The sequence below is a fragment of the Copadichromis virginalis genome, linkage group LG2 (genome assembly GCF_057382275.1).
Source record: "Copadichromis virginalis isolate Kocher_CV1m ecotype Utaka linkage group LG2, C_Virginalis_male_GT1.1, whole genome shotgun sequence".
Lineage (NCBI taxonomy): Eukaryota > Metazoa > Chordata > Actinopteri > Cichliformes > Cichlidae > Copadichromis > Copadichromis virginalis.
Window position 1 is genome coordinate 20,099,905 of NC_140619.1, and position 209,091 is coordinate 20,308,995.

At 41.9% G+C, this 209,091-nt stretch overlaps 8 protein-coding genes, 3 long non-coding RNA genes and 2 other non-coding genes across 27 annotated transcripts; 3 read left to right on the forward strand and 10 right to left on the reverse strand.

Moving 5' to 3' along the window:
- Positions 1-24,251: 24,251 nt before the first annotated feature.
- On the reverse strand, positions 24,252-26,913 carry LOC146717189 (uncharacterized). Its single transcript, XR_014922910.1, has 3 exons — positions 26,789-26,913; positions 24,780-24,916; positions 24,252-24,309 (listed from the first exon to the last, which is right to left on the reverse strand). It is a non-coding gene; the product is annotated as an uncharacterized LOC146717189 (long non-coding RNA).
- On the forward strand, positions 26,118-33,169 carry LOC146717190 (uncharacterized). Its single transcript, XR_014922909.1, has 3 exons — positions 26,118-26,625; positions 26,799-26,837; positions 31,298-33,169. It is a non-coding gene; the product is annotated as an uncharacterized LOC146717190 (long non-coding RNA).
- A 595-nt stretch (positions 33,170-33,764) lies between these two features.
- On the reverse strand, positions 33,765-45,103 carry irf2b (interferon regulatory factor 2b). Of its 3 annotated transcripts, none has more exons than XM_085472683.1 (9): positions 44,884-45,103; positions 41,883-41,975; positions 41,679-41,778; positions 40,343-40,519; positions 40,163-40,209; positions 38,339-38,459; positions 37,803-37,955; positions 36,880-36,917; positions 33,765-35,097 (listed from the first exon to the last, which is right to left on the reverse strand). In XM_085472683.1, exons 2-9 carry the CDS (start codon positions 41,967-41,969, stop codon positions 34,828-34,830), a joined length of 993 nt encoding a protein of 330 aa, XP_085328809.1. In that variant the 5' UTR covers positions 41,970-41,975; positions 44,884-45,103; the 3' UTR covers positions 33,765-34,827. The 3 variants fall into 3 exon arrangements, with proteins under 3 accessions (XP_085328809.1, XP_085328794.1, XP_085328800.1); XM_085472668.1 differs by having other exon boundaries at positions 38,339-38,462; XM_085472674.1 differs by lacking the exon at positions 44,884-45,103 and adding an exon at positions 44,748-44,858 and having other exon boundaries at positions 38,339-38,462.
- A 1,677-nt stretch (positions 45,104-46,780) lies between these two features.
- LOC146717192 (caspase-3-like) lies at positions 46,781-65,350 on the reverse strand. Of its 3 annotated transcripts, none has more exons than XM_085472770.1 (7): positions 65,293-65,350; positions 54,402-54,467; positions 53,362-53,507; positions 52,887-53,015; positions 50,085-50,260; positions 49,009-49,129; positions 46,781-47,218 (listed from the first exon to the last, which is right to left on the reverse strand). In XM_085472770.1, exons 2-7 carry the CDS (start codon positions 54,461-54,463, stop codon positions 46,989-46,991), a joined length of 864 nt encoding a protein of 287 aa, XP_085328896.1. In that variant the 5' UTR covers positions 54,464-54,467; positions 65,293-65,350; the 3' UTR covers positions 46,781-46,988. The 3 variants fall into 3 exon arrangements, with proteins under 3 accessions (XP_085328896.1, XP_085328887.1, XP_085328892.1); XM_085472761.1 differs by lacking the exon at positions 65,293-65,350 and adding an exon at positions 55,112-55,214; XM_085472766.1 differs by lacking the exon at positions 65,293-65,350 and adding an exon at positions 55,126-55,212.
- Positions 57,460-65,350, reverse strand: LOC146717193 (caspase-3-like). 3 transcript variants are annotated; one of them, XM_085472751.1, is made up of 7 exons: positions 65,293-65,350; positions 62,527-62,595; positions 61,833-61,990; positions 59,516-59,644; positions 58,893-59,068; positions 58,200-58,320; positions 57,460-57,946 (listed from the first exon to the last, which is right to left on the reverse strand). In XM_085472751.1, exons 2-7 carry the CDS (start codon positions 62,586-62,588, stop codon positions 57,717-57,719), a joined length of 876 nt encoding a protein of 291 aa, XP_085328877.1. In that variant the 5' UTR covers positions 62,589-62,595; positions 65,293-65,350; the 3' UTR covers positions 57,460-57,716. The 3 variants fall into 3 exon arrangements, with proteins under 3 accessions (XP_085328877.1, XP_085328881.1, XP_085328872.1); XM_085472755.1 differs by lacking the exon at positions 62,527-62,595 and having other exon boundaries at positions 65,293-65,348; XM_085472746.1 differs by lacking the exon at positions 65,293-65,350 and having other exon boundaries at positions 62,527-62,630.
- A 283-nt stretch (positions 65,351-65,633) lies between these two features.
- cenpu (centromere protein U) lies at positions 65,634-73,464 on the reverse strand. Its single transcript, XM_085472736.1, has 14 exons — positions 73,116-73,464; positions 70,903-70,957; positions 70,657-70,744; positions 70,352-70,559; positions 70,109-70,255; positions 69,787-69,871; positions 69,622-69,699; positions 69,437-69,527; positions 68,018-68,144; positions 67,677-67,755; positions 67,201-67,248; positions 66,365-66,426; positions 66,051-66,207; positions 65,634-65,967 (listed from the first exon to the last, which is right to left on the reverse strand). Exons 1-14 carry the CDS (start codon positions 73,118-73,120, stop codon positions 65,893-65,895), a joined length of 1,305 nt encoding a protein of 434 aa, XP_085328862.1. The 5' UTR covers positions 73,121-73,464; the 3' UTR covers positions 65,634-65,892.
- A 73-nt stretch (positions 73,465-73,537) lies between these two features.
- LOC146717195 (long-chain-fatty-acid--CoA ligase 1-like) lies at positions 73,538-95,279 on the reverse strand. Of its 4 annotated transcripts, none has more exons than XM_085472714.1 (21): positions 94,893-95,279; positions 82,931-83,236; positions 82,652-82,766; positions 81,594-81,658; positions 81,141-81,242; positions 80,821-80,920; positions 80,141-80,316; positions 78,540-78,572; positions 78,397-78,448; positions 78,234-78,307; positions 77,271-77,348; positions 77,032-77,166; positions 76,761-76,895; positions 76,335-76,430; positions 76,056-76,128; positions 75,846-75,934; positions 75,633-75,749; positions 75,397-75,540; positions 75,208-75,312; positions 74,852-74,923; positions 73,538-74,732 (listed from the first exon to the last, which is right to left on the reverse strand). In XM_085472714.1, exons 2-21 carry the CDS (start codon positions 83,108-83,110, stop codon positions 74,592-74,594), a joined length of 2,082 nt encoding a protein of 693 aa, XP_085328840.1. In that variant the 5' UTR covers positions 83,111-83,236; positions 94,893-95,279; the 3' UTR covers positions 73,538-74,591. The 4 variants fall into 4 exon arrangements, with proteins under 4 accessions (XP_085328840.1, XP_085328852.1, XP_085328832.1 ...); XM_085472726.1 differs by lacking the exon at positions 94,893-95,279 and adding an exon at positions 90,236-90,564; XM_085472706.1 differs by lacking the exon at positions 94,893-95,279 and adding an exon at positions 86,714-87,057.
- A 421-nt stretch (positions 95,280-95,700) lies between these two features.
- On the reverse strand, positions 95,701-139,941 carry st3gal5 (ST3 beta-galactoside alpha-2,3-sialyltransferase 5). 4 transcript variants are annotated; one of them, XM_085472838.1, is made up of 8 exons: positions 139,806-139,941; positions 118,411-118,517; positions 107,643-107,760; positions 100,534-100,743; positions 99,477-99,610; positions 98,428-98,614; positions 97,565-97,723; positions 95,701-96,519 (listed from the first exon to the last, which is right to left on the reverse strand). In XM_085472838.1, the coding sequence occupies exons 2-8, from the start codon at positions 118,440-118,442 to the stop codon at positions 96,262-96,264; spliced, it is 1,098 nt and encodes a 365-aa protein (XP_085328964.1). In that variant the 5' UTR covers positions 118,443-118,517; positions 139,806-139,941; the 3' UTR covers positions 95,701-96,261. The 4 variants fall into 4 exon arrangements, with proteins under 4 accessions (XP_085328964.1, XP_085328947.1, XP_085328938.1 ...); XM_085472821.1 differs by lacking the exon at positions 139,806-139,941 and adding an exon at positions 138,810-139,441; XM_085472812.1 differs by lacking the exon at positions 139,806-139,941 and adding an exon at positions 119,317-119,837.
- Positions 139,942-140,902: 961 nt separating this feature from the next.
- polr1a (RNA polymerase I subunit A) lies at positions 140,903-177,251 on the reverse strand. Of its 2 annotated transcripts, none has more exons than XM_085472781.1 (37): positions 177,175-177,251; positions 176,538-176,646; positions 176,225-176,320; positions 175,972-176,121; positions 175,589-175,699; positions 175,334-175,419; positions 174,670-174,758; positions 174,343-174,423; positions 173,521-173,638; positions 173,241-173,382; positions 172,977-173,138; positions 172,772-172,894; positions 172,453-172,680; positions 172,257-172,364; positions 172,035-172,181; positions 170,519-170,710; positions 170,184-170,333; positions 169,867-170,050; positions 168,996-169,078; positions 166,249-166,407; positions 165,763-165,861; positions 165,501-165,653; positions 164,210-164,292; positions 163,570-163,735; positions 154,610-154,733; positions 154,196-154,290; positions 153,898-154,097; positions 152,760-152,927; positions 151,793-151,928; positions 151,402-151,556; positions 151,191-151,320; positions 150,974-151,081; positions 144,581-144,841; positions 142,129-142,329; positions 141,700-141,817; positions 141,445-141,609; positions 140,903-141,220 (listed from the first exon to the last, which is right to left on the reverse strand). In XM_085472781.1, exons 1-37 carry the CDS (start codon positions 177,249-177,251, stop codon positions 141,120-141,122), a joined length of 5,058 nt encoding a protein of 1,685 aa, XP_085328907.1. In that variant the 3' UTR covers positions 140,903-141,119. The 2 variants fall into 2 exon arrangements, with proteins under 2 accessions (XP_085328907.1, XP_085328904.1); XM_085472778.1 differs by having other exon boundaries at positions 150,974-151,084.
- Positions 159,223-162,645, forward strand: LOC146717198 (uncharacterized). Its single transcript, XR_014922932.1, has 2 exons — positions 159,223-161,828; positions 161,922-162,645. It is a non-coding gene; the product is annotated as an uncharacterized LOC146717198 (long non-coding RNA).
- LOC146717199 (small nucleolar RNA SNORA5) lies at positions 163,186-163,299 on the reverse strand. The gene has a single exon (XR_014915870.1). It is a non-coding gene; the product is annotated as a small nucleolar RNA SNORA5 (small nucleolar RNA).
- On the reverse strand, positions 168,775-168,911 carry LOC146717200 (small nucleolar RNA SNORA5). Its single transcript, XR_014915868.1, has one exon. It is a non-coding gene; the product is annotated as a small nucleolar RNA SNORA5 (small nucleolar RNA).
- ptcd3 (pentatricopeptide repeat domain 3) lies at positions 177,199-185,214 on the forward strand. Of its 2 annotated transcripts, none has more exons than XM_085472787.1 (23): positions 177,199-177,357; positions 179,223-179,275; positions 179,441-179,480; positions 179,589-179,634; positions 179,718-179,786; positions 179,978-180,082; positions 180,203-180,326; positions 180,528-180,631; positions 180,722-180,883; positions 181,000-181,060; positions 181,402-181,484; positions 181,761-181,905; positions 182,016-182,066; positions 182,170-182,259; positions 182,373-182,401; positions 182,565-182,671; positions 182,804-182,882; positions 183,157-183,247; positions 183,367-183,452; positions 183,568-183,704; positions 183,791-183,832; positions 184,137-184,295; positions 185,062-185,214. In XM_085472787.1, exons 1-23 carry the CDS (start codon positions 177,227-177,229, stop codon positions 185,105-185,107), a joined length of 2,040 nt encoding a protein of 679 aa, XP_085328913.1. In that variant the 5' UTR covers positions 177,199-177,226; the 3' UTR covers positions 185,108-185,214. The 2 variants fall into 2 exon arrangements, with proteins under 2 accessions (XP_085328913.1, XP_085328917.1); XM_085472791.1 differs by lacking the exon at positions 177,199-177,357 and adding an exon at positions 177,567-177,679.
- The last annotated feature ends 23,877 nt before the right edge of the window (positions 185,215-209,091 follow it).

Below are 209,091 nucleotides of genomic sequence, written 5' to 3' on the forward strand. Positions count from 1 at the left end.
TTTTTCACACCAGCCTATTAATTAATGAAAGACCAAGACAGACTTTTAATTCATTTGAAAGCCTGATGCTTAACATTGTCCACCCCAGCTGTGAAACTCAGAAACCAGTCTTACTTGTTATCATCTATCGTCCACCTGGGCCTTACACAGAGTTTCTGTCTGATTTCTCAGACTTTATATCTAATTTAGTTCTGAGCTCAGATAAAATAATTATTGTGGGTGATTTTAACATCCATGTAGATGCTAAAAATGACAGCCTCAACATGGCATTTAATCTGTTATTAGACTCAATTGGTTTCTCTCAAAATGTAAAAGAACCCACCCACCACTTTAATCACACTCTAGATCTTGTTTTAACATATGGCATCGAACCTGAACATTTAACAGTGTTTCCTGAAAACCCTCTCCTGTCTGATCATTTCCTGATAACATTTACTTTTACAATAATTGATTACACAGCGGTGAAGAGTAGACTTTATCAAAGTAGATGTCTTTCTGAAAGCACTGTAACTAAGTTTAAGAATATAATCCACCCACTGTTATCATCTCCAATGCCCTGTACCAACACAGAGCAAAGCAGCTATCTGAACGCTACCCCAACAGAGGTCGATTATCTTGTTAATAATTTCACCTCCTCACTACGTACGACTCTGGATACTGTAGCTCTTGTGAAAACTAAGGCCTCAAATCAGAAGTACCTGACTCCGTGGTATAATTCTGAAACACGTACCCTAAAGCAGATGACTCGTAATCTGGAGAGGAAATGGCGTGTCACAAATCTAGAGGATCATCATTTAGCCTGGAGAAATAGTTTGCTGCTTTATAAGAAAGCCCTCCGCAAAGCCAGAACATCTTACTATTCATCACTGATTGAAGAAAATAAGAACAACCCTAGGTTTCTCTTCAGCACTGTAGCCAGGCTGACAAAAAGTCAGAGCTCTTTTGAGCCAACCATCCCTTTAACGTTAACTAGTAATGACTTCATGAACTTCTTCACAAATAAAATTTTTATCATTAGAGAAAAAATTACCAATAATCATCCCACAGATGTAATATTATCTACAGCTACTCTTAGTACCATTGATATTAAGTTAGACTCTTTTTCTCCAATTGATCTTTCTGAGTTAACTTCAATAATTACTTCCTCCAAACCATCAACGTGTCTTTTAGACCCCATTCCTACAAAACTGCTCAAAGAAGTCCTGCCATTAATTAATTCTTCGATCTTAAATATGATCAACCTATCTCTAATAATCGGCTATGTACCACAGGCCTTCAAGCTGGCTGTAGTTAAACCTTTACTCAAAAAGCCATCTCTAGACCCAGCAGTCTTAGCTAATTATAGGCCAATCTCCAACCTTCCTTTCATATCAAAAATCCTTGAAAGAGTAGTTGTCAAACAGCTAACAGATCATCTGCAGAGGAATGGTTTATTTGAAGAGTTTCAGTCAGGTTTCAGAGCTCAGCACAGCACAGAAACAGCTTTAGTGAAGGTTACAAATGATCTTCTTATGGCCTCTGACAGTGGACTCATCTCTGTGCTTGTCCTGCTAGACCTCAGTGCAGCGTTCGATACTGTTGATCATAATATCCTATTAGAGCGATTAGAACATGCTGTAGGTATTACAAGTACTGCGCTGCAGTGGTTTGTATCATATCTATCTAATAGACTCCAATTCGTGCATGTAAATGGAGAGTCCTCTTCACACACTGAGGTTAATTATGGAGTTCCACAGGGTTCAGTGCTAGGACCAATTCTGTTTACATTATACATGCTTCCCTTAGGCAGTATCATTAGAAGACATAGCATACATTTTCACTGCTATGCAGATGACACCCAGCTCTATCTGTCCATGAAGCCAGATAACACACACCAATTAGTTAAACTGCAGGAATGTCTTAAAGACATAAAGACCTGGATGGCCGCTAACTTTCTGCTTCTTAATTCAGATAAAACTGAGGTTATTGTACTCGGCCCTGAAAATCTTAGAAATATGGTATCTAATCAGATTCTTACTCTGGATGGCATTACCTTGGCCTCCAGTAACGCGGTGAGGAACCTTGGAGTCATTTTTGACCAGGACATGTCCTTCAACGCACATATTAAACAAATATGTAAGACTGCTTTCTTCCATTTGCGCAACATCTCTAAAATTAGAAATATCCTGTCTCAGAGTGACGCTGAAAAACTAGTTCATGCATTTATTACTTCCAGGCTGGACTACTGTAATTCATTATTATCAGGATGTCCAAAAAACTCACTGAAAAGCCTTCAGCTAATCCAAAATGCTGCAGCAAGAGTCCTGACAGGGACTAGAAAGAGAGAGCATATTTCTCCTGTTTTGGCTTCCCTTCATTGGCTTCCTGTTAAATCCAGAATTGAATTCAAAATCCTGCTCCTCACATACAAGGTCTTAAATAATCAGGCCCCATCTTATCTTAATGACCTTGTAGTACCATATCACCCTATTAGAGCGCTCCGCTCTTGCTCTGCAGGCCTACTTGTTGTTCCTAGAGTATTTAAAAGTAGAATGGGAGGGAGAGCCTTCAGTTTTCAGGCCCCTCTTCTGTGGAACCAGCTTCCAGTTTGGATTCGGGAGACAGACACTATCTCTACTTTTAAGATTAGGCTTAAAACTTTCCTTTTTTCTAAAGCATATAGTTAGGGCTGGACCAGGTGACCCTGAATCCTCCCTTTGTTATGCTGCAATAGATGTAGGCTGCCGGGGGATTCCCATGATGCATTGAGTTTTTCCTTTCCAGTCACCTTTCTCACTCACTATGTATTAATAGACCTCTCTGCATTGAATCATATCTGTTATTAACCTCTGTCTCTCTTCCACAGCATGTCTTTATCCTGTCTTCCTTCTCTCACCCCAACCGGTCGCAGCAGATGGCCGCCCCTCCCTGAGCCTGGTTCTGCCGGAGGTTTCTTCCTGTTAAAAGGGAGTTTTTCCTTCCCACTGTCGCCAAAGTGCTTGCTCATAGGGGGTCATATGATTGTTGGGTTTTTCTCTGTATCTATGAAGCGCCTTGAGGCGACTTTTGTTGTGATTTGGCGCTATATAAATAAAATTGAATTGAATTGAATTGAACTTAGGCTTCTGCCACTGGAAACTTCCTCTGGATCGTCACCAGAAAACAGACTGATGGATAAGCTGTTGAGTCATGGAGCTCATTTGAAAAGAGGTTCATTTTAGCTTTATTTTTGCCCGGCAACACTGGCGATGTTTTGAAGTCTGCCCTTTTTTCATGTTCTATGGGATCTGTATTCCATTTTTTTCTGATGAAAGAGCAGTGCGTTCCCTCTCATTAACGCTTCATCAATTATGACTCCCGCATCAATCACTCAGCAGTGCTTCCGTCTCTGTGGCATGTTTGAACAGGACAGCGAGTGTCTTCAGAATGATGTGAATGAAACTTTGTAAGAAAAGAGCGTGTGGCTATGAACAACAACGTGTACTGAGAGGCAATTCATTAACGCTGTGAACTCGGGGAGGGGGGGGTTCTTACTTCATATCACTGTTCATTAATCTTCCACTGACAGTTTTCAGTTTAATGAACTTGTAGGAGGACTGCAAAATGCTCTACAGCGTGCTTACATTTTGTGTTGCTCCATGGTTTGTGATGAGTTTTGGGTTTCTTTTAATTTGCTCGCATGTTACTGAGTGTTTTTTCTATCTAACATATGGAATTCTGAGTTTTCCGGATATCTTGCCAACGGATACTTTGACATATAGACTGGATCGAATCACGAACCCTGAATTGTAGCCAACCCGCTCTACCTCCTGAGTCACAGCCACCCAGTCAATCCACAGGAAATTGACTCCACCTTTCTGCCATTTTATCACCATCTTTGAGGCATCAAACGAATAAATGATTGCAAGCAGTCGCAGACCTGGTCACTGCAAACCAACCGTTTCAAAGGCAACAGCATCACAAGTTCTTTGCACTCAGCTGTAGTATTTATGGTCAATACCGTGTTCTCCAGCAGATGTTCTTCCTAGTGTTACTGCAACTGTGGCCCAAGCATCAGATAAGAAATAACTTTAATTAAGTAAGGATATTTAATTTATGAAGCCGGGATTTTTTTTTTAAAGTCTGACATTTACTTTTGTTGTTACAGAAAAACCTGATCATCAAAGTTGCTGGTGACTGATTTTATGTAGATTGAGAAATCATGCCAGTAAATTTGAGGTCACCTTTTTTTCTTTCTTTTTTTTTAAACCTAACTTTAAAAAACTTTTTCTTTCAACCATTCAGTCACACATCTCTGCTCTCACTAGTATGTCAGAGACTCACAAATCTACAAAAACACATTTAGTTGTTGGACTTCCTGAGTTTGTGTGGGGTGGCTGTGGTACAGCTGGTTTAAGCCATTTGGCGGTTCAGTTCTACATGCTGATTTGTACTTAGCCAAGACACTGAACCTCAGCTGCCTCTTATGGCAGGCCTGTTGTGTGTTTATGGATGAATAGGTGACTGAGGACCGTTGTAAAGCAGAGCTGATATAGTTAAAAGGTCCTAAATAAGTGCAGACGCCTTACCATTCTGTCGCCTCTTGCTGCAGCCAAGCTTCATGGATCATGTTAGATTGAGTGAGATAAAAAATTAATTAAATGAAAATCAAAGCTATTTAAATTTGTGGTGCAATCTTGGCTGAGGTTGAAAGAGCAGGGGATTTTTTTCTTTTTTTAATTTCATCCTTGTTGTGCTAATCACCTGAATGAGTTCTTTCAAGCAAATCTGCCAGGTACCTTGGCTAAGCAGCTCACAGTGGGATATAGTGTTATCCATAATAGTGATAAGAGCTTATTAATGTAAGGGCGTGCAGGGTGATGCATGCAGAATGAGGGAGATGAACGAGAAAGAAGAAGGGAGAGAGGAACAAACATCACCCGCCTCCTTAAATCAGTGCTTCTCACTGCCTGTGTATTTTGTGGCTGACACCGCCGAATCATTAGGCTGTTTACCCACCATCCCAGCCGGGCAGATGATTCATAATCGGCGGGCTTTAAGAACAGTTTTTGGGGACTTCCTCTTTGAAAGTCTACTTTTGAGAAAAAGCCTTTGAGAGCAGGGCTGTTAATGAGCTCATGAGTGGACGGCTCTCCGCTGAGGTGCTGTGACTCACCACTTCTTGTCGTGTTTCTCTGCGAGCTCCTCTGAAAATCAGTGTGAAGATTTCAGATTCGCAAAGCTTTTTTGGATTCTTTCATTATTTCTTTCATTTCCCACAACAGCTGGTCCTATCTTGGCACAAAGTATTGTGATAAACAGAGAGTCATAATGCCACAGAAACATGTGGACAGTGAAAACACACACACACAAAGGACTGCAGGATAATGTTGAGAACTTTTCAAGGTTTTTTTTTTTTTTAATAAAAATAAGTGATAATCTCTGCCTGGTTTGACAAAAGCACATCCGGTGGCAGATGACTGAGCTCCGGACACATGAAAATGCCCTCCTGGTGTTTCGGTGCTGGTTTATGGTGCAGGACAGGACAATGAAATAAAATTCATTTGTGTGTAAAAGTCATAACAAACATTTTATGACACCCCACAAACCAGCCGTGATCTGTATTCACACCCACACGTACACACCTTGGTCATTACGTCCTGTGCCAGTAAGATGCTATGGGAGTTAATGAGGCCACTAGGTTTACTGCCTAAACATACAGCCGTCTGAGCACACACACAGCTGGGTGTGTAATGTGCCAGATGCCACTGGCTAAACACACAGTGGGCTGAACAGGAAAGGAACCAACTTTAGCTCAGCAGCATTAGTGTAATTGATGGCACCCATCCTGTCCAAAACTATATTTGAACACAGGGCTTTCTCCTGGCCCAGCAGGCGTGGGTACACCGCGGCCCCTGGAATTCACTCTGCACAGAATGTGACAAATCAATACAAAAGATCACACAGGAAAGAAAAGACAGGCAGGTTGTTAAAGATGGATGCTGCGAACAGGCTGAAATCTTGCTGCAGGATATCTGGATATGAAAGATATTTCAGCTCTTTTTACCTTTTGCTGTGAATTAGTGGAATTAAAATCTGTCATCGCTTTCACTTCATCACATCAATCGCTTTTTTAGTGTTAAAGCCTGTCGGTAACCCAAGTTCAGTCAGAGCCGCTTCAGTCAGAGTCAGATTGAATTCTTCTATTTGCAATAATTTATAACTATAAAGTCGTTTTGTTCCTTATTTTATATGGAAAACTAGAAGCAGCGAGGATGGGAGCAGGCATAAGTGATAACACACTGAAGCCTGATAAAGCATGAATGGAAGACCATGGGTGATGGTGGGTTGCAAAGGGGCTTGCAGAGGTGTACACAACTTTATGCAGGCTAAAGTAGCTTAACCCTTTAAAACTGGTCGGAGCGGGCAAGCTCCGTTTTGTGTAACTACTTTAAATCTTTGTAGAACTGCAACAATGTAAGCTAGCACAATTTTTTTTTTTTGCATATGAAACCGGAGGAGTTGTACTTACATCTTATGCCATTAGCTTGTCCTAGGTCACTGTTTCCTTCCACATATAGCTTTGCAAAAACTTTTGCAAAAACGTCACTTTCGCAGAAAATGTCCTTTTTTACCTTCAGGGCCTTATAAGCCCATGCAGGTGTTTTCAAAAGTCATATTTGACTTTATGCTTTTCTGTATAGTTTCTGGGATGCTTAGAACTCAAGTTGCACTGCTGGAAATAGTTTATTTTGATGCTCTTTTTTTTTTTTGCAAATTTGCATTACAATATTAATTTTTTTGTTTTTCCTGCAGTATATGAAAATTGGTGTATTTCAAAAATAAAACTATGAAGACACTTAAAATAAATTTCCTGTGGTTGGAAACTATTTTGTGCAACTTTTTTGTATTTACAGTTTTGAGGAATAAACCTCTTAAATTTCTCTAACTAGAAATATATGTTAAAAAAACAAAAACTATTTTCATTTTTTTGTAGTTTATTGCACTTTTTTGCAATTTATGTAGTTTCTACTTAATGTATACATATTATTAAGATTTGGGCTATAACGGTTATATTGATGTATAGCAACTTGAAATGCTCCCATAAATGGCACTACAGCATGCAAAAATATAAAGATAAGCTCTGGCGGACTTGGTTCTATGGTAGGTCTTAAAGGGTTAAATAGCACATCGTATGGATTTATATGAGACACCAGCTGGATTTGAAGGGCTTCGGTGGTGGTATCAGTATACAACAGAACACAAGTGGATGAATTACAGCTTAAAAAGAAAATCAGAGCTTTGATTTAAGACTCCACAGAAATATCTTCCTCATTTTAAAAGTTTTTTTTGAGCCAAGAATTTATCCACCACAGTGCAGTATACTTAAATGAGCTTTGTGGGCAATGCCATCTCATCTTTCGTTCACAACTGGAACTTACATTAGCTAATTATTGTCTTCTGATGCAGGAATCTGTTTTATTGGCATTACAAGACGTTGGTTTGGTGTCTGGCTGATTAGCCAAGCCACTGCTGCTCACTTTGTTGAGTACACATTGCTGGTACCAGGTTGGGCAGGCTGGATAGTTTCCTCTGACCTCTGACACCAGCAAACCGATTTCACCCAGATACCTGTCCCTCACTGGATATTTTCTCCTTAAAGGACCATTGTCTGTAAACCCCAGATAGAGTTGTGTGGGAAAATCCCAGTTTCCGAAATACTCAGACCAGCGTGTCTAGCACCAGTAACCATTCTTCCCCATTCAAATGCTTAGTTTTTAAAAGCAGTGTTGGGGAGTAACGGAATACATGTACCGCTGTTACGTATTTAAAATACAAAATATGAGTAACTGTATTCCATTACAGTTACCGTTTAAAAAAGTGGTATTCAGAATACAGTTACTTTGTTGAAATAAACGGATTACACTGCGGTACTTTCCTGTTTCATATTGTGGCGGGTCAGGACTGTTTGGATACTGTTGTTCCAGGCGGCAGCGTTACGGTTGCCATGGTTACAGGGCGACGCTCTCTCTCTCTCTCTCGCTCTCTTTCTGCTACTGTGTGTTTCCTGGGTGAGAGAGCGCCTTTTTGTTGTTGTTGTTTTTGTGCTAAGCTAACAGGCAGAATGCTACAAGCATAGCTCTAAACAATGTAGCCTCATGGGCAGTGAGGTCCGTGCTGCAGGGAGAATGGACTGCCATACACGTTATGTGTCTGTGAGCAAGAGGAGGGAGAAAAAGGAGAGTCGAAAAGTACAAGTTGTCATCGAGCAAAAACAGGAGCTGGAAGCATGTAAATATACAGGGAGTGCAGAATTATTAGGCAAGTTGTATTTTTGAGGAATAATTTTATTATTGAACAACAACCATATTCTCAATGAACCCAAAAAACTCATTAATATCAAAGCTAAATGTTTTTGGAAGTAGTTTTAAGTTTGTTTTTAGTTTTAGCTATTTTAGGGGGATATCTGTGTGTGCAGGTGACTATTACTGTGCATAATTATTAGGCAACTTAACAAAAACCAATATATACCCATTTCAATTATTTATTTTTACCAGTGAAACCAATATAACATCTCCACATTCACAAATATACATTTCTGACATTCAAAAACAAAACAAAAACAAATCAGCGACCAATATAGCCACCTTTCTTTGCAAGGACACTCAAAAGCCTGCCATCCATGGATTCTGTCAGTGTTTTGATCTGTTCACCATCAACATTGCGTGCAGCAGCAACCACAGCCTCCCAGACACTGTTCAGAGAGGTGTACTGTTTTCCCTCCTTGTAAATCTCACATTTGATGATGGACCACAGGTTCTCAATGGGGTTCAGATCAGGTGAACAAGGTGGCCATGTCATTAGTTTTTCTTCTTTTATACCCTTTCTTGCCAGCCACGCTGTGGAGTACTTGGACGCGTGTGATGGAGCATTGTCCTGCATGAAAATCATGTCTTTCTTGAAGGATGCAGACTTCTTCCTGTACCACTGCTTGAAGAAGGTGTCTTCCAGAAACTGGCAGTAGGACTGGGAGTTGAGCTTGACTCCATCCTCAACCCGAAAAGGCCCCACAAGCTCATCTTTGATGATACCAGCCCAAACCAGTACTCCACCTCCACCTCGCTGGCATCTGAGTCGGACTGGAGCTCTCTGCCCTATACCAATCCAGCCACGGGCCCATCCATCTGGCCCATCAAGACTCACTCTCATTTCATCAGTCCATAAAACCTTAGAAAAATCAGTCTTGAGATCTTTCTTGGCCCAGTCTTACACACAACAAAGTAAAGCTATTTTTCGGCTACGAGCCCGACACAAGCCCGACGTATTAGTCAGAGGTCCCTTTACTAAGGTTCGGAGCCGTGGACCTTCAGTAATAGTAATAAATCTCACATTCACGTAGTTGTAAAAAGCATGATAATATATTAAGTAATCCAAAGTATTCCGAATACGTTACTGTCATTGAGTAACGTAACGGAATATGTTACAGAATACATTTTGGGGCATGTATTCTGTAATCTGTAATGGAATACATTTTAAGAGTAACCTTCCCAACACTGTTTAAAAGTCATCTTGACCATGCCTGCATTCCTAAACAAAGCTTATATGTAGGGATGGGTACCGGTATCTGGTGCCATGATGGCACCGGTTCTGACATAAACGGTAGTAACCAGACCGAAAAGCAGCGCACATTTCGGTGCTTTATTTCGGTGCTTTTTTTTCCTGAGCTGTGATACACTTTGAATTCTAGCCAATCATTTTACATTTCCGAGGATAGTTGGCGGGTATAGGTACGTACGTTCTTTTAGAGCAGAGCTACAGATTAAAAATGCCCAAGGCGAAGCGGTCAAAAGTCTGGCTGTACTTCACAGCAAAAGATGCAAACTCAGCAGCCTGCAACAAGTGCTTTAAGGTGATACTGTGATACTGTCAAAGGAGGTAACATCTCAAATCCGATGAAACACCTGGCGACGCATAGCGTTTTTTTTAAAAGCCGAAAAATGCGCCGTATTTGATAGCTTGCTGTGAGACCTCACACCGAGCGCATCTACTGCGGGTGTGGTGCCTGTTATCGGACCCGGAGTTAGCAACATCCCTAAAAACCCGAAGACGAAAGTCCTGGCCCCTAGCCCTGCCAGTGTAGCAGAAATGATGACGGATGATGATGGCAGCAGCAGCCGTTCTTCTCTGCGTGAGTAGCTTAATGTTGTTCGTGTGTAATTTACGTTGAGTAGGCTAACCACGTTATTAAATTAATGCATGTAAGGTGAACTAGCAAACATCATCATAGCTACATACGGCTGTCTTCTTGTTTGATTGCAGATACTCCCTTCACCCTGGCCAAAAAGGCTAAAATGACCAAAGAAAAAGTGGGAAACAGTTAAACATGAGAGGTTTTTGGTATCGGATAAAACCTAAACGATACCCATCCCTACTTATATGTAAGTTCAGTACAGAAAATCTGTAATCCTTCATCTGCCTGCTTTGCTTATTGGCTGCTTGCTTCTTCTTTACATGACTACCATCCTTTCCGTTCATCTCCACACTGACATCGTTACTATAATCCAACCATTTTCTTTCCTGCCTTTTTTGAGCCAATCAGCCTCCACGCTGTGTGGTTTATATCTGTACTCTCCATCATTTTCCCTTTGAGACTCTCATCGTGCAACCTACCTCCTCCCCATCTCCCCATTTGACTCACAGTCACTCAGAGCTCCATCCATCCTGTAGTCTTCATCTTCACCACCAGCCACTAGACTAGCTTTCTTAAAACCTGTCACCACTGGGATTCTGTTCTGCCATGATAGGTCATCGGAGTCTGATCATCAAATATATTAATATGGCTATCCCGATAAATCATGTTCAATTCTTTCAAGTGCTCTCTGCTATCAGGCAATCGTCTGATTAGATATTTGCATTAACAAACAGTTGAACAGGTTTACCTTCTACACTTGGTGGCCACTTTGTATGTGTATATTTCATTCTTGAAAAAGCAGCTGGGGACAGATGAGCAGTGCCCGTCTATGAGCAGAATAATATACAGGGGACAGGTTGGGCTATGGGTGGAAATGGTGGCAGAGGTCACAGTGCAGAGCTCAGAACTGTGGAGAAGAAGAGAACAGCACAGAGGTCTAGAATTAACATGTTTCATTTTTATTTACACCACTGTAGTTCTCATAACAAAAACTTTGCACCAAAGGTTCCCACAGTGGAACTCCTACTGTAGGTAACAGTGGACTTCTGATAAGTCAGGAGAGCATCAGCTATTAAGACAGATCATCTGAATCCCTCAAATACTTGGACCAAATTGCATCCCGTATTTCTCACATCTAAAAAAAAAAAGATTAGCAGCCTTCTAAAGGGCCACAAAGTTCAGGAGTTATACTGAGGTGATGGCTGACATGGAGTATCGCCTTTACACTGACTACTGAGACATGCAAACAAGGCCAGTGAAAGCTTTCGGAAAGGTTTAGTTACTTGTACTGTAAGCATGCACTCGATGCCATTCAAACTATGTGAATATGACATGCTGTTAAAAGTGTTTCAGCACTTTCAGTTGCTGTTGAATTACCTTTCCACGGGCTTGAAAAGTGAGAGGAGCTTAAAAGCAGATCACAATCAGAGGGGGTGGAAGCCTCTTTTTTGTAAGCTGTTGGATAAAAACCAAGAGCATCTAAAACGTCAGTGCAAAGCAGTAACAAAAAAAGAGATGAGAGGAAAAAAGAAGGAAAAGAATACAGGAATTGGGAAAAGACAAGAATGTTTCGAGAAAGCAGATATTCTGTAAGGAAGGAGATAGAGTGATTGGAGGAGATGTTTAATGGGAAAAGTGAGAGGGTGGTTTAGTGAATAGACAGATGGATGGCTGTAAACAACACTCTGAGGTCATAATGACATGATACAGCTGTAGGACCTGTCCTCCTGACCTGCCATTACCACACACGAACACACACCTCTCCATCGTTAAGGATGGAAGTCACAGTGTTTTCCATCCCAGCAGCAAATCTCAAATCCTCCTGTTCATTTTCACACCAGTAGAAAAATGCATTATCTTCCATTTATTTTATCTTTCCGTCCTAGTAGAGCTGGGCGAATTGATCCAAATATCAACATTATCCATACCAATGCTGGTATTGATATCGGATTGATCTGGTTATAAGCTAACATGTTAGGCTAATGTGAGGTGTCCTAACAATTATAGTTTCCCTCAGATAAACAGTTTGATTACATTCTCGCACCATAACAGAATTTATTCGCTAACTGTCCAAGTCCAACAATGTTAGACCCGCTCCAAAGAAAGTTTTAGTCAACACAAGCTAAAAGCAGCGTTACTTGCCAAAATAGCAGTACTCACTGATGGAAAAGTTCTGGAAGTCCTCAACAGCTCACGTCTGTATGTTGTCATCAGTCAGAAGTTCACTGACTCATCGACCCATATAAGACTCTGTGACAGCCTCCTCTAGAGTAAATAGTTGTGGACGCAGGTAGACAGTGGACAGGAGACATAATGGTCAAATGAGCTGACATGGCTGAATCTCTTTCACTTTCAAAGAGAGGCAGCGAGAATGCCCAACAGCAGAACCTAGACTGAGGTTGGATTATTTTAACACTAGCTGGGAAGCTTTTGTTGATTTTATGGTAACAAAGTATTGTTGTCAACTCACTTTGATATTATTTCACTTCAGCTGTCTTCAGTCAAATGACGCATGCGTGTGAAGAGGAAAAAGCAGTGCAACAGTAAATAACAGTAAATAACTCTCATACTGAGCTGACATGAGACAAGTGCAAAGAAATTAGATGAATAATTCCTGTGTGTGTCTGATGTCATTTATTATTTCACTAATAAAAACAATTCAGTACATTTATGTTCTTGGATTTATTTATGTGTCCCTTTTTATTTTACAAATGTAGTAATGCCGTATTTAAGGACAGTGTTGACTTCAACACTGAGGAATGTTTCCCAGTCTCTTCTTCACAGGGAGAAATACATCTTATTCATTTAACTCTGGTACTGGATTGGTACTCGGTATAAGCAGATACTCAGAGCCAAGATATGTGTAAGAATTAAATCAGTGAATCAACTACAATACTCAGGCATCAGTGAAAAAAGTGAAAAGAGTATTAGCAGGATTAGAAGCTAGCAAGCGAGGTATGCTAGCTAGCAAGTTAGCACATAAAGATACTGATATACACTCAGATAATCCTTAAAAATTCTAAAGTACAGCATCACTGAAAACTAAAGAACACAAAAAACTAAATATCAGCAAGTTTCTGGTTCCTTGGTCACCAATATTCAGATTGCATTTCAGATCCTGAACCTAGACACCGTTCTTTACGGATTCAGACCTATTACACGATTCTGACAGACTATTTCTATTTCACTCTTCTCACCCTTTCTTGTGCATATGGTAGTTATTTTAATCGGCACAATCTATTGCACAAACAATTTAAGTCATTATGTTAGCAGGTATCGTGTACACATCGAAAGGAGCCAGCTGAGGTGGTTCGGGCATCTGACAAGGATGCCTCCTGGGTGAGGTGTTCCGGGCATGTCCCACCGGGAGGAGGCCCCGGGGCAGACCCAGGACACGCTGGAGTGATTATATCTCTCGGCTGGCCTGGGAACGCCTTGGTGTTCCCCCAGATAAGCTGGAGGAGGTGGCTGGGGAGAGGGAGGTCTGGGCCTCTCTGCTTAGGCTGCTGCCCCCGCGACCCAGCCTCGGATAAAGCGGATGAAGATGGATGGATGGATGGTATCGTGTACACCATGAGATTTTAAAAGGTTAGCTTTAATCTGTGCACGCAAATACGTAAACAGCGCTAAGGAAAAAATTGTAGACGAGAAAATAGTAACAGATTTTTAGGAAACATTTCTAAGCAAGAAAACAACAACTGCACAGCACTGCAACATACTGCAAAGAACAACAAATGAGCTTCAGCCAGTGCAGAGAATAATGCAAAAGTGACAAGCTAACAATAAACGGCTAATGGACAACATGTATCTACAGTATTTTATGAACTATGCCATTAAAACAGTAATTACTTCCATCTTTTTCTCCCTCATAACTCAAATGAATCGACTGAGTTCACTGCAGTCCTTCAGATGTTCACTTCTGCAGCTGTTCCTTCAAGTTGTCTCCCGAAAAACACTTCAGTTGTGTTTTGTGTGATTTTGTTTTTTCTTCTTGCGTTGTCCTTTATCCAACTTCTGTTGTCTTTTGTGTGCTTTTGCAGCATTTTTCTGTTTGCTGGTGCTTTTTTAAGTTGCAGTGCTTTTGAGCTCTCAGGGCCACCAATTCTTTGTCCCCTAATACATGTTTCTACGTCAGCTAGAAGCAGTCAGTTGGTGTTTAGTACAAAGAGGGAGTCCAGCGGCTCTGTTATACTGTGAGGGAGACTTTGACAAAGTTATTAGTTCTCAGTTATCACCTATATTCTCTGATAGAACATTTTTATCCTAAGAGCGGTGGTCTCTTCCAGCTTTACACCCCCCATCCATGGGGAATGAGGGTCATTAAATTATTTGATGACTATGGAAACTAGATCTCAACGTCAGTATGGGAGATTTTTGAGGAATTGTTGCATACTACTCCAAATCACTACCATCAGTCAGGGATACCTCATGGAAAAGTTCCACAAACAGCCTACTCCAAGGCTTTTTTGTGGCAGGACATGGGAACCACACTTTACCAAGACACTGTATGTTGGGTTTTCCTTGAGTTTTTCTCCAGCAGCCTGTTGGCTACATTAGCAGCACTGCACTAAAAACTGTCTGGGTTACAAATATGTCCAGGCATGCAAACACAGTTGAGTTGAGCAAATGTAAAACATAAAAGCTGGCCACCATGATGTCACCCGCTGGTTTGTGCAGTTCAGTGGTGACTTTTTAGCGGTTGTCATGCTGATCTTGTTGTTCTTTTCCATTCTTCTTTTAACCAGACGTGACAAGGAAGAGGTCAGAACAAGAGAGAAGTAGGGTCATTTTCTTATTGATTTCTATAAAATCTGACCTCTTTTTGCATACATGAGTCACCTTCTGCTGGCTATTAAAAGAACACTGGCTTGAAAGCCCCTTGCACTTCGACTACTGTGCCCATTTTTACATTCAGAGTATGCAGTCTGTGAGTTTATCCCACAGAGATGTATATGCTCTAGGAAACAGACTCAGCCCTGAGTAATCAGAGTTTACTGTCACCACAAGGAGGGAGAGCCAGGTCCACCACACTTTGTTTAATGGTGATAAAATTTAAGGTTTTAAGGCTTCTTTCACTGCCTTTGTAAGACGCCCTCCTCTGACTGCACTTGAGCAGGTTGATATTTTCCAACTCATCCACTCTGAGAAATCTGATTTCACTGGGTGTCTTGTGGAGGGAAGGAAGGAAAAAGCATGCGGTTTGTTTTTTGGGTTTTTTTCTTTACAGCTCATCTCAGAGAATACAAAGATAAGCCAGAGCAGCACCTGCAGAAGGAGGGGAAGGCACTGTTGGACACGCTGTTGCCGAAAGCACAGAAACAAAAACTGTTTTAGACCAAAGATGGTGGTTTGATGAGGCAGCCAGCGCAAGAGAGAAAACAGATTATTTTACCTTTTCAAAAAAAATCTTGTGCTCATTATATCTGTCATTCCTTCTCTTTCTCTTTTCTCTCATCCCTTGCTTTGTTTGTGTCCCATTTCACAAGCTCCGGTTGCCAAGGTAACTGACATTAATTCATACGACCATCGATTCAGCGCTCCACTTATTACTATTTACCTCTGCAAGCCTCTTTGTGCTTGCGTGTCTAAAGCTGGGAGAGACTGCAGTGTCTGTGTGTGATTTTAACTTTTGTCAACTTTTATTAGTGTCCAACTTCATATTCATGACTGCCTTTATTTCCCTTTTTCCACAGCTAACTTACAGATATAGCTTGCACACTGCTGCACACTGCTCCATTTGGAGGCTACAGTTTCATTGTTTGTACAGGAAAAATGAAGAAACTGGAGGGGAAAGGTAAAGAAGAATAGAGCAAGACAAAACGCACACACCTCGTGCCCTTAACGGGTCACTTCACAGCACGATATACATGTGAGGTGTTGTGTCACAACACACACACACTTGAACACTTCTGTGCGCATCTCTCCTCGCACACACACAGAAACACACACACACAGAAACCACCTGACTTCATTATCTGCGCTCTGCTATCAGGATGTCAGCAGCAGCAGCAGCAACCATGGTAACAAGTAGAGGGAGAGGGAGACTGTTGAGATTCACAGCCACTTCACACCAACGCATCATTAATGTCATTTAACTCGCCCCTCGGTGACACGCGCTCCTCTCCCCGTCTGTTTCCTTCTTTCGCTCCTCTCCTGCTTTCTTTCCCTTTCCTCCCTGTTTCTTCCCCCAAACCTCCTCCTCCTCCCCAGCTTCACTTGTCCCTCAGCCCTCTCTGTCTCTCTCTCTGAGTCAGGTTTTTATGTGGGGCTTTGCTGATGACTCACAATACCTGGTTACTTCCCAAATGGAATGTGTGTGTGTGCCTCATTACAGCCCAGCTGCAGTGCACAGCTGCACTGGAGTCACTGTTTTAACATATGGCATAGAAACGGAACATTTAACAGTGTTTCCTGAAAACCCTCTCCTGTCTGATCATTTCCTGATAACATTTACTTTTACAATAATTGATTACACAGCGGTGAAGAGTAGACTTTATCAAAGTAGATGTCTTTCTGAAAGCACTGTAACTAAGTTTAAGAATATAATCCACCCACTGTTATCATCTTCAATGCCCTGTACCAACACAGAGCAGAGTAGCTATCTGAACGCTACCCCAACAGAGGTCGATTATCTTGTTAATAATTTCACCTCCTCACTACGTACGACTCTGGATACTGTAGCTCCTGTGAAAACTAAGGCCTCAAATCAGAAGTACCTGACTCCGTGGTATAATTCTGAAACACGTACCCTAAAGCAGATGACTCGTAATCTGGAGAGGAAATGGCGTGTCACAAATCTAGAGGATCATCATTTAGCCTGGAGAAATAGTTTGCTGCTTTATAAGAAAGCCCTCCGCAAAGCCAGAACATCTTACTATTCATCACTGATTGAAGAAAATAAGAACAACCCTAGGTTTCTCTTCAGCACTGTAGCCAGGCTGACAAAAAGTCAGAGCTCTTTTGAGCCAACCATCCCTTTAACGTTAACTAGTAATGACTTCATGAACTTCTTCACAAATAAAATTTTTATCATTAGAGAAAAAATTACCAATAATCATCCCACAGATGTAATATTATCTACAGCTACTCTTAGTACCATTGATATTAAGTTAGACTCTTTTTCTCCAATTGATCTTTCTGAGTTAACTTCAATAATTACTTCCTCCAAACCATCAACGTGTCTTTTAGACCCCATTCCTACAAAACTGCTCAAAGAAGTCCTGCCATTAATTAATTCTTCGATCTTAAATATGATCAACCTATCTCTAATGATCGGCTATGTACCACAGGCCTTCAAGCTGGCTGTAGTTAAACCTTTACTCAAAAAGCCATCTCTAGACCCAGCAGTCTTAGCTAATTATAGGCCAATCTCCAACCTTCCTTTCATATCAAAAATCCTTGAAAGAGTAGTTGTCAAACAGCTAACAGATCATCTGCAGAGGAATGGTTTATTTGAAGAGTTTCAGTCAGGTTTCAGAGCTCAGCACAGCACAGAAACAGCTTTAGTGAAGGTTACAAATGATCTTCTTATGGCCTCTGACAGTGGACTCATCTCTGTGCTTGTCCTGCTAGACCTCAGTGCAGCGTTCGATACTGTTGATCATAATATCCTATTAGAGCGATTAGAACATGCTGTAGGTATTACAGGTACTGCACTGCAGTGGTTTGTATCATATCTATCTAATAGACTCCAATTCGTGCATGTAAATGGAGAGTCCTCTTCACACACTGAGGTTAATTATGGAGTTCCACAGGGTTCAGTGCTAGGACCAATTCTGTTTACATTATACATGCTTCCCTTAGGCAGCATCATTAGAAGACATAGCATACATTTTCACTGCTATGCAGATGACACCCAGCTCTATCTGTCCATGAAGCCAGATAACACACACCAATTAGTTAAACTGCAGGAATGTCTTAAAGACATAAAGACCTGGATGGCCGCTAACTTTCTGCTTCTTAATTCAGATAAAACTGAGGTTATTGTACTCGGCCCTGAAAATCTTAGAAATATGGTATCTAATCAGATTCTTACTCTGGATGGCATTACCTTGGCCTCCAGTAACGCTGTGAGGAACCTTGGAGTCATTTTTGACCAGGACATGTCCTTCAACGCACATATTAAACAAATATGTAAGACTGCTTTCTTCCATTTGCGCAACATCTCTAAAATTAGAAATATCCTGTCTCAGAGTGACGCTGAAAAACTAGTTCATGCATTTATTACTTCCAGGCTGGACTACTGTAATTCATTATTATCAGGATGTCCAAAAAACTCACTGAAAAGCCTTCAGCTAATCCAAAATGCTGCAGCAAGAGTCCTGACAGGGACTAGAAAGAGAGAGCATATTTCTCCTGTTTTGGCTTCCCTTCATTGGCTTCCTGTTAAATCCAGAATTGAATTCAAAATCCTGCTCCTCACATACAAGGTCTTAAATAATCAGGCCCCATCTTATCTTAATGACCTTGTAGTACCATATCACCCTATTAGAGCGCTCCGCTCTCGCTCTGCAGGCCTACTTGTTGTTCCTAGAGTATTTAAAAGTAGAATGGGAGGGAGAGCCTTCAGTTTTCAGGCCCCTCTTCTGTGGAACCAGCTTCCAGTTTGGATTCGGGAGACAGACACTATCTCTACTTTTAAGATTAGGCTTAAAACTTTCCTTTTTTCTAAAGCATATAGTTAGGGCTGGACCAGGTGACCCTGAATCCTCCCTTTGTTATGCTGCAATAGATGTAGGCTGCCGGGGGATTCCCATGATGCATTGAGTTTTTCCTTTCCAGTCACCTTTCTCACTCACTATGTATTAATAGACCTCTCTGCATTGAATCATATCTGTTATTAACCTCTGTCTCTCTTCCACAGCATGTCTTTAGCCTGTCTTCCTTCTCTCACCCCAACCGGTCGCAGCAGATGGCCGCCCCTCCCTGAGCCTGGTTCTGCCGGAGGTTTCTTCCTGTTAAAAGGGAGTTTTTCCTTCCCACTGTCGCCAAAGTGCTTGCTCATAGGGGGTCATATGATTGTTGGGTTTTTCTCTGTATCTATGAAGCGCCTTGAGGCGACTTTTGTTGTGATTTGGCGCTATATAAATAAAATTGAATTGAATTGAATTGAACTGTGAGGGTTAACCTGACCGTTATTCATTTCCTTTGACTCCTTGCACCAATAACAAAGATTATATCCGGTGCTACACCTTCCTTGCATCACATTAGTGCTGGAAATATGCGGGCGTGCCGGCGGAGGATCCCCGCATTAGAAATGAATGAGGTTCCAGCCAGCGAGGTGCGCCCAAACTGTGCATTCTAATATTTGACGCAGCCGATAGCATCTGCTCTGCACAACTATCTTAACCTCTCTGTTGTCATATTTCAATCATGGGTGAGGAAGGACAGTGGCCCGAAGACGCGCTCGGTTGTACACGCTGTGATGGTCTTCCTGTGAACTGGGGCAGTGAGTTCTGATCCATTTGAGGGACAAACCACGAGCCCGAGCACCATATTGTTAAATACAAGGTGCATGGTTTTAATATAAATAAAATGTATCAGTTTAAATCAGGGGCGGAATATCTTTCTAAAGAATACCAGAAAAGTTTCTCTGCTGGGAAAGAAATCAAAGACAGAGCCACGGGAACACAGGGGTGGAGTTAATAGATGGAGTAACACTGCCATCTTGTGGCCACAATGACAGCAAGGCTTTCCAAGTAATAATTCTCTGTCACAGCTTTGAGGAGACTGGGTTCAAATCATTTGTACCAGACGCCATACAGAAGCTCCGAGGCTCTGTAACGGTGGGGTTTGGAGGCTTTTATTTTGAAATAGCCCCAAACTATACATGCATAAGCCAAAAATATATATATTATCTACTTACTTGTAAAATCTACTGTCTACTGTCTCTACTTCCTTTTTACGCGCTATTCATCTTTGTGAGGTTATCCTCTCTATAATATGCACTCATCAGACACATTATTAGGTACCACTTGTTAGTATAAGGTTGGACAACTTTTGCCTTCAGAACTGCTGTAACTCTTCATGGCACAAGATTCACCAAGCTGCAAAACTTTGGTCCATATTGATATGATAGCGTCACACAGTTGCACATCCATGATGCCAATCTGTTGTTCCCCCATAGCCCAACAGAGCTCTCGGAGATTGAGATCAGGTGACTGTGGAGGCCTTCTGAGTTCAGTAAACTGTCATGTTCAAGAAAACGGTTTGAGATCTTATCAGAGGTTCTTATTAATATTCTTTTTTATTAATAAGATTGTTGTTATCACTATCCTAAACATTATTATTACTATTGCTATCACTACTATTATCAGAAACAATATTTGTATTAGTACCTGTATCTAAATTTACACCTTAGCATATAATTGCATAATCTCTCTCTATATGGAATACTATATATAATATATAAATATACAATTATTATATATAGAACGCCATAACCAAGTGGCCGACATTGTACACAAAAACATCTGTATGGTCTGGAAGTCCTGAGGTCAAAATGGGAGACGCCACCAACAACAATGACTGAGCTTCGATCCTGTGGGACTTCCAGATACAGACGGACAAATTGGTGATCGCTAACCAACCGGACATAGTGGTGGACAAGCAGAGGAAGACAGCTACAGTGACAGATGTGGCAATACCGAATGACAGCAACATCAGGAAGTAGGAACATGAGAAGCTGGAGAAGTACCAAGGGATCAGAGAAGAGCTCGAGAAGATGTGGAGGGTTATTGCTGATTGTTGTGTAGCTGGGTGGGTTAGACCTAGACCGTTGTGGCAACATCCAGGAGCAGGTGTTGTAGGAAGGTAGGCCAGCTCACCAATATAGATTCAACAATTGACTAGCTCAGTAATAAACAGTCTCCCTGTTTAGGGTCTGGGAGCTTATTTCTCTTAGAGCTGACCCTTTTTCCTTGGGATCTGGGGGCAATCCAAAGCGATCTAAGTGATCTAGATCAGCATAGTTGTGCACTATATGCACACTACAACATGATAAAAATCAAAGAATGATTTCAAAGAATGAACAAGAACAGAGTCACTACTGGCCTGGCCATCAATTACCACTCCCTTACTGATGCAACATGGTACTCCTAATAACGATCATGCTGAGCCATCCTCATGGTCCAGTCTTACCTTTCTAGGTCTCACCCTCCCACCCCTTTTGTTTGTTTCTGTCACGGTCCTGGGTCAGTTTGGCCCAGCATTTTGAGTTTCTTATGTTTTGGTTTATTTTTGCATTATGGATTATTTCTTATTCTCTGCTGCTTTGATTATGATTATAAATATGTCTTATTCTTGGTGAGGGATTAGTTCTTATGTTCATGGTATTTCTTGGGATTATGAGTTATATGCTGTTTACTTTGTGATCCTGGGTTTATTATTGTATTAGTAGGTTTTGTTCAGTGTCAAGTCCGCCTCTCTGTCTAGCCCATGTCTTGGTAAAGTGTGGTTTCCTGTTTTATTGTGAAGGTCTGTGTCTTATGTTAGTGTGTCCAGCTTCGCTCTCCCTGTCTCGTTAGCCCTGATCTCTCCCAGCTGTGTCTCCCTCCTGTCTTCCATTCCCTGATTACCTCCCTGTGTATATTAGCCCTGTGTTTTCCTGTGCTCAGTGCTGTGTCGTACCCTCAGATCCTGCCTGTATGGTCCAGTTTGTGTTTTCATGTTTGGTGGGCAATAAAGAGGTTTTCAGTTACATTTCCATCTCTGAGTCCTGCACTTGGATCCACATCTCCACCTGCATCCACACAGACCCCTGACAGTTTCCCTCCTCATCATTATTATCATCAGTGCTATTATTATTATCAGTAAATGGTAGTAGTAGTGATGTAAGCATCGATCAGAAGATGTGGACACCTAGTACCTTGTCTGGGATGCTTGGATCAGCCTGGAAAGAGAAACACTTTCCATTAAGGCTGAAATGCTTTTGACCTTAAGCAGCAAGTACACTGAAAGTTTCTATGAAACCAGAACTGTTTTCTGAACATAAAACTAAAGAATTTTGCACTGTTTAGTTCTCAAACTCACATAAAACCATTTTTTCTAACACTCTAAATGATTAGTGTCTCAGTCACAGAGCTTCATATTTGAGCAGAACTGAACACAACACACGTTATTCCACAAGGTGTTATTTAGTACCTGAAAGGTGAATCATATCGCCCTGTGGATGAAATCAGCCTTAAGGAAACAGCACTAAAAAAAGCCTATGTGACACCTGAATGCATAATACAATCCCTTCTTGCACCTGTGTATAACATCCAACACCCTCCGGGCAAATTACATATTTTGTTGATCATTGAAGTGAAAAGAGGTAAACCCCTGCAGCTCATCTTAAAATGTTAATGCACCCGTGTTTGGGATTTTTTTTAGTGAACTTAAAACAACTTTGGCAGATGTGCTTGTAGCGTGTATGCCAAGGGACTTTTATTCTGGATTTAGGAATCTAAAGAAATCTACCATGCTGACATACAGAACGCAGTGACCGACAATTTAATTAAAAAATAATACAAAGACATTAAGAGAAATACCCTTTTAAATTTTCATTTCTGAGAACAAAAAGACTGGAAAATCTGCATTCAGAAATGCATCAGTATATTTATTACATGTCTCATCGCTGTTTCACAAACTGTCATGAGACTGTGTTGAATGCTGAACACTGTCAGAGCTGCAAATGACCTCCAGCAGGACACTGGTGTGAATGACTGTCATCCAACAATCCCCATAGGATAGCAGAATTGGAGCTTTTTACAGATAAGAGCAGGTTCACCCTGAATACATGTTACAGACGTTAAAGGGTCTGCAGAAGCAGTGAAGAACATTATGCTGCCTGTAACTTTGACCTGACCGGTTTGGTGACGGGTTAGTCAGGGCTCCTGTGTCCTGCATGAAAACAATCTTATTCTTTAGAACATCAACATCTTTGCTTTCCTAAACATTTTTTTCTAAATTTGCTATAAAATATATCTCAAATTAGACAATCTGTCTGCATTATTACACTATTACCAGAAACTACTAAATTTGATATAAACTTATCCACAGAGAATCCCAGACCTCCCTCTGCCCGGCCACCTCCTCCAGTTTAAACAGGGGAATTCCATCATGTCCCAGTCCTGGGGCATGCCCAGAACACCTCACCATGGAGGCATCCTTCTCAGATGCCCAAACCACCTCAACTGGCTCCTTTCGATGTGGACGAGTAGCAGCTCTACTCTGAGCCCCTCTTGAATGACTCTTCATCACGAAGGACTGATATCTTCACTGCAGCTGCCTCCTTGTGGGGCAGCAACTTATCCCTGATGCAGAGTGGGCACTCCACCCTTTTCCAGCTGAGGACCGTGGCCACAGATTTGGTAAATCTCATTCTTGCCACTCCACACTCAGCTATGAAACGCTGTGAGTGCTGGAGGCCACCACCTCATGGCTAATCAAGTCCAACAGGACCGCTCTTCAGCTTGATGGTGATTACCACCAACACAGCCACCAACCATCCTGCTGTAGCCTCAACATTGTCTTTTCCGACTAATGTCTCCAGCCTCCCTTAGAATGCTGTCGGGTTCTAGGTCTGTCCATCATGCTCCCCTGCCACCTGGTCTAACTTACCCCCAGCTGGAGATTAGTAGAAAACTCAGCTAACAACTGAGTATCTCTCAACCACACACACTAGTTCAGGCTCCCTACCCACCGGAGAGGTGACATTCAATGTCCCACTTGTCAGTCTAGACAGCCCTGAGCACCACCTGAAACACAATAATGTCATGAAAGCATATTTTTAAAAACTTTTCATTCTGATGATCTGCAGGACTCTCTAAACTAAGTTTGGTCTGCATTTCTTGAAAGATGATATCCCACAAACTGTTGTTTGTATTTACTCCAGTAAATTCTACAAGACATGCTGTGTAAATAAACAGCAACAGCATAGAGCGGTCATATCTCTAAGAAGAAGACAGGAAAAGATCAGTAAAGAAACAATTTCCTCAAACCAAAGCGCAGATGAAACTGGTTGATCTAAAGTATGATTAGTTCAGCATGATTAATATAAATGACACTGATTATTACTAATAAACTGGAAAACCAAAATACTTACCACTCAGTTGAAGTCTTTCTGTCCAACAGCTCCTTTTCTAGACTTGTAAGAGTTCGATTATATGTGGGGAGTGCTGTTCTCAAAGACAGTAGGAAGCAAGTAGGGGGAGAAAAAACAGGAAATTATTTAGAAGCTGATTTGGTCCTTAATGGCTGTGCAAGCATTATAAAAACACAGAAAGTCAATATAGACCTCATACAACCAAATTAGACTAGCACATATAGTAACAGGGACAGCCAGTATGAATGGGCTGGTATCCTTTTTAATAGCAATAATAATAACTGTATATAAATATAAAATCATCTTAGAACAGATTGCTTAAATGCTGGTGTGACGAAGTGCAGCAACAACACCAAATAGTAAAAACAAAAAAAGAAAAACACAGGATTTAGCTACATGGGCTTATTTTTCACAGCCCGTGCTCCGCAGCATCATCTGCCATTCATCTTCATAGAGCAGTGAGTGACAGGCGTCAGGCCACGCCCCTTGATTTGCTGAGGAAGGCACAAAAAAAAGTTTGAATAAAAGAAAACATTTACTCACCAAAATCAGTGTATATTACATCTAAGAATCACAGCAATGGCAACAATAATCTGTTAAACTGAAGCTTCTGCAGCTGCATCCAGGCTTGCTCAAAATATTCCAGAAAAACGATGTGCTCCACGCCCAAGCATGTTGATCTGTGCGAAGGGAGGAGGAAAGCGACAGTGACAAGGTATTTTCAAACCATATCATTTTATCCTTCTGCTACAGGGAGACTGCCTTTTGTCTGTTTTGCTGCAACATCTTTTAATAATGAAATAAAACAAATAAAAATGACCATTTTGTATGCTTTTATTTTAAATTTTGAGGGCATTTGTATGACTCTGTCTAGTTCTTTATTTTGTCTAAAAACAAAAAACAAAAATTGATGAACCTCTAATAATTTCAGTTGTACTGTACGCACAGCTGGGTGACTTGTTTGTAAGTTTTACATACAAAAGTCCAAAAATAATAAAAAAAAAAACGTCAGATAATGAAGTAAATTATAAAATGTAGTAAAGCAACAATAGAAAGAGGCATGAAGGGGAGGCCAAAGGTTCAAGTAAAACAGGCTACCTGTGAGTTACTCTTTATCAGTACAGTATAGAGTAAATGTACTTAGTTAAGTACTTAATATTCCACCACTGAAAAACAAAATTTCATTTAATATTGTTGGTGTGATTTGGAGCTATGTAAAAAACTGAATTGAATTATGTTTTATAACTGCCTACTGACAGATCTATTTTTTCTTTCTGCTTTGCTGCACAACATCCTCTTTTATTCTCTACAAATCTCAGGACAGGCAAGACTGCATCCTGTTGCATTTACTGAAATCAAAAGCAGACTTTTGGGTTTGAGAGTCAATAAATCCATGAAAATGGCTCGGCCTGTAATGGGTTTCACAGCATCATGGACTGCAGTTTCTCAGATGACAACAGTGTACAGCTTAAAATCTATGATGTACCCATTTACATCAGCCAGTACAAAATACTTCAGCCCCGATTTTGTTGGTTTATCTCTCATTTACTGTTTGATTCCCAGCCTGGCCTTTGTAGCAACCATCCTCTCATATACAGAAATATTCTGCTTTGGATGATACAGGGATGTGCTTCTGGTCCTCATCATTTCCAGCAGAGGCCTGACCCGATGGAGACATTCATAAGACTCGCTGCCTTTTTTCTTTTCATTTTTGACATCTTCAGCCAAATTGCTCATGTCAATAATAAAACAAAACCACAGGGGCGGAAACTCAGGTTTAGCAAAATTGTCATTTTCTGTTGTTTGCAAAATTCGTGACTTATTCCTGTTTAGATGGATCTGCTCCAGGTGAAGTTGGTTCCTCATCCAGGTTGTTCTGCCTTTTATAACTTAAATCGGATATTATAGTTGTAAGCTGCCCTAGAGCTCCCTCTAGTGGCTGCTTTGGGTTCGGTTACTTTGGGAAAGGAAAAAAATGAGAACGTGAAGAAGAAATAAAAGATGGCGGAAAGTGATACCGTAATGTTATCGTTCTAAGCTGATACGGACCTTAAAATGTTGTTGCCTTGGACAAGATATGTCTGTAAGTATGAGTGTCGATAAAATAATTATTCTTTTGTTTTGTGTAAAAATGGTACGATAATTTGTACTTTTGAAAGTTTTATCTTGTTAGCTTGCAGTAAGAGGGTAACAAGCTAGTTTACAATGTTAGTTAGCTAATACAGTATTTTGTACTTTCAGTTTTACGATGGTCAAAGAGAAGGCAATGGTCAGAGGCCATTCTTCAATAAATCAGCGCAAAAAGGAAAATAAGTCTGGTTATTGGAGCATCGTTATCTCGCTGTCTAGCTGGTGAAACTAAGAGACTCAGGGCGAGGACAGCATACAGGTCATTTTTCTCCTATGTGAACCTTCTGGAAGTTTTTCTCTGCCTTTCACTTTTTCTTGACATATTCTCTCAATAGTTCACTAAAAAATATTTCAAAATTCTGATGCTGCCACTTCTCCACTCCCGTCTCTCTCTCTCTGCTTCGTGTGTCATCAATACTTACCTGTGATTAGACCGTCGTTGCTTGTGCATTCCAGTGCTGCACCATAAAGGTAAAGGCTTGTCTTCTCAGCTTTCTGTAGAAATTTCTTCCTAGTCCAAATGTTTGATGAGTTATGGTAGGCAGAGTTTTCCCTTCTGTGTTCAGAAAAGAGTAACTTATGAATGATTTGTGCTATCATAAAGCACCACACATCCCCGTAAAGCTCTGCTTCTCTTCTTTTCAAAACCGTTAACATTTTCTCCCTAGCATAAACGATGACGAAGTATTGGTCATTTAAAGAGTGCTTGTAAAATGGGCTCGCCAGCAGGCCCATGGTAAATAAAGGGTTAAGAAACCAAGTATGCTGGAAAATGCACCTGTTAGACATACTGTTTGTCTTTTTGTTTGTTTGTAAAGCACTTTCTGAATGAAGACAGTGTGGAAGAGACAAGATTTTACTTCTTTAAAAGTATGATCTTCAGACGCATTTAAAAAAACAAGAAAGAGACAAAAAAAAATGTAATTTAAAGTTTTATTGAATAAATTTTAAAATATTTTGATCCAATGCAAAGCAAAGTTGTAACACAGAATGTCTCAGTGCAAAACAATCTACATTTAACCCCAAAAGGTTGATTCTGTTCATCTGGACGTAGCGTTTTCAGTGGGAGAAATGTTTTGTCACTCCCACTGAAAACGCTACGTCCAGATGAATAGAATCAACCTTTTTGGGATTTACCTACCTGGATAGCTGAGCATGCATCAACACAATCTATATTTAACGTATGCTAATTAATGCTAAGAGCGTGTTTTTGATGTTGCAGATGGTAAACTGGTTCACTTTAAGTGTAAAAGAAGGACAAAAAGGTCCAAACAGCTGTTGTGGCCTTCTCTAAGCCAGAGCCTGTTCAAATGGACTGAGACAAAGTCTATAAAATTGTATAAACAGCACAACAACCCCAACCAGTCGCAGCAGATGGCCCCGCCCCTCCCTGTGCCTGGTTCTGCCGGAGGTTTCTTCCTGTTAAAAGGGAGTTTTTCCTTCCCACTGTCGCCAAAGTGCTTTCTCATAGGGGGTCATATGATTGTTGGAGTTTTTCTTTATTATTGGAGTGTCTTTGCCTTCCAATAATAAAGCATCTTCCAATAATAAAGCGTCTTGAGGCGACTGTTGTTGTGATTTGGTGCTATATACATGAAACATAAATCAAACATAATTCAGTTCAGTTTTATTGATATGGCGCCAAATCACATCAACACTATGGGTGGTTCACATCAAGTATCATTAGGATACACAGTTATGTGCATTATGAAGCCGTGCTAACCACTACAAAACTGCAGTATGCACATGTGTATCTGCAGCTTTTCCATCCTTTAGTCTGCTTCTATAGATTCTGTCTTAGCTAATTATAGGCCAATCTCCAACCTTCCTTTCATATCAAAAATCCTTGAAAGAGCAGTTGTCAAACAGCTAACAGATCATCTGCAGAGGAATGGCTTATTTGAAGAGTTTCAGTCAGGTTTCAGAGCTCATCACAGCACAGAAACAGCTTTAGTGAAGGTTACAAATGATCTTCTTATGGCCTCTGACAGTGGACTCATCTCTGTGCTTGTCCTGCTAGACCTTAGTGCAGCATTCAATACTGTTGACCATAATATCCTATTAGAGCGATTACAGCACGCTGTAGGTATTACAGGTACTGTGCTGCAGTGGTTTGTATCATATCTATCCAATAGACTCCAATTTGTGCATGTAAATGGAGAGTCCTCTTCACACACTGAGGTTAATTGTGGAATTTCACAGGGTTTAGTGCTAGGACCAATTCTGTTTACATTATACATACTTCCCTTGGGCGACCGTGGCTCAGGGGGTTGGGAAGCGCATCTGTAACCGGAAGGTCGCCGGTTCGATCCCCGTACTCTCTGTCCTGGTCATTGTGTCCTTGGGCAAGACACTTCACCTACTGCCTACCATTTGCGCAACTTCTCTAAAATTAGAAATATCCTGTCTCAGATGGCCAGAGGGGCCGATGGCGCAATATGGCAGCCTCGCTTCTGTCAGTCTGCCCCAGGGCAGCTGTGGCTACAACTGTAGCTTGCCTCCACCAGTGTGTGAATGCGAGAGTGAATGAATAGTGGTATTGTAAAGCGCTTTGGGTTCCTTGAAAAGCGCTATATAAATCCAATCTATTATTATCATTAGAAGACATAGCATAAATTGTCACTGCTATGCTGATGACACCCAGCTTTATCTATCTATGAAGCCAGGTAACACACATCAATTAGTTAAACTGCAGGAATGTCTTAAAGACATAAAGACCTGGATGGCCGCTAACTTTCTGCTTCTTAATTCAGATCAAACTGAGGTTATTGTACTCGGCCCTGAAAATCTTAGAAATATGATATCTAACCAGATTCTTACTCTGGATGGCATTACCTTGGCCTCCAGTAACGCTGTGAGGAACCTTGGAGTAATTTTTGACCAGGATATGTCCTTCAACGCACATATTAAACAAATATGTAAGACTGCTTTCCTCCATTTGCGCAACATCTCTAAAATTAGAAATATCCTGTCTCAGAGTGATGCTGAAAAACTAGTTCATGCATTTATTACTTCCAGGCTGGACTACTGTAATTCATTATTATCAGGATGTCCAAAAAACTCACTGAAAAGCCTTCAGCTAATCCAAAATGCTGCAGCAAGAGTGCTGACAGGGACTAGAAAGAGAGAGCATATTTCTCCTGTTTTGGCTTCCCTTCATTGGCTTCCTGTTAAATCCAGAATTGAATTCAAAATCCTGCTCCTCACATACAAGGTCTTAAATAATCAGGTCCCATTTTTGTTAATGACCTTGTAGTGCCATATCACCTTATTAGAGCACTTCGCTCTCGCACTGCAGGCCTACTTGTTGTTCCTAGAGTATTTAAAAGTAGAATGGGAGGGAGAGCCTTCAGTTTTCAGGCCCCTCTTCTGTGGAACCAGCTTCCAGTTTGGATTCGGGAGACAGACACTATCTCTACTTTCAAGATTGGGCTTCAAACTTTCCTTTTTGCTAAAGCATATAGTTAGGGCTGGACCAGGTGACCCTGAATCCTCCCTTAGTTATGCTGCAATAGATGTAGGCTGCCAGGGGATTCCCATGATGCATTGAGTTTTTCCTTTCCAGTCACCTTTCTCACTCACTATGTGTTAACAGACCTCTCTGCATTGAATCATATCTGTTATTAATCTCTGTCTCTCTTCCACAGCATGTCTTTTATCCTGTCTTCCTTCTCTCACCCCAACCAATCACAGCAGATGGCCGCCCCTCCCTGAGCCTGGTTCTGCTGGAGGTTTCTTCCTGTTAAAAGGGAGTTTTTCCTTCCCACTGTCGTCAAAGTGCTTGCTCATAGGGGGTCATGATTGTTGGGTTTTTCCTCTGTATCTATAAAGCGCCTTGAGGCGACTTTTCTTGTAATTTGACGCTATATAAATAAAATTGAATTGAACTTGAACACCAACCACTCACATTTTTAAAGAATGTGTCAAATAATAATGGATTGCATTTATATAGCGCTTTTCGGGGCCCTCAAAGCGCTTTACAATTCCACTATTCATTCACTCTCACACACTGGTGGAGGCAGCTACAGTTGTAGCCACAGCTGCCTGGGGCAGACTGACAGAAGCGAGGCTGCCATATTGCGCCATCGGCGCCCTCTGGCCATTACCAGTAGGTGGTAGGTTAAGTGTCTTGCCCAAGGACACAACGACCAAGACTGTCCGAGCCGGGGCTTGAACCGGCAACCTTCTGATTACAAGATGAACACCCAACTCTTGAGCCACGATCGCCCTAACAGCAGAGTCCACTACACCTCTGCACTGAGTTAACAATTATAGTTTTTCTTGCTTTGAGCTGCTGGGAGAGTTTTCCTAAAACTTCATGCTAATATTTCTAGGCTGTTCCATGAGCTCTCTGAGAGACCTGTGTGAATAAAGGCCCCAGTTTGTTTGCTGTCTATATTGTGGAGGGTTTTGCTGAGGGGTGTGTTTATGTTATCTACAGGATGGCAGAAAACTGACTTTTCAGACTGTTCACAATATTTATGTAAATCTGTGGCTGATTTAAAAAAAAAAAAAAAAAAAAGCCCATCATTAGAACCTTTGATCTAAATGTCCCAATAAAGAAACTAAAGGAAATAAAGGAGAGAATTTTGAGCCTGGTTTTATCCAGTTCACGTGAAAATATTTCAGCAGATAAAGGAGCCTGTTTAAATGTCACTTTTCAGAAAAACTTTACAAATGTTGAGGTAGGCTCAAGATTTTTGCACAGTACTGTGGAGGTTTTTACTGAAAGCCTTTGTGTAAGAGAAATACAGCTGCTGTTCTGCCTTTGAACAGCAGGTGGCATCCGTGCGTAATCATAGTGGTGTGTTTTCCTTCCTATGATGACGCAGCACAAACATTTACATGTTATGTGAACACATACACAGTTTTTATGACTTTTGATTTTAGTTATTTGCTTTTGGTTAATATTTTGCTTCTCTTCATTACAGGGAATCTAATCTGGTTTTGCTGAGAGCAAAGAATGAGCTACTGCACAGCTGAAGTGAATTCCTTCTGTTGCCTCTTCTGAAGAAAAGCAAGAGCAGCAGAGCTGTGCAGACACAGAGCAGCTGGTGAAATAAGGCCTGTGGACACACAACACTAAAGGCCTGTTTACTATAAAGGAATGCGGTTAGCAGTTGTCAGGGTGACTGGCCGGCCATGAAGCGAGGTCTCGGAAACAAACAGGAAGTAAAATGAGAACTGAGAACTGCAACTGAAACTGAAAGGGCAGTTAGTGCTCTGGCTCAACTGAATGAGCTGTGTGTGTAAAACAAAGCAAACATCTGCTGCTCTGACAAAAAAGCCTAAACCGCAACACACAGAGTATTTTCCACTCAGAACACACTCTGCCTGTTACTCGGATGCAGTCATTGCATGTCCCTACTTGCACAAGTCAGCAGCAAAGCTTTAATTCTTATCTCAGAAGCTGAGCTCGGAGCCAACTTTGGCTCTGCCTTTTTTTGGTTACTGAGGAAAGTCCTCACTTTCAGAGAACTTTGTTTTTACTGGACGCTCTTATCTTAACAGCAATACATATTTACAGGGCCTGTGTCTGGGAAGCTGTAAAAACTGGACTCTGAGCTCTGTGATAAACTTTCAGCAGTTTAAATTTCTTTTACAGGTCGTGAATGAGGCCAAACAGCCTATATAAATACAAAAAAAGTTTTTATTCAGATTTATGTGGTGATTCACATGAAGTCATAATGTACAGACAAGAAACAGTGGTGACAGGTTGTGGTGAAAGCCTCTTTGCTGCATTGCAAGAAGCAGAACAATGATCTGGGTTTTTTTCCTTTCTTTCTCTCGTTTGAACTCACGGTTGCCCTTTATGGTAATAAGCTAAGTGCAAAAGAATAAGACACACCCCTGCTTTGAGTTATCAGTGGCTCTGAATCACATGAAAGCATAAAAATAAACAAACGAAAAGATTAGCAAAACGCACGATACCATGCCATCAACACTCATTGCTGACTTTTTGGTTGTAACGACATTGCGAGAGCAGAAATAAACACGACAGAAAAGTGCACTTTGGGTACTTAAACCTGGTCAGGTTGTTGTTTTGTTTTTGTTAAGGCAATACAAAAAAGGGAAGTGATGTCAGACCAGAAGACAAACTGGAGCTAGAGAATGGAAAGATCACTATAAAAACAGCAGTCCAGTTAATATGGCACATTCACATGTCTCAAACAATTCATCGCGACTGCTATGCATCTTTATTCTGCCTTTGAAGGTTGCGACCAAATGGCTGAAAATTACAATTTTAAAAACCCACAAGGTTCAAAATAAAAAAACATGTTTGTTATGGCTGTAGGAAAAAAAGAGAGTGATAAGTAGTAATAAAAGGCTTTAAATGTCACCCTTGAACTGAAGACTGTCACTGTGAGTTTGTGGCGCTCTGGCAATAAAGGCACATCAAAGATTTGCTATCGAGGAAGCCCAGAGCTCTGTGATTCAGCGAGAACCATAAATAAATTCACCACGATCGTTAATGTGCGTCCAGTGTTAAAATTCTCCAGGAGTTTGGTTTAGAAAATAAAAAGCATAACAAGTCACCTACTTTCCCTACTGTTTTCCTACTTGAGCTCTGCTGAGCTGTGCTTTAGCCTGCTAGCTGCCAACACATCTTGCACACTGAAAACATACTCCCCGCAGCCTGCGAGTCAGGGGCTGGTGATTCTCCACGGGACTTGATATAAACAGCTGGGATTGCAGTTCATCCTTCTGTCGACTTTTTGCATTCCAGCAGCTCGGAGTCATTGTGTTACAGGTTGTGGGGAGTACGATGTGCAGACTACTGTTAACGCAGTCAGGCTAGTGTTGGGCATCACAGGAAAACAGGACGGAGCTGAGCACTGGAATGCTGAGGAGGTCATTCACTCAGCTTAATAGGCTCGTGTTCAGCTCCATCTTTTTATCCTTGTACTCTATGAGTAACTTGGCATGATTCATAGTTTAATTCATAGATTAAAATAATCTTTTCTCTTGGTGCAGCCCCTCAGTTTATGCTCTTTCTTCTGATCGGCTGCATAAAAACAAAAGCTGGGATCGATGGGTGGTTGGTCGCTCTAAGATGACCACGTCAGGGCAATCTTCCTATGATTTGTACTTAACAGGTCTGCTTTAAGAAACTCCTCCAACACAAGGAATTTAAACCTTTGCAGTGCCGACCACTTCCTCATCCCTCCATGCTTCCTGTGGCAGTGCTACCTGCCTCCCTGCATGTGTCAGCAGCAGGCTAAAGCACACATAGTTTGAATCCAGCTACGCTATCAAAAGGCACACGCAATCAATAACAGCTATCCCACCCCTACACCCCACTCTCTCTCACACAGTCACACACCCCAACACACATGTACACAACAGTGCTGTCTGTAAGGTGCTGAAGCAGCGTGCAGGCATACACAAGAATCAGCTATTTACATTATTAATACCAGTAGGGAGAGGTGTGTGTGTGTGTGTGTGTGTGTGTGTGTGTGTGTGTGTGTGTGTGTGTGTTGGTGAGTACTTTGTCCTGAGGTCGACAGACAGACAGACACACGCCTGCAGGGCCTCACGATGATTGTCGTCCTCTACACAGATAAAAACAGGCCTGTGATTGACGCCTGCTTCGCCAAAACAGAAGAATTTTTGAGTCACTGCTTATGAACACAAGTGGTCTAACCATGTGTCCCCAGCAGAGCCTTTCACGGCAACACTTGAGCTCACACTGTGTAAGATAAGGACATGATAATGACTGTTGACTGGAAACTGTGCACATCTTAAAATCACAACACAGCGGATGAATAAGATGATGCAAACATAAAGACTTTACTTGGGCATGGCGCCCATTTGGCTACATATTTTAGCTTTTTTAATTTTTATTTATTTATTTACCATTTTTGCTTTTTGCTTCGTGCTTGGCAGGCATCCTGCCCTCAAACACCAGCTCCACTCTCTTGGAGTTAACGGACTTTAAACAAAGAACAAACCTATTCATATACACAATAAAATCTTGAAGAACTTCTGAGAAGTAAAAGCTAATTTTGCTTTCAAAGGTAAAAGTAGTGAAATTCCTTCACTGGCGTTTACTCAAGTGTTACCACGAAGCAGCGGGGAAAACCATCAACCAGCGACACACAGTGTCCATGGCTGAGCACATGGTGTTTTGCAGTGGTATGCTACGGTGCACTTGCTCCTAAATTTGATACTGCACATAGGTCTGCAAGTCCTCCACACATTGAAGTTAATTTTTACATCAGGAAGACGTGCAGGAAGTAGAAAGTGACCTTAAGTGCTCATCACTTTGTGCACAAGTCAATGATTTCCTCAAATGAAAGGAAAGAAAACAGAGAAAATGTTGGCCCAGACAGATATTAGGAAAAATCTAATTTTTGGAGGTTTGTCCCTTTTTAGGCCCCACATGGCTCTGACGGAGAAAACAAACATTTTCTGTCTTTCATATGGACTGGATGCAGTGATGCTACTCCCACGTGTTAGGTCAAGAGGAAGTGATGTCAGAGGTTTTCATAATGACACTCGCGCGCACTTCATGTGTGTGAGTGCCTGGCGTGGACACGAGAGAGTTCTGGTTGTAGGTCGGCGTCCAGCCATCGGTGTGGTAGCTGATGAGCGGGGAAGGGTCTCGTGTGCTCGTCACCTTGAAGTTGGGCTTGGTTGTACTGACAAACGTCGCCATGCCAGGAAGAGAACACGGGGGAATCCTGAGAACTGATGTGCTGTAGTCCCGCCTCCAGGCAGCACCGATACCCTGGAAGACAAAAGAAGAAGGTGATGTAGAAATATGATGATAATTTTTTGGAGATTTAAGAAATAATGTAAAAGGCAAACACCTACAACGCTCTATATTACAAGTTTGTCTGTGAAGGTTCTCAGTCACCCAGGTCATCGTAGTCTAAGGAGCTTGCAAAGAAAAGCATCTGGACTTCTGTAAGTTGCTTGAACACGTTTCACCTCTAATCCCAGAAGCTTCTTCAGTTGGAACGTCAAATTGTGGAGAGTCCCAGATTTAAGCCCTGTGGGAGTGGCCTCCCTAGAGGGACATGGACCCCCTAATGATCTTCTACCTAATCACACAAGCCAAAAAGGAAATCACATGACAGGGTGGAGCTAGGTTTCACAGCAGGTTCACCTGAAACCATGGCCCATTGTGACCTCCACCCGTTTTCACACCTTGGTTCGTGTGATTAGGTGGAGGATCAATAGGGGGTCCATGTCCCTCTTGGTGGGACACTCCCACAGGCCTTAAATCTGGGACTCTTCCACCATTTGACCAATTTAAAGAAGTCCAGAGGCTTTTCTTTCCAAGCTCCTTAGCCTGCTTTACATGTCACACATTCATATAATATCGGGGCTGCTGTAGCTGAGGAGACAGAGCAGGTCATCTAACAGCTGGAAGGTTGGTGGTTTGATCCCTGGCTCCTCCAGCTTGCATGTCAGAGTATTCTTGGGCAAGATACTGAACCCCAAGTTGCTATTTGATGTGAGTGTGAATGTTTGATAGAAAGCACTTAGACCTAGTAAGAAGGGCTGAAGTAGAGTACCATTTATCAAACAGCACTCTATTGTATGCACTTGCTGTGCCTCACATAAATTACAATTAGCACTTAACCTGACATGCATGTTTTTGGGCTGTGGGAACAAGCCGGAATACCTGCTGCAAACCCACAGAAAGGCTCGAGTTGGGATTTGAACCACGAGCCTCATTGTTGTGAGGTGACATTGCTAATACCAACGCTTCCTGCTGTATTTATTGCTACAAAGGTTAAACATGAAACCATTGAAAATGTGACCTGTCTGGGAGTGTGTGCGTATGATTACGCATGCACATGACAAGTAAGACATATGGACTGTGTGGCTGTCACGTACAGGCCTGCAAACAGGTGATTTTACGAAGCCTGTTATAAATAATGTGTTTGGTTCTCAAAGGAGCATAAATTTGTTTCGTGTGATTAGAAAATAAACCTTAAGCCTTGTGACAGAAATCTGCTGGTTTGGTTTAGTTATTAATCTTTTACTGTTATTTTTTCTTTATTTGTTTTTGTTCTGTTTTATTCTTTAACTGTCTGACTTTATATAAAAAGGTTCCATATTATTGTGAGCCAAAACACATGTGTAGGTATTTTTGTGTGTGTGTGTGTGTGTGTGTGTGTGTGTGTGTGTGTGTGTGTGTAGATTAGACTACAAAAGACAGCTTCATATCAAACTGTTAATATTTGAAAGCAGTAGTTCCTGACAAGACCCTCCCTTTTCTCACTCTCACTTAACATTACAGGAACATTACGCGCACACACACACACACACACACACACACACACACACAACAGGACTCTTGTGGTCTGGTAGGCAAACTTCACCTGGAGCTTTAAACTCAAAGCGGTGCTCAGAGAAGTAGCCACACGTGCACACACACAATCACACGCCTTGTTCAAGCCGTACGGTTGAAACAGGTAAAAACCTGTTTATCTGAAAATCAGACCGGTTAATGATTCAGTTATTACTCTCTCCCCTGTACGTATAATCAGATACTAACCTCTTTGATGTTTTCTGTATCACTTTCTGTGTCGCTGCCTGTTCAAAAAGAGACATGCACACAACTATTACTCCCTCTTACGTCACACACATCAAAGGGAAAAACATGCAGAAAAATTACGTTCAGTTAAAACCATGATTTACAGCAGAAAACCAAACTGACTACGCCAGCATCCGCCAGTACTGTTCTCAAGAAAACAAGGGATACATGAATGACGTCCATTTGCACCCTGACTCATAAAGTAATGGTGCAATTTAAGAAACACGAGAAAGAAATAAGAAGCAGAAAAAGGAAGATGAAGACTCTGATAGTCCACTACAAACTGAAAGAGGCAGCTCTGCCTGAACGACTGACTGGGGGAAGAAAAAACGATAGCTACACATACACAGAAAAGAGGGTGCTGATGAAATGAGTAATGGCAAATCAGTGAGGCTCAAGTACAATAACCTCACAGCCCCACACATAATAATCACAGTTAGAGATCTGTTTAACAGGAGCAGGTTTTCCTCCTCTCTACAGCTGGATGAGCAGCTTTGCCTTGTTAGTTCTCTACAGGTAGGGCGTAGGAAAGATGCTGGTGGATGTTGAAACCTAAGACAGTGCTCTGACTGGTATCAGCAGGTCATCAGGTCACAGTTTCGATATTTCACAAGTTGATGGAGGCACAGAGCAAGTGTCATTTAAAGAGAGAGAAAAAACAACTGATCTGATCTTGACACCAAGATAATGCCACCGCTCTTCACTCTACAGAGCGTGCTCTGTGTCTGCATTCGTAGCGCTGCTCTAAAAAAGGTTACTATGTGGTCAAAGCTCCTTTGAATAACTACACAGCGGACACTCCTACGAGCCTGCTCCACCCTAACTAACGTATTTATGTTTCTCCTTGTAACAAAATGTGGCGAGGTGCAGTTGTGTTGTCTTACCGCCGCACATAGACACAGGAGAGATCTGCAGCGGGTACGGGTGGGAGGAGCTAACAGTCTGCTCCTCATTCTCAGTGGTCACCTCGATTGTTTGACAGACAAACGGCAGCTGCTCACTGGTGATCACATGGTCTTCAGCTTGACTGTGGATCACTGAGGATGGACAGAGAAGAGTCAGGATGAGTGGGTTCATAATCCTTTGTATCTGTAACGACCTTATATGTGAGTAAAGTACACCAATGTCTCCTCTCCAAGCACTTGTCTTAGTGAAAAGTTGTAGTTGGTGTGACGACAATCAAACTTTAAAAAGTTAAATGATACTGAGTGGAGAAAGGGAGGGTTTCGTCATTGCATAATGTGCGTGTTCACGCTTCTTGTATTTCTCCTTCTGATGCAACACCCTCAGGCCTGCCACTGTGTTACAAACCTGACTCATCTGCTTAGTCATTGTAAGCACAGGTCAAAAGCAAACAGGTAGCACATACACACAAATGGGATAAAGGTAATGGAAAAAAAGAGAGACGGTGGTGTGATACCTGACACACTGTCTGTCACTGTCAGCTCCACTGACTCCATCTTGATTGTTTCATGTTTGGTGTAGTCAACAGGTCCAGCATCAGCTTCAAGAAGACTGTTGTCTGGAGATGGAGAGCTGACCTTCTGGTTTCAAGAAGGAAAAACGATTTTTAAATGATGGACGATCAAAGTCTAAAGACACTTTATTTCCATAACAAAGAGCTGACGTCAGTAATCAAAATAAGCGGTAAGACAACACGCCAAACACCTGACCATACAGCAGAGAAAGAAGAAAAAACAATAAGCCAAGACATACAACTGATTAAAAAAAACTATATATAAAGTTAATGCTACAGTGGGCACATTTTTAAGCATTAAATGGTTTTTTGCTCGTGTCTAAACAGAAAATAAGCCTTTCCCTGACTTTCAGCTATCTCACACTGACTGCTGTTTGAAAGATGCTGGATGGGTTTTCCGCTACAGTCCCAGAGTGCCTTGCCTCTGCTCCCAGCATTAACAGTGAGATTAGAAATGGAGTCACAGTTAAACAGACAAGCTCCACACAACAGTTAGTAAACAATTTGTCCACATCAGTGGTTATACTAATGTTAGTCAGAAGAAAGCCAGTTGTATCTACTGAAACTAGTCAAGAAAATCATATCATGTCATCATGTTGCAGGTTTCCCAGCACTGCCATTGGCAAAAATACATTGAATGGAAAAGCTTATCTGATCAGCTAACTTGATCCAAAATACAAACTTGCATCACACTGAGTATGTGGTACTGGCTGCTCTGTCATGCATATGTTGGCTTCATTGTCATTTGTGGTGGGAAAAAAGACCATCAACACAACGCTGAGTACAGTTGAGTGTTTTAAACACTGTCTGCAGAGTTTGAGTCTATAAAGGAGATATCTACATCACATCTATTCATACACATCAGAAATCCCAAAGGTTGTACCAGGAATATAATAACTTTAATAAACTCTAACTGCCTTGAGCCAGCAAAGAGATGATATGTGTACTTTAAAAAATGAAGGGATTTATAAACAGCTTTGTTAGAAACGAGCTGCCCTGACAGAGAGCATACTCAGACACAGCCTGATATCTGCATCAATTCTGCTATAAAAACACATTTTGCCAAAATATACTGAGCTAACCAACCCCACCACATTAAACAAGTGCACGGCTTCCTTTTTTTTCTTATTCAAATTTCCTGTTCCAAAGCAAACAGCTTGACCCTGTGATGTTCTGCTATATCTGATTTTTTTGACTCCTATTTCTAAGCTCGTTCTTTCAGAAAGTGAGAATAAAAATGCCTGAACAGATTTTCTTAAAAATGTTTTTCTCCAAGTAAAGCTTCAAGATCCACCTATTCATCAGTGCGATATAAGCAGCAGTTACCGGTCGGACTTCTGACAGGCAGAACAGAATTCCGGTGAGTGTGTGGTACCACACCTTTTTTTCCTGGTAAATTTCTCTGTCATGTGTGGAACTGAGCAACAGTTGATTGTTCAAAGTAAGATAAAATGGCAGGTCGCCAGCTCAAAGGCTGCGTGTCATTTCCAGAAGTGTTTTCTTTGCCTTGGCAGGAAAAAGCGCTCACAACACTTCTTAGTAAACCATTTCTGTCATACCAAACGTGTTACCAAACCAGCCAGGAGGAAAAGCTGCTTATCAGCTGCAGGTTAAAGTTTGAAATAACTAAGTGAATCCTGAAGAAACATGATTGTTCTAACATGCTGCTGGTCGCCAGCACTGCTCCAGGATCTCTATCTTTGCTGTTTCATTCCTCTACATCCTACTGTAGCATTGATGTGATCTCCATTCCGTACGTTTATCTACCTCTTTATTTCCTTTGGACTTTCTCTCCTTGTCTGCCTTCTTCTTTCCTAGAAAAAAAAAGAAAAAAAAACATTCAACTGAGTTTCCAGTAACCTCAAACAACAAAAATGAGGAAACAATTGAGTTTCGAGGCAGAATGATAAAACTGAAAGAATTTATGACGACAGCAGCAGCACTCACCTTTCTTGGCATTTCTCTCTGAGGAGGAGAGCATCTTATAAACTCTGAAGGCATTGGTTCCCTTTTTGATGCTTTTGTCCTTTACCTCCTCGATGTCTGGCAGGCTGTTCATGGCACAGCGAAAATTAGCCTTCCATGTCTTTGGATCAGGACGGTCTACACCTGGCTGGTATTTACCTGATTCAGACACAAGAAGGAAAAAAATCACTAATTTGTCTTTTTGTGGTGGATTTCAGAGAACAGCTTCATCACTATGGAGGCGATCATTTCTCAGCTAACCAGTGTTACCAGTATGCATACTGACTCTTGTTGACTCTATAATATTAGCTACAAAGACTCTACTTGGTTAGTTTTTGCTGTTTAATTTTACAGCAGCTGGTATTATGTGACATGTTCACTTCAAGTCAGATCATAGTGAAAAAACAAGGAAAATATATTTCTTTGTCTTATTACATAAACTCATTTAATATGATACAATTAGACCATTTATTGGTCAAACTAACTATTGCAATCAAGTACAGGCACAAGACTGCAGCTGCTTTTAGCTCGATCTGTAATAAAGTAGCATTTCTCTCAGTGGAAAAATTAACCTGAAATATTTAAACAATGTAACAATTTCCCTAATATTATCCACCAATGAGGTCATGTGACTGGTTTGCTTTGTTTGTTAGCAGGATTACTCCGAGGTGAGGGTTTACGCAGCTTAGCAGTGATTAACGTTTGATCTGGATCTGGGAATTTTTAGAGGGGTTCTTTACCACCAAGGAGCAAAAGTTGGACATTTTACATCATATGTTCTCACATACCAACCAAACTGAAATGTAAAAAGCGATTGGGAGACATCATCTGACAGTCTTCAAACGTCCTTCTAGCAAAGATTACACAGATTATGTTTTCTCATTTACTGCTGTAGCAAAGCAGTGGGGATTACCCTTACACAGACATTGTGTGCTTCCTAACAAAGTTACCTGAGAGCAGGTACTCAAGCTGTTCAGCACAGAGCCAGCACACGTGGTGTTTACATCAGGTGAAAAATATGGAGTCAAACAAATGCAAAAGGATCTCATTATTTTAGGGACGGTAAACAAACAAGAATTTCCTGATGTTACTGTTCTCCGTTTAAGTGAAGCTCAACTTGGATCCTTTTTGAATGTTACTGACTGGGGTTAGCAACGAAGAGGAACACTACTCCCAGTGATATCGAAATGAGGCATTTTATAAATCAAAACTCTCTGAACTTAGTCACAGAAGTGTTTCAGTGTGTAGCAGGCATGAAAATCAGAACCGCTAAAAAGGAGAAGCAGCAGCAGAGGCTGCAGTTAAATCTGTGCAATACCCGTGTGTATGGCCCATCTCATGAAGAGCGGAGCATCTTTCTCCAGGTCCCAGCCATGACGGGCAGCGTGCATCCAAGGAATCTGGAAGATCCTCTTCTCCTACAAACAATTTACATTGTTTACATCATCTTGAATTTCAGTGTGTGTGTGTGTGTGTGTGTGTGTGTGTGTGTGTGTGTGTGTGTGTGTGAGACAACACTCACTTTGTTAAGCCATTTCAGCCCTGGAATCTGACAGGATTCGATTTGTTCCTGTAACCAGGGTCTCATCCTCATTCGTTCTACTGGCATTGCGGTCTGTGAAGTCACACACACAGAAACGTTATTATGAATGTGTGAGCACTGGTATTGATACTGGGATTCAAAGATGTTTTTTTACACATAGCATAGTGTAGCAACTTTAAAAAAAATAACAGAAATGCTGTAATACGTGATCTGCCGTGATGCTCACTGTGCAAGAACACTTAAAAAATCTTGTTTCACACAGGATGAACGGAGCGGCTGCACCGAGCCAACGACAAACAAGAACGATTCTGAACCATGAATCACCCAGAGCTACTCAAGTAGAGCTGGAAATTAGCATAGCAGCCCCCCACTGATGTTTTTTCCCCATTCATAGTCATCATTTCAGAGTGAGGTGTGGAACACAGTTGAATCAGATCTGTGTGTGCTTGTAAAGATAAAACTCTTGGCCAGGCTCTTTAATGTGTTCGCAAAGAACAGCAGCCATAAAACACGATTCATAAATAAAAATGTCAGCTCATGTTTGTAGCTCTACACTCAGCCTCACACTGTTCCAGAGAACGACACCTGAAATGAAACAACAATGGACCAAGAGGAAAAAATGAACACAGAGCTCATAACCGTCCCAGAAAACTTTAGCCCACCCATGTCGCTACATTTGATTTAAGGGCAGAGTGATGATCTCTGCACACAAACCTGATCAAAGTCCAGTCAGGCAGACACTCCCTGCCAGCGCAGTGCTTCCCCAACAGGTTAAACAAGGTGAAACAGCACAGCATCAAATCCAAAATATCAAACAGGGCTGAGCCTTTCAGCTGTCTCTGTCTTTCAGAGTCTGCTCAGTGAAAGCTCACAATATCACTACAGAAAACACAAGCTGAAAAAGATACAAGGAGTGCAGCACAAATGGCACACATGGGCAAAACACAGGGCCCACGTCCCAATTCAACACAGCCCCTGGTGCCCAAAAATGAAAACTAAACAACCCACGCAAATATCAATAAGAGACAGCTTTGTGTCACCAAATCTCAACGCAAATGACTTCAGCAAACACAAACTGATATTTCACCTTTAAAGTCCTATCAGCGCACTAAGCTCTCAGTGGTTTGCACACCTGAAGCATCTTTGACTTGCTCACTGTTAACAACCCAGTCAAGCTGCCATCAGGTGCAGGGCAAACGCTCCTACAAGCAGATCCAAGTATGCTGCGGGTGCTTCAGTTACTGCTGACCTGAGATCAGTTACACCTGTGCATGCAGCATTCAAAAACAAACTCAAAACCTTTTTTGTTTGCACAGGCTTACACTTGTTTACTTTAAAGCACTGTAATCCTACATGTTTTTATCTTATACATGAAGCACATTAAGTTTACATATGATAAAATGTGCCATTGCTGTTTAACTCAGATGCAACAGGGGGCGCTGCACCGATCACTGTGCAAACAAACTGTGCTGTGCGCTTCAAAAGCAGACTTTGCTGGTCTTGGAAAGACAGACAACCGTCTCAGGTGTTCCCAGCAGACTACATGACACACAGCATCAGTTAGAAATCATTCACACAGGTTACTTACAGTCACACTAGCGACTCAGGACAAGAAATTTATTTATTTATTCACAGATAAGACAGCTCATTAGTTCATATATAGTAAAAACGACCCAGGTATCTCTTCATCCTGATTTATCACCCAAGTTCTGACCGCAGCTTACTTCACACGTTAAAAGCAGCACGCTCACATTCACAAATACGAGCATTTGTTTGTTCTTAAATTACGTCTGTGGATATTAATATTTTATTAATATTTTCATCATTCACAGACATGCAGTTTAACTACAGATATACTTGTAAAAACTTACAGTTTTATTTCAGAGTATGTGACGCTGACAGAAGACATTTTCTAACAGAAAGACAATTGAAGGGAAAAAAAGACCCAGATCTATTTTAACGCATTCGCCAAATTCACTTAACTCAGCACTATGTCATGTTTCCGCTCCGTTTTTCAGAGAGACAGACTGCATCTAAGTCCTCTGAGAGAACAGCACATGTGTGAATACATTTCAATAAGCAGATGTTTAATAGGTGGAAGGGGGAATCATCACAGCGGGACTTTAGGGTTAAATGAATGCGGTTAAACCGTTGACGCAAACTATACTGATTTCTGACCAACATGTCATCACAGTGCGTGGCACTATGTGTGCTTTCTTCTGTTTTTTACTAATTGCACAATGAGGAACATTTGCTGCTGATAATGCGGAAAAATTGGATCAAGAAGAGTTGAAATATGTATTTACACTGTGTACATAACGGTGTCTACACAAATATAGTCCAACTGTACATTTAAAAATATAACATTCAATATTATAACATCAATACTACTTTTTAAATTATTAATAGTATTACTATTATTATTTCTTCAGTGTATAGCACATTTATTTTTATACTGCTAAACATGGTAAGTTACCTGTCACGGAGTGCAGACAATATAACACTTGTAGTGTTTTCAGTGTAAATAACACGCACTAAGACCTGAATACTGTTCACGGCTCAGTCCCGCTGCTACTCACATTATAACACGGTAAATACACACAGTTACAAACAGATAAACACTGTACACTTCAAAGAGCGGGAGGATGCTAGCAAATATTAACAATTCCAGGTAAACAGCCACATCAGCGCTGACTTTCCAACGTTAGTAACGTGTTTGTTCTGGAGTCGAGTCTGCTTTAGCAGCAGGGGTCAAGTCAGAAGTTTATCGCGCCCTGTGTGTCTACCGCCTGCCACCGAGCTGACCCAAAACAACGAAGTCAAAAGTGAAAATAAATCCCATACCGAGTCATGAAACGCGGAGACAAACTGCAGAACTACTTTCACTTGAGCTAGGGATCCGTCATGTCGCCCTGTAGGAAGTCAGTGTGGCCAGGGGAGCGCAAGGCAGCGACGTTAATATGCGGAAATAAGATGTTACCTGTTAGATTTGGACGGCCTCGGGCTCCACAGTCCCGCTGTCGGAATAAGAAGAGCAGCCAAAGCCGGACAGATTAACGTGTTCGAGGTTTTAAGTGGAAAAGGGAAAGTGTGGTCGTCGTTTATTTCTGTTTCTGCATTCAGACCGAAAGCAAAACAACGGCCGCTTCGGGAAGTGGGGGCCAGAGCTGGAAATCCCCCTCCTGCTCTCGTGCTCTCGCTTTGGGTCGGTCTCGAGCGTCGTGAAGTCTCGCGTGCGCTCGCACACGCCAAAGCGAAGATGGCTCACTCCGTTGTGTTTTGGGGTTTTTAATTATCTTTTTTACCATTCACCTTGCCACGCCACTGCAAAACACCAACATTAAATCACTGCACGACTAGGCTACATATACATAGCTCAGTGACTAGTACCTGAATACATGTCCTGGCTAACTGTAGCAAATACGTGTTTAAATGTGCAAGCAGGTGAAACACGACGGAAATGACTCCCCTTCCCCCCAAATCGTTTATTCTTAGGACATAGACGATCTTTGAGCTGAATTTCATTTTCACTTCCTCTGTGTCTCTCTCCCTTCGTCGCCCCCACAGCTCCTCTTCTTTCTCCGCCACTGCAACTGGAAACGAAACTAGAAACTTCTCACAATTGTGTGTGTGTTTAAGGGGTTGGCAGCAGCACACCTGCCGTTGTGTGGAAAGGACACGTTTGTAATGTTTCTCCTCTAAGTGTGTAGCTGTGGCCCAGAGTCAAGCTGCAGTTTAGAGTAGTGCACGCAGTGATTCCGTTCATTCTTTCAAAAGAAGAATCGAAACTGAGCTGTGCAGTTTCACATGAAAATGTCTGCAAGCTAGCAGCAGATCGACAGATTCCCAACACAGCAGCATGTATGCATGACATGTGTCTGTTTTTAATGGAAACTCTGAAGATAAGGCTTCCACTGGCACACTCACACGTACTGAATTTCCCCATTCGTTTATGATTGTTACATTTGGTGTTATTTGTTCTGCCGGTGAGTCACTCCGCACACTGTTTCTGTTTACAGCAAAGAGAAAACAGCTTTGTCAAAATCTGGGAATGGAAAACGTGATGTCTGAGAAGCTCCAACCTCCACACTCGATCCTCAACAAATGGAAAGTGTGTGCCAGCTCTCCACGGGGTCAGGGTTATCTCTGTGACACACACAGCTGAGCCCGGGGAGGGGTCTGACAAACCTATCCAAGGAGTTTGTATTTCACAGCAGTGGGCCCCGGACAGAAGCTGCCTTCTACGCAGAATACAGACGGTTAAAAAGAAAAACGGAAGAATTAGAAAAAGAAGAAGAAGAAGCTGACAACTGTCTAAACAGAAAGTCTTATTTCTTTTCTCGTTTTCAAATTAGCACTTCCACATGGTCGGTGCATCAAGGGTTAAACTGGACCACAGTTTCAGTTCCTGAAACCTGCTGAGTCATTAAAGGCCTCTGAGAACCACGTTAGTTGTTCCTCTGGCCTCCTCTAGTGGCTGCATGTTCACACCGTTGGTTCAAAATACAAAACATCTGGCCTGTCATATGGTCAGCTCTATGAGTGCGTGGACTGCTGCTTCTGCACGCCACCAGAGTGGACTTTAAGTCAAACAAAGAAGATGTGACTGAAGTGCGGACCTTCAGCTTCAATTCAAGGATTTTAACACATGTATTGAATTAAATGTTTTACACATAACCTCCCATTTTCAAAGGCTCAGAAAGAACTGATGATTCAAAGTGTTGAACCTGAGTTTGGTAGATGTTCACTGGAACTCTCAATATGAGGTCCAAAAACACGCCATTGTTAGGCCGACAAAACATAAACCTACGACAGACAGTGAAAACGTGCGGAGCGCGCAGAAAATACAGATGGAAACTGTCGCAACACTGTTAAGGGTTTTTTTTTTTCACTTTAATACAAACATACATCCAACACTAAAACACTAAAATCAATGAAAGTATCACTAATCTAAGTGCCAATTGTGCAAATGGGTTTAGTCACATTTAAATCACTATCATCCTGCTTTGCATCAGCTGCAGCACAGCACCAGACTTTGCATTTGGTCAAGGAGAACAAAGATGATTGAGGTTCAACCATGTAAATCTAGACGGGGAAGTAAAAGTCTTTGGTCAACATAGAGACGATACAGGGGATCTGCTTATTGCAACCAAAGCCAGGCAGGTTGCTGGAGGACTCGAAGTAGCGTGAAACACCGTAGTTGACTCGCGTCATGATCTGCATCAGATCCAGCTTCCCACTGTAGCGCTCCAACATCTCACACAACATCAGTATGAACCAGGAGCCGTAGGTTGTGTTTCTCCATGAGTAGTATCCTGCAGGACGACTGACAGTGTTAGCGCTCTTAGAAAACACAACGAGGAGGCGATCGTTCACTATAATACACAATCCTGACACTAATAGTAGCTGGACTGGTGACTGATACAAAACACTGATCTATGGGAGGGCATCTGTTTAGTTCAGCTGTGTGTTTATTATTACTACCATGGTACTCAATTTAATTTAATATCATTTTATGCAGTAAGATATCGATAGAACTGATACCGGGGCTGGTATTGGATCAATACTAGCCCAATACGCTCAATGCTTTAGTTTGTCTGTCCCCTGTAAGTTGCTCCCATTCATCAGAAAGGAGACATGTGGAAGCAATGCTCCTCTCATGCAGGCACACTTTGCTCCGCCCCTCCTCCCTGCTCTACTGCATTCCGATCTCCTGCGGTCATGTGACTCAGCAGCATCAAGCAGAGCCATGTAGGTTGCAGTGAGTGAGAAAGCAACACATTGTTTAGAGGTAAGTTACGGTTGTTAGTCATTGTGGCAGAGGTGTGGCCTCTGGCCTGCTGCAGGGGAGGGACAACACAGTGAGCTCACAGGAAGGCGTGGTTGAAACACAGGTGTGCTGGCTCAGTTCTTTTTCAGTGACAGCAGAGCAGAAAAACGTGTGTGTGGCAGCAGCCTTGGAGTGACCGTTTCCAGCATGCAGAGCACCAAAGCAACAGAATCTACTGCCATAGACAATAAACAGAATAAACTGACAATGCTGTGTGTGTGTGTGGTCCTTGCCACAGTCATCTTAGCTGTTACTTTAGCCGACTGATCACCTAAAGGCTGTATTAAGACATTTAATTATATATCCAGCCCAGTCAAATCAGTTAGCTAAATGATGGTACTGGAGCAGAAAAAAATATACCTCAAAAATGAACCATGAAAGATGTCTGAGTATAATGAAGAGTTGTATTTTATTCATACAACAAATTAAAAACAGATATTCCAGAGTCAAAATCCACGAAAAGCTAAACTAGTTATTGTAAAAAAAAAAAATCACAGAGGTTTAGTGGTCACTAAAGTGTGTCCAGAAATGTTAAATTGATGATGATTTATGTCATAGATCACGACACTCTGCTGTCCTGCATCAGTTGCCTTTTCAAGTTAAAAGTGTCTATATTTGGCACGTCTGTCTGTTTCTGAACTCAGAGTTTTCAGAGTTGTGTTTAATTTTGGGGTTTTTATTTCCATTCTTTCTTCAGGTCGTCTGGTTCTTGATATTGTTTCTGTCTGTTTTCATTGGGTTTTTTCATTAGTATCCTGTTCCTCTTTTCTTCTTAGTTAGAGTTTGTTCTTTTATTGTTATTCATCCCATAACGTTCTTGTATCCACATCTCCCTGTTTCAGTGGCTTGTTTTCATTTCCTCTCTTATTTTGGTAGTCATTGTCTCCTGTGTTTTGCATTTAGTTTGACATCTCTTGTGTCATTATCCTAATAGTTTCCCCCTTTTTTTCTCCCACATGTTTGAGGCATATATTTTAATGTCCCATTTCTGTATGTGGGCTACATCCTGAGCTTAAAGCATTGATCTTATCGCAGTAAGCGTGTAAATCCCTGTCTCTCCTGTGTTCTTTAGCAAAGTGTCTATGTTTTACCTGCCATTTCTTATCTTTTAATTTTTTGGAGATCAAGTATTATTTGCACTTTTTTTGGTCTTTTTTATGGACTTTGCCATCAGTTCAAATAAAGCTCACCTTTTCCCACTGCCTTCCATGTGAGTCCACCCTTTAGCCAAAATGTGATGTAGCCTATTAAGATAACAGAAAACACTGTTTGTACCTGGAGCGGTGGAATAGGCGTATAAGAAGTCGGCCTCCACAGGAATCTTCTCAGACGTCTGCTCGTCTCCTACACTGTCGGTCTCAATGACTCCCTCATCCAGGTTTGTACCACGGCATGCCTGAAAAGGAAGGAGAAGCAGATATTATCAAAGCCCTTCTTGAAGCTCCACTTGGCAAACATCTTGAAACATCTGTATAAACATCTGTATAAAGTCACCAGTCAAATTTGATAAAAGCAGCTTGTATGTACTTTTTCAAAAGCTCCATACATCCATTCATTTTCTGTCACTTATCCATCTCTGTGTCGCAGGTACACTAATCCAAGCAGAGATGGCCAGACCTCCCCTACCCAGCTGACTGCTCCAGGTGAGGTGGCTGGGAATAAGCTAGGCGTAACTACCTGAATGTTTCTGGTGGATGGAGGATGTAATGTACAGCTAGACATCCAGTTTTTTGCAAGTATTTTAAATCTTAGCACCAAAAGCATTCAGGTTGTCACAGTCAAGCAGGCGTGTACATCCGTGTGTTTAAAAGTTGTTATAACTTTCCAGAATGGACTAAACCAAAAACAGAATTTCAGGAAAAAACTGTGTCTGTCATCCTCCTGAATACTGAGGAAAACAAGCATCTTTCAGTTGAACTCATTTTGACCAATACAGAAAACAAAATGAGTCGGCTGGGTCTCAGGACTCATGTTGAAGTAGAGCTGGGTGTAATACCAATGCGTACCACAAGATGGTGCAGTGACACAGTGTAACATTATTAAGAGGAACTTGTCATTTAGAAGGAAGACTGGCAAAAGGCTACGCCTCCTGAGGAAATAGGGATAACTGCTCTCTAGTATTTGGTATTAGCTGCACCTGTTTTACGGTGGCATCAACTGTAGAAAGGGAACATAGTCTAAATGTTGTAACATGTAGTAATTAGCTTTTTCTCATTGAAAGTGAGTTTAGACTCCTTATCAAAGTTCCAAAGCAAATTATGATCAATGGAAATATTTTACAACTTGATCAAATACAAATGAAAACATGACTGTATTCACAGAAGTGTAGCACACTGGCATAATTAACTAACCTGAATGAAGAAGAGCTTTGGCTTCCCCACCAGACCCGCACAGTAGTCTCCTCTGAAGCACCTTGCCAGGGTATCGAACCTTTCGGGGCCATCGGTGCCGTAAATCACACCCTCATCTCCATGACTAAGCAGCACACACACGAATGATGCATTGTTCTTGTGGTCCTCTTTGGATGCTGGAAACACAGCAGAGTAGATGGGAAACAATATGAGTTATTAGTCCAGTTGTTTTAAAGAGTGCTACTAAAATAGGTTTAGGTTTTTAGGGACTTCATATTTCTGCAGTACATGTACGCTGTTGGAGCTCCTGCCTATTAAAGCTCACACTCCCAAACAGTCCAGTCTGCTTTTATTTGTTAGTTAGCATGGCCCTCTAACAACTGCTAGCAGAAACACAAAGCTTTGGTCAATTAGGAGGGCGCAGGTGGCTTGTTAACTCACTTTGTTAACTCACTTTTACAGCCACGTGAAAAAGAATGAACACCATTCTCAGTTCTAACATTTTGCATATCAAGTTAAAAATGATTTAAGATAAGGTAAGAAACTTGGACAGGGTGATAAGATCCAGGCTGGAAATCTGAAGACAGCAGGTTAAAGTCAGTTATGGTGTTTAACAGGAAGCTGGTTGAGCAGCATAGACGTGGGATTGATTTATTCCTGAGTACGGGCCACATGTCTCTGGAGCAGGGGAGGGTGTAGCTGACTGAGTCGAGGGGCAGCTGAGTGTAATGAACTCAGGTGTGTTGCTTGGGCAGTGGCAACACACAAACAGCCTCTGATTAACTCATAATTGGTTGTGAGATCTTGCGTCATGGTGTTGGGGTTAACACTTTGTAACCTTGTACATACAAAACATCCCTGATTCAAGAGGAGACACACACACAGGTTTGTGTACTCACTGTCCTGCTCCCAGTATATGTGAGGGTCGTGTCAGGAAGGCCATCCAGCATAAAGCTGTGCTCAGCCATCATGTGGATCCATCCTCTGGACTGATCCACTTAGAAATAAAGAGCAGCTCAAAGTACCCCTCTCTGTTCCTGAGGATTTACTTCAGTTTGTGTTCTTGCACAAATTTTCACTTACAGCCAGGGGTCAGCCAGGGGTCAGCCTTGGAGTGGATCTATTTTTACCCTGTAACACGCCCATTTCACTAAATTCCAGGGTTCCACCAGGAGATGGCGCTCTCTTCCAAAAAACTTGGACTTGGACAGTTAGCTATAGATGACCTTCTCAGCATTATTATAGGGTCTTTACCTTATAATATAAAGCACGTTGAGGCCACAGTTTAGATTCAATACTGAATAAATAAAACTGAAATTCACATTCTTTTGAAAGCTTTCATTGTAAATGTATAGTTTGACCACTCAGACTTTTTGAGGCAGGACTGAGCAAACAGAAGCAACCTCATGGTGTCTTCCCAAAAACGGGACATTAGAGGACTACAAAAAAGAAGCAGTCTATCCTGACATGTGAATTCCATACGTTTAAGATTTTCCTGCTTGATATTCGGTTTTCGTTGTTTCTGTTAACACCGACAATTTGAAATAAAATAAACAGGCGTGTTGTCAGATCGTTGCACCAACTTCTTCTTTTTAAAGGAATTACTGTTAAGTTACTCTGTAAGTTACACTCTGTGATAAATTCAACATGATGTCACAAAATTTGCAGATGTATTAACAACAGTTTTCGTAACATACTCTGGACCGCATACTTTTAAAAACGGATTTTAACAGTAAAATAAAAATCGAAAACTCTTTTGTGATTCATTTTATTAAAGGTCAAAACACACCGATGGCACTAAGAAGGCTTCACAGACAGGCAGAGACGGGCTTTGCTGCTTATCTCTTCGATCATTAAGAGGCGATGATATTCAAACGAAGCGCGGCCGCTGAATTATGAGCGCTAAAAGGAGAAAAGCAAAAGTCCCTCATTTGAACTTTGTCATAAAGTTTGAGGGGGAAAAAGAAAATGATTGTTTTTGTAACAGAGTTCTGTAAATACTTTCTGTCTCTGAATCCTGGAATAGCGTTTACATGTGTTCGAATCACAGCCGGCATCGAGCGGATATTTGTGTTTGGAAGTCGTTGGCCTTCTGTTTGAATGATCAGCTATGTGTGATTGATTTGATGCTCTGCCTCTCTGACCTGTCTGTAAATGCTGGCCTTAAAGTTACTGCAGCGATTTATCAGAGATGGGCAGAGCGCTGGCGGTTAACGCAGCAATTTACTGCATTTTAAAATGATGCAATTCTCAAATTATTATTAAAACTACAGTTAAGTCATCTATGTAATATATTTAAAGTGTTTATTTATTCATTCATCGTCAGATGGTTCCTGCAGTTTCGCATAAATTCTGCGTGGTTTATTCCCTACAGTCAGGTTTAGGGTCACATGATGATGATGAAGCTTTGACTGAACAATCACAAGGAACCATTTAGGAAAGAAATTAAACAGATATAAATCCTGAATAATTTAAACTGCATAGTTTAAAAAAATCGTAATCTTCAGGTGTTGAGAGTGCTGTTTCTATAGTTGCTCATTAACATCAGGTCTTTTTAAAACCTGGTCAAAATTAAGTTTTTCCACATCTATCTATCTAAATTTATATGACTGCACATACACCTGCTGTTGCATTTGGAGTGTCTCTTTCACAGTGCAAAAAGAGTAAACGAGCATTAAACTGAATCACAAACATGATCCAGCTGCAGACAGTATCAGCTGACAAACTGACTTCAGCATAACGGCACGGGGAGGATCGTTCTCCACACACACGTAAACATGAATGAGCCAAAACTCTTCTTACCATCGAGCATTAGTTTCTTCATCTGCGCCGCAGTCTGGTTATGGTGCACTTTGACCTTGTAGCCCAGCTTACTGAAGGTGTTCTCAACATTGGCAGCATCAACATCTGTGCCATCACGAGTGCTCATCCCTGCAGAGACACACCAGCGAAAAGGCAGCGCGCTGTAAACATCAGCATCTTCAGTGTATTTTCAAAGAGGACGTGTATCCTGACTTCACCCTGACTGTGACACTTTGGACTGATAACACTGAGCCTGATCTTTGTAGCAATGACACAAACTCCAGTTTCTTTTTGTCTTTTTAATCAAGTGTTTCTTTAAACTGTCACAGCACGATTCCTCTCCGCTGTAACTCCATGAAAGACAGCAGTAGTCAATCACAGTGGTGACTATGGCAACAGGAAGGCCCAGGCAGAGGCCAAATCTATTAGTGTGTGAGTCAGTGTGGCCCGAGCGGCAGGATGGACCCACTGTTACCTATTGTTGGGTGGAAGTTCTTGTTGTTGATAACCAAACAGGTGCCGATGCATGGGTAGTCCATCTTGTAGCGGTAAGAGTCAGAGGCTTCTGGTCTGCTGCTGTTCGTTTCCTTGGTCTTACCCTTTCCTGCATTTGCTTGTTTCCTGAAAGTGTACACACAAACAATGTGATTACCCTTCACTGAAGAACTTAAGAACTTGTTTAGCGGGCATCATACTTAGAAGAACATTTTAACAACTGTGCAGATACATATTGTAGATAAATATCTTTGTTTAGGTCAGGTGTTACTACAATGCCAAAATTGTTTCCAGGAGTCAGGCAATGCTCAGAAAAATTAGAAAAACAACACTTAGTAAGTTAAATGATGAAATGAAAGGTTAATGACAGGAAAATTAGAAAAAGTGCAGCTTGTTTGGAAGAAGAAAGCCTCTTCTCTCTAAAAAGAACACGGTAGCAGGGTTTCACATATCTGGAGAAAACCAAAAAGAGCACCTCATGCTGACTGAGGGGGATGATTTGGGCTTGGTTTGCAGATACAGGACCTGTGCACCAAGCAGACAGGCGTTGAGTCAATCATCAACTCCTCTGCATAGCAAATTATTCTAAAATGAACTGTGAGGCCATCTGCCTAATAGCTAAAGCTAAGGCTCATATGATCCTGATGGCACCGGCAAATCTAGAACAGAAAGGCTGAAAAAGCAAAGAATCAACGTGCTGCAATCACCCGAAGTCCTGTAACGAGACCCGAAGAGAGCTGTGCATAAATAAATGCCTGCAAAGTCTCAATGAACTGAGGCAATGTAGCAAAGAAGAGCGAGCCAAAATTGTGATGAACTGATAAGGACATCACTGTAGAGGAATATTTGCTTATACAGAAAACAATTACTTCAAGCTTGTGTGGCTAAACGTGGTTCTGCAAGCTGCTGAATCATTGGGTGTGCATGTTTTTCACAGACTGTACAGCATCCTGCAGAAACTTTATGTTTCATATGACTGTACGCGGAGTCAGACAGTGAGCAGTAATGCACAATAGTTACCACAATTTGAAGAGGCTGGCATCCACCACGTCCCCCTCCCTCTGCGTGTCACCATCAGCCATGTTCCTGTGCACAGAACAGAGAAAGAAGTCACCACAGAAAGAGGACAAAACACCCTGTGACTCCTAACAGTCTAACAGAGCACGCCAAACTGTGCAAGGTCAAACTAGGAAGTTGCTCACATGAATATTAATTGTTTGGTTCAATGCAGTTTATATTGTTGGGTGCATGGAGGCACAGCCTGACATGAAGCAGATTCTGATGTATCCACACAAAAAAGCAGAAGCTAAACCAAACTTAAGATGTAGCTCATAGCGAAACAAAAACCATATACACCCATTTTATAGTACAAAGGACAAAATGAATCTCTCTATTTCATTACAAACAAAATCTAAAGTTCAATGTTAAACTCTCATTTTGTTCCCGGACAATATCAGGATATGAGTTTGATAAATTACCCCAACACTGGGATGAGGTGCGTAAAATGTAACTGCAGACAAAAACTACAAACCTAACATACGACAACTGTGCATTAAATTGTTACTACAGCTAATGTTACACAGTAATAAAGACGAGTGAACAAAGTCCTAAAACTGATATCCCCACGCTGCTTTTTTAAACAGTTTCATTTTAGTTACAGCTCCGTCAGAAAAACATATAAGTGAAACAAAACGGCTCACAGGAGTAAAAACCAATAAAGTGGAACATACCTAAATAAACGTACCCTGTAACGAGACAGTAGAAAACAGTAGAATGCGCTTTTATGACATCTGTGACATAAATAACGTCAAACAGGAAATCTCTCACTTAAGACCTGAGACGGTCGGGACGCCGTCCCAGTGTGGGCGGGAGAAGACAACGTCACTTTTTAAAAATCCAACTTTATTAAGAACAACAAGACATCGTCAATCTTTATATCGGGAAATTTCATTTACATAAATGTAAATTTCAAAACTCAACCCCATCATTTAATTTGTTTTGATTGAAATTGAATATTACTTAAACTCTCTTAAATTAATAAAAAAAAAAGGTTTATCATTGATTGAAATTCATTCAGAAGCTTTTAACAAACGAGCTGTCATAATTACAACTTTCAAGTACAAAGTTGTTATGAAGTCTGTCACATCCCTCTTTTTTCCTTTCCTTTATTTATTTACCCTTCTTATTTCATTGTTACTCTTATTTGCCCTGGATATCTACTGTACAAACTGAACTGGAATGACTGACTGTTCAGTTTATAATTTCAGTTCGAAAAAAAAAAACGAGAACAACAAGACGAAACATCAGGCTGGCAAGAACACAGAAGGAGTAGAGAAGATGCAAGTTAGTATACCATAGAGACAAAGCGCCCGGGGTCTCTACTCGTTCAGACACATTATAGGAGTATATTCAAATGTTTAAAAAGGCGACACGTTGTTATTCTTGTTGCCCATTACTGAGAAAATATATATACAAAAGTAATTGAATGAAATTTTGCTTACTACAGGAGAACTTGGATTTATGAATATAGAATTTGGACAGTATAAGAAGCAGGTTCGTAACATAAGCGTGACAACTGAGTTTAGGGTCAATATTCGTGTAACCAAACTATTCCAACATAAGGAGAAACGAGGCTAAAATAACTTCCTTTACTTTGTTGGTCAAAAAGAATTCTTGTGGTCAAAACTATATTTGTGCCAGCAGATATTTTCCACAGAGCCGGACCAGTTTGGTCGAAAAGAGGGTAGAAATGTGCAATCTCGAAGATACAGGTTCCTTTGTCCCGTTCTGCTTTTTAGAGGTTGGAAGAAAACAAGACTTGCAAATTTCAGCTCCAGAGACCCGAGGACGCAGAATGGGTTCTGTTTCCTGTTCAGAGGCGCGAAGTAACAACGTTACTAAAGTTCTGTGCTTAAAGGACCGCGCCATCAGTTTTTGAAAATATGATCAGTTTAGGGGAATTTTCTTAATTTTTTAAATTGCAGAGCAAAAGAAAATCAAAGCCAGTGAAAAAATAAAGATTCCATAAGGAGGTTGAAATTCTACATCCAATCAAATGTGAAAGTGTCTTTTATTGTGGCAAATTCAAAATTCAGTAATCATTTATCAAGACTGCTTTTTTTCATAAAATGACTTCAGTTATTTGTGAGGCTTGAACTTCTTTGCTTGTCCCTTAAACATATTGATAATTTATCCCATGTAATTTTCCATAATGCTTTAGTTTAGACATTGCTGGTGCAACTTTGCTCTACATACGATCTCGGGTGTGTTTGTGGTAGCATTATGTTACAGGTTATATCCACACATATGCTTTTAAAGCAAATACTACTGAACCATCAGCTGACCTGAATTTTCTTCAAACGTTTCAAACCAGCTGTGTGAATGATTTGGTCAGTTGGATCAATGATCTTATTCCTGTGTGTAAAATTCAGAATAAAACAAGTGCGATTTTGACAGGTGATATTAAAGTTTCCTCTGTGAGAGATACGGCATGTAAACAGTTGAGTCAGGTTGAGGTCTGGACTTTGGGCCATTGCAACACAATGAAGTGTCAAACCTACAGCATTGTGTACACCTCCAGGACATTGCGGCGTGCAGCTCGGATCTCAGCTGACCCTTCTCACCCTGGACACAGTCTGTTTGACCTGCTCCCCTCAGGCAGGAGGCTCCGGTCCATCCGCACCAGAACCTCTCGCCATAAGAACAGTTTCTTCCCCTCTGCTGTTGGACACATGAACAATAACCATATGACTGTCCCCGCCACTAACACATGACCCTACGCTGTGTTCACTGTATCATTCCATGTTTGGCACTGATCACCACCTGCACTCATGTATATATCTTTCAACGTAGCACTCTTAATTCTTACTCTCATGTATATATCTCATGTATATCTCATGCACATATCTTTCCACGTAGCACTTTTAATTCTTATCCCTACTTTTATTTTTTCCATGTCTATTTAAGTGTTATTTATGACACCATGTTTGCACTGAAGCACCGCAGCAATTTCCTAATGTTGTAAACCTGCTCAACATTTGGCAATAAACCCCATTCTGATTCTGATTCTGATCACATGACAAAAGATGGAAGCTGTCGCATCAGTATAAGTTTTTTTATTGTAATATATTTTTAACTATGGAACTAATAGTGTTTTGTGTTTCCCAAACAAGACCAAACACTAAAATCATCCAACACTGATGTGTTTTTACCTCAGTGCAAAGTGCATTTGGGTATAGTGACAATTAAATCATTGTTATCCTGCTCAGAACACCACAACAGACTGTATACATTCAAGGTGGCCAGAGGGTAGATATTAGGTTCAACCATGTAAATCTAGACGGGGAAGTAAAAGTCTTTGGTCAACATAGAGACGATACAGGGGATCTGCTTCTTGTTGCTAAATCCAGGCAGGTTGCAGGACGACTCAAACTGGCGTGAAACACCGTGGCTGACTCGCGTCATGATCTGCATCAGATCCAGCTTCCCACTGTAGCGCTCCAACATCTCACACAACTTCTGTATGAACCAGGAGCCGTTGCTTGTGTTTCTCCATGAGTAGTATCCTGCAGGACGAGTGACAGCGTTAGCGCTCTTAGAAAACAAGTTTGGACACCACATGTGACACATCAGCTGCGTTGTAGACCAAAAAAAAAAAAGGAAACAGAAAAAGGGAAGCATAGACAGAAAATGAACAGGACAATGTGTCGATGCTTGTTCTTCACACCCCAACCCATCGGTTTATGAGAATGACCCAGAAGGTGGGTCCTGAGGTCGGGACATCACTCTAAAATGTCCCGTCTGAGAAACTGTTTGTACCTGGAGCGGTGGAATAGGCGTATAAGAAGTCGGCCTCCACAGGAATCTTCTCAAACGTCTGCTCGTCTCCTACACTGTCGGTCTCAATGACTCCCTCATCCAGGGCTGAACCACGGCATGCCTGAAAAGGAAGGAGAAACTCAAAATCGATCTCATATTTGGCACACATCTTGAAACACCTTAGGGAAACTTGGGCGGGCAGTTATTCGAAGCATTATCTAAATGAACTTGAATTTCAGCAGCACCAGGACATATAAACAAAAGTTATCAGTCATACTGGATATTAAGAAAAAGGGTTAAAGGTATATTTTGTAAATTCCAATCTTTAAAAGTAGTTTAAAACCTCCCCACATTAACTAAAGCTCTCGAACAATGTGAAGAAACATCTGGACTTTATATCCAAAACATCTGTGTTGGGCAAGTTGTCCTCAAAGCTCCTGGAGGAAATCAAAGTGGCTAAAAAGTGGGTGTGTTAGCTCTGACTCATCAGTTAAATATAAAGAAATTCAATGGTTACATTTTTTTCATGTACATTTAAAGTGAAAGCACTGTTTTGTTTTTAAAAGTTATAAAACAGACAATTAAAGCAACACTTTGAACTTAATAAACTACTAATGAAGACGTTACTATATAAAGACTGAAACACAGGAATCAACATCGCAGAAGTGTACCACACTGCCATAATGAACTCACCTGTATGAAGAAGAGCTTTGGTTTCCCCACCAGACCCTTGCACTGCTTTCCTTTGAAGCACTGTACCAGCGTATCAAACTTTTCACAGCCGTCAGTGCCGTATATGACACCCTCATCCCCATGACTAAGCATCACACACACAAATGATGCATTGTTCTTGTGGTCCTCTTTGGATGCTGGAAACACAGCAGAACAGAGGGGAAACACCAAGGAATCATTAGTCCAGCTGTTTTTAAACAACCCCCTGATGCCAACTCACAAGCCAGTGCTTTTATTTTGGCGGAGCTACTCTAATAGAATGAACAAAAATAAAATCTTCTGGATATTTTATGTTCCTTCACATCCTTTTTCACTCTTCTTTCTCAATGGGCTAAGGCTACTCTCCTAAAACGACTGGGATGATTGGTTAAAACCAAACCAGACAGTGCCTGTTATGTAAGTGTAACTGGTGTAGCTCTATAACATCCGCCAACTGCTAACAAAAAGCTATAGCAACATTAGAACAACTGCCGTCTGGTGGTTACCACAACCACAGCATTTCACTACAATCAGCTCACAGGTTGACTGTAACAGGATGGAGAGGTTTTTGTGAATACAGAGGTAAAGCTTTAACGTCTTCTTACCGTCTAACAACAGCCTTTTCATCTCAGCCACAGTCTGGTCATTTAATATTTGGACCTTGTAACCCAGGTTTTTGAAGGTCTTTGCAACACTGGCAGCATCAGCATCTGTCCCATTACGAGTGCCCATCCCTACAGAGATACACAAGCAGAAAGGTAGCACACTATAAAGTCAGCACCGTCTGGGAATCCTGGAAATAAAATCCAAACAGAATGCAATGATTTAAAATCTCATAAGCTGATATTTTATTCACAACAAAACTTAAAAAAACATCAAATCAAGCTAATACATTTAACTATTTCATGATAAATATACAGCTCATTCTAACCCAGATTATCTGTGTTTAATATTAAAGTTTGTTAAATTTAAAACATGTAAATGTGACAACTATTAAAAAAAAAAAAAAAAGAACTGGAGAAAGAGGCAAATACTTTTTCACAGCACTGTAGGGTTACCTCAGGTTAACTGGCCACATGTCAGTAACATGGTTGGGTATCATATCATGATTGGACGCCCAGAATCTGGCATTAGTGCCTATGGAACTAACAGCCTTCACATCTGGGAGGGGACCATCACCATCGTCTTTTAAACTGCATTCTTTATGTGGCTTCGTACTAGAAGAGTACGGGTGCTGAACTGGCCTACCTGCCTCCAGATATTTCACCACCTGCAAACAGCTGGAGCATCACGAAACAGGAACATGACAAATAAGAGCCAGGAGTGCGGTACAGGTAGAGTCCTGATATTAAACAAGAACGGGAGAACGGGACAGCGCTCGTTTCCTCTGCTCTGTGGTCAATGAAGTGTTGGTTCAAGAGTTAGGAGTTTGCCTTGTAATCGGAAGGTTGGCGGTTCGAACCCGGGTTTGGACAGTCTCGTTTGTTGTGTCCTTGGGCAAGACACTTCACCCGTTGCCTACTGGTGGTGGTCAGAGGGCCCGGTGGCGCCAGTGTCCGGCAGCCTCGCCTCTGTCAGTGCGCCCCAGGGTGGCTGTGGCTACAATGTAGCTGCCATCACCAGTGTGTGAATGACTGGATGTGTAAAGCGCTTTGGGGTCCTTAGGGACTAGTAAAGCACTATACAAATACAGGCCATTTACCATTTGGTCTGTGAGATCTGTCGCTGCATTCTGTTTTACATTTTAGTTCCAAGTTTGTTTTGGAACTGGGATTGTAACTGTCACAGCAGGATTCCTTTGTACTGCAACTGCACAAAAAGCAAAGCAGTGCAAAGTACTTCATTTGACTTTTTGTACATTTGGAAAAATGTGGGAAAATCCCATCTCCCTTTTCACTGCAGACACTGGGATTTGTCACAGCAGCAGCTGTAAAATGATCCTACAGATGCTACTACTGTTACACCACAACATGTGCACATTTACAACTGGGTGAAGTGAGAGGGAAACATCTGCACCATAGAGGTGTCATGTCTTACAAATACAACACTATTATTGAGCATAGTGTAAAAAGAAAACAAGCACTCCCCGACATTCTATAAATCTGGATAAGGTTATAACATACAAACACTCCTGTGACAGGAAGTCCAAGAAGGAAGAGTTCGGGTCTTAGGAGGTCAATCAACCACCATTCAATCTCCAAACACGTGCTGGGTAATAACATTTAAAGGATCTTGTGTTGGTCTTCACTGTATTTACATTTTATTCAAGGTCATATCCATGTGAGGTACATGTTTTCTTTTCCTATTGTGATAAGTTAAAAACTAAAAAGACTGTATCAGGTTGTTTTTATGCCACAGTGTGAAGTGTGAGGCACAATGTAGCGCAGCTGATGACATTTGGAAAATTAGTGAAGTTTGGAACGAGCACTGTGACGAGGCAGTTTTAGACGAAGACAATGATCATGAAATGCAAAGTGTCTCAGTCCATCTCAATGACTGTCTAGACCAGGGGTGGGCAATTCCAGGCCTCGAGGGCCGGTGTCCTGCAGGTTTTAGATCTCACCTTGGGTCGACACACCTGAATCACATGATTAGTTCGTTACCAGGCCTCTGGAGAACTTCAGGACACGTTGAGGAGCTAATTTAGCCATTTAAATCAGCTGTGTTGGTTCAAGGACACATCTAAAACCTGCAGGGACACCGGCCCTCGAGGCCTGGAGTTGCCCACCCCTGGTCTAGACCCACTGTTACCACTGTTGTATCTAGCATTTTATTTTATTCTATTCTATTGTGTACAGTATCTCATAGATATATCAATCCACTGTTTTTTTTCTCTAATTTTCTATGCAACTTTGCACTGTCCACTGCTGTAACAAAACAAATGTCCCACACGTGGAACTAATAAAGGTTATCTCATCTTACCTGTTTTTGAGTGGAAGTTCTTGTTGTTGATAATCACACAGGTGCCAATGCAGGGGTAGTCCATCTTGTAGCGGTAAACATCAGAGGCTTCTGGTTTACTGCTGTTCCAGTCCTTTTCCTCAGTAGTCTTGCAACTTCCTGCAGCCTCTGCATTTCCCCTGATGGAGCACACACACACACACACTCTGACTCATGACTGCCCTGTACTTAAAACATGAAGAACTTGTTTAACACCGTCACACATAAAAGAAGTTGTTAACAAGACTGTAGCTACTGTAGCTAAACTTGTTTGTTTACCCACGACTTCAATGAAAACGTACAAGAATATCACACAGATTGGTTTTGAAATGTCATTGTACCAGATAGAACTTCAGAGCATTGGTGCAACTAAGCATTTTCACATGTACCATTTTCTTTTGAGCAGCTCTTGTACGCTCAGCTTCTTTACTAATTAATCCTGCTGGTTTAAAACCACACTGTGGCAAACTGAAGAATAAACTGCTGGCTGTCAAAGTGAAGATGACGGTAACATAAGCCACTTGTGTTAAAATATGAAGGAAAACAACCTGAGCCAAGGTCAAATCAGCCAGGAGGTGCACAAGTCTCCACATTTCAGCAAACAGAGCTGCTACAGTAGTTAAGCTTTCTCAACACGTGGGCACTCAGACAGTGAGCAACAACGCACAATAGTTACCCATTTCCACAAACTGCAGCATCTACAGTGTCCCCACCTCTCTGCATGTCACCATCAGCCATGATGTTCCTGCACACAAAAGGTGGCATAGAAATCACCACAGGAAGATAAAGAAACCAAACACCCCGTGGATCCTCTCCAAAGGTGGACCACACCCCTACTAACGCTTGCAGTTGGTTTAAAAACACATGCATTTTCGTTTAGGCTGATTAGCTTCCTCATTTTCAAGATTTAAGATCAGTGATGTAGATCATGCTATAGCATTTCTTCATTAGAAAAAGGAGAACAATTACTTTACAAGGAAATACATGCCATTCTCAGTGTTTTCAAGAAAGAGCTACACTTTCTGGAGAAGTGTATTTTTGGACTCTGGTTGGGTTGTGCAAGTTGCAAAACTGTGAAAAGCATGACTAAAACGTTTGGAGTTGATTGATGTGCAATTCTTGAATAATAATAATGTATACTTTACTGATCCCCGTGGGGAAATTCCTCTCTGCATTTAACACATTTACTCAGGGAAGCACACACCAACAAACTGGAATGGGATTCTTCTTTTTTTGCAGTCCCAACCTGTAAGGTCATGTAGCTTGATAGAGTATGCCAGATTATACAATCTCAAAGTGGAAAGAAAAACCCCACAACAAGCACAATAGTTACCCTGGAAGCTGTTTGGTAACAGGGATAAGATAAACCTTTATTAGTCCCAAACGTGGGAAATTTTGGGGTCATGGCAGAAGGCACAAGAGCAGTAAAAATAAGAAAAACATTAGACCAGTGGTTTGGTGGTTTGTGGGTTTGGTGCATACACTCAACCTTGTGTTTACCAACATAGAATCTACTTTATGGATTAACTAATATGTCAATATATAAGTTAAAGCAGTTTAAAAGCATACTCAGGAAGAGCCACTCCTGTTAAACCACACCAAACTGTAGCTCATAGTGAAACCACTGACACAACAGGAAGTGTTTTATAAGGATCATGAGAAAAGTTACCTCAGTGTGAAAGAGAAAATAACTGTCAACATGAAAACAGTGAGTCAGTATCTTTCTGTTTGATTTTTTTAAATTAAATTCTGAAACATCCAGATGTTAGTTTGATAAATATAGGTGTATGAGAACACTGCAGTACATAATGTACACGTTGTAAAATATAAAGGTCTGTCAAAATGAAGACTACTAACATAAGCCAGCTGTATATTACGATGCTTATTTTTCCTACATTGTGTGTACTAGTACATGGCACTGGTACATATGCCACCAAGCAACTGGTCACTTAAGCCTGTCGCTTGGTGTCAGCAAGGCTACGTGATGAGGTCATATTTTCCGATGCAGATAAAAGCCTTTGGGTGAACTAAGACAGTTTTCCTCTTTTAAATGGATATTACACTTGTACGGAATGGTGTGAAGGCACAGCAGTTAGTTTCAAAAACAGCAATAGTATTTTATGTCTTTTGTTCATCTCTAAAAATATATTTCATTTTCCTGTAACTGCGGGTGCTGTGCTGAACAGTAGACCGTCGTAAATGACTCATGGCCGATAATCTGTCAAAAACACATCTCTCATGAAAGCCATTTCTGTCACCAAGTAGATGTTGAGATGAAGTTTTGGCAAAATCACTTGTACAGACATTTACCCAGGTAAAAACTGATTGCCACCAAAAATGTCTTTTTTTCAACAGAGATTTGTCCCAGAGAGCTGCAAACAAACATAACATCACAGTTTTATTAAGATATTTAAAATGGCCAAAAAGGGCTGATAATGTAGGTGCAGTAAGGCTGTATAGACATAGGAAATACAGACAAACAGGTCCTGTCTTTATTTTAAATATATAACCCCTCCATAAATGTATGGTCAGTCTATTTACCAATATAAGCACACTGAAACATCAAAAATCAGTTTCTAGCACAACACTGGCATCAGGAGGAATACCAATAATTAATAAATGCCCTCAATGAAATTCTTTTATATTTTAAGTCGCCCATTTAGTGAGCTGGGCTACCTCTGGACCCTAGACCCATGTTCAACAACTCAGGTTTAGAGGATCTCAGCCTGTCATAAATACTGGTCACGTGATCTAGCCAAAGTGAAAAAACCACAAAACCCATGATGCTTCCTGTAAGTTGTTCATTTGACTATTATAAGTTAGGTTTACTTTTGGGGTTAGGACCACAGACTGCTGTTTCCACACACCCATGTGTTTGAATGTTAACATATTCAAAGCAGACTAATACTAAGGAACAACCATTACTGTTTAACTACACCAAGTTAGAGCTAATAACGAAACTGCAATGATAACAAAAAATTATTTACAACCCTTCTATCAGCACGTTCTTGTTTTTACGTTAAGCCAATTGAAATACTTCCACGCACCATACCTGGATGTTAGCTTAATAATTACCCCGTACATGAGTGACAGATCTGTGGGAATATTCCATATGAATTATATAAATGCCGTAAAAGTGAGTCCCACTGCAGACTAGTAGCACAAACTACAAAAACCTAACATACGACAACTGTCCATTAAAGTGCTACTACAGCTAATGTTACACAGTAATAAAGGCGAGTGAACGATGACCTAAAAATAATACTCCCGAGCTGGTTTGTTAAACAATTTCAGTTTAGTTTACAGCTACGTCAGAAAACGCGTTAGTGAAGCAAATAGTTGATAAAACACGTAAATATCAGCGGGAACACGGTAAACCCACGCAGCGAGTAACTCATAAGGGTAAATACGAACGGAGTAGAAAACACCAAAATAAACGTACCTCTTAATGAGACAGTAGAAAGTGCTTTTATGAAGTATGTTACATAAATAAAGCCAACCAGGAAATCTCTGTTAAAAGTTTATACCTGAAACTTTGAGCCAATGGGAACGCCGATTCTGTGTGGGCGGGATGACGCTACTAAAAGACAAACGCTGATTGGTTTAGACAACTATTGTTTAGTTACCAACAATCCCTTCTCTTTTCTGCACAGGCAGGTGAAATGCTGTGACAAATAATTATCAGAAGCTCCGCGGAAATCCCAGTAGCAGTTCAGACTGCTTCCGGAATTTCTTTCCTTTTGTTAAATAAAGAAAGTAACTGAACTACACACGCACACAAACTCTGGTTCCGTTATTTGAATTTATTAAATACAATATGAATGTATTCATATTATTAATCTATAAAACATGTCACATTCTTCTAGTAATCATCCAGTTTACATTTATGATCTAAATGAACAGGACAGTGTTATATACAAAGCCTTATCTACACCATACATTACAATCCAAACCGTCAAGCTGCTTCCAGCCTCTCATCTCATATTGTGCAGTCTCTGGGAGTTTTAAACGTTCTGCATTTGTGTCATTTCCCAGACTCATTTTAAGTCTCTTTTCTCTCTGCTGTTTTAATGTGCTTCGTCTCCAAGAGCAGAGCTGGTAAGCTGGAGGCCCCGTACTGGAAAAAGGAACCAGAATTCAGCTCATCATTGAAATACACAATACAGTATTTGGGTATTTAATGTTGTTGTGCATCTCTACCGTCTCTTTCTCATTGGGGTGTTTTTGTCTGTAGTCCAGGTACTGTCGGTTGAGCTCTCTGATGTCATGGAGGAAGGCCTGGCTTCGTCTCAGGTCAGCTAACCGCTGCTGAAGTTCAGCTTTCTCCTTCTCCAGCAACCATGCCTGCCTCTCTGCTCTGTTAGAACAATCACACGAGGTCAGCAGTCAGTGAAAGGAAAAGAATGTAAACTTTTACATTCTCCAAGACCTAGTTCTTTCACATAAATGACTCTATAAAGACATAAAAGTTATAACAGGCTGTTTGTAAACCATGTGTGTGAGCTGCTGCTCACCTCATCATCTCATGCTTGGCATCAAACAGTCTCTGCGTGTTTTTACGGATCAAAGAGCCCACCTAACACAGAACAATGGAAACAAGCACTTTACCCAACCTACAGAAATACAAGCTGCTCTGTTATCCTTCAGTGCAAAGTATGGACGCTGACTTTGAGCTAAACATAGGCATCAGTACTCTGACATAAAATCACAGTAACAGTATGTTCATGTCTAACACATTCTGCCAGCTCATACGGAAGGTAAGGAGGCGATATGGAACGATTAAATGACTAAAGTTCTCGTCTTATCTTCCAAGAGTATAAAGTGGATTATTGTCGTGCAGACTAGAAGTTCAAGGACACACAGAAACGTCAAAATGAGCCTATTGATCTGATTTTGACCGTTTTGAATGAGTCAAAGTTGAGAATCATTAACTAGCAGGGAGGTGGTGTGGTTAGATGCTTATGTAAATTCATCGTGATGGGAAGTTTAGGACTTTAATGAGTTCTTTGAACTTTTTCCAGTGCAATGATTGTGCAGCACAAATCTTTAATGACTTAAAAACCAAACAAATCAAAAAACAAGACTTTGTTTGAATCCATTTAGGATTTCCTCCAATCCACACAGGGTCAAAAGAACACAAATATACACACACAATAATATTTAATTCAATGTCCATTAACAAACTGCAGCTTGACTGAGTGCGTTTGGTAGCCTGATCGATCCATTCCAACCAGTCCCGATGTGTGTTTGGGATCCTTGATCAGAGGTGGCGTACTAACATGCTACTAGGGTCACAATTTAGTATTTTACCATGCTTACATTAGTAATGCTGACCAGACGTCATAATTACCTTGTTGTTTTCTCTTTTTAAAACCTTGAGCTCTTTAAGTGAAGTGATCTGAAAGAGACAAATACAGTGTTTGATTTAATGATGGCTGATCAACAAAATGCTGCTGTCTATTAGACTCAATTCATGGAGAAAACAAATCCAAGTTATATCATAAGTCCATTCGTGACATCTAGAGTTTGAAGTAGGATCGACTACTTATTATGTCGTTAGATGAAAAAGGCCTTGTAGGGACCTCCCTGCATTTCATGATGTTTAATGTCAGTAACCAACAAAATACTTAGCATTACAATTGTCACTGTAATCCTGTCCTTCTATAGTGCTTTACACTCTAATATGGCTACACAATGTATGAGTTACTGGTATTACACTGTTGGTTTAATCCAGCTTGTAGCATCCTTCAAAACAACACAGAGTAAAGCTGTGTTGTCCTTGACAACCTCTGTTTGACATCATGACCAGAATCAGGAAAGTCTGACCTTTTCTGTGAGTTGGTCTTTGACATTGCTGGAGAAACAATCAATGGTGTGTCTGACAGCTTTAGACCCCACAGACTCCCTGAAAGCAAGCAGAACAAAGTAATGCTACTGGCAACCTGAATGATTACCTCTACCAGCATGCTTGCAGTTTTCTTGCATCCTGACTCAGCCTAAAGTAAACATCATTGCTTCAATATTTATCTGTGATAGATATCTGTGTGAAACACAGCTGCTGTCAATGCAAAGGCGTTAATAAAAATGACTGTAATGTGTACTTAAAGCCTAGATTACAGGCTACAGAGACGGTCACGGTGAATGAGCGTTGAATTTTGGAAATTTACCTGTACTGCTCACAGAAGTCAAGGAAGGAATCCAGCAGCACCTCCAACTCTGTCCCTCTGTGTTGGCCTCGTTTCTTCCTCCTCTGCTCGCCTGTGCTGGCCTGTTCTGGTTCTCCGGATCCACTGCCTTCGAGGGGAATCATCTCCATTATTTAATCACTCTGAGCAATAATTTTTAAAGGAAAAATGTCAATTACAATTAAATTACAGTAATATTAAATAAAGCACAGGGCCAGGCTCACTGAGATACTTTTCCCAGTGATGTGGTTAGAGTCTGTTTCGGTTCTTTCTGATGAAGGCCAACTGTGACTGCATCAGCCACACATGGGCAAAATCAATCCATACATTCACCTCCTTAGTTTGGATTCCAGTTATTTTAGCAATATAATTCATTAATGTCTCTACTTTATCCTAACAATGATATTATGAGCACATAGTAGCATTGTGTGGTTATACTGGCTGCTTCCTGTCTGGGCAAAAGGTGTGGCCAGGTGCAGTTATGTTATTTTGTGTTTGTTTCCCTCTGTGAGTAAATGGTTTGGCCAAACCACTGTTACCCTCCTTTGTCTTTGTGCTCAGTTTACTCATTTAAGTTTCTGGAAGTCACTTTTTGAGTAGTTATGCTTAGTTGAGCTTCTTTATGAATCCACTAATTTTATTTTTAAATTTGTCTTTTTGGGGGGTAAAATGGTGTAATTGGCTGCTTGGTCCATCACACCAACAGTTGATACAGTTCAGAAACAAATGTTTGTTGTGTTAGTTACAAAACAACAACAACAACAAAAACCCCCACAACAACATGTGATCAGAACCTTTGCAGTAAGGCGACAGTGTTGACTACAACAGCCTCCCACCTTCATGCCAACTGCATGTTTTGTGAAACACTGCCACAGATACTGATTACAAATACACTCATTGGACATTTCATTAGGTACACCTGCATAGTGTTGGGTTGGACCCTCTGTTGTTTTCTAAAATGTTGCAATTTCTACAATCAGGAATGTGATGGAAACATTCCACAGAGATTTGCTCCACAGTGATATGACAACATGTTCAAGAAACCAGTTTGTCGCGATTTGAGCTTTATGACATGACGTGTTATCGTGCTGGAGGCAGCTATCAGAAATGGGTACACTGTGGTCATAAATGGATTCACATAGTCAGCACCAATACTCAGGTATGTATTTGCTTTTAAATAAAGTTGATAATACTGAAACCCAAGGTGAGCCAAGAAAATATCCACACTATTACACCGGCACCAGCAGCCTGAACCATCAATACCAGGCAGGTCATGATTTCATGCTGTGTGTACCAAATTCTGACCCTTACATCCAAACGCAGCAGCAGAAATGAAGTCTAATCAGACGTTATGCATTGTAAAAGTGATAACAGACAGTAACTAGTTCTCTTTGCTCTTACCTGATGAAGACTTCCTAGCTTTGGATTTCTCGTACAAAGACTTTTTCATTCTTCCCAAGCTTCCCCTCACGGCCTTCTTTGGACTTGGATTCTGAGGAAATGACATGAAGAAAAAGATGCAAAGTTAGAATATAGCCCATATTTGCCACTGTTGCTCAAAGCTCTGTGCTAATGCTAGTCCATACCCAGCTGGAGTCTACATCCACATCCTCCTCATCAGATGAAAGCACTCGCCTGCTCTTCTGTGGGGCGGGGCCAGAGCTCTGGAACAAATCATTATTTTCAGCACATCTGACATCTCAACTCTATTTTTATTTGAAAGGCTTTATGACCACACAAGAGCTCCTCACCTGTGACTGACTGTCACTTGATCTTCCACTAGCAGACTCACTTTTTCTCTTCTTGTCCTCCTTCCTTTGCTGATTATTCACAGGCCTAGTGGGACACGGACAGACACACACACAGATAAATAAACCAGTAGGGATATAACATAAAAGTCAGTCACTTCAGCATCATTACTCAGACAGTCAAGTTCAAGTTGTTTGTTTAAGTTCTTCCAGAGTGGGGGGGCAGCTTCTGTACTCACAGTCATAAATATTTGGGTAAGTAGAAAGGAGCTTCTAGAGCTTTGAGGGGTTTTTATGTCATCACACTCTTTGTACAGGGCCTCACCTTGCACTTCTCCTCTTGGCAGGCTTCTTCCCAATTAAACGCTTCTGTATGGCTTTAGGAGCAGGCTGACTGTCCTTCTCTGGGACAGATTTATGTACCTCCACATGTGGCTCTGCTTGTTCATCTGCAGTGGCTTCCTTCTCAGGGCTAACCGGTGCATACAGGAGGTTTAAAAAAAAAAAAAAAAAGAAGTCAGCACTCACGTCACAATAAACTAGTAAGTGCACATTAACTATACCTTACCTGGTTTGGCCCTTCTCACCAGCACTTCTCCTGCCCCTCTCTACCTTCTTTTCTTCCTTCCTATTCTCTCGACCTTCCTCTGCCACATTCCTCTTTACAGCAGATCCACGCTGTCCGCCGGTGGCCTTTCCTGGGTTTTCTGGTCTGTTCTGTTCTTCTTCAGGCACATTTAAATCTTCTTCCATGGCGGTACTGTGCAGAGGGTTGCCTGGGCAACACAAGCATCATGTGGTCAGCCAAAGTTCATTAGGAGCAGAAAATGTATAACAACACATGACAAAGGTACTCAGATTCAATAGTCTTACCATAATTTATCTGTAACCCTGCCAGGAAGCTAGCTTTGTCTATAGAGGACAGGTTGGTGGAATCCATTTGATCAAAAGCTGACGCTTTCTAAATTTGAGCAAAACAAAGTGGAATAAAAGTACAATTAGGTGCTTTAAAAAGTTGCCCCACAACAACTATTTTTACGTGTTTTTCCTCAACGATGCAGCAAACAAAAGAAGGACCAATCGATCTGATCACACTGAACCAGTCATGGATGAACTTACTTCGCTCTCCACTGGAGGCGCTGCCGACACTCTGGTTCCCCGTCGCTTTTTGGCACTGCATAAACAAAAGGCCATATGTTATTACAGTTTTTTCTGAATGCTTAAACCCTAACTGTGATTCCTGTAGCACAATCTCTAAAACTATTCAGACTTATAGCAAAACCACTCACTGAGTTTGCAAAACTAAAAGCACAAAAACTGCTTTGCACTCAGTTTGCAATTTTGTAACACACACTTTGCAAAACTGTAGGCACAATTCACTGCACAACACTCAATTACCAAATTTCCAACACAGTCCTAGCAAAAGTATACACATGTATGGCTATCATTAACACTAACTTGCCAACTGTCTGGCACACTTTCACATGTGAAAACTTTTTTAGATAATTAGTTCACTTTGCAATCAGCCTAAGCACTATAATACAGGTAAGCTGTGTGTGCGGAGTACAATGGAGGGAGCAGAAAGAGTGAGAAGTAGAGGAGGCCGAGGAAGAGGACGTGGAGGTGAAGAAGTAGGATGAAGAGGACGACAAGGACAAGGAGGAGCAAGAGGAAGACGAGGAGGGGGGAGAGGAAGATGAGGAGGGGGGAGAGGAAGGGTAGGAAGAGTAAGAAATAGAATTGCTGATGACATCAGAGCTACAATAGTGGACCATGTAATCAACTATGGAATGACCCTGAGGGTAGCTGGCCAACGGGTCCAGCCTAACTCGAGCTGCTACACTGTAGCAAGTACCATAGGGACATCTTGAAATGAGAATCGGTTAGTACAGTCACTTCGCACAAAGATTTGTAGCACTGCCATAAGCCAATGAGAAACACACCAATACCATTGATGTAAAAATACTGAAATTGTTACTTTACAGAATTGCTAGATGACCAGATGCTGGGGGCAGAGGAAACATGTTCACTGCAGACCAAGTAACCCATATAGTCATTATGGCGATTGCAAATAATCCTATACTTGGAAATAAACACTTGTGTTTGTTTTGATGTGTTTGAATAAACACCAGTACTTGAAGTTTGGATCCCTCTATGCTTATGGATCTATGACAGAAGTATGAGCTCAAACTGACATAGCCTACCTTGTGCACAGAGAAAGCAAAAGCCAGATGTGTTTTGTATTCATACCATCAGTGTGCAGTTGGTGCATTGTGTGCTTAGTAGATGATGGCTTGTGTGTACTGTTTGATACGGAAACACCATTTTTATGAAGGTGTGAAGAGTTAATCTAGCTGTGTTTGCTTTTGCAAGAGAACTACAATGTTTTGATTATTGGGTGACAGGTTTTCTTATTTGTGTGAAGAGTTTTGCAAAATTAGCCAATAGTTACAAAAAATGTGCTTAAGCAATCAGAAAAAACTGTAACTGGCTCTGGATGCTGGGTTTGTTCACCTACCAGCCTGGTTAAAGAACGCAAGGCTGTGGTGGAATTCTTACCTGGATAGACCCAGGTGAGGCTATATCGATAACGAGAGCCGGTTATATTCTTAAAATACTAAAAGGAAAGTGCTTCATGATTACCTCCTTTAGCAGAGGACTGTCACTTATGTTAATAGAGTAGATAGGCTGTCCCACACTTTACAGTGACACACCACCCAACCATTCAAGACAAACCATCACTCGATAAGTGGCTCACATCGTGTAAATACTCATCTGGGTTTCCTATTTCATGCCACAGTCAGCTAATATATTTTAAACCTTCCACGTTCTACGTTACACCCACATGTGAAATAAAAACATTGAGCCAGTGGCAAAATGTGCTTCTTATTAAGAGGCCGGCTCTTGTGCCGAATGTAGATTAAAAGAAATAAGACCTTATCTGCTACATCGTTGTTGTTGTTGTTTTTATTGAATGTGAGCAAGCTCAGAGAGATGGTGATCAACATCAGAAAGAAGAGGGCGGCCATACAAATACTGAGAACTGGCTGTACATATAAAGCAGGCTCTGGCTCTGTGAATGGCTCCAAACGAAGCACTTTTGAAGCTGTGACCGCCATCACGGAACAGATACATACCACTAGTTGTCACACTCTATAACACAAGTGTGTTTCTCTTTTCGTTATTCGACAGTATAACTTCCCTCACTGACATCATGCTAACAGCAGCAGGTCAACGAAAAGTTTCTTTTAGCAAACAAGGTGTTCCGGTATGTATAAAGAAATATTTCTTGTAGTGTTGAAATGTTAGAAATCAAAACGGAAAGTTCTCACCTCATTGCGAACAACTGTAGGTTTAGTACGTTATATAAGCTGTTCGTCGGTCGGAGGAGCTCAAACAGCTTCCCGCTGCTCCCGCAAAATAGTTCAAGTTCCGGACTGTACCATTCCAGTCACACAGGGGTGTAAAATAATACAATAAAAATGTGCAAGTGGGGGTTATAGAGATAAATTAACTGCATTCGAGACTCAACTTTAACTTTGCCTTAAGTTGCTTTGAATTCACTATATTCGAAAGAATGTTTACAGTGAGAATAAAAAAAAAAAAAAAAGCCAACCCCACAGCGGATTTGAACAGTCCTTATTTCTACGGAATGCGAAAAAGACCATAAAGAACTTTTTTCGAACCTTCGAAAGCAACGAAATCTGGGACACAAATCAGTGACTGATATCAATACAAAAACAAATGCGACTGATTAAATATAACAAGAAGAAATGAGAATCTTTAAATTTTGTGCATTAGTGAAGCAATGTACAAACATTACACCGATTTTTTTAATCAAATATTTTACAAAATGTGACATTAAAAACAATTATAATACAAATCAATGTTATTTTTCCTTGTTATCTAAATAATGCATTATTTAAAAAACCGATTCATTCACCAAATCTCTTCCCTTCCTGAACCCACTATAAAGTAATTAAACATTAACAAGGCTTTCCCTCTGTGTCTGCTCCGTATGTTCCTGAGTGACTTCCCTGTGTACAGTAAGCTAACATTGAATTGTTTCATCTGCTGATCCCCCTAGACAAGCCCTGACTGCAACTAAATTAATTCATGCAGACAATGAAGGAACCAAGTGAAACAATCTTGCTGTTAAAAATTTCAACACTAAAACAAAATCATGACATCAAACTGTCTCATCAATGCCAGTGAACCATTCTGTGTGAGAATGATGCAAAACAAAAGTGCACAATGTGTGTTTGCTTTTTGCTGGCCTGAGATTTGTGATGTGACAAAGTTGAAGTACAAACAAAAAACAGCTTCTTCAGACTCAGCACCTTATCAGCATCATCATCATTAATATTTAAATATCAAGGACTAATCAATTCCATCAACAGTTAAAATTGACTTCCTGTCTTGCGTACCACAGATCCTGTAGTCAAATTATTTTTGTGTTCTGTTGAGCATGACAATCGTGTTGTTTGGCCGTGAGAACTAAAGCGAGTCCTCAGGGTTTGTACTGTAGTGTCCTTGTCTTCGTCTATGTCCATAAAATCACATTACTGATTTGATAAGCACCATTGTGTGTGTGGAAGTAGTTGTTACTTTTAATTAAGCCAGGTAATAAAAAGATAACCTGCTTTGTAGTACAGGCCTGTGATGATGGCCTCAGAGGGTCTCATTCATTTGCTTTCTGTTGTGTGCTTCAGCTTGTACCTCAGTTATTCTTTCCCCTTTTAATTGAATCTAAAGCACCATTAGAAGAGCTGCCGCCTATTCTTCCCTCCCGCTCTCCACTTGTCCTTCTACATTTTGATCCCAGCGTATAACTCGTCGATCTGGGATCTGAAGTACTGGCGCAGTTCGTTCCTCTTGGCCTTCATTGTTGGAGTGAGCAGGTCGTTTTCGATGGAGAACAGCTCGGTGTGAATGCAGATGGCTTTTACCTAAAGAACAGACATGTGGCCAGGTGGTGTTAGTGACAATAATAATATTACTTCTAATATTTGATGGAAAAACAATTCAAAGTATACAGAAATACTTCAACTATGACTGAGTGCTGTACCTGCTCAAAGGACTTGAGGCCTCCTGCCTTGCCCAGCCTCAGCATGTCTTCCAAGATGGCTGCTTTAACTTCCTAAATACAGAAGAATGAAAAAATTCTCAATATATTACTCAATATTAACATTGTTAAGCTGCTGAACACTGGCCTATGAGTCATTCAACCATAAAGAGAAACCTAAACAACAGACGAACCAGTGTTGTGTGTACACATAATAATTAGCCATCAGATTTTGCCTTATAAACCGTTTATATTTGCACATATTTCTATAAATCGCTCCACCTATTTCACCTGCAGCAAAAATATAAAGAAATAAGGGATGGCTCAAGACTTTTGTGCAAGCTTTCTGAATCCATTACCGCTCTGCCACATAGTTCCAGGTAGCTGCCCTGCAATCCCAGCGTCCTCCTGGTCCAGTCAGACAGGAAGTCGGGGTCAGGAACCACCACTGCTACCAGACACACCTGGAGGCAAACAACATGTAAATGTATCTCATTCAAAGTGGACTTTGTTCTAGAGAAACTTGCAGTTTTAAAGAGAGGACCTACCTGCAGACTGTCTCCATGCACAAATACCTGCGCCACCGCATCACTCCTCATGTAGATGTTCTCTATCTTCTCAGGAGCAATGTACTCGCCCTGTGCCAGCTTAAAGATGTGCTTCTTTCTGTCCACGATCTTCAGGGTGCCATTCTGTAAACAAACACGCGCACGCACTGAATCCTGGTGTGGCCACAGACCACATATGTATTGAGCTTAATGTAATGAACAGATGAAGAACCCACCGGAAGCCATTTCCCAATGTCTCCCGTGTGGACCCACCCATCTGCATCGATGGTCTCTGCTGTTCTCTCTGGGTCATTTAGATAGCCTTGGAATACGTTGGCGCCCTTCACGCACACCTGGAACACATACGCACACGTGACTAGTGTGAATGACTGAAACAACTATGGACATTAAGTAAGCTATATGTGCTGATGTCAGCTTTTTAGTTTTACCTCTCCCTCTCCATTTTCAGCCAGGTAGTTCATCTCGGGTACATCCACCAGTTTAACTATGTTACAGGGCAGAGGCGCTCCAACATGACCTGTTGAGATGAAGTCAGTTTGAGGTCATCTTCAGATCAGTAATCATTTCATACTTTTACATAGTTGGTTAAAGTAGGTTAAGTAAGGTTGGTTAAGTTCTGCAGCTTTGTTATGTGCTACCTGCAGTGCAGTCTCCAGGCATGGTCACTGTGCAACCTGCAGTGCACTCAGTTTGTCCATAGCCTTCATAGAACTGAGACAGAGCACAAACCACAATTATTATTATAATCGTTAGTGATGCTGCTGCTACAGACAGAATTATGCAACATGGAAAATGACAAAAGGAGGGCGGGGTGGATCATCCCAGAGGACATTACTGTGATGTCACATACTACGGAAGTAAAACACCACAGGATAACAGTAGATTACATTCAGCAATTGTGTGTGTGTGTGTGTTACCTGACAGCCTAGTGCAGCTCTGAGGAAGGTGAGAACAACTGGAGATATGGGAGCTGCTCCTGTTATCATGAGACGCACACAGCCACCAAGACTGGCCTGCAGAGGGCAGCACATCACATTATTTACTTCACAGCTGCTCAAATGCATCCCAAACAAACTCACTCAGACATTGTTAATGCTCTGATACTACAGTGTTTTTGTATCGTCATTGTTTGCTCTGTTTTCCATTTTCCTAGAATGGAAAATTTCCTTTTAATAATGTGGATCCCCAGGTAACGAGTAGGTTGGTATTTATGTTTTTTTTTTTAATTTTTTCACTGTTGTTTAAAATAATAAACTGTATATATTCATGGACAATTAGTCATTTTGTCATAACAGCAGCTGACAAAATAGTATTAAAATAAAAGCGGTGCTGGCTCTGAATACCTGGACCTTGTTGAAGATGAGCTTATCCCATATACTGTCTTTCCTGATGATGCCTTTCATGATCTCAGAATGCTTCCTCTTGAAGGCAAATTCCAGCAGCCAGCGCTTCCAGGGTGAGTTGGCCAGACCGAAGATCTACACCAGAAGAATTACCAGGATTAAACAGAACAACATCAGTAAAGCTTACGATCAGCACTGCATTTATGCAAAATCGTATCTTTATAAGATATCATAGCACACAAATGAGCAGAGTGCTTACACTTCTTCATACCTTATCATACATTCTGTTTAAGAGTCGTGGAACCACGGGGAACACCGTAGGCTTCAGCACCTTCATGTCATCTGACAGTCGACGAATATCTCCCTGGAAATAACCAATCCTGGCTCCATGTATCAACATGACTCCCTACCAGACAGGGAGAGGAAATTTGGGACAATGTTATTAAAAGGAGCCTGACACAGCAGGCCGGAAGGAATCCTCCTTGATTTTTAACGACAGGTGGAACAAACCTGCACGACCCTCTCAAACATGTGAGCCAGGGGCAGATAGGACAAATGGATATCATTGGGAAGCACTGGACAGGTGGTCTAAAACAAACACACACAGCAAGCAATCAACACAAAGACAAACACACATGCACAAAGACAGAGATGGAAAGCATTAACCTTCGTAATCCCCCCGCCCTCCCCAGCATGTAGGACAGATGCAGAAAAGACAGCAAGCTTCTTCTGAAGCGGTCTGAACGTACGACTGGAGAGAAGAGGGACGAGACCATTAAAGGTCTTAGTGAGCTGTGTTTTCTCTATCTTCCCTTCAGCATTTTTCCTTTCCTTCTCCTTCCTGAAGCTGCATAGACACTAGAAGCGATGTGCAGTGATGTGGGGACAGGGCAGAATAAAAATTAAGGCTATTTGGTGACTTTGAGTGTCTACTGGTGAACAAACTCCTGGTGATGAAAAGTGGGCAGTACCCACAATCAATAAAGTCTCAACTTCCAGGCAAGCACCTGAGGAAACTACTAGACTGACATACGATACGTTAGAGCTGGGGAGTCAAACATAAGGCCCGGGGGCCAAATTGGTCCAACAAAGACTGCAATCTTTGGACATACATTTTACACTTTTTGTTATATTTTCATAAGTTTTACAGTTTTTCCTACTGATAAAGAGACAATTCATATAACATCAAAGTAACAGACAAACAAATGTTTTCTTTAACTACTATAGAAACTTTAGTTTTCTACATTGAGTCCGTAGTAATTCTGAAATGTTTTCTGTAATTTTGCACATTTATTTATTTACAATTTAAGCCTTAAGAGTCACGGCAACAGATTACTTTCATTTACTAGAAAAACATTTTCATGTTATGTAGAAAAACTCAGAAGGGTCACCACAAGGTCTCAAACGACCAGCTTCAAAGAGATGTGCGATGAGCAAACAGAGAGATGGTCTATGATTACATCAGCACCTCACCCCTGTAATCTTGATGACAGCTGAGCAGTTGGAGACAATATTCCCATGTGTCAACATAGCTCCCTTTGGTTTTCCTGAAAGTGCGTACAGGAGACATGGCAAATATTTTAGTTAACTCAAATCAGAGTGGCTGCATGTCACTGTGAGTCTGTGGATGTGTCACCTGTTGTTCCACTGGTAAAGCAGATGACTGCCATGTCCTTGGGCTGAGGGGGCTGAAGAGATGGAGGTAAAAATGGATCAGACAGCATAACAGACAGCATCCTCAATATTTAGAGACAGTCTAACAGGCCTGTGTTTACATACCAGTGGTTCCTGGTGGTTGGCCTTCCCTATGGCCTGTGCAACAAGAAAAGCAGGTTAACTAACAGATCTGAGAATACAGAGATAAAAGGAAATGATGACAACTGAGACAAAACAACAGGAAACGTAGGCCGAAGAAGTAACCATCTAAGAAACAAATGAAAGTGAAAACAGGCCAAATAAACACAAAGCAGCAAGGACAGCAAAACTAAACTATTTGCCTACTTCCTGGATTATTAGCTTTTTGCACATCTGTCACACTGAAATGTTTCAGATTACTAGAAAAATTTGAATTTTACACAAAGTTAATCAAAGTAAACTTTTCATTAAGTAAAGATGAAAAGCTATCAAAGCCAGTCTGGCTCTGTGTAAAAGCTGTTAACTGGTTGTGCCACCCTCGTATTTGTGATAACCGATAAATCTGAGACGAGCCTGTTCTTTTTGGTCAGCAGTGATTTTCTCCTTGTAACTCTCCCATGATATCATCTCTTTTCTTATTGTTGAATCATGAACTTTGACCTTACTGAGATAAGTGAGGCTTGCAGTTCTTTAGATGTAGTTTTATTTTTGCGCTACCTCCTCGATGTGTCATTGATGCACTCTAGGAGTAAATCTGATTATGTGCCCAATCCAGGGATGGTTCACTCGAACGTTTCTAGATTGATCCATTTGGGCTCGCCCTTAGAACTGCATTTGTAACAACTTTGTAACTGATAGATGTCAAGGACTTTGTTTCCTTTTGGTCTTTTAAACTTTATTTCTTTTAACCTACTTCACTTTGTTAGACAGGTTTAGCATTTCAGTGATTTCATGAGTCAGAAGGTTTGACAGTAATCAAATAAAATTAAACTCAACTTTCTGAGAATGTGGTTAATGGCATTTAAATCATGGTTTAAAAAGGGGGGGGATCAATAACTTCACACATAGAAGGTCTGGGAAGCTTTTTTTCTTTGAATAAATGAAGTTATAATTTTAAAAGACTGCATTGTGTATTTACACCTCCCACTGTCACAGCTGGACACAGGGAGGTGTTTAGCTCAGTATACACATTTTGGGTATTTGGGTCAGATCACATTTAAGTGAATCGCTCTGGAGTTCATTTGGACTCGCACAGAGACCACCTCCTCCAAAGCGTCTCATTGTGGTGGTTCTGGTCTGCACCAGAGTGTGATTACTGTGCTCACATCTGTCCAAGTGAACCACACCATTGACACGGATTGAAAGGTGGGGAGCGTCCCTTTTAATTGACAGCAGTTCTCTGCTAGGTTGGATAGGTTTTCTTTCCCCCTTAATAAATGAAGTCATCGTTTAAAACTGCATTTTGTATTTACTCTTGCCTTTGTCTAATATTCCAATTTGTTTAATGATCCGAAAGATTTGAAAGTGTGAGAAATATACAAAAAATAGAAAATCAGGAAGGAATTGAGTACTTTTACAGCACTGCACAAAAACAGAAAACAAAGGAGAAGCTGTTGAAGGAAAAGAATAAAGTTTATTAAAGGTAAAAGCAGAAGAATGAAATAATTACACACAAAAGACAAAGAAATTACGATAAATAATAATAATAATAATAATTAATTTAAAAAAAGAAAAAGCCTTCTGACCATCATCTCCTGCAGGCTGAGGATGTGGATTCCAGCCTGCTGTCCCCGTTCGATCAGGCTGGTGTTCGGGCTCTCCATTAGAACAATTGTTCTCACACTGTGTTTCGTGTTGTTAATGCAGTCCAGCACTAGATTGACTTTATCCATCACATCGCACACTATAGTTGAGATAGAAGCTGCAAAAACAAATAGCAGATAATCAGCTGAACGTCTTCAGAAAAACCTCTGCCATGTATCCAAATCTTCAACATTATGCACTCCACACTGTATATAAATGCCACTTGTTTTGCATATATTCAACTCTGTATATTTTATATATTTTATTATTATTATTATTATTTTTTTTTTTTTTTTTTTTTTACTATTTAATTTGTAAAAATGTGTATACACACACACACACACACACACACACACACACACACACACACACACACAGGAAAATATTTAGTATACACATCCAGAAATGCATACACTATTATATATTGTACATATATTTATTAGTTTCAGGTTGGCCATTCTTGTATTTTGCTCGTTTGTGTTGTTGTGTTTGCACATCTCTGTTGCTTGTGGGGCTCGCACACAAGAATTTCACTCGCATGTGCTGTGCCAGTGTGCCTGCACATGTGCTGTGACAATAAAAGTGATTTGATTTGATTTGATTTGAAATCACCATTGTTTACCTTTGTCTATAATATAGCTGATAGCCTCTGTTCCCAGCGTGTCATACAGAGGGACTGACACCAGAGAATAGGTGTAACACGCCAGCTCACTGATGGTCCACTACACACACAAATCAGAATCATCAGAATCAGAATACTTTATTGATCCCTGGGGGAAATTATTTAAACAAACATTACAAGATTAAGTTTGATAATGACTCCGTCGTCAAAAAGCAGCACATTCAGGTTCATCTTAGCACTGAAGTAATGAGGCTGTGAGATCATAGAGCAGCTGCTTGTTAAAGTAAAGACTAAAACCTTGAAAGTGTGCGATTATGTACCTCTGGTCTGTTCTGAGAGAATATGCCGATGTGAGAGTCGGCAGTCTTGCTGTTTCCTTTGTGAAGAAATGCAGAACCCAGATTCTCTGCTTGCTCAATTACCTAACACATAAACACACAGACACACACACCAGCTGTTAATGCTGACAAACTCAACCTTGTTCAGCCTCAGAAATCAAAGTTTGATTTATGCTCATTTTGCCTTTTCACCTTCTCATTTACATGTGATCACATTTAGCACAAAGTTACAAAGTGACGATTTCAGATTTGCATACAGAATAAAATGACGCACTTGCAGAGTGAATGTCACCGGCAAACAACGTGACCAAAAAGACGAGGTCACCTTTTTGACCACCACTTTGTAAACAACTGTTTATACTGACTGCAAACTGTAGCTTTCACCCTGGAGGCCATAGTGTTTATACAAGGTGAGCTAATCTTGGTATCTCTTACCTCTCTGTAGGAAATCCATTCATAAGGCTGTTTTGGCTTCCTGGAGCCGACACAGGGACCGTTACCTGGACGATGAAAGAGAAGAGTTACTACAGTGGAAAGTTAGAGCAACCTAATGTCACAAATTCAAAAGTGTTCCCAGGATGTCTTCATACACATATCCCTATTACACATATAGATGATTACACTTCCTACCCTGCATGCTTGGCTGCTGGCACAGCAGTAAACTGAAGTGTTGACTATTTTGTCAGGCTTCTGGCATTAAGAAAGAGTACACAGGTCCCAAAGTCAAACAAACACTGCGGCATCACTGAGAGTTAAAAACTGTCTAAAGTCTTTCATCTTTAATAAAACGATCAGCGTTGCTGCTTTACCAGGTGTAACAATTAAGTTTAACATCCAGGCATCCATGAAAACAGGATTTAATAAATTTAACGGAGTTAGAAGTTAGCAGGAAGTTAGCTCGCTAGTTTCTACCTAAACATGATATAGCATGTTCTGACTGAGAGATTTCTGAAATAATTTAACTGTGCCTTTCATCTTCTTATCTAAATATGGACTTCTGGTTCCAAAACAACTGACACAATGGCTCTTATGGTTGGCACATACATGTGACAAAGCTGTTCCTCTAATGTGGAAAAACCACATGAGTGGTAATCCATGTCATTCACTTTCTTTTTCAGACCGTTCCTCTGCAAAAATGGAAAAAGGGTCCCATTTTTAAATGCTCATCTTTAAAGCAGCAGCATACATGTTTAATATGAAAACTGTAAAAACAACAGTTGCGGTCTCTACAGCTAAGTTTGCCTTAATGATCGCGTAGGAGGTTAATTTTTACATAACGTGTGTCATAAAATTGTATTAAAATATCTAAATATTCAAATAAAATATCCATCTTTTATATACAGTTTTTGTATTCAACAAAGTCAAAGTTACTATGAGATGTTAAACACATCATCACTACTGCACCAGTGCAGTTAAGGATGAATCTGAATGCGAGCTTGATTTATACAGTAAAAGTACCACATTGGGATTAAATTGTATTACTGGTGACTTACTGGACACTCTGGCGCCTCTGAGAAAGAATTCATACAACGTAGTGGCATCATCATAGATATGTGTCAAGGGACTGTCAGTGGTCAGTAGAACTGATCGGCGTGCCAAATCTCCACCCTCACAATGACAATGAAACAGATTGTGAATGCAACAATAACGACAGCAGCTGGAACGTTTCTGTATGAAAAATCTTGTTAGAGAATTAATGACAGCAAGTAATTTGTGGGTCACATCATCGATCAGCATAACTATCCTGTGACTCTGACAGGGACCAAACTTACCTGAACCTCAACTGACTGCATCTGCAGGTCACAGACCTGTGGGAGGGGCCTGGATCGTGTTGCCAGGTAATAGGTTGTTGCAGCAACCACAGCCCCAATGCTGACTAACACAGGGGTGGACATGTTTCTGACGTAGCAGCTGACATCTAGATCTGGCAGGTTCTGAATAAACTCCTCCATGTTATTTGCGATGAGGTGCCTTCAACAACACTGACTGCTCTGCTCTGTTCGTCCAGGTGCAGTTAGACTGAATGCCCTGAGGTGTGGTTGCAAGCAATATGAAGACGTTTTTGGCCAGGAGTTCACCTAGAAAGAGCAAGAGAAGACACATCGTTATTGTACTTTGAATCTTTTTTTATCCATAGTTTAGTAAAGTAAGTAAGTAAATTTTATTTATATAGCACCTTTCTAGATAAAAGATCACAAAGTGCTTCACACAGGGAAGACAAAGTATAAAACAAAAGCAGACAAAAGTTAACAAAATGAGTACTTCAATGTTTTGGTCAGAAGCCTTGCTGCAGCGTTTTGGACAATCTGCAGACGCTCCAGGGAGTTTTTTCTTAGAGATGTAAACAGTGAATTACAGCAATCCAATTATGATAAAATGACTGCATGAATAATAATCTCCAGTTCAGTACGAGACTTAATTTAGAAATGTTTTGTTAAGTGATAAAAGCAGGCTCACCAAAGTGAGCCGGGTCAAAGATTACCCCGAGGTTCCTGATGGACGATTTCACAAATGTTGAAAGAGGACCAGGAGCATTCATTATCTTAGGTACATGTCTGTCAGGAGCACATACAAGGACTTTGGTCTGTCCTTCATTAAGTTGGAGAAAGTTGTCGACCATCCAACCTTTAATGGATTCTAAGCACTCATTCAGAATCTGCAGCTTAGAAACATCTTGGGACTGGATATCATCTGGGTAGCAAATGCCCTCAAAGGGGCTTAAAATATGCTGGAGAGGAAGTAGATACATTAGAAACAATAAAGGCCCCAGCACAGAACCATGTGGCGCATCATAGGTTATGTTACGACCTGGCTCAAAAGCCGCAACATAAAAAAGGAGACGAATACCAGAGTATAGGTGAGAAGAGGTATTATCTTAGAATGGAATACCAGGTCGGCTAAAATGGCTGATGCCATCAAGGCAAAGACAAGCGAGCTCCCTGGGAAGCTTGCCTCAGGTATGCTTTTATCCACACCTGACTAGGTGTGGCCAATTAGCACCAGCTGAACACATTGAGATGATTAGGGGCTACAGAGGGACGTAGCACCTCCTCCCTCAAAAGGGTTCCTCTAGGACCCCTAAATTCATTAAAAGCCCCTCTGAAGCCTCTAGGTCCTTGACCCACAAACCTGAAATAAAAGTAAAAGCTTAGAAGTGGAAGATGACCGGTATTTAGAAACTGTCACAGAAAAGTATCGTTCATATAGATATGAGGAGAACCACTCCAAGGCAGATCCAGATACACCGACCCAATGTTTCAGCCTTTCAAGCAGAATTCGATGGTCAACTCTACCAACATCAGGAGAACAGAACATTTTCCTGCATCATTTTGCATCAAAATGTCACTGGAGACTCTGAGAAGGGCTGTATGTCTGTGAAGGTTCTCAGTCATCCAGGTCATCGTAGTCTAAGGAGCTTGGAAAGAAAAGCATCAGGACTTCTTTAAGTTGCTTGAAGACGTTTCACCTTCATCCGAGAAGCTTCTTCAGTTCTAGGGTCAAATGGTGGAGAGTCGCAGATTTAGACAGAAGTCAGATATCGGCTGCTGATTATAACCAAATCTTCAAGCCGACACACACAGACAGCAGTGGCTGATGTTTATCCGGACCTGAAAGACTTTGGTCTAATGTAAGGGCTGTTTGTTTGTTAATAATAATCCTGTGCACTGAAGCGTGCAACATCTCTTTACTGTTAAGTACAGAAACCAAATGAAAGACTGCTGCTTTTCCCGTACAGTAATAGCAGGCGATCTCGTTCAGCTGTGACTCACGTTACAGTGCAATTGGATCGTATATCATATATTTAACAGATTCTCCCAGGCATCAGATGTATTCGTCCCATTCTGTGCCAGTGTTGTTGTTTAATAGTTGGAGGAGTTCTCAGCATTACAACAAAAACACAGTTAAGCCTCCCTCATCCCAGTTATTGCCCTCGCTCCCACCCTCTCCCTCTCTCGACCCTCATGTCAGGCTCGTGTGTCCCAGCCTACATCTCTCTATGTTTCCTGTTTTATTATTGTGCGTTCCCTGTTCAGTGTGTTTAGTTTTGCTCCCATGTTCATTCATGTGTTTCCACACTAAATACACCTCTCTGTGTATTTAGTGTGTTAGTTTTCTGTCAGTCGGGGTCAGGTCGTCTGCGTTCCATGTTTCAGGTATTCGTGTTAAGCATGTCCAGGGTTTTCATGTTCAATTCTAGTTTAGCCAATTTAGGTTATTCTTTATTTTTGTATTGTTTGCTTTGCCCTTTATTTTTGTAATTTTTCCATCAGCTATAACAAAAGCGCTTCATTTTGTCTGCGTTTGGGTCCACATTTCTTAGTCCACACAGTCTCCCAGCACAGACTGTGACTGCAAAGCTGTTGAAGAATAAACAGACTGGAAAGTGTGACATCTTCATGTGAGAACAGATGAAGACGATGACCTTATGGTCCAGACCAGCGGTGGGCAACTCCAGGCCTCGAGGGCCAGTGTCCTTGGTCAAATACAGCTGATTCAAATGGCTAAATGGCCTCCTCAACATGTGTTGAAGTCCTCCAGAGGCCTAGTAATGAACTAATCAATTAATTCAGGTGTGTTGACCCAGGGTGAGATCTAAAACCTGCAGGACACTGTTGCTTGAGGCCTGAAGTTGCCCACCCCTAGTCTAGACTGTAGAAAACACAGACAGCACTTCTCACAGCAACACCAAGGCAGACCCACGATTTGGACTTCTCCTCTCTCAGCTCTTAAAATGAAAGTTGCTGCATTCTCATTAGCAGGATAAAAGAAAAACTGTCTGTAAGACTGAACTGAAGTGTGAGAAAACAATCCTACTTAAAGCACAGCTTGAGTTGAAATGTACCTCAAGAGTTCAGGTTCCTGTATCAGCTGTGCCCTCTCTCACAGTCACATTCTGTTACTCTACATAAACTGCATAACAAAATACATCACTGTTAAATGTTAATGCTATTGTTTCTCTTTTAAGACCAAGAAAAAAAACATTGAAATTATAGAGTGCTCAATTCTTTGCACGTGGTCAAAATTATGAATTCAACAAGGGGTCGGATACTTCTTTCCCCGACTGCACATATGCAGAAAGAGTTCAATCAATTTCAGAAACTTAAATTACAAGTAATATTATTACAGAAAAGGATTTAGCATTTTTAAATAATCTTTTTTATTATTTTGACAGACCACCCACCAATTCAGTTCAATTCAATTTATGTAGCATCAAATCACAACAGCAGTCACTCTAGCGTGCTTTATATTATAAGGTGAAGACGCTTCCACATTACAAGGAAACCTTCAGTCTAGTTTCTCATCCTTTGATTGCAGAGCGCTTGTTTCACCTACACTAATACTACTCAGTGTTTCATTTCCCAGCATATGCATGACAATAACATGAGCCAGTCTCTTAAACTGGAATAACCTGTAAAAGAAGAGGCTTAGCTGTGAATGCAAACTGTACAACAGTTAATAATAACAGGATAATGCAAGAACAACACACGACACACACTATTTCCGTATCCCCGTGTGTGTTTCTCCATGTTTTAACGTGTTTCTCACCCACTAACCTGTAACAGAGAGCAGCCAGGTGAGACACTGAGCATCCAGTGGCAGGGATCCTGCAGTTTTTACTGCCGCTCTGCCTTAACAATGCACTAATGCACCGTTGACACGCAACAGCAACAAACATTCTTTTAAGAGGTCAGGCGGGGCCACGGGAGCCCTCTAATTGGCTGGCTCCTGGAAAACGATCAGTCTAACTCAAAGTCAAACAATCAATGCATGTTTCTGTAATTTAATCTGATAGTGAAGACTGGGAGACCAAACCAAGCAAAGTTAAACTTGTTCTAATAGCAGTTAAATGCAGAGTATCTTCAAAATTAATAAACAACATCAATACGGACTCTTTGTCTGGTGACGCGTCTCTTTCATTTGTCTCATTCTCACACAGTTACAGCCTTCTTGCAAAGGACAGCAGGTTTCAGCCACGCCTGAGTGCCTTCACCTTTGCCACAGTGACCAATGACCCACATGTGGTCAGCTGAGCAAAGGAAAAACTATCTGATACAATGTTCTGGGGCAAAAGTGTGTGTGACCATACATGAAGTTATTTTCTGTCTTGTGATTGTTAAATATTGACTCATCTGTGTTTATCATGTGAACATGGTTCTCAACAGCCTTTAAGCTTAGGACAATATTCCCTCTGTGCTCGGTGCTTTCTATGTCAGCATGACCAGACCAACTTCCTTCTTTAAATCCTGTCAACTACACAACAGTGGACGATCACCAATTACACACACATCACTACAGTGGGCACATACTTCCTCCATGTCTTAAAAAAATAAAAATAAATATTTTTTAATATTGATGGTTAAAGAGCTGGTACTCATACAGCACTTTTCTCCTGAATTTGAGCACTCGGGCGCTTTCATGCTCACAATCATCCTTTTATCTGTATCCAAGCATGAGCTGCTCCTCACAAACACACTCACACTCTGATGGATGCATCACGGCCAACTCAGGGTTTAGCATGTTTTTTGGGGTTTTTTTTCTCTTTTTGCCTGTCCTCTTTGGCTCTTTTGCCATCAGAATTATTGTCTAAAGGGGAAGAAAGATGCCCAACGGACTTACTTTACCAAATTGACTATCCCAGCCTTGCCGTAATGGTCTATTTGATTCACCTTTTATTGTTTATTTTATTTTTTATTTTCACTTGCTAGATACGGGACAGACTGAATGAGGAAAAGAGAAGGGAGAAAGAAAGAGGGAAAGAAAAACAGCGGAGAAGAGGGACGGGGATAAAAAACAAAAACCAACTAAATAAGCAGACAAAAAAAACAAACACATCAATCACCTGGATCACCTGTTGAGAATGAAAAAAGAAAACAAGCAGAAGAAAACGAGAGCAATAGAATAAACAACATCACAATGATCTATGGGAATATGACAGTAAATACTAAATATTGAACATTATTGTGCAGCACCTAAGATCGACAGCGCACAGTGTGCTTTGAGGTAGGAGCCAAAAAGGGTGTAGTTTGTGTGTGTGAGCAGCCGTGTGTACACCTGTGAGCATGGACGCGCTTGTTTTTAAAAGGTTCCTTCATGTAATGATGTGCTAGAGGGTGTGGGGGGGCCACTGCCCCGTCCACCAGGGCATGAAGCAGGTATGGAGGAGATCAAGACTCCAGACATCCAGAGGCCCCCAGAACACAAGAGACCAAGGAAGACCAACAGAGGGGCAGCCGCGCCACTGTCCCAGTAAGAGCTGAGGAGAGTCCCAGATGAGGGGTCACTCAGCAGCCGCGGAGCAGAAGCCAGGGGGGGGTTGCAGTGACGTGCCCGTGAGCTCCGCCGGCAGCCAGCTGTGCCAGAGTGGCCTCAGGCCGAGAGGCCGAGGCCACCCCACCCCTGAAGTGGCCCGAGCGAGCCCCAGGCTCCAGGCCCCGATAAGGAGCCACCAAGGAGTGAGCCGGTGTGTACCTGGGCGCCCATCCCCGGACACAAAGAACCACCAACGCACCAATGTCTGAGGGAGTCCGCCACTGGCAGGGGAAGTGGTGGGGGGAGATAGGCCTCCATACCTTAGAGGGCCTGAGATGTCTCCAGAGAGGTGGCGACTGATACCCAACCTGACATATAGATACAGACATACAGGCACACACAGACACAAACATCCATTCCCACCCTCATGCTCTCATATGCACTTACTCCACACTCAACCAACGTGGAGACAGACATAAAGAGACGCTGTACACACGATCACACTCCCCAAGCGTACTCTAAGAACCGGGTCTAGGTACCCTTGCCCCTGGAGGGGGAAACTGCACCCAGACCCAGGTGGTGTTACCCTTTTCCCTGCGGTGGGGAGAAGCAGACCGCCCCGACTCCGCAGCAGCAGGGAGGCCCCACACTCCAGACCCCAGTCGGACGGCCAACTCCTCCTCCTGGCCCCCCCGCTCCAGCAGGCCGCAGAGAACGGGGATGTGAGAAGACTCCAAACCTCCCTCCGCCAGGCTCATATGTAGTGTTGATGCATGTGTGTTCTAAGGTGCATTTAAAACCCAGGAGGGCATGGAGCTACCTGCCAGAGAGCAGCAGGTAAGCGCACAGCCCCTCCTGATAGCCCTCAGTGTCTACGTGTATTTAAAATTGAGAGGTGGGCAACGACGCCAGGGGTGAGGTGTACACCCTGATGGTCTTTTGGATTCCGTGTAGCGTGCCCACCCCCAAGATCCTATATGTATGTGTTATGAGAGTGTGAGTAATGTGAATGTCTAAGATTTTGAAATAAAATTGAGGCACAGGCAGCCAGAAGGGGACAGAGGGGGGGATGCCTCCCCTGCACCCTGGTGCACCCATTCTCATGTGGTACTCATGGCCATTGATCAATGGTCATGAGAATTTGCATAATTACGATTAAGGAACTGACCTCCCAGCCCATTGGTTTCAGTCATTATGCAAATGTACTGTTTATAAGATTTGGGGAAACCTGCAGTCAGCTGAGACTGAAGAAGTCACTTGGATGAGTGACGAAACGTTTCTCCCACAAACGCTACGTCCACATGAACAGAATCAACTTTTGGAGATATAAAGGAGAACATCACAGGATGATACCTGCAGGTCTGACAGCAGCAGGTGTATCACTCCTGTTTCTACCTGGAGACAGCAGTCGCCTCATTGTTCTGACACACAACACAAAACTATCCACAACACTACACACTAACTACACAAGACAACACATTAACTACACACTACAAACACGCTAAACGTCACAAATCTCTCTTCCTAAACAACCAAATGTCGTATTGCCATATCATTTTTGATTGGTCGACATGGTGCATTTTTCCACCAACACGAAAGGGCTGTTTTTTGATTTGGTTTGGGGTTTTCTTTATTTTTTGCTCATAAGCAGAGAGTGCTCGCTGCGCTGTCCTTAGACATTAAACGTGACGAAACTATTGAGGAAAAAACGCTGCATATATATTGTTTATCACGACTCTGGTTTTACGTGGCCTATCAACACAATTTATAAACTGGTATATATCACTTTGTTGCTTTGTCTTTAAGTGGTCATGTGATTGGCTTACCACGACTACTTTATTCTTCCTCAGTCAAACAGCAGCACTCATGCGATTGTTTTGCCCCCTTAGCTCCAGGTGTTGTGCCAAAAAGTTATCGTCGGGCAGAAAGTGATTGCCGTCTGCAGGAGCGCGCAGCTGCTTAAAGGTGTAGCGCCCAGATTACTTACAGCTACTTCCGTACAACTGATGCAGTAAGCTGAGCACAGCTTCAACCGTCTGTTGAAAAATAGTAACGCGACCGCAATTTTCTTGTTAGTAACAGTAACGGCGTTGTAACGATATTCCATCCATTTTTTCCATCCATTTTCATCCGCTTTGTCCGGGGCCGGGTCGCGGGGGCAGCAGCCTAAGCAAAGAGGCCCAGACCTCCCTCTCCCCAGCCACCTCCTCCAGGGGGCATCCTTGTCAGATGCCCGAACCACCTCAGCTGGCTCCTTTCGATGTGGAGCAGCAGCTGCTCTACTCTGAGCCCCTCCCGGATGGCCGAACTTCTCACCCTATCTCTAAGGGAGAGGCCAGCCACCCTTCGGAGGAAGCTCATTTCTGCCGCTTGTATCCGCGATCTCGTTCTTTCGGTCACTACCCACAGCTCGTGGCCATAGGTGAGGGTAGGGACGTAGACATAGCTGGACTGGCCATCGGGCATACCGGGCATTTGCCCGGTGGGCCGCTGGCGATTTTTTGTTTTTATGGGCCATGGATATTTTTTTTTTTTTTTTTTTTTTTTTTTTAGGAAGGGTATATATAATGAAAGGTGTTGGATTGGCCAATTGGTCATGATCGACTCTGGGCTGGACCAATTACAGCCGAGGAGGCTGGATGCACCCTCCCCCTTGTTTAGCAATCACGTGATTTTCGCGCATTGCATGCCGGGAACTCGTGGCAAAACAATCCAAGTACCGCATCAAATGCAAGCATTTGCAGCACCGCAAAACGTTCATTCTCCGGTTCCAATACCTTCTTTTTTTTTCTTTGCCGCACAAAAAAGGAATGTACAAAACAAAAGGAGAACAATGCCGGTCCGTACAAAGACAGACTCGACGAAAAGACAAAGAAAAGATACGAGGAAAAAATCAAAGGAGTGAAAGGGTCAGACCCTTACGAGCACACAGAGTGGACAAAAGACGTCAGTGTGCTGCCAACTTTCACCACGCTCAGATTTATAATTACACGGTTCTTGGAGTGAGTGCATACACTCATGAAGTTTAGTAACTTCAGGTCACTGCAACAAGCCCAGGTACAGTTTACCGACGGATGGGTGCAGGACCTTGAAATGCACTGTGTAGGACGAAAGACTATTGTACGTATCATAAGTTTACCAGTCTCACAAATCGTCTTCATAAATACACATTCATTAACAGTTTATTAATAGGACCTTTGAGCTCAACGGTAATTAATTAGTAGTGGAAATAATTTCTGGTAGTGTAACAGTGTTTGTGGTATTATTCCACTTGCCACAAATATCAGTGTAATGGGGAAACAGCGCCCCCCCGCTCTCAGTGTGGCTGGTTAGGTGAGGCTGGCTGCAGTAATCGCTGGCAGTCTGCCGTAGCCATACGAGAGGTGAGTTGTATTGTTCCGCACACAATATAGCTAAGTAGTACAGACACATAAAACATGTTTGATTAGCTGACGAGCACCGAGTGTAATAAGTGCTTAGTGGACACATGTCCAACACCAGTTTTATGTACTTTTCATTTGTTTATTACAGTTTTTTACAGACGCTAGGACACATTTCTCAATACTTAGGTCACGTTTGCAAAACTCCTCACACAGTGAGCACAACAGAAGTCTATGTGGGCTAAACTGAGGACCAGTTATCATTGTTTTGGCACAAAATGCATTCAATGACTACATCTCTCAAATTACATGAATCATCTTCTCACTCAGACACAACAACTGCCAAAAAGCTTTGTACGGACAGGACATTTTGCATGTGCTTACATACTGTTTTCAAAACTGTTAAACTCATGGTCAAAACAATAACACAATGCAAAACTTGAAAAGACAGCAAAATCCAACGGCAATATTTTATTGAAACATATTTTAAATCTAACAATGCAGTTTAACCAGCCACAGCTGATTCTCATTGTGGATGAACATCTACACAGTTGTTACTCCTTCAATTTTTCAACTCCTTCAATTCTGGCATGCCAGAAGATTCTTTCCTAGGTGTGTTGCCCTAGATGACATAAGATGTGATGTGGATGAGAACCTGTGGCCAAATGGAGAAGACCGAGTAGATTAGCATTACTATTGTATGTGTATCAGTGGATGGTGTGTATACGAATTCTTGTATTTTGGGATTACTTAGTGCAAAAAAATAAAAATACATAAACATAAATACATGATGTCTGATTCATTCCAGTAACATATATTGAAATTATAAACAGAGATGTGTCCTTGTTTTACACAGGAAAACACTGTGTAATGCTACATGTTGTTAGTGTTTTTTAGGTCATTGTTTTGTGGGTGACAAAGTGTGTTTGTCGGCTGTCAACCTTTGCTAGTGTTCTGGAGGAATGTTTTTATTTGAGACCTGAATGAAGTGTTTTGGTAGTTGTAGTGCATTTTGAATGTGGAATGAACTGCTTTGCCAAGCTGAGGGTCAGTTAGGAGAATTGTGTGAAGAGTTTTGCAAAAGTGACCTAAGTATTGAGAAATGTGTCCTAGCGTCTGTAAAAAACTGTAATGTGTGAAACTGTATGCTAAAGCGGAATGCTAATGAGATGTTCTGCCGTAGTGTGCTGTGCGGAGTGGTGTGTGGCGAGCCTGTGCACTGATAATACACCGTTGTTTCCATTCAGGAAATAAAGTGGCAACGATCGATCAGAGACTCCTTGTCTTTTTAAAAACACTACACAACGCAGAGTCGAGGAGTCTGTTTGGGCCGAACTGTTGCAGCGGGATGAAGCAGAAACCGGTTACAGTAGCATTACAGAAATGTAGCAGTGACAATAATATTGTATGTTGTAATCGCAATGGACAATAAGTGATACAAAACAACTGTTTTATCCTGTGAATAAAAGTATATGTTTTTGTCAATGTACCATGGTAATAACAGAAGCGAAACACAATATTGTGTCAGGACAATTTACTATTTATGCACAATAAATAAAGGAGCATAGCGCGACAATTTCTGTTCAGCGCCAGACTTGCTTGTAACCTATATCACCAATTATGTTAAGAAAAATGACGTATTAACTACTAAAAAACTCTGACCTTTGTGGGAATGCTTGGAGCAGACTAACATGTGAGCTGGAGTGTTCTGGGACGTTATATTTGGTATATCCAGACCATCCGTCGGCTCTTACTTCGGAAACATGGCTTAAAAAATTTCTCTTCAACGACGTAATCCGATAAAAAAAAAAAACGATCTCTTTACCCATCGGCTTCCCGTGGCTGTCATGCGACCGGCTATTGAAGTTAATAATACAACAGCTTCTTGCCATTTTTTGGGTTTCTTTTTATCGCTGTGTAACTGAGTTCAATTGAAAGCCTGCGTGCGCTAGTACCTCTTGCCACAAGTTCCCAGAATCCTTTGCGGTTTTATCCCTGAATGACGTCACATTTTCAATCTTTATCCTGGTGGGCCGGTCTCTAGTCAAAATGCCCGGGCCGATTTTTTGTCCCAGTCCAGCCTTGGACGTAGATCGACCGGTAAATTGAGAGCTTCGCTTTTACACTCAGCTCCCTCTTCACCACGACGGACCGGTGCAGCGTCCGCATTACTGCAGCTGCAGCCCCAATCCGTCTGTCGATCTCCGGCTCCCTTCTCCCATCACTCGCGAACAAGACCCCGAGATACTTGAACTCCTCCACTTGGGGCAGGAACTCATCCCCGACCCGGAGTGGGCACTCCACCCTTTTCCGGCTGAGAACCATGGCCTCAGATTTGGAGGTGCTGATCCTCATTCCCGCTGCTTCACACTCGGCTGCGAACCGCTCCAGTGCGAGCTGGAGGCCCTCACCCGATGAAGCCAACAGAACCACATCATCTGCAAAAATCAGAGATGAGATTCTGAGGCCACCAAAGCGAAAGCCCTCCGCCACTTGGCTGCGCCTAGAAATCCTGTCCATAAAAATTATGAACAGAACCGGAGACAAAGGGCAGCCCTGGCGAAGCCCATCACCCACCGGGAACGAGTCCGACTTATTGCCGGCAATGCGAACCAAGCTCTTGCAACGGTTGTATAGGGATCGAATGGCCCGTAGCAATGGGCCAGACACCCCATATTGTAACGTTGTAACGATAGAAATAGTAATTAGTTAGATTACTCGTTACTGGAAAAAAGTAACGCCGTTATTCCCATCACTGCAAAACACACACACAAATACACCAACACAGTAACGACTAAAGTGTTGTGTTGTTGCACTTTGCCAGCTTTTAAAACACAACCTCCAGCAGCTTGTTCATGCCCCGCCTCCCTTTAGCAGCGGTGCCCGGAGACACATCTGTCTGACAGCGCTGACTGGACTTAAGGTCGGAATGGAAACTCCCCCCCACACACACACACACCGCACTAGCACTATTAAAAGCGTGCACAGCATTTGTCATATCATAATAATTTATCATATTAATAAGTGCGCGTGCAAACACAGGTTAGTGTTGTTTTCTGTCACGCGCCACCTTTATGGTTTCGCTTGAATATAATTAACTTACCTGATTTCTAAACGGAGCTCGCTTTGATATTCTTCTTAATGCCAGCTGGGATGTGCTGTTCTCCTATTAGCACACTTTCTTTAGCATACTGTATCAAAGCCAGCAAACGCACTATTATTTCTTTCAGTCGTGATTAACTGACTACGGTGAGCTGCTGTCGCTTACTTCGCACCTGTTCCCACGACTTCTTCCCGGTTTCTCGCTCCTCACCTCGCGCACACCTGACCAGCCAATCATGGCATTACATAAGTTTCAAACTTCCGGACAAGTGTTTCTCAATAAGTTAGCAGTAAAAGGTTCAATGCGTAAAATACTAGATCCATGATTCAGCTTTGCGTTCACCAGTCAGTCTTTAAAAGGCGTGTTTTTCTCACGGGTCACTTTATGACAAGATGCAGCGTGGAAGGTAATTTCACTATCAGGGTCTCACATGGCTTGTCAGACCAATCAGCTGGCTAATCACTGGCTCAAAGCAGACTGTAAACTGCTCTCCTTTTAGTGTCACTCAGAGTTAATGAGAAGCAAGTAACTGTCAATATTTAGCCTGCAGCGTCCATCGACCTCCACACTTTGACTTTGTGTGCACCGCTGCAGGCAAATAACTGAACAACATAAGCATAAAAAAACAAAACCAGGCATCAACATACTACATCAAAAATAATGAAAAACTAAAAACAGAAGACTTTCTTCTTTTTTGGACTTTATTAATGAAGACAGGATGCTCACATGGCTGCGACATATTAAAATTCAGATCAGGAAATTGGATGTTAACATGAAAAAGTGCAAGTCAAATAAAACTACAACGATGTAGAAATAATAAAAATAAAATTATAAATCACATTTTATTTTCACCACAGATATCAAAGATCAGCCACTCGGGAAGAGCAGCAAAGCAGACTTTTTCAATATCACAACGAAGTGAATCTGCTAAAAACAGCTGAAGACACTTTGGTCCAATCTGTGCAACTGAATACAGATTCATTTTGTTCCACTGATAATTTACTGCTGTACAAACATAATTTTAACTTGCATCAGAACAATCACAACAACCATGATACCGAATAACACTGTTTACAAGTTACTGGTCGTGTTCCACAACTAAAAGTAACTCAAATACTGAGAAGCTCCTGATGCATTGCTGATGAGAATCAGTTATTACAAACTGGAAGCTTTGCAACACGTGTGTGTGAGCAAAGACAAGACTGTGGTCCAAGGCCCTTTCTCATTATAAACAAAGCAGTTCTTCATAAAGTGTTTTGTTAAAAATATCCTGTGACTCTTGCTTGACTTCTGTTCAGTGCCTCAGAGAGGATATGAAAATGTTCACACCACAAAAAGGAAGCGCTCTGCACTAGAAGGCTGTGGTGGGTCAGCTGTGGCAGTAGGAGCAGTGGATCCCCCCTGTCAGGTCAGTGATGGTTCCCTCTCTAACCAGTCTTTGCAAGAGCTCAGTCTCTCTGTTCACGTTGTGCATGCTCTGCTCCAGCATGGCACTCATAGGCAGCTGGTCATAGTAGTGCAGTGGCGCCCCGTGCTGGGAGAGGTTGTAGCCAAAGCCTGCCAGGCTGACCTCGTCACACAGCAGGCTAGCTAGAGTCAGCGCAGACACACCTAGAGTGGGAATGTTCTGCAAATATATGTAAAAAAAGGGTTAAACTTTCTTAAAGAGTAAAGACGTTTGTTTCTGTCTTCCTGTTGCAGATTTTTCACATCATTTTATTTTCTAAGCAAACTGACTATGGTTGAAGTAAAGAAGGAAAATGGACAAGAGTGAGACACCGGCAAAGTCAAAGTAATATAGGCCATAATAAATAAACTATGACTTAGCTTACTGTAATATGCACAGACAGGTAAACCGATAGTATCACGATATTAGCCTTTTGTTAACACCTTTCCCATGTCTGCCTGTAGCTCATGAGAACAGCAGCTCAGTGAGCTCCATTAGAAACCTCAGCGCTGAGTAACAACTTTATTCTTGTTCAGAATGACTTTATTACTCCAACAGAGTCGAAGACAGAGGTTAACATAACTTGACACACAGAACCACTTCTAAGCTTTTATTTTCTAATTTCACTAATCTGATCATTACAACTTAAATGAGCTCAAATCAGAAATGGTCACATCTGCTGCTGTTAGATAGTACTGCAATAGTCAAAAGTGACCACAAGGGGGAGTTGCTCCAACACAACAGACTGCAGGCTGGCTACAGCAGGCATGACGATTAAACCTGACACTTGGCACAGTGGCAGATGGACAAAGGGATGTTTTACTGTGCAAACAGATATAACTTGTTCTTTATTAGAAGGCTTAATTCCTAAGCTGGGCTAGCCCGTCTTTCTACGTGAAAAATAATTAAAAAAAAAATACACAATACAAAGGCATTTCAAAAACGACTTCAATGAATCAGTAGTTTAAAAAGTATTTTTAAAACTGACTTCAGTTTTCACTTTAACCAGGGGTGGGGGAACTCCAGGCCTGAGTGCAGGTGTCCTGAATTGCATGGCTAAATTACTCAGCATGTCTTGTTCCCCAGAGGCCTGGTAATGAACTAAGATCTAAAGATCTAAAACCAGAAGGACACCAGCCCTCGAGGCCTGGAGTTCCCCGCTTTATACCAGATTTACGAACAGACACACTTTCACTTAATGTGTGGTATGTGAATCATCAATTACCTGGTCCCAGCCCCACAGGCGTGGCCTGGGAAGAGGATATTTCAGGAGGTCCAGTGCAGTCTCTCTGATCACATGTGGGTTTAGAAGTCTGAACTTACTGGCTTTGAGAGGGATTCTATCTGGAACCTTCTGCCAGAAAAAGAACCAATCCCACAGAGGCTGCAACACAAAGCACAAACTGTTGGTTTCTCAACAGCTCAGAACACTGACTCACAAGAAAACAGCAGTGAGATCTGAGACTGTGTCACACTTTCACGTAGAAGATGATACTGAGGAATTCACAAGTTGACAATGACTTATGGAGCTAGCAACGGAGACGTTACATAATCCAAGAGATCCATGTGATTAAACCACAGGTAGGGGAGGAATTCCTGGAAGCACACTTCAGCCAGACGTCTCACATATAATGTCTGATAAGAGCTTTTCTGATCTTTAAAAATGTCTCTCGTGCTTAGAGGCTATTTGTACTGCACATGATTTTTATTTTTATCTAATACTTTTTCTAATTTATTTTCTTCAAAGCTTGCTTTTATATTAAAATATGAGAATTGATTTCTAATCTTCACCTTACAGACAATCCCAAACTGTGCTATTACAGTGCTGCTACTATTTCCATTCAGTTTAACAGGATCATTCTAACATCTAACTGCATTTAAACATCTCAGTGTTTTTGACTCAGTGCAGCCATCATTATATTTATAAGTAGTCAGATTTTCCATATTTATCTGTTTCTCCAGGGTGTATTCTCCAAGATGGCATATTCTTAAATAATATAGCTTTAATCCAAGAACACGAGCTGATTTATTCGTGTGAAGGTGGGTTGCTGGTTAGTTTGATCAGATGAATTCAGCAGTGCTACTCACCACAGAGAGCTTGTTGATCATAGCAGAGCTCCAGCTGATGTCTCCGCTTTTATACACCACCGTCACAAACAGAGTGTCTGGGTCTGTGTCAGCCCAGCTAAGAGGCGTGCCCTCCGGGTAACTCATCCTGATGGTGGTTCGATTCCCAACGTCAATGCTGAACTTTCCCAGTGGACCTCTGTTTAACCTGAGGGACAAAGAGCCAAAAGCCGAATGACTTTCTATAGTAATATTAGTATGAAATCAAGAAACACCCCACGATATGATCCATCCATTCGCTTCCGCTTATCCTTTTCAGGGTCGCGGGGGTGCTGGAGCCTATCCCAGCTGTCATAGGGCGAGAGGTGGGGTACACCCTGGACAGGTCACCAGTCTGTCCAAGGGCCAACACACAGAGACAGACAACCACTGGCGCTCACATTCACACCTATGGGCAATTTGGATTAATCAATTTACCTATCCCCACCAACTGCATGTCTTTGGACTGTGGGAGGAAGCCAGAGTACCCGGAGGGAACCCACGCAAACACGGGGAGAACATGCACGCTCCACACAGAAAGCCCCCGGCCTGATGGTGGAACTGAACTCAGGACCTTCTTGCTGTGCGGCAACAGTGCTAACCACCGTGCTGCCCCCCACGATATGATATTAATCCAATATTTCACTCACGTTGCGATATTATTGCATTTTTTAACAATTTACAATCCACTGCTATCAGCCTGTGAATCTGTTGGTAATTACATGCAATACGTCTCTGCAGCCACTAACTGATAAACTGTCAAAGATCACATATCTGCTGCTGTCTTCATGGAAAGAAAGTCACATCTAACTATTACATTTGCACTCAGTAACCGTCCTGTTCTATAGGAATATTACCCGAATACAACAATAATTTGTTTAGTTAAATATTGATATTTGGTGTTACTGCCACCTCAAACATTGCAATACTATGCTGTATCGATTTTTTTTTACCTGGTCAAACATGCATTCAATATGGTCAGGTAGGCTGTTTATTTTGTTCAGGTTTACTCATCAAGCAACAATTCTGACCTGATAATGGTGTCAAAGCGGTCAATCACCGGGCCAAGCTCCAAGCCTTTGAGAATGCCTCCGTTTCCCATGACCAAACAGCGCTGACATTTCCCTGCAGCCTTCTCAGGCTGTGGTGAGTCTGAGGCTGGTAGCTGCAGAGAGAAATTCACACTATTACATCTGTGCTCTGAAAAAGACTGATGCACAGGCGCACAAGTCCGTGGCTTACCACTGACTTGTGGTATATACGTGCATTCAGCTGCAGTGGTATATGTTCTGCATAGTGTAAACCAGGGGTGTCGAACTCCAGGCCTCGAGGGCCGGTGTCCTGCAGGTTTTAGATCTCACCCTGGGTCAACACACCTGAGTCACCTGATTAGTTCATTACCAAACTTCTGGAGAACTTCAACACATGTTGAGGAAGTAATTTAGCCATTTAAATCAGCTGTGTTGGATCAAGGACACATCTAAAACCTGCAGGACACCGGCCCTCGAGGCCTGGAGTTCGACACCTGTGGTGTAAATGGAACACAAAAAAATAAGAGGAACACTTTCTAGCAAGAGTACGTCAAGTCAAGTGACGTCATTTAAACTTTTGGGGATACTGATGTGATCAGTGAAGCAGCAGAGGGGGTTGTTAATTACTTTCAGCTGCTCTTAATGAAATTAACAACAGGTGCTCCAGGGGAACAAAAAGACAACCGCAGGAGCAAGAGTGGTTCCACAGGTGGAGGCGCTCACATGTTTTCCCTCCTTATCTCTTCTCACTAGTTAGCTAGTTTTGCATTTGGATAAGATCAGTTTCAGGACACCAGCCATTGTCTCACTGCATGCAAGCACGTTGGGGCCATGCAAACTACTGAGGATCATTTTGAGTTGCTTAGCTGCTGCATCTTTTTTTTCACTTTCATTTTTGGGTGTGTCTTTGAATTCAGCCCTCTGTAGGTTGATCATTTTCATCCCCCACCCTACTGAGAAGTGTTTATTATTTTTTGAGCAGTGGAAATCACTCAGATACTGAAGGATCTTAACCCCCCGCCCAAAAAACAAAAAAAACAAAAAAACCTGCATTCACCAGTTTTTGCAGTTCTGCTACTTTGCTCTGAAGACCTCGGAACCCAAACGGCGGGGGATACAAGAAAAGGTCATCGTTCAGCGGTTCATCTTTCCACAGGAAGGGCTGGACATTGTGACTGGAAGCAGGGAGATGAGTTAACAAGCTCTGTCTGGTGTTGCCAGGGCGACACTGACTCTCTAAGACTCTCTGCACATATTCATGCACCAGCTGCAGGAAGAAGAAAGGAAAGCCAGTGTTGGGAAGGTTACTTTTAAAATGTATTCCACTACAGATTACAGATTACATGCCCCAAAATGTATTTTGTAACGCATTCAGTTACGTTACTCAATGAGAGTAACGTATTCTGAATACTTTGGATTACTTAATATATTATCATGCTTTTTTACAACTACATGAATGTACTATTGCTGTGTGATTTATTACTATTACTGAAGGTTACTCTCCATACCAACACCAACTAGATGTTTAAATCTTAATATAAATGAATAACAGTAGGTGGACATTAGGTAAGGCTGCACTTTTTGCAGCGATCTCGTATAGAAAACTATTCGGCACGTATATAAAACAGGTCCGCGGCTCTGAACCGTAGTAAAGGGACCTCTGGCTAATACGTCGGGTTCGTTTCGGGCTCGTAGCTGAAAACTAGCTTTACTTTGTTGTCTGGGTCAAATTTGCTAGCGAGAGACAGAGAGAGGCGTTGAAAGGCTGCTACAACGTAACTTATTGTTTCAGAGGAAAACAGGAACACAGTGTACAGTCGAGTCTTAACAGCTTACTTACAACTGGGCTACACTGGGCTGCATTCTTTAGGGCGATGCCTGTAACTCTCTGCCTTCATAATTTTGAATAACAATTAAAAAAAATATTTCTTCACATCTTTCTGTGGGCCGCAGTAGACGTGACATGGGCCGTGAGATTGTGACACAGGCATTAGAGCCTCTTAATGCGTGTTTTGTTTGGATTTCCACCGGCGTGGAATTACCAAAAATAAGAGAGATCATAGCCGAACATATGAAACAGGAAAAGACCGCTGTGTAATCCATTTATTTCAACAAAGTAACTGTATTCTGAATACCACATTTTTAAACGGTAACTGTAACAGAATACAGTTAGTCATATTTCGTATTTTAAATACGTAACGGCAGACCGTTTTCATCTTAGAAAATAAAATAATGTCAAAAAGGGAATGAAAGTTTAACTGATTGAAAGACATATGGATCTGATAGATGGGATTATGTAAAAAGCTGAATACAACACAACAAGCTGTCTGCACACCAAGTAAAAAGTGTAATGCAGCACTTCACATCCGGGGCGCTTATCTAATTTCATGACCTGGCTCAGGTTTATAAAAAAACAAAGCGGCTTCAAACGCCACGTCTTCTGTTACAGAGGCTCGTTCTCTTGTGGTTTTTGCATCTATATCAGAACAACAGCGCAGACACACAGGACAGTGTCAGCTCAGTTTCAGGGCCAGTTAATGAAACGATGAACAACTAGATCAGGTTTAATGTGTAAAAAAAACTGGCACCATTAGCTCACGTTACGGCTGCAGTTATCGATTATTTTCAAAATTGAGTAATCAATTAATTATTCCATTGATTAATCGAGCAATAGGTTAAGAAATACTTGTGTTATTATTGAGAAAATGCAAAATATGTAAAAAAAACCCTCAAACAAAGTCAAAGGTCAAATAAGATCTATCCAAATCTAAACAAATCTAAACTATATTAGTGTTTTTGCACTGCTGCTTTACAGGATACAGACAATGCTGGACAACACCTCCCACCCACTCCATGACGTGCTGGCCAGTCACAGGAGCGCGCACTGAGACTATTCATATTACCACTGAATAACACAGAAATCATCTTTCTGTACAACTTCTCCATTTAATGTACAGTTGCACCCTTTCCATGCTCTATAGTGAAAATAACATAAGTTTTACCAGTTAGAGTAAAAAAAAAAAAAATATATATATATATATATATAATTATTTTAGGGGTGCAACGATACTCTATCGATATTGAACCGTTCGATACAGTGCTTTCGGTTCGGTACGCATATGTATCGAACAATACAACATTTATTTTATCAACTTTCCTTCTTACGATGTTGTCTGTGTTGAGCGCTCAGTGGATCTGCGCTCGACAGTGCAGCCTAGGCGGAGTAGTCGAACACAGATTCACTGAGCGCAGCGCAAGCTAGCGAGACAGAAGTTAAGCTCTCCTTGCAACATGGCAAATTGAACCTCCCCCACCCTCATTCAGATCTGGCGTTTGGAACTATTTTGGTTTTCATGTGACGTATGACCCTGAAGGTAAGCGCGTCATGGACTAAAGTAAAACAGTATGTTGGATGTGCCACGCAATGCTCAATTACATGGGTGGGAACTAGTGTGTTAGCGCAGTTAGCGTGTTAACGTGTTGGCCGTCCAGCCCCAGGCACGGGGCAATCCGCGGTATCTCGTTAACTGAGATTTGTTGTGGCGTTAACGTCATTTCAGCGAGATTAACGCTGACAGCACTAGTGGGAACACAACGAATATGACTGCACATTTACTCTGACAGCATCCTAGTGCAAAGACAAGTGGAAGCAGACAAAAACAACAAGCACGTATGCTTTTTTTGTATCGAAAAAATATCGAACCGTGACGCCAAAGTATCGAACCGAACCGTGAATTTTGTGTATCTATATATTTATTAGGGGTGCAACGATACACAAAATTCACGGTTCGGTTCGATACTTTGGCGTCACGGTTCGATATTTTTTCGATACAAAAAAAATGTTCATGCCTTTTTAATTTGTCATTTATTAAAATTATAAATATATATTTTAACTCAAAAGTACAGTTTTTAAATTTAATGTTGCTGAAACAAAAAAGTAATAAAAAATAAATAAATATATCTCAGGGCTCGCAAAATTTCAAAATCCCTGGTAGCCCTTCGGGCAGGGACTCTTCAGTTTTTGGTAGCCCAAAATAAATTTAAGTAGCCCGAATAAAAAAGAGAGCAATTTTTTGATTGATGTTTTGTTTCCTTTACAATATTATACATTAAAGTATAATATTGTAAAGGAAACAAAACATTAATCAAAAAATTGTTGAAAAACAAATTACAACATTGTATAAAAATTACAATCATCAACTCAAATACTTGGTTGTAATTGAACAGAAATTTCTATGAACTTGTAAGAACTGTGTAGGACATGAATCAGTCTGTGTCAGATCCTGAATTTGAAATTTCCACTGAAGTCACCGGTAAGAGGCAAGTGGAACCAAGATCTAGGCCATTTGCTTTTTGAAGTTTGCAAAGACTGCTAAATTTTGCCAGTGGTAGTTCACTCTTTGCGACATAGTACGCTGTTTTAAGCTGATTTTCAGGTTTATTTTTAGGATGTTATTTGCAATTGGTGTTTGTTCTGGGAAAGATATTGCAGACTGAGCAATAATGCATTTCTTGCATTTCTCATGGGTTCTAATGGGGGCCTTTCTTAAAATGACTGGTCCCAGTAACAAAAGCGCTTGTCGACTCAGAAATCGATGGAAAACCAACAACACACCCGGCAGAACATTATGTTATTTACACGGGTGCACATAAGTGGTCCGCATGTGCGCATTCGCTGTCAAAATAAAAGACGCGCACCAGATAAGAAGTTGCAACGCACGTTTGCGTCCATATAAAAAGCACTGTTTTTGTCCGTTAGAGTGGGATTTTCACGGCACATTCCGCACCACATCTCTGTGCGTTCATCATTTGTTTGAAGCCAGCTCACCTCCTGCAACCACTTTTCCGAGAATATGTGCTTCTTTTGTGGTTCTGACTCCTGCTGACATTTCTTTGGAGGTGGAGGAACAAGTAATTGCTTAAAGGAGCTTCTTCAACATCTTTAAGAGTTCTAAACAAATGTCTGTCCTCCTCCAGAAAATCTTATGTACGCAAACACGCGTTGCAACTTCTTATCTTGTGCGCGTTTTTTATTTTGACAGCGAAAGCGCACCTGCGGACCACTTATGTGCAGCCCTGGTTATTTAGCTCGTCATATTGCAGCCACAGAAATTATTTTGTCCATGAAACCATAAAGCTGCACTTTCTTTTTGCCTTATAGTCTGATTTGTCATAACTTCTCCGTTTTGTGGTAAGCTTTTCTTTGGCTGTCACTTCTTCACCCTGACCTGTCTTATTTGGCTCAGCAGAACTAAAATATATATCCTGCTGCTTTTACACACGCACTCACATAACGCTCAGCGATTCTCTGCGCGATCAACCTCTCACATGTTTAAGCTTGCTGCGGGAGATTTCACTTGTCATGTTTGCATAGTAAGCTAACGATTGATAAGACGATGTCAGAGGAATTGATGCGCAAATTATCATCACTCACCAATCAGTGCTGTCGCTCTCTATACACAGTTCGTGCGATTGCAAAGTGAAAGCAAAAAACAAGCGCAAATTCAAACGCGATTTCAATATGTCACATATTGACAGTGGCTCGCCGATGCCAATGACATAATTACCCAGCTACATTTCCGAAAGAATGCAAAAGCATATTTTTCCTTCCTACGATAGCCGACGGGCAGGGCAGAGATAGATTTTGGTAGCCCGACTGGAAAAATAGATAGCCCAACATCCTGGGGCTAGCGATTTTTCCAGCCCTGTATCTGATTGAGGAATCACTCATCTTTGGAAAAGAGAGTTTATTACAGAGAAATGGCTCTTTCCAAAATAAAAGCTATACTATATGCTTCTTCTGGGCTATATTCTCAGCAGCATATTAAACATATCAGGTCCCCATAAGGAGATTCATGTGCTAACGGCTGTCTAAATGACTCGGGTAAAGTTTGTAGCATGCGTGCTTGTTGTTTTTGTCTGGTTCCACTTGTCTTTGCACTAGGATGATGTTGGAGTAAATTTGCAGTCATATTCGTTGTGTTCCCACTAGTGCTGTCAGCGTTAATCTCGTTGAAATGACGTTAACGCCACAACACGGCAAATCTCCGTTAACGAGCTACCGCGGATTGCCCCGTGCGTGGGGCTGGATGGCCAACACGTTAACGAGCTAACTGCGCTAACACACTAGCTCCCACCCATGTAATTGAGCATTGCGTGGCACATCCAACATACTGTTTTACTTTAGTCCATGACGCGCTTACCTTCAGGGTCATACGTCACATGAAAACCAAAACAGTTCCAAACGCCAGATCTGAAAGAGGGTGGGGGAGGTCCATGTTGTAAGGAGAGCTTAACTTCTGTCTCGCTAGCTTGCGCTGTGCTCAGTGAATCTGTGTTTGACTACTCCACCTAGGCTGCACTGTCGAGCGCAGATCCACTGAGTACTCAACACAGACAGCATCGTCAGAAGGAAGAGCGCAGGGCAAGCTAGCGAGACAGAAGTTAAGCTCTCCTTGCAACATGGCAAATTGGACCTCCCCCACCCTCATTCAGATCTGGCGTTTGGAATTATTTTGGTTTTCATGTGACGTATGACCCTGAAGGTAAGCGAGTCATGGACTAAAGTAAAACAGTATGTTGGATGTGCCAAGCAATGCTCAATTACATGGGTGGGAACTAGTGTATTAGCGCAGTTAGCGTGTTAACGTGTTGGCCGTCTAGCCCCACGCACGGGGCGATCGGCGGTAGCTTGTTAACGGAGATTTGCCGTGTTGTGGCGTTAAGGTCATTTCAACGAGATTTACACTGACAGCACTAGTGGGAACACAACGAATATGACTGCACATTTACACCGACATCATCCTAGTGCAAAGACAAGTGGAAGCAGACAAAAACAACAAGCACGCATGCTACAAACTTTACCCGAGTCATTTAGACAGCTGTTAGCACATGATTCTCCTTATGGGGACCTGATATGTTTAATATGCTGCTGAGAATATAGCCCAGAAGAAGCGTATAGTATAGCTTTTATTTTGGAAAGAGCCATTTCTCTGTAATAAACTCTCTTTTCCAAAGATGAGTGATTCCTCAATCAGATACAGGGCTCGCAATATCGCTAGCCCGACGCTAGCAATTTTTCCAGTCGGGCTACCAAAATCTATCTCTGCCCTGCCCGTCGGGCTATCGTAGGAAGGAAAAATATATGTCAATGCTTTTGCATTCTTTCAGAAATGTAGCTGGGTAATTATGTCATTGGCATCGGCGAGCCACTGTCAATATGTGACATATTGAAGTCGCGTTTGAATTTGTGCTTGTTTTTTGCTTTCACTTTGCAATCGCACGAACTGTGTATAGAGAACGACAGCACTGATTGGTGAGTGATGATAATTTGCGCACCAATTCCTCTGACATCGTCTTATTAATCGTTAGCTTACTATGCAAACATGACAAGTGAAATCTCCCACAGCAAGCTTAAACATGTGAGAGGTTGATCGCGCAGAGAATCGCTGAGCGTTATGTGAGTGCCTGTGTAAAAGCAGCAGGATATATATTTTAGTTCTGCTGAGCCAAATAAGACAGGTCAGGGTGAAGAAGTGACAGCCAAAGAAAAGCTTACCACAAAACGGAGAAGTTATGACAAATCAGACTATAAGGCAAAAAGAAAGTGCAGCTTTATGGTTTCATGGACAAAATAATTTCTGTGGCTGCAATATGACGAGCTAAATAACCAGGGCTGCACATAAGTGGTCCGCAGGTGCACATTCGCTGTCAAAATAAAAAACACGCACAAGGGTTAGGGTTAAATTTAAAAACTGTACTTTTGAGTTAAAATATATATTTATAATTTTAACAAATGACAAATTAAAAAGGCATGAACATTTTTTTGTATCGGAAAAATATCGAACCGTGACACCAAAGTATCGAACCGAACCGTGAATTTTGTGTATCGTTGCACCCCTAATATATATACACACACACACACACACACACACACACACACACACTATATCAGTTATGCTACCAATCTCAGATTTGTACTCCACTGTAGACACTATTGGTTTGAGACAGGATGTATGTAAACGTCTGACTTAAGAAGGAAGGAAGGGCAGAGTGCTGCACATGTTGAACTCTTGCAGACCTTTACCCCATCACGATTCTTCACTTCTGAATACAGATAAGTCACTAAACCCACACCATGGACACTCTGCTCTACTGTGCTCTCACCTTTCTATGTGCAGGGTTGATGACCCACTCTGCAGGTTTGATTGGTCCTGTGCTCAGCAGTTGCATAGAGACCAGCACCAGGCCGAGGAAAACCACGACAGCTGCTGCCAACACACGTCTGAACACACACACACAGAAAGCACACAGGGCAAACATGACCAGAAATTTAGTTCATTTTATTATAACCCCTTTCATTGAGCTGGCCGCAATTCAATGAGTGCTTTGCAGAAAACAGACAACGTAACAACAAACTCGAGATTAAAAACAAAAAAGCAAAATAAAAGGTGAATACGACAGGGCTTGTAAAATGAATACATACATAATTTATTTATAATTTATGAACAAATTTTAAATATTTATTATTTATAATTTGTTCGTGCTAAAAATAGACTTGAAGAAATAAAAAATGGTATTGTGCAAAAAAAGAAAGCTACATGAGGAAGTAAGTAATTTTCATGGACTTAAACTGTTGGAAATAAATGTGTAAAATTACAGGAAGTATTGTGGATTTTGTTTTTTGTTTAAACTGTAGTCAAAACAGAAATTCTTCTGTCATTTAATTGTTTATTTCTTGATTACTTTGTGTAATATGAACGTCCATAAAGGATCAGTGGGATCAGTTTTTATCAGTAGGAAAAGCTGTAAAACTTGACAATACATAGTCCAAAATGTCTGCTTGTGCCCGTTTCTGCTGAGCAGCAGATCAAACAAGTTAATAATAATAAATGTCTTCAAGCCTGTGAGACTCGACACTGAGCCACAGCTCTGTGGTACATGCACACACTTCTGCACCTCTGCTGTTCAAAGACACTTTGTAACTAGAAAAATGTGCATTTCCTGCGAAAATGCAGTGTGGATGCTTTAAAATAAACGACTACAGTCTGATTCAGTTTTTTTCTGAATCGAAACTGTTCACTTGTCTGACTGTTTCATTTCCCCATCCTACATCAGCTATTCTGGTTAAACTGTGTGGTTTAAGAGTCACAGCACACTATCTGAGAACAGTAAGGCAAATATTGCAAACATTTGGCAGACTAGCAGCCACTGCGAGAGGACAGATCTGAGCAGATAACTCCAAGCCACAAACTGTTGTTCAGTATTCAACAGGCTGAAGAAGCAGGTTAAGCTAATAGTCTGAGTTTGTTACATCAAATGATAGTCAGTTTATTCATTTCCTGATTGATAAAGTTGAGCACAGGGCTCATACGACTTTTCAGGGTCAAAGTCAAGCACTTTTAAGCACTTACAAGGTCTATTTTCAAGCTTTTCCGGCACATTATCAAAAAAAGAATGCATGATTGCATCACCTCAGTAAGACTAAAACAAATCATCTTAGGTTGACTTAAATGTCCTTTGTTCCCTTTTTGTTAAAACAGAGAAAAACACACCACACAAAAATACTGCAAAAGCAAAGGGCTGCCTTATATGCATATAGTGTATAAACTGAAAACACACATTTCACTTAAAAATTAAGATGTGAAAATGTGAACAAATCAACCTGTAAGAGATATTCATCTCCCCTTGAAAATAAACAAGCCCACAAAACAAGAAAACTGCACCAAACACCACAAAATAACCCACAGCAAGTCTTCTCATCAGATATTGATGCTTCTTTCCTATATGACACACAAAATAGGAGACAGATGTTTGTTAGTGGGTTTTTTTAAAGTTTATTCCCAATAAAACTAACAGTGTTTGACTACACTGCTGTCTGTATTATTAAATTATCACCTTTAAAGTGTTTGTGCTGAAAACATCATGTACAGTGAGACAGGCATGGACTACAGCACTGACTGGGAGAGGCTGTGAACAGATGACAGACTCAGTTCAATTCAACATATAAGACTTTAAGAATGCACAAGCATCTATCTAAAATCTGTTTATTTAGTCTATCATCTGTGATATCATTATGTACAGTTATAATGTATTGTATCATCTCCCTTAAATAAACAGGCAGCCTTAAAGTATGAAACATTCATGAACGAAACACAAACATGTGTCTACTGTCTCAGTGGCTGACAGTGTCCACAGGCCTCAGTGTGAGCTTGAAGCCGTTATATTGTTTAAGTTGTTTCATGTGTCGGTGCTCACGATAAACCGATTTTGAAAGTCGGGGAACATCGTTAGAACAAAAAAGTGTCTATTATTTGTGCCCATATGGATCAGTCATATTACCATTATTACCAAAGCCACCAAGTTAATACTTGAAAAAGCTGCATATTCCATAAATATTCCATTAATAATAATAATAACTTTATGTATAAAGCACTTTCAAACAAAGTGCTGTACAGCTATTTGAAAATAAAGAGATAAATGAATAAAAGCAATACAAGTTAAAAAACACAATAAAAGTTAAAAACGATAAAAATGTCAAAGACTAAATGGCAGAGAATGGAGACATGTAGGATAGGGTGAACAAGTGGGTCTTCTCCCAATAGTCTTTTTTCTGGCTCTAGGAACTTTTAACAGGCCAGAGTCCTGAGATCGGAGAGCACGGGATGGAACATAAAGGTGTAAAAGGTCGGAGAGGTATGAAGGTGCCAAACCATTTAAAGCATGGGTCGCCAATCCCAGTCCATGAGGGCCGGTGTCCCTGCAGGTTTAAGATCTCACCCTGGGTCAACACACCTGAATCACATGATTAGTTCATTACCAGGCCTCTGGAGAACTTCAAGACACGCTGAGAAGGTAATTTATCCATTTAAATCAGGTGTGATGGATCAAGGACACATATAAAACCTGCAGGGACACCGGCCCTCGTGGACTGGGATTGGGGACCCCTGATTTAAAGCCTTGTAGGTGAGCAGCAGGACCTTAAAATCTGCTCGAACCTGACAAGCTAGCCAATGAAGGGATTTCAGTACAGGACTAATGTGCTCACATTTTCCAGTTTTAGTTAAAATGCAAGCAGCTGCATTGTGCACCATCTGTAAACCTCTAAAACTTTTCTTTGGCAGCCCACAAAGGAGAGCGTTACAATAATCGATATGTGAAAACACGAATGCATGAAGAAGAACCTCTGCAGTGTTTCAAGTTATTGTCAGGATATTATTGACGAGACATGACAAAGACGTGCAAAATGCAAAATGTGCCAATATAGTATAATTTAGGTGTTCAGAGCTATGTGACTGAGTGCGCAAATAAGCATGTTGTTCCCAGGTCCAGTTTGTAGTGCATTTGTGGGGTTTTTTTTGTTGTTTTTGAGTCCTTTGATGAGTATTGTAGGTGTCTGTAGAGGTGTATGTGTATATCAGTCCTTCTGTGGTAGTGAGTTAAGGGCCCTGCCTGCTTGGGGGAAGAAGCTCTTGCTCTGGTCGTCACGGTTTTAATGCTGCAAAATCCTCTGCCAGATGGAAGGAGGGAGAACAGTGCATGTGAGGGGTGGAGAGTGTCCTTCACTATGTATCAGGAGAGGTCAGCTGATATGTGCACACCAGGAACTTCACACTAATGACCATCTCAGCAGCAGATCCATTGATGTGCAGTGGGGTGTGGGCCATTGAGCTCTTCCTGAAGTTAACAACCATCTCTTTAGTCTTCTGAACATTTAGAGACAGGCTGTTATTCTGACACCAGTCCACCAGGTGTTGTACCTCCTCTCTGTATTCAGACTCATCGTTGTTGGTGATGAGACCCACCACTGTTGTGTCATCTGCAAACTTGATGATGTGATTTGAGCTGTACTGTGCAGTACAGTCATGTGTTAGCAGGGTGAACAGCAGTGGGCTAAAGCTGCAGGTCATCAGCATAACAATGAAAGGTTACATTAAAAGAATGCAAAAGAAGACCAAGAGGCAGCAAATACAGCGAGAACAGCAGTGGGCCAAGTACAGAGCCCTGAGGGACCCCGTGCCCCACCGCACAGAAAATCCCTGATAACGACTGTGTTTAGACTGTTCCTTCCCATTCTATGCAAGGCCACCTGGGTTGGCTGGAAGACTGTTTACTTAGCCTAGCAGGGCGAAGGACACTGTCTCAGCTGAACTCTGGAAACACACACACATACATATACACTGATATGCACACACTCACCCCCCCTCCCTTTCCAAACGCCTTCGACGCTTATTCCCTTCCGATGCAGACGGTGGATCAAGGAGACCAGCGCACAGGCTGCAGGCCCGGATGTACTGTCTAAATCGGCTGTCTCTCACCCTTTACTGCCATTACCCTGCCATTTACCCTGTTGCTTGTCATGTGTTTCTTTGGTGTATTAAGAGTTTTTTTTCATGTGCTATGTGCAGAGGTGTTTTTTCTGTTCTCAAACTGATCTCCCTGTTGGAGCTCAGTCTGGGGGGAGTTATTTTTTTTTTCTCTTTATCTTTCCTCATGTGGTGCATTTTCCACTGTTATACCTCTCTGACCTGTCTTCCCCATGTGATGTTTGTGTAATGTATGTATGGTCAGAAGGGTAGGTCGGCGCTGGCAAAGGTCGGCAGCCTTAACCCAATTTCCTTCGAGGTCAACCTTCAGGATCAATAAAGTTTTATTGAATTGAATTGGTCTAAAACCAGACTGAAATGCTTCAAACAGATTGTTAATTGACAGATGCTCAGTGAGCTGCTTGAAAACCACTTTTTCAAAGATCTTGGACAAAAAAAGACAGATGTGAGATGGGTCCATAGTTTACAACCATGTCAACATCCAGAACAAGCTTTTTCAAGATTGGCACTACCACAGCTGTTGCAACATGGCATTTGGGTCTTCAAACTAAAACAGGAAAATAGGAACATAAATAGTGCATCATTGCCAGACCTGGCCCACATCTGGTTGACATACACCCTGCCATGACACCAGTCAGTCACAAGTGCCAGCTTAATACCATAATCGGGCCAGATATGGCATACCACCGCATAGACCAGACCTTCCCAAAGTGTGGGGGGCGCAGAGCCATTGCAGGGGGGGCGCGGTATGAAAAGGGGGGGAAAAAACAAAACGCTTGGACACTGCTAGCACGGGGTGCCCACACAAACGCAAAGCAGGAGATGAAGCATCGCTGAATAAGTTTCCAAACCAACTTCATTCTAAGCCAAAGACTAGAAAATATGGTGAAGCAAATCTTCCCTTTGGTTTCACCTGCACAAGTGCCGAGGTACGTCTCCCTGCAGAATTGCTTTTCCCTGCGTCGGGAGCAGCATTGGGCTGTTTAAATCACGGACAAACAGGATCCCACAGTTGTTTATGTTTTTAAACCCATTTTGCACAGAGAGCATTTTTTGAAAAATGTATTTATAGCAATGTTGAACATTATTACACAGGAAAAAAACAACTACATGTAAAATAATCCCACCGTAACGCCTCGTCCACACGTAAACGCAAAAAAGGTGTCATGGTCTCCGTGCCTGCCCGGCCAGCCCCACAAGGCTACATGTGTTGTTTGGTTTTCTCTCTCTCTCTCTGCCTGGTTGGACTCACTGCAGGCTCCCGCCCTTGGCCCACACACCTGACAACCATCAGCTGTCATCACCTGGAGCACTATTTGAGGCTGGAACACAGCTCCTCTCGTCGCTGGATGATTGTACTACAGACGTTAGTGATCCTCCCAGCTCCTGTGAACCTGTGCTTTAGTATTCTTGTGATTTGTGATTCTGCTACAGACTTTCCTTCCTGGACCTATGACCTCCCTGCTGTGTGAGCGTGTGTGAGTTTGGGCAAGAAGACGTGAGCGAGTGTAAGAGAGCTTCCCCGTGATTCCCTGGAGTTTGGATTTTCCCTTCACTGTATATATTGTGCACTGGTGCTGTAAATAAACTGTTTTTGGAGATGTCAAACAGCTCTGCTCTTGAGTTTCTACTACCAGTTTGTGACAAAAGGAGTTTTAAAAAAGCTCCGTTTTCGGTGATTCGAAACGCTGTTTACGTGTGGACGAAAGGCCCAAACGCATAGAAACAGCTGCGTTTTCAAAAAAATACCCATATAGGTGTGGATGTAGCGTAAAAGAGTTAGTTTATTTCCTTACTAGCTGTAATTTATTGCAGATTACTTGTTTAATTGTTCACTAAATGCTTGAGGTGTGAAATAAACAGCAATGGAGCAAAATATGGGTGTGTGTGGTTGGAGGATGTGTTTGTGCGTGCGCGCATGCGCACGGGCGCGAACATTTTTCTTGTAAAACAAAGGCGGGCCCGGCAAAAAAAGTTTGGGAACCACTGGCATAGACCGTGCCATCTACGCCAAGCCTGGCCCATATGTGGCTGACGTACCACTTACCATGCCAGAAGTCAACCAGCAGTGCCGGCTTGACACCAGATGTAGCGACAGACCTGCTTGCTATGTGGGTCAGTGGTTCGACCTAGAACTGGATCCACCTGAAGGTTCAAAAGGCTTGGCACACCACCCCCAGGTCAGAGTACACTTGCAAGTCAGGATGGATATGAAATTTAAAAGGTTCATAAACTGGATCAGACCCGGTTCAAGTTCAACTCCAGCTCATTTCTCGCCGTATACTAACTGGATATGTTTTCCATTCACGGTGGCTTATTTTATCGCAACACGATCTGTAACCATTACTGATGACAAGTCATCATCCCAAAGCTACACTGAAATATTTAAAATCCAGCTTATCCATCTTACAATATGTTTGCCTTTACATTCAATACAGACTCAGAAATATGTCAGTAACAGTAACTGTTCAGTAACATTTACTGACACGTAACAACACTGAATTCTGACTCTAGGTTAGGTTAACATCTCTGCCACAGCTGTAACAGAGCCAGCATCTATCAGTGAAGGCTGATGTTAAAATAAAATATTAAGGAACAGTTATTCTGTAAATCACATTCATCATTTTCTATCCAGTAATGGCAGAAATAGTGAGTTTCTCTATAAAGGAGCAGGACTGTTAAAGTCCATTGGTATTTAAATGTTGAGGGCAGATCCGCCTGGTGTCTGTTTAATAGGGATGAGTACCGGTATCCGGTGCCATTATGGCAGACCGAAACCAGACTGAAAAGCAGCGCACATTTCGGTGCTTTATTTCTGTGCTTTTTTTCCTGAGATGTCACACACTTTGGATTCTAGCCAATCATTTTACCTTTGCGAGCATAGTAGGCGGGCCCAGGTACGTACGTTCTTTTAGAGCAGAGCTACAGATTAAAAATGCCCAAGACAAAGTGGTCAAAGTCTGGCTGTACTTCACAGCAAAAGATGCAAACTCAGCAGCCTGCAACAAGTGCTGTAAGCTGATACTGTACAAAGGAGGTAACACCTCGAATCTGATGAAACACCAGGTGGCTTATAGCATTTTGTTAAAAGCCGAGAAATGCGCCGTATTTGATAGCTTGCTCCGAGACCTCACACGGAGTACATCTACTGCGGGTGGGTTGCCTGTTATCGGACCCGGAGCAACATCCCCAAAGACCCCGAAGAGGAGAGTCCTGGCCCCTAGCCCTGCCAGTGTAGCAGAAATGATGACGGATGATGATGGCAGCAGCAGCCGTTCTTCTCTGCATGAGTAGCTTAATGTTGTTCGTGTGTAGTTTACATTGAGTAGGCTAACCACGTTATTAAATTAATGCACGTAAGGTGAACTAGCAAACACCGTCTTCTTGTTTGATGGCAGATACTCCCTTCACCCTGGCCAAAAAGGCTAAAATGACCAAAGAAAAAGTGGAAAACAGCTAAACATGAGAGGTTTTTGGACAAAGTTTGTGTTTTTTCCCCATTGATCAAGCACTGCTTCCAGCCAAGAGTGATACCATAAATCCCCTATAGCTGCAGAAAAGGCTAACATTGTTGTCTTTTTACAAAAAAAACCCAGCTGAACATGAGAGGTTTTTGGACCAATTTTGTGTTCTCCATTCTTTAAGCACCGGTTCGAGCACCAGTTCAAGCACCGTTTAAGCACCGGCACCATTTCAAAAGTACCGGTTTGGTACTGGTATCGGATAAAACCTAAATGATACCCATCCCTACCGTTGATGCCTGGTGAACTAGAATAACAGGTCCATCAGTCAGTTAGCTCAGTTTCACTTTTGATGGCAGAAACTTCAGGACATGAGCACACAAGTATAAGAAATATGCAGCAGGGCTATAAATCGAGCTTCACAAGACGGCTGTGGAAAGGAAGAACTGGCAAACACGAGAGGACCTGACTACCACTGCTCACCCACCAGGTGCTGTGCATGTCACAACTATCACAACCATGGGTCATTTAAATAATTACCTTTTATACTAGAAGTGGCACTGAAGTGGAATAGTATGTGCCACCATCAGCTAATTGTTGAAGAAAATGCAAGACTTCCACAACCTGCCTCCACTTACAAAAACCAAGGTGTTCTCCTTCCATCCTGTGAAGGATTCTCTTTTACTAGAAAGCACTGTGTCCTTTCAAACAGCAGAGGTAAACCAGGAACCACTTGAGGCGATCAGGCTTCTGACTACACTCTTCATGTGATTTACATGCAAAGATGGCAAAGTAATGAAGAAAGAATAGTAATGAATGAAGTAATGTAGTAATAATGTGTCTAGTAATAAAGAACTTACAGCTTCAGATAGGTTAGAACGTTGCATGCAGACTGAGAAAAAATTAGAACAAGCTGTGCCTGTTTTCTGCAAGTTTCAACTGGGACTCTGCCTACATACGTGTAAGCAGTTTGGAATGACATGTGATTAATATCAGAATGAGTGGGAGCTTCTTCTTAAGTATGACACAGACATAGTTCGTCTCCATGGCGTCAAATGATCTGTTTGAACTTTCATTTTATTGCTTTCTTTTGTTAATGTCCACAAAAGCCACAGCCACTGAAAACCAAATCATTTAACATGAATGAGGAAAGTGCTGCTATTCTGTCAGATTCATGTCTAACTATGGGCAAAGCATGTCGGGATGTTGAATAGTTGAATAGTTAATTGCGTATTAAAATTGACATTTTTTAACTTAAATTTGTCATTTCTTAAAATGTAAAGGGATTTACAAAAAACAAAACTGAATTAAAAACATATTTTTGAATTCTGCATTAAAAAACTGATTTTTAAAAATACAATTTAAAAAGTCAAATAAATAAACAATACCTTCTTTTTTTTCTTTTCCACCAATCCTTTTCAATTTCATTTCGATGTCTTTTTGCATATTTTATTTCACAACTCATTATTAAATTACAAAATATTGTATTTATTAGGGGTGCAACGGTACACAAAATTCACGGTTCGGTTCGGTTCGATACTTTGGTGTCACGGTTCGATATTTTTTCGATACAAAAAAAATGTTCATGCCTTTTTAATTTGTCATTTATTAAAATTATAAATATATATTTTAACTCAAAAGTACAGTAAGTAAGCTGCACTTTCTTTTTGCCTTATAGTCTGATTTGTCATAACTTTTCCGTTTTGTGGTAAGCTTTTCTTTGGCTGTCACTTCTTCACCCTGACCTGTCTTATTTGGCTCAGCAGAACTAAAATATATATCCTGCTGCTTTTACACACGCACTCACATAAGCTCAGCGATTCTCTGCGCGATCAACCTCTCACATGTTTAAGCTGCGGGAGATTTCACTTGTCATGTTTGCATAGTAAGCTAACGATTGAAAAGACGATGTCAGAGGAATTGATGCGCAAATTATCATCACTCACCAATCAGTGCTGTCGCTCTCTATACACAGTTCGTGCGATTGCAAAGTGAAAGCAAAAAACAAGCGCAAATTCAAACGCGACTTCAATATGTCACATATTGACAGTGGCTCGCCGATGCCAATGACATAATTACCCAGCTACATTTCTGAAAGAATGCAAAAGCATTGACATATATTTTTCCTTCCTACGATAGCCCGACGGGCAGGGCAGAGATAGATTTTGGTAGCCCGACTGAAAAAAATCGCTAGCCCCAGGACGTCGGGCTAGCGATATTGCGAGCCCTGTATCTGATTGAGGAATCACTCATCTTTGGAAAAGAGAGTTTATTACAGAGAAATGGCTCTTTCCAAAATAAAAGCTATACTATCCGCTTCTTCTGGGCTATATTCTCAGCAGCATATTAAACATATCAGGTCCCCATAAGGAGAATCATGTGCTAACAGCTGTCTAAATGACTCGGCTAAAGTTAGTAGCATGCGTGCTTGTTGTTTTTGTCTTTGCACTAGGATGATGTCGGCGTAAATGTGCAGTCATATTCGTTGTGTTCCCACTAGTGCTTTCAGGTTAATCTCGTTGAAATGACCTTAACGCCACAACACGGCAAATCTCCGTTAACGAGCTACCGCCGATCGCTCCGTGCATGGGGCTGGACGGCCAACACGTTAACGAGCTAACTGCGCTAACACACTAGTTCCCACCCATGTAATTGAGCATTGCATGGCACATCCAACATACTGTTTTACTTTAGTCCATGACTCGCTTACCTTCAGGGTCATACGTCACATGAAAACCAAAATAATTCCAAACGCCAGATCTGAATGAGGGTGGGGGAGGTCCATGTTGCAAGGAGAGCTTAACTTCTGTCTCGCTAGCTTGCCCTGCGCTCTTCCTTCTGACGATGCTGTCTGTGTTGAGTACTCAGTGGATCTGCGCTCGACAGTGCAGCCTAGGCGGAGTAGTCGAACGCAGATTCACTGAGCGCTCAACACAGACAGCATCGTCAGAAGGAAAGTCGATAAAATAAATTACAAATGTTGTATTGTTCGATACATATGCGTACCAAACCGAAAGCACTGTATCGAACGGTTCAATATCGATACGAATATCGTTGCACCCCTAGTATTTATATATGGAGGACTTTCCTGGTCCTCCATATATAACCACCAAAATCATTGCAAGTCTTCTGTGTTCTGAATATCACCTGTGTGCTGCCCAGCGTATCTGAAGCCTCATGCTGGTCTCTCTGTTCTGGGACGTCTTCTGGTCTCTGCTGTAGACTGAAGCCCTCTGACTGTCAGGAGTCCTGACCTGCACACACAGGCATGGCCATTACCAAACATTGAAAACAGTGGATGTTCTATGCATGACTCGAGGTTTTGGTCACTTAAAAATACTCAGGTTTCCTGCACACAGACTTTACTGAGCATCTTCCTCAGCTCATTCCAGTATGAAGGTCACCATATGAGATGAATTAATTAGTGGACAAACACAGCTTTTATTTTGAAAGTTTAGTCACTAGAGCCCAGTATTGGCTATTTGCAGATATTTTGGTGTCTGCATTTATTGGGGGTCATATAATTAAAATTTAAGAAAGGAAAGAGGAGAAACACCCTTCAACTATGAGTGCTAATGTTGCTGAATGCCCTCTGACTAGGGCTGCTCAATTAATCGAATTTTAATCACGATTACGATCTGGGCTTTCAACGATCATTAAAAATGACTGAGCCGATTATTAGCCCCTCCCTCATTTATCCGCGACACCTTAAAGGCCGGTCCGTAAAAATATTGTCGGGCATAAACCGGTCCGTGGCGCAAAAAAGGTTGGAGACCGCTGATTAAGAGGACCCGAGGGAAGCTCGGAAAGCTAAGCAGAAGTTATTTGGAGAGGAGAGTGACTGCTGTTGGTTGAAAAGAGAGGTTAAAAAAAACTTCAGTGGTGTTGCACACTATTTTATATTATTTTTTAAAGTCATTGTTAACCCTTTAAAGCCGGTCAGAGCAGCACGCTCCGTTTTGTGTAACGATTTTTAAATCCCTGTAGAACCTGAACCGTGTAAGCTAGCGCAATAATTTGTTTTGTATATGAAACCGGAGGAGTTGTACTTACATCTGATGCCATCAGCTTGTCCTCGGTCACGGTTTTCTTCCACATATAGCTTTGCAAAAATTGCATAAAAAGTGCTTGCAGGAACAAAAACATAATATTCCAGAAACACACTTTGCCGATCCGATCAGCTGTTCGTAACACTTCCCACAGTGAAACAGACATCAGCGCGAACTATCGCATGTCCGCCATTTCCTGGCCGAACCCGGAAGTGACGTCATTTTTGCGGAAATGTAGTTTTTTACTTGTAGGCCTTAAAAACCTATACTGGTCATGTTTGACTTTTCTGAATAGTTTCTGTGATGCTTAGAACTCAAATTGCACAGCTGGAAATAGTTTATTTTGATGCACATGCTGTTTTCTTTGCAAATTTGCATCATAGGATTGTTTTTTCGTTTTTTCTGCAGTATATATAAAAATTGGTGTATCTCCAAAATAAAACTATGAAGACACTCAAAATAAATTTCCTGTTGTTGTAAACTATTTTTTGCAACTTTTTTGTATTTAAAGTTTTAAGGGATAAACCTCTTAAATTTCTCCAAGTAGAAATATATGTAAAAAACAAAACAAAAACTATTTTCAATTTTTTTGTAGTTTATTGCACTTTTTTGCAATTAATGTAGTTACTATGGACTTAATGCATACATATTATTAAAATATGGGCCATAACAGTTGTATAGCAACTTGAAATGCTCCCACAAATGGCACTACTACTACAACATGTAAAAAAATAATATAAGCTCTGGCGGACTTGGTTCTATGGTAGGTCTTAAAGGGTTAAATAAATATCGTCAAATAATCGAGATCTCAATTTCAGTGAAAATAATCGTGATTATCATTTTTGCCATAATCGAGCAGCCCTACCTCTGACAGTCACACTCTGTGTCAGCAGCACGTATTTGGACCAAAAAATAAATCTACAAGAACACACGCACACACACACACTGAACCATGAAATTTTATGTAACATCTTATCAGCAAAGACTCATAAAGATCACATCATTTTTATGGAGACTAGCTGACAGTGTAATTACTGTAAGTGTCATGGTCCCTGTGCCCTGCTGGTCAATCCTCTATTGGGCAATATGTTTGTGGTTTGTTTGCTCTCTCGCCCTCTCTCTCTCACTCTCTCTCTCTCTCTCGCCACGGCGATGCTCACTGCGGGCTCCCGCTGCTGGCCCACACACCTGCTCATCACCACACCGGCCGCTGATCCCAGCTGATTACTGCACTACTTAGATGGCGAGTCTGCACTAGTCTTCGCTGGATCGTTGAGCTATCAGTGTCAGTTAGACTTGTGTTTCGGCTAACCTTCACCTTGAGAATTTCTTATTATTATCCTGCTAACCCGACGTTTTTTGTGTAGGTCGTTTTTGGAACCCGATGCGGAGAGGAGTGATTGAAGGGGGAACTTTTTGTACAGAAAGTGTGGAACACCCTTCTCCCAACCCTGTTTCCCACGGACCCTGGCGACCCAGACCCGTTTCCCCTGCACGTTGTATATAGCCACTTGGTGTATGTGTTCACTGTAAATAAACGCACTGTCCTTCGCTTAAAGGAAAACCCTGGCCTGCGCCTGAGTCTCTTTCGGAACCCCTAACAGAACGATCCAGCCATTATGGACTCAGCAGGACAGGACCCCGTGGGCCGGGCTCTGGCCGCCCAGGAAGCCGCGCTGGTCCGCCATGAACAAATGCTCGGGCAGCTACGGCAGGATGTCGCCGCATTGACCCTGGCGGTGGCGCAGTTAGTACCGCTGGGGGGAAATGCGCAACCAGGGAATCCCCAGCCGCCCAGCCCGGCTCCCCAGGCGGCACCGCCCGCCGTAGCGTCAGGTAGCTCACCGCGGGTCGGTACGCCGTCTGACGGACCTTTACCCACACCGGAACCATTCTCGGGTGAGTCTGACAAATGCGCCGGATTTTTGGCTCAGGTGTCTCTGACGTTTCGCGAGCTGCAGCGTTTTCATAGCAACGATGGGGCGAAGATCACTTATTTAGTTCAACTTCTGAGGGGCCGTGCACTAAAGTGGGCCCAGGTTGTGTTAAACTCTGATCCTGTCATCACCTACGCTGACTTTCTCTCCAAATTTAAGAATGTGTTTAACCCAGGCACCGGGGCAGAGGCCGCTGCTCTCCGTCTCCTCAACCTCAAACAAGGTAGGAGAAGCATGTCTGAATACGCTATCGACTTCTGGATTCTGGCAGAAGAGGCAGGGTGGAATCAGGAGGTGCTACGGAGCACGTTGCTGAACAATATCAGAGAAGAATTAAGGGACGAGCTAATCATGCGTGATCTCCCTGCCTCCTTTAATGAGCTAATGTCCCTGTGCATTAAGGTGGATGAGCGGTTACGGGCTCGCCGGTCGCAGCGGAACTACAACCTCCATGAGGCTGCGGGAGTCTCTGGCACCGGCGCCATGGCGGATGCCGGCCCCTCCCGGACTCACGAGAGCGGGGACGGAGAGGAACCCATGCAGCTGGGCGGCTCCCATCTCACCGCGGCGGAGCGTCAGCGCCGGATTACCGCCGGTGAGTGCCTCTATTGTGGTCACAGGGGACATGTTGTGGCTACCTGCCCTTCGCGGGCAAAAGGGCGCGCCCGCCAGTGATGGTAGGAGTACTGGTGGGCGAGCTGAGCCAGGAAGAAGCTCCTCCCCGTTTAACACTACCGGCCACGCTTTCCATTCACTCTAAGAGCCGCTCCCTATCGGTGTTAATCGACTCTGGGGCGGAACAAAACTTTATTGACTGTCAGTTAGCCCGGCAACTTGGGTTACTATTGGAGCCCCTGCCTCATGCATTACGTGTTACGGCATTGTCAGGTCAACGCCTTCCAGACATCACTCTGGTGACGGAGCCTGTCGAGCTCACCCTCTCTGGCAATCATTCTGAAGAAATCTGTTTTTTGGTGTTTAAAGCAACTCGCACTCCACTAGTTCTCGGCCATCCTTGGCTACAACAGCACAACCCTCACATAGATTGGCTAAAGGGGCGTGTCACTGGGTGGGGGGAGGACTGCCACATGACCTGCCTTAAAGCAGCCTCGCCTCCAAGCATTGAAACGCCCTCTTCTGGGGTATTGAAATCAGCTGATTTAACTAATGTGCCCTCTGTTTATCACGACCTAGCTGAGGTGTTTCAAAAGGCCCGCGCCCAGTCACTCCCTCCGCATAGACCCTATGACTGTGCTATCGAAATGCTCCCGGGAGCTCCTTTACCCACCAGTCGGCTATATAGCATCTCACTTCCAGAACGAGACGCTATGGACAAGTACATCACGGAATCCCTGGCTGCCGGCCTCATTCGGGCCTCCACCTCTCCAGTCGCGGCAGGCTTCTTCTTTGTCGAAAAGAAGGATAAAACCCTCCGGCCATGCATTGACTATCGCGGATTAAACAACATCACAGTAAAAAATAAATACCCTCTGCCGCTCCTCAGTTCGGCCTTCGAGCTCCTCCAGGGGGTTACTGTTTTCACCAAACTGGATTTGCGAAACGCATACCATCTGGTTCGCATCCGTGAGGGCGATGAGTGGAAGACCGCCTTCAACACCCACCTCGGCCACTTCGAGTACCTTGTCATGCCCTTTGGTCTCACTAACGCCCCTGCGGTGTTCCAAGCCCTGGTGAACGACGTGCTCAGAGACTTCATTAACCGTTTTGTTTTTGTCTATCTAGATGACATCCTGATCTTTTCCAGAAACCAATCCGAGCACGAGACCCATGTCAGACAGGTCCTGCAACGACTCCTCGAAAACCGATTGTTCGTCAAAGGAGAAAAGTGTGAGTTCCACGTCTCCACCGTTGCATTCCTGGGGTACATAATCGACCAAGGAAACCTCCGCCCGGACCCTGTGAAGGTAAAAGCCGTTGTTGAGTGGCCGGAACCTCCTAATAGGCACCAACTGCAACGTTTCCTTGGGTTTGCCAACTTTTACCGGCGGTTCATTCGGGACTTCAGCCGAGTTGCCTTGCCGCTGACCCAGCTAACCTCTCCCAAGCTTCCTTTTCAGTTGAACAAAGAAGCTCAGGCAGCTTTCCAAGAACTGAAGAAACGATTCGCCTCAGCCCCCATCCTGATCCAACCCGACCTCACGCAGCCATTTGTGGTCGAGGTCGACGCGTCCGACTCAGGGGTTGGAGCGGTTCTGTCGCAACGGAAGGACGGTAAGCTCCACCCTTGTGCCTTCTTCTTAAAGCAGTGAAACTTAACATACACCCGCCGTTACACAATAAAGTTTATCCACTACTAACAAATAAACCCTCTGGGTTGCAGGACAACAACTTAACTTCAAAAAAAAAAAAAAAAAAAAATCACAACCAGTGATAACACGACAAATTTAGTGGTTAATAAAAGTCAAATTGTGACATGTTTTCTTCTGATTGATTAATACAAGTGATTACTGAATGAAAGAAAATTCCATTTTTGTGCTTTAAACATGATCTTAAGAATTTTAACATGTACCTGTGTTGTCCTGTCAGCTTGGTGGGTTATGAGAGGATTATATGGTGAGAAAAAAAAAAAAAAAAAAAAAAAAAGGGGAGAGAAGGCTGACACAGGGCCTGGTCCCGTTGTTTTTCCCCTCTCTGAGTAACACAGCCAATACAACATGATTTTCCTGTTCGTTTGTTTTTGTTTTTGTTTTGTTTTGTTTTTTCTCTTTATGCTTGATTACAGGCTGCTTTGTCGGCCCGGAAAAGCCGAGGCTGACCCTGGACTCCTGCTCTCCCCTCTACCATCTTTGCTCTCTCCTCTACCATCTTTGATGTGACCCTGACTAAATGCTAAAGCAGCTGAACCCGCAACAACAACTTGAAAATGTCAACAGTGCTGCAGGAAAATGATCTCATGCAGCAGAGACGGAGAGCGGTAATCCAAGGCCCGTTTCACTACACGGGGAGATTTCTGTCAGCGTCTTTTCTTTCTGAGAAGACTGAGAAAGGCCCGGCTCCCACCACCGATTCTGACCACCTTATATAAAGGAACTATTGAGAGCATCCTGAGCAGCTATATCACTGTCTGGTTCGGGAACAGCACCATGCCGGACAGACAAGCACTACAGAGGGTTGTGCAATCAGCTGAGCGCACCATCCGCTCCGAGCACCCTGACCTGCACTCAATCTACAGCAGGCGGTGCTGGACCAAGACCAGGAAGATCGTGAAGGACCTCAGCCATCCCAACAACAGACTGTTCTCTCTGTTGCTGTGTACGTGACAAATAAACATCTGGATTTGGAAAACGAGGCACTCGCAAAGCCACCAGCATTGTGCCTGATTGGACACACCCCTCTCACACACTCTTTACATTCTTGCCATATGGAAAAAGACAGCTTCAGCTGACAGAGCTGTGATGAGACGCCCATTAAGCCCAGATGAAAAGTGAGGCCGAGCAAAACCATGCTGACCTTAACCACTCTGCATTAAAACTGTGCAGGACAGTGACGGACCAACAATGACCATCGGGCAGCAAAAAGGGCGTGCCAGAGACAGGAGGAGTAACTGAGGTCAGGAGGCACCTCAGAATGGACAAAACACCAGGAGAAAATAAGCTGAAGGCACAGGTGTCGGGGCTCGGCCAGGAGCTGACCTCTGAGAAGAGCCGAACAGCAGAGCCGCAAAAGGCCGTGGAGCAAAGCAAGGAAAATATCAATGGACTTAAATCTGATTTCTACGGAAAAGACTCTGAGGTTTCTGCCCTCAATAAGACCTCGAGGCATCAGAGCAGAAACTGAGCATGGCCCAGGAGGAGCTAGCTGAAAATCGAACCCATCAGGCTTGGAGTCCAAGACACCGGACTTGAAATCAGGCCGGAGCATCCTGGAGCTAGATGAGCAGTGTGATTTGTCCGGTCTGCTATGGAGCGAACGTTAGGGGGATGGCTTCCTGTCGCCTCTGCCGTCCTCCGATCGCTCAGCGTCCTGGGCTGCCCAGCTCTGGACTGAACGCTCGGGCCGAGACACCCAAACAACCATGGACTCCATTCCCCTGGAATGGGACCACGACTACGACCTCAGCCGTGGGCTTGAGAGTGCAAGCAGGGATCCCAGAGAGCCTTGAGGCCTGTGTTAAACTAACAGAACAAAGGTTGAGGTCTTCCACTGAGGAGGTGGAAGCTGCAGACTCTCCTATACACCTTCTGGATGTCAGCCGTTCCACCTGCAAACAAACGGACAGCAGTCGCACTTCTGCAAGCAACAAACGGACATCCAGATAATTGAGCTGCGTATCAAAACCCTGAAGGAAGACCGAAGCAAAAGGGTCAAGTTAAGGAGGAGCGAAATAAGGAGAAGATGCTGGACACTGGAGGAAAGGACTGCCTCAATTGGGGCCAGAACCAGTATGGACAGAACTCTGAGCAGCAGCACCAATGGATGCAAACAGACTGAAAAGGAGGAGGGCAGGACCCAGGGCACGCTTCAGGCCGTGGTTTACCCAGAACACTACAACAGGAAAGTGATGAACACAAACACCCACACAAACACACACATCTACATGCACCGACTCAGAGTGAAAAGAAACATACATATGAACATATGCACTCGTTGATTGAGGGAGAAATGACACACACACACACACAAATTAAAATGTTGATTCAATGAACTGAGAAGTGATCCACACACACACACACACGCTGATGCAATGAAGAATGCTTTACTAACAAATGCTGCACACAAACATCCAAATACGGAGTTGGTTACAACAGCAAGAACTGATTGATTATTTATTGCTTAAATGTATTTCATGCCACGCAGAGGGCATTTGTGTAGATTTAGAGGACATGGTCTGAAGCACTTTGATAATGAAAACAATGTCTGTGCGTGATGTCTGTTTATGGCTCAAAGCCTCCACTGAATTGTTTACTGTGCTTCACACAGTCTAACAAGGAGCAGTGGTACAGAGCGAAAATGATGAATGAATGGTGTGAGTTTTATTTCGAAGAGATTATGAAAAGGTTGTGTTGATTCAACTTAGTTGTTTACGTTTTTGCCAAGGTAAAGAGTTGGTGTGTAACTAGTGTCCACTATTGAGTCAAGTAAATCCAACATGTTTTGTTGGTGCAAAAAGGAGTTTTGGTTGATCTTTGGGTTTTGTTTGACACTAGGTTGATTCTATCAGTGAGGTTTGGATTGTTCTCTTTCTCTAAAAGAGAGAAAGATGGTTTGAACTTTGGACATGTTTGCAATGGGCCCCAGTATCTGTTATTATATGAGTGTTTTATTGTTTACGTTTGTTTTTGCTTAGTTACAGTGCACTGAGATAAGAACATCTGAGAGGTGTGATCCACCGGTGGTGATATTTTGGTATTTTGTGAGTTCCTGATTTAACAAATCAGCTCTTTAAGCCAGGCCTGAGAGATTGAACTTTAAAGCGCTATAAAATATTCTTATTGAAAACAGTCGCAAAGTATTTTTTCTCCATGATTATAATGAGCTTGGGAGAAAATTCACTTATATGGGACACTGATCCTGAAGTCTAAAAGGGTTGCAGCGAGTCAATCCAGTCCAAAGAAGGAAAAACAAACAAGGAGCTGTTTCCTTTAAAATGATGACGTCATCTTGCTGGTGATGGAGCCTCGAATAGGCTGCGCGTGAGACTCCATTATCAGCAACTTTTGGTATGAATGTGTGTGGATGTATGCATATTACTGACGACTAAAAGTTTAACTGACTTGATACTGAGACAAAAACGGTGCTGACTTTAGGATTATTGAATGTCCACAGACAATTCACCCAGCCTGTAAAAGAAGGGTGGATGTTTTGTTTTGCTTTGTTTTGTCTGCAAGAACAGAAGAATGACAGAGACTAAAGAGCTGAAGCTTCACTGCAGTGTGAACTGCAGACTGAACCCTTTGGTTGCTAATTTTGAGCTACTGATGTTTGCATTAAGGAAATTGTGTTTTAGTAGCTGTGTTTTAATTAAGGTATTACATTATATTGTTGGGAATGTTAAATGCTAAAGTGAAGAAAAGGTTTGATCCCACTCATGACTGAGCATGTTATTATTAACCATAGTGGGTCACTATAGAGAGTCAATTAATTTTAGAAAAAAACAAACAAACAAAAAACCCTCCACCGAGGTCTATGAATAAGAGAGGAATGATAGACAGCCACACTCAAAATGGAGATATGTAATGATAAACACTGGTCCTCGTCTTTTGGGCGCTCTCTTGAAGTAGTCAACAATTTAAAAGTAAGATAAAATAACAGGGGCATGTGCTGAGGGGTGGTGCTGCACAAGAACAAGAGTAAAATAAAGAAAATATTGTTTTTAGAAGTGCAAATTAAAATGTACCATTACACTCAGAGGATCAATATGAAGCTTGATATTTGTTAATTTTGAATGAAGTACATGACTGGTGACTGTTCTGTCCTGAGCTTTTGTTTTTACAGCACCCGCTTGATCACACCAACAGTTTCTCGCCACCGAAGAGGGGTACTTGCAAAAATGAAGAACGGGGAGGAATATCATCAAAACTGGCAAAAGGTAATCCCCAAAGGGGGTGATAACGCCATAACTTTCACTATGGTCAAATTCTCGAAATTTGACCCTCAAAAATTCTTCAAACATTTAGACACAAAGTGGAGATTTAGATAAATATAATGTCGTAAACCACATAAGCATGAAGTATTTGATTCAATAAGATGGTGAAATAACAAGCAGCAAAAGGTTGATCATGTTAATGGTGTTTATTCAAGGGTGCAGAGGAGATTATTATTATTAAAGACAACAAATGAAATAACGAAAAGTAGAAGTGGAAAAATTTGCGTTAACGGTAATAAAATCAAAAAAAAAAGAAAAAAAGAAATACTAACTAAAACTGTACTGAATGTTCACAAAACTAACTAAAATTAACTAGATTTATAGCAAAATGTGTTTGGTTGCATTGATGTGTGCGTGCCCTGCTATAGTGAAATTAAGGTAGTACGTTAGTCGAGTCGTCTGTGTTGCTGCTCCGTCCACGCGCAGAATCAGGTCAGGAAAAGTCGGGAGACAGCGCCAGAATAGAATTGAGGATGATTTTAATATGACTGTTTTGTAGACATAACAAGAGTCTTGTAGTGGAGAGGGACGTAATGTCCTCCTGAGACCCAGAGAATAAGAAAAAACACGGAGAAAATATTTTCGTTTTTTCTTTTTTCTTTTTTTTTTTTTCTTTTTTCTTTTAAATGAATCAAGTGTTATTAAAATAACAATCTCATAAGATGAAGATCAGGGACCAACCCAGAAGTCACTGACACTTCACTAGCTGTAAACTATTGGTTTAGGAATAAGTGATGGCACTGAACTTTCTATTTCACAAAAGTCAATTTATTTAGGATATCTGAGGAAGTACTGATTTTATTTGGAGACACAAAGGAACATTTGGCACTTCCCTCATCTCACATCTGTTTCATTGTTGTACCCAATCATTCTACAACTGAAATGCCTTGGACTGCTAACCATTTCAGGCAAGTGGAGTGAACCATATTTTGCTAGACTCTCATCAGATTGGGGCTTCCTTTTATTGATCTTTGGAGAGAAGTCTTCATTACTGGTATTATTCAGGTCTTGTTCACATGTTTGTCCCAGGTTTCTCAGCCAAGAGGAGCTTAAACCCCAGATACTGTGAGTTCTTTTCACACATTGAGATCACTGATAACTCTCAGCAACGACGTGATCTCGTAGAAACAATCAGGTGTTATGGATTCAACTATAATTGCGACTCTTATTTTTTACTTTACTGGAAAACATTTCTGCATTTTACCCATATTTTATTTTAACTCAAAATCAAAATTCCAGATTCTACTACATGTTGGTTTTGCACCAGATAGGACGACAGATTTCAGGTGGCCCTGTGTCTTTCTCTATTACATCTGCCACTGCATCTCGATAATCTTCTCTGTGGCTTTTAGTGGGTCCTGACCCTCTCATATTTTGAAAAATCTATGTTTGAATCTCCCTTAATAATTGTATTAAGAATTCTCTCCGCCTTTGTCAAAAGTTGGGTATTAGGAAAAAGTGAAATAAATATAAATATAAAGTCCCAATGTGTAGAGCACACATTAATAAATTAGTCATGTTCCCTGTGAAAGTAAATGAGCCTAATTCTTAAAGACCCCTGAAATTATTTACTAGATGTTTATTTTTGAATAAAATAAAAATCTGAGTTTAACAAAACATTTTAATTGTAAATATCAAGCTTGCCTTTCTTTCTTCCATAAAATGTGCTTGTGGGCACGCCAGCCATTTTGAAAAGGTGGGAAAACAATTGGCAAGGCCACACCCCCACATATGGGATATAATTTTAAAGGTTCTGTTGTCCTCTCTAAGAAACATCAGGACTTAGAGGAGTGGCAAGTAGAGTATGAGAGCTACAAGCAAAAAACTAAATGTGTACTACAGTGCGCAAAAATGAATTACTGGGTCATCAGGGGGTCTTGAGGGACATTTATAAAACAAAAAAAATCCCACAAACCTTAAAAGTGCACTTGAAAAGCTCACACAAGAAGGTTAACCTAGCTTACCTAGAAGACCTCATCAGGGGGAGCACACTCCCCCTCTTTTTAGAGCTCACCCACTTAACTCGCATCCCAAGAAAACAGCTAACCCCAGATAAGGCAGCGTGATGTATCCCGAGATAACAGGACTGGGACATCTAAATAAAGGTGTGAAACAATCGCCTTCAAAAGGTTATCAATTAACTTTAACCAAAATTAGGACCATTCGGTGCGGCAAGAGTTAATAGTTATTAGTCTCAACACCCAAGGATAATCAGAAGAGCATGACTGATATGATGGAACTGAGATTTTGTTACACTTAACTTTTGCGAAACACAAATAAAACTAAATTGAAACTAAGGATTTTCAGAAAATAAAAACTAGACTAAACTAGCAAAGAATTGGTAAAAACTAATTACAACTGGCAAAAAATTGAAAATCTGGAGTCGAAACTAAATAAAAGATAAAACCTAATGAAAATGGCGAAACGTTTAAAACTCTGGTGCAGAGATTGGCAAATCTGACCAGGGACGTTATAAAATGGATTGTCAGAACAGTCAGCGTTAAAGCCACATTTGACAGTCCATACTAGGATGGCATTGGACATCTTGGGGGTGGAAAGGGGTTGGTGTGACCAAAGTGTGGTTTGGCTTGTCGTATGTATATTTGAGATCATATGGCTCTGGATGGACCGGTTACCAGGGCATGGAAGGAGGACAGACTCATTAAAGGAGGAGAAGGAACTTGCTGGGATTGGAGATCCTCTGGGTGAGTGGTTGATTAAAAGCATGCATAAAATAGAAGTTATCTGTTGTTATTGATTGGTAATAGATTGATAATTGGCCACATTTACAGCTGTATTGACTTGTTGTGGACGTAGTCGACTTCAGGTTTAAACACTCTAATTAACAGGTTGAAAATAGTGACATTAAAGGAAGAGTATGCAGCGCCACCCTGTCAGACGCCAGTGATGGTGGAGCTCACTGATGAATCAGGTGAGCTGGATTCATGGCTGATTCAAAACTAAGATCCCCCTGCTGTGGTCAGTAAGGGGACAAAAGGGGGTGTTATACTGTTATTTTCAATGTCAGCATTATTATTGTATGAGAATCATGCAACAAGCATTGCATTGATGTTCATTTATTGAAGCTTTTGACCTTATACTAACATCTGTGTTCCTGTGATTGTTATAACTTCTGATGAATCTTCTATTTACAGGTGTTAGGATAACGATATAATTTTTCATTGCAAGTGTAACCATGATCATTTTTATACATATTGCAACTTGTTGCTCATTGTAGAGTTGTGCTCAAGTTAATAAGGGTTAAAAGCTACAGTCAGCGCGAATGTCTGACTGATCTATTGAGGGGAAAGGCTTCGAGCATAGAAGGCCGCACGCGCTTATAAAACACTGATATCATGTTATTCTTTGTGATCTTTTCTTAAATTATGTCTTTAAGGTTAGTTTAAATAGTGGCAGTTAATTAAACGAGATTTATTAAAATATTAAATACCTGAGTCAGAACGTTACACGCGGATCACCTTAAGAGTCTGGGAAACTTTGTAGCTGCCTCACTTTTTTTTGAATGTTCTAGCTCCGTTGATTTGACACATTGGAATGTGTCAAAAAAGGGGGGGAAGGTTGAGCTTTAACATCAAACCAGGATTATTTGAACATTTTATAACTTCATTTGTGTCTTTAATAATTTAGGAATGGTAAAGCTTAAGCTAATAGCGGTCCGAGAAGACGGACCTTTTAGAGAATCAGTGAATAAGCATAAACTATCATTTTCATGTTTAATCATTACTCATTGAAATGAACTGAATAGCGTTTAGAAGATTTGTTAATTTTTTGTCTTTTGTTAAAAAGAGGGGTTTCAATAATTTTCAGACACACCTTGCAAATGTGCTTATAACGAGTTGGCACTCGGCCTTTTGAAGGTCATAAGCTTCGTTCGGCGTGATGGTCCGGACTGATAAAGTGTAAGAAATGCCTTGAGTGCGGAGGGCTAAATGCAAACATGCTTACACACACATAAGATATGATTAGAATAAGTCCCTGGGACATTCTGAATGTTTTAGACCAATTCTGAATCACTAGAAGGTCAGTAGATAATAACATTAGATTAGTAGGGTTAGGAAGAGAGGTGTTTTGGTTTTCTGTCTCTTACAGAGAAAGGAACAGACACCAGACGAGGTCACAGAGATGCGAGGACCCTCCGTAGCAGAGTCAGACACAGTGACTGCCGAGACATCAATTGGGTCCAAGGGTCATGGCGTTTGGGCTCCAGCTAGTCACCACAAAAGGATGGATCCCATAAACACAGCAATAACCATGAAGGGGTTGACGGAAATCCGGAAACACCAGACCAACGAGGTTCGAGAGGCTCTTGGGCAAAAAGGGGACACCTTCCTGTTCCTTTTTCTGGAGAATACACAGATCGTTGTTTGAAATCGGAGCAGAATAATCCCCTGATCTGTGTTACGACTGAAGGGTTGTCTAACCCCTAAGGTTGAAGAATTAAGAGCAGAGGATTACCCAACTGGACGACACTGGTAGCTGCAGCAATAAAATAAAGGTTAAGAGCTCTTCGGACAGAGGTTCTAGTCTACGTCTGAATGGTATAAGGGAACACCAAATAAAGCTGTGGGAGAACAGGGGAGTGTCATCTGGACCTGCTATCCGTGTAGTAATAGTTTGTCTTGCACCTGACTTGCGCAAACACAGAGGTCATCTTACATATGGTTTGCCCGTCAGGGGGACAAAGGACCTCAGGAGAGAGAAGAGATGAACCCGGCCACACTGGGCTAAAGGGTGTTTGTGAGGTCATTATTCTAATGACCTCATCAGGGGGAATTGTAAAATTATGATATTATTTTATGCCATGTTATACCCCTAATTAAAGATTGTGAATTATTATGTAGTTTTAGTTTGCATTATTCTCCTGAATTAGAAGAAGCTGATAACCACTGCATTAGTTAAACTGATTTGCATTACATTAAATTGCTGTCTTGTTGTGAATGAATGATATTGTTTTATGATGCATTATATTGCTGAGTGATAAGAAATACTGTTCGCAGAAGGTTATTGTCTAATTTGTCTGAGTAGAAGAGAACAGAGTGTGCTGGAGCTTTCTGCCCCATTTCAGCAGGAGCAGATAAACAGGGAGCCAAGGTCGTAGCTTAGGCGCTGTGTGAGAGAGAGCATGTGAATGTTTAGGCTTTTTATGATAAGGTGGAGGCACCAGAGGTTATAAAAGTTTGAGCAATGCTCCACCATTTTGAGATTTTGAGGCTGTCTGCATCAGTGTCCATCTCCCACGTGTGTGATCATTAAATCATCGTTTGACTCAACCCGGCCGGACCAGTGTTGTTAGTGTGGTTTTTTTTCTCTTGTCTTCATCCCCAATATTTTGAACCTTAACAGCTACTTCTGGTGGCCCTCTCTGACTAAAGACGCTCGGGAGTACGTCTCCGCCTGCGCGACCTGTGCCCGGAATAAACCATCTCATCAGCCGCCCGCTGGACAGCTCAATCCCCTGCCGACTCCGTCCAGGCCGTGGTCCCATATAGCTTTGGACTTTGTAACCGGACTGCCGCAATCAGCAGGCAACACTGTCATACTTACCATCGTAGACCGTTTTTCTAAAGCTGCCCACTTCATAGCTCTGCCCAAGCTTCCCACGGCCATGGAGACCGCACGACTGCTTACCCGTCATGTGTTTCGTTTGCATGGGATCCCGGAAGACATTGTGTCTGACAGAGGCCCCCAGTTCACGTCTGGCGTCTGGAAGGAATTCTGCTCCTCATTAGGAGCAAAGGTCAGTCTGACCTCCGGTTACCATCCCCAAAGCAACGGTCAGTGTGAGCGAGCTAACCAGGAGCTCGAGGCAATGTTGCGGTGCACAGCGTCCTCCAACCAGTCCATCTGGAGTGATGAACTACCCTGGATTGAGTACGCCCATAACAGTCTGACTTCCTCCGCCACTGGTCTGTCTCCCTTCGAGGTCTCACTGGGTTTCCAGCCACCTCTCTTCCCCTCTGTCGAGGGTGAGTATTCTGTACCATCTGTCCAGGCCCATCTACGTAGGTGCCGACGAGCTTGGCGGGCCGCACGGACGGCGTTGCTGCGCACAAAGGACCGAACCAAACAGACCGCAGATCGCCGCCGCACACCAGCTCCAGCATACAGCGTGGGCCAAAAGGTATGGCTGTCCACGCGCTTTGTTCCTCTCAGGACTGAGTCCAAGAAGCTCAACCCAAACTTCATTGGTCCTTTTGAGGTTTCGGCGCTGATCAACCCCGTCTCTGTGAAACTCCGGCTGCCGCGCAACATGAGGATTCACAATGTGTTCCACGTCTCCCAAATCAAACCTGTCCAGAATAGCCCTCTGTGCCCTCCTTCCGGGCCCCCTCCGCCCGCCCGGCTTGTGGACGGCTTGCCCGCCTATTCCATCACGCGGATTATGGACTCTCGCCGCCGCGGGCGTGGCTTCCAGTACCTTGTGGACTGGGAGGGCTATGGCATTGAGGAGCGGTCCTGGGTTCCGCGGGCCGCTGTCCTGGACAAGCGTATGCTGCGGGCCTTCCATCTGTCTCATCCTGGTAAGCCTGGTGGGTCGCCGGGGGGCTCCCGTTGAGGGGGGGGTACTGTCATGGTCCCTGTGCCCTGCTGGTCAATCCTCTATTGGGCAATATGTTTGTGGTTTGTTTGCTCTCTCGCCCTCTCTCTCTCACTCTCTCTCTCTCTCTCGCCACGGCGATGCTCACTGCGGGCTCCCGCTGCTGGCCCACACACCTGCTCATCACCACACCGGCCGCTGATCCCAGCTGATTACTGCACTACTTAGATGGCGAGTCTGCACTAGTCTTCGCTGGATCGTTGAGCTATCAGTGTCAGTTAGACTTGTGTTTCGGCTAACCTTCACCTTGAGAATTTCTTATTATTATCCTGCTAACCCGACGTTTTTTGTGTAGGTCGTTTTTGGAACCCGATGCGGAGAGGAGTGATTGAAGGGGGAACTTTTTGTACAGAAAGTGTGGAACACCCTTCTCCCAACCCTGTTTCCCACGGACCCTGGCGACCCGGACCCGTTTCCCCTGCACGTTGTATATAGCCACTTGGTGTATGTGTTCACTGTAAATAAACGCACTGTCCTTCGCTTAAAGGAAAACCCTGGCCTGCGCCTGAGTCTCTTTCGGAACCCCTAACAGAAAGATAATTTGTTCCTTAAAAGCAAGCAAAAACAAAAGCAGTTAAAAACACTATATTAGTGTAACCTGTCACATTGTGCTCTAACTCCAACTCTTTAGTGCACTGTGCTCCACAGAACGTAGGCTTACCACACAGCTGTAACGTATTAACAGTTATTAACTTAAACTGTCACTTAAACTTAAACTGTCCTTTCTGTGCACTTTGTTTTTTAAACATGCATTAAATTAAAGTCGATTAGGTCAATTAAGCATTATAAGGCGGAAGGTGGGGGGTGGTTCCCTTTCTTTTTTGCTGGGAGTTGGCAACCCTATAAGTTAGGTTATTTAATATTTCTGCTAAGTTCTCTTTAAAATACCAGAATAGGAAGGATGGTGCAGCTTTAAGTTTATTAGACTGATCACTTTTGCTGAACTATTAAATATTTTGGGTGCAGTGTATTTTTTGCATGCAGGTGTAACAGAGTAGCTTTAGTTTAGTTTAGTTTTTTTAAACTTGAGTATGAACTTATACAAAATGCAGAAAGATATAAAAAAAAACGTTTTATTGATTATAAAATATGCTATATCGGTATCAGCAGATATTGAAATTTATGATATCGGTATCAGACATAAAAAGTGGTATAGTGCCATCTCTACCATAGAGTGAGATCAACCAGACTGCATTAACTCAAAACACTCCTAGCCTTCCCTATTTAAGAAGAAGTTTCTAACACATTATGCTTTTAGCATGTACAGCACTTTGTGAACTCTGGTTTTATGTTAAAGTGCTTTATAAATAAAGGTGGTATGGTATGGTGGTACATTAAATGAAAAGAAAGGCAACTTTGGAGATTCCACTCATTGTAAAACAAAACCTTATAATTCTGAGTCAATGCCGAGACCATACACATAAGAACAAGAAGACACCACAACCGAAGACTGCCGGGAAAAGTGGGTGAAGAACTTATTAAATAGGAACCTCCCTGAAACTGAAAAGAAGAAGCTAACCAAAGGACTCAATTTTGCCATTTCTCCACCACAGCTGCCCATAGTGGACCTCATCACAGGCACAGAAACAGCGATACGTATTAATAAATGAATACTTCCTATGAACAACACCTATGAGCCCTTAAGACAAGACCTCAGAAGCAACTATAAAAATAAAGTCATCAGTTTGAGCGGTTTCACTGCATCCTCGGTATCTACAAGTAGGCATCACGGGGCTGTGTGGATTCAATAATACAGGGAGTGCAGAATTATTAGGCAAATGAGTATTTTGTCCACATCATCCTCTTCATGCATGTTGTCTTACTCCAAGCTGTATACCGATATCATAAATTTCAATATCTGCTGATACCGATATAAATCCGATATAGCGTATTTTATAATCAATAAAACGTTTTTTTTTAAAAATATCTTTCTGCATTTTGTATAAGTTCATACTCAAGTTTAAAAAAACTAAACTAAACTAAAGCTACTCTGTTACACCTGTATGCAAAAAAATACACTGCACCCAAAATATTTAATAGTTCAGCAAAAGTGATCAGTCTAATAAACTTAAAGCTGCACCATCCTTCCTATTCTGGTATTTTAAAGAGAACTTAGCAGAAATATTAAATAACCTAACTTATAGGGTTGCCAACTCCCAGCAAAAAAGAAAGGGAACCACCCCCCACCTTCCGCCTTATAATGCTTAATTGACCTAATCGACTTTAATTTAATGCATGTTTAAAAAACAAAGTGCACAGAAAGGACAGTTTAAGTTTAAGTGACAGTTTAAGTTAATAACTGTTAATACGTTACAGCTGTGTGGTAAGCCTACGTTCTGTGGAGCACAGTGCACTAAAGAGTTGGAGTTAGAGCACAATGTGACAGGTTACACTAATATAGTGTTTTTAACTGCTTTTGTTTTTGCTTGCTTTTAAGGAACAAATTATCTTACAGTAATTACACTGTCAGCTAGTCTCCATAAAAATACAGGAAATGCAGAATTATTAGGCAAATGAGTATTTTGTCCACATCATCCTCTTCAAGCATGTTGTCTTACTCCAAGCTGTATAGGCTCGAAAGCCTACTACCAATTAAGCATATTAGGTGATGTGCATCTCTGTAATGAGAAGGGGTGTGGTCTAATGACATCAACACCCTATATCAGGTGTGCATAATTATTAGGCAATGTCCTTTCCTTTGGCAAAATGGGTCAAAAGAAGGACTTGACAGGCTCATAAAAGTCAAAAATAGTGAGATATCTTGCAGAGGGATGCAGCAGTCTCAAAATTGCAAAGCTTCTGAAGCGTGATCATCGAACAATCAAGCGGTTCATTCAAAATAGTCAACAGGGTCGCAAGAAGCGTGCGGAAAAACCAAGGCGCAAAATAACTGCCCATGAACTGAGAAAAGTCAAGCGTGCAGCTGCCAAGATGCCACTTGCCACCAGTTTGGCCATATTTCAGAGCTGCAACATCACTGGAGTGCCCAAGAGCACAAGGTGTGCAATACTCAGAGACATGGCCAAGGTAAGAAAGGCTGAAAGACGACCACCACTGAACAAGACACACAAGCTGAAACGTCAAGACTGGGCCAAGAAATATCTCAAGACTGGTTTTTCTAAGGTTTTATGGACCGATGAAATGAGAGTGAGTCTTGATGGGCCAGATGGATGGGCCCGTGGCTGGATTGGTAAAGGGCAGAGAGCTCCAGTCCGACTCAGACGCCAGCAAGGTGGAGGTGGAGTACTGGTTTGGGCTGGTATCATCAAAGATGAGCTTGTGGGGCCTTTTCGGGTTGAGGATGGAGTCAAGCTCAACTCCCAGTCCTACTGCCAGTTTCTGGAAGACACCTTCTTCAAGCAGTGGTACAGGAAGAAGTCTGCATCCTTCAAGAAAAACATGATTTTCATGCAGGACAATGCTCCATCACACGCGTCCAAGTACTCCACAGCGTGGCTGGCAAGAAAGGGTATAAAAGAAGAAAAACTAATGACATGGCCTCCTTGTTCACCTGATCTGAACCCCATTGAGAACCTGTGGTCCATCATCAAATGTGAGATTTACAAGGAGGGAAAACAGTACACCTCTCTGAACAGTGTCTGGGAGGCTGTGGTTGCTGCTGCACGCAATGTTGATGGTGAACAGATCAAAACACTGACAGAATCCATGGATGGCAGGCTTTTGAGTGTCCTTGCAAAGAAAGGTGGCTATATTGGTCACAGATTTGTTTTTGTTTTGTTTTTGAATGTCAGAAATGTATATTTGTGAATGTGGAGATGTTATATTGGTTTCACTGGTAAAAATAAATAATTGAAATGGGTATATATTTGTTTTTTGTTAAGTTGCCTAATAATTATGCACAGTAATAGTCACCTGCACACACAGATATCCCCTTAAAATAGCTAAAACTAAAAACTACTTCCAAAAACATTCAGCTTTGATATTAATGAGTTTTTTGGGTTCATTGAGAACATGGTTGTTGTTCAATAATAAAATTATTCCTCAAAAATACAACTTGCCTAATAATTCTGCACTCCCTGTATAGTCTAATACAACACATCACACAGACCCATCGCTGTCCCTGAATTATTATTCAACAACTTCCTGAATGAAAATGTATTCCACCCAAACCTCAGCCTACTTTTTTCTTTTGTGCATCTATCTCTGACTGCACGAAATGTCCAGAAAAGTGGACATCAAACTCGGAATACTATGCTGAGAAACAAAAATACAAATGTGCAGATCACAGTTGTCTTTTCCTGCCAAACATCTACAAAACGCTTTGTGTTTTGTTGACCCTCGTAAACTGAGTGGCACATGATCAACTCTCTTACCAAGTCTTGTGATACAAGATACATCCTCTTCATTTACACAAGGGTGTAACCTGCGGTTGTCTTCTGATAGGCGCAGCTCTCTTATACTTATCACTTCGTGCTTATGTGCCAGAAGCTAACTTTTCCCCCCCTCAAAATACTATTTAGACTCTAACATCGAAATTTCGACTTTATTCTCAAAATTATTCGTAATATTTTTTTCTTAATGCGGTCCCATTGCTCCCTCGTATTAAATCAGTATGAGTGTTTACTGCATCCCTGCTGCCGTTAAGTGGTAAGAACTCCAGGGACAGATTAAGAAGCCTTTTATAAATGCTCGGAGAAAAGGCCGGGGCGGCGGGTGTCTGACACAGTAAATGTGGCCTGTGAAGGTAAATGATTTTATTGCTCCGAGTCTCTTAACAACCGGCCTACCAGCCCTTGAAAAAGTAAAAATAAAACAAAGCTAAACATTTTTGCTTTTCGTAGCTTCGGCTTTCTCCTTCTTTGCTAACGTCCTGCGCAGAGCCGAGGATTGTGGATAAATGCGCCATAACGTTTTTACAAACGCTGTATAATTAAATTCCGCTAAACTGCGTGAAAATATCACATGGATAATCAACTGCTTATTTACAAGTAACGCAAATATTTTTAATACAGCGAAGCTTTTGTAATAGGACAAAAAAAAGAAAGATACAGCATCAGCGGCCGACTGTTAATATCGGCAGCTTCAAAATGTAGCAAAACACTGACCAGCAACGAAGGCTCAAGTCAGCTTACAGGCTGACCATTGTGTCCATATCGAACCAAACTGTATTTTACCCCCAACTGCTGACGCCTTTCAAACCAGCTTCTACTGTTTCGCCTCATTTCGTTATGACCTTTTTTTTTTAGCTTTCTCTCGGCCGGCCGTTTGGCGTATGATGTGTGGCAGAGCACTCTGGTACAGATCGCCGCCAGTTCGAACCCCCACGATCTCGCTGCCACGGCCCTAGCTTGGGGGGCGTTATGACTCACCCTTCCATAGATATCCACGAGCGGTCACGGCGCATCCTTCGCACGAGGGTACATTATCACATCTCGAGATTCTGCAGCTTTATCACACCACCTTCACTGGTCAGTCCTACCGCAGGAGACCAACCAACCAATCAAATTGCGTAAAAGTTCCCATCATTTCCGTTCTTTCGTAATAAAAGCCTCCCAACATTTCAGTGTCCCGTTAGCGCTACAAGCAACGGTAGCTGTTTGCAAAATTTGTCCACAAAACATGTTGTAAACTGAAATGCACAGTAAAATCCGTTAGATTTACTCTTAGAACAGTAGTAATGCAGATTTATAAATCGAGATAAATACACAGAACCAACTTTACAGGTTACACAATAAGGTTTAGGATAAATAAGCCAGAGATGTAAAAGTGTAAATAAATCAGGAGAGAAACAGTAGATACATTTTGTCTGGGTGCAGGACTGGATCAATGCACCCAAGTCACACTGGACTGGTGGACTGTGACCTCGGAATATTTTCAACACACTAACTATAGTTTTTCTGGGTGAGCTTATGCTTTAAAGTACACACTAATTACTCAGCCACCTACACATTACACATGCAGGAGCTGCTTACTCATGGACACCCATATCATGACGCTCTAGAAAGTTTGGAGTCAGCAGTGACGGCGGTTTTTGCTCACTGTGTGCCTCAGCACTTGGTGATTATGCCAACTTTAGTCATCTTGGATGACCTGTTGCACTTCTTAATCATTATCTCTGCAGTAACAGATATTTTACAGACTGACAGTAGCATCCTGATAGAGTACGGCCCTTGAACACAGTGAGAGCTTTAGAATGACACACATATGTTTGTAAATCTAGACCTCATGACCTCAATTCACTGAAAAGACTGACCTCTGTTCAGAGTCTTGAGCTTGAGCTAGAGTAAGTAATCCGATTCATCTTTTTTTCCTTTACCAAACGAACTTAATAAAGACACTCTGGACCTGCTCAAGGCCTGTCTATAATGCTGAATGACTATTGTTGTGTTCCCAAAAACATAAATTGATGTTGTTTACAATTCAAACAGTCCCAATACTGTCACAAAATACATACATAACAAAAATACAAAATTCAATATTCCTTTTATTAAGAAATGAAAACAAAGTGACTTATTCCATCAGTTTTTATGTTCTTTTAATGAAACGTTGCAGCCTGGAAGGCTTTTGCTAAAAGGAAATAAATATATTTACTGATGCATTCTGTAGAGGATGTAAGGAGCCTGCAGACCGGATCAGCTGTGATCTTATCACATCATATCTAACCACTGTCAGCATCTCTGTCTCTACTGCAGAGGCTGCTTCAGTTCAAAGAGTCCTGTTCCACCTCTGACTACTTTCCCCACCACCAGGCAGGCTGAGGGTGACACTAGCTGATCATGTGATCCTGAAGAGGGGGGGGGGGGGGGGGGGGGGAGAGGAAGAAGAAGAATACTTTACTTAACAACAATGCTGAAAATGTATTTCTATACATTTACTTCTGACTAATGATCAAATCCGATTTAGTACATAGAAAAAACAAAGAGCCTAACGCTGGTAGACCAGTAGCGACCCTCGTAAACTGTGATTTCTCTTCAGCTTTCTATGCTTTATCAATGTTGTCATCCTTACCTAGCATGGTGGCCTGCTTGAGGAATTTGTAGCTGGTCTCGAAGGTCATCTGCTGCAGAGGAGAGGAGTTGGACCGGATTGCGTGTCGGTTCAGTGGCTTATATACACCTTCATAGCACATGTAGTCTGCTACCAGTGATAGATGTCTGGGGTCAACTTCAATACCTGGAGAGAGACGGAGGAAATCTGAGTGATTCTGAGAGCTTTCCTGGTTTGGGGTTTTTTGAGTACGAGTCTAAATAAGAGCATGTTTACCATAGACAGCAAAGACATTTTTGATCTCTTTCTCTATGACCTTCAGAGCCACCTCAATTCCATATGTCTTCGCCATGGCGTGCACCTCATTGGAGTACAGTCTGTTGATGTCCAAGATCTGGAGGAAAATAAATAGAGCTGCAGTGTTGGGACAACTGAAAACATGCAGTCTGGTAAGACAGAGCAACACAAATACAATAAGAAACTGCAGAAGCCTTTCCAAACTACAGAGGCGATATCGCCACAGTTACTCTCTGTATTTCTGATCGGACCAATCAAAATGTAGCTGGAGGAATCTTATCTGTAACCCAGCAACTTGTAACTCTGACCAGCTGTTTACCTTCACTTAATTTAGAAAGGCTTGCAGATGTGCAAAAAAACAAAAAGCCACCCTTATAAGCACGGCATTGTTTCAATTTCACCACCTACATCACTGTACTTGAAGATTTCATGCATGTTGATTCCCTCAGTGTTCAGAACGGTTTCCTTTTCTCCGGTCTTTGTTGTCGTTTCGCTGAGCAGGCAGCGCGTCAGGCCCTTGGTCTCCATGATGACGGCATTCTGGGCCAGCGATGTCAGCACCGAGGTCAGATCAAAGTGCACCTTGCTCACAGGTAATGCCAGGTCAACCTATAAAGGAGACAGATGAGAGTTAATCTACTTCCTGTAGCTGCATACCTTAGCGTCATGCGTGTCAGTGCAATCGCAATACGTCGTAATTTCCAAAAGTCCTCAATTATACAAAACCCAGGCTAAAAACCCCACAAGGATCGATGCACAGGTTGTCTTCTGGAGGGAGATCGTCTTTCACACCAATTGCGCAATTGCACACTGCTGGCACAGAAAATCTGTGTTGCGCACAAAAAAAACCTAACCTGAATTGAAATTAAAATAAATACGTTAACAATTCTGTTTTGCAGTGTTAGTCAGTGAGTGACTGAACGATGCCACCTTATCCCATAGTCCAGCCAATGATGCGATTCACATTCGTATATACGCAGCTAATCAACGTCGTTGACAGGCTATGACAGCGTCCTTATGGGCCGACACCGGTGTTTTAGCTGGCAAAGTGGCGTGGCTGATGTGGAGTGAAGCCACGTTAATGACAACGTGGACAACGGTTGGAGATGTGAGCAGGACAGACAGAACAATTGACGGGAAAAGTGTGGACTTCATACCAGTTTCTAAATTGTGTTGACCGGCCACGTAAAACCAGAGTAAGGCATTCACTTTTGGCTCACTCTTTCTTCACTTCCACACGGGGCGGCAGCTGAGGTGAGGTTCTATTTGGGTTTTATTTTTATGTATTGTTTAAGGGAATGAGTAAATCTGTTTTCCTGTTTTCTTTCAGCTGTGGCAGTCCATGTGTGTCTTTGTTTCCTTCCTTCTTTGCCTAAATTATTTGAGAATAAAAGGAGAACCCTGAGAATAATTCTGAATTAGATGGCTGCTTTTTCTTATTCTAACCGGATGAGCCCATGATGCTGATTGCTTCAGCCCTGAACCTTCCTTCCTTCAAAACAGTTTTGTTGTGTGTGTCAGAACAATGAGGCGACTGCTGAATGTTACAGGTGTTACAGCAGTGATACATCTGCTGCTGTAATCAGGTATCAGGCTGTTGTTCTCCTTTATCTCATAGTGGACACAAATTATTTTTTGGAGTGGCAGAAATAATTTGTGTGGCATCAGATTTGATGCAGAACAGCTGATTGTTCTGTAAATAGTTTGAAATGTTTATTTAAAAAAAACGCCTTCGCTGCATTTTTAGGGAAACAGCTGCAAAAAACTTTGTTTGCAAAACTCAGTTACTTTTTTGAAGAAGTAACTATATAATTAATTGCCCAGCATTGGTCATTATTTACTGTATTTTGCAGACAGAGTTACAGACTCTCTCCCAGACCACAGACTCATAATACAAGTCAGAACTTTATTTTTTAAAAAAAGAAGAAAGTTGAGTTTTCAAAATTGGAGTTCAAGTTATTTTTACTTCCAAGTGTTAACATACTACACAGGTCATGAACAAGATTTTTTAAATTGTCATTGTAAGTGGGCTAAAGCAGTTAATTAGAAGTAGTCTAACATAAATGTAAACGCTGTAATTTGATTATTTTAATAAACCATGTAACTTGGATGGATTCGATGCTGGCGTGACCACAGTGCTCATGTCTGCTGTTGCTCACAGTGGTCCACAGTGGGTCGCTCAGGGAGTTTGTGTGTTTGCTCAGACACATGCAATATTAGAGGGAACATTGTTTCACACCAACCCTCTGGACTACCATCCACCACTCTTCACTGTGGTCTTCAACGTCCTTTATCCAGTACATTCACTGTCCTCCTCTGCACATGTCCACATGTTTTTAGTTTTTATTGTGGCAAAACTCATCAGTTACTCCTGCAGTTTAGACATGAACGCTGCAACCCACAAATCTACCAGTTCATGCATTCACAGCAGCCACAGTAAGAGCCTTTGTAGCCTTCCTCTTTTCAAAGATGGCACCTGATAATGAATGCTAATGACGTGTTATCTTACAGTAATTACACTTAGGAAGGAAACTTGGTGAGAAATGTGCTTAAATGTACAATTTATGATTTCCTTCCTGCTCTTCTACGCAGACTGAGTGAAACTAGCATGACCAGAAGTAGAGGAAACAGTTGCTCCTGAGGGCCAAACATCTTTGCCTGTGTGTGTGTGTGTGTGTGTGTGTGTGTGTGTGTGTGTGTGTGTGTGTGTGTGTGTGTGTGTGTGTGTGTGTGTGTGTGTGTGTGTGTGTGTGTGTGTGTGTGTGTGTGTGGGTGTGGAAGCAACAAAGTGAGAGCCATCTCTAAGAGAAAGTCAGTGTTCATTTTTCAGAATCTACTACTCTGACATGCACACACTCACCTCACACCAGAGTTCATGCTTGTGGTCATAGCTGTATCTCTCTATGGCTGCGTTTGACTCCAGCACAGAGTTCACTCTCATCTCACTCTGCGACTCTGCTCCTTCCACTCGTTTTTCTCCCTTCTTCCTCTTCTCTGTTCTCCTCCCGTTAGCCTGAGGCTCCTCCACAGCGTTTGTCTCCTCCTCCGCCTCTTCCACGCCCTGGTCCTCTTTATCCTCTGGGTCATCGCCATTGTCTTCCTCCTCGCTTTCATAGTCCACCTGCAAAAAAATGAGCCTGCTAATCTTTCTGGCCTTTTGGTAACAGGAAGCACGTTTCTTTGTGAAATAAACTGATATCAAACATCAAACAAAGGAACATATCTGAGAATGAAAGTTAATCACGGACCACAGAAACCTCAAGGTGCACGCCCTCACAGACAGAAACTTTCCACCGTACTTCACTGTCTGCACTCCTTTGCCTTTGCATATGATGTTGATCATCTGACAAACCAGAGGAACCTGACACTGAGGGTTCGTTGTGTTAAAGCACATATGTTAAAAATGTGTTTAACACATGTGCTGCATTGGCTCAGATACAACACATTGTGTGAATTTTGACACGCTGTTTTAAAACAAAACCCACGCTGTGTCCAAATTCACGTTCAATGTGTCCAACACATTTTGTGTGTCATTCTTTAAACACATCCTTTGTAAGAGTGTATGAGTCTTACAAGTGTGGCGCATATTATAAACATATAAAACATAAAAAGTACTGAGTGAAGATTAAAAATGGCATGTGACAGACAGCGCTGCTTTTATCAAGGAATTCTCAGAATTTTTAACAAACATACATTCAAACTATAATATGATAATTTTAACCGGTGATTTTAACCTGCACATAGATAATCCTTCTGACCCTGCAGCAAAAGAATTCTTAAACATTCTTCACTGTTTGGATTTTACCCAGCACGTCACGCAGCCGACTCACAACAGAGGACACACTCTGGACCTGGTCATCACCCATGGGCTGTCCACCAGTGTGTCCTCTGTTGTTGACTTGGCTGTCTCTGACCACTACTGTGTGTTTTTTAACATCACCGGTTTTATTCAGCGGGAGACCTCGGTGCGAACTGTGAGGAGGCGCTATCTAACCTCTGAAGTGGCTGCAAATTTTACCAGGGTTTTAGACGAATGCCCCCCTGTGATTTTACCTGCACCCTGCGATCTGATTTTTAATCATTTCAACAGCAAACTGAAGAAAAGCCTTGACTCTGTTGCTCCACTCACCACCAAAAAGATTAACGTAAAACATGTATCACCCTGGAGAAACGAAGAAGTCAAAAAACTCAAAAGAAATTGCAGGGCAGCAGAAAGGAGATGGAGGAAAAATAAAAATACTATCAACCATCAAATATTTTGCGAGCAACTTAAAATGTACAATACCGTAATACATTAAGGAATTCAAGAAATTCATACTTCACCAAAATAATCAGTAATAACAAAAATAATCCCAAGGTCCTCTTTTCCACCATAGATCATTTATTTAACCCTGATTTTAACAGCTCCCAAAGAAACCCCACAGACTCACTCTGTGAGCAGTTTGCAGACCACTTCAGGGGAAAAATCAGCGCCATCAGATCTGATATTTTATCTAATCGCGATATGTTTGTAAACACATCTGAGGGCTCGATTGTACCTGAGGAGACACTGGACAGCTTTGTCCTGGTTAATGCTGAGAACTTTCAGAAGGTTTTCTCCACAGTGAGACCCACCACATGTCTTTTAGATCCAATCCCTTCTTCACTCTTTAAAACACTTTATGGATTTTTTGAGGCTGAGCTTTTATACATGATGAATTGCTCTCTTCAGTTGGGTGTCTTCCCTGCTGCCTTTAAAACGGCGGTGGTGAGGCCCCTTCTGAAGAAGAGCAATTTGGATTGTAATGATTTTAATAACTACAGACCTGTATCCAACTTACCATTTTTAAGTAAAATCTTAGAAAAACTTGTTTTTACTCAGATTACTGATTTTCTCAATGATAGACAGATCCTGGAGATATTCCAGTCTGGATTTAGGGTGAACCACAGCACAGAGACGGCTCTCCTAAAGGTTTTAAATGATCTTAGATGTAACTGGGACTCCCAAAAGCTCTCAGTCCTGGTGCTACTGGATCTAAGCGCAGCCTTTGATACAGTAGACCACGCTATTCTTTTAAACAGACTGAAACACATGGTGGGCCTCTCTGGTGCTGTACATAACTGGTTCACTTCCTATCTCTCTGACAGAACTTTTATGGTGAGTATGGATACATGCTCCTCTAAGATCCATAGAATGACATGTGGTGTGCCTCAAGGGTCGGTTCTAGGCCCTGTACTTTTTAATTTGTATATGCTCCCTCTCGGCAGTGTCATCAGGAGGCATGGAGTGAACTTTTACAGTTACGCTGATGACACGCAGCTGTACATCTCCGTGTCTCCTGATGACACCAGACCAATGGATGCCCTTTTTAACTGTATCTTAGATATACGATCTTGGATGGCAGAAAACTTTTTACAGCTTAACCAGGACAAAACTGAAGTTTTAATCGTCGGTCCTGAGGCTCAGAGAGAGAAACTCTTGTCTAAATTACAGGCATTTTCACTATGTCCTTCGCTACAAGTGAAAAACCTGGGTGTTATTTTTCACTCTGAGCTTGGTTTTATCCCACATGTTAAACATGTAGGGCTGCTCGATTATGGCAAAAATGATAATCACGATTATTTTCACTGAAATTGAGATCACGATTATTTGACGATATTTATTTAACCCTTTAAGACCTACCATAGAACCAAGTCCACCAGAGCTTATATTATTTTTTTTTTTACATGTTGTAGTGCCATTTGTGGGAGCATTTCAAGTTGCTATACATCAATACAACTGTTATAGCCCATATTTTAATAATATGTATGCATTAAGTCCATAGTAATTACATAAATTGCAAAAAAGTGCAATAAACTACAAAAAAAATTGAAAATCGCTTTTGTTTTGTTTACATATATTTCTACTTGGAGAAATTTAAGAGGTTTATCCCTCAAAACTTTAAATACAATAAAGTTGCAAAAAAATAGTTTACAACAACAGGAAATTTATTTTGAGTGTCTTCATAGTTTTATTTTGGAGATACAGCAATTTTTATATACTGCAGGAAAAACAAAAAACAATCCTATGATGCAAATTTGCAAAGAAAACAGCATGTGCATCATTTTACTGTGGGAAGTGTTACGAACAGCTGATAGGAACGGCAAAGCGTGTTTCCGGAATATTATGTTTTTGTTCCTGCAAGCGCTTTTTATGCAATTTTTGCAAAGCTATATGTGGAACGAAACCGTGACCGAGGACAAGCTGATGGCATCAGATGTAAGTACAACTCCTCCGGTTTCATATGCAAAACAAATTATTGCGCTAGCTTACACGGTTCAGGTTCTACAGGGATTTAAAAATAGTTACGCAAAACGGAGCGTGCTGCTCTGACCGGCTTTAAAGGGTTAACAATGACTTTAAAAAAATAATATAAAATAGTGTGCAACACCACTGAAGTTTTTTTTTTTTTTTAAACTCTCTTTTCAACCAACGGCAGTCACTCTCCAAATAACTTCTGCTTAGCTTTCCGAGCTTCCCTCGGGTCCTCTTAATCAGCGGTCTCCACCCTTTTTTGCGCCACGGACCGGTTTATGCCCGACAATATTTTCACAGACGGCCTTTAAGGTGTCGCGGATAAATGAGGGAGGGGCTAATAATCGGCTCAGTCATTTTTAATGATCGTTGAAAGCCCAGATCGTAATCGTGATTAAAATTCGATTAATTGAGCAGCCCTATAAACATGTAACCAAAATTGGATTTTATCATCTAAAAAATATAGCCAGAGTCCGCCCTATTCTCTCTCGGGCCAACACAGAGATGCTGATGCATGCTTTTATTACCAGTCGCATTGATTACTGTAATGCCCTGCTCTCTGGTCTTCCTAAGAAGAATATTTCAACTTTACAACTTTTGCAAAACTCGGCAGCTCGTGTGCTGACGAAGACCAGAGGGCGGGCCCACATTACACCGGTTTTAGAATCGCTGCACTGGCTCCCCGTGTGTTTCAGGATCGATTTTAAAGTTCTTTTATTGGTTTTTAAATGTCTTAATGGTCTTGGGCCTTCTTATCTCTCAGATCTGCTTTTACCATATGAACCCTCGCGGACCCTGAGGTCCTGTGGTGCTGGCCTTTTAATTGTCCCTAAAGTCAGGACACATACTCACGGAGAGGCAGTTTTTCAGTGGTATGGTCCTCATCTGTGGAACAGCCTGCCGGAGGAGCTCAGGGCCGCAGAGAACGTACATGTTTTTAAGAACAGGCTCAAGACCCACCTTTTTAATTTAGCTTTTACTTAGCGTTTATTTATTTTATGCTTATTTATTCTATCCTGTTATTCTATTATTAATTTAGGCTTTACCTAATATTTATTGATTTTATTCTTATTCATTTTTTAATCTTCTTACTCTATTTATATTTATATTGTATCCTGTTTCTTATTTATTTTATCATTTTACCCTGTATATATCCTATTGTGTCATATCTCCAGTGTTTCCTCAGAGGGCGCTCTCTGCACCGGGGCTGTGATCGACTGTGGCTGCGGGGTCTCTGGGGTCCTCTCAGCCTGGCTGGGGGGCTCCTTGGCCTCCCTCCTGCTGTGTGCCCAGCCTGGAGGCTGCGGTCTGTGACCGCCTCCCGGTGCAGACGGCTCCCTGTTATAGTGTTTCCTCACTTGGCTCATGCGAGCCCAGCCCAATTTTTACTCTTTAAGTGTGCGCGTGTGTGTGTGTGTATGTGTGTGGGGGGGGGGGATATGTGTGTATTCACATCATTTATGTTAATGAGAGTGTGGGGAGGGAGTTGGAGGGTGGGGTGGGCTGCTTTTAACTATGTAAAGCACTTTGTGCTACATTTTTTTTTTGTATGAAAAGTGCTTTATAAATAAAGATTGATTGATTGATTGATGTGACATTTCACCTCTGACCCCGCCTTCAGATCTGAAGGCTAGAGTGACAATAATGTTATACAGCCATAAAACTATATTTCTTGCTGCTATTGTTTGTACTGACAACATACACACGGGGAAGCACATGTTCAAAAGAGCACATTACTTTGGACGTCTGACTTTTTCTTCAAGGTCAAATAAATGAAAATTACTTAGGAAATGATACTGATATATGAAGATTCCCATGTGACTTCTGACCTCATGTCTAAGTTTCACATCTGTTGTGTGTTGTTTTCGATCTGGGACAGTTTCCAATTTCCTTGTACTATTGGCCTGGGTGTGACAGTGCAATTATCTTTCTTTCTTCCAAGCTGACCCCAAAATGTGTTGTGTCTTTAAAGCAGTGTTTCCCAACCACTGTGCCGTGGAAGATGATCTACTTCCACCTGATTAGTACTCTAAGCCAGAAGTTCCCAAAGTGTGGGGCGCGCCCCCTAGGGGAGGCGCAGAGCCATTGCAGGGGAGGCCCTGTATGAATTAAAAAACAAACAAGAAAAATGCTTGGACACTGCTAGCATAATGGACAGGTTTTTGACGGGGCTCCCACAAAAACTCAAAGCAGAAGATGAAGCATCGTCAAACCAACTTCCTTCCAAGCCAAATACTAGAAAATATGATGAAGCATATCTTTCCTTTGGCTTCACTTGCACAAGGTAGGTCTCATCTGCAGAATTAGTTTCCCCTGCGTTGGGAGCACGCGCTGGGCTCTCCAAATCCTGACAAACAGTATCCCACATTCTGGATTTTCGCGAAGATTTTCTTGTAAAAGAAAGGGGGGCCTAGCAAAAAAGTTTGGGAACCACTGCTCTAAGCGATCGCCGTGAATTATATTCTCTTCCAATAGAGGGCAGTACAACTGCCTGCTCTAATTAAAAGAGCTGCCAACTGCCAGTAAAACAGAAGAAGATGAAGAAGACATAATATAATTACATAATAGCCATGCTGTGAGACCACGCAGCATAGTGATCGATAAATATTTGAAAAGAAAAAGCAGTCAGTCTGACCCGAATCCTGGAGAAAACGCAGACCCAGGTGAAGGGCCTAGCATGAGTTGTGGTGTACTGGAGACAAACCGAGCCAATTTCACCATACCTGGTGCGCAGGGAAAAATGATCAATAAGTATAATAAGTAATGAGTACGTGGAGTGGATCAGTACCAAGCTGTTCAAAAACGACTCCAACTTCATCCCAGCGGAGGACTCCCACACCTCATATTTAAACATCTCATGCACTGTGTCTGGTTTCCTGTTTTGTATCTGTCAGCCTCCCCACGATCGCCCACTGGCAGTTGCGACAGGCAGGAAAGAGAGTGGGCTTCAAGCACACACCACATTTCTTATCTTCATACCTCCTCTTCCTGTTTGCCTTTCCTCTTCGCATCCGAAGCGTCAGTATCTCCTTCATTCTCCTGGTCGTCAACGATCTCTCGCTCCTGCTCTTCCTCTCCATCATCTAACTGCTGAATGACAACGTGACAAAGGTTTGTTTTTGCAGTGGGAAAGAAAATGTTTGAACACCACATGTGCTGTAAATGCTTCAAAAGAACACTGAATTAAAAAACAGACCCCTCCTGAGGCAGCTGCTCCATTGCCGTCATCATCCCTGTCTCTGGCGGTGGCCCTCCTGGTCTCCACAGCGATGGAGGCCAGCTTGGCAGAGCGCTTCTTTATGGCGTCGAGGAGGAGACGGAAGAACCTGGAAGGACGAAACAAAGCGTGAGGAAGGTGAGGAACAATGACAGTGCTTCCTTTATGGCACAGTGAAACAGACACACACCTGGTTTCCATGTAGTGGAGGATCTGCTGCGGTGACAACAGCCTATCATCAGAGTAGCGCTCTGGAGGCAGGAAATGGAAGGTGATTTTGAACACCCGCAGCTTGTGGTGATTTTCAATTCGCAGCGTCTCAACCACACCCACCTTCTGCAGCACCTGTTCTCACAAACACACACACACACACACACACACACACACACACACACACACACACACACACACACACACACACACACCTGCAGTGAGTTCCTCCCGCTCATTCCTCACATGCAGCCACAGTTAATGACAGGCAGGATCAGGGAACATGTGCCAGGCAATAAAGATTAGAGGGAGTGAAAATTGGGAAGGTGAATAAGTAAGCAAATCAGACGCGCAAGAGAAGTGATTCCTACCTCAGCTAGGCACACCCGGGCCAACTTCTTACGAAGCACTTTCACCCTCTTCAAAGCTCTCTTGTTGTTGAGCACTGGAACGCTCATCATGGGGGTTTTAATGTTGGCGCTGGCCACCATCAGGATCTCTCTCAGACTTTGAGGAGGACACACACAAAATGAGAAACTGAGGGAAGGTATAGTGGAAGGCTTTGACAGACAAAACAAAAGCCTCTGACACAGGGATGCTGCCAGCAACCCGCTGCACACGTAGTGCCACCCAACCTTAATGTGAGTATGAACTAAAAATACAGTTTGCCTGTTAGAGGATTTTTAAGTTTTATTGTCATGAAATGCAACTGAGTGATATACTGATAAGTGTTTAATATTTCTGCTTATGCAAAGGTCTTTCTATCATGAACTCTCTGAACAGTCACATCACAACACCACAATGAGTTGTGAAAACAAGCTGTTATTGTTAGATTAAGTTCCAGAAACCGCATGTTCTCTCCCCACGAGTGAAGAGCGTGCAGCTAAGTTCCTGTTTTATCTTTGCTTTGCCATGTGACATCACTATACTGAGTGTATAAATAAAGATGCAAGACAAGTGTGGGGTGTGTGAGTCTTGTTGGGCTCTCACCCGTGCACGTTACCTGCTGAACTGTCTGAGTGTCATTTCTTCACCTGAGTGTTTGATAACTGTTCACCCCTAACAAAACCCTTTACAGACACAGCTAACTGGAAACAACTGTAACGTGTTGGCCCACTCCTCAATTTCATTAATGAGTGTGCAATTTTGTCCGTAATTCTATTTTTTCAAGCCGCCGTATTGTTGTTCGACTGGTTCAACCAGCACCTCATGCTTCCTTCGGCCCACACTTCTTTTGAATCAACCAAGTGCAAAAGCTTATTAAAGTGTGCAAAGACTCTTTTAACGGCACTATGACACTGTTGTGCCCCCACATTTGCGATGAGGACGAGTCATTACCGAGGTATTCCCAAAGTGACGTTCATCTCTCCTCTGCCAGCAAAGTGGAAGGTGTTGAGAGTCATCTGGGTGGAGGGCTCACCTATGGACTGAGCTGCCAGCAGACCCACAGCTTCACCTGGGTCACACAGTGAACGCTGCCACTTATAATGCAGCAGCTGGCGAAGGCTGAGGACAAAAACAGAAAGTTATAGCCTGCACAAGTATCATCTGTCCCAGCTGTTTCCAGCTGTTCTAGGTACATGAGCGTAAAAACCCCTTTGTCTATATTTAGCCTCGAATTACACAAAGAAAGCTCTCAGTTTTCATTCACACGTGCTGTCATCACTTTATTTGGTGGTTCTCGTCCTTCGTTTAATTAGAAATGCACTTCTGGGATCTTTCTTTTCGATCAGGTTTTCCCAGGACTCTGTGCATCCCTCTTTAACAGGAACAGTTTTATCAGGCTTTCACATTACTGTGTAGAAATATTTGGACCACTCCTCTTGGCAACCTTACTTTCCTGGTATTTGGCATTTGTTTACACACAGCTCTTGTAAATTTCAGGCAGACTCACATGTGGACTTTGAGCGCTTACCAGCACTTTATCTTTTTTCAGCTGCTCTCGTTTAGATTTGCTGCTGTGCTCTGAATGCTGCTCTGTTGCATAACCCTATTTTGGCCAAACTGTCAGCCTAACCCTCTAAGAGCACTTTGTATACACAGTTTGTGGTCAGCTCGATCACTGCAAGGTGTCCAGGTCCTGTGGCTGCAACTGGAAATGATCACCGCTCCAACACTTTGTCTGATGCTTGTCCTGATATGATGTGTGGCATTTGTGCAGATGCAGCTTTGCTAACCAATGATGTGGTTCTTTTGTAGAGAGAAGAGCCAAACAAGCCTTTTAGTATGTTTCTATCTGAACTCTCATGAACTTTAACATGGTAACTGAAGACTGTAGAGTCTACGATGTCGCTCTTGGGGTTTTTTGCGGTTTCTATGAACATTGCATTCCTTTGCTATGATGTTTCTCTGCTTTTAGATGTGCTCACACTAGTTCATGATCATTAAATGAAGTGCTTTTGATCAGCAAAGCACAGGCATTCTCTAAAACTGTAATAGGTATTTGTCCCCATTTGAATATTCAGACACTGAATACCTGTGTGTGTCCAGTCTGTCTTGGTTCGCAGTGTCTCTGCTCTGCAGGTATTTCTCTGTGATGCCATGAAAGTTTTCAGAGATTGATCCAAAGCAGACATCAGGCCTAAACAGGCCCAGCGACGGCTCCGGGCAGCGGGAGGACTTCCTGCAGTATTTGGATCTGCTAGCTTCATCCAGAGTGTGCCACTGTTGTACAAGCTGTGAAGTGAACAGAATTCAGTACGCTGTTTATTTCGACTACATTGGAGGTCGGGAGTTCACGTTATACAATATGTGCTGAGGAAGAGCAAACGTACCTGCAGCACAGCAGGATTTCTGCCACAGTCGGCCTCTACTTCATCAGTCTGTTTTAATTTTCCCAGCTTCTTCTGGGAAAAAAGCAAAAACGCTCCTGGCAGAGATGAAAACATGGAAACACAAACATTAGTTACAGAGGCAATGCACAAATATGCATGCAACGATTCACTGGACTCTCCTGATGAAGTTGCTGCTACGACCTACAACAGTTCAAAGTGGTAATTTAGACAATTTTTTACTTTTTCATACAAAAAGAAAAGTTTTACAATCAAACTGTGTGATTGGAAAGAGTTGGGCAGACATGTCAACCATCAGCACTGGTCCAAGATTTTACACTCAGTGCATCTCGAAAATATCATTCGGGCAAATATGTGGGAAATAATTTCCCTGCAAAGACAAACATTTTTACATACCACTCCGTGGACATGCTAACTCTCTCTTTGCTTTCCAGCGCTGGATGGCAGCAAAGTGCTTAGTGGCACTTTGAGGGTCTAAACGTGCTAAAATCTCATCCAGGCCCTGCGACCTCCTGATGACCTGGCAGGAAGGAAACACACGTCTCCTTCATTCAAACTGGCATTGTACACAGGAAGTCATTTGCTCTTTGCACGTCACTGTCACTTATTGTTGCTCGCCGGCAGACATTCAAGCACCAGCTGCCTTGGTATATTTGTCACTCTGACAATTTTACTATCCTGTTATATCTAAATCACCAAAATCCGGCACACGCGTTTGTAGCCGCTTCAACTTATCGCCTCGAAAGTGAGGAAAGTGTATCTCGGGACTCGCCAGCTGTTTATTCGCTCGTCATTTCTGGAGGTCACTGACTTTGTGCTGCAAATCACTTCTTATGGTGGAGGCTCCTTAAAGCTTTGTCCACGTAAGAAGCAATTTCAGACAGATGTGTTGACCAGAGACCATTGACATTTACTCCCAATATACATGGTGACTACCAATGTGAGCGCAGGATAATCACACATGACAGGTTAGAAAATATAGTAGAAGGTTACCTAGGCAACCGGAGTCTGCCAAGCATCAGCTTGAAAGAATGGCGCAATAAACAAATCAGTTCCTGTCTGCTTTGGCGTTATTTTCTGCCTCTATTCTGAGCGCACGTAAAAATATTTGCAAGTGCAAATTTTGCATTTTGAGAAGAAAATTATTTTGCATAAAGAAAAGTTTAATTTAGCAAAAAAAATTCATTTCTATGTGCAAATGTATTTGAGTGTTTGCTATTATCCATATACACACACAATAATGTGTGTGTATATGGATAATATATATATGTAATATATATGTGCCACAAAACCAACCAATCACAAGTCTGTGATTGGTTGGTTTTGTGGCACACTGTTACAGGAAAAATGATTCTATGTTTCTTTACCTTCTTTTAAATGTACAAAGATGCCTTTTGTCTGCCCTTTGCCTATGGTTAGATTAGTTTAGAATTATCTTTTTAGACTTTCCCAGCAAACACATCTTGTTTCTGGGACATATTGTTTTAGATTGTTTTATCTTCCCTAGCTCTCTGCTGACGAGACTAGCGCCATATATGGAGTTGTTTTATTTTATCTGTTTATTATTTGTTATCCTGTTCTCACTGTCTCTGTGCTCTGTGCCTATAAAAATTACCAAGCCACTGTGCATGGTGTGAGTTGTTCTTAGCAGCTCACCCGTGTACACGTTTGATAAAGAAAGTAACTTTGTCTCATTGTGTCTTTATTTCTCCTGGGTTTTTTACAGAGTTTTCCCCCAACATTTCTTGGTCCTTCGGAGCCGGAGCGCCTCCATCGTGTCCCATCTCCGTGACCAGTCCACGTTGTTCGTCTGTCGACAGCCCACACACTAGGTGTGTGGTCAAAGACCAAGGGCGTTAAATTCGAGTCTTGGCCAACGTTCTAGAAAGCGACCCACGGTGGTGGGGCCCGATCGAGGTGGACCAGACCCGGCGACACCGACCAGGTAGATACAGACACACTGACACAATCTTGCGTAAAAGCGTATTTTAAATTCAGGGAATTTAAAATAGCGAAAGTAGCTCGTCGCGACTGGAAGCTCCCCACCTCTGTGGGTTTAAAGTAGCTCGTCGGCTGGTAGCTTGGAGCTCGTCGACTGGAAGCTCCCCACTTCTGTGGGTTAGGTTTGGAGCTCTGGGTAGCTCCCCCAGCTGGGTCTAGACAGGGTCTAGGGAATAAGTAGCTCGTCTACAGAAAGACTGGCAGCTCCCCTTATGATAAGGGTTCCGATCGCGCGAATAGGTGTGAATGTGAATGTGTGTGTGTATTGTTTTAATTAACGGAGCAAGCTGAATTTTCACGGTCCAATAAGAGACTGAGCTGCTCCTACTGTGTTTTTCTTTTACTGCTATTCACTGACGTGCTGGTGAGTTGAGAGAACGGTCGAGTTCCGTCTCGTAAAGTTCACACCGCTTTTGGAAATAGTCCGAAAGTAGAAGGGCGTGTGAGCAACCACTCTCGTCTCTAATACCAGCAAAGGTGATAGCAGCTGTATTGTGTATATATTACTTAAACAAAAATAAGTAAATACATAAATAAGATGGGTAATCAAGCAAGTGAAATTAAAACTCACTCCTGCTGACGAGCAGTGGTGAGAAAAGAAAAGTCCAGACGCCGGACAAAAACAGTGTCTGTAAACTGAGAGATTTAAGAAAACAAAATATAAACAGTCAGAAGAACAGAACTCAACTGCCAGTTTAGTAAAACCAGAAGACGAGACACTGTGCAGTTCCCACAATCCTTTTAGTAAACCATCACTCATTCCTGCAGCCGCATCTGCAGCAACACCCATATCAGGAAGAACATAATAATCCCTTATTAAGTGAAAACTAGAGATCACAGTAGTTTTGTAGTAGTTTAAAAGGGTTGAAAACAGACCCCACTGAGTAGATATAAATATAAGAAGTACGAAATAAAGATGAATAAAGGGAAAGTTACAGTAGAAATTATCTTTAGAGTATTTGAAATTAATAATAGCAAGGATAACAACCTGTAAAGTGATATTAACATTGAAACACGGTTGGCATGATGACCATGCCCACAATGTATAAAATGAATATAAAGCAAATAATTCACGCGAAAATATTTTAATAAAATAAATAAGGTATATTAAGGCTGTGTCACTGTTCAGCCAAGGACAGTGTGTGAAAAGGTAACTGTCTCCACCCTGGGAAAAGGATGATTCTGCAGGTCATCTGAAGCCCTTGATGGATACAAAATAAAATATAAATAATATATTATAATAGAACTGCCTGGTCCGCCATGCAACAGAGAGAACAAATGTGACCGCAGATTGGATGAATTCTAAATTATCTGTTTGCTGAATAAGATGATCTAACTATCAAATTGGCTCAGGAGTAGTATAATGGTACACACTAATAAAACATTATAATATGCTATTGCTGTTATATAAGACAAAGAGGATAATATTAACAATGACATAATATTAATATGAAGAGGCACCTTAATCGGTTATGATGTGAGGTGGATAATTGTTAAGCAGTAGTCTGCATCAAGCTTAAGGTTTGCTGAAACTCAGTGTAATGACATGTGAGATGAAGACAATACAGAGAATAACTAAACTAATGAAGTGCATAGAGGCACTTGACCAGCTTGAAACCTATCATCCTAGAATGACACATTGCTGAGATATAGAGCACACCTATAATAACAACCAATAAGCAAAACCCTGTAGACAAAAGCTAAAACTACAGGATTGAGAAGCTGAATTAAATATGTAGACACTGCTAAGCTGATGAGCATGTTCCACATTTTCTTTTCTTTTTCTTTTTTGTTTCTTTTAGAGCAGAAGCTGCTGTAACACACCCAAAGAAAGACTCTAGGTCTGACCAACCGTCTCAGTCGTGGGCAAAAAGATGACAGTCAATAAAATTCTAAAAGATAATTTATTGACGAAAAATATATCAAGAGATAAAAGACAAAACAGTCCAGTGTCCCACTTATGAATTGTATAAAAACACACAGTCCCAAGGCCAGAGCCAGCTATGCCACACGGCCAAGTTGCACCCCACATGTTGCCTTTAACAGGGTTAGAAGTTGTCCTTGGAGACCCACCACCCTGCAAGCATATAGTCAGTGGTCACTCAAGCCTCTGCAACCCTGCTGCCTTTAGGTTGTGGCATATAATAGGCCCTGGCCTGCACAGAGAGACAAAACGACACACTTAATATAAAATTCATAGGGCAAAACCCATCCATCCCAAACATATCTGATTTCATCACATTACATACCTGCACAGAGAGACAAAACAACACAGCAGTGTTTGTAGTGTGGGCTATAAGAAGACCAGTGTATCAGTGCAATCAAGTACACCTGCCTCTAATTAGTCCAACCCCATTCCAGCCATTGGCTCACCAAAAATGTGACACACACAAAACCACTCCCAACCCAGTGCAACTTCACACAATAATATGGAGCTGAATTAACACAGGCACATTAGTCTACCATGTTACAAGCTGCATGCTATTACAAGCCAACATATGCAGACTTCTGCCTTGTTCGGGTGGCAGCATTTTTCTTTTTTTTCTTTTGTGTCCTGACATGTTTATGTTTTTTGTTTTTGTTTGATTATTTTGTTGGTTTTGGAAACGAATTTAAACGAACTTGTGACAATACTTGAGAATCACAGTGACACATAGTGATTAGGCATATGATTGAAAAATGCCTAGGTTTAGAGCTGTGAGCTATGAGCTGTGAGCAATGCAAAGTTAAATATATATATATATATATATATATGTATAAATGGGAAACAACCCTAACTTGAAAGTTTGAAATGTGTGAGATCCATGAATTGTTTGAAAAACTAGAAATTATTCAAAACTGCCTTAAGTGAAAATGTAGTGTTGCATCTATTCTCCCAAACCAAGACAAACAAAAAAGAAGAAGCTTTCTGTAACTTCAAAATAAGGCTGACTGTTGACAATAGACTAAAACACTAATCCGCAGGTGGCTATCAGGAACAGAGAGGCGAGCAAAGTCATAACCACCAAGGCTGCAGACAGCCACGCAGAAACAGCAGATAACATAGAGACAACGCCTGCTAGAACCGTGGAGAGGAAGGTCACTTCCCACGAGATTGTAGGAGTAGAGGACAAATTAGTTGTAAAGTCAGCTTCAGGCCACACAACTGTACAACAATTAACTGCCCTTTTAGAACTAGTACACACAGCAAGTGGCCGCAGGTGCTTTATTAAATGCATATGACCCGTCGTGTCCAGTAAATTTGCTAGGTAGAGACGCTCTGACAAAACTTAAGATAGCAGTCATGCCATTCTTTTCTGGTATTAAACCTGAGTGCATGCTAAATGACACCCGCCACATCCACTTTCCAGAAACCGACCGAGTATCACAACATTCTGAGATTTAAACAAACCCCAGGCCCAGATCCACCTTATGATCAGCAAGTGTGGAAGCTAGGAGAACAGCATTTGACCTTACAGCACAGGCCGAAATTGTGTAGGTTACGCAGTAACCACAGATAGTAAAATAATAGAAGCAAAACCCCTTTCTTCTTCGTGTTCTGCACAGAGCGCTGAGCTGATAGCTGTGATACGCGAAAGTGAAATACACAAAGACAAACTAATAAATATACATACAGACAGCCAGTATGTTTTCTCTGCTGTACATCATTTTGCAAAAAATTTGGCATAACAGAGGAATGATTACACCAACTGGAAACCTGGTTCAGCATGCCAACCTCTTACAACGCCTACTGACTCTTTCATTACTACAGGCAACAACTTTGCCGACAGAGCAGCAAAATAGGCGGCACAAAACACAAACATCACATTGATGGCAGTAAACACACATCAGATTCCACTGGATGTGTTGAAAAATGAACAAAAGCAGCAAGCACAGCAGAGCAGGCAAAATGGCTAAAACACGGTGCAGTTCTGACAAACGACTTAATGATGTGTTATGGCAAGCCAGTGTTGCCAAAATTCCTCCACAAAATGGCGGCATTAGTGACTCATGGCTGTACGCATTTGTCAACGGGGGGACTGACCAGTATTGTCAACTCTCATTTCTACACTGTAAATTTTGAAACTTCAGCAAAACAATTTGTCAGAACGTGCATGACGTGTCAAAAATATAATGCTCAGGGAAACCTGAGACCACACAATCCATATGGACTTTATTGAGCTAAATGAATGCCAAGGGTAAAAATACACCCTAGTGGTTATAGATGTATTCTCAAAGTGGCCAGAAATCTACCCAGTGAAAAAGGCAGATACAATTTCAGTAGCAAAATGTATGTCTAAGTTGTAGGAAAATAAAGAGATGATTGTAAATGACGAAGAATGTAATGATGTCTATCAAGTGTCTTGCAGATCACAGCCCGGTGACTGGGTTCTGATCAAAGTGCTCCAAAGGAAAAACTGGAGCTTGCAAAATAGCGGAACGACCATCTTGCATCCATCAGAGCCAGTAAGTGAAGCCATCTAAACACAGCTGACAGCAGGCTTGCCCACTTGTTGTGATCTCGCCCGGTGGAGGGGTCAGCTTTCCTGGCCGGGGGGTCTACTCGCGACAGGAGGGTGTGTCCCGTCGTCATGAGGTGGTGGCTCTTAATAACTGCAGTGGCCCTGACCATGGCCGGGCTCCTCATCTTTGCTTCCGTGAGGGACAATAAGTCACGCTATATGAAGAAAAGGCAGACACTGTATGACAAAGGAAAGTACACCAAGTTTCCCCATGGCTACGCCACTAACTTTTGGTGGCAGTTTATGAACACTACAGCTTACTTGAATAATAAAACTGACTGCTATGCAAATACATATACACTTTCTGCCCACCGAGGAACGAGAGGAAGTGTATGGACTGTTCACTCAACGAAACCTGTGCCAGTAACGCGACACTGATGAGCCTCAACTGTCGCTCCAACTACAGCTACCGAATGATACTACAAACAAAGACTCATTACCAGACAGGATGTGCACGGACGGCACCAAGCAGTAAAGGAACCAGAGTTTCGCATCTGAGGAGGGGTGAAATTCTTACAGAGCTTGATCCCCGGCATTGGAGTTGCCGAGGTGCGGGATCATGTGGAAATCAACCGATATGCTCTGCTACGACACATCAACTTGACTAAGACCCTGGGAACCGCCTTAGCAGGAGAACAGCAGGCCATCAGAACGATGGTGCTGCAGAACAGACTGACACTAGACCTGCTAACAGCATCACAAGGAGGAGTTTGCAAGCTGATCGGGGAAACATGTTGCACTTTTATCCCTGATGGATACGAAACTGGAGGAGACATTTATGAAGCTTTGCAGAATTTGTCCATTCTGCAAAAATATGTCACTGACCACACATCTGGAGCAGCTACACCGCCATGTCTAAGAGTAATGATTTCAAAGATGATAACAACTACAATGACTGTTTATGTTGCCGTGCCTCAAGAAGAACAGCATCCCGTTGCAATTCTGTTAGAGGAGAACTTGTAATAACTGCTAATGAATGACGTGGTGATTAAAAATGACTTGTCAAGTGATCACGCACTGATTAAAACATTAGTAGGTTATGCAGGTTTTCATCCCTTTATTTTTTGAAGTTTTCAGTTTTAAACATAAAGTTTTTCATTTTAAATATAAAGGTTTCATCCTTTTATTTTTGAAGTTCTCATCCTTTTATTTTTTTTTAAAGTTTTCATTTTAAATATGAAGTTTTCATCATTTTACATATAAAGTTTTCAATTTAAGGTTTGCATCATTTTAAATATAAGGTTTTCATCCTTGTATTTTTTGAAGTTTTCATTTTACATATTAGGTTTTCATCATTTTTAAATACAAAGTTTTCATTTTAGTTTTCATCCTTTTATTTTTTGTAGTTTTAGTTTTATTATTTTTTCTTGTTTATTCCACTTGTTATTTCATTTACTATGATTTTCATTTACTATGTTTTTCTTTTTATTATTTTCTTTTGTTTTATTCTTTAGACCAAATGACTTCCATTTCTGCTATGCTGACATTTTGAAAATTAAAAAATTGCTAAAGATGCTTAATAAATAACCTTCACAGACAATTGTTGTATACATTTAAAATAAGTTAAAACAGGAGGGAATGTTACAGGAAAAATGATTCTATGTTTCTTTACCTTCTTTTAAATGTACAAAGATGCCTTTTGTCTGCCCTTTGCCTATGGTTAGATTAGTTTAGAATTATCTTTTTAGACTTTCCCAGCAAACACATCTTGTTTCTGGGACATATTGTTTTAGATTGTTTTATCTTCCCTAGCTCTCTGCTGACGAGACTAGCGCCATATATGGAGTTGTTTTATTTTATCTGTTTATTATTTGTTATCCTGTTCTCACTGTCTCTGTGCTCTGTGCCTATAAAAATTACCAAGCCACTGTGCATGGTGTGAGTTGTTCTTAGCAGCTCACCCGTGTACACGTTTGATAAAGAAAGTAACTTTGTCTCATTGTGTCTTTATTTCTCCTGGGTTTTTTACAGAGTTTTCCCCCAACACACACTTATAACGGCGTACAGAAAGAGTTGAGCGTGCACGGAGGAAAGCTGCTGAGAGCGCGAGCGACACACTGAGAGCAGGTGTGCAGATGTCTGTGAGCACACAGAGCAGAGATCTGAGCGCGAGGGGCTGTTATTGCATATGTATATGGATATTAGCAAACACTGAAACAGACTTCTTGCACGCAGCAATGAATTTTGTTTGCTCAAATTAAACTTTTCTTAGCTCAAAATAACTTTCTTCTCAAAATACAACATTTGCACTTGCAAATATTTTTACGTGCGCTCACAAAAGAGGCACTAAAATAATAACGCCATAGTCTGGGCGCATTCAGATTAATGTGGCTTAGCTTTCTTTTTGTAGCTTCATGCTAAACTAAGCTAACAGTTAACAAATATTTATAGTTTTGTTAACAGCTGGGCTAATACAACAAATCGTCATGGAAACTGCACAGTATTATCTGAGTTGCTGAGCACTAATGTGCTTGTATGCAGTACATATTTATCCCCCACCGAGGCCCATGACCTGCTCCTTCACTGTAGCAGCCATTTTGGCCAGTACCAACCACAGAGGGGGGAGCACTGAATTTGGCTGCGATCTTCCACAGCACTATCACAGGGAGCTGTAATGTGGCTGTGAATCAACAAATGGTTTGTGTGCAAAGTTAAGGTTGCGGTTAACAAGTCGTTTACCATCAAAACCTTTTTATAACTTGTCGAGCTGTACGCAGACAGTACACAGATGATGAAACACTGAGCCAGCCATGCGTGTATCATCAGCCATGGCTGGTAAAGTTTAGCTTTGCAGCACTACCTTGATATGTGAACCGTCTCAGATTACCATTCACATCCTCGCTGTGTTCGTACCTCATAGTTGTCTTCTATGAAGGGGAACTGTCTTGGTTGCAGGAACTGAGTTTTGGGGATATCTAGTCCGTCCTCGCCGTACAGGAACTGGACCACAGAGCCATCGCTGTCTCTTACCGTCAGGTCGTACTGCACTACCAAACCCTCCAGATGTTTTATGACACATCTGCAGAGGAAATGGTTTGAAGAAGGCAGAGGGGCAGATGTGCCATATTAATGACCTTACACTGTGTTTGAAACACCTGCGTTTGATATTCTCTGCTGCTCACTTCCACACATTGCCACATGGAAGCAACATTTCCCTCTGAAATCAAATCAACTTGCTTCTCAATCTCATATCAAAACAGGGTTTCTGGTTACAAATCATCTCTGTTTGTGTTCACTCCAAAACGAAGACTAATGCTTTATCCGACCACGCTGGCATGCAAAGAGATTTACAAAGCTCAAAGCAGTGCACATATGAATGCTGTTCAGAAATCCTGTGAACTCAGATTTGAATAATGTTTCATTTGCACAGCACTCATTGCCAGCCAAAACAACAGTGAGTAAAATTCGTATAATATTTGGATTTCTTGCCCCAGACAGACACGGGGAGCATTTCTGTGTTTTTTGGGGCTTGTGTTAGTAAAACTTTTGTTACCTTTGCAGATATCCTGATCTGGATGTTTTCACGGCCGTGTCGACCAGTCCTTCTCTGCCAGCCATGCAGTGGAAGAAAAACTCCTGAGGATGAAAGAAATGCATCATAAAGGAAGAAAGTATTCAAATCCTGTGCTGTGCCACTCCAGACTCTGATCAGGTGCCTCATATTTGCCTTTATTATCTTTCAACTGTGCCCAACAGAAGCAGAGTTTACTTTAAAAAAAAACCATCAGCAGCAAACCTGAACTCTAAGGAGCTGCTCTTAGCAGCGAGGTTTAGCTCTCTCTATAGAGCATAAAATGAGAACAACCGCATTGGGATCCTTTACAGGAAGTGGTCTCGGTGGGTTGAACTCCAGTGGTTCTTTTATGGTATGAGTGTGAGCCACCCTCAATGCATAGGGTCTCTCACAGCACGCCATCACAGCTGAGGTAAGTAATTTCTTAAATGATCCTGAGGGTTATGGAACAAAAACCTCAAGTGGAAGACCCCAAAAAAATTCACCAGCACTGAGCCGGAGGATCCAATTGGCTGTCCATCAAGACACTGGACAATCCTCCAGTGTCTTGATGGTCCAGTCGGCCGTTACTGGTGCCGACTGCAGCCCTATAACCATCAGATGGCATCTGAGACTGAAGGGCTTCAAAAACAAATGTCTTCAAAGGCCTCGTCTCCTTGGACGCCACAGAATCAACCGTTTGGACCAAACATGCAACACTGAAAGGTGGCAGAGAGTTTTCTTCTCTTATGTGACCCTTGTCTGTGTGGTAACGCCTGTGTTTTTCAACAGGACAACGCTACAGTACACAATGTTCTTTCAGGAGAGTAACATCACTCTTTTGGACCATCCTGCGTGTTCTAAATCCAACTGAGAACCTTTGGGGATGGATGGCAAGTTTACAGAAACGGACGACAGTTCCAGACAGCAGACGCCCTTCATGCGGCCGTCTTCAACACTTGGAGAAACTTCGCTCACCTCATGGAAACGCTTACATCAAGCATGCCGCAACGAATTTTTGAAGTGATCAATAATAACAATGAAGCTCCTCATCACTGAGTTCATGTCTCAACTTTTGATTTCTGTTTTGGGGGGTGTACGAAAATGAAAATATGATTTTTTGCCATTTTTCAAGCAGTCTTAAACGTTTGAGTGTGGATGTATCTAAATCTACAAGACAGCTAAATGTTCAAAATATCAAAGTCTACCTCCTTAAGTAACGTTATAAAAAAAAAACTTAACCTGGCCGCACAAAAGGAGCTATCATGTAAAAGTGACTTTTAAACGTTACCTGTGGTTTGATGCCTGTGAGGAATCTTCCAGAAACAAAGCCTCCAGCACCGGGCGCAGGGTCGTAGGGCTGGAAGCACGGCAAGAATTTCCCAGAGGGCATCAGTGGAGGCCTACGGCCCTCCAACTCAATCTGACCAAGCAGACAGGAAATCTGAAACACACACCAACACACAGGTCAGGACATCTGTAGCTTAACACACCTGGCTATCAAATCAAAAGGAAAGCCAAGGTGAATGTGAGAGCGAGGGGGAGGGCCGTACCTGCATGGTGTTCACTGTAGACCCCTTGGCTCCTGATTGGACCATCAGCTGGAGGTTGTTGTCTGGGAAAGAGGTGTGTAGTCCAACTGGCATACATACCTAACCAGCATACAAAACAACGTGCACACTGCATTAAACCAAACACGGAGTGAAACCTGTCTGAGGGTGTCTGAGTTATAGAAAGGAACGATCTAATGCTTTAGAAGATGCAATTAAAATGGATAAATCTATAATGTTGTTAAAAACAGTCTCAATAACCAATCATGACAACACTAGAGCCCAACAATAAATCAACTGATCTGATATACAGGATGAGATTAGACATTTTCTGACATACATTTTTACACATTCAGAAACAAATCAAATGAGTTTCTTTAGACGCTTCCTCTGCAACGACGCAGACATGTGACTGGACCATTAAACCTTCTATTCTTAAAGCAAACAAAGGAGGAACAACGTGGCTCTGAAACAGCAGTGACAGGTTACCTTGTTGATATCATTGTTGACTTGGTTTGCCACTTCTTTGAACTTGTGGTCGGCCGTGATGAAGTCTCTCTGGTCTGGGTTGAGGTGAGCATCCTGCCAGCGACTCTGAGCCTCGGCTTGGTCCACATTGGAGGGCAGATTAAAAGCAGCCTGGAGCGCCTGAATGACAAAAAGAAAAAAGGAAAAACAAAAATAATAAAGCACCGAATCTTTAAAGCCACCATGTGGACAATCTGAAAATATGTAGACTTTGCTGCCCCCTATTGGAAATCACCTAATGCAGCAACCACTTGCAGATTATTATCACCATAATGTGAGTGAAGCAGATATAGGGTTCATAGGCCTTTTTCAGGGTCAAATTCAAGCACTTTTTAAGCACTTTCAAGGTCCCTTTTCAAGCTTTTCCAGCACATGCCCCCCCGAAAAAAAAGAATGCATGTTTCAATTCGCATCACTTCAGTAAGACCATGTGAAAATTAAAACAAACCATCCTCGGTGAACTTAAACACCTTCGTTCACCTTTTGTTGAGAAATAGAAAAACGAACCACACAAAAATACCGGTACTGCAAAAGGAAACGGTCGCCTTATATACATCATGTATAAACTCAAAATGCACATTTCACTTAAAAATTAAGATGTGACAATGTGAACAAATCAACTTGTTAGAGATATTCTTCTCCTGTTGACAAACTGTATCAGCACAATTTATCTAAATTCAGACAAAATTTAAAATATGAGTAGAAAGTGATATTTTTGACTGTAAAAACCAAAAACATGTTTAGCGAATCATTTTGATAACTTGAAATGCAAACAGAAATTTTTGCAAACAACAAAGTTATTTGGTATTATTTACCTAAAAATACAGCCAAGGCTCAGACGTTTTTTATATAACCATTTAAAATTATTTACAGAACAATCAGCTGTTCTGCATCAAATAAGAAGGCACAAAAACTATTTATACAACTCCTAAAATAGTAGGGGTGGGGAAAAAAATCGATATTGTGTAGTATCGTGATATTTTCTTTGCTAATAATGTATCGATACAGGGACAGCAGAAATCGATATTTTGTTACAAAAAAAGTTTTTGTGGACTGGAACTCTGACTTCAGAGCATGTTGATCCTTTTTCTGAGCAAGAATCCTGACGTTCCTTCACTGTCCAAATGTGTTTTTTTTGGCAGCAATAAACATGACAGTTTACTTATTTTAATTTAAGACATGTTTTATTTTAATTAAGTTTAAAACTTTTTTATTTAATGTAAAATTATATTTTGTTTTAATTTACTTTCAAATTCTTCAGTTGCTGAAGGGGCTGCATAGTTTTCATATTGCATAGTTCAGAATAGCTATAATTGTACCAGATGGTTGCATTCAGTTAAGTTGGACTAGACTGTGGCACAAACCGTTCAGTTTGTCAACAATAAAACTGACTGAAATGAGAGAAAGACTGAGTGCGAGACTTTGATATTAGATAAAATGAATATTGATAAAGTTTACCTTTATGTACAGAATCTGAATATTGCAAAATATTTTTAAAAAATTGCAATAATATCGTATCGTGCGTTAAGTATTGTGATAATATCGTATCGTGGGATGTTTGGTGATTCCCACCTCTAAAAAATAGTTTGTGTCACTCTAACACATATGAGAACAGCACAGGGATAAACATGCAGGTCTGACAACAGCTGTGTCACTCAGCGTTTACGCTGCAATCTGCCTTTGGTGGCTTTAAGGCAGCAACTGTGACGTTCACTAGTAGAACTGACACACAAAACAAAACAACGACTACACCACACACTAACTACACAAGACAACACACTAACTTGAGACTCCAAACACGATAAACGTCACTAATCTCTCATGTATCAAAACTGTCTCTCTCTCTTTCGCTCACTCCTAAAGCTTCCCTCTCTTCCCAAACAACCAGATGCCACATGTTGCCATATCATTTTTTTGATTGGTCGACATGGTACATTTTTCCACCAACAGGGAAGGAGTGATTTTTTTCTTTTTTCACCAATGACTGTTGTTTTTCACTCACAAGCAAAGCGTGTTTGCTAGCGCTCTCCTTAGAAAACTCAGTTTTTATGGAACCCTGCAGATAACACAGATTCATTTATTAAGAGCACGTTTCTATAGTGGTTAACAGCTAAACACAGCTTCCTTTTTCCCCATTAATTAGCCACATCCACTATAGCTGACAGTGTCACACTGCACACTACAGACCATTCCACACCCTCTCATCTGATCTTTGTGGCTCTCACATCTCACCACAGCCATGAACTGCTTTCATCTCATTCTTGTCATTCCCACATTCAGCCTACGAGCACAGTGTTTCACTGATGTTTGCATTCGCACGTCCTCAGTACGAACGAGTCTTATAACACGTGTTTTCCCAGTGATTTATAAACCCAGCTGCCTGCTGAAACGTCAGCGTTGTAGAAGCGTTATTGTGGACACAGCAGAACTGGAAACAGCCTTACACACAGACACTTAATGACTGTGTACAGGTAAGCGTAATATAATTACTGTGTGTAGTACATATTTATCCCCACAGGCCATTTTCCAGCACCATGGGGCCCATGAACTACACCTTTACTGTGGCAGCCATTTTGGCCAGTGGCGTCCAGGAAGGAGGAAGCACTGAATTTGACAAAGCTGCAGTTTAGTCTCTCTGTGGTGTCAAATGTAGAGCGTGCGTTCATGCTTGCAGGCTGTTCAGTGAAGACCACATTAGCTTTACTCACTTTGGTTCCAATCTTCAGCGACTCCTTAATAATTTTCTTCCTCCGCTTGTTGGCGCCTGGTTTTACCAGGATGTCCTCCACACCTGGGCACAGGTCAAAGGAAAAAGTTAGTGTTTCTGTTCCTTGTACACAACTGACAAACAGGTGAATCATCAGCATTTAGCAATCATTTCCCAAGTGCTGGTAAACAGAGCAAGGAATTTTTAATATATCCCTTTATGCTGGATGGTTACATTATTTTTTCCCCTAAAACCAAAAACTACCAGGATGAAAATGATGATGCAGTTGTGCATCCTTTATGCTGGCTAACAGCCTGCAGTCGTCTCATGCACGTCTCTGGAGCAACCCCAGCCTGTCCTTCTCTGGCAAACCTCTCCAGATCCTCCAGATTTAACTGCCTTCTAGCGAGGACCCTGGTCTTTGGTTCACCCGACAGATTTTAAAGTCAGGACGTTGTGCAGGTCAGTCAGCAACGCTCACTTTGAACTTCTGGAGGTTGTTCTTCACCAGGACGTGTGTTTAGGTCGTTGTCATGTGGGACGACACACTGCTTAAAGTTGTGTTTCAAAATCTTCACACATCCTTCATGGTTTCTTCCACCTTGATGAGATTCCCAGTTCCAGACACACTGAAGCGTCCCCGCAGCATAATAGTCCCACCACCGTGCTTCCCTGTGGTCTCTCTCTTCCTGCGTTCTCCAAACATCAGCAGCGTTTCTTAGTTTAGTCTCATCTGACCAAAGGACAGCTCGAGTGTGCAGAATCTTTCTCCAGGTTGCTCTCAGTGTACCTGACACATTTGTGTGATTGCAGTAATACTAACAGGGTTCAGGGGAGGAACGAAGAACACTGGTCAGTATCCGGGTTCTTACCCAGAGTGAAGCCTCTGTAGAGCTGCAGGTATGCAGTGAAGAGTCGAGCCAGACAGCTGAGCAGTTTGCCGCTGGTTTCCCCTCCATACAGCTCATAGCAGCAGTGCACCAAACCGTAAGCCGAGGAGCCATAATGAGCTTTGTCCAGAACCCCAACTAACAGCTCCCCCTGACGAATCACCACCTGAACACAAAGACGTTCGAAAGAAGAGGAGAAGCAAGCGTCAATGCCACAAACCAAATCAGAAATACAAGATCCCTGGTCTCCTTTAGTAACTGAGTAATTCGAGTACTTTTGGCTCGAAGAGTGTACATACCTGAGAGTCACACATGCTCTCGGGTTGGTACCCTGGAGTGGCTCGTGGTGGGACCTGGATCCACGCCTTACTAGGAATCTTTGATTTGCCAGCCAGGTTGAGAGGCACAGCTTTCTCTGGGATCACATTCAGCAGGAGGGTCGACACCACCTATGAGGAGCACCGAAATCATCACACAAGAGATGTTGAAGCCATGAATTCCTTATTTTTACTATTAGAGTTCAAGACGATGGATAATTAACACGCTGACCTTTGACTAAACTCTTTCGTTCAGCTTCCAGCATCACGCTGAAAAGCTTCTATTAAAACCAAAACTCAAATGTACGTTCGCTCACCTGTTTTCCCGTCCATAGCTGCTGTGGTTTGAGTATTGCTGGAGGAAGTAACTTCACCCTGCCCGGTTTGTCAGTCAGCCCTCTGTACACCAGCTCAGTGTACTGGTCTTTGGTGAAGAAGCAGCCTCGTATTGTCATCCTTGTTCCTGACACCATGTGGTCCTGGATCAGGCCTGCTAAAGGTTTACCATCCTGAGGAGAGAAGAATGAGAAGGTACAACCTGCAGTTCATGAGAGGAAGGAGGCCCTTACTCCAGATTCACAGTGGAGTACTTCGATGCACGCGATGGAGCGTTGTCCTGCATAAAAACCAGAATCAGGTTTGGGAGTTGAGTTTTAGTCTTTAACCCCAAAAGGTCCAACGAGCTCATCTTTAGTAACGCCAGTCCAGACCAGAACCCCGCCTGCACCTCGCCGGTTAATTTGTCTTTTTAACGCCAACACAATTCTTGTGATCGTGTTGACTAGGGTTGGGTTTCTGTGATCACACACCAATATCTTATTTCAACAATGCTGCATCCCTCTGAAAGACTTTTTTTTTGCCTTTTTAAAGTCTATTAAGTTTATTGTTTTGGCCCAAAAGAAGCTGCCTAATAATTATGCACACCTAAATAAAGACTTTTGATCTCTTAAGGCCACAACTTCCCTTACTCCACAAATACAGGTCACCTGATGTACTTAGATCCAAAAGTCATTCAAGGTTACGCAACTTGATCGTTAAAAATTAAATCAGTCCGTCTTTGAGTAAAAGTGAAGGTTATTGCTAAGCTCATGGATATGGAAGCCTGTTTCTGCCACTAAAAATAACAAAACAAAACAAATTCATCTTTCTCAAAAAAGTAAATAAATTTTGACTTATTAACTCAAAATTTTGAGAAAAGTAACTCGAAATTTCGAGTTAGCGCTGCCCAATCAGTAACCTACGTCAATGACGTCATTTCCTTGTTACCCAGAAGCTGAAGCCCTCGGCTACAAATGCTATGCTAAGCTAGCAGTACTGCAGCCAGTCATGAATGCACACATTTCTGAGTATTTTCAGCGTGGCTTCACAAATGATGAAATTCTTGTGTTATTAGCTGAATCACATGGCGTTAATATCAGCAAACGTACTCTCAAAAGCGCCGATTTGTTGCGATCCGGTTTTGAGTGCACGTTAGTCTGCGCCATATCCTTCCGGGTAACAAGAAAATGACCTCATTCAGGTAGATCACTGATGGGCAGAGCTAACGCCAAGTTTCAAGAAAACAACTCAAAATTTCAAGTTATGGATACTTTTTTAAAATTTTTGTGGCAGAAACGGGCTTCCATACATGAGTCATTAAAACCAGAGGCTCTATTTCCATAAGCAGGAGTCTCCCCCTGCTGGCCATTAGAAATAATAGAAGTTTAGAGGGTTTTTATTCGTGGTCGTCTTACATGTATAATCCAGTCTGTTTATAACGTTTTGCAGCTATAATCCCTGAGACTGTCGGGCTGCAGTGTTAATCCTGTGTACTGTCTGCATACACACACATACCTTGGGGACGAGGTACTGCTGGTCAGTGCTGACTAACGTGTAGGCCTCAGCTCGGCCCAGCTCACTTTGAGGGAAGTGAGCGTTCATTTCATCCCCATCAAAGTCAGCATTGTAAGCTTTACAGTTGGCATAATGGAGCCTCAGCACCTGGAAGATCGAGTTGAGATCAAGTACAGATCAAAGTAATCCACAAAGCACAGCGGCTGAGGGGCTCGGAGCTACCTTCTCTCCTGGTAAGATGCGTGCACAGTGGGCTTGGATGGAGGGTCTGTGCAGAGTCGGCTGTCTGTTGAGCAACAAAACATCTCCGTTCTTTATGTGTCGATTCACCTGAGCAGACGAAACGCAGCTAGTGAGCGCTCACGCAGGGCGTTAAATCTGTGACTGACTGCTGTTTCAATCCACGCAGCTGACTTACGATCTTCATGGGCATCTTGCGTGGACCTGGAGAGGGTGTCAGCAGCTCCTTGGCCACCGCCTCCCTCTGTGCGAGGCAGGTAGGGGAGAGGATGGTTTTCCTGCCGTCCTCGTTTATCACCATGGAGGCACCGGGGTGGACGTTGGGCCCGTTGAGAACGGCCTGCCGGAGCTCCTTCACATTCCAGGGAGTGACTGGCTGAGGGTAGGTCAGCTTGGTGGCGAAAACCTGCACGGATACACAAAACAGCCAGAAAACTTTGAGCTCCAGTCCTGATACCATTTTGATCTCGTCTTCTTTAACAAAGGTAGGGATGTACCATAGGTATTCCTATCTCGTTGGTGCCTATGTACATGTCTGGGCAGATGACAGATCTTGCGGCGTAGTCCACACGTTTGCCCATCATGTGTTTCCGAAATAATCCGTCTTTCTTCTCAAGGATCTGTAACGTAATGTGAGAAACTGTAAGGTTTACTTGCCTAAACCCTGGTCAGCTGTGCTCGTGCTGGTGTGCAGTGAGGTACCTGTCTGATCCCAGGGTATTTCTCTGTCATCAGTTTGTCCATGTCGCTGTCAAAGACGATGTTGACGTGGCTCTGCAGGCGGACCCACACGTTGTACAGTTTATCTGTTAGAGTCGCTCCCAGGATCCCGGACAGAAACGACTGGTCCGTCTGCTCGACAGCCTGAAAAGAACCACATCCACTCTGCCATCACAATCTGGATGGAAGAAACGCTTCAGCTGCTCAGCTTCTTACACTCTTCATGTTTCATCGTCTCCGACTCACCTCTGTCTCCGGGACAATTTTCTCGCCAGCTATGAGGGCCAGGAGTTTTCTTATGATGTCACAGTCCTTCATGACAGCCTGCATGTTCACTGTCTGACCGTTAGTAAACATCTGGTCACCCAGGCGATTGATTGGACGATACCTGACGGGGGAGATGAGGAGTGTAGTGTTTGAATAAAAATAAGCTGCTCGTACAGCAGTAACAGATTACAGGTCGGAGTGGTAGGTGTTTCAGTGTAAAACAAACAGGTGCTACTGTGCCAACTGTGTAATGTTGTACCTGCATGGCGGGACCACAAGCAGCTCCAGGAAGAAGAGGTCAGGGTAGAAACTGCTTCCCCCTTCTTTGGACCACATGCACTCCTCCAGCCCAGAGAACAGACACTTGAGGAAGAAACCTGAAGAAATAACACAAGTAGTGCTTTGAATTCTGCTCACACACACACACACACACACACACACACACACACACACACACACACACACACACACACACACACACACACACACTAAAGTTTCGTGACTGTAAGGTGTGCACTCAGGTATTTTTATGACTGGCCACGTTATACATGTATTTGTATGAGAGCATGAGCACGTTCTTAATAAATGCAGAGCAAAAATAAACAATAGTAAAAGCCAAAGCGATCTCTCTCTTTTTTTAAACTTGTTACATTGCATTTTACACATATGTAACGAGCAGCTTCTTTCATGTTGGCTCTCTAACACACCCCCAAACCAAACGTCCAGCTTCAAATACTCAGAAATGCTGTAATCTCCTCACTGAAACTGGAATAAGCATCATATTTTAATATACAACAACCTTCCAGCACAATGAAGTTTGACAGAGCTGAAAGGCAGCTGAAGTTCCCTCTTGTCTTAATGGGACGCTTTGGCCAATCACAGGTTTTTTTCCTACTAAATCACAGGTTAAGCAGTACACGCTGATCTGGGAGAAAAGACTTTAAATCTCACATGCAGCTGAAAGTCAGGGTTGACTTTTAATCCACAAGAGACATGTGGGTGAATGTGTCTGCGTGTGTCTGGAGGGAGGGGCTTAGAAGAGCCTTAAACATGTAACCTGGAGCCTTTATTTCTGGCCTACCTTCCTTTTCCCACACTTTGTTGACGTGCTCTCGAGCAGTGCTGGCAGTCATGTAGACTCTCTTTCCACGCAGCAGATCTTCTGCAGGGAGACATGGTTATGGATCAGAGTGAGAGGAGGTGCGTGCAGCCACCACTAAAACAGACGTATATCAAGTCCACCACAAATCACAATTAACCAGACATTTGTTCAGCAGTGAAACTGCATGACAGAAAAGGCAAGTTACGCAGCAGCCGTCGAGCTAACAGTCAGCTTGATTTTGTGCCACGTGTGCGGACTGTGCTGTGTTTTGTCTGTTTATCTGCATTTCCTGAAAACACTGCTCACCTTCAGTTTTGTCACTGGTTTGAGCTCCTGATGGCATCGTGACAATCAGCTTACTGTTGTGTTCGTGACGCACTGTAGACCTGCCACAACTACACAAACACACACAGAGTGCATGACTAATAATAATAATAATAATAATAATAATAATGGAGTGGATTTATATAGCACTTTTCAAGGCACCCAAAGCGCTTTACAATACCACTATTCATTCACTCTCACATTCATACACTGGTGGAGGCAGCTACAGTTGTAGCCACAGCTGCCCTGGGGCAGGCTGACAGAAGCGAGGCTGCCATATCGCGCCATCGGCCCCTCTGGCCAACACCAGTAGGCAAGTAGGGTAAAGTGTCTTGCCCAAGGACACAACGACCGAGACCGTCCAAGCCGGGGTTCGAACCGGCAACCTTCCGATTACAGATGCAATTCCCAACCCCCTGAGCCACGGTCGTCCCTACGTCACAATAAGGGAGAATATATTGTTTATATGTAAGTATAAACCTCTCCATTATCATGTATTACATTACAGCGAGGGATGATTAAACTTTGACTTGAAGACGACTTTAGAGCAACACTTTTCAACACTGACATCCAGTAAAGACACTATTTGCTGAAATCATAAACAGGATGAATATCAGTGACAGATGTGTGCATTCCATCGAGTTACCCGCAGTGAGGACACTTCCTGGTTTTCATATGGATCTTCCAGAAGTCGTTAATCAAACTGCCTTTCTTCTCAACCAAGTGCTTAATCTGAAACACACACACACACACACACACACACACACACACACATGCCAAATAAACAGAAAAACTGCACAGCTGACACAAATGCACATCGCAATCTGATTTACGTGCGGTTTTATTTCATTCACAAAACATCTCCATGCATTCCTTCATGAGTCTGTAAGTGTGTACTCACAGGTTTGGTGTTCTCTGAAGTCGCTGCGTTCATTCCAACTGTGGCGTCTGTAAACACCTGCAGCACCTGCACGACCTCATCGACAGTCGCTTTGACATTCTCCTCCATGTACTAACACAAACACACACACAGAGTCAAATGAATCAAACATAAAGAGACTAACACTGACCTGTGATAATTACAAAGCACAGAGAAGCAGAAGTGAAAAAACAAAACAGTGAAAGACCCCATCGTAGGAGAAGCTGCTGCAAGAGTCCAAACTCGGTTAATTTTTTTTTAAATCCCTTGTAAAACTAACCACACCTGTCAAAACTAGTTTGCTCCGTTTACTACACCTGGCCCTGTGTCGGTGCACTTCATGCCATCGTGAGTGCAGAACCCACCTGGCCGAGAACTTGTTCGATCTGGTAGACCTCCTGCATGGCTCCGTGGTCCAATAACTTGAGCTGGTTCAGCAGCAGGTGCATGGCTGCTCGAGGACATGTTAGCATGTGACACGCCAGGCACGAGCCACGGATCAGCAGGTAGAGTTTCTGAAGAGAGAGGTCAGCGCAGACATTAAGGTGAGGAAGGAAAAGCAGATGCTTAACACTGCTACTCTTTGTAAGCGTGTATGTGTGCATGTGAAACGCTTACATCAAAGAACAATGGATTATACACAGGTAGAGGTAACTCTATGTGTCCAAGGTGGCCTGGGCAGTTGTTGAAATCCTGACAGCAGGTTGAACACACCTGGGTAAAAGCAGCAACACACAACCATGAACACATGAAAACAACACATTCAGCTGATCATTATTTATTCCAAAATCTACAGATTCCAGAACATTATGAGCCCTTTTTGGTGGATTACTTCCTGAAACTTAAGCTGTACAGGCATAAAACCTAAATGGGAAATAAAATGGTACGGACTAATCTGTGACAAATGCATCATCACATCTGAAGATCTTACCTCTTTGATGTCTGCTGGTCCCAGAGCCAGATCATACAAGCCGTTTGGGGCCACATTCCCAACACCATCCAGGAACCTGAAGTTAGTGATGGCTTTCACACTCAACTTTCTGCATGAAGGAAATTCGCAAGATACATAGATTATTAGAAATGCACCAGTTTGTAAACCAAACCTCAGCTTTCACACAACAGCTTGTTGGAAATTAAGAGGACATTAGTCATGACAGGGGCACAACAAGGTTTCACTGGCTATTTTTGAATCATGGTACATAAAGAAAGTTCAGATCAGACATTTTTGACGTTATTATCGATGCATTATGTCTTTACTACAGTTATACTGAATTTCTAGCAGCTCTTGGGTCTGTTCCGAATAGGTGCATATCTGTGTTTACTCGATGACACGTTCTTTATCACAGCATACTGGGAGGCTGGACTGTAAAGTAGCACAACGGTAATAACCTTATAACGGGAGGTCCTTACACGTTTCACAGATGAACACACATTAATAACAACAACACAGCAACCACAAGACATACTATGCGCTTTGTGAAAAGCCAGAACTTCTCATCATGCTGTCTCTTGCGTGTTGTTTTGAACTAGCACTTAGCGCATAGCTAAAAACCGACCAGCTCCCTCACCTTATCTCTTCGGCGGAGTAAATGCCAAACGACATGCCTTCCAAACGCCGCCATGGCACTTCTTTTCCGAACAACATCTTCTTTGGCGGGGAATTATCAGCACTTTTTACCCGTTTACATAGATTACTTCATGGCGCTCAGTGAGAAGCTATTCCTCCTGTTTCACACGTGGGGCCGTAACACGTAAGTTTCTACGACAGGGGAGACACGAATAGGTATGACTAAACTTTCCACAACACCTGCTGCATGTTTAAAGTTTAAATGACCACACTTAAAGATAAATATTCTTTTTTGTTCTATATGAAAGGGAAAAGTGCACTATATCCTCCAAAATGTCACTACTTGTTATTTAACTCCCCCCTCCGTCTTAGCACAGATAGTTTCGTCCCTCCCAGAATCCTTCAGTTTGTAGCAATATGGCGGCGCCCGGTAGGCACATAGGGCACTCTGTGCAGAGAAACGGACGATTTATTCTATATAACCTCGAGCAGCTGTTGGGCCACAGGTAGGACGAGTTGATAAATGGTTATTTTAAATACGGGCGTTATTCATTCGTCTCCTATGTTGTGTTTTTTATTTGTTGCGACAAGAGTGCGACAGCTGCAGCAGCTAGCGCCGTCTGACAGGAGGTCATGTCTTCACGTCGTTTACATCAGAGAGCTGCTAGACGTGTGAAGCCCCAACTAACCAGCTACCTGCACGGATTCTTAAATGTCTACATTAGTGAGGAAAATAGTAACTAAAACGTTAAAAAGCGTCACACCTGCATTTTCCACAACCATTAACTGCCTTTTGTAATCCTCGGCACATAAGAATATATCTGACACAAGGAGCTAGAGGTGCTGAATAAGCTGCTGAGATGTTAGCTATGACGTGTGAATGTAACAGCTGAAATGTCCGAGTTTGCTTGGAGGACCCTCTGCAAACAAGCAGGTCACAGATGAAACAGTGGCAGAGCCTTACTGATGTGCTGTCTGGCCAATACTCATAGACGATGCCAGATGTACATAATGTGACCGCCGTGAAAGCTTTTTTTTTCTCTCCTTTTTCACAAAAGTCGGCTGATGTTAGACAGGAAGTGTGGGAATGAGAGCGAGGCAGGTGTAACAGTGAAGATGTAAGGTGCAGAGGTAGTGATGGGCAAATTTAAATTCACCCAGAATAATGGACGAGAGCACAGGGAAGGTTGGAGACAAGTGTCAGGGAGATTTGTGACAGAAGTGCAGTGGTTCCCAAACTGTTTTTTGCTAGGCCCCCTTCATTTTTTTAAAAATTCATAACACCCCCCCCCCCCCCCCCCCCCCAAATGAAATTTGCAGATTGTTTCAGTGAAGTTTAATAAACTCCTTGCTATCTAAAATATAACAGGACACTGGAGAATATTCTGGAGCATCTCACACTTCTGATAATCAGCTGTCTGCTTGATGTTTATTCAGCTGTGTAAAAACTATAACTTTAATCTCAGCCAAACCGATTTACTCAGGAACAAATAAAATACTAAAATAAGACAAACAATAACATTTGTAAGTTATCTAAGTGACTTATATATCATGTTTAACCTGAGCAGCGAAAGACAGCGGTGTGTTTGAAAACGATCTGCCGGGAGTCCGGTGTTCTCACGGCTCGAGTGAGCCTTGCCCCGGCTAGATATCGAGCTAGTGGGTAACAGACGTCTCTGAAAACATCGGAGTGCTTTTGAAAATATGTGGTGTCTTGATAAACTGAGCAGATACTTGAGGTTTACACAGCTACATTCTCGCCTGAAAATATGAGCTGGTGACACAACAGACTTGAGCAAAGCAACCCAAACACTTAACAGTTTAATTCTAGGGTGATTTGTTGTGTTGACGTTAGTGGAAAATAAACCAGACCGCTGTTAAGTGAAACATATTTTAGTGTCGATAGAGGAGCGCTTAATTTCAGCCGACAGACCTGTGAGGATACATCATCCAGTTAAAGCAGGTGTAGCGCTGGTCGTGTTTTTAGATTGAAGTGTAACAAGGATGGAAAAAATCATTCTGGCTAAACTGACAAAAATGATCTTTCAGGGGCTTCGGTTGGACCTCAGCTCTACGACAGCAAGCTGCTGAAGCCAATAAAGGTAAATGATATAAATTCAGTGTTTGTTAGTCAGTGGGTTAAATTTAGGAAGCATTTAGATTTCATCAATGAGTTTAGTTGAGCAGGAAAATATTGAACTGAAAGGAGCATTTATTACATCAAAGCTTTCATTTTTAATCTTCACGTCTCGTCAATTGTGTTGCAGAATCGACAGAGTCCGTTGTCATCCCCAGGAAGAAGACATGGTATGAGCTGATCTGACTGTGAAGTGGGGTATTACAGCCTCTCATGCTCTTTTGTTTAAAGCGTTCTTTAAATGAGGCATTAAAATCATGTTTTTCTTTATCAAACAGGAGCAGAGAGGCAGTGCTGGAGGCGCTGGCTTCAACTGTCAGCAGGGTGAGAGCACCTTCACATTTTTCACTGTATTCATGAAGCTGGATTTTTAGCTTGGACTGACCGCCTTTTCTTTGCCCCTGCAGGATCCCACAGCATATCCCTACCAATTCCAGGATGATCCTTACCTCTCTCCCAGGACTTCTACTGAGTTTGTATGTTAAAACATGTCTTTATGCTTGTATGTATATTTAGGGACACTGTTAGTTACATCAGACAGTTTCTCTTTTTATTTAATTCATTTCAAGAGTCTTAGATCAGGTAACGCAGACAACTTTGTTTTTTGCCTGTATTGCTCATTACTCTGCGAGCAACCTAATAAACCAGCTTTATTGTATCTCTGCAGAAGCTGTTCTCTCTCTCTCAGGAGTCCGGCAGATCTGCAGCCAAATACATCGTCAACAACAACCCCAAACTCTTCACCAAAGACTTTGCAGAACCTCATATACCCGTAAGAAATACACAGCAGTGTGTGGAAGTGTGGGTATGTAGTGTAGTGCTGCTCTCGTATTGTGCGGTTCCTTTTCACTAAGCAATTGGTTGTCGTGTCTGTGTGTCGGTCTGTGTGTAGTGTCTGATGCCAGAGACTGTATCCCTGCGTCTTGAGGAGGTGAGTGAGGAAGCACTGAAGGAAAGGATCACCCTGAGGAAAGTTACAGCTGCTGTTGACATGTATGATCAGTTACTGCAAGCTGGTGAGAACACACGCGCACACACACACACATGCACGCACAGCATGAATATCGTAAAGCTGTACTCCAAATACTTATTTACTCTGCTATTGTGTGCATCAGTAGTATAGGTGTTGTCTGCAGAAGTTCTTTGCATTTTACAGAATGTTACTTTGGAGCTCAAAGCTTCACATTTAAAAATGTTTTTTTGCAATTTTTTTTCAGGCACTACTGTCTCCATGGAAACAACCCATAGCCTGCTGGACCTTATCTGTCTCTACAGCGACAGGGACCCCGTCCAGGATGGGGAGCCACAGACAGACGACGCAGTGAGTTCCCGCCTGACGTAACATTAAAGTAGCTGCTCCAGTGAAAAGGACGTTAGCACTGCAGGATACTTCTCTGTTTTTTCTCCGCAGGAATTTGGAGAGGAGCTGAAGAAAAGGAAAGCACGGGTCCGCCGAGCTTCAGACTTCCTGAAGTTCACCTGGAAAGAAAACAACAATGCGGAGAGAATCTTTAACCTGCTGCCAGAGCGGGATACACGCTGTTACTCTGCTCTCATCAGAGGCATGGTCAAGGTAGGCGTGCATCAGAGTCACAGGCTAAATGCAGGCCTGCAGCATTGCAACAGCAGTGAAAGGGTCATTTTAGTGTATCCTAATATTCGTGTGTGTGTCTGTGTGTGTCCCCACAGCATGGAGCCTATGCAAAGGCATTCAGCATGTACACAGATATGCTTAACAACAGGCTGACAGGTGAGCTGCTTTGGTTAATATCACTGCTTTGGTTAAATACTGTATAGAGGTCATGTCATTGCTTCTAGCAATCATGTGGCCTTTCGTGTAGTTATTCTTCTCATCATTTAAATGAGTCTTGAACTTAAATTGAATGAATTTTGTGTCTTCTTACGGTGATAAGGAAATATGTTGTTTCATCGAAGATGGAAAAACTGGAGGACTCTTATAGCCCGACTCAGAGTTTAACTGTGGGTGTAATGGGGTGGCCAAGTACTTTTGGCCATATATTATGTATTTTTGTATATATTTTACATTATATATGTAATCTGTTAACTAATAACCCAATCGTTTCCCTTCAGCTGATGTCCACATCTTCAATGCTCTGATCTCAGCAGCTCCAGATGTCCGAGACAAATTTAATGAGCGATGGGACCTCGTTGCTGTAAGACCCTTCACACTGATTTATTGATCGCTGCTGCACAATGCTTTTGTATTTAAAAAAAAAAAAAAGGCAAACAAACACAAGTAATTTGTCCTGTGGTAAAGAGGTTTTGTATTTACTGCCATCTTTGCACTGGTAGTTTGGTCGTTTCCAACCTTTTAAAGCTAAAGGTCATCCGTGTTCACGCTCTCTTCTCCATTGGACCCTTTCTGGTCTCCTAGTTAATCAAATCAAATCAAATGGTTAATATTCACAATGGCGTCTCCTTGTCTGCAGGAGCTGTTGAACCAGATGAATCAGCAGAAAGTTCGTCCTGACCTGTTGACCTTCAACAGCGTCCTCAAAGCTCTGAGACGCTGCGGCTTCTTGGCCAAAACACAAGCTCTGCACACTCTGAATGAGATGAAGGCGCTGGGGATAGGTAACACTGCCATTCGTGTTTTATTACCTGGTGTTTTACAGGCAAGTCTTATTTTTTTCTCTGAGTGTGTGTGTGTGTGTGTGTGTGTGTGTGTGTGTGTGTGTGTGCAGCTCCCAGCCTGGCCTCCTACGACCACATCCTGGCAGTCTTTTACAAATCAGGTAGCCCTGCAGTTGCTCTCATACGTGACCCTCACAGGCATCTGCGCTGTTTGTCGGCTGCATGCTTTTAAATGTGCATTCACCCCATGTGCTTCCTCTCCAGCCTCTTCTGCACAGAACAACACTGATCTTCTTCAGGAGGTGATAGCTGAGCTGGAGGGACGCATCTTCACCTGCCAGGACCCTGACGATGGTATATCACGGCGCACGACAGATTTAGCAAATGTTTCCTTTTGTTCGGGTAGAACAAACGTGCGGACATGTGGATGGTAAAACTGATGCTGTGTTCTCTCTCTGTCTCTCCAGTTCTGTTCTTCTCCAGCGCAATGAGAATAGTGAGTCCTGCTTTACAGTCTCGACAGTCTCATGGCAGCGTTTGATTCTTAGCTCCCAGATCAGTGGTGACACAATTATCAGTCATACATTATAATTAAAGGAGGCTATGCCCTGCTTATACAGCGTGACCTGTTTCCGCGTGCATGCTTTTTGTCCTTGCAGTGTTTGGACAGTAAAGATCTTGAGCTGGGATATAAAATCCAGAGTTTGGTAGATGTCGGGGAGAACTGGAGGCTGCTGGGAGACTCCTTCCAGCAGAGCATTTACTAGTAAGTAGGAACCCTCTGCTAACTTCCAATGATGTGGTCGTGTAATGCAGTATAATCACTCTGAATCTGTATCTGATCCAGTTATAAGCAGTAAACGTGGGTAGGTAAACAACCATTCTCCCTCCTCTGCAGTGGTCGCTTCTTCAACCTGCTGTGCATGATGGAGCACATTGATGTGGTGCTGAAATGGTACAAGCAGATCATTCCCTCGGTCAGTGCATATCTGCTTCTCTCCGTCTGCTCCATGTGCTTATATTATATGCATATGTAAATGATATTTAAATATATGCACATAATGTCTCAGTTATAATCTGTCATCTTTCCGGGTCACAAGTGCGCTAAGTTGAGAAAAAAAGGGGAAAAACCTGATTTGTTTTGGAAGATTCTTTGGCTGTCTCTGTCTTTATAAAGGAAAAAATAAAGAAATAATAGGTTTCACCTTCAGTCTTGCTTTAACTACCTTTCCTTATATCCTGCGTTTGTAGCTCTACTACCCCAACCCTCAGGGAATGAGGGACCTGCTGCAGGCCCTGGACACGGACAGCCGTCTGGACTTGCTGCCTTCTATATGGAAAGGTGAGTTCCAAGATGCATTGTTCAGTGCATATCTTGATGAAGAGTAGACAATGCATTGATTGTTTAAAAAGCCCCTTCCTCTGCATGTCAGGATCTGTCACATTGACCTGTTTTTTCAGACATCAAGACTCTCGGGCACGATAACAAACCCGATCTGGTGGAGGAGCTGCTCAGCCTCATGGCCAGAGAGAAACACAGTTCTGAGGTCAGTCTGACGACATTTGTGTTATCAGTTTTCGCCATCTGGACAGTGATGTTGAGCGAGTTAGTAATGCCAACCTGAGTGTGTTTCTATGAGCTCGCCTGCCTTTTGCCTGCAGGTTCAGGAGTCCTTTGCAGCATGCGCTCTGGATGTAAAGAGTGTATTTGATTTGAGGCCCAGTATAGAGTGGAGCGCCGCCTCCCTCTCACACATCACCACACTGCTGCTGCGAGCTAACAAGACCCGACAGGCCTGGTGAGAGCGACAGCCGCACATGTCAGGAGGAGAACTTTTACTGTATTCTGACTTGGCTGCAATCTAATGTCACCTTTTCTCTGCAGGGAGATGCTGCAGCTCTTCAAGTCCAGGAACAGAGTTCCTTCGTAAGTCTCACTTCAGACTAGACTCATAATGAGTGATGACAATGACAAAGCCCACACTCCTTCATCATGTCACACATGAACAACAATTGCTATATTTTTATGCAGAAAACTTCACCTGTGTAACTTTATTTAGGACATTTAAAAACTGATATTAAAGAGTTTGAAGAGAAGACAAAAGAAATCCACTTTCTTCTTTTCAAGCTCTCAAAGCTATTGTGAGCTTGATGATCCAGAACCTGCACAGACAAACCCTTGTGTTGGCTGAGTTGCCTCTGACTCTGTTTCCTGCTGTGTTACTCTACAGCGAGGGGCTCTTGAACAACTTCCTGTCAGTGTGCCACAGTGACGGTGACTCCCAGAAAGCAGTGCAGTTGGTGCAGCTGTCTGCAGCCTTCTGCCTGCCAACAACATGGAGGCTAGCAAAGAGAGCACTGGCTGAGTTTGAGCTGACTGAAGAGCAAAGGTAAGCAGGATACATGAAAGAGATATCTGGATAGATATATAGTTTTGTTATTTAATTACAAAAAAACCTCAAGATTGGATATTTGGTTAAATTGCCCTTATCAAGTTACACTGTTACCAGATTTTATGGGTTTTGATCAGTAAACCTGGCATAATTCTGGCTGAGGTCTGGATTTTGACTAACTCAAATGTTCTACATCATCCCTCCACCCGTGGTTGGGGTCACTGCCCTGCTGAAACATTCAGTTATGTTCAGCATCCAAGGTGGCTGGAGGTTATACTCAAAACTTCTAAGGTAGTCTGTTTCCTTTGCTGAAATGTATCAGTTCCACTGACCATAAAACAGCCCCAGAGTGATGCATCCATCACGTTGTCTCATCTGTCCAAACATGCATGTGGTTAATCGTGGCTAGAAAATTCAAGCACCGTAAACCTTTACCACTGGGGGCAGTATTATGAGCTTAAACTTGCAAAAGATTTATTACAAAAAGTGCTTTTATTGGATGGATAGATGGATGGATTTTGAGCTGTTGTTTTCCACTTGGTGAATGATTTCTTCAGACATCAGCAATGACATCATAGCTCCCAATCCCAATGGTCGGGCATTGCACAGCTACAAACATTTCACCCCCATGTCATACTGTGTGTGTGTGAGAGAGAGTGTGAGACTGTGAGAGTGTGAGACAAATAAAATTTGAATTTGAATTTGAATCCCATTTAATCTGCTAAAGCTTACACACTGTATCTCGTCTGTCTGGCCCTTCCAGAGCTATTTTATCTGAGCTGGAGACTGCAGGAGAGCCGTCTGACTGACACAACACCAAGTGACCCAGCGTAGACTCGCATCTTCTAAATGCATACAGAGTCTGTACTTTCCTGGATTATCTCTGGATGTAAAATAAATACAATGTGACCCTGTCCTTGTTTTTTATTGTTTGGTCACTAGGTGGTGCTGTTTTACCTGATTGTTTTCAGCTCTGCCTTTTATGAAAAATAGTTTCATGCTCGCTCAAAACCATTTTAATAGTAGAAGAAGAGCATCTGAAACGTATAAGTGCTTCTTCTGATTCTACAAAATGAATAAATAATAATAATAATAATAATAATAGCACTAGATTTACTGTCCAAGACGGATGGTCTACACAGTTCATGGCAATTAGCTGTGTTGGTGGAGGGGAGGGGGCTGGGGGTGTGTGGATGCATTCAGTGTGTGTGATAACAAAACAACTTCCTGAACTTACTGATAAGCTGCTTCCTTAAATGTCATAATTTGAGATCTGGAATGCTGCTTTGGCCGTTCTTCAGTGTCTCCTCATAGACCTCCTGCATAATTACAAGAAAGTTCCAGATGTTAAAATTCCTGCAGAATCAGGTATGCACACTGAGGCTTTCTGTCCTGCGTGTTTGGACAAGACATGCCGTCTGATATGCATTTATGTATCATTCCATCTCATTCAAACATTGCTCTGGACCTTTAACACAAAATTTTTGGGGCAAAGATTCATTCAAGCATTCGAAAACAACTTTACTACTTATTAAATTTATTGCTATTGTGTATTTATGTTTAGCTGCAATCAGTACAGAGAAAACCCTTACATCATGTCTGTACCTGTGTGCACGTGGGAGGTGCTGGGAACAATATAGGTGTGTTCGAGCGTGTGTGTGTTTCAGTCAAAATAGTTTTCACTCCACCAATCATCAGCCGAGCTGGCAGCACAACCAAATAAGGACAAGTGGACTGAAGAAGGAGGAGGGTGGGGGGGGGTACTTTAAAATGGGGTGTGGTCTTAGGACAGCATCGTTCTCAAGAGGAACAGCCTATTACCACACACACACAAACACAATCGCCCTCACATGCTCTCACTTCACCCTTATTTCTTCTTCTGAGACAAACCTGAACGATCCGGCTGATGACACTCACCTATTTAAGGCTAACTGTGGGTGTAGCTAAGGGACAGAAGTGCCCTGCATGAGCTGCAACGACGGGACGCGTGTAAAGTTACAACATCAGAGTTTAATTTGCCTTGATTAAAGGATGAAATGTAACCAAATACCTTCCAAAAACACAGACACACACACAAATAGTCTGGAGCAACAGTGGAAGCAGAAGCATTCTTTTCTCCCACTCCTTAACTGACTCAGCATGAGTGTGCGGTACTGCAGCGGAGGTCAGAGGTCAAACCTGTTCACAAACACAGGATGTTTTTTTTTTTTTTTTTTTTTTTGAAAATATTTTTATTGAAAAAAGAAAACAGTACTTGCAGTTACCGAAATACAATCAACCTTTCTTAATTTTCCTAAGTAAATTAACATATATATATATATATATATATATATATATATGAAAAAAACAACAAAAAAAACAAAAAAACAAAACAACGCCCCCCCCCAGTCCCACACAGATCAACACAACCATCAAACATATTAGAGGAATATAACAGTAACAAAAGTAGATTTAAACAGGCAATACCTCTAGACTAGCAAAATAAGAGATAAAGGGTTGCCACTTGTGAAAAAATTTGGCTGTGCAACCTCTCAACGTATATTTAATTTTTTCAAGTTTTAAAAAAAACATGACATCTTTAAGCCACCGGGAAATAGTAGGATACTTAGCAGACTTCCAATGCAACAATATTAGACGTCTCGCTAATAGGGATGTGAAGGCTATAATATCCCTTTGTGTGGAATCAAGTGTAAGTGAGCGAGCAGGAATCCCAAACACAGCAATCAGAGGACAAGGATGAAGAGTTACCCCAAGAACAGTTGACATAATAGCAAAATACCTTGTCCAGAAACCTTGTAGCTCAGGGCACAGAAAAAACATGTGGCTAAGGTAAACACAGGATGTTTTTGATACCTCAGTCTGGTAATAGCAGGTTGTTGGTGATAAAAATGAAGGGACATGAGAGGAAAACATCATCGGCAGGAGGAGGATAGGGGCATACTGGTTTGACCTCAAAAAAGCATGCAACTGTAGGTACAGGTCTCTGATGGTGAACTCGCCAAAGCGCAAACTTAGTGGAGACCATGCTGTAGCAATTCCAAAACCATGGAGCGATCTGCCTTTAGAGATTAGACAGACCTCTTTGCTGCCTGTTTTTTAAATCACTCCTGAAAGCCCACCTCTGTACTGCCTTTGACACCATGTGAGATGTTGGTTTTAGTTGTAGTTGTAGTTTCTGAAGAAACAAGATGGCGCCGAGTATGGCAGCCTCGTCGCGAGCTCCCCCAAGCAACAGCTTTTTTCTGTGTTTACCATCTCACCCTCAACGTCGCAAAGACAAAGGAGTTGATAGTGGACTTCCGGAGGTGCAGAGAAGTGCACGCCCCCATCACCATCAACGGCGCTGCTGTGGAGAGAGTGAGCAGCTTCCGGTTCCTTGGTGTACATCTGGCTGAGGATCTTACGTGGTCAGTACACACAAACAAAACAGTGAAGAAGGCGCAGCAGCGCCTCTTCTTTCTCAGGAGACTGAAAAGATTTGGCACGAACCCCCGCATCCTCAGGACCTTCTATCACTGTGCCATTGAGAGCATCCTCACTGGATGCATCACCACCTGGTATGGCAACAGCACCGCCTACAACCGCAAAGCTCTCCAGCGAGTAGTGCGGTGCTCTGAACGGATAATTGGAGGTGAGCTTCCCTCCCTCCAAGACATCTACAGGAAGCGCTGCCTGAGGAAAGCGGGGAGGATCATCAAGGACTCCAGTCACCCCAGCCATAAACTGTTCAGACTACTTCCATCAGGAAGGAGGTTCTGCAGCATCCGGTCCCGAACCAGCAGACTGAGAGACAGCTTCTTCCACCAGGCCATCAGACTGATGAACACGTCATAGACACCTCAGCTTCACTACTGGAACTTGTCTCAACTCTGTATATTTTTATATATTTATTTATTGTTTAATCTATTTAATTTGTAAAATATGTGTACACACACACACACACACACACACGTAGAAAAATATTTAGTATACACATCCAGAAATGCATGTGTGTATATATGGTACACATATATACAGTACATATATTTATTAGTTTCAGATGTAGCCATTGTTAAGGTTCAAAATTGAGGAGGGAGAGTACAAACAACTCTTGGTCCAGAAGCTCTTTGGTCAAACAATGATTTTAATGAACACACGTGTGGGAAGACACTCTGTACGCAGACAGCCAGTAGTCCTCGACTTAATCAAAGCATGAACAGATATTTTATAGCATCAGGGTTTGTTTACTGACGCCCCTTCATGCGTCACCGGTACATTTTATACATAGATCAGATCAACACCAGAATGACTTTTCACCTAGAAAATCATCTTCTATTTTCATGGCTTGGTACTTTCCGTTCTTATCTTAAAATGAATTGTTCCTCTTTCTTGCCGAGACAACAAGGACGGTTCCTCTAAATAAATTTAGCTAATGTGTGTGTATGTGTTGACCTCACATGCTCTTTGTGTCACCTCTTCACCTACTGTCTGTGTCTCGTCCTCAAATGCTCCTCAAAATAACCTACACTTAGACTCTGCTTTCGGTTTCAGTTCTGCAAAAGGCACACTCTGCAAACCTGCAACTTCCTGTCAGCCTGCAACTTAGTCTCTCTGAAAGACACACACTGTTTAAACATCTGAATGCAATATAAACTCCAGATTATATTATTAATGCAATGGTAATGATGACAATTATTTAACAATAGCAGTAAAATAATTTCCCTGCTCCACACTCCCTCTCTCGACCTCTGGAACACCAGAGGTCGCAATACATTGTGTCCTCGCTCAGACCCTCTCTGGTGGTCTCGGACCTCGAGATCTCCAGGATCCTCGCCCCTCCTGTGGTCGCCGAGATCGATCTTCTGCAAAAGAAACAAAACACCTTTTCCTGCACCTCCCTAACTTATCCCATCTGGGACTCTTTAATCAAAAGCCTGAGCCTAATTATCTTCTTAACTTATTGACTTATATGTATATATATTCTTCAACGTTACTCAACCCTTTAAACTCTTTAAGCCCTGCTTTCACGTCCGGTTGCTCGCTCTATTTTCCCTTATCTGATCATCAACATCCTGTGCACAAATTGTCGCTGCTGCAAGTTCCTCTACTCCAAAAGAAAACAACCACTTTAATCAATTAAGTTTAAGCATATAAGCAATTACTCCTGTATACATTTCATCATAGCTAAATGCTGCCTTGAAACAATTCCTATGTGTTAACTTCATTTTAACCTCACATTTCCTATGTTATAACCCATTTTGGTATAGCCTTTTTATTTCATTTGCTCCTTTTAATGTAACAATACCTTCTAATTCTAATTTATCAGACTTAACCAAAATATATGCTTTCCTTCCTCTTTGGTCCTTCTTTTAAGTTCAGTTAAAAGCTAAATGAATTTAAGGCCTTTTGCCTGAAATCAATACTGTCATGTGTGTTTCTTAACTCTGTGTCTGTAAGCGTGTGCAATCCTTCATGAACTCATATTATCCTCACAGTAGATTGGCTAATCATAGCGCTAGCCAAAGGCTCGTGACCCTCCAGAGACAAATTTGAGCCACAACTCCTTTAAAAGCACAAAATGCAATATGTATAAAAATCATTTCTACGTAGAAGCTCCCCCTTTATCCTAAAGATAAACCTATGTAATATCTGTATGTGTACGCCTACATTATAACCACTTCTTCTAAAAATCAAAAAAGAAATCAAACCTGTTCTCCTCCTTCAACCCTCACTAATTTTCCCCAAAGGATTTATTCACAGCTTTGAAAAACCGGCATTGTATCTTCTAAACAGGATTCAGTTCTGTCATGGTCCTGGGCCATGTTGGCCCAGTATTCTTGGTTCCTTGTATTTTCGCTCCTTATTTAGGCCAGGTTTTCTGAGGTGTCCTGTTGTGGTGTTCCCTAAGTGTTTTTTCCCTTTGTGACTCTTACCCCCTTGTGCCCCTCTGTCTATTTATGAGCTCTCGTCTCTCTTTGTGTTTATTCCATGTTTCCCCCAGCCTGTTATGTCTGTGTTCTCTCCGTGCTTTCTCTCCTCCTGTCTGAACCTCTGTGTACTTCCTGTTTTACTTTGACAGTCTCTCGTCAGTATGCGTAATTTTGTGTTCACTCCTGCCCTGTCTCGTTATGTTTATCAGTGTCACCTGTGTTCCCCACCTGTGTGTAATCTCCCTGTGTTCTCTGTGTGTATTTAAGTTGTGTCTTCTGTTATTCTAGTTGCTGGTTCGTCTGTCTTGTTTCCCCTCGGTCTCCCTGCGTCTCTTGTGTATTTCCCCGGACCTCCCTGCATCCTCGTTTCTGGTTTGTGTTATTAGCTTACCCAGTTTAGGTTTCCGGTTTCTTGTTTTTCCACCAGTGCTGTTTTGTGCCCACCGTTGTAAATAAATATTCACCTGCACCAGAGCTGCCGCCTTTTGGGTCCTTTTCTACAACTCCACACGGCTTGCCTCGCAAACCGTGACAAGTTCACTTTTAATCCTTTAACCTTAACTTAAAAATAACAGTTTCAGTTTTACCATATCCAAATGATCAAAAACCCCAAAAGTCCTAAAATGATCCTAAATTATTAAACAATTAAATTAATAAACCCTAAACCCCCCTTTATCTTGATACATTTCATGTGTCAAGATACTATACAAAACTTAAAAATGCTCAGTTTTCCCCACTCATGATCCAATCTATGTCATAAAAATAAACTTAAAACAGAACAGTTATCAGTCATGTGTTTCTTCAATTAATGGTAACTGAGTTACATCAAAAAATATTTCCCCTTTAGCATTTGGCATTCTCCCAACAATATACTATAATCCCATAATCTAACCCCAGTCAACAAAACAAAACAGAAATTTTCTCTGGTAAAAACAAATTGTTTGTCCACATTAATTCATCCTCACTCACATTCAGTCACACATTCACTCACATGCAGTCACACATTCACTCACATGCAGTCACACCATGTATTTGCTGATAGTGGAGCTTCCCGCACGATCAGATTCTCCACCCTCAGCAAAATGAGCTCAGTCATTTTTTATTTTCCATAGGAAAATATTTCTTTATGCTTTTGGACTGGATTGACTCGCATAAAATCCTTTTTACAGGGACTTACGACCTTGATCAGTCCCCACAGGTAGCTCTCCTCAGCCAATTGTAATCTGGAAAGCCCACCTTATATTTGCTCTTCCCGATAATTTTCAGCGCCGTTATTCACTGTTGCAGGCCTGCTTAAAACAGAAATGAAAAAATAGAGCTGATTGTTAGCTCATAAAAACAAAACAAAATCACCTGACAGGTTTTCTTTAAGTGCACTGTTACAAAATAATGGGCCCCTCCCAGACATGTCCATGTTTCCTAAAACTCCCTCTATTAAAAACAAAAACACCAATCACATAATTTCACCTCCTCAATACACCGAAAGTCTCATTAAAACCACACAATTTGCAAACAAAAATCACCCCCTTTAACATACTTAAATTCAGCATAAAACCCCCTTGCGACAACGTATAATCACTAAACTATAAACTATTTCCTACCCAAATCTATACTTCTCTTGTCTGCCATGCTTCCTCGTCTGAAAGTCACTTCCTCAGTCACACACACACACAGGAAGTTCCTTCGTCACCACTCACTCCAACTAATTTGCATACTGAGTCATCTCTCAATGAGTTGCTGTAACAACAGAAACATATGTTTAAACATCACCAACTCATTAAATCATTTTATTTCTTCCAACAGTCATCACTAGTATTGATCACTCAGTACGAGAGCACTCCTAAGTCACTCCTTTTAAAACTACTTTAATCACTTTTTGTTTTCATAACTCACTCCCTTTGTCATATGGCTTATTCTATTCCTCGATTACAAACTCAAATGTATTTTATTAAACATTCACACCATTGTATCATTCATACAAAATAGCAAGCTGTTCTTCATTGCATATGTTTGTGTTCTTAGCCAGGTTTAATCTGTATCTCTGCATTAAACTCCATGAGCTTGTCTTGTCTTTATAAGGTTAATGCATTTTCTGTTTGTGTGTGTGAATTTGCATATGGTGCTTTTGCAGTGTGTCAGACTCCTTCATAATTTTGCCTTTAAACAGTCAATTTTCTCCTCCCCAAATTTACTAACCCAAATTCTGATTTCCTACCTTAAATAGCAGCATTCCTTGTCCTCAGCCAGAAGGTAGGGCTCCACTTGCCACTTACCCCCTCTGCCTCAGCCCAGCGGCCTTACCCGTCAGGTCCCGTCTTCTTACTGAAGCCGAGTAATCGTGACTGTGCCTGCCTTAGGTTGTCCCAGGGTTTCGAGGTGGGATCTTACCCGTCATGGGCTATCCAGCCTTCCATACTCGCCTGATACGGGGCCCAAGTGGGCAGGGGAGGGAACACACTGGCTCTGGAAATTAAAGGAGTGTAAGCTGCTTCCTTCATTGCATCTTATATTAAACTATCTCACTTCTGACTCCTTCCTAGAATAATTTCACATATGGCACTTTGTGTATGTGTGTTTTCTATTCATTAATGTAATTGTCAGTTATTTTCTCTCTACATTTTACCTTCTTTTGTTTGTTTGTGACGTTCTACTTTAGTTCTACTAAACCTTTTATGTAAAAACAATACTCCCTTATTTCACGCACACACTCTGCATTTTGCCTACGCACACACTTCTCTCTCAGACTTCCTCTGTTCACACACCACCTTGCACTCACTCTACTATCAACTTTCATAGTGTTATTATTATTTAGTATTTTGTACTCCTCACACAGAATCATTCAAATCGAGTACTCACAGCATTCACATCACAACCTTCAACTTTCACTTTCAATCCTGCAAGACGCAGAGATGGACATCTCCTTCATCTAACATAAAACTAAATTACCATATCAACATACAATTACTGAAATTCAAACTCAAATACACCGTCTGTTTTAATAAAGTCAAAGAGTAAACAGGTGTACCAAGTGTATGTACTTATGTGTTTTAAACTGAAAGAAAAAGAAACTCAAACTCTTATAACATCACTCATGCCTCTCTCAAATTAAAACACTTTCAAACTTTAAAACATCCTACTTTACATCACCAAAGAAATACCTCTCACCTTTATTCATCATGTCAAAGCTTTCTCCATTTTGCACAGCCTGCCACATGTTTAACAAAAAAATCGCTGCCCGAGAAGGCTCCCACATATCAAGGTGGTCGTTCTCACAAATTTCCAGCAGACCCTCAAATAAACAAAAACGACGACCCAGGCAGGCTTCCAGTTCAGCCTCCTCAATTTCTATGCACACCGAAAACTCATGGGGAGATTCTTCTGTCTCCCCGTGTCCTACACAATTCACCTCCAAATGATCCCCTACAATTGAAATTTCAGTGTGGAATGACGCAGAGATTAACATTCCCTTATTTATTTACTATATGTAACCTGAATTTTTCTCTCTTATCAAATAACAAAGGTTATCTTTAAAATTTGTTATTGAACTACTAATTAAGTTGCTTTTTATGGTATCAATGGTAAACTACCCCTAAAAAGTCCACTTTATTGCGTGTTCATTGAGTTACTTCTATTAAGGCTATTTAACAAGTTCAATTTACACATACTCATTAATCTGTCACGCTTATTAGTGGCTCATGGTTACTTAAAACCTATGTCTGACTTGACCACAGAGTTAGAGCATCATTCAATCCTCTCAGGATGACCACTCCACTTACTCTGCATCCAGTCAGCTCATCAATTAACAACACTTGCAGACTGTAACCCTTTTATTTTTTGTTTATGCCTTCAAATCCACCTTAAATCTTCTTACCTAAACGTTGGTTTTAAACACAAACAATTCTTATATTCTATTTTGAAACGCTGTCACCATTCATATATTTACAATGTTATTATTTACTAAGCCAGCATTTTAATCGCAGACATTTATCCACATTTGCAAACAATAGTTATAGGGCTGAATAATCACACAAAACCGAAAGCATAGTCCTCTCATGCGCTCTGCATCAGCTGCCTCATTTGCATGCACACACACTCTCCATCTAAAAATGGCAGCAGGCAGTCAGTGCATTACTGACTCGACACACAGAGATCTCTCACACCAAATTTTCTTATTCTATATTACAACGACGTCTTATATTTACAACCACTGTCAGATCTGTCAGCTTTAGCGCCTACACAATTTTAGACAAATTTAAAATAACCGCCCAGCGGATAAACTCCCTGAGTTTTTTGCGACCAATTAACCAGTATCAAGACTAACTGTTTCTGGCCTCATTTCTAAAATCCCTAACTCAATTTAAAAGCGTCAACCAACCCAAACTTTTTTCAAGTTTTAGGTTAAAGTTACACGCCCGAAGTCCAACTTCTCCTGTCCAAAAAAGCGCAGGTACCGTTCCAAACGGTAAGGAGACTCTAACTCCTAGCTTAATTCCAGGATGCCCTGTACCCCACAGTTAAGCCAAACTGAACTAACCCTGTTCGCCGACAGGTCAATGTCGCGCGTCCACGACAAGGAGGGAGCGTAACCTCCGGGCTCTGCGCTTCCTACCAGTCCAACTGGCGTTCTTGAGTAATTTATAATACTTTGAAACAACAGTAAAACACCCAACAAAGTGTAAGACTGAAGCAGGTCCAACCTTATAACCAAATTTGGACTCTAACCAGCACAATAACCAATTCCCTACCAAACTACTTGAGACTCGAACTCAATTTCTTTGGGACTTCAACCCAGTATTTAAACTTTTCTTATCAGACTCTTAACTACTTTCATTTCTTCTTAGCAGAACTCTAACTGCATCAACTCATGAGATTTTCATCAAAATCAAAACAGACATCCACCAGTAACTTTAGTGAGTAGACTTAAATTTTATCATGTCCAATTTGGCACACTTTGGAAATAATTCAACAGGTAGTGCCTTACCTTTTGGATAAGCCGGCTTATGCCCACTCACTTCGACCACTGGAATTCATGTCTGCCCGTCAGACCACCTAAGACCAAATTTCTCCATCTACACCTCCAATCCTCCCTCCTCAACCACCGGACGAAGCCCCCAAATGTTAAGATTCAAAATTGAGGAGGGAGAGTACAAACAACTCTTGGTCCAGAAGCTCTTTGGTCAAACAATGATTTTAATGAACACACGTGTGGGAAGACACTCTGTACGCAGACAGCCAGTAGTCCTCGACTTAATCAAAGCATGAACAGATATTTTATAGCATCAGGGTTTGTTTACTGACGCCCCTTCATGCGTCACCGGTACATTTTATACATAGATCAGATCAACACCAGAATGACTTTTCACCTAGAAAATCATCTTCTATTTTCATGGCTTGGTACTTTCCGTTCTTATCTTAAAATGAATTGTTCCTCTTTCTTGCCGAGACAACAAGGACGGTTCCTCTAAATAAATTTAGCTAATGTGTGTGTATGTGTTGACCTCACATGCTCTTTGTGTCACCTCTTCACCTACTGTCTGTGTCTCGTCCTCAAATGCTCCTCAAAATAACCTACACTTAGACTCTGCTTTCGGTTTCAGTTCTGCAAAAGGCACACTCTGCAAACCTGCAACTTCCTGTCAGCCTGCAACTTAGTCTCTCTGAAAGACACACACTGTTTAAACATCTGAATGCAATATAAACTCCAGATTATATTATTAATGCAATGGTAATGATGACAATTATTTAACAATAGCAGTAAAATAATTTCCCTGCTCCACACCATTCTTATATTTTGCTTGTTTTACGTTATTGTATTTTGCACAACTCTGTTGCTTGTGAAGCTCGCACACAAGAATTTCACTCACATGTACTGTACCAATGTACCTGCACATGTGATGTGACAATAAAAGTGATTTGATTTGATTTATTTTAGTTTGTCTGTGAAGGTTCTCAGTCATCCAGGTCATCGTAGTCAAAGGAGCTTGCAAAGAAAAGCGTCTGGACTTCTTTAAGTTGCTTGAAGACGTTTCACCTCTCATCCGAGAAGCTTCTTCAGTTCTAAGGTCAAATGGTGGAGAGCCCCAGATATAAACCTAGTGGGAGTATCCCCCCACAGAGGGACAAAAGGACCCCCTGATGATCCTCTAATCGCCTGAGCCAAGGTGTGAAACTGGGTGTGGGTCCCAATCAGCCAGAGTTTCGGGTGTGTTCATTGTGAAACCTGGCCCCACCTTATCATGCGAATTCCTGAGATCAGATGGCCCAGGATGTGAGTGGGCGTTAAGGCGTCTGGGAAGGGATCTCAAAACTGGATTATAGATGGCAGAGAGTTGGTGTCGTAAACCCCCGCCTCTGTTCAAAGATGGTCGCTCACAGTGGACATAGATGGCTTCTTTCACTCCTCTTTCAAACCATCTGTCCTCTCTGTCCAAAATGTGAACATTGGCATCCTCGAAAGAGTGTCCTTTATCCTTAAGATGCAGATGGACTGCTGAGTCTTGTCCTGTGGAGGTGGCTCTTCTGTGTTGTGCCATGCGCTTGTGAAGTGGCTGTTTGGTCTCTCCAATGTAGAGGTCTGAGCATTCCTCGCTGCACTGTACAGCGTTGTTAAGTTTGTGTTTTGGCGTTTTGTCTTTCGGGTGAACCAGTTTTTGTCTGAGCGTGTTGCTGGGTCTGAAATACACTGGGATGTCATGCTTGGAGAAAACTCTCCTGAGTTTCTCTGATACACCGGCTACATAGGGGATGACAATGTTGTTGCGTCTGTCCTTCTTATCCTCCCTCGCTGGTGTCTGGTCTTCTTTTCTCTGCCTCTTTGCTGACTTTAAGAACGCCCATTTAGGATAGCCGCACGTTTTGAGTGCTTCCTTTACATGTGTGTGTTCCTTCTTTTTTCCTTCAGGCTTAGAGGGAACATGTTCTGCCCGGTGGTGTAGGGTCCTAATTACTCCAAGTTTGTGTTCCAGAGGGTGATGGGAGTCAAAGAGGAGGTACTGGTCCGTGTGTTTGGGCTTCCGGTAAACTTCGATGTTGAGTTTGCCGTTCTCTTCAATGTGCATGGCACAGTCCAGGAAAGGCAAACAGTTGTCCTTTGTGTCTTCCCTGGTGAACTTGATGTTTTTATCCACAGCGTTAATGTGCGCAGTGAAGGATTCCACTTCTTGTGTCTTGATTTTGACCCAGGTGTCGTCCACATATCTGTACCAGTGGCTGGGTACTCTTCCTTTGAAAGAACCAAGAGCCTTCCTTTCCACTTCCTCCATGTAAAGGTTGGCTACAATAGGTGACACGGGGGAGCCCATGGCACAGCCATGTTTTTGTCTGTAAAAGCCTTCGTTGTATTTGAAATATGTAGTGGTGAGGCAGAGGTCTAACAGTGTGCAAATCTGATCGGGTGTGAAGTTGGTCCTGTCCTCCAAGCAGCTGTCTTTTTGTAGTTGTTTTCTGACAGTCTCCACAGCCTCCGTGGTGGGTATGCAAGTGAAGAGAGAGACTACATCAAAGGACACCATGGTTTCATCTGGATCCAGGGTAAGTTTCTGGACCTTGTCGGTGAAGTCGGTGGAGTTCTTGATGTGGTGTGGGGTGTTCCCCACGAGAGGAGCAAGGATGGTAGCAAGGTGTTTAGCAATGTTATAAGTGGCTGCGTTTTATTTTAGTTGTTTTTAGTTCCTTCTATGCTATTTAATCTTATTTTTTTATTATATGGCTGTTTTAATTTTTTATGTATTATGTGTTTTATTGATTAATTTTTGCTGTTTTCCTTTATTCTCTTGTTTTTAACTTAGTTTCTGTACAGCACTTTGGTCCTGTGCTGGCTATTTTAAAGTGCGTTATAAATAAAACTGGGTTGGATTACAGTAATTATCATAATTAGTATTATATTTATTTATTCTCATGACTTATTTTTATGATTATTATTTCGATTATTCGCGAGTGCTCTTGATGACACTAATGAATAGCTAACTGTGATTAAAAAGCCAATTAGAGAGACAATTAACTGAACATCATTATTAAAAGGGAATAGTAACAATAACAATACAGCGCTGTAATGTAACAAATAAATTACTCCCAGTTCTCACTTTTTCGGAGTATTATATGTTCTGTAACAACATGTTAGAACAGTGGTATCATGATATCCCTGGTCTCTTTCAAAAACACGGGACTATATAAAAGTTTAGGATATGAAGTATAAAATATAGTAAACAGTATAGTCATGAAGTATAGAATACTTCAGCCGACACCCTCTTTCCGTGTTGTCGTCCAAAAGGATCGTGCACATACTGCATGGACTTAGACAATACTATGTTGTCTGCGTGCTTTTAATATATTGTCATATTCAAATACATGTAAAGAGGAATGCCCACATGTGCATATCAAACCTGTATGGTACAGTTATGGGAAAATGTTTTAGGTGCCTGACATGTTAACCTTCATGTGTTTGATCAGTCCCTGCTCCATTCATCCAGATACAGACGACACAATGTGTCGCTGGATCATGATACCATCGTTCCTACAGACAGTGTATGCTTTCTCTACTGCAAGCTGCTATGGTGATTCTCATCTTTTGTGTGAGAGCCTGTGCTCTATTTTCCCCTAGGGATCAATAAAGTATTCTGATTCTGATAACAGGTGAACAGCATGTATTGGTTTGATTTAGGCTTTTAATCTGGGCCGCATTCCATTTGTGTGAGGGAGTTTTAGGACACACTGACATTGGATAACGCTGTCTGTCACTGCACCTGTAAATTTCCTGTCAAACAAAACGTCTTAAGTTACTTTTTGTTGTTTATGATAATATTTAATTTCCAGCTTAGTGTGACATCTCATTTAAGCTCTGTGAACTCATGGCAGTGTAATGTAGCTTAATGGCTTACCACTGTTTACTCTGATTAACGTGCACCACAAAGACACCTGGCCACACAGCTGAGTAATACAATCCTTACGTGGATACACAGTGTGAGCTTCTGTTCGGTGTATCTGAACATGTGTTTAAAACAATCGATCCATCCTGCCAAAACTGCACAATGCTCAGTCAGTCGGCCTGTTCCTGACTCTCTCCCATCTCCTGCTTGTCCACATCTCTTTCTGTTTCGTTGTGTTTTTGTCAGTGTGTCTCACAGGCATTACTGGAGAGCAAACAACACTCAATTTGAGTGTGTTTGGCTTACTCACGTCCTTTCAGCGCTATCACATGAGCTGGCTGAGCAGCTTCCAGCTCAAATCCAAGGTTGTTGTGTGGCTCTGTGGTCTATGCTTCAACTACTTTTTCCTTTGTCATTTCAATTAGAATCATGGGCAATGTTTGAAGTTGTATTTGAAACAATTCAATATACATTATTATCTTATTATTGTGTAACATTACAAGGCACCAAAAACAAGGGCACTGTGTAGGGCCACACCTTTTACTCTTGCATGAATTGCAAAAAATCCTTCACTAACAATGGAAATGAAGGTGCCAGTTCAAAATGGGTACACTTTTCATTTTTGAAATGAATTCTAACAACAATTAAAGATGCTTTGACACTTTGTGACAACCAATCCCCCCATATGGTTGGTTGTCTCTATTGTTTCAGTAAAAAATGGTGGTAAAAAATAAAGTATAACTTTTTTTCAGACCAACACATCAGTGAGTTTAGACATGAATATCACCTGGTGCTCCTTCCATATAAACCTTTCATTTGAAGTAGTGATAATTTGTGTGAACTTTTCAATGTACAGTCCTGATCAAAAGTTTAAGTGCACTTGAAAAATGGCAAAAAAATAAATAAAATCATATATTGCATGTTTGGATCTTAACGGTTCCAAGCAGAGCTTCAACATGCAACAAGAAGAAATGGGAGTGAGACAAAACATTTTTTGAGCATGCAGTTTCCTGAAAACAATCAGATCAGAGGAACAAGCAGGATGGTCCAAAAGAGTGATGTTATTCTCCTGGAAGAAGTCCCTTGTCCTGCGGGCGCTGTGTGCTGTAGTGTTGTCCTGTTGATAAATCCAGTGGTTACCACACAGATGAGGGCCCTCAGTCATGAGGGATGCTCTGTGCAACATCTGGACACAGCCAGCAGCAGTTTGATGCCCCTGCACCTCCTGAAGCTCCATTGTTCAACTGAAGGAAAAAGCACCCCAGATCATTATAGCGCCTCCTCTACTGTGGCACCTAGAAAACATCTCAGGTGAGATCCGCTCGTCATGCCAGTAACAATGGAAACCATCAGGACCATCAAGGTTAATTTTTTTCTCATCAGAGAATCAAACTTTCTTCCATCTTTCAATGTCCCATGTTTGGTGTTCTCTTGCAAAGTCCAAACGGTCGGTTCTTTAGAGTCCAAGGAGACAAGGCCTTTGAAGCCCTTCAGTCTCACCAAGTGACAAGGCTGTCACTTGGTGTTCGCTCGCTCTGGGGTAGAGTATCACTTCCTGTTCCTGCTCAAACACAGTGGTGTTTCTGAGTAGCTTATTTGCTTAGCAATTTAATTAACAACTTTTAAATACATTCTTTTTCATAGTATAATCTTCACGTGCTTCATCCGAAGCACACTTTCTGTGTACTCACTACCTAATTTATAGCCAAAGTATTCACTCACTGTCTCTGTACTGTTTCGCTAGCTTAGCTTAGCTCGTAGCCGACTCGTTAGCACCATGGCTACTTCACCTGTCCCTCCTGCACTTTCTTGCTCATTGTGTCAGATGTTTAGTTACTCCTCGGCCTCCTTTAGCAGTAATGATATCTGTAACAAATGTAGCATATTTGCAGCTCTGGAGGCCAGGATTACTGAATTGGAGACTCGGCTTCGCACCCTTCATTCACCCATAGCTAGCCAGGGCCCTGTAGCTGGTGCAGCCGAAGATAGCGTAGGCCCCACTAGCTGTTCCCCGGCAGACCCCAAGCAGCTGGGGAAAGAGGGCGGCTGGGTCACGGTGAGGAGGAAGCATAGTCCTAAACAGAAGCCCCAGGTACACCACCCACCCGTTCATGTGTCTAACCGTTTTTCCCCACTCGGCGACACACCCGCCGGGGGTCAAACTCTGGTAATTGGTGATTCTGTTCTCAGACATGTGAAGCTAGAGACACCGGCAACCATAGTCAATTGTCTTCCAGGGGCCAGAGCAGGCGACATTGAAGGAAATTCAAAACTGCTGGCTCAGGATAAACGTAAATTCAGTAAGATCATAATTCACGTCGGCAGTAATGACACCCGGTTACGCCAATCGGAGGTCACTAAAATCAATATTGAATCGGTGTGCAACTTTGCCAAAACAATGTCGGACTCTGTAGTTTTCTCTGGTCCCCTCCCCAATCAGACCAGGAGTGACATGTTTAGCCGCATGTGCTCCTTAAATTGCTGGCTGTCTGAGTGGTGTCCCAGAAACGATGTGGGCTTCATAGATAATTGGCAAACCTTCTGGAGGAAACCTGGTCTTGTTAGGAGAGACGGCATCCATCCCACTTTGGATGGAGCAGCTCTCATTTGTAGAAATATGGACAAATTTATTAAACCCCCCAAAATATGACTATCCAGAGTTGGGACCAGGAAGCAGAGTTGCAGTCTTACACGCCTCTCTGCAGCTTCTCTCCTCCTGCTACCCCCCCAAAAACCCATCTCCATAGAGACTGTGTCAGCTCCCAAACAGACAAAAAACAAACTAAAAACCAGCAACAAACAACTTAAACATAAACAATTACAAAGAAAGAACAATAAAGTATCCACATCTGAACCAAAGAGTAAAACAGTGAAATGTGGATTATTAAATATTAGGTCTCTCTCCTCCAAGTCTCTGTTAGTACATGACTTAATAATTGATCAACAAATTGATTTACTCTGCCTTACAGAAACCTGGTTGCAGCAGGATTATTATGTTAGTTTAAATGAATCAACACCCCCGAGTCATTCTAACTACCAGAAATCTCGAAGCACAGGCCGAGGGGGCGGTGTGGCAGCAATTTTTCACACCAGCCTATTAATTAACGAAAGACCAAGACAGACTTTTAATTCATTTGAAAGCCTGATGCTTAACATTGTCCACCCCAGCTGTGAAACTCAGAAACCAGTCTTACTTGTTGTCATCTATCGTCCACCTGGGCCTTACACAGAGTTTCTGTCTGATTTCTCAGACTTTATATCTAATTTAGTTCTGAGCTCAGATAAAATAATTATTGTGGGTGATTTTAACATCCATGTAGATGTTAAAAATGACAGCCTCAACATGGCATTTAGTCTGTTATTAGACTCAATTGGTTTCTCTCAAAATGTAAAAGAACCCACCCACCACTTTAATCACCACTTTAATCTAGATCTTGTTTTAACATATGGCGTAGAAACTGAACATTTAACAGTGTTTCCTGAAAACCCTCTCCTGTCTGATCATTTCCTGATAACATTTACATTTACAATAATTGATTACACAGCGGTGGAGAGTAGACTTTATCACAGTAGATGTCTTTCTCCTCACTACGTACGACTCTGGATACTGTAGCTCCTGTGAAAACTAAGGTCTCTAATCAGAAGTACCTGACTCCGTGGTATAATTCTCAAACACGTACCCTAAAGCAGATGACTCGTAATCTGGGGAGGAAATGGCGTGTCACAAATTTAGAGGATCATCATTTAGCCTGGAGAAATAGTTTGCTGCTTTATAAGAAAGCTTTATAAGAACAACCCCAGGTTTCTCTTCAGCACTGTAGCCAGGCTGACAAAAAGTCAGAGGTCTTGTGAGCCAACAATCCCTTTAACGTTAACTAGTAATGACTTCATGAACTTCTTCACAAATAAAATTTTTATCATTAGAGAAAAAATTACCAGTAATCATCCCACAGATGTAATATTATCTACAGCTACTCTTAGTACCATCGATGTTAAGTTAGACTCTTTTTCTCTAATTGATCTTTCTGAGTTAACTTCAATAATTACTTCCTCCAAGCCATCAACGTGTCTTTTAAACCCCATTCCTACAAAACTGCTCAAAGAAGTCCTGCCATTAATTAATTCTTCGATCTTAAATATGATCAACCTATCTCTAATGATCGGCTATGTACCACAGGCCATCAAGCTAGCTGTAGTTAAACCTTTACTCAAAAAGCCATCTCTAGACCCAGCAGTCTTAGCTAATTATAGGCCAATCTCCAACCTTCCTTTCATATCAAAAATCCTTGAAAGAGTAGTTGTCAAACAGCTAACAGATCATCTGCAGAGGAATGGTTTATTTGAAGAGTTTCAGTCAGGTTTCAGAGCTCATCACAGCACAGAAACAGCTTTAGTGAAGGTTACAAATGATCTTCTTATGGCCTCTTACAGTGGACTCATCTCTGTGCTTGTCCTGCTAGACCTTAGTGCAGCATTCGATACTGTCGACCATAATATCCTATTAGAGCGATTAGAACATGCTGGAGGTATTACAGGTACTGCACTGCAGTGGTTTGTATCATATCTATCTAATAGACTCCAATTTGTTCATGTAAATGGAGAGTCCTCTTCACACACTGAGGTTAATTATGGAGTTCCACAGGGTTCAGTGCTAGGACCAATTCTGTTTACATTATACATGCTTCCCTTAGGCAGTATCATTAGAAGACATAGCATACATTTTCACTGCTATGCAGATGACACCCAGCTCTATCTGTCCATGAAGCCAGATAACACACACCAATTAGTTAAACTGCAGGAATGTCTTAAAGACGTAAAGACCTGGATGGCCGCTAACTTTCTGCTTCTTAATTCAGATCAAACTGAGGTTATTGTACTCGGCCCTGAAAAGCCTAGAAATATGGTATCTAACCAGATTCTTACTCTGGATGGCGTTACCTTGGCCTCCAGTAACGCTGTGAGGAACCTTGGAGTCATTTTTGACCAGGACATGTCCTTCAATGCACATATTAAACAAATATGTAAGACTGCGTTCTTCCATTTGCGCAACATCTCTAAAATTAGAAATATCCTGTCTCAGAGTGACGCTGAAAAACTAGTTCATGCATTTATTACTTCCAGGCTGGACTACTGTAATTCATTATTATCAGGATGTCCAAAAAACTCACTGAAAAGCCTTCAGCTAATCCAAAATGCTGCAGCAAGAGTACTGACAGGGACTAGAAAGAGAGAGCAGATTTCTCCTGTTTTGGCTTCCCTTCATTGGCTTCCTGTTAAATCCAGAATTCAATTCAAAATCCTGCTCCTCACATACAAGGTCTTAAATAATCAGGCCCCATCTTATCTTAATGACCTTGTAGTACCATATCACCCTATTAGAGCACTTCGCTCTCACTCTGCAGGCCTACTTGTTGCTCCTAGAGTATTTAAAAGTAGAATGGGAGGCAGAGCCTTCAGTTTTCAGGCCCCTCTTCTGTGGAACCAGCTTCCAGTTTGGATTCGGGAGACAGACACTATCTCTACTTTTAAGATTGGGCTTAAAACTTTCCTTTTTGCTAAAGCATATAGTTAGGGCTGGACCAGGTGACCCTGAATCCTCCCTTAGTTATGCTGTAATAGACATAGGCTGCCGGGGGATTCCCATGATGCATTGAGTTTTTCCTTTCCAGTCACCTTTCTCACTCACTATGTATTAACAGACCTCTCTGCATTGAATCATATCTGTTATTAACCTCTGTCTCTCTTCCACAGCATGTCTTTTATCCTGTCTTCCTTCTCTCACCCCAACCGGTCGCAGCAGATGGCCGCCCCTCCCTGAGCCTGGTTCTGCCGGAGGTTTCTTCCTGTTAAAAGGGAGTTTTTCCTTCCCACTGTCGCCAAAGTGCTTGCTCATAGGGGGTCATATGATTGTTGGGTTTTTCTCTGTATCTATAAAGCGCCTTGAGGCGACTTATGTTGTGATTTGGCGCTATATAAATAAAATTGAATTGAATTGAACTGATTGGATCCTCCGGCTCAGTGCTGGTGACATTTTTTGGGTCTTCCACTTGACCTTTTTTGTTCCATAACACTCAGGATCATTTAAGAAATTCCAAATAACCGTCTTACTGTGTCCGACCTCAGCAGTGCTGTGAGAGTGGACACAGCACTGACAGACCCCGCTCATGCAGTTCAACAACCCGACCACGTTCAAAAAGGGAACGTTTTTTTGCCTTTGCCATCAGAACGTCATAACAGCATGACTACTGATAGAAAATGACAATGAATCCACATTTTCGCACAGATTTGCACATGTGGTCCTAAACTTTTGATCAGCTGTAAAACAGCCCTGTTTCAGTTTAAGCCTTATTTTCAATAAACCGCACGCTCAATAAAACGATCTCTACTTTTAAGATTAGGCTTCGAACTTTCCTTTTTGATAAAGCATATAGTTAGGACTGGATCAGGTGACCCTGAATCCTCCCTTAGTTATGCTGCAATAGACGTAGGCTGCCGGGGATTCCCATGATGCACTGGGTTTTTCCTTTCCAGTCACCTTTCTTACTCACTATGTGTTAATAGACCTCTCTGCATTGAATCATATCTGTTATTAATCTCTGTCTCTCTTCCACAGCATGTCTTTTATCCTGTCTTCCTTCTCTCACCCCAACCAATCACAGTAGATGGCCCCGTCCCTCCCTGAGCCTGGTTCTGCTGGAGGTTTCTTCCTGTTAAAAGGGAGTTTTTCCTTCCCACTGTCGCCAAAGTGCTTGCTCATAGGGGGTCATACGATTGTTGGGTTTTTCTCTGTATCTATTATTATACGATCTACTGCACAATATAAAGCGCCTTGAGGCGACTGTTGTTGTGATTTGGTGCTGTATAAATAAAACTGAATTGAATTGAATTAAAATGGTTTGTCTCACTCCCATTTCTTCTTATTGCTGCACATTGAAGCTCTATTTGGAACCTTGGAAACTTGGATCCAACCATGCAAAATATGATTTTTTTGCCATTTTTCAAGTGGTCTGAAACTTTGATCGGGACTGTATAAGCAGTGAAATGTAGGAAGTTTCAGTGCTGATATAATCTATCCATTATTAAAGCCACAAAACACCTGAGAACAGATAAGAGCATTTGAAGCATTTCCATTAAAAAAATATCAGTAGTTCTTGGTATTTGTTAAAGACAAACAGCCTTTTTGTTTGTTTTTAACTTTTCCAGCACATAGTCTTGACAGTAGTAAATGGCCTGTATTTGTATTTGTATTATATAATACAAAAACAACAATAACAACAACTAGTGTGTTTTCCACAAAATGACCAAGGACCGACATGGACCGATTAGGTCAGACGTGTGATATCAACACAGTTTATAGCGGCCTCTCATGTGGCGATAACAAGCAATGGGACGACCAACCCACAAATTTCTATTCTAATAAGTCATTCTTTTATTACATATGAACACAGAACCAACGATAAAATGCAAAGTTGAAAAGAGTTTTCAAACGACAATAATTCTGTTTTAAAAATGTAGAACAGAGCCTGCTCAGCACTGCCTTTGCTCCCTGTGTAAGTTCATGTTGTGGCTGCTGGACTGGGGTCAGTATGCACTCAGCTATAACATCACTCTAGGTGCTAGCTTTGCATTTGCATGCTGTCTGTGCGGATGCTTGCAAAGAGCTTGTGTTGTGTCAGCAGTATAAGGCAGTTGTTTCTGTCCTGGATGCAATTTACACTTTACCATCACCTTCTTGTTCTTTTATGCAATAAATAAAGGTTTTGTCCATATCTGCACTCCTCAAAATCCATAAATTTTCCTCCTCCTCCTGGCACCAAACCAAGATCAACTGATCGTAGTTGTGGCTGGAGTCAGAGCATATGATCTGGACCAACTTCAACAGGGTGGCATTTGGCTTTTATTTAAAAATATATGTATTAAAAAATGTAGTCACTTATGAGCAGCTGTGCTTCCAAACTTAAATAATAAATCAGTACACTCAGGCACCTTTACAGGCTACACAACAGATTTAAAGAAAAACGAGTGAGTTTGAACGAGATTATAAACAGGTATGCATAATTACAAATACATGCATAGTACAATGCAAATGCACTTGTGCCTTAGACTGCAATGTGTACAGGGCAGGAGAGATGCTTCCTCTATAGCTGCAGAAGTGATTCAGTGAACTCAACACACACACACAATGATAGTTGGAGCTAAGTTGTGAACACAGAATGTACTCAACACATTTCCTATGATTTTGGAGTCTTTCAGTGAGAACATAGTTACAAAACTGGAGCACAGGCTGATAATTGACCTTTCGTTTTTAGTTCCAATGAAACATGAGGGGATGCTTCAAAAAGTCTGCCTTCCAGAGGCCGATCCACTCCAACACCAGTGTCCTCTTTAGCCATGAACGTTATCACAGTTGTTGCAAATGCACTAAGCCGCTGTTAGCTGCTTAACTTGAGCTTGAACTGCAGTAACTTAACTATAGTTTATTATTACTTTGGTTGTAAAGGTATATTAGTAGAAATCAGCTGAGGTGGCACAGTGACCTTTCTGGATGCTCCTTTTTCTGCCAAAGCCCTTTTATAACCACAACACTGAATAAAAAGGATCTTTGCTATTTATTGATGTCAGTTAAAGACAAATCCCCAGGCCAGCTGGAGGAGATTTTTTTGTTTTGTTAAAAGACGACTCAATATATCCAAGCTTTGGCAAACAGAGCTCATTCTCTATGACAATCAGGTTCAATCGCACAGTGTTTTGTGCACAAGCCAGTGCGGTCTAATCCAGCACTCATTAGTCTAGTATAAGGTTACAAAAACGACTAGACACTGGTTTCAGTTTACTTTTGCATCACTGGATTCATTCATTACAATAACAGCCATGAATTGCATCCCTTCTCTGTGTGGCTTTTTGGAAATGTCTCGCTCAGTGTCTGGCACAATCAAGGAATTGTGACAGTTCTGACAAGATGAAACACATCAGTCCACTGAGGGAGAGAGACATCACAGAGCAGGGGGAGGAAGGAAAGGTATGAGAAGAGTAGGAATGGGAAGAGGAGCAGGAGGAATTCCTACATGTACGGACTGGTAGGAGCAGCAGGGCTCTGACTGTTTACACATATTGTTTTAGAAAATGTAATAACCTGTAGAATAATCTGAAGCAGACTATAATTTAAAAATAAGCACATGACTGATGGTGATGCATATTAGAATTTGAGATTGATATAATGAGTTTACTATCTCATTGGACCATTTTGTTGGCTATTACTTACTGTGGGCGATCGTGGCTCAAGAGTTGGGAGTTTGCCTTGTAATCGGAAGGTTGCCGGTTCGAGCCCCGGCTCAGACAGTCTTGGTCGTTGTGTCCTTGGGCAAGACACTTCACCCGTTGCCTGCTGGTGGTGGTCAGAGGGCCCGGTGGCGCCAGTGTCCGGCAGCCTCGCCTCTGTCAGTGCGCCCCAGGGTGGCTGTGGCTACAATGTAGCTTGCCATCACCAGTGTGTGAATGGGTGGATGACTGGATATGTAAAGTGCTTTGGGGTCCTTAGGGACTAGTAAAAGCACTATATAAATACAGGCCATTTACCATTTTACTTTGGATTCATGCTGCCCAAACAAAGAAACTTTTCTGGCATTCTTGATAGAGTGTATGTTTTATTTATTTTATGTTTTATACTAAAGTTTCTTCTGCTTATCTGCACATAGCAGTTACATGTGAGTTGAGTTTAAATAAACATTTGCCAATGATGTTCTTTCAGTGGCACATAGGTGTGGCAACTGCTTTGATATTAATTTAACGATTACAAAAACTTTACTAATGCTGGCTAACAGCAGCTAACAGCAGCTAACAGTAGCTAACAGTAGCTAAAGGCAGCAGTGTTTACAGACAGAAAAGTCTAGGATATCTTCAAAATGTATCACTGTATCACTGTAAATAGATGTGGAGACTTTGAGATAAACATGGACTAACAGCCTACTGTCACTATGAAGAGTGAGATGAGAAGGTAAGAAGAGAGAATTCTGTTAGTGG

Bases quoted from the DNA above. Each gene is read 5' to 3' on its own strand.
- LOC146717193 (XM_085472746.1), bottom strand. From the start codon at position 62,615: ATGCCACCTTTTGTGTGCAGGAACATCATGGCTGATGGTGACATGCAG. The intron at 61,991-62,526 runs GTAACTATTGTG...GTGCTCCATCAG, and splicing joins GCTGCAGTTTGTGGAAATGG to GGGAAATGCAGAGGCTGCAG. The intron at 59,645-61,832 runs GTAAGATGAGAT...GTATCTCTGTAG, and splicing joins GAACTTCCACTCAAAAACAG to GGATGGGCACTCGTAATGGG.
- LOC146717195 (XM_085472714.1), bottom strand. From the start codon at position 83,110: ATGGAGGAGTTTATTCAGAACCTGCCAGATCTAGATGTCAGCTGCTAC. The intron at 78,449-78,539 runs GTATGTAAACAC...CCATCTCTTCAG, and splicing joins CCAACCACCAGGAACCACTG to CCCCCTCAGCCCAAGGACAT. The intron at 75,313-75,396 runs GTAGGTCCTCTC...GTTTGCCTCCAG, and splicing joins TGCATGGAGACAGTCTGCAG to GTGTGTCTGGTAGCAGTGGT.
- ptcd3 (XM_085472787.1), top strand. From the start codon at position 177,227: ATGGCACTTCTTTTCCGAACAACATCTTCTTTGGCGGGGAATTATCAG. The intron at 182,260-182,372 runs GTATATCACGGC...CTGTCTCTCCAG, and splicing joins CTGCCAGGACCCTGACGATG to TTCTGTTCTTCTCCAGCGCA. The intron at 184,296-185,061 runs GTAAGCAGGATA...TGGCCCTTCCAG, and splicing joins GAGCTGACTGAAGAGCAAAG to AGCTATTTTATCTGAGCTGG.
- LOC146717192 (XM_085472770.1), bottom strand. From the start codon at position 54,463: ATGGCTGATGGTGACACGCAGAGGGAGGGGGACGTGGTGGATGCCAGC. The intron at 53,016-53,361 runs GTAACAGTGGGT...GTGTCTCTGCAG, and splicing joins GAACTTCCACCCAACAATAG to GGATGAGCACTCGTGATGGC. The intron at 49,130-50,084 runs GTTAGTTAATTA...CTTCCTTTTCAG, and splicing joins CAAAGCTCTTCTTCATTCAG to GCATGCCGTGGTACAAACCT.
- irf2b (XM_085472668.1), bottom strand. From the start codon at position 41,969: ATGCCAGTAGAACGAATGAGGATGAGACCCTGGTTACAGGAACAAATC. The intron at 37,956-38,338 runs GTATCACACCAC...GTCCATCCTCAG, and splicing joins AGTGACAGACAGTGTGTCAG to TGATCCACAGTCAAGCTGAA. The intron at 36,918-37,802 runs GTAAGACAACAC...CTTTTTGAACAG, and splicing joins TCCTGTGTCTATGTGCGGCG to GCAGCGACACAGAAAGTGAT.
- cenpu (XM_085472736.1), bottom strand. The intron at 69,872-70,108 runs GTGAGGCCCTGT...GTGTCCCACTAG, and splicing joins GCCAAGAGGAGAAGTGCAAG to GCCTGTGAATAATCAGCAAA. The intron at 66,208-66,364 runs GTGAGCAGCAGC...TTGTTCTAACAG, and splicing joins GCCAAGCATGAGATGATGAG to AGCAGAGAGGCAGGCATGGT.
- st3gal5 (XM_085472812.1), bottom strand. From the start codon at position 119,478: ATGTCTGTTTCACTGTGGGAAGTGTTACGAACAGCTGATCGGATCGGC. The intron at 118,518-119,316 runs GTAAGTACAACT...CTGTGTGTGCAG, and splicing joins ACAAGCTGATGGCATCAGAT to GTCAGGACTCCTGACAGTCA. The intron at 97,724-98,427 runs GTGAGTAGCACT...TTTGTGTTGCAG, and splicing joins TGATCAACAAGCTCTCTGTG to CCTCTGTGGGATTGGTTCTT.
- polr1a (XM_085472778.1), bottom strand. From the start codon at position 177,251: ATGTTGTTCGGAAAAGAAGTGCCATGGCGGCGTTTGGAAGGCATGTCG. The intron at 172,365-172,452 runs GTAAGTCAGCTG...TCGTCTGCTCAG, and splicing joins GCAAGATGCCCATGAAGATC to GTGAATCGACACATAAAGAA. The intron at 151,321-151,401 runs GTGTGTGTCTGT...TCGTCCTTCCAG, and splicing joins CTCCACTACATGGAAACCAG to GTTCTTCCGTCTCCTCCTCG.